General features: G+C 46.1%; 4 protein-coding genes and 1 long non-coding RNA gene across 22 annotated transcripts; 3 read left to right on the forward strand and 2 right to left on the reverse strand.

The window, feature by feature from the left end:
- Positions 1-8,144: 8,144 nt before the first annotated feature.
- LOC139054371 (armadillo repeat-containing protein 8-like) lies at positions 8,145-109,212 on the forward strand. 12 transcript variants are annotated; one of them, XM_070531272.1, is made up of 19 exons: positions 8,145-8,180; positions 10,120-10,193; positions 10,264-10,335; positions 10,766-10,905; positions 10,998-11,030; positions 20,492-20,685; positions 21,844-21,924; positions 22,009-22,084; positions 30,204-30,294; positions 30,400-30,460; positions 42,009-42,233; positions 48,992-49,087; positions 51,667-51,918; positions 66,325-66,603; positions 72,202-72,393; positions 86,626-86,698; positions 91,040-91,133; positions 103,525-103,722; positions 109,046-109,212. In XM_070531272.1, the coding sequence occupies exons 1-18, from the start codon at positions 8,160-8,162 to the stop codon at positions 103,571-103,573; spliced, it is 2,103 nt and encodes a 700-aa protein (XP_070387373.1). In that variant the 5' UTR covers positions 8,145-8,159; the 3' UTR covers positions 103,574-103,722; positions 109,046-109,212. The 12 variants fall into 12 exon arrangements, with proteins under 12 accessions (XP_070387373.1, XP_070387370.1, XP_070387369.1 ...); XM_070531269.1 differs by lacking the exon at positions 8,145-8,180 and adding an exon at positions 8,271-8,318; XM_070531268.1 differs by lacking the exon at positions 8,145-8,180 and adding an exon at positions 8,397-8,740.
- LOC139054363 (uncharacterized) lies at positions 54,546-57,214 on the reverse strand. The gene is made up of 2 exons (XR_011511154.1): positions 56,438-57,214; positions 54,546-56,340 (listed from the first exon to the last, which is right to left on the reverse strand). It is a non-coding gene; the product is annotated as an uncharacterized lncRNA (long non-coding RNA).
- A 31-nt stretch (positions 109,213-109,243) lies between the features above and the next one.
- Cwc25 (CWC25 spliceosome associated protein homolog) lies at positions 109,244-119,140 on the reverse strand. Its single transcript, XM_070531286.1, has 9 exons — positions 118,980-119,140; positions 118,701-118,873; positions 118,452-118,594; positions 118,300-118,393; positions 115,810-115,879; positions 111,378-112,013; positions 110,411-110,520; positions 109,664-109,822; positions 109,244-109,384 (listed from the first exon to the last, which is right to left on the reverse strand). Exons 1-9 carry the CDS (start codon positions 118,995-118,997, stop codon positions 109,270-109,272), a joined length of 1,518 nt encoding a protein of 505 aa, XP_070387387.1. The 5' UTR covers positions 118,998-119,140; the 3' UTR covers positions 109,244-109,269.
- Positions 119,141-119,219: 79 nt separating this feature from the next.
- Positions 119,220-243,543, forward strand: LOC139054372 (cyclin-dependent kinase 14-like). Of its 7 annotated transcripts, XM_070531280.1 has the most exons (19): positions 119,415-119,439; positions 158,792-158,878; positions 164,283-164,553; positions 179,988-180,179; positions 181,331-181,377; positions 221,860-222,109; positions 222,926-223,104; positions 225,595-225,686; positions 226,517-226,596; positions 226,735-226,829; positions 226,926-226,988; positions 230,812-230,873; positions 231,902-231,963; positions 232,186-232,306; positions 234,743-234,836; positions 235,911-235,974; positions 236,043-236,140; positions 238,606-238,696; positions 240,126-243,543. In XM_070531280.1, exons 4-19 carry the CDS (start codon positions 180,005-180,007, stop codon positions 240,221-240,223), a joined length of 1,671 nt encoding a protein of 556 aa, XP_070387381.1. In that variant the 5' UTR covers positions 119,415-119,439; positions 158,792-158,878; positions 164,283-164,553; positions 179,988-180,004; the 3' UTR covers positions 240,224-243,543. The 7 variants fall into 7 exon arrangements, with proteins under 7 accessions (XP_070387382.1, XP_070387380.1, XP_070387384.1 ...); XM_070531279.1 differs by lacking the exon at positions 164,283-164,553 and having other exon boundaries at positions 119,394-119,439; XM_070531283.1 differs by lacking the exon at positions 164,283-164,553 and having other exon boundaries at positions 119,408-119,439; positions 180,034-180,179.
- LOC139054364 (mitochondrial sodium/calcium exchanger protein-like) lies at positions 192,760-195,706 on the forward strand. Its single transcript, XM_070531246.1, has one exon. It carries the CDS (start codon positions 193,038-193,040, stop codon positions 194,850-194,852), a length of 1,815 nt encoding a protein of 604 aa, XP_070387347.1. The 5' UTR covers positions 192,760-193,037; the 3' UTR covers positions 194,853-195,706.
- Positions 243,544-265,518: the final 21,975 nt, after the last annotated feature.

The raw sequence follows: 265,518 nt of genomic DNA on the forward strand, positions 1-265,518 counted from the left end.
GTTTACAGGGTGGTTATGCAGATTATAAAGGACAGAATGCAGGCATGGGTAGAGAACGAGGGGGTACTTGGAGAGCTACAAAATGGGTTCCGGAAGCATAGGAGGCTAGAAGACAATCTGTTCTCGCTAACACAGTGCATTGAAATAGCGAACACAGACCCCTATGGCTGGCTTTTTTGGACATCAAGGGAGCCTATGACAGTGTACTTCAAGAGGGCTTGTGGGGCATTCTAGAAACTTTAGGAGTGCAAGATGGAGTAACTAATTTCTTAAAAGATATCTATAAAGGTAACCGGGTGATTATACAATGGGAAAAGCAGGTTTCGGAGCCTGTAATGATTCGGCGGGGGCTTAGGCAGGGGTGCCCATTGTCACCTCTGATGTTTATGCTGTACCTACAAGGTTTAGAGGCCAAAATACAGCAAAGCGGACTCGGCTTCAACCTATAATTTTTCAAACAAGGGAAATTGATTGAAGAGTCATTACCCGGACTGATGTACGCGGATGATGTTGTATTAAAGGCTGACAATGCAGAAGATCTGCAGGAATTAATGGACATATGTGGTACAGAAGGAGACAGATTAGGCTTGAAGTTTAGCAAAGAAAAATCAGCAGTCATGATTTTTAATGATAACATTTGCGGCGAGCATAAGATACAGGTGGCCACGCTGGAGATAATCGATAAATACAAGTACCTTGCGGTGTGGATAAATAATGGCATTGAGTATCTGACAGAGTACGAAAAATATCTAACGACTAAAGGTAACAGAAGTGCAGCGATTATGAAAAGCAGGGCACTGTGGAACTACAATAGGTACGAGGTAGTACGAGGGATATGGAAGGGGGTAATGGTTCCAGGCCTGACTTTTGCCAATGCAGTTCTATGTATTAGAGCAGAGACCCGGCAACAGTTGGAAATTAGGCAACGTGGTGTGGGTAGGCTCGCTCTGGGAGCCCATGGCAAGACACCAAATCTTGGAGTGCAGGGGGATCTGGGATGGTCTTCTTTCGAGGGCAGAGAGGTTAGTAGCAAGATAGCATTTGAGGAGCGATTGAGAAAAATGGGGGAAATTCGGTGTGCTAGGAAGGTTTTCAGTTACCTATACACGAGGAATGTTGACACGAGGTGGAGGAAGCGAACTAGAAAATTGACAAGCAAATACTTGGGCAGTAGCGGGGGGACAAGTAAGGAATCATCTGTCAAGAAAAAGGTTAAGGAGACAGAGAGGGGTATGTGGAGTACAGAGATGCAGACCAAATCGGCATTGGAGACATACAGGACGTTTAAGCAAGAAATAGCCAAAGAAAATAGTTACGATAACTCTAAGGGAAGCTCATTATTGTTTGAAGCCAGGACAAGTGTACTGCGGACTAAAACGTACCGAGCCAGATACCAGGAGATAGATTTGGTGTGCGAGGCGTGTGGAGAGGAGGAGAAAACGGCTGAACACCTGATCATTGTTTAACTGCGCGAGCAAACGAACCACAAAGACAGCGAGGGACAAGGACGGGCGCAGTCCCCTCTCTGTCTCCTACCGTCCTTGTCCCTCGCTGTCTTTGTGGTTCGTTTGCTCGCGCAGTTAAACAATGTTCGCTAATACATACCAACTCGCCCAACAACAAGTTCTACTGAACACCTGATGCTTGCTTGTAAACAACTTCACCCTCCAGTTGAATCTAACGGGAAACTATTCAAAGGTTTGGGTTTTAAAGACAGTGAAAGTAGAATAGACTTTGAACAGGTAGAAATAACTAGTGAATGAGTGAGTGAATAAACTTTATTGTAGGTCCGGCGAGGACGCGAACTCGTCGCGCACCCGGCTAATCCGACGTCGGGACCGGCAGGTCTAGCCCACCAGCCCGGTCGCGGGCACGCCGGACGGCCAGGATTTGCTTTTCTAGAGCGGGGCTACGCAAAAGCGAGTCCCACTCCTCCTTGATGAACTTGGGGTATGTCGACCCGCACTCCCAGAGCATATGAGGTAGAGTGGAGGTCTGGCCGCAGGACGGGCAGGCGTCGTCGCGATACACGTCGGGGTAAGCCCCGTGGAGAGCGGACAGACACGGATATGTGCTGGTCTGTAGGAGCCTAAGCGAAACGGCTTGCGCCCTATTCAACCTGGGGTGAGGGGTGGAAAGACCCTTCTGGACATGTAGAAATATTTAATAATCTCGTTGTGAGTAGCGGGAGCGTCCCTGTGACCGTAGAGAGAAGGGGAGTCAGTGCTCCTTATAGAGGAAGCGCGGTCGGTGAGGTCACGCGCAGCCTCGTGGGCAGACTCATTGAGGTTCGGGGGAGCACCCTCGACCGATCCTACGTGAGCGAGAAACCAGTGAATTGAATGGTTTGTGAGAGCATGTGGACTCGAGCCGCTAAGAAGACGAACAGCTTCCTTCGCGATGCAACCCTTTTGAAAAGCCCTAACTGCCGTTTTGGAATCACTATAGATTTCAGGCCCACGACCGTCTAGCAGGGCGAGGGCGATGGCGACCTGCTCGGCGACTCCGGGGTCTGAAGTGCGAATCGAGGCGCCATTGGAAATGTTTCCGCTCGAGTCGACCACAACGACGGCAAAGGTCTTCCCGTCACTGTACTCCGCAGCGTCGACGAAGCTTGCGCTAATGTCGTGTCGCTTGATCTGTTTGAGGATGGCTGCTGCTCTGGCCTTGCGTCTGCCCTCGTTGTGGACGGGATGGACGTTTCGGGGCACAGGGGCCACTACGAACTTATCTCGAATGCACGTAGGGATCGGGGTACTGACCATCGAGAATTCCGCAGGGTGGTAACCCAGCTCTTTGAGGATGCGTTTACCTGCCGCTGTGGTGGCCAGGCGACTGAGTTGCGTGCGTTCTTGGGTTTCCGCAATCTCCTCGGCGGTGTTATGTACGCCCAGCTTCAAGAGATCCTCGGTATGGGTCCTGATGGGTAGCCCGAGAGCCCTCTTGACTATTTTGCGGATAAGAACGTTGAGCTTGTCGCGCTCCGCTCTGAGCCAGTTGTGCATAGAAATCGTGTACGTGAGGTGGCAGAGTACGAAGGCATTGATCAGCCTGAGAAGATTGCTTTCCTTCATGCCTCGATGCCGGTTTGCGATTCTGCGAACGAGGCGGAAAGCGTTGTCCGTCTTTGCGATAATCTTGCGGAGAGCAGTTCCGTTTCCGCCGTTGAATTCGATAAACATGCCCAGGACCCGAATAACGTCGACCCTGGGTATCATCTCCCCGTCACAAGTGCGAAGTCTGATTCTGCTTTCAGAGACTGGCTTCCAATCTTTGGGTCTGCCTCCCTTCTCTTTTCTGTAAAGTAGCAGCTCCGACTTGGCGGGGGAGTATCGAAGTCCGGTGGGGCGGAGATACTCCTCGATCACGTCAATCGCCTCCTGCATGGCTTCTTCGACTCTGCCCTCGCAGCCGCGGGAGCACCATATGGTGATGTCATCGGCGTAAATGGTGTGCTTGACGTCCTCGACGCGCGCCAACCTCTCGGAAAGACCAATCATACAGATGTTAAACAACGTTGGGGAGATGACGGCGCCCTGAGGAGTGTCCCGCCCTCCGAGGGGCACATCTTCGGAGCGGAAGTCTCCAATGCGAAGCTTGGCCTTCCTGTCAGTTAGAAAAGAGCTGACGTAGTTGTGGAATCTGGAACCGAGACCCAGGTCTGAAATGGTCTTGACGATGAAGGTGTGTAGCACGTTGTCGAAAGCCTTCTCGAGGTCCAGACCGAGCAGAGCCTTGACGTCTCTGGAACGGCCATCCACAATCTGATGCTTGATTAGTTTCATGGCATCCTGCGTTGAGAGTCCGGCGCGGAAGCCGATCATGTTGTACGTGTAAACCTCGTTATCTTCAAGGTACCCGTTAAGCCTATTGAGAACGACGCGCTCCATGACCTTGCCGACGCAGGAGGTCAGAGAAATCGGCCTCAAGTTTTCGATGTTCGGGGCGTTGCCGGGCTTGGGAATGAACACCGTGCAGGCCGTCTTCCAGGTAGAAATAACTAAACGGAGACTATCTGACTGGTGCATAATAACGCAAAAGTAAAGGAGTAAATACATAGGTATGCATGCATATAGAACCACTGAAGGCTAGGTGGCGCGCGCCGCCGCCACCCGATTCAAAGGGTTGAGCCTCAATCATCCATCCATCTATTCATCCGTCTAGGTGAAGTCATTGGTCTAGTACACTCTAGTGTGGAGGAAGCCGGTCGTGGGAGGAAGTCATGTGGTATTTCTCCATGTATTTCTCACTGTAGCGGCCATGTTGTCGGGGCGCAATGATGGTCATGGAGTTCCTCCGTGATGACGGTTTTGTTGTGGTGGTCACAGTACGGCTATTCTAGGCACTATAACAACAGTTCACCAGGCTAAACAGTGGTTCAACAACTAAAATAAAGGCTAGTATGCTTCGCATCCTGGGCTTAACCTTAGCTAAGCCACAGCCATTTTTTCTTTCCTCCATGGTCTGAGGCAGTCCTGGACAGTTCGGGCATGTTCGGGTCCGGGACCATTGAGTTTTCCGAGACGACATAACAAAGAGGCCATGGAACATGCCATGCCATAGCCTCCTATATTTTTTCATGCCCGCTCACTGAGTGGGGGAACAAAGCGCGCCGTCCGTACCGCCTAGTTCATGCGCCCGCCACCAGACCACGCTGCCTTCCCATACCCTGTCCCAGAGCAGACGACGCGACGCCGCCGCTTGCGCACGCGCTCGTGGAGACAAGTTTGGCGTTCGTATTTGAGATGGAATTATAAAATATAATCGCACGTTAAATTGATGTTCGTACACAATGTACAGTGGAAGTAAGCAACACAAAACATGTTGTGGAGAGCCAGCCCTTCACCAAAAAGCGCCGAACTGTGAGATCAAAGCTCACAGTTTGAGGGTCTTTCGTGACAGCGGTTTTATTTCAAACACTTTAGCCATGTCGTGTTTGTCTGTCGCCTTCAATGCAAAATTTGTGAATATTGGGCGAAAAAACTTTGTCAGCAACAGTTGCAGCAGGTTCTCTTGGTGTCCTGGCGTCGAGCACATCAAAGTTTTGTGCTCGCGGAGTATTGCAGCGGCATTACTCACAGCCTCCTTCAAAGGCTGATTCATGTGCCTTCTTCTTGCGAGAAGAACGCCGATAAATTTCTCTAATGCGTAGAGAACCGCTAAAAGTTGTCCCGATGGGTAGATGAGTCCACCGCGGTCTTGGTGCTTTATCAGCGAGTCCGAGGGCGCCGAGGCGTTTGGCTTTTTTAACAGGCTGACGCACTCCTCGCAATTGATATTTTCTTGTACAACTCTTGCCAAGTAGCCGCCGACCATAGCCAATGCTGCGACATCTGGAGTAGGAAGCAGAGGCTGTCCTCGCTTGAGTCGCTCTGTGAGCTCTCTACATGCATCTGCAGGGAATTCCTCGCTGGTTCCTTCCCTTGTGTTTTTCTGTTGCGGCAGCGTTGACAAGTAATCGCTGCCTTCTGCTGCCATTACGTTGCTCGTACCAGCCGCCGACGCGATGCCAGTCTTCAGAGTCTTCTCAATACCTGACAGAACAGCTCGGGCATCCGTTTGATCATTTGACCCTGCTGACTTCCTCAGCCAGCCAAAAAACGACTCGATTGGGTCAGACGACATTTTTCTCGTTAAAACAAAGTGAAAGCGCATCTCTTCAAGAAGATATCGAATGCACTCAACATTTGAACGAGTTGTCATCACCAGGCCTTCGTAAGTCTCCTTGGTTAAGAAGTTCTTCGCCAGGCACTGGCTTTTGAGATCGGCCAGGTAGTCGAGGAAGCTTGTTTCAAGCCAGATTAACCGTTCATCGCTTGTAAATTCGAACTGCTTGCAATCGGCATTGTTCTGGTGTATGTGCTGGGTACAATTGCTCACGTCCATGAGCATGAACCAGCGGTGCACGGTGTCCATGAATTCAACGGTCGGTCCGACACCCGCGAAACTTGCGTCGCATGTGTGGCCCGCTTGCTCTTGCAGGAGCTTCAATGCCGCTGTCACCGCAGGAGACAAAACTTGGATTGCTCTTTTTACGTTCATTTTTTCGATGTTTGTGGGGAACACGTGTTTTCTCGTTAGAAATCTAACTGGCTTTACAAGGCTGCCTTGCTGCATTTTGTAGAGGCTCTTCAAGTGGTTCGCCGTTATTTCGCCGCCTTTTCCAATGTCACGCGATAAAAACTGCGAGCGCACGTTTTTGACCAAGTGGCACTGATCGAATGCTAAGAAAAGCTTTCGATTCGGTGTTCCTGGGTGCTCAATGCAATGCGTGAGGCTTCCGTTGCATAGAAGTTGGAACGCTAAGACATTGATTTTGTGGTTGTCGGTGACAATGCGCACGATGAAAAATCCTATGTTTTCAACTTCATTCAGGACGTGTCGCATGAGCGTGTGCAGCTCGCGGCCAGTGCAATTTCTCGTGAAAAAGTATGCCACGGGTATTTTAAACGAAACTGAAAGGCCGTTGAGGACGAAGCACAGAAGTGAGTTGGCTAGCACAGGCTCATTTGTTGTTTCCTTAGGAAAGCTCCCACCATAGTCTACTTCACCGATGAAGGCGTCCCTTTGTTTATGGTAAAGTAGCCTCTGTTTCACGCGCATTTCGTCGACAATTAAAGAGCACGCTCTGGCTTGCGATGAGGGATGAGAAGCGAGCTCGGTTGACAGCCTTTGCTTCGCGAGTTCCGTCACGCCGACTTCGCCACGTGATGTGCCCATAAAACGCTCCAGGGTGCTTCGACTGGGCAGCCGGAGAATGCCTGTAGTCCTTATGTGCTCGTATGCGCGAGTCGAGAGGTTACGTAAAACTACAGCATGGCGCACTGTCAGATCAGACCACGTTGGTTTCGTTTTCCCGAAATTCTTAACTTGTTCTACTAATACTGACGCAGCCAAGTCTTTCTCCTTCGCTTTCTCGACAACTTGGAGGAATGCATGAACAAAGCACTCTTCCTTGAGCTTTTGTATTTCTTGTTTATAATTGTCGACGGTATTCTTGAGCCGCTGAATATGCGCGTTTAAGTCTCGTTCTTTGCGTCTCCACTTTCGTTTGTCCACTGTCGAAACCGAGAATTGTGAGGACACCTGCACTGCTCTGTCCATCTGCAAAGTCGCGGTGATGCAGCGCTCGCTAGCGCCGTTTTTCACGGGTGGCAACGGTTCGGTAGCGGTGCAGTCCACAGGTGACAAATCTTCAAAGACGACGTCGACAACCGGCAATTCGTAGAGCGGATGCGGACACGGCTCCATTTGGTTGTCATCAATGACTGCTCGTCGCTTCGGCGGTGGTGGGTTGGCTAGCGCAGCAGCCTCGCGCTTTTTCACTGACGCGTAGCTTCTCTCTCTTTTTTTAGGAGGCTGCAAGTACGCCGGATATTCTTCGAAAATGCTGGGAATAGCATCTTTCTTAAGTTTCCGAATTTTGCAACCTTCCTTAAAGTCAGAGGAACTGAAGTGTCGGCTGCATACAGTAGAATAGCACGACGTCGTATTCGGCACCCAGTTTTCACGAGAAATGACTTTCAGCCATTTTGCGCACAGTTCCGGATCACTTGGTATTTCGTGGAACGATATGCCCGGCGTCCGTTGTTTACTGGATGACTTGCAGCGTGGCACACAGCAGTACGGCATCTTGTCGGGCGCAGGACACCACAACCGATTCCACACTGCAGATAGAGAACTGATTGGGTATCAAAAAGAAAGTAACGCAAGGAAACGATAAGAACTGTGCATCGTAAATCACTGATCTTACACTAGTAAAGAAATACACGTTGCAACAACGCCAACAACTAACACGTGGTCGCGGAAAATCTAGTAAACAAACGTTCCTTTCATTTATGTACACTGCTTACAAGTTCGGTCATGCATCCCTGATATTTCAAGAAAATATGTATATAAACATGCTGCTGTTGCAAAACGCATACGCTTACCTGCAACCAACACGACGGAAATCGCACAACTCTTGCTTGACGGATCGGCTAGGGTGCTTCGATGGGCCTCGACGCGTAGCTCGGTCTGGCATGTGAGGGCAGCATTTTAGGTAGTATGGGGTGTGAGCGCCTCTCGCGGAGAGCCGAGGCGTAAATCGAGGAGGAAAGGAGAGGGCAATGGACGGTCTCCGCGGCACCATTGCGCGGGCATGAAAAATATAGGAGGCTATGGCCATGCAACCCTCAAAGGCGCGTACTCCGAAATCTCCTTCTTTTTTTTTTTTTTCGGGTGGGGGAGGGGGCAGAGGCACTGCCCTGCCCTCTCCCCCACTGAGTCGCTGAGGAGCTGATTGGGACACCGCCATGGAGTATTTTCCTTCTTCTATGGTTAAAAGCTTTTATGCTTTCAAAGATGGTTATGAACAATGTTTAACCGCGTCTGCGATAGTGTCAAAAAAATTATTGCGCAAGCTTTTTGTTATCCGTGACATCACTCAGTAACGCAAGAAAACCCGTCAGAAAAAGAAGTGAAACTCAAAAAGATGCACTAACAAGTAAAAGGATTCAAAGGAAAACCAGCCAACTGAGAAAAGTGGGGAGAGCGCTAGTAGGCTAGTGGCTTTGGCACTGGCACTCCTGAACGCGCTACGATCCTCGTAAATGGTCGAATGTTGGTATTTTCAATGTCGCAAGTGCAAGCTGTGGAATACAGCGAAGCGATTGAATAGAAATCGCGGTTTTGGTATTGTAACTAGCTTCGGGAAACCGTCGGAGGTTTCAGCATGGTGACCATTCATCAGTCTTATATGGTAAGGCGATCCTTGTAAAGCGCGTGTCAGCCTGTCGCAGAAGTCTGACGTTCAGTGCTATAAGCCTATTTGTTCTTTTTAAGTTGTCGTAAAGTTCACCAGACGAAGGAACTAATGAAGACTACATGAATCAGTTCAGTGCATATGCAATTGTCGCTGTAGTTATTCCTCCGCATTCTACTTAGCGTCGATTCCTGCGCTCGGCTTGAGTGGCGGGGTATGCTTGAGGCTCATGCGTATGTGGCTATGTGTTACAGTGATATTAGGTGCAGGTCATTGAGGTACGATGTATATGTGTATGCCATTTAGAATTGTTTGGGCAAGGTTCTGACTGGTATTGCAGAACTCGCGGGGACCAGTAGCGCACTAGCGTCACAAGTTGGTGGCTGGGCGTGAATATATTTCGGGTATTTTTTTTTCTTTTTACTAGTCGTAACAACGTGTCATTATTTCGTATTATTGGCGGCGCCTCCAGGACATTAAAGCGGCAACAGGTACACCAAAGCTATAACCTGCATTGGGCCATTGGTTGGGGCTCGCCGACGCCTGCGTGTGCCCGCGGGGTGTGCTCCGGCCTCGGCGGCTCCAACCCACGCACCGTCCTGCTTCCAGCTTTGACCTCCCTGCTGCCCCTTGGGTGCCTTGAAGATCCTGCACCGCCTGCTTGATTATAACGCTGTCTAAATGTACTACGTTGGACGTACGCGAATCCCAAAGCTAAAGGTACGTCGGACGTCAAGACTGAAGACTTGCTCGCGCCTGCGGCGCCTGTGCTGAGTCAATCATACCTGATTATACCTTTGTCGCTCCTCACGGCGCTCTACCTTCAAAATAACGTCACTGATTCTCCCGGGGGAGCGATAGGGGCCCTAGTAGAGACCGGGCCTGCTCTCCTGGCGCAGTATCTTCGCTCGTGCCAGGCTTTTCGTATGCGCTCTCCGTGACATTTTAAAAGAGTGTTTTAATGCTTCCTTTTGAGTTGAAACGTCCTTCAGCAAAAGCACGTGCAAAAATCAGTGGACGGGAGCTGCGGAGCTAGCGAAACGGAAGCTCCGACATATATTTAGCTTCTGGGATTCCAGTACGTCTGGCGTACCGTTAGACACTTCGTTATTATAATTTCAGGTGCTCTCCTTAGGCCTTCGTTTGCCGATTACATGTGCCCTTCTGGAGCAGTACTTATAAAAAATTGAATCTATCATCGCTACTAGCAAAAGCAACCTGCTACAAAAAAAGTTTCCTGCGACTTCTGCAACACCAGTCAGAACCTTGCCGTTGTTTGAATTGCCATCAACAGCGTCATAGTGTAAGGTGTGACTGGAAATGCACAGTTCACGAGATTGTTCAGCATTCAAAGTGACCATGATTTATTTTGACAGGTCGTGGAGTGCAATAGATCGTACATTGACCTTCTGTTTTTTCACGATCCTGAAAAATGCTTGGAAGGAATTATGTAAGTTCATCATTTCAATGCCCATATTGTGCTGTGGTTTTATCACGACATCATCCTGCTTGTGTTTCAGTCAGTTGAAAAACTCTGTGATCGGAAGCAACAACCAGAAAGCCACGGTCATACGAATGGGCCTTGTTCCAAGGTAAAGTCCACATTTCATTTGCATTTTTTGTGTGTGCAACTGATGTGTGGAAAAGTCGCACAGGATCACAAGTTGCTTATGAAATTGTGTACAAAAAGTCTAAACATGGGAACAGGAAAAATATAAAGACAAATTGGCATAACTTTTCATTTAATTTTTACTGTTCCAACCCATATTATAGGTTGTGTGCAAAAGCTGATCTTGTGCTTTTCTTATTGTTTTTTTTGTGCATTTTATTGGAACACACCATAGCAGGCAAACATCATTTGCACTAATATGGCAGTGGAATTCTCATGAATAAGTTACAAATAAAACCCTCTCCACATTATTGGTGTATAATATGGTAGCATTGCTGTCCTGAATGTATAGGGATAGCGACTAGGTTTTGAAAGGTTGACATAGCATTGAATTGCATATTGGCTGAATGCAGGTTGTTGCAGATATTGCGCGAGGAGTCTCATCCACAGCTTTTGTGCGAAACAGCAGTGATCCTAAACAGCCTGGCTAAGGGCACAGAAGAGAATGTCAAGGCTCTTCTTGATGCAGGGGTGCTACCAGTATTGCTTCAAGGTGAGCCTAACCAGCCAGTTGGAGATCTCGCGACTATAATGAACACAGCTCTGGCTTTGCTCATGAGCCAACTTTTCTTTCCGTGTGTGCAGGCTTCCAAAAGCATACACAACTGCTTCCATGCGGTGAGCAGTACTCATTTTAAGCTTGGCTTTTTGCTTGTCTCTGCTGCGTGCAAGGGCCTGGCTTGTGAATGCTGCTGCTTTGAGTTTATACCGCATAAAAGGTGTTTATGTTGGTAGGAAAAATACGCACTTGGCACACATGCAGAACCTCTGCAAAAGTAGGCTTTCTAGCTTACAGAAAGCTTGACCTATTGCTTTTATGTGTTCGTAAATATGTGTGGGAGCAGAAATTGCATGTGCATTAGTAGCAAAATACTGTCTCAAGTTGCTTAGCGAGTAGGTTATCTTTGGACTGTCTGTCCACACAAACAAAAAAGTGCACTCTTCAATACAATTGAGTACACTTGAGTCCTTGCAGTGCAATAGATAGCTTACATGTGATGTCATAAACACATCTAAGCATGCTCGTCCTCCAACATGGCGGCTAGGGTGATGTCAGTGTGTCATATTCACTGTCATGGGTAACCTGCTTCAATGACTTGGAGATACAGTTGAAACGTTGTTGTTGTATGTGCCAGAACCATGGCAGAGCCATTGTGTGAGGCGCCAACACACGCTAGTTCTCACCATTCTGGTCTTCCTACATGATGGCTAGGTTGATGTCAGTGCAGGCCATCAGTAGACTGTTCAATGTCTAGTCTCTGATAGTGTAGTAGCTGTCCAAACAAATGTGCATTGTCATTTACAGTTGAAATTGTCTGCAAAAGATGGTTACAAGTGAATAGATATGGGCCATTTGTATTGAACGTTACAAATATTAGTAATAGCTGTGAAGACAGATGTGTGCTCAAGTATATAGTACATATCCCAGTGCACCTTACTTTTAGTCCAGCAGTGTACTAACAGTACGGTTCAATGAGGCATGTTGTTCCCGATTTTAAAAATGTGGGTGAGATGTCAACATATTTTCTTTATTCAAGTTCCAGGTTTTCTTCAATAAGACTTCAGAAGGGATTCTACTCCTTAAATTGTTCTGTGAAGCTGCAATCAAGATAGTTCCTGACTGTTTAGCATTGTGCTTGAAAATGTTTTTCTGAGGGTGGTAACAAATAACACCTGATTCCCCGATTTACCAGTGCTGTTTCCACTTTAAGGCCTGTTGACAGAGACAATGGATGAGCATAAGCATAGGCAGGGCTAATAGGTTAAGGAGTGTGACCTAACAATACCAAGATAAGAGGTGAATTGTTGAAGGGACGCTTAAGAGGAAATCAAGTTGAGCTGGTCTGGTAAACTATTCTACTTGAATACTGACAATGTCAGTCTTGCTGTGAGCAGAAACTTGGTAAGCCAGAGTGCACGCAGGACAGAGAAGTGGGTAACAATGCCACAGTGAAGTTCCCAAAACAGCTTCCCATGACATCATGGATTTTGACAGCATCTGCTTGAGTCTAAATTTTATCAGTCAAGGAAGGTTTGCAGTGCACTGTAAAGGAAATAGTGGGTTTTTCTAAGATAAAAGAAGAAACTGTCCAATGCTTGAAATTACTTTGAAATCCATAATTTCATACTGGTGTCTTAGTGCTGTGGTTCAGGGGTGAATAAAAAAGAGGTATGGACTTCATTTTTTTTACTAGTAATCAATTTTTACTACCAAATAAAGCAAAATAATGTTTGCTAATAACCTCTTACAAGTCTAAACTGATTTGTTGTTTAGTGACCTGCATAGTTTATTTTTCTTTGCTGTTAGCTGTGGCTTACCAGCTGCTAAATGAGCTAGGATTATGCAGGCCCATTGTCTGGGATGCATTGAAGCTGTTGCTAAGAAGTCTTCAGTTTCATGGCAGCGCCTGTGTGTGAACATTGTTTTGGGAAAGTAATACAATTTGCCATAACATGTTTCAGTGGTTCGAAAAACTGCTTGGGTGATAGCAAATTACGTAACATTTAAGTTCTATGATATTATACCATAACATTCCAAATAGCCTGTTCCCACCCTGATGAAGAGAACTTGCTATTTTAGCTTAGTAATAAGGGAAGTGGGCTACAAGACATACATGCATTTTAATTCAAGGCTGAATTTTAACAGATAATTGACGAATTTGTTTATTTTGAAAATTTGTCTTAGGTTTCAATCTTCTAGCAGCACTGTGTTAAAGGGACGTGAAAGGGACGCTAAATTAGCTAAGACTGATAGTGTTCTCTAAATTAGCTGAGACTGATAGTGTTCATTCCAAATTGTATTTTTGCTAATTTTGTGGAAAGGGGTTCTCTGTTAGAGGAGAAAATTAAGGGTAATTTTTCTTTTTTTGAATTTCGGGGTGAACACCCAGCTTCAGTCCATCGGTGGGGCATCATGAAAAGTAAATTCCTTCTCAGCTAAGTTAGTTTCCTCATAATTTTTGTATTTTGGTTATTGTGACACAGTAAAAGTTCAAGAGACTTGCTAACTTTAGCGTTTCTTTTTTAGGAACAATGTGGTCCATTTTTACCAAGAAAAAATTCTCTGCTCAAGCAGACACTGTCAAAATCTTTGATGTCACAGGGAGCTGATGTGGTGTTGCCATGCATCGTACATATTTGTGTGCGTTTCTTTTTTTAATGCGAAAGCATTAAAAAAAGAAACGCTCATTGAGTGAAAGAGCCAGCTCCCAGTGTTTGTAGAAGAATTTTCATTGGCTGCGATGCCACATCACGAGCCCACTTTGACGGAGTTTTCCCGTTGGCTGCGATGCCCCGCCACAAGTGCACCTCGACGGAGCAGAGCTCGTGAAAGGGAACGCATGCTGCCGTGGTTTTGTGTGAGGGGAGAGGGTATCCCTGTGCTGCCATCTCACCCTCACTTTCATCCTCAGAAGCTTGTGTTATCCATGTGTTCCTTGTCCACGTAAGCTCTCGCCTGCATTCTGACTGCGCCTTGGTAAGGCCAAATCAAAATGTTCCAAGCGTCTCGATGCATTTGCTTGCCCGTGAGGAGTTCATAACTCGGACCGCTTAATGGCATTCAATTGGACATTAATGCTTTTGCATTCAGAACTCTTTAAGTGCTTAGGCTTCCTCGGATTTTTTTTTTTCTTATTAAGCCTCCTCTTGCGGTAAAAACTTGCGGTAAAAAACAAAGGGTAATGCCCAACTTATTTTTCTTTTTGGTGTCCTTTTAAGTTAACAAGTGACTGAATGGTGTTTGGGACATGAGCTACATTGAACCTGTCTCATTTTATATACTGCCATAATATGTCTGGTTTGCTTGTTTATTCACTTGTGCAAGTCAAAATGAAAAACCCCTTCCTAGTATTTTGATGCACTGCTTGCTGTCTTGTATACCTTGATAGGGGTGTGCAGAAAGAGTGTAGCCTGCTCACCTAGCACTGTGCATGTCAACCGACAGTGTGCTTGCACTGGTTGCATGAGACAGTGCACCTCACATTCTGTGGACCACACTTTCATTAATGTTTCAGGAAAGATGAAATTTTTAGAGTTGAGTAGAGGTAAAGGCGAGGGCTTTTTTTAGTAATGCTCTGTTTTGAGCTGCAAACACATCATTTGTATGATGTACACAAATGAGCAAATTAATTGGCTTTTCTAGTTAGTATAAGTAATTTTTGAGCACATGTGGCAATTGTGAACCAGTAGGCACCATTAAGGCATTTCCATTTGTAGGGTGTTGGCACCGCTTTCAAGATATTTTGCCATGTTATTTGCCTCTGAAGAATTTCTTGAACGCGCCCTGTGGCAGCACTGCATAGAAAGCTGATGTGTTTCATGGCACATTTTGTGGATGCATATCTTGAAGCTGGTGTTCGTCTCAGTATACCTAATAACTGGAAATGTCCTGAGCGCTGGCTTATTTCAATTTTGCGCCTGCAACATGTGCCCTAGAGCAACCAAGAAAAATGTTGATTAGTGAGCTTTTGATGGTCATGTTGCTAATTTGCATTCATCATACACTTTTAGACTACAGTGGTTAACACATTGCACAGATAATGTAGCTTTTTTATCTCTTCTACACTGGGTTAAAAAGGTTTGATAATCTTGGTTTGAATAAGCAGTGCAATGTTTTATGTTGGCAAATGCTGAATTGTTTGCATGTCATACTCTTGCACATGTTGTGGTATTCTTTGACCCACTTCTTTTGCTGCACTATGGTAAAGTTTGAGACTTTAAATATGTACAATGGGAAGGAAGAATTAAAGAAATCTGTTCAATATTTCTATACTTGACACCAGAGTACATGCCAATAGTTGTGGATAAAGAGAAATCATCTGATGGGTTCAAAAGGCTGTGTTTGATTTTAGGTGCCTGGCAGGAAATTGGGTAGTCTTGTCTTTTGCGCTAGGTTATTGGTGGCACAAGTGGCCTGTGCCGGCTTGCTTGCACCCACCACTTACAGGAACTTTGTATCTTGCTATCAGCACCAGGACGTCCTCAGTGGCCAAACACAGCATTGGAACAGAGTTGAAATGTTGCTAGCTATGTAGGACCCCTGTTGATAGGGATGATGTGCTTTTCTGAACATTATCTGACGCCACAGCATGTCCCAGAATGGTGACGGTGTGCAGTGCTTCAGCTTTAGCGTGCTGCCATTTCTAGCTAGTTGAACCTGTAATTATTTCTAGCTTGCATATTTCAATTTTTACGTAATACAGCCCTTTCAGTATTTACTTATAGGTGATTACCTCTGCCTTTGTAATTATAAACAACATAGTATTCTTTTCATTCTGCACTTTTGATGTCCCAGAAGCTTTTCTTTATTACACTCGTGAAGTGCATTTAAAGAAAGTAACTTTTCGAATTAGGTTCCTGATCTTGTTGTTTTGGAGTTAAGTTAACTCCTTAGTTTTAGTGAACTCCCTGACGTTCAGTTAAGGATTTAAGTTGCCAAGAAATATTTAATTAAGTGAGAGCATGCCTGACCTATGACAAAGGGATTCCTGCCAAAAACGACCACGTCGCAAACGGTTGCACCCTGTGCAAATCCATGGCGATTTGGAGTGTGCCTCGTGTTTTTTCCCCCACTGTTGAAAATCAAGGTACACTAACAAATGGTCGGAGAGGTATGCTGGTAAATAGTGCTTATGAATATGCCAGTAAATGTGAAACAAGAAAAGACGGCAGACTTTAGTGATTCCGTCAGCTCTGAATCCATTTACTATGACAGCAGCATTCTCCTTGAAGACCACCATCTTAATTCTGCATGTCTGCTTTTTCCTCAAATAATTACGTTTACCCACTACGTGAGTCGTGGTGTAAGACGATTTAATAATTTCGTACTTTACTTGAACAGTTAATAATTAGAGACATTGCAGGCGATAAGAGATGAGAAGCCACAGAATGTGTTTGTCCTTGTGCGAAAAAATGGTATTCGTATGTTACGTTGCCAAGACTTCAAAAACATGTTTTGTTGTTAGGCATGCAAGCACAGTTCGTAAACAGTTTTAGAGAAAGCATTTCATTCTACTAGAATAGGAGGAATGGAATGGACCAGTTCAGCCACTCCAGGAAGAACAAGAACAACAACTTTATTGTAGAATAAAACGCTCAATGGGTGGAGCCCCTAGACAAGGGCCCCACTGGCTTCCGCGCGCCGTCTTGCTTGTCGGATGATGGCCCTTTGGACCTCCTCCTGTGATCTGGACAGCGCCGCCTCCCATTGTGTATGCTCCGTAATTTCTGTGTTTGTCTTTTGTGGATATGCCGTGCATGCCCATGAGATGTGGTCTAAGGTTGGCGTGGCTCCGCACCATGGGCATGTGTCCGTATATCTTTCCGGATGAATTTTATGGAGAATGTGCAGGTTGTTATATGTATAGGTTTGCAGCTTTCTCCATATAACCTGTTCTTCCTTAGTGAGATTCTTATCTGGGGGTGGTAGCTTCATTCTATTTCCTCTGTGATAGTTTAAAATTGCAGAGTAGTTCTGGTCAATCGGGATCGGGTCGTCAGAGGCTTCCTGTGAGCACCCGTGGGGTGTAGCATGCGCACGGGCTACTCTGTCAGCCTCTTCGTTTCCCCTGATTCCCTCATGACCGGGTATCCATAAAAGGTGAAATCTGGCTCGGGGTTTTATATCTTGTATAAACCTATAGGCTGCGGTGCATACTCGTCCCCTGAGGTAGCTTCTGCATGCCGCTTGAGAGTCTGATAGGATGGTTATTTGTTGTTGGTTTGGTTCCGTTGCTTTGATAGCAAGGGCTATTGCAATTTCTTCTGCTTCCACGATAGTGGTGTTGTGAGTGGAGGCGCTGATGATTTCTCTGCCCATGTAGTCAGTGACAGCAGCTACCGTTTTTTTCTGCCTGCCTGGGTATCTTGCCGCGTCCACGAAGCGGGAATTTGGTTTGTCGCCATGCGTTTTTTCAATGTATGCAGCTCTGGCTTCTCTTCTGCCTGCATGTAGAGTTGGGTCCATATTTCTGGGTATTGGCGCCACTTTGATGCAGTTTCTGATTATTGTGGGGATGGGCTTAGTTTGGTTGTGTTTTTCAAGGAGCTCGTGATACCCGAGTCTGCCAAGGAGTTTCCTACCCGTGGTCGTTTGTGCGAGTCTGTTTCTTTGAGTTATCAGCTGAGCTTCTGCCAGTTCCTCGAATGTATGATGAATTCCTAGAGACATGAGTTTTTCGGTTGGGGCGCACTGCGGAATTTGTAGGGCGATCTTGTAGGCTTTCCTTAAGCACGAATTGATCGCATCCCTCTCTGTTTTCGTTAGCTGGTAATATGGCAAGCTGTAAATGAAGCGGCTAACCACCAGACTTCTCATTAGGCAAAGGGTGTCGGATTCCTTCATCCCCGTCCTTTTCGTGGCTACCCGCTTTATCATTCTCGCTACTTGTTGTGTTGCTGTCTTGATGAGGTTAAGCCCGTGTTGGCAGTGTTGATTTGTTTGTAGCCACATGCCTAGTACCCGGATTGTGGTCTTCTCAGGTATTGCATCATTGCCAAGTCTGATTTCCAATTTAAGGGCAGGGTCCATCGGGACGTTACGATTCCCTTTGCCTTTCCAGACTCGTATTATCTCCGATTTCTCTGACGCACATTGCAGCCCTCTGGCTCGCACGTATGTCTCGATTTCACAGGCAGCTGCTTGTAATCGTTCTTCTTTTTCACGTAGCGACCCGGTGACACACCAGACTGTAATGTCATCCGCGTATAGGGCGGGCTGGATACCCGGGATGGCTTCTAGTTTTCTTGCGAGGCCTATCATGGCCACGTTAAATAGCGTTGGTGAGATCACTGCGCCCTGAGGAGTACCCTTGTTGGGTGCCTTGAAAGTCTTGATTTCTACTGCGCCAAATTTAATCTCAGCGGTTTGTTGGTTTAAAAAGCTGCGAACATAGTTGTATATCCGCTCTCCACAGTTTATTTCAGCCAGGCCATCGAGTATTCCTTGGTGGCTTACGTTATCAAAAGCTCCTTTTATGTCGATGGCCATGACAACGTGTTCGCTTGATTTTGGTATATTTGTCAAAACTTCTTCCTTCAACTGTAGGAGGATGTCTTGAGTTGAGAGCTTGGGTCTGAATCCAAACATAGTGTCTGAAATGATTTCATTGTCCTCCAAGTAGTTTTGTAATCTAGAGTTTACTATTCTTTCAAACAGTTTCCCCACACAGGAAGTTAGGGAGATTGGTCGAATGTTACTAATTGCTAATTTCTTGCCAGGCTTCGGAATTAAAACTATTTGAGCGTGCTTCCACTCCTTTGGAATAGTACCCTGTTGCCAATGTTCATTTATAAAGGTAGTATAGGCCTGTAACGCCTCATCGCTTAGGTTTCTAATCATGGGATTAATTATCTGGTCTTTGCCTGCCGCTGTGTTTCGGGTCATTTTCGCTATGGCAGCTCTAACTTTTTCGATGGAGATGGGTTCATCGAGTTCAGGGTGAGGCGCCCCCCCCGTATTTGGTCACGCAGGGTGAGGGAGATGGGTCTGTTCCGAAGCACTTGTTATATAATTCTTCTTTGAGTTCTTGTTCCGTCCCTGGGTACGTATGGATTAGCCGTTCCACCGCTTTACAGCCCTCGTTCTTGGTTTTTGTTGGTTCCATAATTGCTCTTAGTATGCGCCAAGTTTTTGCGGTACTCAGTGTGTCATTAAGGGAGTCACAGAAGTGTTCCCAATTGGACGTAGTTAGTTGCGTTGCGTACTCTTCCGCTTTGCAGGTGATTTCTGCAATGCGTACTTTTAGCTGCCGGTTCTGTGTCTGTCGCTTCAATCTTTTTGTTGGTCCTCTGCGTGCCTCCCAGAGATGCAGTAAGTGAGGGTCTATCTCTGGTATGTCACATGTGCGGGCTATTTCTTTTGTGACTTTATCCTTTTGTGTTCTTAAACTTTCATACCATTTACTTAAATCATCGATTGTGGTGCTTTGCTGGCTCTGCATCCGGCGGTATTTCACCCAGTCGGTAATTTTGGCTATTCCTATGTGGCGTTTGATTTTCCCAGTCCGAATTGTGGTGCTGATGATGTAATGGTCGCTGCCTAAATCATTGAGGGTGTTTATCCATTGCGCATCTTCACAATTCTGCACTATCGTGAGGTCAGGGCTGGTGTCCATGCTCACACTGTTGCCCTGTCTAGTGGGCACTCCAGGATCCATTATAATTGTCATGTCTAGTTGTTCTGTTTGTTCCAGGATATTTCTGCCCTTAGCGTCCTGTTTCGGGTATCCCCAACTAGGATCTTTTGCGTTAAAATCACCTACTATCACCAGTGGTCTTCCCTTTACCAGGCGGGCAGTTTCCTGCAAGAGTCTGTCAAACTTTGTCTTTCTCTGGCTTGGTGGACTGTAAATGTTTAGTATAAAGGCACTCTTTTTGTTCAGGCCTTTATATATGATTTCTATTAGTAAATGGTTAATATCCGTATCGGTAAAAGGATCGTGTTTGGTTGCGGTAATCGATTTCGCTACCAATGTTGCTATTGCTTTCTCCGAATCCGGGTGTGTGAACACCTCGTATCCCTGAAGGGTTGGAGGGGATCCGACTTCCTGAAGGGCTATGACAGCTGGTGGCTCGCTCTGTGAGCTCACCAGCTGTGTGAATTAGGGGAGTTAAAAGAAGTGGAATTATGGGGGATCTCCACTCTCCAGACGCGAGTGGGAATGGAATGGAGGGCACTTCTCAACTCTTGTGTGAGTGTGTCTTGAAAAGATTATGCCCCAGGAGGGCAGTGGGTTGCTTTTGCGAGGGCATGTGAACTTTAGTCTGCAAGTTAAAAAAACTTTTTATTGTTCTCCAGCTACAAAGCTAAAGATTTAGTGTCACATGGGTGCGGTTACACTGGCTTAGTGCTATATGTATTAAGAAGGATGGTTTGCTGGGTGACTTAGTATTCCAATATTGAGGCGAGCAGCACAAAAAATAAAACTTGATACAAATGCGAGAAATACAGCGCTGTGTTCATTTTCCTTACCTCTGTATCAAGTCTCATTTTTTGCACTGCTCACCTCAAGAATGTATTAAGAGAAGGAAAGGGCTTTGGCCATAATGGATTCTGTTATTTGCGGGCTCACCTGCAGGGCTGGTGCACCAGGACCAGCGATATGTGGAGGCATGTCTGCGCTGCCTGCGCACGCTGTTCCGTTCTGAGTTGACGCCTGTTGAATGCATGTACGAGGAGCCATGGGCAGTTCGACACTTGATCCTCATGGCTACGCAAACTCATGCGTCCAACCAGGAGTGCATTGCCACCATCCTAACAGCTGTGTGCAAGGTAGGCTGATGTGGGTTATGGAATTGTAGTAACCTTATTAAAGAAACTACCCTTGCATGTGACTAGCTCAAAGGCCTTTCCATCATGCCATTAACCAGCTCACTGTCAGCATTTGTTTCCCATGTCTTCTACTAATTGAGATGCCAGCGACGTGAACAGTTCATTGTTGTAAAACTTGTGTTTGTTGGGCTTTGTTATATTTTATTTTGTGTTGAAGTGGAAGAGACAAAATTTGAAACACTGCTAGAACTGCAATTATTAAACTCAAGCCAAATTAAACTTTCAAAGAATAGAAGGCAAAGATACCTGGGCACAGGACGAATGCTGATGCTCAGCTAAATGTTCATGGAATGTCTGAATTGAGGTTCTGTTTGCAAGTTGTCAGATAGTTAAGCTAGCAGCTAATTGAGGCTGCTTAAGTGGTGTGATGTGGCAGTTTGTGAGTGTGCATCGCCAATATTGCAATTGTCCTTTAAGGGCAAATGCAATATCAGATACAAAGTTAATTATTTGAACGTCACATATGCCTTTGATGTGACATGACAGAAGAAACATGCGATTTTTGTGTTTTCATTGCACATTCCTGTACAAGTGTTTCTTCTGTGAATGGTCAAATAAGTTGGAAGTCAGCACTATCCGTGCTGTTTCTCGTTTGTTTCAATTTTTTGCTTTGTGCTGTATGTACATTCAGGTGGGAATAAAACTACTATTCTTACTTTTCATATAGCTATCTTCTAATATGCTATCGCAATCGATGGTTTGCCTTTCGGGAAAAACTGCGACGTTTTCTGTTTATCGCAACTTTAGTGTATTAGGAGTAAATCTTTGTTTTTCCAAATGAGAGGAAGTTGTATTTTTGTATGAAAGAATGAGATGTGTGGTACTGTAAAGGACTTTTGTTTCGGTCATGGGAAACGGGTGCGTGTTAATCGAGGGTGTCTTTTTTCCTTTTTTTTTTGGTCACAGAAAATGGGTGCGTGCTGCGATCAAGGGCACATTAGAACAGAATAAATATGGTATGCCATAGTGCTTGGAAGTTGAGCAGATCCAGCTATTCTTTCATAGCAATTTTTAATGTTGAAGTTTTTTTTTTTCATATTCTTTTGTGTCCACAAACTTGGGACAGTGTAAACACTGGCATGCATTGTTTACTTACAGACACCAGACCATCAGAACTATCTCTGTGCACACGGTGCAGTCCCCGCCCTAACAGCATTGCTTTGTTCTCCAGTTTACAAGGTACTTTCATTTTGTGATGTGGTGGACTGGAGTGGGTTATGTCTTTTTCATTCCATGCTGTTTCATGCTTTTTCTCTTCTTTAGGTGCAACTCCCAAGTCTTCGTTGTTTGACGCACATGTGCTACCAGAACCCTAAAGTGTCCCAAGCGCTTGTTGTATGTAAGTGAGCTGCATGTCGTTTATTGGGTAGGGTTCCCTCTGCAGTCATGTGCATCCATGCTTAGCCATGCTCATTTGCAAATTCCCCAGATAATGGCATTGCCTCCATGGTTGTGGGAGGGCTCATATATTTACCGATTCACTGGACAGTTTTGACACCCATGGCCTTTCCCCTTGCTTTCACAATATCTATATAGTCTAACCCACTTATAACGATCCCAGATACCTTGATGTAAGGAAGTTGGTAAAATCGGCAATTGGCTTTGTCTTATCGAAATTTAGTTGTATTGAAATTTGACCTTTTATGCAAATAAGTACAGTCGCCGATCGATGTTTCTTACATGGAAAGGGACCACATAATTTCCTGAATTATTGGGCAATTGAAAAAATTAAGTTTGAATGAGAAAACAATCCATTTTTGTAAATTTAGGAGTTGACAACGAATGATACGGTTTCATGCCACGTATGTCGACGATATCTTCATATGATGGTACGAATTAAGCAAAGCCAGCCACGCTTTCGTGTGCACTCTGCCATCGCTGCTGATAAGGTCGCCCGCACTGCGACGACGCTATCAGAAAAAGCGCCTGCAGCAGGGAGTGAATGCTTTGTCTGCCTCTCGCTCCAGTGGGTCAACAAAACTCCAGATTACGTAACCTCCAATACTAAACGCGTAGGAAGACAGCTTACTAAGTGTCACCCCACTCTACTCGCCCTCGTTGCACAAGCTTGATAGCGTTATTGCGAGCTTGCTTCCCTCCCCCTCTTTGACTTTGCCCATGCATAAAGGCGGCACTTGTGAAGCCATCATCTGTCTTGTCACATCCTCGCACATTTTCACTCGCACCTTAAGTGCACAGTGGGCGGGGCTTGATAGGATCTTATCGCACTTAGACTTTATCTGGAACATGAAGCGGCTCCACTTTGGCAGTCGTTCTTGTCGTGTGGTGTGTGATTTCAGAAGTGGGTTTGCAAGCAGCAGTTTGTGATTCAATCATTTGACCATCTGTGTCCGCGGAAGTTTCCATTTTTTGTCTCGGCATTCCATTGCCACGGCAGTGAAATTTCGTTACATTGAAATGGCATACAAACACACCTCGTTATATTGAGGTTCTAAATACATGGTGTTCTATGGACAAGAAGTTACAAAAAGTTAAATACTTGGTTATATAGAGAATATTGTCATATTGAAGTTCGTTATACCGAGGTTTAACTGTATAAAAATTTATCAGTTATAACGACCACATTTTTCTGCATTTCCAATTTTCTAACCCTGCCTATTGAAACTGCGCCCATGTATAATGAACATTTTCAAAAGCACTGTACCATTATAACGACCACTTCAAACTCAGTTGCAGTAAAAGGAGGGCACACACGAAGGTCCAAATCACAAAATTGCGAGCGTACTGGGCGCATAGTAGCATGCCCCCTGCTCCAATCCAACCATTATGAAGATACAAGTGCTGCACGTCGATTTCGGAAGCCGTGAGGAAAGTCACTCACTTTCAATGAAGCCAGGGTAATCATGCTTCTAAGGCATGTCTCCAGTGTACTTCAGGGCGAGGTAGTACAGTGTATGGCGGCCGTGACTTCCAAGGTAGCACTGCCGTGTGTGCCGGTGCAATCTCTGAGGCCATGACTGCGGCACTCTCGTTCTTGCGTAGTTCTCCATGCGATATCTCGTGCACTATGCATTGGTGAGATTAAAAGAACTGGTGAGGCTTATACATTGCTGAATAACGGCCATGTCCTCTGCTATTGAGGTCTCCCTGATAAGAAGCAATACGGGGTAGGATTCCTAATCCATAAGGACATAGCGGGCAACATTGACGAATTCTACAGCATTAACGAAGAGGGTAGCAGTAGTCGTAATCAACCTAATAAGAGGTATAGATTAAAGGTAGTACAAGCCTACACTCTAACATCCAGTCACGCCGATGAGGAAGTATATCAGTTTTATGAAGATGTTGAATTAGTGATGAGAAAAGTGCAAACTTGGTATACAGTAGTAATAGGTGACTTCACTGCAAAAGTGGGGGAAAAGCAGGCGGGTGAGCAGGCAATTGGCAACTACGGCGTCGATTCTAGGAACGCTAGAGGGGAGATACTGGTGAATAATGAACACCTTTTTCAGGAAACGTGGCAACAGGAAGTGGACCTGGAAAAGCCCTAATGGTGAAACAAGAAATGAAAGTGACTTCATACTTTCTGCGGATCCCAGCATAGTGCAGGATGTAGAAGTGATAGGCAGGGTAAAATGCAGTGATCATGGGTTAGTGAGGGCTTGGATTCACCTCAATTTGAAGAAAGAGCTAAATTGGTCAAGAAAAAAACAGGTAAACTTAGAGGCAGTAAGGGTAAAAGCAGACAAATTTAGGCTGGTACTTGCAAACAAATATGCAGCCTTAGAGCAGCGAGATGATGATGATGATATAGAGGTAATGAACGGTACCGTAACGAGGCTGGCTTCAGAGGCATCAATTGAAGTGGAAAGCAAGGCACCAAGGCAACCAGTAGGCAAACTGTTTCAAGTAACAAAGGACATAATAAAGAAACGACAAAGAATGAAAGTGTCCAACTCAAGAGATAGAATTCGCGGAACTGTCAAAACTGATCAACAAAGTGAAAATAAGCGATATTAGAAATTATAACATGAGGAAGACTGAAGAAGCCGTAAAAAATAGAGGCAGCCTGAAATCAGTGAGAAGGAAACTTGGCATCGGACAAACCAAGATGTATGCACTGGAAGATAACCAGGGTAATATCATCAGCTATCTCGAAGGTATAGTAAGAGCAGCAGGAGAATTTTATACTTACCTGTACAGTACCCAGAGGAGCCACGATACCTCCATTCGAAGCAGTAATGAACAGGTTGCAGAGACTCCTCCTATAACCAGCGATGAGGTTAGAAGGCCCTTGCAAGACATGAAAACGGCGAAAAGTGGCAGGAGAAGATGGAATAACAGTCAATTTAATTAAAGATGGAGGAGACATAATGTTTGAAAAACTAGTGGCTCTCTTTGTGGAGTGTCTATTGACTTCAAGGGTCCCAGAGGACAGGGACAATTGAAACATTATACTAAGCCACAAAAAGGGAGACGCTAAAGAATTGAAAAAGTATCGGCCCATTAGCTTACACCCAGTATTATATAAAATATTTACCAAAATAATCTCCAATAGAATAAGGGCAACACTGGAGTTTAGTCAACCGAGGGAACAGGCTGGCTTCAGGAAGGGATACTCTACAATGGATCACATCAATGTCATTAATCAGGTTATCGAGAAATCCTCAGAGTGCAATCAGCCTCTATATATGGGTTTCATAGATTACGAAAAGACATTTGACTCAGTAGAGATACCAGCAGTCATAGAGGCATTACATAATCGAGGAGTACAAAACGCTTACGTAAATACCTTGGAAAATACCTACAGAGATTCCACAGATACCTTAATTCTGCCAAGAAAAGCAGGAGGATACCTATAAAGAAAGGGTTCAGACAGGGAGACACAATCTCTCCAATGTTATTCACTGCGTGCTTGGAAGAAGTATTCAAGCTATTAAAATGGGAAGCCTTAGGAGTAAGGATCGACGGCAAATATCTTGGCAACCTTCGATTTACCAATGACATTGTTCTATTCAGCAACAATGCAGACGAGTTACAACGAATTATTGAGGACTTTAACAGAGAGAGAGTAAGAGTGGGGTCGAAGATTAATATGCAGAAGACAAAGATAATGATGAATAACCGGGCAAAGGAACAAGAGTTCAGGATCGCCAGTCAGCCTCTAGAGTCTGTGAAGGAGTACGTTTACCTAGGTCAAGTAATCACAGGGAACACTGATTATGAGAAAGAGATTCATAGAAGAATAAAAATGGGTTGGATTGCATACGGCAAATATTGTCAGTTCCTGACTGGAAGCTTACCATTATCATTGAAAAGAAAGGTGTACAATCTGTGCATTTTACCAGTGCTGACATATGGGGCAGAGACTTTGAGACTGACAAAGGAGCTTGAGAACAAGTTAAGCACCGCGCAAAGAGCGATGGAATGAACATTGCTAGGCGTAACGTTAAGAGACAGAAAGAGCGGTTTGCATGAGAGAGATAGGCAGTATTCTAATTGACATCAAGAGAAAAAAAATGGAGCTGGGCGGGTAATCTAATGTGACTGTTAGATAACCGTTGGACCATTAGGGTTACAGAATGGGTACCAAGAGAAGGGAAATGCAGTCGAGGACGGCAGAAGACTAGGTAGAGCGATGAAATTAGGAAATTTGCGGGTGCTAGTTGGAATCGGTTGGCGCAGGACACTAGGGAGAGGCCTTTGTCTTGCAGTGGACATTAAAACAGGCTGCTGCTGCTGCTGCTGCTGATGATGATGATGAGCTGCTCATGTATTGCCACCTTATTGTTGCTATTGATATTCACATGGCCCGAGTCGGTGTGAACGCAACAGGGCACGCTGCTGACATGGAAAATGGCAGGCAATCGTTGCTGCGCAGTTACCTTGAAATCACGGTTTGTTGACGCTTGGTTTTTGTTGTGTGTGATAATGGTTCACGATGGCATTTCACCTTTCGAACTTAATACTTTTTCAGCTGAAGCGACATAGAAAAGGTATCTTTGCAGATCACAGCGCTCACGTGCATAATGCTGCAGCCATAACAGTAGGACCTTCGCATAATGCTGGCATGCCGCAATAGTTTCTGCTTCCAGCCAACTAGAACGCTTCGCTCTTGTATGCAGAATCGATTCGGGTCCCGCTGATAGTAAAATATATCACTAGCTATTGAAGAAAGAATTGCTGTGGCTGCACTTGTACTATTGAAATGGCGGGTAATTGGAACCGGCTAGGCGTCATTTTGAATGAGCTGCGACGCCCCATTTTGTTCTTTAGATAATATTTTTATTGGAAACTTGCAGCTAGATGCGGGGAATTGCCAGGAACAAAGGAAGATACTAAAAATGGGATTTTCGGACCAAAGTGGTCCAATAATAAGTGCCAATTGTAGCTTCACTATCTTTAATATTTACAAGTTTTGTATTGAAAGTTCAGATATAACAAACAACTTATACAATTACCATATTCATGGAACTATCGAGTTCATTATAAACAGGTTCGGCTGTATTAGTAGCAGGAAATTTTATACATGCTTCCCTGGGCTGCTTTCACTTGCGGTTGAGTAAAACAAAGCTTTGTTAGAAATATGGTGTGCTCATCATGTTTAGTGACAGTAGCCGTTTCGTTTAATTCAAAATGAGCCAAAAATAAACAGCAGGTAAGCATGATGAAGCATAATTAAGAGATGTACCGTCTTTTTCGGTGTATAACTCGCTGTTCTTTTCTGAAATTTTCGTCGGTACGTCTTTTATGCTGGTGCGACTTATCTATGGAATGAATCTGGTTCGTGGCGGCCGTGCATGGTCCGCGCTCGAAAAGGTGCCTCTGTGCTTCGCGATGTTCGCGCACTTTAAGAGACACAGCTCTCTGGTCTAAATGAATCCGAAGCCCACCGCTACGGTGTCCCTCATAGCCCATATGTCGCTTCGGGACATTAAACCAAACAATTTTCTACTTTTCCTAGTCACAAATATGACGATGACCACATGCCACTACCGCGCGCCACTTTCTACCACGTACAGTAACATACCACGTACAGTAACCACGTACCACGTACAGTAACTACATGTCATAAGAAATTGAAAGTAACAGCAAATTGGCTTGCAAAAATGAAATGCCATGACACGTTCATTGCACTAATCCTTGCGGAGTGCTTCACATGTGTAGCATCTGTCGTGTCATTTTTCTCGCTAGCCATGACGCCGCCTGCAAGGCGAAAAAGTTGCGATGCGAAATTCAAGCTGCGTGCAATTGAATTTGCACAAGAACATGGAAACCAGGCTGCAGGATGGCAGTTTGAGGTTAGTGAGAAAATTATATGCGACTGGCGCAACGCCACCAGCGTGCTCCAGACAATGAAAGCGACTAAGAAAGCCAGAAGAAAGCTACTTGCCGGAGTTCGAGGATCGGATCGTCTACGCGCGGGGGTACTCTAGCAATGACCCGAAGGCAGGGGGCTGTCTACAGTGCAGCTACATCTCAAGGTAAAGACCTTTGGAACAGAGATGAATACTGTTGGATTTATGAGCGGTCCCTCGTGGAGTTTTCGTTTTATGCGGCGTAATAAGTTGGTGATGCGAGCACGAACGACGATGTTCCAGAATCCCTGACGACTTTTAGGAACAACTGGAAAACTTCAGTGCGTTTGTCAAAAAAGAAATTGTGACCAAGGACATATACGCACATTACGCGAGCTACATCGTAAACATGGACGAAGTCCCGCTTACGTTTGATATTCCCCTGGAGAGGAGCATCGCCGAGAAAGGGGGAAAAAAAAATCTATAACGGAGAGGACAACTGGCCATGAAAAATTGCACTTCACTGTTGTTCTCGCCTGCTGCGTGGGCGGTACGAAGCTGCCTCCCATGTTAATTTTCAAGCGGAAGACTCTACCAAAAGACTGCTTTCCTCCCGCTATGGTGGTACAGGCCAGTGCCAAAGGATGGATCGATGAAGATATGATGAGTCTGCGGCTCAACCAATGTTTTTCGCGTCGACCTGACGGATTTTTTCACGTTAAGAAGGGAATGCTTGTGATGGACACTATGCTGGCACACATCACGGATTCCATAAAGAAGATTAGTGCGAAGAACTGTGTCCGAGTGGTGATACCAGGCGGCATGACGAAGATGCTGCAGCCGCTGGACATTTCTGTGAACCGCAGTTTGAAAGCAAAGCTGTGACGCTTCCGGGAGTTGTGGATGTCCGAGGGTGACCACAATTTACAAATGCACAGGACGCATGAGACGTGCGATGTTTGAAGAGGTGACCAAATGGGTCTCCGACGCTTGGGACTCCATTTCTACAAAAACAGTTGTAGCTGGGTTCTCAAAGACCGGATTGATCCCGTTTGCGAGTGGTGACGATGTTGGTGAAGAAAACATCAGCGAGTTTGAGGACGACAGCGAGGCGCCGGTGGAACTCCCACTTGAAGTTGCTGAATTATTTGTTAGCGACTCGGAGTAAGAAAGCTTTGATGGTTTTGCCGAAACGCCATCTGTAAGTACATGCCATCTGTGTGTGTCAATAAACCATTTTTGAAAAATTAGTTCTGTCTAGACACCAGTGCATCTTATACACCGGTGCGACTTATATATGTTTTTTTTTTTCGGAAAAACTGCCGCTTTGAGGGGGGTGCGACTTGTACAAAGGTGCGACTTAGACCAGAAAATATGGTAATTGCCAATAAGACAGTAGTGCCTTCTGGTGGCCATGAATGATACCGCGGCACTGATAGCAAAGCTCAGTGCGACAGTGGGTGAAGGATTACAGGTATTACTTCATACTAGCACAATGGCACCGTTTCTAGTGCAGTAGTGACTACAAAGAGGAGGGGAAAGTCACAAGTCATGGTGGGTTCGATAATTGTTTGCTGATTGTTCCAATTATACAAGCTGTATTCTGAAAGCTTTTGTTGGATATTTGTTAAGGGGTACCGTTGAATGCCAGGCATGTGTTTCTTGGAACCTGCTTTAAGGCCCTTCAGCCTATTCTCATCTTGCGGGTGCGTCTTTGTCATTCAACCCCTTATTTGGCTTCGGCAGGCTTACTTTTGTACTTTGATATTGTATCTAATACATATTTTTATTCCCATGTCACAAGACAGCAATGAAAGATCCCTTTAATCCCTTTAAACCATCCCTTTAATTTACATTCGTCTTATCATCCGTCATGTTGAGTGGTTGATCTGGGCATTGCCATCCAAGCAAATCATCAAAGTGTGAAAAGAACGGAAAATGAATGGTTACAAAATATGGGCCCCTGGTCGTAATTCAGCAAGAGTTTGCCTACCCGGACAAGTAAAAATTGTAGTTAAGCTATCCCACTGCTAGTTTGATTACATTTGTTGGTAGCATGTCTGTACGAAAAATGTTTGAGTAAGATGCTGTGATACACTATTACTTTCACAGCTGTATACTTTGTATTATAAGCGTCAACACAGCACATGTATGCTTATCTTATTTCTACACATTACATGCCTTTGCATGTCGTTACAGCAAGCTATGGCGGCAGGACTGTTCCTGACATCTTGGTGACCCTGATGGCCAGAGACAAGCCCACAGAAATGCAACTTGCAGCAGCAAAATGGTTAGTTGGATGATTATTTTTTTTTTCATTACTTTTGTTGAAACATGCCACATGGAGATGCATACGCACTGCGCTAAAATTTCCATTTTCTTTCTTGCTCCTCAGTATGACCTTTCTGAGCAGAGCAGGGGCAGTACACTCTGAAGACCCTCGGATTGTGTTCAAGGTATGCATTTTTACTTCGGTGCTTAAGTTGGTAGGCCACAAAAAAATTTTTTTTTTTTGAGTTGGAAGCCATGATTTCAACAGGGCTTAAACGACCTTTTCTTTCTGAATAAGTATGTCTTATTTAGCTTATTCAACTATGAAAGTGCAAAAAATGGTTCATTTTATTTATTGGCAGCTAATTTTTATCATAAAATGTGGTAAAAGTGCTAGTCGTGTTAGCAGTGATAAGTAACTAATGAATTGCTGAATTGAGTGAAGTGAAATAGGATAAATGCAGTGTGATAAATATTAACAAAAGTAATGTTCAGAAGGCTAAGCAAAGTGAAAAAAAAATCATGAGCCATTCAACTCTGTGAAGATGGATGATCAGTGAAGCTGTGTAGCATACCACAAAGAGGTGACGCAGAATTTTGAACAAAGGTACCAACACATTGTCTTAATTGGTGGTTATGGGGATGAAAGGTACGCACACACATTCATTTTGATACATCTATGTTCGTGTTGTACATTCGTTCTTTTACATTCGTGTTTTCATTTCGCAATATATTGAGGCAAAGATTTTGAGACCGAAATCGCTGCACTGACTGGTAGTGGGCCAGTGCTGTCAGCGCCTTCGCAGAGGGAGGGGCAGTATTGGAATGCTGGCATGATGAGCGGCATCGGAGCCAGCTGTGGAAGAAGACGATGAAGGCACAAGCAGTATATTGAGGCAAAGAATTTGAGACAGAATCACTGCATCAACTGGCAGTAAGCCAGTGCCGTCAGCGCTTTCGCAGAGGGAGGAGCAGTATGAGAACGCTAGCATGATGAGTGGCATTGGAGCCAGCTGTGGAAGAAGATGACGAAGGCACGACCAATATATTGAGGCGAAGAATTTGATACAGAATCACTGCATCAACTTGCAGCGGGCCAGTGTTGTCACCGCCTTCGTTGAGGGAAGGGCAATATTGGCACGCTCACATGATGAGCGCCGTCAGAGCCTGCTGTGGAAGAAGACGACACCAATGTGAGAGCCGTGGCACGAGCGCATTCGCACGGTTATACCGAGAGGTGCCAACGAGCCAGCTGTGGAAGATGGCAACGAATGCGCGAGCAGTGGTACGAGCTGTTGCTGATAATGATAGTTTTTGCTCGCACACATAAAAATTTTACGGAACCTTAGCCATAAACAGCTTTGCAGTAAAAATTCCCAATTTGGACCAAATTTATTAGCAAAATGAGCTCTAAGTGCAAAAATATTGCATCAATATCTGTTGTTCTAGTTCATTGCACACATCTGTATGTGAGGAATGAGTGTGCAAAATTTCCTATCGCAATTTTCATTTAAAAAAAATTATCCAAGTTTGCGTAACATGAGGTGGAGCTAAATCTTGTTTTGAGAAAAACAAACAAATCCTCAAATCTTGTGAAAAATGTCAAAAACTACACAGAGGCCTAAAATGCACCAGCTTCATAGCTGGAGGCCTTGTGAGATGCATTACTTCCCTTTTGTTCGTGGGGCTGTTCGGCGACAACATAAAATGAAAAAGGTATTTTGAACAATATTGATATCAAAGAAATACGGTCGACTCCATTTAAGACTAACTTGAAGAGACCATGAAAATTTGTTCGTCTTGTCAGAAGTTAATTTTATCAGAAGAATACTTGGCAACATCACCAGGGGCATCTAAATACAGTCAAACCTTGATATATCGAACACGATTATATCAAATTATTGCGTACATCGAACACTTTCTATATCACCTAGAAAATTGCATGTATTCTTTATTTTTTATTTTTTATTTCGAGCGGGGTCAGGCATAAAATGGATATATCGAACTCCGTTACCCTAGACCACGTGTGCTCTGTTGACAGGCACTGAGCTTCCCCGCAACACTCTCGAAGATAGCGGTAGCGCAATAGGCGTTCGTGACTGCGGCGCACTATAGCTGCACACATCGATCGTGCCCAGGGTGCCATTTGAATGTAGCGGCGTACACACTAGACGGCTTGGCTAGTTCGACAACAACGCATTGCATTTGCCACGCTGACTCCTCCTTGGTGCCGCGCTCTGCATATGCAGTGCCTCTCGAGAAATGGCGGTTTGCATCCACAATGACTTGCGACAGCGCACGCTCACTGGGCTCACTCATAGATGCCTTGGCAGACGCCACTTCATACTATGTTATTGATAGTGTTTCAAAATGCTTCGATTGACGGACATGGGGATCGCAGCAGAAATAGTGGCCAAACGAAGATGCTGCTGAGGTTGATCCCGCAAGCGCTGATGTTGCCCCGCTCCCGACTTCAACCGAGGCTGTATCTGCTTTGGCCCTTCTACGCCACTACCGGCCTATCGCTTGTGGATATTTTAAGACTATGTTGAGGACTCTGTGTTTAAGCATGTGCCTGCCAATAAGAAGCAGGCTACACTGTTGCAGTACTTTCAGCCAAATAAATAAATGCTTTGTGTGAAGCTTTAAGTGAGTATTTACTGCACCACGATTGGGGTGTGACCAAGGATTGTTGTTTGGAGTGCGCGTTCAGTTGCGCCGCGTGCGATTGGCCTAGACGGTGCCAACTTCGTGCGGCTGACGAAGTAGGTGTGGCCTGCGCTAATTGCGTGCGGCGCAGTGGACTGCGCGCTCCCGGCAGACGAAGTCAACATGGCCTAGGCCAATTGCGTGCGGTGCAACCAAATGCGTGCTCCAAACAATGTTTCCCGATCGCACCCTTGGTTCAGTGATTTATTTGCAAAAGTTGACGCATTTTTAAAGTGATATTGTATATCGAATTTTGGCTATTCTGACCGCGCTGTTCGATATATCGAGGTTTGACTGTACCATATTTACTCAATTCTAATGGCCCTCGATTGTAATGCGCACCTGTTTTCCATGAGGGGGAAAAAAAAAGAAGGAAAAAAAAAATCGCCCACGATTGTAACGCGATTGTATTCACAAACTGGGAATACGCATGCTGAGTGTGGGACCCATACCAATCTAACCTGGCAACAGCACTGAAATCCATACAGAATCGTGTAGCAAGGTTAATTCATTCGGATACTCTTACCACACTTGCGTCACTAAACTTAAGTCTTCTGTGAACCTTCCAACCCTTGAGCACCGCCACAAAACCGCAAGGCAGTGTTTCTTTCACAAATTTTGTCACTCACTGCTTCACCAGACCGACATCACGCCTGCGCATCGTGCTTCATCCCGTGATAGCCATTCAAAGGCTGTTTATCCCCTTCCAGCTCGCACCGCCGCTCATCTTAACTCTTTCTTTGTTCAAACAGCGAAAGACTGGAATCATCTACCTGCTGAAGTGGTACACCACTCCAGTCATTCATCGTTCAAGGTGTTCATTGAGAATATGACCTAAATATGCCCACCCCGCACGTAAAACCCCAAATGGGGTACAGTCGCCGACCGTTTATTCGGACCTCATGGGGACTGCGAAAATGTCCGAATAAACAGGTGTCCGAAAAAGCAGATTAAGGGGGAAAAATGTGACATTCTTTATTTCCACGCACTTATTCGGGCTCGGCAGCAGGCTTGGAAGAAATCGTGAATGCGCCGTTGCACACTGTTCCGTTTACGCGCAATCAGATAAGCCTGAATCTCGGAGAGGGTCGTACCGTAACTATAGGCGGCTGAAAGCGCAGTCACTGCTTGCACACGCTCCGCATGCGACGGCAGCGTAGCACATGGTGCGTCATCTTCTGACTCGGTCATCGTCCGGCGGTGCAGCAGAAACCTGACGAATGATCTCGCCGTCGTCGAGTTCTGCGCATGTCAGTGCAGCAGTGTCAGCACTTGTGAAACTGTTAAATGAGACGGTGTCCGGAAGCACAATGCAACCACTGTGAAAGTCTCGGCAGAACATTTTCCGCGTCGGTAGGGAGCACGTTGGAAGGTGACAAATCTTAGGCCTCCCGGCACCTGCTTGCTGGTATTCCCCAGCCACTGCTTCCTTTACTAGATGCCTGCCGCGTTGTCCGTTAGCTCGGTTCCGGGCCCTCTCCCTTTTCTCTCCTCTGCAAAAAGGCAATGAGCACCTCTCATGGCGAACGCCTGCAACTTGCAATCACGTGCTGCGGCCTCTGAGATTAACGTGGCATATGTCACCGTCTCGGAGGCCCGCGATAGCGCTCGCTAACAGACGGCCGCACATACGTGCCGGTGGATGCATTCAGCCGCCGCTGCCACATCCGCCAGAAGTTGAAAAGGCAACGAGCGCCGCCTCACGGAATTTATGCTGAACTAGCTTCAACTAAGGGAACCGCTGCTACAACGGGAAAGCGAGCAACGTGCCGGGCATCTAGTAAAGCAGGCATTGCCCCAGCGCAGTCTGTGTGGACACTGTTGGCACCATTAGACACTTGACGCGATGTTTCTGTATGCCACGTTGAATCACCGGAACCTCGACACAGCACACAAAGCAAACACCACCATGCCGACACCAGTCGCACAAACGAAAAACGTGGCCTACTCGCAGCGTTGTGCGCATTCGTGCGTGAAGAAATAAATCAGCGTCTGGATGGTCTTAACATGGCTTACGAAGCTGAAACCGGAACTGCTGTAGAACCACTCGATCGAACCATGCAGAAACGATGATGATGAGCGGGGATTTGCAGTAGCACCACTTCGTGGGTCAGCAAGGAGGCTTTGTTCAAAACAAAAATGGCGTTCAGCAAGTCAAACCATGCACTGGTCAGAATCGGTGCATGGTGCTCTCGATTGAGTTGGCTCAAAGAGTGTCCGAAAAATCAGAGGAGAGGTTGCAAGGTGTCCAAACTTGCGGCAGTTGTTATACATTATGGTCTATGGGGAGAATGGCGGTGCCGCGAAGCAGACCGAATGATCGAGCATGTCTGAATTTATGGAGTCTGAAAAATCAGTCAGCGACTGTATTTGAGGTATGAATGAATAAATAATGTGCACCCGTTTGCTGTGACTTAAAAAAAGAGAAGTCCTTTACGGTACCGCGTACCTGATTTTTTCATACAGAAATACAACTTTCTCTCATTTGGAAAAACAGATTTATACCCCTGTTACACGGGCACTTTAACGGCCGTTAAGGAAAACGGCAGTTGGCCTTAACGGCCGTTAGGCGGAGTTACACGGCAGCGCGAGCGCCGTTGGAAATCCAACGGCGATTGAAATCAACGGAGCTCTCCGGTCTCCGTTGCGCCGCCGCTTCCGTCCGTTTCGTCGTGCAGTAGACAAGATGGCAGCCCCCAGCAGCAACGTGTCCGCGCTGCAGGTGAGCGCGCCGGCGCAAAAGCGCTTTGCTTGGACAGCGTCACTGACGCATTTGCTTATTAACCTGTGGCAAGATCACCTGGCCGAACTGGAAAGCGTTCACACACTCCTTTGCCTAGCAGACATCACCACAGCGAGTGCAGCGAGGCTGCGACATCGCCTCTCGGCCGCCTTCCGCTTCTTCTTGATTGACGCTTTCTGAATGCGCACAGCTTGCAGTTCAGCCCTTTTTGCAGACGACAAGGCCTCGTAGTGCGCAACCCGGAGAAGCAAATCGGGTGGACAATCACGGTCGCAATCATAAGGTGGCCGGCTAACCGCCATTCCGCGGCTGTTCTGGGGTGCGCGACGCAAAGTCGCACCACGTTCAACACTGCACCTGCTGAATCGCGCAGACGGTCACTCGCGGTACGAAAGAAAAAAGGATATGCACAGTGAAGCTGCGGTTAGTACAAGCGATGAAACGTGAAATGCGACGCTTCAGCACGTTGAAACCACAACAAATGCAGCCATTTTGCAACGCCATGGATCGGATTGGATCGGCTAATTGAGCTTCTTCGCTAGTTTTGCAAACAACTTTTGCAAATAGTTAAACAAACACGTTGTACAGCATGTAGCGCAGAAAATAATTGGAGAAACAAAATTTTTTTAGAGTTGGCGAGGTAAAAAGTTCAAGAGTCACGTGATCAATCGTCGAAACGGAAGTGAACCGACTGAGCATGGAAAGTGCCGTGTGAGCGCTGCCACCACCGTTCCGTTCCCACTGCCGTTACGGCGTTCAACTGCCGTTTGCGTTAACGACCGTTGCAAGTGCCCGTGTAACAGGGGTATTACTCCCAATACACTAAAGTTGCGATAAATAGAAAAAGTCAGTTACGCCCGAAAGGCAAAGCATCAATTGCCATAGCATATTAGTAGACAGCTGTATGAAAAGTAAGGATAGTAGTTTTATTGGCCATATAAACTTTTAAACATTCGCTTACTAACGAAATTAACAAGCATGGCGTCATGCGTGCAAAAGCAAATATGAACACGTCTCATGCAGTGACCGCGGAAATTTATCATAATGCTGGAGTCTGGAAGTGCTGTAGCAGCAGGAGCGAGCGAAGTGACCTTTGTGCGGCCTTTCGCTTCAACACGAACTAAGCGACGAGAACGCAGCGCGGTGCGCCTAGATGCGTAGACTCTGTCTCCATTGCAGATCGATTTCGAAACGGGCCGCGCAGCCGCGCCATGCGCAGCCGCGCCATGCGCAGCCGCGCCATGCGCAGCAGCGCCATGCGCAGCAGCGCCATGCGCAGCAGCTACTGGAGTAGAATGGCTCTTCTGTTTGCGCCAGTCCCGCACGCAAGTTTTGGGAACTCCGAACACCCGTGATGTGGCTGTATTTCCATCCGTCTCCGCACACAAGATCTCTGTCCTTTTAATTGTGGCGTCGCATGTCTTCGCAGTCGGCACTTCCATGCTGACAGAGTAAACACAGAAAACGGGAGGACGGATGGTGTACTAAACTAAGCACATGTACTACAGCACATGGAGGAAGCTACGGCAGCTAGGCTCGAAGCGCGTATGAGGCGGCCAATATATATATGCTGATGGCGATATGGTAATGCAGATTTAGGGTCGTACTCGATTCTAACGTGCATGCTATTTTTGGACTTGTTTTATCTGAAAAAAAGTGCATGTGAGATTTGAGTAAATATAGTATCTTCAAAATGTTAAATGAAGTAAACTTAGAATGGGGGTAGAATGGGGGAAAAATGACAAAAAGCATTTATTTTGCTGAACCTAATAGAAAACTGTATTCAAGTGGTGCTCTTACTTGGTTTCATCCAGTCCGTGATGGATGTTTGGCGTTTCTGTGCAAATTGGCGAGTAGCCATGGATGATGTAATCTTGCCTAATGACCTTAAAAATCCTTTTGTGCTTTCGTGCTGTAGGAAAAAGTTCACTAGAGAGTTAAAGGAGGCATCTATCGCTGCACAGGTTATTGGTGCAGGCTCCGAGCTAGGGAAAGTATTAAGGAGCGTGCTAAGCGCGTGGCAAAGCATCGTAACCTAGAGGAAAGTCTAGGTGACGTCGAGCAAAGGGGGGAAGGAGAAACGAGTCAAAGTGTCACAGAGGAGGAAGGTAAGTGGAGGTGTGCTGAGTTGACCTCCTCTGGCAGTTGCTACAAGTTTCGTTTGTAGTACAGACGTACTGGGTTCGTCTCGTCGTAACATCGTCCTTGCATGCCGTATGTGCGTGTGCGAGTGAAAGTGCGACGGTGAGCTGACGATGGCGGCTCAATCTCACGTGTGCAAACGAAGAGGAGAGGGGTGGAGCGTGCTGTGTTCCGTCACACGCATAGCACCGGGGAGGTGAGGGAGGGGTTTGTTACTTTGGGCGTTTGTGGTCGCACAGGCTTTATCTTGAACACAATATGCTTTCGGAGCACAGTCTAGGTGGCGTGATGGCTCGTAGCTTTGCATGCGCTGTGTTCTCGCCGCTCAGTTTGTGTTGAAGCGGTAGACAGAGCGAAGGTAACTTCGCCTGCTGCTGCTGCTGCGATTCCTCACGCTGGCGTTTTGACAGCGAGCGTCAGGGGGTCATCGAGCGTGATGTGTTCATGTTGCCTGTGTGTGCTGACACCATGCTTGTTAACTTAGTAGGCGAATGCTTACAAGGGGGCATTCTATGCCAGCAGCTGCTGCATATGTCGCGGCCTTGTGAGTCCTGTCTTGAATACGATCTGCGATGTGGACAGTCTAGGCACACTGAGAGCCGATAGCTTCGTATGCGCTATAGCACCCATGCGCTTGCGCGTGTGACCCGATTTTGCGAAGTGAAACATCACTGTTTTTGTTTCCTCCTCCTGTTTTCACCTCTGTCCACGGGTGGTGCGTGCCGCAGGCCTCCAGTAGGGTGCCTTGAGGCACACGCCCCCGGGAGTGCCATATTGAGGCGCCCTAGCCTCCAGGATCAATAGTGGTGGCGATCACTCAAAATGTTCATCTTAACTGAAGAGCATGTCTGAGGTGGTTCATCTTAAGAGGATTTCTTTTGCATTTAGGGTATGGAAAACCAAAGAAACGTTGCCATGTTGTTCGTTATATGCGAGAATTCGCTCGTCTTAACGAGAGTTCACTGTAGTTCTGATTTTGTTTGGCAATATGAAGGTATGGGTTGAAAAATTTGCTGCAACTCTCAAACTAGTGATGATAGGGAGATAACTTTTTTAACAACGTGTTGCTCAATTTTTGGCCATACATAAAATGCAAAAAAACAAAAAGTATTGTTGGGGAAAAGAAAGTTTACTTTTGAATGTGGCCTACCACCCTAATTGGTTGTTAACCTTTTGAGAGCGAAGTTATTTGCCAAATGCAGCCTCTCAGGGTTGAATTGTTTTATTGCACATTTAACAGGGTGTCTACGAACCGGAAAAACCGGGAATTCTCAGGGATTTTTAATAGTCTGAAAATACTCGGAAAACTTGGGGGATTCAGGCTTCTATCAGGGAAAATTAGCTATAATTTTATTGAAAAGGAACAAAAGTTGCTTTAATGCTGGCTTGATTAACAGAGTGGAATCGGAACAAATCTTCCCTGGCGCCATGTCGTCTGCTGGAGGAGGTTCCAGTGTACAGTCAACGGCCGATTTTCAGGATACCCGATTTTTGGGACATGCCCGATAATTGGGACGGCTTTTGCGGCACCACCATGTGCCCTATAGAGTCAATGCATAAGAACTGACGAAGTTTCGCATGGAAGAACCCTTCACCGTCTGATTTTCTTGACTTTTTCGTAGGTCTCATACGGCATTAATCAAAGCTAGCACTGGCGCCATTTCGATTATCTTGCCGTCTCAAACCGGCGCTCTCGCACGCAGATCCGCTGGTAGCTGTAGCCACCGCTGCGGCAACCCTAGGTCTAACTACTTTGACGTTTGCTACTGGTAGCAATTCGCTACTGTTAGCAATTCGCCGCTGTTAGCAATGGCGCCGACTCAGCCTTTGTAACCCTCGCCAATGGCTCCGAAGCTCGGAAAAAGCACGTGTTAAATTAAGCTTGTTTTCGAAAGTAGCTTCGCCTCAATACAGCAGTGTTACGAGGTGAAGTATATGCGAAGTATTACGGTGAAGCTTAACAAGTGTGGGAAGGGGCAATTGTCATGGGACCCAGTATGTAATCATTAATTATGCGCGCGTGCACCTCCCATATCCTGTCCCAGTACGAGCATCAATATGCCTAATAAGGGTACTAGCAGGCCTTCAGAGCTTTTTCGGATGTGTCTGTGGCGATTTGAGCCTTTAAAAGCAGTAAAAGACATGCATTCATTTTTTCCGAACTGTCCGATTTTTCTGACGTTTTTGAGACTCCTAGAAAGTCCGAAAGAGCGGATGTTGACTGTACAACTTACCAAGAGGATGCTTCAAATGGTCCGTGGGGCAAATACATGGCGGAAGGAGGAGGAGAACAGAAAGGACCAACACACTGAGGAATGAACTAGAAAAGAAGTGTGACGCCACTTCTTTGAAGGAGCTTGAGCTCTAAAAGCAAAGTGTTGGCTGATGCTGAGATGCAGGTGTCACTCATCTAAACCAAAATAAACTCATCAAAGCAGTGAAACGCAACACTGAGGTGTTGTGTGAGGGCTGACAGTATGTCAGGACAGTCAAGGTTAACTTTCCAGCTGCTGAGAGAGAATCTTGTGACAATGTTTGGGCCTGTTGTTAGAAATAGCTCATATTCGAAATATTTGCTTCTGTATGCTCTGTATGCATATTTCTTTTTAAAAGATTAATTGATTTGCTGTGTATTTTACTAACCCCTCTCTTCTGTTTTATTTTTTAAGAGAATAAACACTACTCCTTACTATTCAAACTGGATTGAGTCATTTAAAAAAATTTTTAGCATGCTTACTAGAGAGTGACAGCATCGGGTGACATTGTGTCAGCCCATCTTGACATAAAACAAAGTTCTGTGTCACTTGCAGAATATTGCAAAGGCACTCAGGGAAAACCTGGAAAACTCAGGGAATTTAGAAATGTCATCTTGGTAGACACCCTGTTTAAAATCTTCAGACAGGCCTATTTAAAAAAAATTACAATTGTTTTAGGAACCCTAAAGTAACAAAAAAATATTTTCTATAGGTATGCAGTGTTTATTTATGAATACAGATGGTCTTGCATAATTAGTTATAATAAGAATAGGCATGATTCGTTTAATGGCTCATTCACACCAGCGGCTTAAAGGCCAACAATGAAATTTTTGACCGCGTAAAAAGCCTAGTTTCAGATAACAGATAAAACTGGATATGTTCCAGCAACACTAGCACGCCGGCATTGCGAGACGCCACTCATGCCGAACGTGCAACTGAAACAGACAACTCCTGGCATTGTGCGCTATGATCGTGCTCACGCTTCTCTGCAGGCGGGCGACAGTGTGCATGCGCAAGCAAACATCATGTGCACCAGCACTGAGGTGAAGCCCTTGTTCAGGGCCAGGAGCAGCGTAAGGACGCATGAAGGTAGCTACGGAGCAACCTTACGCTGAGGAAGCACCAAGGAACCGGTTCGTTCACCGAGGGCCCCTCAGTAAGGAAGCTTTCAGAGTGACATAAGGTGGCCTAACAGCATTGAAGGCTTCCTTACTGAGGTAAGGAAGATTTCATTGTTTGATCCAGAAGGCGACCCATCCTCGCACTGGCAAGTGTGACTGGCCATTCGCCATCTGCTCACAATTGCATCGCAATGTAAAATAAGTATTAGCATATATAGATGTCCTGTTCCTGTGAATCTGATTGGTTCAGCAGTTTTGCGACTGGGGTCAGAGGATTGAAAAAATTTAGCCGCAAGTGACTGGGCTAAAATGGTTGCTTTTCGAGAAAAGCCATTTGCGGCCATTTCAACTTGGTCGCAGGACCGCTGTGAGTCGTTGGTGTGGATGAACCTTAAGCAGAACTTGGCTAAACAAATGTCGAGCTCAGTGTGCACAGGAAAGTCTGTCCAAAAGGCAAAATTTTGACCCTTGTATCCGACATATGGTCAATACATACACGTTTTGTTTTTTTCTCATAGCCCTAATGCATAAGTTGATACTCTTATGTTGACTTATCGTTATAACTGACATATTGTTACATATGGTATCATTATAAATGGACTGCACTGTAGCACTATAAAACTGAAATTGCAACAAATGTTTGAAAGCAAACCATTACATCAGTTTTAGGCTTTTACAGATTGCACAGCTGCTGGTGGAGCATTATGTGCACTCTCCTTCAGTTGTGCAAGTGTACAATCTTGATTGTGGTGCATCTACGCAGGCTTTGCCTACACTGGTGCGCATGTGCAAGAAGGAACGTACTCCAGAGGAAAGGGCGCATGGAGCTGAGACACTTGCTTACCTGGCTGAAGTTGATACTGAGTTACAGCGAATTGCCAGCATCAGTGACCACCTCATCCCCACGCTGGCTGAGCTGCTCAAGTACCAGCCACCTTCTGCTGTTGTCTTGTACAAAGGGCCTGTGCCAGCAGTGACAATGAAAAAGGTAGTGCTTGCGATCTTGGCAACTTAGTAGCATGATGGAAATTAAACACACAGTAGAAAAGTAAATTTGATTCCTGTCGCACTACTTTATTCAGAACATGAACAGTCATACAGTAATACCTCAGCCATACGTTTTGGTAAGAAATGTTAGAAGAAGCATACCAACCTGGAAGACGTACGATTCGAAGTCACTTGAAAATGTGGTAGGCTCGTCTGTAGTTGACATCTACATAGTGAAGCTTGGGGTGAACTGTTGCAGCACAAGACGGCCCATGCATGCCAAGCTGCTGGGACCCGAGTAGCCTGGCATGCATGTTGTTCTTGCTGCTTTGGCAAGCTTATGTTGGCGCCTCTACAATTTGGCCAGAGTCAGCAGCTTCACGGTGGAGAATTTTGGTGAAAAGTTCTGATGTGCCCACTCAGTGAGAATCGTTGTGATACGAGACGCTGACATGCCTTGAGGTGGTGTGATTCGAGCAACCAGAGACGCATGTTGTTGTTTTCCTATTGCATACTGTTTTAAGACGGCTACAGGAAACTGAAACAAAATTGAGCTGGTTGGTGATGGCAGAATACAATGCTGGCAGAGCGAAACACAATGCTTGCTTCAAGTAGCGTGTAGCAGGGAATGGTGGCGCGTTTGGGTTATCGCTTGTTGAAAAAAAAAAGTCATATGCTTTCAGTGGCACTATGTCACATGTGCTGTGAAACAGGTGAAGATGCTTATTGCAACAGGGTTAACAAGAATAGCTGTGAATGTGACGTGGCAGCGACCTCCAGGATTTGCTGGTACTGGGAGAGGAAACTGAGTGCATGCTTGCATTTCCACATATGTGCAGGGAAGCTTCCTTTGTGGGTGCCTACTGCTCTTGCTCGTGCGTGTCTTGCACCTTTTATTGTGTACAGGGGATCTAGCGGCTGCAGAACACATCATATGATCATGATTTGGCGACGTTCTGGTTACTGAACTTTGGTGCCGAGAGATTGCATTCTGGGAATCTATTAACTGGTAAAAGAGAAGTGCGACTCTGTTGGGTCATTTTTTTGTGTTCTTAGTCATGAATGCTGGCACTGGGAAATCGTACGGAACAGGATTGTATCACTGAGGTTCTACTGTATTGGGTGTTTCAGCAATGACCGTTTCTAATGGGTTCTTTCCAAAATTGGGAAATTGGCTTTTTCGTACAGCTGGGTGCCATGACGGTAACATTGATCAACAGGAATTAAGTATTAAAGGGACATTGAAAAGAAGCACTGAATTAGTTTCAAAATAAGTATTCTTGAAGAACTACATTTGGTATTTTCGCCGTAATGAGTTGATCATTAGAGAGAAAATGCAAGTCAAAGTTTCATCTTCGAATTTCACACCATTAAGGACAGTACATCAGTGTGACGTCATGGATTGCAAGGTATTGTTTCGCATTTTGGTAGTTTGGTGTTTGGCTCTCTTAGAATACAATGTAGTTGAACCCCTCTACAGTCGAACCGAAACCTGAAGGGGATCACAATAAGGTTTTATATGCAGTGGACTCTTTAAACGAAAGCTCATGGGACCAGGGAAATTGTTTCTGTTTATCAGGAGTTCCATTTACTGAGGGACAAAGCTGAACGCAATTGCATGAACGCAAAACCAACCAACCATGATGATGGTGTTCCATCTAAGAGGCAGTTCTGTTTCAGTGATTTCCGGTTATCGAGATTCCATTGTATTGGTAATTCGATAAATAACATAATAGGCCCTGAGGCAAATGGCAGCTTACTGATTGGTGCATCCAAGGGCCACTAAGTTACTGCATGCAATTCAGAAAAAAAAAGAAGCAAGTACTCTTTATTTACGTGAAAAAAAAATATCTGATCCTGGTTTGCATCTTCTTTTGCAAAATGAAGTTGACGCTCATCTCTGTGTTGTTAGGACTGTCGAGTTGTGATAGCCTTGTGCCTTCTATAATATCATTGCAGACACGATGAATCGTATCAAATGCCGATTCTAGTTCAGCAGCTGTGCACGGGCATGTTGCCGTCTCTTTTGGATGGTCTTCATTGCTACTTGAGCAGCCTTTGTCCTGGGTTTCCGCGTTGCTTGCCACACTGTCCTCATGGAGATTCGCTATAGCTTGAACATTGTTATCGGCATTCAGAAAGCTATCTGCAGTAAATTCGGCTGGCATAACTCCTGAAAAGAGGGAAAGCTTACCAAACATGTTGTTCACGCATCCATCGTTTGTGGCTTCTTCCAGCTTGTCGGCAGTCACTATGAAGCCTGCCTTTCTGAAACAGTTGGCTACAGACTCCTGAATAAGGCATTTGCCAGATGTTTTATTCGTGCTTTATGCCAGATGCCTTATTCGAGCGTCTTATAGATACCTTATTCGAGCAGCATTTACCAGAATGCGGCGTGGTACCATGTTTGATATCTCAAGTGTGCTGGTGAACAGGTGTTCTTTATTGGGGGCGAGCTCCACCACTAAAAAAGGTAACAGTGCTGTCAGTGTGATGTATGAGCGATCATGTGGACACAGCGGCTGCGTCGGCTGCTTTGGAAACGCTGAAGCAAGCTGATAACGAAAGTTTAAAGTCCCACCTGCACTGTAGTTCTGATTAAGTGAGGACGTTTTCGCACTTCGGGTATCTGCTTGACAACATCTGAAAGCACTATAAGTAGGTAGTGTCTGCCCGTGAGGGAGTCCAACATGGTAGGCTACTGTCAGTGCTGCAGTGCTGAACGTACGCAACAGAGCATGGTGTAGCCTTCACATGTTCAGACAAGAAGTTGCGTGAAGTTTAGATTGTGAAACTTAGAAGCAGCAAATGGCCATTGGGTGCTACTCGCCTGTGCCGCAAGTACGTCTGCGAGGAAGATTTCTGCTTCAGCGTTGGGGCTGCGATGTTCAGTGTGTAGCAAAAACCGCACAATGAGACACTCTCCCCCGTGCACTGGCCGGTTAATGTTATGAAGCTTTGGTCTATGAACTTGTGGATTCTAGATAGTGGCAAGTTCACTTGAATGGAAAGGGAATGTTAAGAAGTAGATTAAAAAAAAATTATGGCATATGCTTATGTTTGTGTTAGCACCAAACAATGAATGTACTGGATTAAGAAAAAGGAGAAGCGGGACATTGTTCATTGAGAAGACTGATAAACATACAGTGCGACGCAACTTGAGAAAGTAATATTGAATCATCCAAGAATTGAGAGAGAGAGAACAACTTTAGTGAAAATGCCTGCAGAGTCGGTTAGGCTCCCTCCACGCAGGGAGAACTAGCTTTTACCGTGATGCGGCCACTACATCAGTCTCGTGCGTTGTGCTCCTCGAGGTCTTGGTTCCTCGCTACTTCCGCGGGTCCGAGAGGGCTGCCGCCCCCTTCCTGGGGGTGCTGCCCCCCTTCTCGGTTTCGCGCGGTTGCTGCCTCTCTAGAGCTGCCGAGACCTGCTGGACGGCCTTGAGTTGTGTCTCTTGGTCATAGCTCCTCGTTGCAGCCTCTAGCTGCGGCGGGATCGTCGTCTTCTCGCTGGCTTCTCGCGGATTTATGCTACAGTCCCAAAGGATGTGAGCCGCGGTGGCTCTCTCCTTCGCGCACAGTCTACACACGTCACTCGCGTACACACTCGGACACACGTGCTTAGCTAGCACCGGGGTGAGTAGGGACTCCGTCTGTAACTGTCTGTATAACACTGCCTCCTTCCGGGTAAGCCCCGGGTGAGGTGGCGGCATAGTCTGTCTGTTCAGTCTGTACCACTTCACTATTTCGTTGAAGGTGGTCATCTTATCCTTGGCACTGCACCGCGACCAACACTCCGAGTCGGCCGTGCTTGCAGTGGCACGGTTGGTTAGTCCTCGCGCGGCCGAGTTGGCCGTCTCGTTGTGGCTCACATTCCCGCGTTCCGACACGTCACTGCCCATGTGGGCCGGAAATTTAGACGAAAAAAAGAATAGTGAGCCATTCCACTCTGTGAAGGTGGATGACGAGCAAAGCTATTTAACACATGACACAGAGGTGACATAAAATTTTGAACAAAGGTACAAACATACGTATTGTCCTGGTCAGTGGTCATCGTAACGATAGGTATGCACACACATTCTCGTATCACCTCTCTTATTAAATGCGTCCATCACATAAGGCAGTGAATGGCTCATACCCCCTTAAAAGCACGTTCACACCGAAGGCGGAGCGGACAAGTGAACAAGCGGATCCGGCCAAGCGGCCACGGATTTTTCGCTTTGCGAAAAATACGCGGCCGCTTGGCTGGATCGCGCCTGGACCGATTTTTTCCGCGCGGATAAGTTGGCCGCTTTGGCCGCAGCCAATCAGAACCCGACACTGCAGAAGCGCTGGTGAAGGAATGTAAATGAATGTCTTTCTATGGGCTTTTCGCTTCTGTTATCAAAAGCGTCAAAACGGCAAGTTGGGCCAGTTGGTTGGGATTCATAGTAAGGTTTGTTACAGTGCAACACGAGACAAGGACAAAAGAAGGTATAAAACGATGACACGGCGCCGTGTCGTCGCTTTATACCTTCCTTTGTTCTTGTCTTGTGTTGCGCTGTAACAAATCTTGAAAATCGACTAGACAAGCGGCGAGTAAAATGCCAACGATCTTGTCTTCTTCGTCTGAGCTCATCATTTTACAGAAGTAGATAGCGGACGGGAGCGCGCCGACCCACGAAGAAAAAAATATCAAAAGTGCGCGCACAAACCCAAAGTGCCGCGAGATGGTGGCACGTCCCTGAAATTGCTAAAGAAATTGCAAGATGCCCCGCCTTCCCGGCAGCGCGGATAGCCAGACAACGCGGCCGGTCTGAACAGGCGCGGGCGCTCGCCGCCTCACCGCTTTGAAAATCTGCTTGTCTGCTTAGACAAGCTTTCGGTGTAATGTGCCTTGAGCAATGGTTCATACCACTGTACATTTTAAAAATTTTAATATGGCCTCCCCATTATGATGGCAGAAGAGAAATGAAATTCTATTCTGGGATGATGAGCGGCAATGGAGCCAGCGGTGGAAGAAGACGACGACGAACATGCGAGCATAGGCACGAGCACTAAATGAGCTAACTGTAGAAGAAGATGATGAAGCTCGATTCATTGCTGATGATGATAGTTGTTGATGATGACGACGATGAGTTTCCTCTGGTGAATGAATGGCGTATGCCCCCTTAAGCAATGAGTGCCAACGAGGCCATCTGTGGAAGGAGATCACGAATGAGTGAGCAGTGGCACACGCGTGCTCGCGTGGTTGCGCAGAGGAGCGCCAACAAGCTAGTTCATGGATATATATATATATATATATATATATATATATATATATAGCCGTTAAATATATACAATACAGTAATTCGTTTTATGTGGGTTCGATGTATCCAGGTTTGATTGTAATACGTTTTTCGCGGAAATGCTATAAAAAAAATTGGAGGACGCTTAAGCTTCGCCTTCAAGAGTGGAACGCGACAGCGTTCCCATCGACCCGCCAAGGGGTGTAAGACAATGCGCTATGGCGCAGGGATCACTTAACGAGGCGCCCCGCATCGGACTTTGCGGCCACCTATCACACGGAGAGCGTCGAGCAACGCAGCGTTCGGCGCGGCAACGAAACGTGCGCCTGAGCAAACGGAACGAACCAAAGAACTCGGTGTCTCGGAGGGGGAACGATCTACTCCTGCCAAACGTCGTGATCGGCACGGGCAGAGAGATAGATAGATAGTAATCTAAAGAAGGGGACGGCGCTTGATTCTGCAACCCGCGTGGGAGCACGGCGAAGCGTCGTCAGGGGAGATGGAGTCGGGGCCGGTCCGCGCACAGCCCCAATGCGCGCATGGTGCGCCACCTGTCGGGGCAGCGCCGTACATAGAGAGGAGGGGGTCTTCTGTGTTTGCTGCAAGATGGCTCTGCGTGTGCGGTAAGCGCAGAAGAAATTTAGCGGAAACGTACTTCGCTACTCGTGTAAATGCGACTTGTGTAAGTTACATGCTCATAATTACCGATATACACCGCAGTATAACTTTCTACGGCACGTTTTTAAGGCAACACCGCGTTCACTAGAAGCGCGTTTGTACCGCTTTCAAGCATCGAACTCGTGGCTGAGTGGTAGCGTCTCCGTCTCACACTCTGCAGGCCCTGGTTCGATTCCCACCCAGCCCATCTTGGAAGTTGCTTTTTATTTATGAAGTGCCTGCCGTGATTTATCGCTCACGGTCAACGCCGCAGACGCCGACACCGACGCCGACGACACCGGCTTTTCTGCGACACGAGCTCCTTAACGCTATCGCGTTAATACGGGATACAGTCAAACCTCGATATAACGAAGTTATACTTCCGGTTGAAATCGAATTAACTGAAAAATAAAATAACTAGAGTCAAATTAACAGAAGTTGACTGTACTTCAAAATTCATAATATCACTGCTGAGCTTTCGGTCTCTTTTTTTGAAATAAATGATAACATAGTCCTGAAGTTATATTCCATCAGTGTAAACTCATTTAGTGTTCTTTAGATCTCAAAGCAAGTGGGAATTTTTGTTTTCTAAAGTCTTTGCTTTGATTTTGTGCAGTCCTGGGCCCAGATCGTTAAACAAACCTGTTCATAAGCCGTTCTTTTCACTTTTCATCACTGGCTCACAAGCTATTGTGCTGTCAGTATTGCCAGGGTCGGCAAGTCAGCATGACACATAATAGGATGAGAATGGATCCACAATAAGAATTATTGTTACAAAATATGGCCTCTGGTCAAGGTTAATTAGCTGTGTGATACCCATGCTGCTCTTATTGCAGCTTGAACAGGAAGTCAAGGTTATGCAGGAGCTGAGACAAGCTGCTTTCAAAGCATTTGCTGCCCTGGGTGCAAATGACGAAGACATTCGTAAGAAGGCAAGTATGCAACCCTTTTTTACTTCTTTGGGCTATTTGATGTTTTGGGAAAAGTACATGGTGGTGCTCATGATGAAAAGTATCGTAGATGAAGCCAGGGTGGCATGTGCACTGTCATTGATCACTGCAGCTTCTCTGTTGGTTTACTCATTTATGTTCTGTCTTCAGAATCAAGTTAATCACTGTGGTAATGTAAAAAGTGCATGGCAGTGGCAAAACAGGGTGTGCGCTTGGCATGCATTTTATACCATCTGCTGTCTGCGTGTCAGCTTATGCGACCTCATCTGTTAGTAATCCAGAGAAAAGACGGGGAATGCGGGAGATGGAAATTCAAGACAGTGAGCAAAACGTGAACGAGGTGAATGCAGGAACCAACGTTTCGACAAGTGGACTTGTCTTCTTCAAGGCGACGTATGCTTTCCTCGCCACAGTATATATAGGTGGGGTTCTTCTAAAGGGGAGAGGGTGTGAGGCGGTAGGATGTGGAAAGAGGGAAAATGTGTTAGCGTGTTGAATTGAGAGTAAAGGAACGCTGTCTGCAAGGTCAAAGCCAGCACCCCCCCCCCCCCCCCTCCCCTACTTGGTCTGTCAACGGCCGTGCGTTAGCCGGCGTGTCAAGGGAGTCTGACACGCCCTCTGAAAAAAAAAAGAGAAAGGAATAAAAATAGCTAGAAGTTTAGCATAGCGAATAGATTCTAAAGCTCCCTTTGAAACGTTTATGCCTATTGGTTGCAATGTCCTGAACTTATGGATAAGGTATGATTCTCTGTATTTTCTTTCTCGTTCAGAACGGAAATTTGGCTGTAAGATGTAGAGTTTAAGTTCATCAAAGTTATGACCTGGTTGGTTGAAATGTTAGGCGACGGCTTTGGGAAGCTTTTTAGCTGTGTCCGCGCAATCTGACGTTCGTTGATTGTCCTGTTTCAACGATATATTGTTTCTTACAGAAGGAACATTCAAGCATATAAATCACATCCGAACTTGTACAAGTGAAGCTAGATTTGACTTCACATGTATAACTATTTGCGGTGCTTTTCATTTTAATGTTACTTTGAAGGTGCCTGCAGGTTTTGCACCTAGGGCGACAACATGCTTTTATTATGGGGGAATGCTGTTGGCTGACTTTTGCGTGCACTAACATGTCTTTAAAGTTCTTGTTTCGGCGATAGGTAACCCTGGGTACATCCGGGAACGCTTTTCGCAGACACTCGTTACTTGATAATATTGGGTGGTATTTTCTTAGGATGTTGTTTATGTTTGGGAGTGCATTAGAATATTTTGTTATAAAGGCCAGCGGTCCGTCAGATTCTAATTAGGGCCGTCTCTTCGCTAATTCCGACTGTCTCTCCAATCTTGACGCGGCATCATAAGCTCTATCGAGAACAACTTGGGGATAGTTCCTTTCTGCTAGCGTTGATTTAAGGTCATTTAGGTGGTGGATATAATCGTGGTCTTCGCTGCAGATTCTTCTTATACGTTTCGCATGTCCGACAAAAAATCCTTGCTTGCAATGTCGCGGGTGATGACTGTTGTAGTCTAAATATTGCTGGCTATCTGTAGGCTTCTGGTAAAGTGTCGTTCTCAGTTTTCCATTTTCTATGTAGACCGTCGTGTCCAGGAAGTTGATCTGACTGGGAGAGTGGTGAGCAGTAAATTTAATACTCAGGTGAAAGCGATTGAAATGGCTAACTAAGTCGGTTAAGGTGCTTGTGCCGTGTTCCCATATTATAAATATGTCGTCAATGTAACGAAGATAGGTGTGGGGTTTTAAAGGGTAGGATTTCAGCAGGTCTGCTTCAAGCTGTCCCATGAAAATGTTCGCATACGTGGGAGCGAATGGCGTACCCATGCTAGTGCCGAAAATTTGCAGGTAGTGTATAGAATCGAATTCGAAATAGTTGAGCGTGAGAACTAACCTAAGGAGCGATAAGTAAACTTCAGGAGCGTGCACTTGGGGATTGATTGCGAGGGATCTAGAAACGGCTTCAATTCCTTCACTCATGGGAATGTTGGTGTAAAGGGCAGAAACATCCAAAGTGACTAGAATAGCGTGGTCGGAAAGGATTTGGTTGGCGTTGATGCCGTCGATAATTCGAAGGGGGGGGGCGTGGGGGGTGCCCTGGCTTTGACCTTGTACACAGCGTTCCTTTACTCTCAATTCAACACGCTAACACATTTTCCCTCGTTTCCGCATCCTCCCGCCTCACACCCTCTCCCCTTTAGAAGAACCCCACCTATATATACTGTGGCGAGGAAAGCATACGTCGCCTTGAAGAAGACAAGTCCACTTGTCGAAACGTTGGCTCCTGCATTCACCTTGTTCATGTTTTGCTCCTCATCTGTTAGTGCAACTTGGAAGCTGTCACTTGGCACCAAAAAATTTACTGCTATGCTTTGTGCCCTGGTTAGCAGCCACTGCCTTCCTTAGTGCAATTTTACACCAGAATCTTTCTCGGGACACTTTAGCTCTGTGTTAGTTATCTTAGCTAACAGCACACTGTCACTGTTTTTGTTGGTCCAAATTTATTGTGTAGCTACCCTATTTGGTAAATAGCCCATGGTGTCTCTGTTTTGGGCAGATCATCGAGACTGACTCGCTGATGGAGCACGTGGTGTCAAGCCTGTCGGACACAAACCCACGTGTGCGGTTGGCAGCAGTGCGCTGTCTGCACTCGCTGTCTCGCTCTGTGCAGCAGCTGCGCACCACTTTTCAGGATCATGCCGTGTGGCGGCCACTCATGCGCCTCCTTCATAATGCTCCCGATGACATCCTTCTTGTGGCTTCATCCACTCTGTGCAACCTGCTGCTTGAATTCTCACCAAGCAAGGAGGTAGGCTTGGGCTTGCTTGCTTACTGCTCTGCTGCTTTTTTAAGGGGCTCTGAAACACGTTTCTGTGAAACCTGAGGAGCAGCTGCAACTGCTTCTGTTTGTCTATGTATTTCTATATGTTTGACGTAACCTGCCACAGGGAAAATGGCAAATGAATGCCTTAGTTTTATGCATTTAACCACAACACTTTGGTGGTCAGTTAGTCAGCCCTAGAGGATGGGGATGTCTTGATAAGGCAGGCAGCTGAGGTTGTCTTGACTGGTCAAGAAAATTGGTACCAGTGTCAGCGAAAGTACACTCTTTTTGAGAGGTTAGGGTGTTTGACGTAATCTGCCAAGATGAAAATGGCAAATGGATGCTTTAGTTTTATGCATGTAACCACAACACTGTGGTGGTAAGTCAGTCAGTCAGCCCTAAAAGAGTGGGATATCTTTATAATGCACTGAGATTGTGTTGACCGGTCAAGAAAATTGGTGCCAGTGTCAGCGAGAGTACACACTCTTTTTGAGAGGTGAGGGACTCCCCCAAAGAAGGACGCTGTGCACATGTTTTGTACACCTCCTTGAAATCCTTCGAAACCCTGGAACTTGGAGAGATTCAAAGGCCCTTAACCATTTAACAGGGGTGATACTCCTGCACCAAACTGTGCCAAACACAGAAAATTGACCGAAATTGCGCCACGCTGTGCCAGAACGGCTTCGGCATGTGTGCTCTGGCAGTGACCGCGAACAGCGAGTGGACTTGCTCTCCAAAAAAGAGTGCAGCCGTTCACATTCTGCACACCGCGCAATGGCACCTCCTGCACAATTTCTCATAATTTTCTCGCATGTAACGCTGCACTTTTTGGTGTTTCTGGCAAGTGACCATCATCGCATGTGCGGCCACTCGCGGCTGTCGTCGTTGCTGTCGGAACGGGCAGGCATGCCAGGGCGGCTGTATTTAGAGTGTATACTAGAATACGGTAGAGTGGACTGAGTGGTGTGGCGCTCCCTAACTGAGGCGCAAGACAACAAAAAAAAGTCAGATTCGCCCGAAAGGCAATGCATCGATTGCGATAGCAAATTAGTAGACAGCTATACGAAGTAAGCATAGTAGCTTGATCAGCTGTATAAACTTGTAAACATTCGTTTACTAAATAACAAGCATGGTGTCACGCGCACAAGCAAACATGAACACGTCACTCGATGACTGCGGAAACTTGCTGTCAAAACGTCGGAGTGAGGAAGTGCGGCAGCAGCAGTGAGCGAATTGACCTTCGTGCTGCGTCTCACGTCAATGTGAACTAAGCACTGAAAGCACAGTGCACACGAAGCTATCAACATTTAACAAACACCCTCTTGCATTGCAAATTGCTTACTGACATAGGGGCCGCACAGCTGCTCCATGCGCAGTAGCCACCAAAGTAGGACACTGCCCCCCTCCCCTCGGTGCCTTGCATGCGACGGAAGATAGCACACTTAGTCCCCACTTTACTTCTTTGCGTGCACAGGATTGAGCCGCCTTCATCGGCTCACCCTTGCGCGCTTTCACTCGCACATACAATGTACGACGCCCGGCGACAATGTTATCGCCCTTTGACTTTATACAAAACACCACGGCAACGGCAGAAATGCGCCTGGAGTGTCCATGTATTTGCTATCGCAGTAAAAGTACACTGAGTGCGCTGCGAGCGAACTAGATATTACGGAGGCGCGCGCTGCAGCGCCTTCAGCGGGCGGGCTTCTCTTTCCCCAAGGCCTGTATAGCATAAAACTATTTCAATCTGTTTTTATGCCCATACGGGCAAAGCCCGAGACATTTTGACCTATCATGAAGCGCTAATGGCAGCTTTGGAATGAAAACAGATAAGAATAGTTTTATGTTATACCAGAAAGTTAGGAATTATGTGCTTTGTTATCGTCCTGGTCTATTGTGTAGAAATGGCTTTCAGTAAACCACAGTAGTTCCTAATTCTGACTTCTCTGTACGGTCTGTTGGTAAAGTACATTTCCAGGCACTTTACGCACATTTTTGAGAGACAATAAAGAGAAATGTAAAAAAAATGTTTGAGGCTAGTTTTTGAAATTGTGCTCTCGCTATTGCAGAACGCATGTTTTTTGTGATTGCTACCTCTTAACTAAAAATCTACAGGCACTATTATGAAAATTTGCATGCACTAGACAGTTTCAGTATCAGGGTAACCTGTTTCAAAATTTATCTTGAGACGTTGCTTAAGACAGTTGCAGTACAGCACCTGTGTTGGTTTATTCTGTGTTTCGTCATGGTTTCGAAGTGTGCTGCCATTATTCCATTATTCCACCAAAATTCAGATTGGCTTGCTGCAGATTGCTTCAAAATGAAATTTTATTTGCTACAAATTTCTCCCAAATGAAATTGTCTGCTCCAGGCTGCTCCAAATTGTAATTTTGTTTACTCCAACCAGCTCCAATATGCAGTTTTACTTGCTCCAAAAATTGCTCCAAGATGACTTGTGGCAGCCCCACCCCTGCTTTAACTCTTTCGTTACCGCGAGAAAATGGCCGTTTTTCATAGGTCTCGGAAGAAATTTTTTTGCTAGTACAAATAATATTCCAGAACACGTTGCAGCATGCCAAATTGCACATAATGAAATGCTCTTTCCAAAAACATAAGTTACAAAGCAAACAATTTATTAGGGAACATACAAAAAATTCGGAAAAGTGCCATTTTTGTGGCGAGTTGATAAAAACAAGAAAGAAAAGGCACAATATCTACATACACATTATTAAGAAAGAAAATTTAGAATATACATTTTGAAGATCAATGACTCAGGAATACTGTCTAAAAAAATTAATTCTCTGTACCGCGCCGTTCTTCAGCTACATAAAAAAAACTAAAGACCGGGAACAGCTTCAGCGCTCGTGCCATGCGGTGAAGCAGTTGCGCGTTTTCGTGAGGCACAGGTGCACTTCGCAGTTTTCGCAGAAAACGTTTGTCTTTTGTTCGATTTTGCGTTCCTGATAGCACATCCTGCAGTTTCGCCTTTTCGGCATCTTTTGCGGATGGTGCGGCACTTCTTTTGGGACAGGATGTACTCTGGGAACCTCTTCATCATCAAGCTCGAGCAGCTGTTGGGTGAGCTCCATCCGAAAAGAAAGTTGGTCGAAGTGGGCGCTCCTCTGCAATTCCGGTGTTGAGAGGTGTTGCTGGCGGTGCTCTTGAAAAAGAATGAAGCTATTCACAACAGCCATGTCAATACAATGAAAGAAGAGCGTCTTCCACCACCTCACGCACTTCATCAAAACGTTATAGGATGCAATCAGCTGATCGGACTTATCAACTCCAAGCATCCCGGAATTATAGTCGTCAATCAGCACCGGCTTTTCGATTGGGATGATAGTCCACACGCCGCCTCTTCTCTCTTTCCTTGTGGCTGTAACATGCCTGTTGGCAGTGTGCGCTGTTGACATCATGTGAACAACCTTCCTGTCCTTCCATTGCAAATACAGGATGTTGTTCCGTCGGAGCCACCGAACATCACCTCTCTTTGCCTTTTTCTCCCATGACACGTCCTTCAATTCAGATGGGAAGCACCGACGATCTTTACGTGTCGTGCCACAAGCGAGGGTTTTGCGATTTAGCAGGTGAGCAAAGAGAGACGCAGATGTGTAAAAGTTGTCCATGTAGATAACATATCCTTGATTGAGGTATTTATCGCACAGTTGTGTCACCACATCAAATGCTAGTCCACTTGCACTAGCTGTTTCCCGTTTGCCTGCGTACACATAAAATTGAACGGAATAGCCAGTCTGCGAATCAGCAAGCACCCACAATTTATATCCCCACTTTACAATTTTGTCCCGCATGTATTGCCGAATACCCGATCTTCCTTTCGATTTGACCATTCTTTCATCCACAGAGAGGTTCCGCGCAGGTTGAAAAAGTTCTGCTGATGTAGTGTTCACGTGTTGCAGAAGCCACAATACGCGGTGCAGCCTGCCGTGCGTAGCTACAGTAGTCGCCTCCGGATCAGTGACACTTAGGAAGCGCAGAAGTGCAGAAAACCGTCTCCTTGGCATAACGTTCCGAGGAAGAAGCCCTGAAAAAAGCCTACTGGTATTCCAGTAAAGGTGGATGCGTGGCACGTTCACAATGCCCATATAAATGAGCAGTCCAATGAACTTCACTAGTTCGTCGGGAGTCACTTCCTTCCACGACCCATCTCTTTCAGCATAGCTTGGAAGCTCCAAAATATGCATCCAAGCATATTTATTCGTGTTCTTGCAGATAGTATTTATTACTTCTGCGGTGAAGAACAGGAGGAAAAAATCGCGCGCCGTTGTAAAGCGTCTTGCGCTGCTCCGAAGTGCTGGGCCGAGATGTGCTCCGGGCGGCCTTGTTGGCGTGAACTGAAGTTTCTTCACAGCCGGTGGCAGCACATCCTGGCCTAGCGACGTACGGACCCTGCAGATAGCAAGAATAGCTCTAAGCTTGTGCACAAAGGTCGGCAGATAAGCGCGCGCGACGCCGGTGACTGCTCAAGGCCGTAAAGGTAACTCACCGGTGAGCAGCTGCGGATGTCCCGGGCTGACTCGAAACATCGTCGCCGTCAGAGCTTGAAGCAGAAGTACTGTCATCTTCGGACTCGAAGCTCGAATCCTCGTCACTAAAATCAGGTGCGGGTGAAGAATACTTTCGAGCAGAACGCTTTCCGCGCGGCGCAGTTGCGTCCGACGACGACGCCATGGCAGAGACCGGAGCGACTGGCGTTGTTGCGATAGTAACACCGGATGCGGCCCTCTGGCGGATTTAACAAGAGAAGCGAAACCAAAACTGCTGCAAACTGGCTGTAAAGGCTAGGTATACATGTTGGACATGCGGCGGACCTTCAGGAATGCGTTTTCGTGGAATAAAACCACCCGGACTCCAAGTCAAAGCTCACTAGTGAATAGCTGGCGTCATTTTCGGGTAATTATCCCCACTCAACGCCGCCAGATAACAAAGCCGACAATATGATTCAATATTTGACTTGCTGGGAGCCTTTTGATCACAAAAATTTGACGCTAATGCTGAATTACCACGAGTGGCAGTATTTTTTCTCAAGCGCGGCCGCCACGCCCCCTTTTGCAACAACACGCGCACATTAGTTCTCAAAAAGGCGCATCAAAAATCAGAACGTCGCCAGAGCGGGAAAATTTAAACTGGTTCTACAAGTGCACTGCCTAGACTAACCACTGGATGGCGCTAGCTGCACGAGAAACGATTCCAACATGTCGAAATCGGCCGTTTAAAGCATCGATCACCGGTGATCGATTTGAATAGGCGTGGTAACGAAAGAGTTAAGTGCCGGTAAAAAACCCAAAAGAAGCATTCAGAAAATGAACTTTTTTTTAAAAACACATCTAGATGGCAAATTATTTGCAGATTAAAAAAATACATTTAACATGGCGGTTGTAAATTTACGACGTGTGTCTGCAGATACATAAATTTAAAATGAAGAGGCGCTGGTGGAAGGTTTCAACCATCTAACTTCAGCCATTGCCGTGCCATATCAAAACAATTGTTGTAGTCAGCGACATCAGTCACTGGGTGTGTGTATAGCTGTGAAAAGACTGCCACCAATGTCAATGTTTTATGCAGAAGCAAATCATCTGTGGAGCTTGATGACTCAGTCAAATGAAAGCTTCAATGGGCGCAGCAACACCTGACTGGCAGCTGCCATTTGTTAAATCTCTGCTGGGCGAACAGAGTATGTAGACTTGCTTACGGGGGCTAAAGAGGGAACTTGCCAGAATGTTAAAATGTATTGGAGAAACTTGGCTCGTTATTTGCACTTCGAAAAACCCCTTAAACACGTGGACAGACACGTCCTTGGCGCCCAAAGGATTAAACAGGTGGTGTGCGAATACTCAAATATTCCTGAATCGAATAAGTGACTGTTCGAATGATTCGATTTGAGAATTGAATATCTACTATTCAATTTTTTGAATATTCAATATATATGGTGTAGAGACCTGTGCAGTGTTGCGTGCGCTGCGGAGTCCCTCGTGCTCGATGCTGCCCATGCGAGCGTTTCACTTCGTTTTTGGTACAAAAAGGAGCTCCGTGCGCGCCACGGACGGGCTGCCCTGGTGGATGTGGTAGTGGACTTTGTCACTGCGAGCGCTCTCCGATGTCAGCCCGATGCCGACATTGCACATACGCAGCACAGCGCCGTATCGGTGGAGACTGCCTTTGTTGATACAAGGTTCGGCCAGGTTGACAGGAACAACCGAAATAATAATCAGAAGTGGACAGAGGGGAAAGCAACAAAAGCAGCATGTAATTCGGGAAGTGCGAAAGCATGTGCAAAGATAGGGCCATTAGCCGCCAATAGGCAAACGGTTCATGTTGCATATGAGGCGATGAACTTCACATCGCTTCAACAGCCATCGATCTAACCTGCACTCGTTATCTTGGTAATGATCACTGATGAGTCACCCATACGAACATATTAGCAGCAAGCATTCCGCGATGGCTCACGGCCCATACCCACATTGGCGAGTTTTTGTCACGGCCATACTGCTTACACCATTAGGCCTGATCGGCGCTGCTTTATCGAACGTTAAAGGTAAGGGTTGGTGCCAAAACAGCGTAGATCTATTTGCAGCAGCTGCATGACACTCGGATAGCCATCATCATCATCATCATCATCAGCAGCAGCAGCAGCAGCCTGGTTACGCCCACTGCAGGGCAAAGGCCTCTCCCATACTTCTCCAACTACCCCGGTCATGTACTAATTGTGGCCATGTTGTCCCTGGAAACTTCTTAATCTCATCCGCCCACCTAACTTTCTGCCGCCCTCTGCTACGCTTCCCTTCCCTTGGAATCCATTCCGTAACTCTTAATGACCATCGGTTATCTTCCCTCCGCATTACGTGTCCGGCCCATGCCCATTGCTTTTTCTTGATTTCAACTAAGATATTAACTCACGTTTGTTCCCTCACCCAATCTGCTCTTTTCTTATCCCTTAACGTTACACCTATCATTCTTCTTTCCATAGCATGTTGCGTCGTCCTCAATTTAAGTAGAACCCTTTTCGTAAGCCTCCAGGTTTCTGCCCTGTATGTGAGTACTGGTAAGATACAGCTGTTATAAACTTTTCTCTTGAGGGATAATGGCAGCCTGCTGTTCATGATCTGAGAATGCCTGCCAAACGCACCCCATCCCATTCTTATTCTTCTGATTATTTCAGTCTCATGATTTGGATCTGCAGTCACTACCTGTCCTAAGTAGATGTATTCCCTTACCACTTCCAGTGCATCACCACCTATCGTAAACTGCTGTTCTCTTCCGAGAATGTTAAACATTACTTTAGTTTTCTGCAGATTAATTTTTAGACCCACCCTTCAGCTTTGCCTCTCCAGGTTAGTGAGCATGCATTGCAGTTGGTCCCCTGAGTTACTAAGCAAGGCAATATCATCAGCGAATCGCAAGTTACCAAGGTATTCTCCATTAACTCTTATCCCCAATTCTTCCCAATCCAGGTCTCTGAATACCTCCTGTAAACATGCTGTGAATAGCATTGGAGAGATTGTACCTTCCTGCCTGACGCCTTTCTTTATTGGGATTTTGTTGCTTTCTTTATGGAGGACTACGGTGGCTGTGGAGCCGCTATAGATATGTTTCAGTATTTTTACATACGACTCGTCTACACCCTGATTCCGCAATGCCTCCATGACTGCTGAGGTTTCTAGAGAATTAAACGCTTTCTCGTAATCAATGAAAGGTATAAACAAAGGTTGGTAATATTCCACACATTTTTCTATCACCTGATTAATAGTGTGAATATGGTCTATTGTTGAGTAGCCTTTGCGGAATCCTAGCTGGTCCTTTGGTTGACGGAAGTCTAAGGTGTTCCTGATTCTATTTGCAATTACTTTAGTAAATACTTTGTAGGCAACAGACAGTAAGCTGATCGGTCTATAATTTTTCAAGTCTTTGGCGTCCCCTTTCTTATGGATTAGGATTATGTTAGCGTTTTTTCAAGATTCCGGTACGCTCGAAGTCATGAGGCATTGCGTATACAGGGTGGCCAGTTTCTCTAGAACAATCTGCCCACCATCCTTCAACAAATCTGCTGTTACCTGATCATCCCCAGCTGCCTTCTCCCTTTGCATAGCTCCCAAAGCTTTCTTTGCTTCTTCCGCCTTTACTTGTGGGATTTCAAATTCCTCTAGGCCATTGTCTCTTCCATTATCGTCCTGGGTGCCACTGGTACTGTATGAATCTCTATGGAACTCCTCAGCCACTTGAACTATCTCATCCATATTAGTACAGTAAAAGCTCGTTAATTCGAATCGCAAGGGGAAGCCGCTGGAGTTCGAGTTAACGAAAGTTCGAACTAACGAAAGTGAAGGAAAGCAACAGTACACTGCGATTTGGAAGCAGTAGGGCATGTCAGAAAGTTATGGCGTTTGCTGCGGGCACACGCCATCTTCAAGTCGAAGCTCTGGGTCCGACTGTGCCCCACCACCGATGTCCACCGAAACGAACGTTAGCCGAGGCTTAACACCATCACAATGAATCGCGATGGCCGATACCTCCTAATCTGAAAACAGAGGTGCACAACCGATGAACACTGCCAAGACAAAGACGCTGAACATGTGAAGGTGGCGAAGGCCCTGATTCGTTGGTTCTTGATTGCAAGCGCAGCTGCGACGTACTTGATTCGCTGTGTTTTGGCGCTGGCCGTGCCATCTCCGCACAACATTAGCAGCTGTACAAGATTTGTTAAGCCTCCGAGATTCGCAACGGGCAAGAAGTCTCGGAGGTTACGTAGAACGGAGAGGCGGCAGCCGCCGCTGGCTTCTGGCTGACCCCGCGCAGGTTAGATTTTTTTCTGATTTTGCCTTCTCTCGAAGTTCTCTCCGTTTCGGAGGCAATACAGCCTTGTGTGTAGGCAGTAGGCGTGTTTCTCTGGCCGTGTGCCAGGCGAGCGTAGTTCGAATTATCCGTGAGGGAACCTTCTCGCGTTCGAATTAACGGACTTTTTTATACATAGACTTCTGTGGAGCTTGGCCGGACCAAATCGTACAGTTCGAATTATCCATAAATTCGAATTATTGAAGTTCGAATTAACGAGCTTTCACTGTAATGATATGGCCCGCTTTGTCTCTTAACGCATACGTCTGATTCTTGCCTATTCCTAGTTTCTTCTTCGCTGCTTTTAGGCTTCCTCCGTTTCTGAGAGCATGTTCAATTCTATCCGTATTATACTTCCTTATGTCAGCTGTCTTATGCTTTCCTTATGTCAGCTGTCTTACGTATGTTGATTAACTTCGAAAGTTCTGCCAGTTGCTTTTCTAGCTGTAGGGTTAGAGGCTTTCATACATTGGCGTTTCTTGATCATATCTTTCGTCTCCTGCGATAGCTTACTGGCATCCTGTCTAACGGAGTTACCACCGAGTTCTATTGCACACCCCTTAATGATGCCCACAAGATTGTCGTTCATTGCTTTAGCATTAAGGTCCTCTTGCTGTGTTAAAGCTGAATACCTGTTCTGTAGCTTGATCCAGAATTCCTCTATTTTCCCTCTTACCGCTAACTCATTAATCAGCTTCTTATGTACCAGTTTCTTCCGTTCCCGCCTCATGTCTATGCTAATTCAAGCTCTTGCAAACTTGCTATGACTCCATATTTCATATTCTTTGACAAGTGGCAAATCACGCCGAACCTGACGATGAAACAGCATGAATGACGCCAGCTCTTTTTTTACAGTTGGTGTTGGCTACGCACGGAGTGGTGATCGAGTCACGTGATGCGCGGTCCTTTTGTCTATCGCACAAATGGCCTTACGGTAACCCAACAGCTGTAAAGTTGGTTTAGCCCTTCTGTGTTCTGGATAAAAACTGGATAGAAAAACTGCAATAAATAAGTTTGTCGCAGAACACAGGCCCACTGTTATACTGAGAACCTCACTATTATTCAGTATAACGTCACTAATTAATTAGTTTTAGAGGGTAAAAATCATAACTTAATTCTACTCAACAGAAATTCTATTGATAAAAAATATTTTCCAGACCTTCATTTACTAGATGTGAGTTGTAATCAGTACATGCTGACATACTAATTTTTTTTATGAGAGTGGACCATACTGTATGCCTTGACTTTTATCTGCCTAAGTTACTGATAACTTGTATATTGTGTAACTGTAACTTGATATTCTTCACAAAATTTGTAAGCATTAAATTTTGTGAAAGATTTTTTTATATTTGATTCAATATTTTGCTTTTCTTTCTTGATTTGATTTTATATTCGATTCGAAATCTACTATGCGATATGTGCACACCCATAATTAAAGCTCCTTGAAAATAAATGCAATTCTCTACATCGACGCTGTGCTGTGAAGACTTTGTCGGGAAGCAGTCCTATATACAGTATTCCCTTTTGAGAGTTTCGCTGAGTGATTCCATTCTGGCATGTCTACATCCACTGACAACAGGCTTGTTTAAATACCAATTTTCATCGTATTGCTAGACGAAAGCCAGTTCAAATTACCAAAGTCATACCACCATATTTGTTTTTCTAGTCGGTTTACATTGCAGCCATCATGGCTATATTTTTGAGGCCTAAACTCTAAATGTCTGGAGGAAAGTACGTTTCAGTCATGTGGCTTTAGCCAGACACTAATAACCCTCAAGTGAAGTGTATGTGACGGGCTGCAATGCGATTGACATTCTTACAATGAGAAACTCAAGAAAAGCCACATGAAGAGCTTGAAGCATGTGTGCAATTGAATGGCTGCGTGGCTGTAAAGAATTGCAGACAAGATCTGAATTTTGGCCTTCAGCAACCTGGAAATTTTTGAATTGTTCTTGAATTATACGTTGGGTGTTTTGTACGAACCTTGTGGGCTGCACGTAGCCCTGTGCCCAGTATTTTAGAGTTGGAGCAGTGCCATTTTTCTCCAAATTTATCTGTACTTGACAAAGAAAGTATATTTAGATAATAAGCCTTAACAGTAGCAGATAAATAGTACTAATTTAATGAAGATTTGAGTGGACTCTATGACTATGGTGTGTTTGTGTGTTGATGCGAGGTCTTGTGGTATGAATTACTACTTCTGGTGGTGGTTCACGGTAGAGCAAACTTGCATGTTATACTTCACATTCCTGTGCCGATTTTAGAGTTCCTTATGTACTGTGTATTCTTGTGTAAGGGCACCAGTGTATGGCTGCACCCCTAAATTTGAAGCTAAGTATTCCTGGAAAAAATAATTCATGTATGGTTCACACCTTTTTCTACGTGCGCACCTCAGGCCTGGCCGTGTAGCAGTATCTTCATGCAGTAACGACGCGATACACAGGTGCATTTTGGCCTCCTATTTGGTTATAATCGCAGTCAGAATCCTGTTGCAGCTGAATATTTTTTGGCGAGACTCTAATTCTCTTACTTAATATTGTCGCGAAATTCATTTCCTGACGCCCCACAGTTTGTGCTGTCACACTTTTCGACTCTGCGACCTTTCGCAGACAGCTCTGTGCTGCTGCATGTGATATTGCTCTGATGCGAGACTTTTCATGCTTCGTGCATACGCTATCGCTCTTGCGCTAAAAAGTATACAGTTGTTTTTACTCAAATGTTCTGTTCACATTTCATGTGACGAACGCCGTCTTATGGGCAGCATCACATCTGATCTAGCATCCAAGGATGGTTTTACCTTTGAACAGCTTGATTTAGGCATGGAACATAGAGGTACACATGTAGGTCTCCCCATAGGTTGTTTCTACAGTCGTTGACTAAGCACCTGTGAAATTCGTGACCCCACCGTGCAGTTTGTCCTATTTCGCGGTGTGTAAGCGTTTGTGCCATGTATGCATGTTACTTAGTGTTCGCAATGGGGTCAACTCTTCCATATGTACTTTACATGTTTGTACACTAAGCTTTTGTAATTCTCATGCCAGCTGAAATGTACGTGGGCGCTACGAGCTGTAACACTCCACTAGTTTTTTTCATTGCACAACCTTATGTGTGGTGTGACATGTGAGGCCATGTCCAAGGATGTTTTCATTTTGTAACAGCGCGCTTGTGGTAAGCCTGTTGGTTTTCCAATTAGATACAAATTTATCTACATTATTTTGTATATGGGCTGCACCCAAAACATTCTGGCCTAAGTTTTGGATGAAAAGTGTTCCCCTTATACAAGAATATACGGTATCTCATAAAGTCACATTTGTTCCCATCAGTGTAATCCTCTCATCATCACCTACTCTCACTGCATATTTTTAACAAATAGTGGCGGCCACTTTAAACCATCGAATAATCATCGACATAGTCAGTTTTATGTGGCCAAGGCTAATACGTTTGGTCACTACTTACGTTGTGCCTAGTGTACCCCTCAGCATCGTTGGTTCATGATGCTATGTTGTAGCCAGTTAGTACAAGTGACATTTCTTGATACAAGGTTGTTGCTTGTTTAAAGTGAACTGGTAACAATAATAGATGACAATTTGCAGTGTGCTTAGTAATTTAGCTTGCTTAGTGATTACAGTCAAACAGTCTTACAGTGAACTTGACTAAGGTCAATTTTATTGGCATATACTCAGGGAAGTTGTTTCATGTTAGTTTTTGCATGTCAAATCTGCTTAGGCACATAATTGATAAGCATTGAGTTCCCAAGGGCTGTAGCCAAGTACCATATTTACTTGAATCTAATGCGCACTTTTTTCCGATAAAACGGGTCCAAAAATTGCGTGTGCGTTGGAATCGAGTACAACCCTAAATCTGCGTTACCATATCGCCATCGACATTCCAAAACGGCCGCCTCATACACGCTTCAGGTTTAGCTGCCATAGCTTTCTCCATGTGCTGTAGTACGTGTGCTTAGGCAATGCTTCCGTTGGCCTAGGTTAGTGCACCATCCGTCTTCCCGTTTTCTACGTTTGCTCTATCAGCATGGAAGTGCCGATTGCAAAGGCATGCTGTGTTCATCACAATGCCGCAATTTAAAGGAAAGCGATCACGTGTGCGGAGATGGATGAAAATCGGGCCGCATCACAGGCGTTCGGAGTTTCCGAAACTTGCGGGCAGGACTGGCGCAAACAGGAGAGGCGTTCTATACCAGCGGCTGCTACATAGTACAGCACGGCCGCTCGGCCCCTATCTTGAAAGCGATCTACAGCGGAGACAAGATTCTACGTATCTAGGCGCACCGCGCTGGGTTCTCGTCGCTTAGTTCGCGTTGAAACGAGAGGCCGCACAAAGGTCAATTTCCTCGCTCCTGCTATCGCACTTCCTCACTCCAGCATTTAGAGTTTCCGCGGTCAATGAGTGAGACATGTTCATGCTTGTGTGTGCGTGACACCATGCTTGTTAATTTAGTTAGTAAGTGAACATATAAAAGTTTACACGACCGATAAAACTACTACCCTTACTTTTCGCATAGCTGTCTACTAATTTGCTATCGTAAATGATGCTTCGCCTTTTGTGTAAAACTCACTTTTTTTTTATTTATCGCAACTTTATTGTATTGGGAGTAAATCTTTGTGTTTTCCAAATGAGAGAAAGTTGTATTTCTGTAAGAAAGAATGAGGTGCCACGGTACTGTAAAGGACTCTCTTTTTCTTTAGGTCACGGCAGACAGGTGCACGTTACAATCGAGCGTATTTTCTTTTTTTCCTTTTCTTTTGGTCACGAAAAACGGGTGTTCGTTACAATCGAGGGCATGTTAAAATTGAGTAAATGCGCTATGTCTGCTTTTTCACATCGTAGTGTTCAATGTCCAGGACAGTCTGCTTGTTGCTTTAAGATGCACTAGTAGAGCTCAAGTGCACTACAGGAACGGCTAGCCCAAGGTGGAATATTAATGGAGATGTAGCACTTAGTTCCTTATACCAACTGATTTGGTTTGCCTATAGTATAGTTGCAGAAGTGGATGTAGTGCAACTGTTGGCACAGCTTGCGCACTTACTTTTGTCAAATTCAGGTGGAAATGGTGACAAATTGTTGAAACAGGTCTTTACTAACAAAATGCCAAAGCACAACAGCAAGCTTATTGTGCCAACCATTTGTGTTGCCTGTAACTGTTGCTGACATCTAATTTGACAGGCAAGGGACAAACAGGTGCCATTTTGGTGCCTGTTGTCACCTAGTTTTGTTGCCTTTTAACTTGCATGGCTCCCTCTACTTCTGTGCTATACTAGTTGCCACTTGAATTGCGTTAGTTCGGAAGGAGTTTCTGATGTGACTTTGTACATCAAATATTACCTATAAATAAAAGTAATTGCAACATTTGTGCTGTTCACTGTAATGAGGTTCACCTGTATTAGGCTGAAAGCTACCCATATGGGGTCAAGCACAAAAATTTTGCTCCTGCTGCTACCCCCTCCCCAAATCCCCTGCTGCTGCCCCTCTACTTGCACTGCTGCCACCCGCATTGCTGTATGGCGCTTGTGTGCGTGCCCTGAGGGGACTGACTGGGCCCAGCACTGTGCCCACCTGCAGCCCATCCTGGAGTGTGGTGCAGTGGAGCTGCTGTGTGGCCTGACACGGCGAGATGAGCCAGCCCTGCGACTCAATGGGGTCTGGGCCCTCATGAACATGGCCTTCCAAGCTGACCAGAAGATAAAGTCTCAGATCCTGTCGACACTTGGCACTGACCAGGTCTTCAGGCTCCTCTCAGACCCTGATGTCAGTGTGCTAATGAAGACACTTGGCCTGCTGCGCAACTTGCTCTCCATCAAGCAGGTCTGTTTCTCCACCTTAATTTCCACTGTGTATATGATACTAACAGAGAGAAGCAATTAACTATACACATTTCAGTTTTGTAATGTTCAAAACTTTGATACTTTAGCTTAAGGAGAAGTTTATGGTTTAATAAGCAAAAAGTATCTTCACCAATTTTCTACGTATGCATTGTTGGGTGCTTAGCAAAGTGTTTGAAGGGTAACTCCATTGATTTTTCGGTGTCAATGTATGTCCACGAAATTCGCTGGGTATCATCCTCTGCACACTTCTGTCATTTCTTCAAAACTGCAGACTTGAGAGTTGCGCAGATTTTTTATAAATTAATTTCATTAATTGTCTTGAACCACCTATCTTGCCTTCTCTTCAGTTACTGGTCACATAGTGTTATGATGTAAATAGTTGTATATGCAGAGCATGCTGGGAATGAAGGGCAGACGACAGCGGCAACAGCTTTAACGAGTCAATGATTGTGAGCTAGTGTTTGGTGCGAGAAGTTGCCATTGTGAGAAGTTACATTCTGTGTGAAAGAGCAAGTGGTGGGTTACAAGTGGTGTTACGCTGTTACACAAACTTCAGCCCTCACTAGCTGCACACACAGTTTGAGCCAATGTGGCTAGAGTTCAGTGGAAGTTAGGCTTAGCACAGTTGCCAAGTTCATGCTTCTGCTACGGGCTTGCCTCACCTGAAGCTTAAGCCATTAGTACGAAGAAAACTGTGTTTGTAGTTAGTTTTTCCCATACAAATTAGAAATCGACCATTCTTCATCTCGTACAGTGCACACACAAAAAGCGAGAAGTGGTGACACAGTGCACCATCAACATCGTTATGTTGCCATTCTATCAAAGTTTGTCAATTGCACTCGCTGGTGCTTCCCCAAATTAAATGTGACTGCATACACGGTTGTACTTTGATGTATTGTTATGCTAACTCGTTATTTAGCTTCTGAGATACTGTTTTCCTCTTATCATTGTATCATTGAGGAATTCATTGTCTACACCATTCACAATGCACCGTTAACATTACATTTGTCAGGGAGCTCTTTGGCCATACCTGGCCCTTGCGCCATAAAACACCACACATCAACATGTTTTTCTTTTATCCCAAACGGGCACCAAGTGGTGGTTAAACAACTGGCTCGTTCATCTCCCAACAGTGTGAGTTCTGGCATTGGCATTTCCATGAAACATTTCCATGAGCGTGTTCTAAATGAGCAGTCGTATGTGTGAAGTCCTAATCTATGTTTACTTTATGGAAAACATGACTTGTAGCCATGAAAAGAGTATGAAGAATAATGAATAGGCAGGATAACAGCTCACTGTTTTCAAAGGTATCCGATTGCTCATACCGGCCCAACTAAGAGTGATTCGACAGTGCTTACATAAGCAAAATGTGCATGTTTTACTTTGTTCTGGTATTATTAGATGTTACCAAAGCACAGCCTGCTATATAGAATGAAACCTCGCTACAACGAAGTTGAAGAGGGAGCCGGAATTACTTCTTTACATCCATTATTTTGTTATATGCATTATTGCATTCATTACTGCACTGTGAATCTCTATGGAGATTTCAAGGCGAATTTGGGAATTTCCCTAGCTTTATTACATACGTTATATTGTTGTGCAGTCGATCCTGGATATATGGAACTCAAAGGAAATCTCAAAATATTTTGATCTATCAATAATTCGAAGTGTAAAATATGACTATCTGATGCTTATCTGAGATCTCCGCTTGTCTCTGACAGTTTCCAGAGATTGTGAAAAGCCAGAACTTACCACTTCTCCGTGAGAAGGCAAGGAAACGCTACTTCTATAGACATGGCAGCAGTTGCGAGCAAAGGGGTAAATTTAAGTTAAAGGGACGGTATAGTACTATTATAGTCTGCTATTTCTGGAAAATAAGCACCATGCAAATTTGTCAAACAGACAACTTACACGGGGTGGGCAGAAGCACAGTCACATGAAGTGCACCGTAGGGTCTAGGCGATGCTACAGAAGTGGTTGCACATCAAATCAACACTTCCGTGCCCGCTGCGGTAGCTTTGCAGCTATGGCATTGCTCAATGTTGCGGGTTTTATCCAGATCGCGGCAGCTGCATTTCGACGGAGGCGAAATAAAAAATGCTCGTGCACTTACATTTAGGTGCACGTTAAAGAACACCACAGAACCAAAATTAAACAGGAGTCCGCCACCACGGCGTGACTCATAATCCGATTGTGGTTTTGACATGTACAGCCCCATAATTCAATTGAAGTTTAATACTTCTGCCACGATGCAATGTGCCACGTGAGGCAATTAATATGCTCAACCCTCTCAGAGGTTATGAAGTATGGAGCGCAACGCTTCACGCAAACACCTCCCCCTACGTGTATTGTTTACTATGCCGGCAAACAGTAGTGGTGCACACAAAGTAACATTTAACGTCAACTCGCCACTCTTGTGTTGGACTAAACGTTGAAGAAATGAAACACTCACCATCAACATCACTGCTAGTTATCGTCAATCAAAGGAAACAACACAAAGAGCTTTGCTTACATCGATTTCCTCACTGCATGGGATTTGCATAATTTTTATTCAAGAAAAGCTAAAAATAGATGCTCTCTGGAAGCAAAAGAGCCTGTATGGATATGCGCCGTGCAGCCATCAATGTACTCGTATTGAGAATCGTGTGTGAACGTGCCCGGCCGCGTTTCCCTTACAATATGCATCATTTAAACGACTGATTGCCGGGTTTCGGAACCGACTTTCTGTTAAAACCAGTCATCCTCGCTTCTCGACTGTGCTAAAAAGCCCGCGGGCCTCTTACATCGTGCCACTTGGCACTCCGTCTTGCGGCTGGTACGTACTTCCTTCATTCCCGGCTCTTTCCTTCCGGCCTCTGTGTCGGTGACTGCGACTCTACACACATTCTGTTAGCTTCGAAAATGCCATTCAGCTTTTCAGAACATTCAAGGCCATTCCCACTGACGTGTAACGGGCACGAATGAAACTGCGTGTTCAGTGCAGACCTGTGAATTGCACAGCGATGAGTCTTGCACGCTGTTGCTGCAATAGCTCTCTTCGCGAAGTGCGGATGTGGCATGTGGTGGTTTTGTTAAATTAAAACTAATTTAAAGGTCCGTCCAAGTGGATATTGGGGTCGGATTTATTTTGACCACTCATGGAATCCTAAGATGCCCTTTGGAAAGCATCTTCTACAAGAAGATAAACCTGGCAGTGCAGCATCTCCAGTTATCGTGGCCTACCTCAGGAGTAGTTACAAGGCAATCTTTGGCACTGTATAAAGATCTAATGAGCGAGAGATTTAAGGTAATATTTCAGTGGATCCCATCCCACATAGAAATTGAAGGAAATAAGAAAGCTGACGCTCTTGCATGCCTAGTGCTTACATGTGTTGCAAAAGTGAGAGTACCAAACATCTTTTAAAACTCTTAGGATGCAATCCACAATCACCTTAGGGTGATCTACAAGACTCCACACCAGGCCTGTGTGACCGATGGAGTTACTTGTGAAGAAGCCATACTGTTATACCACAACAGAACCGACTCCACATTCAGCCTGGCTTGGTTTTTTAAAACTGGACAGTGCATTTTCCCACTCTGTGCCTTCTGTGGTGGTATTAGCGGCATCGAATGTTTAATTTGCCTATGCTTGCAGTTCGACATGGAAAGAAAAGTAATGGTCAACAGCCTGCAAAAATATGTTCTTTCGCACGGTACCTATGAAGACGTTGTTTTCCTCGGAGGGCCCATGGCAATCGGGAAGAGAGTGAAACAACTGCTGATTGCCTTCATGCGAATCACGGGCCTCTATGACACCTGGTGACACACCCCTCATTTCAACTCGCACGAGGCCCAGGTGGAACAATTGACAGCTGTGTATGCCAGGCTAACTTTGCCTGCTGCAACCCCACCACCACCAGCTCCAGTTCGGTATCCGATGTGCGGCGTCACTCAGTGAAAAGATTGAATGTCATCCACGCTTCCTTGTGGAACGCGTATCCGGCTGGAAGGCCCTTCGCATTCTTGAAGCAGATTAGTGATGTGCTCTTGCAATAACAAATGGCCGCAGTTTGCACGAGCCATCCATATGCACAGCGATCTAATCTGGAGCATAGTGCTCATTTTAACGTGATACTGTTAAGGGCCCCGTGTCACAGAAAATCTGACGTCGGCATCCCGCATCCGGTGTCCAGCATCGGACGTTGCTTTGGCAAAATGAATTTTGAACCAAATTCTGAACCATGCATACCCAACCACTCTTGTACTACCAAAGTTGCTCATATACCTTGTCTTTCATTCTTTACAAAGTTATTGCTTGGAATTTTGAGAATGGTAGCCCACAAACAAATGTAATGGAAAAAAAAACACCGACAGCACATATCTTTCATGTTAGCTCTTCTCAGACTGAAATATTAAAAATGTGAAATGATAACAGGAGATCGACCCACTCAAGAGGCCGCATTTCTACCAGAAAGCGTGCCCTCATGCATAGCGTTCCCCGCCTGCGTTTCCCAGTAAATGTTACGAGAACATAAGCTGCAGTTGCCGGGAAGCATGAAAAGGAGCAAGGGGTCTTTGAATGCCATCGCGTTCCACTCTTAAAGGCGAAGCTTAAGTGTCCTCCAAATTTTTTTACTCCATGGTATGTACTGCCCTTCAGATTCATAATGTTGTTTGGAAGTATCTGGCATAACAGTGCCGTTTCACATTTGTTGGCATTAAATGTTTGCGCCCACACAAGAAGTGAGTGCCTTTTAGTTAGGAGAAGCGCACTTGCAGGGGCGTGGCACGACTCGGCGTTCAATATATAGAATATGTCAGTGAACAGGATTTCGAAGTATGCGTAGTACATCAATATGCTTTTGCATGGGATTTTCAAGGAGATTTTACAACTGTTAGATATAGACAATAATTCTATATATCCGAGTTTGATATAACTGGGATCGACTGTATCCCGTTTCATTATGACGAGGTTTGACTGTATTTCAGGCACATGACGTAGGGTCACTGTTCCTGCCGATGTAAACAAATGCACCACTGGTCGGTGCTTTGGACTGTCACCAGTGCTCTCCAGAGCAAAGAATTAAAGTGTCTATAAATTGACATACAAAAGCAGAAAGCAGTGCTTGAAAGCATCCAATAGTGAGAACGTGACATGCTATTTTGAGAAGGGGTAAAACAACTAAAGTGCTAACAACACGTATCAAACCAGTGGTTAGGGCTACCTTGGGTGTTCATGTTGCACTGTAACGTGCTGCACTAGGCGACCAATGTTCTCAGCAACTGGCTCACCTGGCGGTGGATCGAATGCAAATAGTGATTCGTGGCTGGCGTGCCTCAATTTACGTCACACTATGTGGTTTGCTCAACTGCTCGTTTTTCTGCATTTTTTTCTTATTTCAAGTTAATCTTGAATTTGCAGAGAAATTCTTTCAGGCGTGTGACAGAAGGGTTTTGGGAACATGACATTGTCATTAGCCTGACATGGTTTAAATATCACTGGAGTTGCCCTTTAAAAAATGTTTCATGTGTTTGTAGTTTTTGGCTGTATGATAACGTGCAAAAAGACATGTTGCGCAATTTTTCTTTTCTGCTGCAGCATATTGACCACATCATGGACAGCCATGGGACACAGATTATGCAGGCAGTGATCCTCATTCTTGAAGGGGATCACAGTGCTGATGTTAAGGAGCAGGCATTGTGCATCCTGGCCAACATTGCAGATGGGGACACGGCAAAAGCTTTCATAATGGCCAACGAAGACGTCCTGAAGAAGCTGACCACCTACATTGTGAGCAAAGCTTGCCAGATAATTTTCAAGTTGTAGCACCACTATGATTGACATGAAATGAAAAAGCTTTTTTGCACTGGAAATTTAAATGAACACACTGCAGGGTAAATTGATAGTTTAATGTACATGCCATGTATCATTGCTTTTTAGAGCGCAGGTCTTAAGCGCCCGTTTTTGCGGTGAGCGTTAGTGTCGTAACCGAGCAAACGAACACAGTGGGCGTTGAAAGACGGCGAGAGCAAAGATAGCGTGAGGAGGAAAGCGTAGGGGAATGTACAGCGGAACCATGAGGTGGAAAACGGAGGAGGAGGGTATGGCAAAAGCATGAAAAGACTATGGCTACGATGGCTACGAGATGGCACCAGAGTAGTGCACGTCGTTAGGGTGCCTCAGTGTGTTCGCTCGCCTCCGTTCTGTTCGCGGGGTGCGCGCATAGAGGCAGTCTCCGCGTTGTCTGTTCACCAAAGTGCTGCATAAGCGGATTTCTGTTCACAGCGGCTGCTGCAAATTGCGCCCATGCATCAGCCACGCACTGCCTCATGCGATCTCCCAATTAGTGAGGCAGTTGCGCCACACATCGGTTCATTTTGAATGTGTGGCACAAGACAGATTGTCTGCGCCGGGCAATATATCACATAATGAAAACGCGTATAGATACAGCTGCGCTCAAATTTCGCATTGGGGAGTATTTTAATCGTCGGTGAATGTTTTTTCCAAAGTCTGTTACCTTGTAGTTATGCCATGACATACACCTAATGGTGGCAGTAGTGTCAGGCTATAGTAATTGGTGTTTTTGAGCTTTTCAGTCTCTTGGTCACCATCACAGTTGTTTACACAACCCCCCTGCAGAGTACGCACAGATAGTGTACCCCTGGGCCTCGTGCTGACCAAAATGCAGTTGAGCCTCAGCTAATGTGAGCTTTGTTGTAATTAAATTTTCAATTTAAGATTTATTTCACCGAGAACGTTTTCAAAGAACACAATGTGTTTCCTCTCACTCTAGCGAAGCACTTTTCTACAGCAGTTTTGATTTCATGAAATCTTCAATTATTGTTTAGGAACTCTAGTAGCTTCTGTAAAAGTGACTCAAACAGAAGTATTCAGCAGTATCCATTGCTTGGCCCTTTGCTGGCCAGCCACCTAGTTCGCACTCACGCTGGGGACGTATTCTGGCACGATAATTTTCGGCGATACTATAGATTCGCCATGAGGCACACATTGATTGGTTGGTTAAGCAAAAGTGGATGAGCTGATTGGCTGATTGAGCACTATGTCAGGGGAAGTCGATGCTATCACCGAAAGTGATCGTTCGAAAATACGTCCCCTGAGTGATTTCACTAGTGCTCATGGCGTACTAATTAAAGGCATTAGGTTCTTTGAGCTAGCAGCAATTGAACATAAGTGATGTTTGGTACGTGATTATGTAAATGAGGCATGGTCATGTCTTGTTTGCTACAGGTTCAGTTGATCTGCCTGCACTTTTTGAACTAGTTTAGTAGGTGCTACAACTTGTCATTAGTTTCACCAGTGCAACATGGCATCGTCTGTATGTCGCCATTTGTTTCACCTGGTACAGGCTTCATGCAGAACGAGTTCACAGCATTTCCTGTACATGTGGGAGAGGTAGTGTAGGGCTTGTGCAGGAGCCTGGCTTAGCACAAGCATGGAACTTGCATCGAACCGCAGTGAAATAGTTCCTGAAATGCATAGCAAATCAATTCACCTATGCTTGCATTAGTTTTGAAATATTTTCATGCAGTCCTGGTGGGTTTTCACACATTTGCTGTTTCCCAGTGATTGAAAGATATTCTGAGGAGTGCTTTTTGGCACAGCCTGGTTGACCTTTTTTACAGTGCGTGAGAGGTTCAGCGTGGCCATGCTATGTGTAAAATGAGGCATTATTGTTATGGTGTGTGTTTGAATGCTGCTTTTGAAGTTCAGCAGGAATGATTAAGTGTAGGGGGGATGAAATATTCAAAAATTTCGAATAGTATTGAATGTTATATTTTTAATGATTGTATTCGATTGAAAAACTAGGTATATGAAAATTTTTGAATATGCGATTGTATACGAATGTTCGACAAAAATCGAATATATTGCTGGTTGTTTGGGAGCAAACATGGTTCTTAGCATTTATTTCTATCTACACTAAGAAAGTGTGTCTGATCTGTGCTGAATTTTGCGATAATTTCACGCTGAGGGTGAAATTTTACTTGTAAAACACACTGGACGCTTCAGCTATGCAGGGAAGCCAGCCTCTCAGTAGCAAGGGGCACGAGCTTGCTAACAGCGAGCGTGCCCTTGTTTGCAGGTTCCACCCCAAATCCTGAGCTTCTGGCTTGACAGCAAATGACAGCAGTAACAACTGGCTTACGGAAAATTGATGTGGTGTAATAAAGCACAGGTTGTCAAGAACAGAGAGCTAGCAGAAATTATACAACTTTCCAAAGCGAACATGAGCCAAATACACAATCGTTTAGTAAAACGGCTTATTAGTGAAATTTTTTTTACCAATGACAATGTATAGTAGAACCTTGTTCATACGTTTTGGAAAAAAAAAACGAGAAGAAAGCATGCTAACTGAGGAAACGTACGATCCGAAGCAACTAAAAAGATTTGACATACTCAACTATTGTTGACTACGTAATGCGAAGCGTTGCGTGAATCGTAACGGCACGAGACTCTGACGCGCGTCTAGCAGCTGGTGCTCCAGCGGCCTGAGACGCGTTTTGCTGTTTAGCTGATGCATGGTGTTTTAAGAGGGCCACGGGAAACCGAAGCAAATCGAGCTGGTGGGCGAAATTGGATGCTGCCAAAGCGAAACGTGAGGCCCACATCGCGCCGCCTGCCGCAGGGAGTGGCGGCGCGTTTCGATTATCGCGTACTAAAAGCATGCAGTACACTACCAATGGCACTACGCGGCACGTGCTGTAAAGCAGATAGGTGAAGATGCTTATCACTATCGCAATATGTTTACTTGGCGGCGATAGCTGTGAATACGGCGTGCAACGACCCAGGCGGAGATTTGCTGGTACCGGAATGAGCTGCGCGCCGTCGTTATCACGTGAGATTGGCGGCTATGTACTGTTCTCATTCGCGCGAGCCTCGCACCTTTTCTCATTCACATGGGATCTAGCGCCGGAAAACGTATACGATTGCAGTCTGCAGCAGGGAACGGCGGCGCTTCTTGGTTATCGCCTGTTAAAAGCGTGCGCTACGCTTCTGTTTCACGCCGAGCGAAGCGTCGCATTGCTAGGAGCACAGGAAAAGTGGTGCGCCGAACTGTTGACATCGTTCCGATAACGGCCTATGCAGCCAGGTACGCAGCACGTCGGCATCGTCTGCTGATATTCTTAAGAAAGTCGGCGAAGGCTACAGTTCCACGGATGACATGCTTGCTGAAATTCGCTCTCAACAATGAACCAAACAAAGTTGGTTCAATGAAACAAACAAATGAACCAAACAACAAAGTTGCGCCCGTGCTTAGTCTGGCCCGTCTGCGTAGCCGGCTAGTGAGGAAGTGAAGCCGGGCGCAACTGCAGCGCCACGAAGGCGCGGGTGGGTGGCAGTTCCACGCAACGGCGCCGAGTTTTAAAACTGAAGCTAGTCTAGTAACGTTGGTGTTGCCATTGTAATTCAAAAAAGCATAGCGTGTCAACATTTACAGCCACGAATGGCCCTTGAAGTAGTGGCGGTTTGAGTTGTTCTCCTAAACAAATTTATCACTATTTGCTCGCTTTACATACCCCCACATTACCAATTAAACAAACATGAATTTCTGTCCTTTATAGATAAATTGCCAGAACCTTATGTGTTTCTTGGCGATTTCAATGCATACAGCTACCTGTGGGGCGACCCTCGTATAGATGCGCGACGTCATCTTGTTGAACAGTTTCTTTTCTCTTCTGGTGCGTGCCTGCTGAATAGGAAGGAACCCACATATTACTCTTCTGCAAACAGAACCTTTTCTTCAATAGATCTTGGCATAGTTTCCTCATCTATACTGCCTGAACTTGAATGGGAAGTTACCAACAACCCTTACCGGACACACAAGGTGATAAACACACAAGGTGATACATAAACACATAAACACACAAGGTGATACACTGAAATATCAGGCAGACTCACTTGGGGAGCACTTTGAGAGCGTGTCAAGTTCAACCCATTATCCAAATCCTTTCTCAAATATAAGCAAATAGAAGAATGTAAACCATTCAAAAGAAAATGCCGACAGAGTGAACCGTACAACCGTCCTTTTAGTATTGCCAAGTTGAGGGCTGCCTTGAACGCATGCAAAAGCTTTGCACCGGGATCTGACAGAATCATGTATGAAATGATCAAAAACCTACACAATGACATGCAAGTTACTCCACTCGCACTTCTCAACATTATTTGGGCTGCAGGATACCTTCCAACCGCATGAAAAGAAGCCATGTGGTCCCTGTTTTGAAACAAGGCAAAGACCCTTCCTCATTAGCAAGTTACCGCCCGATAGGCCTCACAAGTTGCCTTTTTAAGGTATTTGAAAAAATGATTATAATTGGCGAGTCATCCATTTTCTTGAACCAAGCAAAATGCTTGATCCCTATCAGTGTGGCTTCACAGAATGGCGCTCCACAACCGATCATCTTGTACGTCTTGAAGGTTATATCTGTGACGCATTTGTACACAAACAGTTTTTCTTATCCATATTCCTTGACAGGGAGAAGGCGTATGACACAACTTGGCGCTATGGCATCTTGAGAGACTTGTTAGAAATGAGCATTCATGGCAATATGCTAAACCTAATAGAAAGCTATTTGTCGAATTGTACCTTCCAGGTAAAAGTCGGCAACGTACTGTCACGTCCTTTTATACAGGAAACTGGTGTACTCCAGGGATTCGTGCTCAGCTGCACAGTCTTTATTACAACACTTCGTGCTTCATTACCACCGACCATTTTTTATTCCGTCTATGTGGAAGACATTCAAATAGGTTTCAAATCGTGTAACCTCACAGTGTGCGAGCGACAGGTACAGTATGGCCTGAACAAAGTTTCAAAGTGGGCAGAGAAAAATGGATTCAAAATCAATCCTCACAAAAGCTCTTCTGTTTTTTTCCAAGAAAGAGAGGCCTGGTCCCGGATCCTTGCTTAGAACCGTGTGGACAACGAATACCTGTCAGCAAAGAGCACAAATTTCTAGGTATTATACATTACTTTAGGCTCACTTTCATTCCACATATTAGATATTGTTACAATATCTTAAAGAAAAATGTTTAAAAACAATGAACTTAATGAAACTTCTATCCCACACTACATGAGTTAGTGACAGGAAGTGTCTAATGAATCTCTACAAAAGCCTAATTCGGTCACGATTGGATTATGGTGCCATAGTGTGTAACTCTGCCGCCCCGAGCACGCTAAGGATGCTGGATCCTGCCCACCATCTAGGTATCGGCTTAGCCACTGGCTCTTTCAGAACAAGCCCGATTGAAAGTTTATATGCCGAATCGAATGAGTGGTCGCTCCACCTGCAGAGATCATACATCAGCTTTACATACTTCCTTAAAGTGCACTCTAACCTTGAACATCCATGTTTTAATAATGTTACCGACGTGACGTGTGCTACACTTTTCCGCAATCGTCCCTCTATAAGACAGCCTTTCTCGCTGTGTGTGAAGGAGCTTAGTGATGAAATGCTTGTCCCACTCCTCGAGCATCGCTTAATGCACCTAACCAAGCTCTTACCTCCTTGTGAGTGGAAGGTGATAGAATGTGACGTATCCTTTCTAAAAGTTACAAAGCATGCTCCAGAGGTGGAAATCCGAATTCATTTCCTAGAACTTGAGTACAAGCACTCGTGCACAGAGTTCTACACAGACACTTCCAAGTCACATGCCGGAGTTTCCTATGCAGCTGTCGGTCCATCCTTCTCGGAATCCGATGTACTACATCCAGAAACAAGTATCTTTACGGCTGAGGCCTGCGCACTATTGTCGGCAGTGAAGGATCTAAGGAAATCAAAACTCCAAAAATCAGTTATATATACGGACTCCCTAAGTCTTGTGAAGGCCTTGATGTCATTCTGTAAGCACAAAAATGCAGTAAATAATGAACTCTATTCCATCCTGTGTAAAGCATATACATCTAACCAACATGTGATTATATGCTGGGTGCCTGGCCATAGGGGCATTGAGAGTAACATTCTAGCGGACCATATGGCCACATCACTGCTTCGGTTCCTGTCACCGACCTGAAGCCCTTCTTAAAGGGAAGCTGAAACGGTTTTCAATTTCCATGAATTTCTGGGATTGGGAAGAACAGACCTAATAATTTACGGTTCCGAAATTTTTTTCTTCATTTTGTTAATATAAGGGGCGGAAATCGCTTTCTAAATCACCCCCGCGGACACGCCCCCATCTCTTCCTGGAGCGCCGGGTGAGGTGGTTGCCAGAGGAGAAAACCGGCGAGAGTGACGTCACTGGCGGGGACCGAGCTGCCGGACCGGCGTGCTGGCATGCGCTGGCATGCCTCTTTCCGTCCTGCGCTTTACTGAACGACGCTACGAGAGATTTGCCGCCGCCGCCGCTCACGTTTGTTTTGCGATTTTAGTAAACTGTTCTTTCCTTCTATGCTGCGTGAGTGCCTACAGCCAAGGGCGCCCAACACGCCCTCGTTCTGTGCAGCATTCTGCTGCGCGAACACACGTGGGTGAGATGATGTGATGTTTCACAGGTTCCCGAAGGACAAGAAGCTTGCAGCGCAGTGCGGTGAGGAGAGATAAGTTCGTGCCGACGAAATCAACTGTGCTGTGCTCGGACCATTTCCGCGATAGCCGGATAGCCTTATGACAAATGCGGAAACGCGTTGTTCCTAGCGTTGCTATACTCCGTTTCATACATCAGGTGCAACGCTGTGGAGGCTTGAGATACTTCTTGCGGTGGCTGCGTTCGCACTTAGAAAAAGTTCGGTGTTTCTTGACCCGATTTTTGGGAAAACCTTTCATATATAAGCTCAGTTCTAAATGAAAAAAAAAAAGAACTTACCCATAGAAACAATCTGTGTACTTATACGGCTGCTAACACGTTCTTTTAAACCAATTTTCTTTTCGGCATTCATGAATTGCAGCCCGTCGCGGCAGCTTCACGTGCATGCTCGCGCGAGCAAACGCCGCTGGCACGCTGCGAACCATAGACGGAAACGCGCGCAGTAATAAATTTTGGTAACCGGACTTCGTGCGTAGCTTCCACAGCGTTGCACCTGAGGTATGAAATTGAGTATAGGCTTGCCTAGTGACATTCGACGTACGGTTGCAGTTATCATGTTTACCACACGGCGGTGCTAAAACTGCCTAATATCTTTACGACAACACGAGCATGGAGCGCGCATACCGATTCTTGATCGAGCCACAATCGCAAAGTCGTCGAACCATATTCTGAATACTGTACATATAATCCCCCTGGCCATCTCGATCTGGATGTGTATGATAAGCAACTTCCATGACTGTACCTCGCAGCACTGCATGTGTGCGCTTTGAAACGCGGCACTTATGTTCGCGATCGTGTATCAGCGCTCAGAAAACCACGGGACTTTAGACAAGCAGCGGCAAGGTGCTTGACATCGCGGAATTGTACCCGTGTTTACAATATAATGAGAAGTTAGTGCTTCGGCATTCTTCCAGCAGCAAGTTCCCAGTGACACTTTAGCGCATTTTTTCTCCCATCATTGGAACGTGCAGCTACATGAAAAAAAAGCATACGTAAAAGCTAAGATTTCCAACGCGCGAGAAGGTGCACACATCGCTCTCGCTTTTGGCACACTCAACATCGCCGTTGCCGCCATCGTTTTCCGTATCGGCTGTCGGTTCGAACATGTACGGCGAAAATACAAGCTGTCCGAGACAGCGAGAACGTTCCATAATGCTTGCAACTCAGCTATGAAGCCAGAACAGAACAGCATGCTATGCTCTGAAACGGCGACGCCGACCGGCGACTGCCGCCATTGACGTCACAGTGGCTCCGACCAATCACGGGCAACAGCGGCGTTCGCGCGATACCCCGAGGCGCTGGTGCGCGTTTTCATGAAAAAACAGCCGCTTTCGCTTGTTTCCGCCCTTTTTGAACGTGATATTCGTGTTCAGGGGACTCAAAACTGTAGAATTCCGCAGAGAACTCATTTTTTTCGAAAAGTGTTTCAGCTTCCCTTTAAGAAGGAAACTACGAAACCACTGGCAACACATGTGGGACACAGAAATAAATAACTGCATGTGATAAAGCCACAGTTAGGTTCTTGGACCTCAGCAACAAAATCACGGCGAACAGATGTCCTGTTCTGTCGTCTCAGAATAAGACACACATTTGTCATGCATAACTTTTTACTCACTGGAAATAATCCTCCAACCTGTGGTAGATGTGGGGAGAGGCTGACCGTTCTCCATGTCCTCCTGGAGTGTCGGGAAGCCGAGTCTGAGAGAAACATTTTCCCCTAGCATACAGGCAGCACATCCCCCTTCATCCTGTTATGTTACTCGGCCCAGAACCGCTCTTTGACACCAATGCAGTCCTAGGTTTCCTGAAAGATGTTGTATTACATGTTGTTAGCCCCACACATTAGTAACGTCTCCTCTCTTCAGAGGATGCTGCTGCTATAGCTGTTTCGTATAGCACATGCCTCTAGGCCCTTGTGTTTCAAGGGCTCTGGCGAGGCAGTAGTGCTCCTGGTAATTTTACCATCTCACATATTTTCTATATTCCATCATTCTTTCACGACGGATTTTATTGCACCTAGAACATGTCATTTGTCATCGACATAATCTTTTTACAAATAGATTTTACGCACTCTAGAGCGACTATTTTTAAGGCTCCTTTACAGCCACATGACATCAACTTCATAGAACTCATAACTACACTGCGAACTCATCACCACGAACCTGGTGCTCTTTGGCAATACCTGGCCCTTGCGCCAATAAACACCGTACATTAATTCATTCATGTGATCATTTTGTGCTGAAAATAAGTTTGCTTGACGAGTGTTCTTTTCATGCATTCAGATGCTGTTTCAGATTGCATTCAGATGTTGCAGGACAACATGGCCACAATTAGTACATGACCGGGGTAGTTGGAAAAGTATGGGAGAGGCCTTTGCCCTGCAGTGGGCGTAACCAGGCTGATGATGATGATGAGATGCTGTTTAGGCTAACAGGGTATAGTGCAGTGGCCGCTTTGTTCATGTGCTCACTTGGACGCGTAATGTGCGTACATGCTGTGTACAAAGGTGCAGCGGTGCTGCTTTGGTTACACTCCTCTAGTTTGTGTGGTGGCACAGATTGAGTTCAAAACATTTGTAGTATGCAATTATGGCCTTGATTTTCATAGAAGTTGTCTTTAAAGATACTTACTCAAAACTTCAGACTAAAGAAAGGCACCACAGTAGGATAGAAACTTGCATTGTTTAACAGTAGGTGAACAAAGCAAGCCTCATGGACATGTAGCCAACATTTTGATTGGGGGTAGTTGTCAAGATGTTGGTCTGGCTGCCCTGATGAAGACAAGCCCCCTTGTGGAAATGTTGGCTCCATCCAGACTGGGGCTTCTTGTGTTCGCCCGTGTCAGTCATTGAGAACTAATTAGGGATGTGCAAATATTTGAAACTTTCAAATGATGAATACAATATTCACTATTCATAAATATGAATATTTTTGCACGCTGCCATGAATCCACACCTCAAGCTGAAATCCGCATTTAACCTGCATCTTGACATTACTGTTACATTTTTTTGCATTTTTGTTACGGGTTTACGTGCAAAAATATAGTATTTACGTCTTTGTTCCTAATGCTCCATTCATCGAGATTTTAATAAACAATGCTTCATAATGTGCAATTTAACAGAAGCTTGCCAACATTTTGAATATACAAAAATGTGAACGTAGTTTTATGTTGAAGGTGAAAATGGTTCATTATAGTTAAACCTCGGTATAGTGAAATTCTTGGTATAACGAAGTATTTAACTTCTCATGACCTCTTTTCCGTAGAACACCATGTATTTAAAACCTCAATATAACAAAGTGCGTGTTTATGCCATTTCAATATAACAAAACTTCATTGCCGCCACAAAGGAATGTTGATGCAAATGGAGTCTTCCGCAGACCTACAGGGTCAAATGATTGAATTACAGGCGGCTGTTTGCAAACGCACCTCTCAAATTGCGTGCTGCGCGACAATAGCGACCGCGGAAGTGGACCCACATGATGTTCTGTATAAAGTTCGAGTGCGATAATATCCTATCGCGCTCCGTGCACTAAGTGCTTTAGGCGCGAGTGAAAGAGAGCGACGGTGAGAGAAGAAAGATGGTGGCTTCACGAGTGCTGCCTTCCCGCAGAGCAAAGGGAAAGAGTGAGAGGGGAGTAAGCTCGCGGTAACGCGATCAAGCGTGCACGAGGGAACGGAGTGAGGGGCAAGTTGGTTTGTGTCTCGGCTATGGCTGCACATGGCTGTAAGCGTGGCTAAGCGCATACGCAGCTACACATAGAGGCAATCTGACGCGTTTTCAAAAAGTGGGCGTGCCGAGACGGCGTGGCATCATGGAAGCTGTCCTACCACGCGTTTAGCTTTGGAGGTTGCATAATCTCAAGTTTGGGTGGCCCGTTGTAGCGAGAGTCGGACGTAGCATTTGCCGGCGCTTTTTCTGATAGTGTCGTCCCAGTGCGGCCGACGCTATCATCACGCGGGCGGAGTGCCTGTAAAAGCGTGGCTGGTCTGGCTTAATTTGTACCACCAAGATGATATTGACGACGTACATGGCATGAAAACGTATCATTCGTAGCCAACTCCTAAATTTATCAGAATGAATTGTTTTCTCATTCAGAGTTGTTTTTTTCGATTGCCCGATAATTCGTAAAATTTTTCGGCCCCTATCCGTGTAAGAAAAATCGATCGGCGACTGCTTATTTGCATAGAAAGGTCGTATTTCAATAGAAAGAAATTTCGATATACCGAAGCAAATTGCCGATTATACGAATTTCATTATGTCGAGGTTTAACTGTATTTTAAAATATTTGAGTTGATTTGCTTTTTGCAATTATTCAATTACTTTTCTATTTGGTCTTTAAAAATTTGTATTTGCACACCCCTAGAATTTAGAGTAGCTTAATGGCAAAATTTACTAATTGCATCAAGTAGAAGTATTAGACAAAAGTACCTTTGAATATAAAATATTTTTAAACAAAGTGAAATACAGTAGAGCTCCCTGGATACATTTTAAATGCGTAAGCATTTCTATACCCGCCGTGGTTGCTCAGTGGCTATGCTATTGGGCTGCTGAGCACAAAGTTGCGGGATCGTATCCTGGCCACGACGGCCTCATTTCGATAGGGGCGAAATGTGAAAACACCCCTGTACTTAGATTTAGGTGCACTTTAAAGAACCCCAGGTGGTCGAAATTTCCGGAGTCCTCCACTACGGCATGCCTCATAATCAGAAAGTGGTTTTGGCATGTTAAACCCCTAAGGTAATTTTTAGGCATTTCTGTGCTTACAGAAGGAGGAAACCCGTCCGTCTTTCATGTAAGACGAATTGCTATGAAGAAATAATATATGAAAGAAACAATAAATTCGAAAGGAAAAACGTTGATGGTGGCGAGTTTTGAACCCACGACCCCATGCTCAGAAGCCGAGTGATTTACCCACTGGGCTAATAAAGACCCACACTTGCAGAAGGTGAATATATCTGAACCATATGAATGTGCTGTACTGGTTGTACAAAACAAATATCAAAGAACACTTTCTGGGAAGGCTTTCTTGAAAGATTTGGTGATGGTGTTATAAAAGCCATCTCTAGGACCACATGGGCTTGGAGCATAATAGACTTAGGGAAATTAAGATTTTGTGAAAATTTAATCTCAAGCACGCCACGTTCCCGATGTGTTTTGGTAGTCACGGGATGGGTTTTTTGTTGGGACATTCATTCACCAACCAAAATGCCACCAATTTCTGAGGCCTCATGCGCTTCATGTCGCACAACACAGATAGATAAGCAGTGAGTGAGTTGATAAAAATTATAAGGAGTGATGAGTGGTTATATGGGTCTCATCACGCTTGATAATGTTTTAACGCAGATAGATAAGATTCTAAAAAGTTAAAAGGGCTTATAATGGTCGGAGCAATTCTGATAAGGTTAGTAACGGTCAGATCATGGCTGATAAGGTTGATAAGGATCCGATCGATTGTGATGAGGTTGGTAACAACCGATAATAGTTGGTAAGGTTCAGGTCAGATCGAGTCTATTGAGTTTGATAACTGGTAAGGGTTGATAAGGGTTCTATCTATTTTGATAAGGTTGATAATGACCGATAAGGGTTGCTAAGGGTTCATACTGGTCGAATCAAGTTTGATAAGATTGATAAATGACACCGGGCTGAGTGGAGATGAGCAAGTGGCACAGTGCTTATGCATATTGAGACAACTCCAGCGGAGTTTCTGTCATAATTTTTTTCAAAGAAGCTGCTGGGGAAAAGAACATCACAGTTAAGAAACTTACAGTGAAGAAGGCAACAAGTCGCTACAGCAATGCCAGAAATAGCTCTGAATGCCTGCTAGTATAGTTACTAGACTTCTTGGTGCTAGTACTGTTACCGGAGACGGTGTGTGCACACGTGTATAATTAAGGGACACATACTATGTTCTGTGACAGTGACCCCTTTCACTCTCAGTATACTTCATTGCAATATTTTGTGTATACCTCACCACATATGACGCTGTATTGCAGCAAAGCTGGCTTTAGGGCACGTGTTGATGGGCGAGTTGGTTATACATGATTACAACGAAGGCGCCAAATACGACAACAGACGAAGGAAGGCGACACAGGACAACCACGCCTACGTGGTTGTCCCATGTCGCCTTCCTTCATCTGTTGTTTTATTTGGTGCCTTCGTTGTAATCATGACTTTAGGGAACTGGCAAAAAGGTCGACTGCAATGAGACACACTTATCGGAACTAACATATATCTGGCATTTCAGGATGGGGCACTGCGCGGGGCTTGACAGGTGGCCCTTGACAGGCTGGCCGTGACAGGCTTAACCACACATTTACATTTATTCGTCTTCATAGCAATATGTGGAAGCAAATTTCCCTCTGCACTGCTCAACCTACATGGCCGCCGCTTTCAAAAGCAACATAGGATGCAGGAACGTTGCAGAATGGTGGTATGTCAAAAGGGAACATAATACAATAAGAATCAATAGGCTGTAGGTTGGGACTGCGAAAACGCGATGTAGTAGCTAGGAAAACACAACAACACGGAATGCATAAATGTTCTTACACTGTATAAGGGCAGCATGGAGAGCATTTAGTAAAAATAAAGAAGAAAATGGCTTGTTAACATCATTTGATAGACGTAATGCTATTTACAACTGAACTTTCGCTCTACTGAACAGCTTGCAAATGAGAACTAACTGAAGGGTGATTGTATCAGGTCCACCATGACGACGACATTAGTGCAACATGCCAACATTGATGAAATAATTATTTTGTTTGCCTAAATAGTGAAAAATTTGCAGGGGTCCCAAGACACCCTTACTTGAATGACTGTAAATATTGAACAGACAAGTTAGCTACTCTGTGTGTGTACTGAGCAACTGGTGCCCTTCTGCAGCTCTCCTGCAACACAGTTATTGGGAACAACCACCATTTGCATCTGACTTTCTCCCTGTAAACTCCAGTAAGCATTGCTGTTATCACTTATATTCGGACAGAAATGAATATTCATAAATTTGGATAGTAAATCCTTGACTCAAATATGAATTGAGTAGCAAACACTATTAGACTTGTATTTGAAATTTTGAGTATTTGCCCACTCCTACTTATTAGCCAACAGAACAGTTTTGAGGTCACAAAAATATTTTCACGTGGACATGGAAACCCAATATTCAATCTAAACATTTTTTTACTGCAAAGATGGCTCAGTTGAAATCAGCTTTGACTGTACCATCACCTGCCTCTCTCTGAAAGTAGTTGTTTAGTAGGTTCAAGCTGCTACTGTTGTGGGTGTAATTCTTTGCCAAAGTGGCTACATTACACCGCAACTCTTCAGCTCTGTGTAAACTGAAGGTGTCAGAACGGTGAATTGTAACTAGCCTAGAAGTAACATTATTAATACTAAGTTGCAGGGGTTATTCAGAACTTTGGCTTTTCCTGAAGCAATTTTCAGCATGAACTGCTTTGGAAAAAAAATCTGTATTTTTGCCTTTTTATTTGCAGGCGCACTCCAATGTGAAGCTGCAGATAGCAGCTACATTTTGCATATCGAACCTGGTATGGAGTGAAGAAGAAGGTAGGTTCTGCTTGGTGCGATCTCTTTCCACTTTAGAACGTGAATAGAAAAGATCCAAAATGCTTCTTTTTGACTGCAATTGCATTGTGTTTCTGCCAGCAATTTCTGCAGTTACTAAGTCTCACTATACAGGGATTGTGCAGCTGTGTTATGATGCCACCAGCACTTTAGTGAATGGCACTGTGTTGATTCGATGTTGATTCGATCCTGATGGGACCAACAAAATTGGTTGAATTATCCAGTGGGTGTTATTAAACAAGAAGCAGAAAAAATGCCAGAAGACATGGCTGATTGATTTGGCGGTATTTGTTCCGATTCTAACACGTTTCCAAATCGAACGTGTGCCCACTTTTATTAGTGCAAAGCAGAAAGTTAAGATAAAAACTGACATTATAGATTTTAAATGCTATTATAGCTTTTAAATGCTTTTAAACTAAGTATAAACCAAACGCACGCCCGATTTTTTTCTTTTAGGAAAAGAGATATAGTATGCTTCCTATTCTCGCAAAAAGAAAAGTGAAGTTAGTGAACTTCACCTTCACGGAATGGAACTTAATTCCTTTCTTTTCACGGCAGAATTGCAGATAGCTATTGAACCCGCCGCGGTTGCTTAGTGGCTTTGGTGTTGCGCTGCTAAGCATGAGGTCGCGGGATCAAACCTCGGCCACGGCGGCCGCATTTTGATGGTGGGAATGCAAAAACACCCATGTACTTAGATATAGGTGCACATTAAAGAACCTCAGGTGGTAAAAATTAATCCCGAGTCCTCCACTGTGGTGTGCCTCATAATGAGATCGTGGTTTTTTCATGTAAATCCCCATAATTAAATAAAAAAATAGACAGAAAAAAATAATAAAAGTGTGTTACTCAAAGAATTCAAAATGGCCCCTTGGATCAGACCAGGTTTAACAGGTTTCAGGTCTTCTTCATTGTAGTAAAGGTGTATTGCCATAGACCTCGTATATACCTAGAGTAGTATCCAAATGTCCATCACTTTAAGACAGCAACGCTGCCTATTAAGAACCACAACATGTCGTCCTCCGTACGATCCATAGCACGCTTGATATGTGGCATTTGTCAAACAACCCTGCCACAATTGCAAATGGGTTGGTGGCTCACGTCTAGGATAACCACTCCCACTAGTTTGTCCGGCGATGCATGCAAGTCTTCGGAACACCAAGAACATGTGACGTAACTTGTTGCCGCTAGCTTAAATGTAAAATACCGTAGCTTAACATTTGAATGTGCTTTTGTAACCAGACTGAAAATGGCACAGCGTCGTCTTGCTATAACTCGTTTATTCGTTCTGTCGCCATCCATTGTTGGCATCTTGTGATAGCAATAGCGATGATGCTGATTTGGCTCCCTTTGATGGTAGGCTGTTGCAGATGGCACGGGAGATGGTTTTGGTTTCGTATTGGATTGCTCGGGTGAATTTTTCGGCAAGAAAGTAGTGTGTTAAAATCAGGTGAATACTGTAATAATTCATTGAGCTACCGTTTTGGCTTTTAAACCCTCCTGGGGCAGGCTGTAAATAGGCATTCTCTACGGGAGATGACGTGTGTTCAACGACTGTGCCATTAGTGCTGCCGATGCGGAGTCTGCCGCTGTTGGAGTCAACACTACAGTCACCATTTGGGTCGGGCCTGTGCGTTTTGAAGAGCTAAGTTCAAATTATCTGGTGAAGAATACTTTCAGGATTGAAAAAATAAAAGTTTGGTCCCATAGAAATATGCGGATGCCGACTGGGGCTTTTGGTCCGGATTGAATTAACCAGAGTCAAATTAATGGAAGTCTACTGTACTTACTTTATAAAAAAGAGACAGTTTGGCAGTGAAATGCTAGATTCCTAGCACAGTCAGTGCCTTCCAGTGCACTTTTAAGAAAATTTTCAGATCTTAGTTTTATTACACTATATTACTATTGATTGTCTTCAACAGATAAAGATATGTCAATGATAGAATGTTGTCATGTGTGTCGGAAAATTCAGAGAAAAATTAAGGAAGCTGTTGCAAACGTAGTGGTACCAGGGCGGTGATGTATAATCAATATGCTGCTTTCATACCAACATTCTATGCAGTATTGGGCTCAAAGGTGTGATATCAAGCTCTGCACAAATGAAAGTGTAGCAGTTATTTAATAGAGGTTCGTTGTCATTCCATGGGTGGCACAGGTGAATGTGACGGGAATGTGACTTTTGGATGAAGTCAATGCTATGTTGTCTCAAGCTGATGGGGAAACTTATGTGGAAATCTTGATTCTAAGATGGGGTCAATTGAGTAAAGAAAGTGATGTTGAAGTCACGGACACCATAGGCAAATTCCTTTATGCATGGGCATATTTCTTTGCCGTTGCTGATGTGTTGGCATTTGTAAAATATATTCACCAAAAATTTCTTCACTGTAGGTCTGTGTGGGCAGCTACATCTGCTTTTTCATTTCCGCATACACCCACAGATATAACATGGCCAGCAACCATGGCCATATGATGAATGTAACCAACGTCCTTCGTTACTGGATTTTGTTTATGAGCAACCAGGCAGGTCATTCCAGAGTTCAATTGTCCGAGGAAAAAAACTGTATTTAAAAGTGTTGGTGCAAGCAAAAAAGACGGATAAGTTTAAGTCATTGCTGTTTCTCGTGATTAGGGGCTTTGCATGGGTCAGATATGTGTTAGGGGAAGTAAATGTGGAGAGTAAAATAGAGAGTGTAGAAGTTTCAGATAATTAATGTGACGACGGTGGGAAAGAGGGGTTAAACGAGCATATTCAGATGAGATGATAGTGAAAACATTCTGTCATAACGGTGGTATATGAAACGAACCGCCTTTTTCTGAACAGATTCAATTTTGTGGATGTCCGAAATTTTGTAAGGGTTCCATATAGTAGCCGCATATTCAAGAATAGGTCTTACAAGTGTTTTGTATGTAATGAGTTTAGTTTCTTTCGGGGCAGCACGTAGAGTTCGGGTTAGGTAACCAAGTTTTTTTAGTCCTTTGTTGCAAGTTGTTAGAATATGTTCTGACCAGGATAACCTTGGAGTGAAAAGGAGGCCTAAATACTTATATTCATATGCGCGCTGCAGAAAAGTGGATTTATTGGAGTAATTGAAATTGAGCAATTAGCATGCTTGTGAAAGGACATGGCGACTGTTTTTTTTTTTTTTGAAGTTAATGTTTATTTGCCAGAGTTCGCACCATTCACAAAAACTTATAAATGATTGATTCAAAGTGTTATGATCGTTAGGTGAATAAACGATATTGTAGAGAACGCAGTCGTCAGCATAAAGCTGGATTTTTGCTGAAACAGAGCTTGGAACGTTGTTAATATAAAGCAAAAAAAGCAATGGCCCTAAAATAGAACCTTGCGGCACACCGGAAGATACTGATGTGTCAGGAGAGTTGAATGAATTAAAAGAAACATACTGTGCACGATCATAAAGAAAACTACGGATCCAGTCAACGAGAAGAGGGTTATTAAGGATAAGGCTTAGTTTATGTAGTAGTTTAGAATGTGGTACAGTATCAAATGCTTTGGAGAAATCAATGAAGAGCGCATCTACTTGATCACCTAAATCAAGAGCAAAACTGATGTCATGTGTAAATTCAGTTAATTGAGTCACTGTGCTAAAACCACTACGAAATCCATGCTGAGTGCTGCATAAAGTGTTATTAGACTCGAAAAAAGTGATAAGTGATTAGTCTGTAAAGATGACCTCTAGTGGTGGTGGTTGCCAAACGATGTGAAGAACCTCTTCATTTATACTATACAGTTCAGCTGATCTGCTTGATGCTAACTGTTCAAGACAAGGAAAGTGGTGACCAGAATACACTATGTACAAAGAACACGAACGCTGTTACCCATTGGTGAAGATATCAGTCAAACCCAAGTATTCCTTGGTAATGAGACCTAGAGTGATTTGTAAAATTACACCTTGTAGCATGGTTTTCCTCAAGCTGATGCTGAAAATTTTTACTATAAAAATGAGCAAGCACTATATGGGCCTGAGTGCACATTGTAAATGTGTGACCAACTCCAAGTGGCGAATTGGTTTCGTTAGAGAACTCTGCTTGTCAGTGTTTCAGCAAACCTTTAAATGGGCTGTGAGAAAATCTTTTCTGTATTAAAATTCACTTTGTGAATTTGTGTTCAGTGTGGTGCTATTGTGTTGAATGTTTTTTTTATGCAAGCACTTGGACGTTTACCAAATTCAATTCCACTGTGTGCTTTTAGGGCACAATTAATGATATAATAAATTGTGAAATACTTTTCGTTATTGGTAAATCTGTCTAATTGTATTATTTCTTTTCTAAAAGTCCTTGCTGTTGTTGCTGTTGTTGCAGGTGCTCGGGAAAGGCAGTCCAAGCTGCGCGAGTTGGGGGTCCAAAAGCTGCTGCAGTCTCTTCTTATCACTAGTGACACAACCCTCTTTGACAAGTATGTCATTTGAGCCTTTTATCTGCTTTTGTCTGATAACCTTCGTTTGTTAGCAGGATGCCACAAACCTTTAGCAGTATGTGCGGAACAGGCTTGGGAACATTCCATGCTGAAGGTGGGACTGGGAAAACTACAAAGAGAAACAAAATTAAGAGAAAATGACCTTATTGTTGCGACGATGAACTGTGACGGCACAACAAGTAACCAGCGGATGTTCTGGTGTCGCCATCACCCTGTCTGCACAAGTTATCAAAAAAGAAAAACGAACAAAATATAAATAAACAAACAAGCAAACAAACATAAATAAATAAATAAATTAATTAAAAAGGAGGGGAAAAGTTGATGGGCAGTGACATTGGTTTATTTGTATTGCCCGCAGTACAGAAAAGGCATGGTATTTGAGATTAGTTTGTTTCCATTACTCGGAGGAATACAACAGTGTGTGTGCGTGCACGCGCGTGCATAGAGGGGGCGTGCACTATAACTAATAAGGAGCTAGATGCATGGATAAATTCCCAAATTCTAGCCACCCACCAGTGTTATAGGTTCTACCAATGTTTACCCCACTTCAATGGCTCTGAATAAAGTTTGTTGCCACCTTGCATGGTTTATAAATACATAGTGAGCACGCGGCTATGCACATGTGAATTTTGAGTGTAACCTTTTTTGTGTGCATATTCCTGCAGTTTTCATAGACTGCATTTCCGAGTCGCATTTATGACGATGTCGGCAACTATGAAGTACTTCTTCCATTTGAGCTGAACATTTCTGGATATTTGTGGCAGCACCACCCAAGTAACTCAGACTTTGGTCATTACAAGCGTGTGTTTTTCGGTTCCACGTGCTGCTTATTGTGCCTTGTGAAAATGTTGGCTGCTAAGTGTTCATCGAGGAATAGACGAACCCAGATGTATCTCCGACTCCGCACAAAGCCCTTTGCTTGGTTTGCTGTAAGAGTTTTTCACTGAACAATATAGGCAACAGGTGTTTTCAAGCCTTGCTTCATACAAGAATCTTGTTACATTGTATGCTCGGAAAAGCACTTCCCAGTCAAGCCTGTTATTTTGTAAGGGCTCAACGGATTTCTCACTTCGCTGTAGGGTCAACTCCACCCCTGCTGCTACTGAGGCAGCAGGAACCAAAGCTCCTGTGCAAGTGACTATGGGCGTGGTCTCTTGTTGCAATTTGCTACTTCTGTCGATGATTGAGGAAGGCTCTTCTCTATCCAGTAGTTACAAAGTGGATGGACTAAGGACTTCTCACATTTCGAGCAAAAATTTTGCTAGGCTGTTATTATTCGACCCCACTTTCGTCCGAAAAATGTGTTTTTGGTATCTTCATTTTTGCTTCCGGCACTTTCCTGCATCTAGCAGCAAGTTTTCGTTAAACATGTTGTCTAAGGAGCAAAATGCGACGTTGTAGCTCTTTCAAAACAGTGCTTGGCCGGTTACGTTTATCTGCCATTGCGAAACTACAAGTGCAGCCGCCATTTTTTTCTTCACGATCTTGTGATGTATTTTACTATTAGTGGGACACGGATGTATTCTGCATACGATAACAAAACGTTCTAGTTGGCTGGAAGTGGAAACTACTAGTACGACATGCTGTCATTTTGTAATGCTTTTGCTATTACAGCTCAGCATCAGCCACTCGTGCGCTGAGAGACAAGAAGTTGCATTTTCGATGTCGCTTTGACTGCAAAAATCTGAAGTTCGAAAGGTGGAATGCTGTTGCAAGCCGTTATCAGCAACAATTTAAGCGAAGCCAGCAAACCATTGGTCCAAGTTAATTCAGCTCGTCCAAATGGGCGCATGTGCGAGCACTATTTTGGAGTCTTTGGCCACCGTATGCTGTACTGCCTTGCCCTGAAGCACGCTGGAGATGTGCCTTGAAAGCATGGTTACCCAAGCATGGTTGAAAGCAAGTGACTTTCTTCATGGCTTCTGAAATCTACGCGAAGTACTTGCTCGTCTCGGTGGTTGCACTTTCGTCGCGGTTGGACTGGAGCGCAGGAAGTGCTACCGTGTGCCTAGTCTGGTCATGCTTCTGTGCTACAGAAATTCATGTGAGGCCGCCTTTTACCATGACTGTGTTTGTTTGTTGTAACAGTACGGCACTTTCTAGAATGCTCACATATAGACGTAGTTTCAATGGGCAGAGTCAGATGAATATAAATATAATGAAATGTGGTCATTATAACCGATGATTTGTTATATGTTGAATCGATTTAAGTGGGTTTGACTATACAACTAGTGTCATTGGGTGTGTATGCTATTTTTTTTTTCTTTCTGTAACACTAGCATCATGATTATTTTTGCATACGTTTGTGACTGTTATGACTTTCAAACGGCTCCAACCAAAAAGTAAGTAAGTATGTTTAGGGAAAATAAACTTACTTTTTGGTTGGAGCCACTTGAAAGTCATAATTAATTAACCCAACCAGATGGGCAACTCTCAAAATATTTAGCTTCAAGTTTGTGACTGTTTCTTTTGCACGCTGACAATGCACATGCACACATGCACATGTACATGCACAATGTGTATGCACATGCAATGTATACGCAATGCCTCATGACTTCGAGCGTACCGGAATCTTGGAAAAACACTAACATAATCCTAATCCATAAGAAAGGGGACGCCAAAGACTTGAAAAATTATAGACCGATCAGCTTACTGTTCGTTGCCTACAAAGTATTTACTAAGGTAATTGCAAATAGAATCAGGAACACCTTAGACTTCCGTCAACCAAAGGACCAGGCAGGATCCTGTAAAGGCTACTCAACAATAGACTATATTCACACTATCAATCAGGTGATAGAAAAATGTGCGGAATATAACCAACCTTTATATATAGCTTTTGCTTTCATTGATTACGAGAAAGCGTTTGATTCAGTCGAAACATCAGCAGTCATGGAGGCATTGCGGAATCAGGGTGTAGACGAGCCGTGTGTAAAAATACTGAAAGAGATCTGTAGTGGCTCCACAGCCACCGTAGTCCTTCATAAAGAAAGCAACAAAATCCCAATAAAGAAAGGCGTCAGGCAGGGAGATACAATCGCTCCAATGCAATTCACAGCGTGTTTACAGGAGGTATTCAGAGACCTAGATTGGGAAGAATTGGGATAAGAGTTAATGGAGAATACCTTGGTAACTTGCGATTCGCTGATGATATTGCCTTGCTTAGTAACTCAGGGGACCAACTGCAATGCATGCTCACTGACCTGGAGAGGCAAAGCCGAAGGGTGGGTCTAAAAATTAATCTGCAGAAAACTTAAGTAATGTTTAACAGTCTCGGAAGAGAACAGCAGTTTACGATAGGTAGGGAGGCACTGGAAGTGGTAAGGGAATACATCTACTTAGGACAGGTAGTGACTGCGGATCCGGATCATGAGACTGAAATAATCAGAAGAATAAGAATGGGCTGGAGTGCGTTTGGCAGGCATTCTCAGATCATGAACAGCAGATTGCCATTATCCTTCAAGAGAAAAGTTTATAACAGCTGTGTCTTACCAGTACTCACATATGGGGCAGAAACCTGGAGGCTTACAAAAAGGGTTCTACTTAAATTGAGGACAACACAACGAGCTATGGAAAGAAGAATGATAGGTGTAACGTCAAGGGATAAAAAAAGGGCAGATTGGGTGAGGGAACAAACGCGAGTTAATTATATCTTAGTTGAAATCGAGAAAAAGAAATGGGCATGGGCAGGACACGTAATGAGGAGGGAAGATAACCGATGGTCATTAAGAGTTACGGAATGGATTCCAAGGGAAGGGAAGCATAGCAGAGGGCGGCAGAAAGTTAGGTGGGCGGATGAGATTAAGAAGTTTGCAGGGACAACACGGCCACAATTAGTACATGACCGGGGTAGTTGGAGAAGTATGGGAGAGGCCTTTGCCCTGCAGTAGGTGTAACCAGGCTGCTGGTGGCGCCGCCGCCGCCGCCGCCGCATGCACATTTTTTTAAACAGTTGAACTTTTCAGAGCGCCTTTAACTCTTTCTGTACTACGCCCATTGGGCATCGTTGATCCGCTAACAATAGTTTGAAACGCCGCTTTCAAGACCTTCCGCACCACTCACGGACACATTGCACTATTGAATATGAAGGAGGAGAACTAGGTTTTCGTTTTTAAGCAATTTGCTTTTTCCTGCCAGGCATTAATTTTTGAATGCACTCCGAAGTTTCGCGATCGTCAAAGTAAAAAGCAAAAATGGCCGCCTTTCGGAGCGCCACACGCTCTTCGAAACATCGCAGATCTCGCGATTCCGCTGCATCTGGGGCTCATTTTATTGATGGATCGAGAAGCAGCGAGTCGCAGTCGCAGAGCAACAATGATGCAAGCCAGTCTGGAACATCAGCGGCTGCAGCCTGGCACGCCAAACTGTAGTGCATGCACTGAAATTTTTGTCATGGTATACCTGTTCAATGAAAAAAATAGATTTTTTCGGAAATAGTGCTTATCAGACAATACATTTTGTATATCTCATCATTTTTGTTACATTTCTTTCTTAGTAGACATAAGCACATCTTTACAAACTTCATTCACTTTTATCCCACAATTTTGATTTTGGTAATTTGTCTTTTTTATTACCTACATCTCGTTAATAAAAGTTTTATGCATGAAACATTCATTCATTCTGCTTTTTGTTTATGTATTACATAAAATATTGAGTGCAGTTGTTCCTTCATAATAAAATCTGGGGTAACCTACAAAAAACACCTGTTTTCCCCATCGTCAGGAAATAGTGAATTGACCTCCACTGAAAGAAAGTAGATAGCAGCACCACATTGACAGAAGTGGTCATGGTGCTTCATGCTTATCCATGGCAATTCTTCAGTTCATTATAACAGCATGTTTCATCCAGTTAAAAACGAACAGGTGGTCCTGGTCACCATTCCCGATTTTGATGAAATTTACTTTAGGCGCAGGTTTTTGGGCCCAGAACAATGATTCTGAACTTAGTTTCGTAAAACAAATTTTTGTTCGGCTGAAAAAAAAAGCACAAATTTTTGCCATCGAAAACGCTTTTCAGACAATTTTACTATTTCTCAACTTCGAGCGTGCATTCAGAAACAATGGTACACTTCTCGATCACAATATTTTTTCCCCACAAAGAACAAGTGAAATGCTACCTTATGCTTTTTTCTACCAAAGGCATTTTGAGAAAAAGAAATCACGAACATGGTAAACAGACCAAAATACCTCTAATTCAGGATTTTATTTCTCTATCTGATTGAAGTGAGGATAATAAAACTCGGTGCGCATGAACTTTAAGTTTTCACATTCTTTTGAAATAATTTTGGTTGCTTTGTCAAGCACCTTTATATTTAACAATATCATTGAAACATAAGTGGTTTACCAAAAATATCAAAATTTGAAAAAGCTTTTTGAAAAAGGCCATTTTGAATTTTTTTGAATATCACTTTGGTTGAAGTCAAGGACATTGTCTACCACTGTGCGTTAAAAAAAGTTGCATTATTTGAGTATCGAACAAGTTACAGTGCGTCAAATGTCACCAGACTCAGCCTAGCAGCCGCGCCACTGATATTTTGCTGCAAGTTGGACATAGGTTGTTAAAAAATAATTGTACCCGACATATTCATAAAGAATCCCTCAAAAAATAAAAATAAAAAAAGAGGGCAAAAAAAAAAATGCGCCACCAGGTTAGATGGCACCTCAAGTTTTTTCTTCCAATCCGGCGCTTAGCAATCTGTAGCAGGCGATGTGTGGCAGCGGGCGTTCAGCGGGAGCGGACACTCCTGTTTCATCAGTGCCACTTCGATTGTAAGCGGAGTCCGTCTGCACGTGACACCGAAGTTCAGAGAGTGAGTGAGATAAGGAACGTAGAAAGTGAAGGTGAAAGCTGTCAGTGCGTCAACAATGTATACTACATTAGGCCTGCCGGTATTTTTTCTGAAGACTCCTCCAGTGCATGACGCATGTTTCTTCCTCCGCTGTCTGAACCCGCAAGGTATAGCCTGAAACGTGTGGTTTGTGCGGACTGTCTGCAGAGACACAAGAAGAAGATTTTGTATCAGCGGAACTTTCGTAGTGTAAAGGAATTGGACACTGTTCAAATAAGGCAACACCTGCGTGAAGCCAGTGTTCCTATTTGAGAAAGATTTTCTCTGCGGGAATTCTGTCAATCGCTTCAAGGCACTGACCGTGGATTCTTCTACTTCCCTGGCTCCTGAGCACACGTTGACAAATGAGGATGCATCGACACTGGTTGAAACATCTGGAAATGACGTTTCATCTGAGTCTGAGGAGGCACCTATGTCACAGGTAGTGTTTGTTCCAAAACAAGCGGCCGTTGAAGAGCTTAACAGGTATGTGCGGTGCCCAGAAGTTTTACCACTAAAACCTCCACATTTGATTAAATGAAAACATTGCAGCCCATATGCCAAGTGAAAGGAAAGAGAAATTGAGCATGTTCTCAAGAAATGACTTAGGTCCAGTTTATCAGCTTCATATGACACAGAAAGCCAGCCTGTGACATGGATAGAAAGCTGAAATACCTGTTCAGACTGGCTGAACAACTTAAAGCAAGCCTTCGAAACTTCGGAGTTGTTCAGTGAGCGTTGTCGTATTTTAACTTTGCTGCCAAAGTCTCTTGACTTCAAAGAGATACAGCATGTTATTCCAGCAGTGACATATTACACGATCCGTAAATCCAGAAAGTACAAAGAAAGTCATGGTGTGGGGTACAGTCCTGACCCTTACACAAAGAAAGGGGTAAACCAGAAAGATCTAGAAGCAGCATTGAACTATTACACTGAAGATTACTTTAATTGTAGCCAACTAAGCTCAAATAAGAAGCATGTGATTCACGTTATACTGGATGGCAAGAAAGAATGTATTGCGAAACATGTAATGACATGCCGTATAGGTGAAACTCGCTACACGTTTAAAGAAGCTCACCCCGACAGTGCAATCCGACGGACTAAATTCTACTCTTCGTGACCGAAATGGGTCATGACCATGCTGACACAGGAGAAGTATGTGTCTGTGTTTATTGTGCCAACATAAAATTGGCAGTTAGTGCGCTGGAAAAGAGCTCCAGTCAAGAAGGAAAGTACGGAAGACTTTCGTGATTTTTGCCTATGCAGTCTGTTTTTCTTTAAATGCGACCTTGGAGAGTGTCCAGCGTGTCCGAACAGTCAAAGCTCTCACATTGACTGACCTTAGAATTCCTGAAGATGAAGAAATAATATATGCTACTTGAAAGGAAGTTGACTTAATAAAGAAAGCTTACCCCGAGTGCATTCTTGGAGCACCTTCAGACATGCCTAATGAAATGGATAAGCCACAACTACATCAGGTGCATACAAGGCGAAGTAATCAGTAAACGAAAGAAGTCTATGCAGAAAGCAAGTGTTCTGCATTTAAATTTTTAGAAAACTGGACAGTTATGCTAGCCGATGAAATTCAGTCTCATCACTGGAGTAAAAGTTGTCACCACATTCACCTGTGTGGTCACGACCTAGAAAGGGGCGCAGTTTTGCTGTTGTAAGCGATGATGTGTGCCATGACTCGGCCCATGCATGCTACGCCGTGGCTAAAGTGCACTAATGGCTGGAAGAGCACATCGCAGTGTACGCTCAGATTACTTATGTCAGTGACGGTGCTGCTGCTCAATTCAAGAACAAATTTCAAATTAATGAATTGGGAAACAACAGGTACACATCAGCCAAGTGGTTATTTTGCACTACTGGATATAGGAAAAATGCCTGTGATGGAATTGGAGGCATTGTGAAGCACAAGGCGATGCTACACAACCTTCGAAATCCCACCTCATCTTCCATCAACCCTGCTTCCGATATGGTGCAAGTTCTGACTCCTAAGCTACCAAAGGTTACATTAATTTAGGCTCCAAAAGCTGACATTGAATCTTTCAGGCACAAGAGAAGAGTATCGTTTCCGGCAAGGCCTGGCATTCAGTCGTAGCATATGTGGGAGTGCAAGTGGACCCATAACTCCGAACTGCAGTTGTTCGTGGTAAGAACAGTTGCCCTACACAGGACAGCATTGCTTGTTGGCAGCATTATATTTGGACAATGAATATTATGTTGAATGAGTTCTTCCATAACTCAACAAATCAGAACGCACAAAATCCATGTTGCGGCCACTAGGCTGTGTGTGGTCAAATTTGATGCATTGTAACTTGTTTGGTGCTTAAATAGTGCAATGTTCTTTTATGCATAGTGGTAGACAATGTCCTTGACTTCAACCAGATTGATTTTCAAAAAAATAAAAAATGGTCTTTTTCAGAAAACTATTTTCAGATTTCGATATTCTTGGCAAACCACTTATGTTTAAGTGCTATTCTTAAATATAAAGGTGCTTGACAAAGCAACGAAAATTATTTCTAAAGAATGTGAAAACTTTAAGGTTCACGTGCATCGAGTTTTATGATCCTCGCTTTAATTAGTCCAGGGTAATAAAATCCTGAATTACAGGTATTTTGGTCCGTTTACCATGTTTCTGAATTTTTTTCTCAATATTTCTTCCTTGCCCAACTGTAATAAAATACTCATAAAGTAACATTTCACTTGTTCTTTGTGGGGGAAAAAAATATTGTGATCAAAAAGTGTACCAGTGTTGCTCTGTGCGCGCTCAAAGTTAAGAAATCGCAAAACTGGTGGAAAAGTGTTTTTCACGGCCAAAATTTGAATTTTTTTTTTAAGGCGAACGAAATTTTTTTCGCAGAACTAACTTCAGCATCATTGTTCTGGGCCCAAAGCCTGCGCTTAAAGTAAATTTCATCAAAATCGGGAATTGTGACCAGGACTACCTGTTTGCTGGAGCACCATAAATGGGATAGCGGCACAGAGAAGAGAAACACACAGTATCAGTGCTTGTCCTTTGTGTGTCTCTTCTCTGTGTTGCCATTCCAATTGCGCTGCTGTTATAACGAACATCAACCAAGTCCCCCAGTTTTACCCCCTACTGCAATTCTTGAGAAGTGTAGTGTCGTCAGTCAAAGGAAGGCGGTTTGCTCAACTCGATGCAGAGGAGGACGAGCTTTAAGTCGAGGATTGTTTGAGAATACGGCAGTAAAACTTGGCAAAGTAGTAAAACTTAAAAATAAACTGCCTAATGTGAATGAGTTCAATATTTTATTGCGATAGCAGCTGTATGGGCACTTATATGGTTCCGTATAAAGTCCAAGGGCGATAATGTTGTCACCGCGTGCCGTATGCTGTATGTGCAAGTGAAAGTGTGTAAAGGTGAGCAGGCAATCGCGGCTCACTCTCACACGTAAGGGGCGAAAGCGGGATAGAATCGCAAAAGGCTTTGGGGGTAGAGGTGGAGCTGGGAGGGGGGGTGCATTCTACTCCGGCTGGCCGGGCCGCTGTATCCTTAAAGCCAGCCAGTGTGATGGGTACAGTCTCCACGCTGTGCTGTGTTTTTGCGGCATAGTTTGCATTAGTGTGATTTGCAACGCGAAGGTCAATTTGCTCGCTGCTGCTGCCGCGTTTCCTCACTGCACTGTTTTGACAGCAAATTTCCACGGTCATCAAGTGAAATGTCATGTTTTCTCGTGTGCATTCGACACGATGCTTGTTAATTTATTTAGTAAAGCCCATTTTGACAAGTTTATACGGCCAATAAAACTACTATCCTTACTTCATATAGCTGTACACTAATTTGCTATCGCAATCGATGCTGCACCTTTTGGGTGAAACTGCCACATTTTTTTTTTTAGTGTGGCTACATGTCATGCAAATATAATAATAATAATAATAATATCTTTTATTTCATGAAAATATTACACATTCAAAAAACTGGTCAGCCCAAGCCATGAAGGCTTGTCGGGCTGTACCCGGCAGTCAGCGACAAGTACTAAAAAAAATAAATAAAAAATAAGTCAGTGTGCATCATGGTTAGGTATACTTGATCCCACAAAGCTTTAACACCATACCACATAAAGGAAAACTAGAACTTCTTCACAGTTATTTCTGGCCGTAGAGAGTACATTTGTACAAGAAACACAACGAAATGTGATTTTAGCAGAAAATATTAATTGGCATGGTAATGAAATCATTAGCAATTTGTTTTGTAAAATATCCACAACTCAAAACTTACTCCAGCATATAAAAAACTGCACTTGAGGCTTTGCATTAAGCAACAAGGTAAAATAATCAGCTAGTTAATAATTCATAATGCCAATGACAACATACAAGATATTCAGCGGGGACAGACACAAGCACTGATTTTCAACTAGGGTTTAATTTCAGTTTCACGGATATACACAAATTCGTGAACACATGACTGCCAACCATAAGCACATTGGAAACAAAGAAACAGTTACGAAAATTGCACAAGAAGCAGAGAGACACATTACATGCTGCATTTCTCAGGTATGACAGTTCTTTTTTGCAGAGAAAAAGTGAAGTTTGTGCCCGCCACCTAGTCTGGCTATGACTGCTGCTTCTGTAATTATTCTGGTACAATGAGAGTGAGAAGGTTGGTTAGCCGCACCACCGGGTTATTTCAGTCACTGAGACACTACACGGAAGATTAGAAACACACAATCAAGTTAAAACAGGATATACTGCACAAGAAGCAGCGAAAAATAAAGTCTCAGTAATCTCATATATGCTTTGCATCTCAGTGATTGAAAAACTTAAGTCAGTGCACATGCGTATGTGTCATGTTTTCTGTGCCACAAAAGCTGTCGTGATTGTTTGGCAAGTCTAGTCACTAATGAAATGTGTGTGCACGAGAAGTACAAAAACGAATTTATTGACTATGCTGAGGAAGTCGTGCATGATAGCCTTGGGGTGAAATGCGAAAACACTCGCATACTTAGATTTAGGTGCACGTTAAAGAACCCAGGCGGTCCAAATTTTCGGGTTCTCCCACTACCTGCCTCATAATCAGATCGCAGTTTTGGCACGTAAAACCCCAAAATATTTTTTACTTAAGATATCCTTCTCTCCTGTTGACTGAGGTATATAAAGCAAACTAGCCAGGTGTTTAGAACCTAGTCTGAAGGTAAAATAAAGGCAGACAAGGTTTTCTTGCCCTGCATTGCACTCAGTGTAGTTGTGTTTCACAGTTTGATGTATGAGAGTTATAGCCAAACATCACAATAACTCTACCAGAATACTCATAGAAGCAGCAGCCAAAGATGGCAGTGTAAGCAAACCTTCAATTTCTCTCTCTGAAAAAGAACTGTCATACTTGGGCAGTGTGTGTGTGTGTGTGTGTGTTCCTTTGTAGATATTTAGTAGGTTTTGCTTTTGTGGGATTCGCATCACTGTTTCCTAGATGCCCACATGCCTGCAATTGGCAATCATGTGGTCACATATTTCTGTGTATTTGTTAAATTAAAAAAAAAAGAAACCTTTAGCAGGAAAGCAAGTGCTTGTCTCTGTCCCCGTCATTCATCCCTTGTCTGATTCTGCACAGTAGTTGCTTTCATTTTGCATCAAGTTTCCCGGGCTTAAATAAGAATTTTGAGGTATGAAACTCAGCTTAGAAAAATTATACATATTGCAATTGTACAGGCTGTGTGTGCTATGAATGTAACTGCATGCACCGCACTCACTAGGTTGAGCGTAAATGTGACTATACCCTGTTCCATACGTAGCAGTCAACGCTGTGGAGGCTAGAAATACTTCTTGCAGTGGCTTCGTTGCTTAGATATAGTTCGATGTTTTTTTACCGCAATTGTGCACAACTGTTTTTTATATGGGCTCAGTATTGAAAGAAACAAGTTCTAACCCTTAGAAACAAACACACTGTGGCATATGGCTGCTAATTTGTTGTTTTAAATCACTTTTGTTTTTGTTGTCCTTTTTGGGTTTTTTATTTGCAACCCGTCCCAAGAAGCCTCACGTGCATGCTCGCGTGAGCGAATGCTGTTGGCGCGCAGCAAGCATAGACAAAACGCCCAGCAAAGCATAGACAGAACGCAGGGAGTGATAACTTTTCTTGTCCAAACTTCTTGTGTAGAGCATTGGCTGCTATGTATGGAACAGAGTACAGACCTTACGAGAGTGTGTCTAGCACAGATGCCATGCAAGCATAAAAACATTAATTATGGCCTGATTTACAATTAATTTAAGCAAGAAAGCTTGCTCTCGAAGTTGCCATTGCTACATGGGTAATGACAAGATTTGGATACAAGTTTCTTTTACCCTTCGGTTTGAGGTGAAATTTCGATATTCGAACACTAGTAGTACTACTTATTGGTGCAAGGAAAGTATGAAATATTGATGGGCACAGAATTCGTTTCAAAGGGAAAAATTGGAGGAAACTTGTATTTTGGTTACCAATACCAGGAGAGCAAAGGAAAACAAATCGGCGCAAGACAAGACACATCTGTGCTGTCAGGTCTCTACAGAGCGTCTCTTTTTATCTCACACACACACACGCAGGGTCCCTCCCCTCTTGCCATGGAAACTCCATCCCACCTTCAAGATGTAAACAGAACAGGAGCTATGCTGCCTGCGCTGCTCTTCGTCAGTCACCGAGGCCAAAGGTTTCCTCCATCAAAGTGGTGCAGCCACCACTCTCCATTCCAGCCCACGAGGGTCCATTTCGCTTTCTCTAGGAAAGGCGTCTGGAGTGCGCAGGTGTGGTTGAAACATATAGAAGAGTACAACAGATGGTTCCAAACACCGTTTCCAAAACCTTCCTCGCTTACTGACACACTGCGCCGTCTGACGTATAGTAGGAGAAGTAAAGTTTCGTTTCTTATAGAGTTCGTTTTTATCCTGCTTAATGGCAATTTTTGTACTGGCTCCAAAGACGTGCACTTGTTGGGAGTTGAAAGTGAAAACGGCTGCCCCCAGAAGGGGCATGTATGTTCCGAAACATTGCAGATCTCGCAATTCTGCTGCATCTGCGGTCGATCTTATTGACAGCTCAAGTAACAGCGATTCGTAGGATGCTGCCTTTTCGTCTGACCTTGATTCCGAGAGCAACAACGACGGAAATCAACCCGGAACTTGAGCATGCACCACTATTTTGTGCTTCTCCACCAACTGAACCCATTCAGCACTAGCCAGCTAACATAGAGACATGCTGAAACTGCAAGAAATGTTATAACAGCAAAACACAGCATAAAACAAGACTTTACAGCAAGACTTGAAACATTCCCTTAGTTTCACATTGAGGAACTGATTTGCTGCATGGTACAGCCAAGTGTAGGGATTCCAGTTTTTTATTTGCAGATATGGGCTCTCAGGTAGCAAAATGTTTGTATGCATACTTCAAAAATTACTGGCATTTTAATTTTTAGATACAAGCATAGCTTTAGAAGTTTTGTTGAGTTTTATTTCCAGGGTGTCGACCAACCAGGAAAACCGGGAATTATCAGGGAATTTGAATAGTCTGGAAATACTCAGGGAAAACTCGGGGAATTTGTGCTTCTGTCAGGGAAAATTAGCTGTAGTTTTAATGAGAGGGAATGAAAGTCGTGTTAATGCTGACTCCAGTAACAGAGAAATCGGAACGAGTCGTCATTGACGCCGTGTCATCGGCTCGAGGTATTGCCAGAGTAGTTAACGACCGATTTTCCAGACGCCCGATTTTTCGGACATGTCTGATATTCGCACGGTTTCGCGGCACCACCACATACCCCATAGAGTCAGTGTAAATTGCCCTGACTGCAGGTGTGAAGTAGCATAAGCCAAAGTCACCACCGCCACCATTTTGATTATCTTGCTGCCTTGAACCGGCACTCTTGCATGCAAATCCGCTGGCAGCCGTAGCCACCTCCGTGACAACGTTAGGCCTAGCTGCTTCTACATTCACTATTAAGCTTCTTGCCGTGCGGTTCCGTGTTTTTCATTGAAAGAATTCGCTGCTGTCAGCAATGGCACCGACTCCGCCTTTGTAATCCTTGCGATTGGCTTCGAAGCTCGCAAAGCACAGCGCGTTGCGTAATGCCATTCTCCGAAAGTTAGCTTTACCTCAATACAGCAATGTTGTGCGGTGAAGCATAAGCGTGGGAAGGGGCAATTGTCACGAGACACAGTATGTATTCCTTAAAGGGACACTAAAGGCACATACTAAGTCAACGTGGATTGTTTAAATACCATTCCAGAAACCTCGCAACGCTTTTTTCGCGCCAAGACTTCGTTTACGAGAAAATTGCATCTTAAGGGTCCGAATGCCTTTTTCGTAATTCAAATCTCCCGCCACCCAATTGGGGGCCTAGTGACGTTGCATACGCCATCAACACCCTTTGCTGCCATGGGCAAGTAAAACGGCGCCCGACACACGGCGGTACCGAGCCAAGACAGAGAATGGGATTGGATGAGAAGTGAGTAGAAAGTTGATATCAACAAGGGACTAAGGCAGGGGTGCCCTTTATCCGCACTGCTGTTTATGATGTACACGGTCGTCCACTTCCAATTTGAACACGGTTCCGGGCGGCCGACGCTCCGCGGAGCGCCGCTCATGGGCGCCGGGGTAGCTAACGCGCCAGCGCACTGGCAGCCACAGGCGTGGCCTCAGCCGCGTCGTCTGCTACAGTGCGCCAGCACACACTAGTGCCTGTGGCTGCCAGTGTGCCGGCGCGTTAGTTACCCCGGCGGCCATGAGCGGCGCTCCGCAAAGCGCCGCCCGCCTGGAGCCATGTTCAAATTGGAAGTGGACGACCGTGTACATGGTGAGGATAGAGAGGGCGCTTGAAGGAAGTAATATCGGGTTTAATACTATATCATACAAACAGGCGGGTACAGTAGTCTAGCAGCAATTTCCAGGTTTATTTTATGCGGACGACATTGCGTTGCTAGCTAACAAGCAAAGTGATTTGCAGCGTCTGGCTAATATCTGTGAACAGGAAGGCAAGAATGTAGGTTTGAAATTTAGCGTTAGAAAATCAGGGGTTATGGTATTGAATGAAACCAGTGAACAGACAGTGGAAATACAGGGCCAGGAAATAACTCGGGTAAAAGAATATATATACCTTGGTATATGAATAAACGAAGGCAATAGATATATGGAAACACAGGAAAAAACAATAACACTAAAGGGAAAGAGAAATGCAGCCATAATGAAACACAGAGCGCTATGGGTATACAATAGGTGTACGAGGTGCTCCAGGGTAAGGTGTAATGGTTTTAGGACTTACTTTTGTAAATGCAGTTGTTTGCTTAAAATGAGGGGTACAATCGGGACTCAATGGCAGCCAAAGTGGGACACCTCGCATTGTGCGCCCACGGGAAGACTTCAAATGAAGTTGTGCAGGGTGATATGGGCTGGACAAGTTTTGAAGTGAGGGAAGCTCACATTAAAATTGATTACGAAAAATTGCTGAGGAATATGAAAGAAAGTAAATGGGCTGAGAGAGTGTTGAGGTTGTCCACTTCCTTCTTTCTTTACCTTTCTTCTGCTTTACAGGAAAAACATTGATTCAGAGTGGAGGAAAAGAACTAGGAAGCTTACCAGCAAGTGTGCGGCCTGTAGGGTGGGCAAGACAGCAACAAAGAAGGTCAAGCGGAAAGTCAGAGAGGCTGAAATAATCTCATGGGTGGCGGCAATGGAAAAGAAACCTGCCATGAGTAACTACTTCAGAGGAAAAAACAAAATCAGGAAAGAAACAATTTATGATAACTCAAAGGGAAGCTCATTACTTTTCGAAGCGAGATCAGGACGCCTTTGAACACGCACCTATAAAGCAAGATATAGGAATGAAGAAGAAACATGTGCTTGCTGCGGTAAAGTTAGGGAAACGATGTGTGAAGATATCTGCCCAGTGGTCGGTTTAGGCACCACTGGCTTCCTTTACGCCTTTGGGTTCAGCAAGAGGGGGAACGTAAACATGTCCGCAATAGAGATTAGTAAGAGGCGATTGGAAGACTGGAGATTAGCGGAGGCAAAGTACGGAAATAAAAAACGGAGACGTACAAAAACAAAGTCCGCAATAGGGGGTCAGAAAATATGGTTATGGGAATTCATTGTGTTTTCTTTTCTTTTTTAACTTAGGTAGGACATTAAGCAGTATGATAGCAAGAGCTTGGTGGTACAACCCACTGCCCTGTTTCAAAGGGGCGCTCACAACATCCATCGGACTAGAACGGTGGATTTGCTGCGTCAGCTGCTTTTTGGTCGAGTGGTGTAGAGCGTTCGGGCATCCCGCAACATCACATGGAAATGCAATTCTTTGCTGCTTGCAATTTGCACGAGTTTCGCGAGCTGGCAAAACCAGTGCAGCACTACGCAATAATGAAACTAGTCAAATGTGAAAGCATTGGTGGCACGGAGGTGAGTGAAAAAGAAACCTTTTGACCGCCCGCATCGTTGTCAAGGGTAATTTCAATGTGTTTTCTAAAAAATGAAATAGAACTGGACAAATAGCATTTTATTTCGTCCTGTAATACAAGGATGTTTTCTGCAACGAATGGTTGAGTTCTAGTGACAGAATTTAACTGAGGAGTACTTTCGTCATCAGGCAAGTACTTGAACGTCCTGGGAGAGTCTCTAACCATGTTTTCCATTTACTTCAATTTCTCTATTATTAAGGCTCTGTTCATGATAATTTTGATGCCTTAGAGATTCTCGAGCACTGATCTATCACGTTAGCTTAACTTAATATTTGCCTTTAGTGTCCCTTTAATTATACACGCATGCACCCCCGTGTCCTGCCACAGTACAGGCGCCGATATGCCTAATAAGTGTACTGGCAGGCCTTAAGAACTTTTTGGACATGCCTGTGGCAATTTGAGCCCTTAAGGGCAGTTAAAGAAATGCATGCATATTTTTTTGGACTGCCAGATTTTTCGGACGTTTTCGCGGCCCTTAGGGAGTCCGAAAGATCGGACGTTGACTGTACAACTGATCAAGAGGATGCTTCCAATGGGATGTGTGGTGAATGTGTGGCGGAAGGAGGATGAGAAGAGAAAGGACCGATGCCCTGAGGAATTAGCCGGAAAAGAAGCATGCCGCCGCCTCTTTAGAGGAGCTTGAGCTTAAAAAACAGCGTTGGCTGATGCCAACTCTTTAAAGCAGTGTATAATTAAAGCCAACACTGAGATGTGTTTGGGCTGAGGGTATGTCAGGACAGTTGAGGTTGACTTTCCAGCTGTTGAGAGAGAATCTTGGTTGTGACAAAGTTCAGGCCTCATACCGATGAGCTTGCTATCTGTTGATAGAAATAGCTCATATTCAAGAATATTTACTTATGCATGCATCTCCGTTTCATTCATATTTGAATATGCTTGACTCGATTTAGAATGGGTTTTACCATTTTTTTTCCGAACATATTTGAGTGGCTGTGCATTTTACTAACACCTTTCTTTTTGAATAATATAGATATTACTCCTTACTCTTCAACCTGGATTAAGTCATTTTTTGCTTCAACATGCTTACGAGAGAGCGACAGCATCAGGCAACATGGTGTCAGCCCATCTTGACATAAAACAAAGTTCGGGCTCATTCAGGGAATGTTGCAATGGCACTCACGGAAAACTCCGGGAATTCGGAAATGTCAACTTGGAAGACTCCCTTTTGTTTGCCAATTTTTTTTTATTACATAAATCTCGTTAATAAATGTTTTATGCCTAAAAGGAAGATTCATTCTGCTTTGTTTTAATGTAGTGCATCAAATTTTGACTGAAGTGGTTATTTCAGAAAAAGTAAAAATTTAGTGTAACCTACAAAATAAAGAAGAAAAAGGTGATCGTCCCCATAGTAGGAGAAAATTTGAAGTGAAGGTAATATATGGTTGTCTACACGGTTAATACAGGGAAAGGAACAGCAACTGTAAAGAGACACCTTGCTGTAGATGTAGAGCCCACAGCCTTTGTACATACCTGTGTGGTGCTCTGCAGATTTGCATAGTGATGTGGCACGTTTGGCTGATTTCATCTCTGCTTTTTCTGGTGGTGTTCCGAAATTCATGCTTTGTTGGTTCAGAAGTTTAATTGCTGCATTTTTTGTTCCTTGCAGGGTGAAAACTGCACTGCAGCAGTTTTCATGATCTTCGGACAACACTGTTGTGATGGAGGTGAAACGCAGCAGACAGTGGCGACCTATGTTAAAGGCAGGCTTGAAGTCTGTGCTGTACATTGTATTTGTTTTGAATATGTTTAAATGCGTGGCTTGTTTGGAAAGGAGGAATGTTTACATGAACGTGATGAAATGGCCTTATATAGTTGTTAGTGCAGGGCGATTTATTTTCTAGCAAAATGGACGTCCATGGCATTGCTGGATCGCTGCACAGTGTACATTTTTTGCTTGATGCGGTTCTCCACGCTCCCAGAGTCTGCAGCCTTTGCCAGCATGGGCCTAAAAACAGGGCAACAACAAAGTGAACTAAAATTGAAGTGTGTGAATACACAGTGCAGCACTTAGGATGATAGACTACTAGATGGTCCCCAATTTCAAGGACAAGTTAGCATTAAATTGTGTACATAAAAACAACATTGATGTCTTGTGTTCTTTTTCTTCAATGGACCAACAGTGGTCAGCATTTGCAGTGCGGTGCATTTGAGCAAAATGATAAAATGTTCGAAAGCCCTACACAGCATAACACAAGCCTAATGTGATGCTGTGCATTATCCTTACCGGATGAATCCTTCCCCTATGTTCTTGTGGTGGTTATTTTCTTCAGCAGCTTCACTCTTGCGATAATGATTGACGATAGTCTTGCGCTGTTCGTCATGCCACTGGGCATTCTCCATCATCTCTCTGCGAGCTGCAGCTTTCTCTTCTTCACTCAATGGTCTGTTTCAATGATCAGAAGAAAGAAAAAAAAAAGGGTAAGCGTGTGACCTTGCCGTTTCCCACACTTTTACTTCTCAAGTACTTCATGTAACATTCCAGCCAATCTATGAATTGTGTTTTTTGACAGATATTCATTAGGATTACCTTCTGTACACCAATTAGGCCATTGTACTTGTTTTAATAATATCAATGAACACCATGGATGGCACGGCAGAAATATTTGCCTCAACCCAGCTTGTTTTGATGCTTGCATTTATGCAGCCTTCATGAGAACAATGTGGCGTAACATATGCAGGGGTCACCAGGGGCAGTATTCTTAAGCGACATTTCACAGGCATCAGCCTTATACTTGTCAAGTCCGGATCTTGCAAAAGCGATCGCTCGAGAATATCTTCCTCATCATCGTGCATCAGTTTAACATGGCACATAGCATGTGCATGCTTTTTGCTTTTGGAATTCCACATAAACTGGGTTAGCAAGTGAAGATGGTGAAGTTTGTGGAAAGTAGCAGTATGCCTGCAGGAGTGACCCATATCAAATGCAGATATTTTGAGATATCTTTAGGTGCAGAAAGTAAAGTAAACAAACCTGCGCCTTTGTGTAGCCTGGGGTGCAGTTTTGTTCAGCTTATGCTCCTTTGGTTGTACTTTCATAGGTGGTGGCTGCTGCTCTCTTTTGTGACTCTGGTTGCCTCGAACCTAGAGCCGAAGAATAAAGCAAAAGTATTTTTGAGGACATTTGCCATGACAATGGTGCAAAAGGTGGTTATGATAAAGAAGTGCCATGTTCCATTTAGCAAATCATATATGCCTCGCTGTACAAATGAGATTAGCAATCTTTGGACTTCTCGCAGAATCGGGGGACTACTGCCTATTTAAGTTTTCCCACCAACTTGGGTCACTCACCCATTGGACCCATGGATGGGTAACACATTGGGCTGTTGCGCTAAGGAAACAGGGTTTGAAACCAACCGTCAGAACTTTCACCCCTGGGTATGTGCTGCTCTTCAATGAATCTCTTTGATGGCAACTTGGTTCATTGGGTGTCTTATAAAGTTTCTTTGGTGCTGTGCATAATCAAACCTGCATCATGTGTATTGAGACAATCTAGTCCGGATATATAATCGGACACGCGCCATGTGTAGACTTTGTGGCACATGGGTTACATAACCTAATTACCAAGCAGGCTAGGCCGACTAGGAGCCCAGCGGCATAAATGCCTCATACGTGACGTTTCGGTGGCGGCAATACGGTGTGTTACTACATTACTTCATTGCTAATCACATAACATTGACAGCCCTCGCGAAATGGGTTCTGCCAGAATTTTTAATTCCATTCTGCTTACCATTTGCTTGAATGATTCAGCAACTGTTGCTCTAATTTTGGGGAATAGGATTCCCAACTTCCTATATGAAGCTTTGTTGCATAGATCCTGGGCTGCTGTTTTTTCTTGCCGGCCACCGAAGAAATAGAGCTACAGACTATCTGTTATGGGTAACGAATGATTGTGCTATGCTGCATTACCATGGAATCATTAGTAAAGTGGGTTCACTCACAATGAGACCAAACTTTGGCCTTTTATCTTGCTGGTGGTTGCCACTCTCCGAGACTGGACTGGTGGGGCGCTGACTGCTTTCACAGTTCTTGTGGTCTTTTTCACTGCTGTTGGAGCTACTCGAATCATGTCTCTTCCTTTTACTGTGTGATCGGGAGCTGCTCTTGACACGTCGTTTAAGCTGTGTCACAACCTCGTGACGGTCTTGGGAGTCTGAAGATGTAGAGTCATGCCGCCTCCTGGATTTTTTTTCCACGGATACATTAGGTTGGTGGCGTGGGCTTTCTCCTCGGCTGCTGTTACTCTTCTCATATTGGCTTCGTGGGTGGGTGTCCCTCCGAGTGTAGCTCTTTTCTGTATGTGAACGAGGATGAGGTGATAAATTTCTCCTCAGCCTTGACGCTCCATCTGAGTGGTGCCTGGAAACACTATGCTCTTTGTCACCTCTATGACCAGAAGTGTTAAATGTGGGGTCTCTTTTATCGTCCAATTTGGAGTGTCTGGGACGCTGGGCATGCTCATCAGTGGTGCTGTCACTACTGCTGGACACACTGGGTGACCTCCTCTTGTGCTTCTTGTGCTCTTTCTTTTTCTTCTTCTTGTGGGCTTTTTTTGAACTCTTTATAGACTGTTCAATCTGTAAGGATAAGACACTTAAGTGCAGCCTGCAACACTTATTTGGAAACATTAAACCCTTCATCAGTAGGTAACATTGGTGTGGACTGTGGCAGTACTCGGTAAATTTGGTTTAATTGGTGCAGCAGCCATAGTGACATTAATGTGCTATGGGCTGGCTTATTAGTGTTATAATCTGGATAAGTGTTAAAGTTGGCTGAAAGTTCAAGGCTTTGCTGTAATGTTACATTTCATTAATGTTGGTGTATATGTCCACTGCTTAATAGAACGAGGCAGTCATCTAGTAAGAAAGCTGAGTGAAGGCATATTTAAAATGTGAAAGAGACATCAAAGAATTTTCATCCATGAATTCAATGCTAAGAGCAGGATATAATATGGGATTGTTTGTGGCTCTTGACACAAGTGTATACACGGGCTGTTCACGAGATAACAGTTTTAGGTAAAAGTGCTTTTTTTTAGAAACCCTGAAAATGTTTCAACGGTTGTGCATGAATGCACTCATGATGCAGTAAAGGTCCAGTCTTTGTCAAAAGTATACAAGCTACATTGCCAGCAATCACCAGATTGACTACAGGCTGTTTAGGGCAATTCCTATGCAATGTCATGAATTCCAATGTCCTGGGGAATGAAATGGTCACTCTCACCACCCCCAGGTCTACAGTGGCAGGAGCGCCACAGGAATGACACCACAGAGCCGAATGACATGCATGGTGAAGGCACAGAATAACCTATATACCTTTGACAAAGACCGTACATGGGTTGTTCGAAGCAATGGCACAGTTCTGGCTGATAAAGGGGACTATGTGCTGCTGTACGTGTTTGTGCATATACAGGCAAGCAACAATGCCAAATATCGTAATGTGGCGCTTTCGTGCAATGAAGGGTGCTGTTCCACTCGTAGCTGCATAAACGGCACAACTCGTACGCGTAAACTTTAGTTAGACTGTAATACACATAGAATGAAGTACAGATGCCTATAAAAAATGTTATTTTAAGCAATAGATATGATGCACTTATTAACACCCAACTTGCATGCAGTAATCTGCGGACATGTGGTCGGAATCTAGCCCTAGTACCGAAGTTTCACTGTGAAGCATCGCGACAAACCATTTCTTGCTACTTTTTGAGCCGATTTAAAATTCTAATTCCTATTTAAACTGCCAACCGCACGTGCGATTCTATCACTATAAATCATGGTCTCTTCATTTTCGCTAAAATCTTGCGGTATGTACTCGGTGGTTGTGGGTCCCTTTATATTGGTTGAAGTGAATAGCACGTCCACAGTTGGAATAGCAGTTATAATTTTAAATGGGCACAGAAAGTCCAGTGCATGCCATGATTCTTTACCGTGAAACTTTAGTACTCATATTGGAGCCTGACCATGTGGTCACAGATTGACGTACATCAGTGCTTTTTCCCAATGTGTACTGTGATGTAAAAAAAAAAAAAATGTCACAGTTAAAAGTGGCAATGCCTTTACGGAAACAAGTACAACTTAGCCCATAATTGCTTTTGCGCACATAAAAGTTTGCAAGCAAGTCCCACATGTTCTATGATTTCCCAGCAAGATAAAAAAAAATGGAACATGCAATAAAGCTGAGCCAGTACTACCAGGAGAGAACTATTGGCATTTCCTGCCATTTGCTAACTGTGGATGTAAAAGCATGTGTAAAAGGGTAATTTTGTTTTTGATGTATGGCTCAAAATCTTGGCTGGACTTGGAAATCACCAGGGCTGTACGACAGAAAATAGCAAAAGCATGCTTATGTATTGTAAAAATAGTCCAAATAGCGTGAACTACATGAAAATAGCCTTGATAAAGTCTGAAAAGATTTCTTCGTGCTGGGATTGCACTTGTCGGCTTCACTCATGCCGGCATAGAATTGCTATAGCAATCACTGCTCAGTTTCCATCATAGGGTTACATAAACATGACCATGGCTGCAAATAGAAGAATTCTAAAGGTGGAAAAATCCTGCAGTGCTACTGTTCCAGGATTGCACATCACGAATGGTAAGCTCTCCACTGGACTTACCGAAGTCAGTGAAATATGCACTATACAGTGTTCTATCAAAACTTCACTAAACTGAAATTCACCCTTTTACACAAGGTACAGTGACTGACCAATTAAAAAAAGAAAAAAATCTCGCAGAAGCAGTCGCTGCAAACTGGCAAGTCATTGGGCATACCGAGAAAAAAAAAGTCAATTTGTTGAATTTGAGAATCGGCCACCACTTTTATGATTTGGTTTCATGTCTATGAAGTCATCCCTTCACAGCGGCTGCACGAAAAGCCACAAAAAAGAAGATGCACCCAACACACTGTGGTGATCGGTAATGCATTGAAAAGCTAGCGCGTCCATTCTGCCACTGCAGATTGCCAACGTAACCTCAGGTGTCTACCAGATCAGTACAACACTGAATGCTATGTTCACCAAAACCCATTGGACACACACACACACAAAAAAAAAAACCTGCACTTAATATTGATGGAAGCGAAGTGACAACCTGAATTTTGGTGGCTTTGTTGATGACCGACACATTTTCAATTTTGCAACATCACATGTGCATCATGTCCGAAAACTTAAGCAAGATGTGGTACAGTGTAGGAAATTTTAGTTGCCATTGTGTGTTAGTTCAACTGAACACCTATAATTTGGTTTTATCACAGAACACTTACATTGTTTTATGTAGTAGTTAGCACAGCCTTGCAGAGGAGCCTGTGTCATACACACTATATGTAGATCTGTGACAAGTGGCTGGCAGACTCCTCCCCAGACATTATGAAGGCACTGTTTGAACATCTCGGTCTTCCAAGGCTGGCTGATGACTAGGCGTACCTTCTATACAGACCCAAACAGGGTTTCGCTTTCGATAAAGTTGTTCTCTATCCCTCTCTCAATAAATACCATTAGGAAATTTTTCTTGTTCCATTTTAAGAGCTTAAACATTTTTTAAGTGCGATGCATTATTTAGCTGCCTCTCTGTGTTCTCCCCTGTCAGTTTATTGTCTGGGTAGCCTTTGCATCCTTCATTGCCGCATTGTGTGTGTGCAGGTGTTTATGATCTCTCTGCACTTGTGCATCATACTCCAGACAGCACTAAGCATTCTGCTACTCGTACACTATGTGCCCATAGGAAATGCATCACTCCATTTCTGATGGCCCCTGGGCAAGTCCAAGCAGCAGAAGTTGTACCACAAAACATTGCCGTACTGCTGCTAAGAGCAAATGGGAAAGAACAGGGGCACGCTCTCACTGTTGCAAGAATCACCGAGGAGCGAGAACATTGTTTAAAATGAATGTCTGGTGCTACGCTGTGGAACTTCAAGTTGCGATGTGCTGCAGAAACACAGACATCAACACAAGCAACACACAACACTAGTAAAAAGACTCAAACATTTCACCATGTGTTGTGCGACTAAATAGACTTCCATATTGCACGAGATCAGTCATTTTTAAAATCATTCTTTTGATGCACTTGTTGCAACCACTCGCTTCTCTAATGCAATAGTGATGGAGCACAATAAACATGCCATTAAATAACAATTCAAAGTATTTGTTAGAACATTTTGTAACAGTTAAAAGTATTCAATTTGACTAAATAAACTAAAATTTTGAAACCCACGCACCTCAACATAATTGTACATGCTCAATTTTGCACTCTTTTAGGAAGTTTTGGTGAATTGGAACAATAATCTTTTCGAACATTATCTTTTTGACTTTACCTTTAATATACAACAGTAACAAAAGAATTTTGTGTTCGCATATTTTTGTTAAGGGTTAGACTGGAAACCTACCATTTCTTTGAGGTGCTTCATCTTGACGGGATTGCTCAGCAAGGTTTTCTTAGTCTTCATTTCCTGTTTTCTGAAAGAAAATGATCTTCTACAATGCCTTTCCAAACTACCTGCTAGTCTGTATAACATATTCTCGCAATCTGGCAGTGGTATGCAAGCCCAGTGTAACAAGTTGCACACACTCATGTAATTGTAAACATCACTGCAACAATTGCATATAGAGAACCTGTGGGCTTGTGACCTGTGGTCGTGTGGTATTACTGCAAGGCCAGCTCAGTACCACCAGTCTAGCCATGAACGGAAACACTAGGCCACGAAGATTGATCAAAGTTCTGTGGGTGTTTGTGGCTAACAAAGCACACCATAAAATAGAAAGAATAAAAATTTTCAGCTCAGCATTACTGCTGTACTACCATTATCAGCCTTGCCAAGTGTCACCTGTGCATGTATGGTGCAGTCTAACTAGCACTCATGTAGTTACCATCTGTTTTTGGTAGTACAAGCACCATATGGAAACATTCTAATGAAACTTCTTTTGCAGCTGCAAAAATAGACTGCCTCCCAAGTAATGCCTCAAAGAACTTGAATAAACACATAAAAGCATTCCAGTGAACAAATGTCATTTCTGGAGAATTGTACTTACGTAAAGAAAAGAAATAAATACATAATGAATGCTTTTTAATTATGCTACAATAATGCACATTCTAATGCAAAATTAATTTCTGAGTAAATGGAGACGCTACAGATCTGAGATGGCACACACCTCAGCTTAACTAGCTCGGGTGGTTACAAATTTGCCCTCTGTGAGGCTCCAATATTATTAAATCATGCCTACAGCTCATTTTTCAGGCATGCACAGTTCATCAACCAAAGAAGAGGCTGCAAAGGCCATGGAAAGTCATTTGTAAGACTTCTCAGCCATTTTACAAATACCAGCTGGCTTCATTACAATACACAAGGCACAGTGAATGTGCATTAAAAGAATTGCATGCATTGAATAGTGTAAAAAGATGGACATGAAGGGCAGAACAGGTGTTACCTATCCCATTCTTCATGCCCTTGCCTGTACACTGCACCAACTTGCCAAACAACATGTTTAACTAAACTGACATTTCTGTTTAGGCTGGGCTTCAAATTCATAAACGCAATGAATATTTCATCCGAGTCGTATGGCTTGCATTTCGAAGCTAAACCTGAGCTATAATAAGACGCAACAAAAATGTGGAAGGCACTCTTGGTTGTTTTGGTAGAGTAGGGCTCATATGCATTGAAATCTCAGCAGCGAGTGTTTTTGCATTGCACCACATTGAAATACAGCTACTATGGCCGTGAAGCAAGCTTGCAGTCAAGTGCTCAGCAGCACATTGGCACAGAATCTGAGCTAATGCAGGGGAAATGTTAACAGTGGATAGCAGCTACGGTGGAAGAAAAGACAAAAAACCACAACGGCTGGAACACAGAAGTGCACTAAAAGCTGCCCATACCAGACTTGTGTACCACAAACTGGAGTCAATGACAGCAGTGAGCAACCTAGTTTTGACACACTTCTTGCATACTATATTGCCCTGTGTACTGCTTGCCAATTTTCTGTACAAAGACAGTTTTAAAACATTCAAAGCGTTGTCTTGCCATGCCCACATGGGGCACACATTATAAAACCAAACTTGCTAAACGAAAATGTAATGAGATGGCAACAACTTATTTTACACCTCTAAAGACACCAGCTTACCATATTTACTCAAATACAGCTTGACATCTTTTTTTCAAAAATGTTGCCCAGAATGAATGGCTATTGACCTCTAATCATGAACAAAGCTCAAAAGTACTGAATTAAAAGAGTTCAGCTGTTGTGCCCTTCATAAAGTCAGTCTGGAGATTATCCTGACTGACTTCGAAAAATGCTGCATATCCAACACACTCGACTGCAGAGGATGATGCCATCTAGAGTGCCTAGGATGTCTGAGGAGCATGCAGCTTGTGGGATTGACTAGCGAGACTTATGGCTAATTCGCCAAATCGCACTGGTGCGCAGTGGGGCCCCCATATGCACTGTTTCATTCAATCATCGTCGCCCCAGGGTGCACTGGTGCATGCCGGTGCAATTTGCTGTTTTTCTGAAAAGATATGAGTCAACCTTTATTAGAATTAAATTTTTTTAGATTTCCTGGCGAGTTCACTGCATAGGGGTCAACCTAATATGTGTATGCGTCCTGTTTTCGAGTAAATACCGTACTCTTCATGTTTTGTAACATCTGTGGTGACATTTTCTTGCATTTAATGCTATGACATATTAGCCACAGTATGGCACAGGAATGTTTACTGATTATTTATGACTGAAAGCCAAGCTAGTTCTGGCACAACTTTTAGACTATAATACATGGAACGTTAATGAATGAGCGATCAAGAACCAAAACCAAATTCTGCCAGGAAAAAAAAAAGAAATATACAAGAACTCTTATTTGGACCAATTATATGTTGAAATTTGCGCACTTGATGGCAAATAATGGGTCCTCTCGTATCTTGTTTTCTAGGTCCACAGCAGCATTAGTAGGCGCCATGGTGAAAATAGCACCGGGCTCTTCATCTGCAAAGAACGGACAGTTTAAGAAACAAACCAAGAGCGTGTAAAGCGATTTGTTTACCTTCGTTCTTGTCCGCCACACCGTCTTCCTCTTTTTTCAGGATTTCAAAGTTCTTGTCAACCTTGCGACCAAGCAGGTATTGTTCCCTGTCTACCAGACCAGCAACTCCCTGGTACATCCAATCGAGTCGCTCCTGCTTTTTTCTGTGGTGAAATGAGAGAGAGAAAAAAAAAAGAGGACTGACGTGGGGACGCAACTTCAAGAGTTCCAAAAAGATGCTACTAATATGACGGGCAGTGGAATACATACTTTACAACACCTTTATTCTCGGCATACTGGCGCATTTCCTGCTTGTTGCGTTCTTCTTGAAGTTCTTTTTGCAATTGCTCGATCTTCGCCTTCTCTTGATCGCGCATCTGTTCCGCCTTCCATACTCTTTCGATATTGCGTAGCGTCGATGGATGCCATGACTTCTTTAAGTTCTGAAGCAAGAAATATCAGTAAACATTTCAAGCGAATTGAGGGTCTCGGGAGAGAAACAGGGCTCGAAACAGTGCTGCCAAGAGGGCGCAATAATATGTAGCTTACCAGATCGCCGCCGCCCATGGTGTGTGCTTAAGTAGGATGATGGTGTCCCTGGTAGAAATCACGAACGTTGTTTTTCGCTCCTTTCTTTGGCCATTTCTTAATTGCAACCTTTATTTTCGCGTTGAGGAGACTGCCTGACGCCGCGAACGCAAATACTCAATGATGCCGCTGTCAATGGTGCTCTCGCTGTCGTCGCTGGCAGCGACAGCAGCGACGCGCGACGACAGTTCACCGCTCCGCCGTTCCGTAGCAGCCGCCCGGTGGCCCGGTTGTGCCGGCGGTTTTCGCTAGCGGGTCAACGAGGCTAGCAAGCCACTCGACGGACTTCCCGTCAACATGCTGTGGTCGCGGACGCGGTAGTTTGTTGGTCGCCCCTTGAATCCATGCAGGAAGGCGTGTCCCTGCATCATAATGTCTCTCTCCGTGAGCAGTAAGAACTGGAAGCCCTCAACGAAAGAAGGTGAACACTTATGTGTCCTTACATATCTCGAGTGTTCGCTATTATCACATTTTATCTGTATTGGCATTAGGCCTAGAACAGCTAGACCGTATATCTGTTGGCAAACAACCCGGGAGACTGATCGGCTGTGTCGACGAAAGTTTTGCTGCCGGAAGCGTGTGCGTGCCTGTGTATTTAATCGTGTCGGGATTTTTGCCAATCTAATGCACAATTCCTTTTCTGCTCTTGGACTGGCTTTCATTTCACAGTAATTGGTAAACTGCGTTCGATCTTCGCGAAGTTGAAAGCAGAGAACGCTGTTGGTATTAAGTTGACAGCGACGTGTCGTGTTTGACCTTTCAGCAAAGGTCTTGGCATATCGGCAAGGCACACGGGATGTATGGAATGTAGAATACAGTACGGTTGCAGTGATCATGCGCCACTAGCTTCGGTCTCCTGAGTGCTACGAGTATATTTTCCGTTAGCGCACCTGAACAGCTGTGCCATGTTTTGCTTCGAAAGCACCCAGTGGTAACAACATCTGTGACTACGGCCGTTGCATACGCTCATTGTGAGCATAATGCGTATTCCGTCACAGAAGTGCCGGTTTTTTAATCGTCTCACAGCAACGATACTTTATCCCTCTCTGCGCCAGTCTCATGTGAAGACGGTAGCCCTGTGGTCGTGTCAGCTGTTGGTTATACAGACGACAAAATCATAAAGCTTATATAACTTATTAAAATACATATTATAACAACAGGCGTGCGTAAAAGAAAAAGTGTTAAAGGAAGCAGCGGGATTTTTTGGCTACCTATCCGGCGTACTGGCGTGAACAGGTGGCATGGTATTGTGTATGCTCTATCTGACGCTTGAAAGATACTTCAAGCCTGAGATATAGCGTGTTATTAAAAATGTGTTATGGCAGTAATGCACCGTAAAAGTTACTGTAATTGACTTGTGTGGTTTAGCGCTCTGCGTGTCACGTTCTTTTTTTCGTCGGCAGATGCTTGTGGCTGCGCTAAGACACGTGGAACAAAAAAGTTCTGGTTGACGTCCTTTTAGAAATTTCTTCTCGTTCGGATAGAAGCTTTCGTGCTTAAATAGCAATGTTTGTATCGCCAACTACTAGGCAACGAAATTACATCGGATGGCAACAAGAGTAGTTATAATTATGCTCCCCATAGATTGTTGCATTCGAATTTCCTTAAAAAATGTTGACGGCTGCTTTACATGATTTTGTAATGGGATAGCACTTGGCAGTGCGAGGTGGAGTATAGGTGCCCCAGAAATTAAACGGAGCGCGCGTGTGGTGGTTGAACTACATATCCGCGCACAAGCGGCAGGAGTGCATACTACATAGCATGCGCAAGCGTAATTTTCCGTGCTCATGCGGTATGCTTTTGACCACTGCCTCATCGGCGGCTCCGGCAAGGAGCGCCGCTTCCCAGTGGTCGACGGTAGCAGAGGTTTCTGAGCTTGCCGTAACTATTTATCAGCGGCAAGCAGCTCTTGTCAGAAGCGTTTGCTTGATACACGTGCGGCCATGGGGCAAGCAAAAAGATAGGAGGGAGCATCGCGCAACGCGATCGAAGCCGTGTGTGTCGTCCCAACACGTAACCAGAGATACTGGCAGAGCAGCTGCCGGCCGAGCGCGCATCGAATAAAGCTACCCATAGAATAAACCAACTATCGGGTACCAAAAGTCTCGGCAAATCTCGATTCTTGCTCCGTGATCTCGACGCAAGAGGTCACGTGTTGGGCCGACACTGAGCAATGCATTCAGCAAAAGGACTGGCGTCACGGAGCGTTCTCTTGGCAAGGCTGGCTGCGTGACGTAATGCTTTCTCCTTTCTTCCTTCCTCCATGCGTGCGGCTCCTATCCCTGCCAGTGTTGCCAACCAAAAATAGAACCTGCAAGTCGAGACCCCCCCAAAAAACTAAATCCCGCGATACGAGTACCTAAAACCCGCTAAATGCAGACAATCAGAATCGCGTTCAAAACACGTTTTATTGCGTCTCGGTCATTATTTCCCAACCCCATCACCCATTAAGGGACACCAATGGCAAATAAGTCAAGCTAAAGTGATATATCAGTACTCGAAAATGTCTAAGGCGTCAGTGCTGTCGCGAACAGAGATTTAGTAATTTAGAAATTGAGGTAAATACAGGACACTATTCGAGACTCCCCCGGGACATTGAAGTACTAGCTCGATGACGAAGGCACCCCTCATAGTTCTGTCACTAGTACTCAACCACTCGTAGTAAATAGATAGTTGTATTGCGTTATAAGACGAAAGAAAATGTACTTGTCCAGTTTTAGTTGATATTTAGAAAAAACTCATTGACGTTACCCTTGACGACGACGCGGGTGGTCGAAAGGTTTCGGTTTCTCCTACTCTGCGTCATCTGTGCTTTCGCGTTTTAGTAGTTTAGTAGTGCATGCACTATTTTTGCTGGTTCGCGAAACTCACACAAACTGCTATTAGCCGAGAATTCCGCGTCCACATGATGTCGCGGGATTCCCGGACCGTCCACGCCACTTGTACCAGAGCAACTGCTCCATGGCCGCTCCATTGCTGCTCCATTGCCGCGCGTTTGCGTTTTACCCAGAAAACCGTAGCGCCGTCTGTCTGGCGCCGTTACTCCACTGACGGCAGCAAAGGGCGGTGATGCCGCATGCAACGTCAGCACTCCCCGGTCAGGGTGGGCGATTTGAATTGCGCTAAAGGTGTGCGGACCCTTCAGACACCATTTTATCGTAAACGAAGTCTCTTGTTGGCCCGAAACAAGCGCTGCGAGGTTTTTGGACTGGTGTGTGGAGTCCACGTCGTTTTAGCAATTGTCTTTAGTGTTCCTTTAACAGGCCGATGCGCCATCCCTATTTTATGAAATATTTATAATCAGCATTGCATTTATGTAAAACACAGTGAAAAAGGATTACAGTGTGCAGAAAAGTCATTTTTTGTTGGCTGTAATGGGATAAAAATTATCAATATGATCACGGTACTATTCCTCTAGAGGAGCGTCGATGAAGAAGCCGCTTTTTGATCTGGCGAGTGCCATCGACCATATGGTTCAGTACTTGAGCGCCTTGTAAATATGTAAATACGTTTTTTTGCTTGTGACTCTTGGTAACAATATTTATAAGCCCTTTTTGTGAGACTGTGAAGTCCGGAAATGTATTGTGAAACAAAACTAAAAAAAGAAGTATGCTTCTCTAAACTATAATCACTGGCCGGAAATCAGGTTGAACTGTACCGGGTAGTGACTAAAATTACAGAAAAATGACTTGTTTCACAGGTGGGTGTGGTTGCGCGTCATCTGTGTGGGTTTGTTCGCTGGCGTGGCGAGGTGTGATCGCTGACCCCGTAGAGCTCCATCGTGCCGATCTTGCGAACAACGCCGTCGGGCAGCGTGTAACTGAAGCAGCATTTATAGTTGCTTCGCAGACCAGCCCGCACAGTAAGGAGGGCACTTGTCTTATCAGTGGACGTTCTGTTTAACTTGCGTTTTAATCACATTCAGCTGTCTGAAAACACCCTCAAGATCCCGCACTGGACCACGGCAGCATGCATTTCACCGGAGCCATGTTTCGATGCAAACTTCCCTAAAGCACGTCTGCGAAAATGAAGAGTGAAAATGCTTCGAACTGCCGAAACTGTCAGGGCTATAGTTCACAGAAGGCATGGGGACATGGAGAAAGAAACGCGAAACGCAGTGTTTGTGGATCATGATCGTAATTCGCTCTTACTTCCAGTGGGGCATGGATAAGCTGCATGTTCACGAGACACGAATCATTGTAAAGAAATGTTAAAGGGACTGACAACCAATTTTCATGGTACCCGTTTCTTTTAGTGAAATAAAAAGATTACCGGCCAGAGCGTCTAATCGTGAAGTAGTAACTCAGAAAACGCCGTGGAACATTTATGAGAATTTTTCGATCTGCAGTGAGGGTCAAGTCGTTCACTGGAACCATGCTGAAAACTGTGATGGGTGAGCGCGATAGCGATTATAGGCCGGCACTAGTGTGAGGCAGACAAGTGCGGCCGTAGGTTTGAGAAAGTATTTTGTTTATCAAGTCGATGTTCCTGCGATTCATGTTTTCCAAAGTGCTAAATTACTTCTGCGATAATGTTTTTGCGGTTTCCTGTTCAACTGCTTTGGTATTTAACATAAAACGAAACCAAGCGCATCGAAAACGAAACAATGCTTTTACATGTGATAAGCGGGTCGTGTTGCTGCAGCCAAGCTTGCTCTTCTGGTTTTCGATGTCGTCTCTCGAAGACCTTAGCGAGCTGGAACAAAGGATCGATTTTAGCTCGCATGCGTGCTCAGAATTTAGATCCTTACGAAGTATCACCCGAACGTCATGCTTCGACGGACGAAAGCGGCAGCGGAAGCGACAAATTCGACTTGCACGATAGACCACCGTCCTCGCCACAAGCAGCGCGCCTGGAGAATGCCGATTGGTAAATGCTCGCTCACACTAGGCTGCGTCCGACACCGATTTCGATCTGCCGACTGCCGACGACAGCGTTTTTTACTCCGTGCCGTCGGTCGGCGGAGAGCTCGGCGTCGGTACAGATGGGACAGAGGTACCGACACGAATGTAAAAAACGCACCGATTTACGGCACAACTCGTCCATGGCATCTTGTATCACAGGGAGACCACAAAACTCTGGGTACTTGCAAACTCGTGCTATGCTCGCGCGCCGCCATGCATGTGGAACCACGCTAGTGCCGCTCGTTAGCGTGGACTTTTTTTTACTTCGTAATACGTATAGAATAAAGCGCAAGTGTATAATAATATACTAACTACAATTTTAAGGAATAATTATGCTGTACTTAATGACAGTCAACTTACGTACAGTAATCTCGACTTAATTTCGAAATATCAAGATTTCACCGCCAGGCCTCGCCACTTACTGGTTTTTCTGACTTTCTTTGCCAATTTAAAATTATTTCCTACTTAAATCCCGAACAGCGTGCTGGATTCTATCACTATATAAATCATGGTCATTTCATTTCCATCAACGTCCCGCAACACATTCTGGGCAGTTGTCAGTCCCTTTAAGCTTTAGAGCGCAGCTCTTAGTAGCCCGTTCCTGCGGCGAGTGTCGGCGCCCCTGGTAACCGAGCGAACGAGCACTGCGGAGAACACGGAGCGCAGCGGAAGATGAAAGGCGTCGTGAGTGAAGAGGGCGCGAGGAGGAAGGTGCAGCGGAACCGTGAGGCGGAAAGCGGAGGAGGAGGGTATGGCGAAAGCGTAGAAAAGACGGGCTCTGCGGCGATGATGGCTACGAGATGGCGTCAGAGTACAATTCTAGCCACTGTAGTCTGAGTAGCGAGCGTCGTTTCATCACCGATGACACTACCTATACCATTTATGGAAAAGCGCTGCATGAGAGGTCTGTCTGCGGCGGCTGCTGTTAGTCGCCCCGCCGCGTCACCCACGCGCTGCCTCTCCCGATTTCCTGATTGGCGAGGCAGTTGCGCCACAGTTCCCTCCGTTTGCAACGTGCCGCACGAGGCACATTGTCCGCGCCAGCGAAAATACCGCGAAATGAAATTGCACGTAGAGCTGCGTTCAAATGTCGCATTAGGAATTCTCGTAATCGTCGGTGAATTTTTTTTTTTCATCCAAAGAGGCCGATATTGTATTAAAACCACTAAACAACCCGCCGCCCGCAAGTGACCAAGTTTTCCTGCTAGGCAGCGCAGAAAACCACTAAATGTAGCGCTAAAACCGCTAAATTGCCAACACTGGTCACTGCCCGAAAGAGAGAGAGAGAATACTTTATTCCAGGTCAGACTAATGTTGCATTCCAATGGTAGATCGAGATCAAGGTTTTCTGCTTTGTATGGAGCAATCCTATTCCAATGGCAGAATGAGAACGTGACTTGTGTGTTCCAGTGGCAGATTGGCAGCAGCCACCGATTCCAAATCGCTCTGCGGAGCAAAAATATTTGCTCGAAATCGACAGATTTGATCGGAAGTCCGCGTGACGTATTTACTTCACCCGGCGCTGCTTCCTGTCACGGTCGCCTGTTTCCGGTCACGGTCGCCTGTTTCCGGTCGCGGGCAGCTATGGACGTATGGGGCAGCTATGCGTTTTTGTTCCTGCTCCTGGATAGTGATAGCTACGACTCAAATACTATAAGTTCTGAACTCCGATGATGATTCTTCCTACACGGAAGAAAAACGAACGCACAGAATGCCAGGATGATCCAGATGATCGATCATCCTGGCATCTGGATGGATCATCTTGGGCCTACCCGATCCGCCTCTAGTCTAGCGCCCTCTCACTTGATTTCCCTGTACTAATTAGTGTCCCTGCGGAAGCGCACGCATTCCATTCGCAGATTTGACGAGAGTGATCTCAGTCGGAACGACGCGCTCCGTTTATCATCCGGCCGAGCGCTCGCGATTTGTCATTGGAATTCAACTTAAGGTCTATTGCCGGCGAGGACTTACGGAGTCGCCATCTGTCGGAAACGCCTCGCTTGCGCAGTATGAGGGATAACGCGACGAGTTCCTCGTAGGTTTTACTGTCGATGCTCAATAATAACACCACGCGGGAGCTCTCCTGGACATTTCCATAAGTACTCTGGAAACGAAGGAAGCTTTGTGCTGACAAAATTATAATCTTGTGCAAGCAGAAATCACAGAATTGCTTACAGACACTATCTCTTTACCGAATACGTGCAGTGAACGCACACTGCGTGCGGTCGCCGCGATGAGTCATCCGAACCTCCTTCTTGCGTGAAAGGTCAGCGATCGCTGAGAGCGAACTATGTGAAATATGTTCCTATAGTGGGCTGTCTGTATAACCAAATGGAGCATAACAGAATGAAGTCTCAATGTAGCGATCGCACGGGTTCGCGGTGACCGACTGCGCGTCTGCATGCATGTTCGCGCACAATGTTTCACTTTCACTGCATGTGCGCTGTTTCGCACCGTGCCGTGAGCTTTAGGCCGCAGCATAGGAACATTTGACAGGACACAAGCAATTATTGTTGTGTGGACGCTAACAGAGCTATTCAAAAATAATATCGCCTTAACTATCCACTTCGACGCCTACGGCGACTTGCGATATGTGCCGTCGCGACGATTCAATCTTTGTTTCTTTTGTTCTAAATTCTTGAACGTTTCAATATCATTATTTCTCAAGTTGCATCGCGCTGTATGTTCATTGTTCTTCTCAGCGAGCTTTTCCCGCTGCTCCTTTTTCTTAGTCCAGCACATTTCATTGTTTGGTGCTAACACAAACATGAGCATATGCCATAATTTTAATCTGCTTATTACCGTTCCCTTTCAGTTCCAGTGAACTTGCCAGTATCTAACGTCAACGAGTTCATAGAACAAGGCTGCATGAGATTAGCCGGGCAGCGCGTGCGGGCGAGCGTCTCACTATACTGACTAAACATCGCAGCCCCGAAGCCGTATTAGAAATCTTCTTCGCGGAAGTACTTGCTGCACACCGGAGTTGTGACCGATGGCTGCTTGCCGGTTCTAAGTTTCGCGATCCAAGCTTCACGCAGCGTTTTGTCCCCCGGATACGTGTCAAGGCTGACACCGGGCTCCGTTGCGTACGTCCGGCAGTGCGGCACCGAACATTAGTCTACCACGTTGGACGCCTTCAAACGCCGCCACTTCCCATCATAGTGCGTTCAAGTGCTGTCAAGTAGACACTCGAAGCGGGAAAACCTCCCCACTTAATCAGAACCGCAGCGCAGGCGGGACCTTTTAACTTTTGTTTTCAGCTTGCTTCGGCGCTTCCGGAGTAGCTGACGCGGCCGCTGTGTCCGCGTGATCCCTCATACCACGTCACACTGACGACCGCGCCAGCTTTCCCGGTGGTAGAGCTCGCCCCCGATTGATATTCCTCCGCTAGGACCATGGCCAGCTCGTCGGCAAAGGTCGCCAGCGTCAACCACACCCGCCAGTGGGGAGGTGGGGGGTTGGGTAGTGAGGGGATTGTAGGACTGCGGGGCAAGAGAAAAAGATGTGCCCAACATTTGCGTACGTAAAGGGGCAGTTAGGGCATGAGGGGTCGGAGCGGTAACGATAAAAGTATAGGCGTGCTGGAGTAATCAGTGTTTAGCTGGATGGCCCTGAGGGTATGCACTTGGGCAGTGGAGAGGAAAGGGTGATGTTTTTCTTTGGGAACACCATAGAGTTTCTCACTATATTACCTAGAGGGAGGTTTGGCGCTGCTGCACTGTTGTATGCATAGAAATGCCGCTATATGGTGACTTCGGATTGGCGTCGTCCTCGAAGAGCAAGGACAACTTAATAGAGAATTTTTGAGTAGGGGCCCCAAAAGTTTGGGGCCCCAAAGGGCTTTGCGAGTGTTAGCGCTAGGGCACGCAGGAGTAAAGGGTTTTAGAATATATGGGCTTTGCGTTTGCAGATAGCGTCGTGCGCTTACTGCGCCACTACGCCGTCAAAGAAAAGCTATTAGAAATAATAAAATAACATATACCAGTTTATGATAAGAATAGTTTTGACTTTCGTGTTTTCGTGCTTAATTATAATTTACAGTTTATTAGCAACAAGCAATTAGTTGTGCTTAGTTTTCAGTAACCAACATTACGTGCCTTCACCAGCCAGGTAAGCCGTGTTAGGCCTACGAACCATGCAATCGACATTGGAATTCGGAATCAACGGCGTCTAATTCATAGCACACGCTAGTTGAGAGAAAGCGATAACCGCAGTCACTTCTCCTAGCTTGTGAACTTCACGCAGCGTGAAGCTTGCGAAGTTCACGCCTGCTTCACCTCCGCCGCGGGACGGCCCGGCATTGCACTATCTTCGGGATCGGCCCACGTATGCTTAACGCCTGCTTCACCACCGCTAAAGCCTGCTTCACCTCCGCCGCCGGTCGGCTCGGCATTGCGCTATCTTCGGGATCGGCCCATGTATGGGGGATTGCTTAACGCCTGCTTCACCGCCGCTGCGGGTCGGCCCGGCATTGCACTTTCTTCCGGATATTTCTACACGCGGTCACGATAGTGAGGAAAGTAGCCCTTAACAGCTTCCCTGTAAAAGTATCAGCGGGCCGTTAAAGTCGGAGAACAGACAAGTTTCGCGCTCGCTTTGGAACAGTTTGTCGTATGTTCTTGCTTTTCTTCGCTTCATTGTGCACTGTAGGTGAGTAAACTTCATTGAACTATGTAACATGGATGAATTAAAACCATTTATGACAGTTTTATTTTAAGAATGCAATATCTGTGTAGCCATATCCGCGTCTTAGATGAAACCTCGTAGAACACCAGCCAACACCTGCCTCGCACAACCATATACCGTCATTCCTATGACTGCATAGGGATCGTTAGAAAACTCCCGTAGACGGTGGCGCCAGATTTCCCTCTCGGTAATATAATGAGAAACTCGATGGGAACGCTACGATTGACGTGGTGGCGTGCCGCGGTTCGGTGATTTCAAAGCGCTATAGACTCCAATGACGTGCTACCATTTAACACACTTTCATAAGAAAGTACACATTTTTTTACAGATAATGTGACATATATCATCCAGATAACTAAGGTGAAAAAAATATAATGATAGAAAATATTTGCTTACGCGAAGCTAAGGTCAGTAGCGTGTCATTACTCCATTGCGAGTTGTGCCACCCACTATGTGTCCAGGAAGAAGTAAAAACATGTCTACATAACCAGGTATCTGGCGCAGGTCGTCCCATTCATCTTCAACGGCTTACCAAAATCCATCGGCAGTAGCCGTGTTCATATACATTCGTGCTAGGTTTGCTTTCATGGTTCCCCAAAGCTTCACCGCGAGTTGGAGCCCAATGTAACACCGGCATCGCGCGTTCCTCCAGCATCGCCTTGATGAGACCCCAGAGTGTGGATGCGGCTGTAACCATGTTGCAAATAGAACTAACCATCTTTAAATCACCCGTCTAGCACACATGGAATCATGTGCTGCTCAATCACGTCACTATACGAAGCTGCTGTGAAGCACGGTGGCAATCTGACGGGTGGTCCGAGACCATTGACGATCATAGCACGCCACACGTTCACCGAGCAGCGTCCACTGCAGATAACTTCGCAGATGAATGCGGGCTGGCGTCTGATTTGCAGGTGAATAAGGGATGTAAAGCCGCGAAGAACTGAAGCAGTAAACGCCCAAAATACTGAGCATGAAAGTCCTAACATCAGCGCCTGACTGCCAAAATGAAAAAAAAAAACAACGAAATAAAGTTAATAGGTGAAATTTTTTCAGCATTGAGGGAGAGAATACACTATTGAAAACTGGTCCGGCAGTTTTCCTTCGCGGCGATACGGGGGAAAAGGGGATTAACCCCTGTGCCGTCCCAGCCTCCGTCGATGATGATGACGGGGGTGGTTAACAAATAAAAGCATTTGCTTGCGCAGAGTTGGTGCCCTATCCAGTTCTGTTCATAAATGCCTGCTGTTCACGGGGCGTCAGACACGCCGCTGCTGGTCCCATCTTGACGAAAAGATTGATTCGTCAGTAAACAAAACTTGTTTTCACTCCTTGACAGTCCATTGTTCGTGCGCTCTGGCGAAAGCCAAACTTTGATGCTTTTGCCTGACTAAGATTTGCGCTGACACACATCCGATCAAGCCAGCTTCGTACAGTGGACTCTTGAAGGTGCTGAGGCTGACGTCCAACTCAAATGCATCGCCTATTTCCTTAGCGCTTTGAAGCGGGTCGGCAACTGCAGCAGCAACAATAAAAATGGTCAACTTCAGTAAACGTGCCACGCGAACGATTGGAACGATGTGCGTCAGTGAGGCGACTGTTCTCATCTTTCAGTCCTCCGGCTTATTTCTCGCTGCGATACACCTTGAGTAACGAGTTCAGTTACGAGGCGCCTCTGATTAAGTTGCACTCGGGGCGGCATTCTCATTACACTGGATATCTACAGCACTTATCGCTGTTGTATTTATCCCACTTTCATAGCCAGCAAGCCCACGTACGTACGGCAAGATCGTTTCAAATGGGTTGCGAAGCTTCGGGCGAAAAGCGGTCCAGAACCAGTTGTCAGTGACATCAGCAAGGGTGGTAGGGGAGCAGCTATTGAAGCGCGGTTAGGTGAGGAGAGAACATTGTTTTATAATTTTTTTTAATGAAAAATTAGACACAACTTGATTTCATTCAACGAAAGTAAAATTCGAAATCAATTTTATATACATCTCTTGAGGAAAAAGTAAAACTCTGTACCACTTTATCATAACAAAAATTTGGCCCAAATCCACGCTATGAAGGTGGTTGGCCAGCGAAGCTGTGGTATCCCCTCATCCGACAGACCAATGTGACGAAGCCTTGAACGATCGAGCAATGTGCTACATGAAATGATTGACAGCAAGTGCGTGGCTTGCTTTGGGCAGGAACCGCTGCGTCCTGCATAGCCTGATCACGACGCTGTTGTGCATATTGACGCTGCTGTTCCCGTTGTCGCTCATCGTGTTCACGCTGCATATATACGTGACATGATTCCCACACTTTTCCACTTTAACACTCGTAATGCTAACGCATTAAAAAGACAACGCCACAGACTGATGTTCTCGTAACAACGACTGAGCCAATCCAACCACTGGGATTCATCAGCCGAGCTGTTTATCGTTAACTCTGGCGGTAGTCTTTCGGAGCGTAAAATGGGCAGCACGTAAAATCCCATGGCGCCCGTGTGCTTCCACTGCGACGACCCGGTGCAGCTGATCTGTCGCGCGCCCCATGGCTGGCTCGTTCACACCAGGGGGTTACACATCGCTCGCCTGCGCGTCCCGCGCGGTCTCATCTCATTGGTTTGCGCCCTCCGCTGCGTGGCCGCGTTGTGGGCGCGCTCTGCAGGAGTATTATAAGCAGGCTCCTTTTGTTTCGTTCAGGCTCATCATGCCGAGTGTACTACCGTGACTTACGAGTGAACGCAGCGAGGAGTGGAAGTCACCTGGCGAGCAACAGTGAGGCGCGCTAACGCCGACGGACATCGCGAGCGAAGCCGCCCTTTCTTCTGTCGGCAGCAGCTTCTTTGTAGCCCACTGGCCTGTGGGAAGAACTGCCGGCAACGATTCGCCGGCCTCGGTGCTACAGCGGCGATCCCCGCTGCACCGTCTCAGCTAACGATGTGGTCGACTCGCCCGGCTGGTTTCGTCTTCGACGGGCCGATCGTTGCGCTACAGCTGGTAGGAGTAGGGTGCTGGTCTTCGCTCTGAGCGTCCGGGCGCCTGATCAGCTCGTGAATACTGCGTTGTGGCGTAACATTATCATCGCGATAAGTTCACAGCGATCACACAATCGCCAGAATGTTCGGCCATTTGCGTGACGTCAATTTCCAGGTTACCGACGCCAGCCGTTGGGGTATGATAGAAATTCGTTAGGGGCCTGTTAATGCGAGGCTTTAAGTTGTACTTAAACTAAGATGTACTTAGCCTTTGAATGAAAATTTGAAGCCACTGCACGTGTTATCGGAACCGTCGTTGGGTTTCGCTGTGCGTATAGCTTCCGTTGCTCCGTATCCTTGGATTGGACAGCGCTCCTTGCTCACTCCTGAGCTCGGTGACACACTTGAAAACCTTTCACAAGAGTTCTGCAATTGACAGAACCTGTACGTTCGGGCCTCGTTTTACCAAGGACTGTTCCTGCTGTATCAAAAGGAGACGCCGAGTGCCGCTATTACGGGCCATTAATACGGATGAATCAACCGTTATACTGCAACGCACAATATTACGGTTGTTCGTATCCATTAAAATGGTTGTACAGCCGCGATGGGGGTTTCGCGAACGTTTCAATTTGACGTCGCTCCGCAGAAAGTTGAGAATATGCTCATTTTACAGGGAGCGCATGATGGCGGTTCCCATGTACGGAACGTGAAATCGTCTGTTGCACGGTGGTCAACACGAGCAGCGCAGGCCTTCTGTGGCAGTTACGAAGCGGGCAGTATGAACAGGGTTTCAACGCCAGCTCCCTTATACTGCGGAGCTGTTCAGCGGAGTTTACTCTCGTGCGCCGGTGTGGTAGATGTCAAACGTCGGCCAGAAAACGGCCTGCAAGGCAGCCTGCGCCCCGAAGCGACCGTATGTTCAAGGCAGGCGGTGTAGTACTGGCACAGCGTACATGTGTATGCGTCGGATATAACAAAGTATAGAAGTTTTAGGTTCGGGTATAGTGAAGCATTCGTAAATACTCGGGTACAGCGAAGGAACCGCGCCGGATGTAGTTGTTTGCGAAGTCTAATGTAGATTTCGGGCAGTGGCAGAACAGGGCATTTGAAGGGTGTGAGAACTCCCTTATGAACCTTTGCTGTCTTTGATGTTCGAGTTGTCCAGATTGGCATGCATCTGCCAAGCTTTCGTTCTTTTTTTTTTTCTTTAAGCAGTTCAAGGGGGAGTCTTTCTTCTTTCGCCCAGATAAAAAAATATCGGAACGTTGCGTGTGATGCTGAACTTCACCGCGCGATCTGCGCTCGTTCTGCTTGGGACTCTGTGCGCGGATGCGCCACTACCACGCGCACCTGTTCCCATCGCGATTCTGTGGAAAAGGGCGGATGCGCGTTGCCACAATGAGCCCCTGCGGCGCGGCCGCTGCTCGAGCGGAAATGCAGGGGCGCACGCCGCGCACAATGCAAAGGCCGCGTATCATGCCGCCGTGAGCCTTGTAACCAGGGGTCGAATGTAGCGCCATTTTGTCGCGCACTTCGGCAGGTTGACCTCCTTTCTTAGGGAGGGCAAATTGCCCAATTTCGGTACCGCTGGTGTTGGTGCTGAAAAACGAATGATCAAGTTTTTTTGTCACGTGTCTCAAATGTGATTATAGTAAGTGTTTGCTCGGCGGACACTCCGCTGGTCAGCTGTTCAGCTGAAACGCTCCCAGCCAAGTTTGCTTGATGTCCACAGGCGTGCGATAGAAAAGACGGGTTCAGTATGCTATCGTTTTCTTCTGCTTTTCCTGTTTCTTTTGAGTGTAGTTCCACCTCATACAGGGCATCTCATGTCATTCTCACGACATTTAATTGATGGCACTTCGTAGACGTGTCACGGAGCGTTGTTCACCACTGCCTTGAGCAGCTGAGACAGTTAGTTGTAGTGCGCTTACCTTGTTAAATGGGAACACCAAGCAGAAACGCTAATTTCATTAGTTGTTTAGCTGTATCATTTATTCGAGGGAAAATATATGCGCAGATGAAATCAACGACAAACTTACCCTTTTTGAGTATTACATCAAAGCATCAGCACTGGTCACGTAGTTGCGTGTGCGCAAATATCGGAAAATTTTCTCGTATTACTGCCCTGCTTATTGCTGCCGAGAAAAAAAAGTCGCGATTTTCTGGCCCACAGCAACGTCATAAACAGCTCTGAATGACTGCAATGACCAGTAAATGTATCTGTAGTTAGGCACCTCGGCGCTCATACTGTGACTGGAAACGGCGCGTACTAGGTGTGATCTGCGCTTGTCCGTTTTGTCTATCTTGTCCCTGTTCGTTTGCGCTATTCTTTGTTCTACTCTTAACATGCTTCACCGCTTAACATGGCTGTATTGCAGCGAAGCTGACTTAAAGGAAACTGAATATGCGACCTTTGCCTCAAGCGTACTCGTCGATGCATGCATCGATCTGAAAGAACTGAGTTAGGCCTGTGCTGCCCACATACAAATGGTTTGGCTATTATTGACTTCGGCTAGCTGCCTAGCGCATAATGGCAATTACCATGGCGTGCTGCATAACGCGATTTTCTTTGGTAACGTTTTGTTTCGTAGGGTTGGGGCAGTTTTCGAAACATTTGTCTGTGTACGTACAATCGGGGGGATTGGTCGGAATACGGGAGTCTCCTGGACAACTCGGGAGAGTCGGCAGGTCTGCAGAGTACGTATACGCCGACTCACGACGTATTTGTCATCCGCCGCTTTTATTATCCTCAGAATAAACGCTTTTAAAAAGTTCCCTGAAGATTTATCTGGCTTTCCGACAAAACTGACGAATTGATAATCTGTAATAATCGCTACTTAGGCCTATTACTTAGGCCGTTTTCAGTTGCCAATACTTTCGCAACTGAACACAGTCGAGTTTTTTTCCTGCGATCGTTGCACTATTTGAGCACTGCAGAGGTCCCATTTCTTGAACGTCATCGCAATGCAAATACCTGCCACGTAATTATGTTGCGACTCTGTGACGTCTTGCCGCTCTTGAAGTTCGTGCTTTGCCGCCTCTTCCCACCAGGCTAATGCGTTTTCCCTTGTCCGGCGGCGGGGCCGCTGTCACTCATCTCGACAGCTGCACTCGAACGTCGGGTCGTCCATCTTTCGTCCAGGCGCCAAGCTCACCTCAAGGCCTGAACTACGCTGACAAGTTTCCCAGTGCCGCGAAGACGAAAAAAAGTGGACGCGGGTGGACACTGTTTTGCAAAAGACCGAGGGGCGCCGCTAAGGCTTAGGTGGAGTGCGCGTACCGGTGCTGTGCCGTGGACTGCCTGTGCCTGCTTTCCCATGGGCCAGCAAGCGTTATTGAATGGAACTTCTATAAGGGCGGGGAATTTCTATGGTTGCGAGTGTTGCCAAGTAGCATAACCGGGCCTCTTACGAGCCCGACCCGAGCCCGAAGCTCCTAGGCCCGAGCCCACCCAGGCCCGGCGTCAAAACTTGCTTACCGAGCCCGGGCCCACTGTTAAGAGGAAGCTTTAGCTCGGGCCCAACTCCGACGCGGCCTATTCTAATACAGGTAAAACGCAAAAACGTTTTTCTGAGATAACCCTTGAACTGATCTTAAAGAAATTTGTTGCATTGAGAGAGAAATTAAAATTCTAGTGACTGTTGGAAACGGAATTTCGATTTAGGCACTGAATGTTGTTAAAAAGATTTTCAAAAATTCGAAAGTTTGAAAAATAAAATAGAAGCACGAAGTTTATAAATTCATAGCTCTGCATCAAGAGCAGATATCGCGGTTCTGTAAACGGCATCCATTAGATTATTCAAAGCGGACAAATTCGATGCGTCATTTTATTACTTACCTGAACTTGTTACCTTGTTTACAAGGGTTCTGCAAAGCTGTGTTTCCTTATTAATTTTTTTTTTAGATTCATGTGTAACACACAAATTTTGTCCGCTTTAGATGTACTACCAGATGCAACTCACAGAATTGTATTATCATTTTTCGTTGCTGTGTTAGAGTTGGAAACTTTATAGTTTCGTTTCTTGAAAATTTTCAATTTTTGCTAACTTTGTATAACAAGTTGAGGACCTAAATCGAAAATTTGAAACAAACAGTCACTAGATTTTAAGTTTTTCTTTTAAATGCTACAAACCTCATCAAATTTCGTCCAGTGGTTGCGGAAAAAAAAACGAATTCTCCTTTTACATGTATTTAGATAGGAGCACCCGAGGCTAAAGCTTCCTCTTCAAGGAAATACACGATAAACCGAATTCCGAACCACGCATACCCAACCACTCTTCTACCACCAAAGTTGCTCATACCTTGTCATTCATTCTTTAAAAAGTTATTCCTCGGAATTTTAAGAACGGCAGCCCACAACCAAATGTAATGAAAAAAAAAAAAACGACAGCGTATATCTGTTATGTTAGCTCTTCTGAGACTGGAATATTAAAAGTGCGAAACAACAGGGAGATGACCCTCGCGAGCGGCCGCGTTTCTACCAGAAAGATTGTCTTCGTGCATAGCGTTCGCCGCCAGCGTTTCCCGGTAAACGTTACGGTAACATAAGCTGCAATTGCCGGGTAGCGTGGGAAGCAGTCGGGGATCTTTGAATGCTATCGCGTTCCACTCTTAAAGACTGAGCTTAAGCGTCCTCCAAATTTTTACACCAGTGTACTACGCAGGTGTGTAGAAGGGTCCCAGTGCCACCAACCATAGGCATATACAGGGTGTTTCACGCAGCTTGAACCGAGGATCTTAAAAAAGGGGTCAACCGCAGCTGAATGAAACCAACGGCATATGGTATGCCGTCATGTGGCGCTCCTTAAAGTATTCTTTCTTTTATATCTATATTCCACTTCGTTAACTAAGGGTGCCGAAGGGTTTAAGTTTTTGAGGTGCAGACTGCGTGGCGATTTTTTTTTTTTCATTTGAAGAAACCCCGCGAAATATGAAACAAAACCACGTGACTGCGCTCGTGCGCTCTCGCATTGCAGCGCTGTCAAGCGTGCGTCGAGCCTATCGTTTATCAGGGACGACGGCGCTTTCTTTCCGTGGGCCACCGCCGAAGTCGCTGACGCACTGTGAAGCCGATGCCGAGAGCCGCGGACGCTCACTTCGCCACTGTTGAGAGCGCTGCCATACGATAGCGTACGAGCGCAGTCGCGTGGTTTTACTTACCATTTCGCGGGCTTTCTTTAAACGCCAAAAAAGCTCGCCACGCGGCATGTACGTTGCCACAAAAAAATTGGATTGGTCGTTTCTGAACCCCTTCTACAACGCAACGATACGCACTTGGCCCTAAAGTGAATATTAAAAATTTTGCACGATTGGTTTTGCTAATTACCTAATTAAGCGGAATATTAAAAAAAATACTCTAAGGAGCGCCACATGACGGCAAACGATATGCCGTTGGTTTTATTCAGCTGTGCTTGACCACTTTTTCAAAATCCTTGGTTCAAGTTACATGAAACACCCTGTATATGCTAGTAGCTGTTCGCACTTGCTAGAAACCCGCCGTGGTTGCTCAGTGGCTATGGTGTTTGGCTGCTGAGCACGAGGTCGCGGGGTCGAATCCCGGCCACGGCGGCCGCATTTCGATGGGGGCGAAATGCGCAAACACCCGTGTACTTAGATGTAAGTGCACGTTAAGGAACCCCAGGTGGTCGAAACTTCCGGAGTCCTCCACTACGGCGCGCCTCATAATCAGAAAGTGGTTTTGGCACGTTAAACCTCATAATTTAATTTTTTGACACTTGCTAGAAGTGCACATTCGCACTCGGGTGTTTAACAGTGGACCGCACTGTACGAATTTGGGTTCGTTCTGCGATTGTGGAGATGATGCGTAAAATATTGCAAAAAATTAAGTCGCGAAAAAGTTTCGCTTGACCGTCTCCGAAGCTATTCTCACGTCAAAGGACACCAGAGAGATGCTTGTTTCGAGCAAGTTTCTTCAGACGAGTTCCCATAGCAGTTAAATACGGCAATATCAAAGTCCCTGCAAAAGTCACTATCATCTGAAAAAAAAAAGCTATCTTATCTATTTATCAGTTTGTGCTGTTCCAAGTTTCTAGCGGCTGGCATGCTGCGTCTAAAGCTTAATAAAATGCGTATGTATCCCGTGAAACTAGCAAAAAAAAAAAATTCGCCAAGGTCGACGCTAAAAAAGACAAGGTCGACTTAAGTGGAATGCCATGTGTCCCACGTAACTTGTGCCAAAGTTTATAAATGTGCAATTGCCACGTTGCTGGACAGAACCAAGGTAATGTTTGCCGTCGCTTGGAGCAAGTCAAACTGTTTTGTGTATTTCGCCTAATTGCATAATTAGTTCTTATTAATTAATCAACTTTTCAAATACTGTATTCATAACAAAAGTATCAGTCAGAAAATTGTAGAACAACCTGAGAAATTCTAGATGCATCCTCTGTTGCGTAATACGTTCTACGTATAAGTTTTTTTCCGAGCCTGGAAGAAGCCCGCGAAACACAAGAGGCCGCGCGAACCGCGTACATGTTACGTGGGACATATGGTGTGTATTTGATATATGTACGAAAATTGGCGCATTGAAGATCACGCAATCGCATGGATATTTTTGCCTTATCTGCATTATTCTTTTCGTTCTACTATGAAACCTTGCATTTTTTTGCCGTACCCTCTATTTCTAATATTCGCTTCATTCGCTTTCTTTCTTTTTCTTTTTTTTTCTGGCGAGGCCACTAAGGGATGTATTCTCGAAAGATCACTTTCGGCTATACTGTCGGTCTTCGCGTGACGCAGTACTCAACCAACCAATCTGGTCATTCGGTTTTGCTCAACCAGCCAATAAGCGTGCACTGAAAGGGATATCGTTGAAAGCGGTCGTCCGAGAATACGTCCCCAGGTGAGCCCAACCAGGAGATTAGTCTACGGGGCATTGTGGTTAATTTTCGACTATACTGGCGCTAATTAAACCCCCTCCATACACGCGTTGACGCGTTGGTACAGGGGCTTTAGCGCTAATTACGCCCGTACCGTCAATTTTACCTACTTTGCGACTAATTCTCGCTTCTTGCCCCATTGAGTCCCATGTCTTGATACCTTTTGTGGCTCGCTGCGACGCCTTGTATGAAAAATTCTCCCTGCCGGCGAGGAGGTCGCAGAACATGCGCGGCACTTGTAAGGCGCCCGTCCCGTTGAGCGGCCGGGGGCCCTCGCTATCGATCTGCTCTCGCTGGGACGAGACTGGGCTGTCGTCAAGCGTGGTGGCATCAGGCGGGGAATCTGAATACGGACCCATTTCCCTTCATGCGCGTGAAAAGCCTCCGACGCTGCTCTTGCACCACGTGGCGGCGCCGTCTTGTTGCGTAGAAGCGTCTTCCGCCGAGGTCACCGGATGGTTTTGAAGTTTTTCTCCTTTTCCGTTCTCCCTTTTCTCCTTTTCTCTCTTTTTTCTTTTGCTCGCTAGGGCCTTGCATACTTTGTCGATATCTATCTTGGGAACAATTGGAAGCGCTGTCGATTATGAAAAGCATCACGCCTGTAGAAAAATGCAACCGTGTGATTTAACCGTCGCGACGGTTGTTGGGATTGGCTGCGGCGCTGTCGGTCACACTGCCGCAGAGCGGTGGACGAGGGTGCCACCTTGGTCAGCCCGCTGCGGCCAGTATTTCTTAACGAGTTGATGAATAGAAGTTCCTTTTCGCACTCACACAGTGAGAAAGAGAGAGATATAAACGTCGGAAGGTCACAAATACCGTCGGATTTTTACCATTCGAGTACCAACACTCCGGTTTGTGGTCGTCGCTCAAAACACGGAATAACTTCTGAAATGAAGGTACAACCCGCGAATCGGCACACAGAGAGCAGAATTGAGATTTTTGTCGCAATTGTCAAGCTCGAAATAGTTAGCATTTTCGCTTCTTCTTCTGCTTCTTTCGTGAATAATTTGTGGCCGAATGTGCGTCTTGTTGGACACCTTGTTGGTCGGACGCTCTGGTGTCCTCGCCTACATTCTTTTTGAACTTAAGTGTGAAAATCTTGGCGTGGGTCATTTTTGGCGTTGCCCGTAGTCGGCGGGTCAGTTTGCGCGATCACTGCTTAGCGGAACCGTGTTGTCATCATCTTCCATGCTTTGCTGCAGCCGATCTGCGCCGCCCCATTCTCGCATGCACGCCCGGCGCGGATTGACGCGCACGGAACTGGTAGATGCTGAGGTGGTAACAATCGCTGTCTGAAACACAATTTCACTGCAACCAATGCAAGCGAGCCACTGTGAGTAACCGCTTTACGCCATCGCGCCAACCGGATAGCAGGTACGCTCCACTATTTTTACCACGCCGCTCATGCACAAATGGCACCTGGTAGCAGTGGCAACTGTCACGGAGGAAGAAAAATATGGGAGGGAGCATTACGTCATGCAGCCAGCTTTGGCAAGCGAACGCTCCGTGAAGCCACAGTGGCGGCCCATCACGTGAGCTCTTGCGCCGAGATCACGGAGCAAGAATCGAGATTTCCTGAGACGTTTGGTTCCCAGTAGCCAGTAGTCTTTATTCGGTGCGCGCTTGTTCAGCTGCCCTGCCGTGGCTCTGCCTGCAAACCGGAAGCACTATAAAACCAACCGCGCACTTTGACGTGCAATCACGTGTTCGGCCACCACTGGTCCAGCAGACTTAGGCTTCAACCGCGTTGCGGTAGGCTCCTTCCTCTTGTTTCCTTTCTCCATGGCACTGTACATTGGTAACGCCGTGCTAAAACGTTCAAAGCAGCGGAGGCACACGACTCTCACCGCTCACGTTTACAGCGAAAGCGGTATATGACCAACCTTCCGTAGTTTTTTCGCCGTCCGGCAACAGAAACGGACTCGGCGATTTCTAGCAAACCCATACGGGCGCACTGCGGCGGCGCAGATGTCAAAATGCGGCACAGATTGGAATGCTCGCCGTGAACAATAGCGTGGCGTCAAGGTTATCGCAGTTTATAAACAGGAGAGGTATCGGCGCTAAAATCAGCTGCATTATTGATGGAGCGGACATGTATAGCTCGTACAACCGAAGAACAACATGTGTACGAGGAGCGCCGGAGGGAACAGTAACGAAAATTTAGACGGCGCCGGCGCGAAACGCCCACCAATGAAGAACGTTCCCGCGATGCTGAACGAAAACGACAATCGCGAGCCCGGCCACCTCCGAACGAGCAACGACGCTAGACTCGCAACGCAGAGAATGACAACCATTCCACTCTGTGAAGATGGGGTGGTTATCGGAAAACTTTTCGTTTGAGAGCTTTGATTATCGTCAGCTTTCGCTGCCATTCCATCTTCAGAGTGGAATGGTTGTCATTCTTTGTCTAAATGCTGCAGCTCTATCGAAGAATTTGCGTCATCGTCTATTGGGTATGTATACAATCTGGGTAAACCGGTTGCCACGACATTTTCGCGGCGTGCGCAGGAATATGCAGTTGTCTTTACAGCGTTCTTTGTTCGTGCTTGTCCCTGTACCGCGTGAGGAGAAAACTTGAATTAAAAACTCATTTGTTGAATAAATTGAATTTGTCGACACTTGTAGTTAGCTTGGCTGTTTTATTTCGGATTTTCCCCTCACCTTGGGGGATTTCTTTAACCTCTCTGGTTGTATGCTTTTATCTCCTCTACGTGAAGAGATCTGGTAATTCGTACGTAAGCTGGCTCACAGTGCTTGCACAGCGAATGTAGGGCGTAGGTCTGCCAAATAGACGGAACCCACTCAGTTTCACTGGAATTCTGTTCAGCAGGGCTCACTCGTACTCACCGGTTGGTCTAAGTCGACTCGTGAGTTTTCCGACCTATGGTATAGGGAGACGAAGCATAATTCCATCGAGCTCGGTAAAACGTGCGATTCAACGCCAGCGCTTGTGCGGAGTCGTTACGGTCCTGCTTCTGGTTTTCCTGTCTCTGCGTCTATTTTTGAGGGTATCTGGGTATCTGCGTAAAGAACATTTAGAATGACCACCAACACACGCGCCTGAATTCGTGTGCCGTCAGCCTGAGAAGCTATTTTCCGCAGGTTTTCGGTGTGAACGCAGTTTGTGCAAGTGCTGCTTGCGTGAAGGAGTGACCGGTATTAGAGCGCAGCTCTTAAGCGCCCGTTCCTGCGTTGAGCGTCGGCGTAACCGAGCGAGCGAGCGCAGCGAAGAATGAAAGACGGCGATACCGAAGAGAGAGCGAGGAGGAAAGTAAGGAGGAGAATGATGAAAGGGTGAGGAGGAAAGCGCAGTGTCGCACGTAGTAGTAGTAGAAAACATTTATTCACAAAAGAGGAAACAAATACGGAGTAAAAAATGTACATTGAGTGGAGTCTTCATTTCAAAACTCCAGTGGCCTTGGCTGCTGCTCTCGCCTGAGACGTGCGCAACGGCGGCGACCAGGCGCAGGCGGCGAGCTCGTCCACCGATACCATGTATGGAAACAAAGCGCTGGCGTAGGCTTCGGATCCGCTGCGCATGCGCTACTTCGCCTGCGCCGCCGTCGCTGCCAGAGGATGCGCGAGCCACGCGTTCCCGTGTTCTTCCTGAACAGTGAGCGACGCAACCGGTAGAAATGCTTCGTCGGCCGCTGCTGCTATAAACAAGCTGCCCGAATGGATTCTCAGCGCCGCCGCCGAGATGACCGTGTCGATCAGAATCACATTCTTTGCCACAATAGAGTTTAGAATTGGGGACCCAAGAAAATTGCGCGCCGCAAGTGCGCATGCGCAGAATGCGAGGCAGTCTTGGGTTCTTGCGTTCGCGCTCACCCAAGACCCAGAAATCGAGAACTAGCGTGGGTTCCCAATCGGTCTTGAGTCTTAAAACATACTAAGTTCGTAGTGCTAACACAGTAGTTAACGTTTATTACATCTTATTGTTTGCCCTTTTGTCTCAAAATTGCATGCTGTTTGTTTTCACTTGTAAGAAAAGCTTTTTTCTTTTTTTTTCTCTCTCAAGCGCCTTCTTATTTTCCCCACTACGGCGTCCTGAGCGCTCGACCGAACGCTGTCTGCGTTTCACCCATTCCTCAAACTGCTTTTCCTCTAAACCCAAGAGCAGCCTACGCAACGCTGCTTGAGGGCCCAGAGTCGTGGGTCCCCAATTCTAAAGCTATCTAATATATCGCGAATTCAAAGCACCTAAACAGCTGAACTCATAATTCGCATTAGGGGAGTATCGTAATGCTCGGTGAAATTGTTTTCGGTTGCACGTCAGCGCAAGGGTTAGGAGGGGGAGAGAGAAGAGGGCTGGGGCTCATGGCGTATTCGTTAAATTTATCCTGAAAGCTATAGTCCAGTTGAACTCAACAAAAAAAAAGGGGGGGGGGGGAGTGCTAGAATGCCTGCCACAATTTTTCTTGCTTGTTTGGTGTTTTTGCCGCCAAACGCGCCGGCACTGTACGAAGTCAGCGTAGGGTTGGTTGGCGCGGCAGCCTTGTTTATTGTTTGATGATCGTTTTTAACTGTTTCAGCAGCTTGCAATTTTTAGTCCGTTTTATTCAGGATCGGCGCTTACACATACAAATTTTTTGTGTGTAAGAATTAGGAGTGTCAAAGTGGAAATAAGTGCGTGTGAACTAATATGCGTTAAATAATCTGCGAAAAATAAGAACTCACCGTGGTCTGCTCCGGGCCACCGTCATTTGCACTTTGCTCTTCGAAGAGGCAGGACGTCGTGTGTCGAGTGAGCTCCTGAACAACGCTTTGCACTGTGGTGAGCGCGGTTTGAATCATGGATCCGTGACCTAAGAGAGGTTCGATGTAATGGTAATGCATTGTTCTCACACTTACCGCTAAATCTCTACTGAATTTTACACATCCATTGTTTTTTGACTTACACACCATAGGTTGATGGGACCAAAGCAATTTTTTTTATTTGAGGAAATCGAGTTTCATTTGCGTTTTGTTAATCTTGCCTAGCACTCTGGAAGCGGATTGCGGCTTTGTTCGTTGCGTTCTATTTATAGGCGCGAAAGCAGGCACCACACAGGGAATCTGACACACCACGAGTGCATTTTCTTTCTTTTTCTTCCTTTCTTTCTACGTTGTTTCCTTTCCATTTCTTCTTTCTGGTGCGTCATTGCACATAGTCTGCCGCCAAGCGTTTTTTTTTATTATTATTATTATGGACTGTGGTGTTCGGCAGCCTTTCAGCACTTAAAATACTTGCACACGTGAAACGTTCGTACGACAAAGCTAAATGCATGAACTGGACGCATGAGGCGCGTTTCTTATAATTGAACACAAGATCATGTGCCTATAGTCGACTACGTGAGAAAATGCTTCAAGTTCGCAAACTTTCTTGGGTGAGAAATACGCGTGACCGAAAGTTTTCTGAGGTCACGCGCACTCACGCACGCACACGCATCCCCCCCCCCCCCCCCCACTGGCGTAGTGGCTGAGGGCGCGGGATGAAATTCCGGCCGCGGCGGCCGCATTTCGATGGGGGTGAAATGCGAAAAACGTCCATGTGCCGTGCATTGGGTGCACGAACACCAGATGGTCAAAATTAACCCGGAGTCCCCTGCTATGGCGCGATAAAAGGGTCTACAGCACGCACTAGACCAAAACCGTCAGGCAGGACGACAACGCGTCGCAGCAAACCGCGGAACCGTCCTTTAACGAACACAGTGCATTTGAAAACTGTGCGCTTTGCAAGGATGTCTTCAGCAACACGGTGTGTCGACATTCATCGTCAGATTGGTTTGGCCGGAACTCTTTTTGCTTTTTGTTTCTTGCTTTTTTGTTTAGTTAATACCGTTGTGCCTTTAATTTCGCGAAAACGAATCTTTGCGCTCTGGTTAGGTTGCAATTGAACCCTTCCTCTTTCGCCAATGCTAGTCGAAAGAATACTATAGGGCGGATGTGTAACATTCTATTTCATTTGGCATTCTGTTATCATGCGTCGTGCCACTGTAGTGGTCGATCCGAGCATTAAGAGCGACGCTGCAGCGTCCGAGACAGTAACGAAAGACGAAAAGGATGAAAATGAAATGGATCGCTGCACAATCTGCAGGAGTCGCTCGCGCTGCCTTTCTCGTGTCGCTCCGTATCGCACTGCCCGTGGCGTGCTTGCGCTTCACGGTGCAGTGGAATTGAATTGAATTATGGAGTTTTACGTGCCAAAACCACTTTCTGATTATGAGGCACGCCGTAGTGGAGGACTCCGGAAATTTCGACCACCTGGGGTTCTTTAACGTGCACCTAAATCTAAGTACACGGGTGTTTTCGCATTTCGCCCCCATCGAAATGCGGCCGCCGTGGCCGGGATTCGATCCCGCGACCTCGTGCTCAGCAGCCTAACACCATAGCCACTGAGCAACCGCGGCGGGTGGTGCAGTGGAATCGACAATCTTTAGCCGCATTTCGGGCTGATATGGGGGCGGCCGGTCTGACCTTCCATCGCTCACTTTATTCGGGCTGTCCGTTTGGAGGCCGCCAAAGAACGGTGCGCGGTCGTGGTCGAGCCGCCGTTGTTTCCCTCGCAATCCTGCCGGGCCCTCGCAGTGTGCGGCGCCCGTTGATGAATGCTCGGTGCGCCGAGCGGCTCTCGCGCGGCGCTGCAGGCCCGGCGTTTGTTGTGGCCCCCTCGAGGCTCGTTTGTCTGCGACGCTCGGGCTTGGGGCCATTCGTGTTTTACCTGCGCGTGCGCTGCCGGCCCACCCGAATCCAGAACGGCAGGTGTGTCCAGCACCTAAAGCTTCTTTAAAATAAATGGGCACCTTGAGTCCCTGCCAAGGGACTCAAGGTTTGCAGGGACAGCATGGCCACAATTAGTACATGACCGGGGTTGTTGGAGAAGTATGGGAGAGGCCTTTGCCCTGCAGTGGGCGTAACCAGGCTGATGATGATGATGATGAGTCCCTTTAAAACTGGACGTGGGGGCTACTTTGAACGTTGAAAGTAAGAAACTCCGAATCCCCCAGGGGCTGCGCCTTGGACACCGTCTATCGGGATGAAATCCTTGTGCGTTGCTTAACGATTGCAATGTGGCGTGTCCACGGCTACCAGCCACAGGCTTGGTAAATCACTGTCGCCATCGTGTAGCTAGAGAAAGCCAGATGAAGCGACCAAGACGTACCGCCACTTTGTTGCTTTGCTGGTTGATTGACAACGCAGCGATCGTGGCTCTATTTCCTAGCCCTAGGCTTAGAAATCGTCTGGCGGAAAGTAAGTTTCAGCCATTTGGGATGAGCACGACGAGTATCTTTGGCTGATATAGAAAACTACTAGTCATCATGCCAGAAGGCGATATACATCGTTACAATGGAAAAGTCAACTCGGAAAAGTGACCTGAAGAACTTGAAGCGTGGGTCCAACTCAGAAGCTGCAGCTAAGGAGGCGATTTCACTATTTTTAGTGCGTGGGTGCGAATAAGATTTCTTTCTCAGCCCTTGAATTTTGAGTGAAATGTTATGTGCGAACCCTGATGGAACTTCGTTCACGCTGTCATTTTCAATCCGTTAAGTGCGGCTTTTGTCTCCCCGTTTCTTTTTTTTCTTTTTTTTTTGCAGTTAGCAATTTTGGGCTTCTTCTCGCAGTCTTGTTTTGCGACCATCTGGGTCGTTTTCTCCGACCCGTTCAAAAAAATAATAATAATAATAATGCAGTTGCGATTTAGCAGTTGCGATTTAGCAGTAAATGTGAGAGCATTGTCTTGCCATTACATCGCACCTTTGTCAGGGCCTCGAACCACGACTTAAAGCATGTTACTAACTTTAGTATTTATGGATTCGATACCCTCGCTATGAATGGACGAGAGAAGGGGAGCTGAGGGGCTCGATTTTGTTAATCATGATCATATAAAGCCAACATTCAATGAAGCCAAAGAAAGCATCGGGAAAAATAGTTGTAGTTGAAATTGAAATCTAGAAAATAATAAAGAAAACGGCAATGAAAGTAGATGAAAAGATAAATTGTCGCCGGTGGGGGCCGAACCCACAACCTCTCCACCCAGCTATGTTTCTTGGTAAAGAACCGCATTTTAACACCAAAGCAGTCCTCGATTTTTTTAATGATGTTGCCCTGCATGTTATAAGCCCATTAAATTCGCAGCGCATTCGTTTTGTGTAGCACAAGCCTCCCAGGCCATTGTGTTTCAAGGGCTCTAATGAGGCAGTAGTGCTCTAGCCAATTTTAGCATCAGACATATATTGTATATCATATTCTCTCGCAATGCATCTTAATGCTCATAGTACCCGTCATTTGTCATCGCCATAATCTTATTACACATAGATTTTACGCACTTTATGGCGACTATTCTTAAGGCCCCTTTACAGCCACGTCATATCACATCAACTTCATAGAAATCATAACTCCACTGCAAACTCATTAGCACTGGCGTGGTGCTCTTTTGCCATACCTGTCCCTTGCGTTACTAAACACCGCACATTCATTGATTCATGGTCGCGAAGCTTTGGGTGCACAGCCGTCTAGAACCAATTGCGAGCGACATTGCACGGGGTGCTACCGGAGTTGCGATTAAAGCGCGACAAGGAGGGGGCAAAGATTACGAAAAAATTTCTTTTTAAATTATTTATTTAGCTTTATCTTACTCAAACAAATGTAATTCCTAATTAGTTCGAAATACATGTGGGACGAAAAGAAAATACGATTGCCTTTTATTTTAGTAGTATTCAAATATACATATAATAGACATTAGCGCCGCGGAAACAAAAAGGTGCGTTCACGCCGCTGCGGGAAAACGTGCTCATAAAATTCGTCTGCTACGATACTCCGGGCCGCTTTGGTGCTTTGCACCGCCGTATGATTTCCGAGTTCTGGTGGGGCAAATTTCACGCTTCGTGAGCGCGGTGTTCACGATGTGTGTTACAGCGCGAGTCCAAGTGCTCAGTGAAACGTTTTCTCGTGGAGAGGGTAAGGAGCGCCGGACAAGTGCCGGCTTCAACGGTCTTCGTGGGACTGCCGTGACCGACGTGCTCGTACCCGAGTTTATCCAGATTACGCAAGGCGTACGTCCAAACGACGAGTTTTCCCGCAAGCAAGACTTCAGCTGCACTCGTAAAAAGATTATTCTTTTCTACTACGCTCCGTATTTTTACTCCTCATCATGACGCGTTTCATGTGACTGATAGATTGATTTGTCGCAGCCGCCTTGTAATTTTGCGCTACAACGTGTTCGAATGCGCAACAGATTGCGCCGTATACGGCGCAATCTGTTTTGCATATATGCAAAACGCCAGAAAAGTTACTGGAGAGTTTTAAATTAGGGGCACGCAAGCGTTGGTGCCCCCAACGCTTGCGTCCCCTTAATCTAAAACTCTATTAAGTTATTAATTAAGGCAAAATGAGACATCCACCCAATCGTAGGAACCCGTTTGGGTTTCCTTTTTAGCAATTGCTACGATTGGGTGGATGTCTTTTTCCCTTAATTCTTTCCACCTTGCGGGTTGACGCACAATTATTACGTCAAACTCCTGCCTTTGCTTCGAGTTGTTGACAAATTCGACTTCGCCCCGCCATCTGCTAGCCGCCTGGTTAGCTAAGATGGTAGAGCGGCTGCCCCCGCAAGGTTGTTGTTCCGGGTTCGAGTCCCGGACCAGGACGAATTTTTCTTCAACTGCGAGACTTTTCTTTCGAGGAACCCGTATGGCTTTCCTTTGTAGCAATTGCTACATTGGGTGGATGTCTCATTTTCCATTAATTCTCTCCACCTTGCTGGTTTCCGCAGAACTATTACGTCAAACTCTATTAAGTTATGTCTGCACCAAGCTTCGTGCGCATGTCTTTTCTGTGATTATATAAAAGGGCGGAATAAAATGTTAAGTTCGAAACACGCATCACTTATTTTTGAAAAACTATAACTGTATCAACCAGAGTATACATCTACACTAAACATAAATCTTGATCGTTCCCATTTGTCATGCCGATCAATTCTTTTTAAAAAAGAAAGCATATGTCTATAAAAGATACGAAAGGCAAGAACCAACTTTTGAATTTTGAGCAAACGCAGTATCGATATTCTGGTCCTTACAAGTTTCGGTATGTACCTATGTTCTCTAGTCCCTCTAGTATTGAGGCAGTTGTGCAACAATATGTTTATGTCGCATTGTGATTGATAAGCGCAAGATATTTGAGCGCATAGTGCAGATGCATTTTTTTTTTCATGACTGCGTGCTACACTGTAAAATAGTTTTATGGCTTCAGCCAACAGAACGGTTATTATCAGAAATTCGGACCTAAATAGGAATTACTTTTCCTTCAAAGCGAACTCCCTAGCCATGTGTTTAGTCTCCTACGTAGCTGCGAAACAATAAGATAATGCAAAAACACGTGGTACGGGGCCAGGTGCGCTGAGCCGCCTGTGGACGCAATATTAAGGGGCGAGTCAATGCCCAGGTGACAAATTGATCAAATGGCAAATTTCGAATGGTAGGGGGAAGCTGGTACCATATTTCGATGGATCGGGGAAAAAACTCTTTCAGACCTGGCGTACAGAGGTGTTATATTTAGAGGGTGAATATTCCTGGTATTAGATGCTTCAGCAAATTTAATATGTTCCAAAGAGGAACAACGTTCAGAATAAAGTGGCGTAAAGCAGTTTAAGGCATTCTGCATCACGCCGCTCTACTAGGGAAGACAGGTTCAAGTGAAGGTGAGAGGAGGCGGTGAAGTCCTTCTCGTAACGCCGGTATATAAATCAAATAGCTTTTCTTTTTTGGGGGGGTAGTTTTGATTTTTTTTATGTCGGATTTCAAATATAGATTTGAAATGGCACAGTCTTATTCAAAGATCGGCCGCACTAGAGTTTTATGTGTCAGAAATTTTCTTTAGGGGCTGAGCGCAGTGGACGGTTCAGGTAACCTAGACGTGCTAGGGCTTTACAACAGGTTGCTTCAGTATGTTTGGATCATGATAAATAGTGTGGGAAGATAATGCCAAGATACTTATATTGACGTTTTTTCCAGAGGAATGCCATTGAAAGAATAAGGCAGGCATAATTGTGTAGTACGTGTCGAGAAGGACATAGAGACAGTTTAGCGAAAAAGTAATGTCCATCTGCTTCTTGTTGCACCAGCCACAAAAGTTGGAAAATGCTCTGTTCAGAACGACATAATCTTCATCACTGGTAGTTCTGTTAAAGATGACGCAGTCATCGGCGTAAAGACGGAATTTAGTTGATAGTACTTTGACAGGCAGGTCATTTACATACAAGAGGAAGGGAATCGCGCTTAACAACTTAACCCTGTGGAAAACCAGTAGTAGCGGCCGCCGCCGGTGATTTGGCAGAATTGAAACGGGCGTATTGCGACCTGAGAGAAAATGCGAGATCCAGGTTACTAGGATCTGGTTAGCTGGACCTTTTAGCTGCGCATCCGCACAACGCAGACGATGAAAAGACGGCTTCACTCAGTGAGATATCAGTGATCGAACTTGAGGGTCACGTCAACTACAAAACAAAAATACACAGTAAAAATGGGGCTAGTTGACTGACACCCGCAGGTAAGGTCGACTCGTTGATTGGGCCAGATGAGGTTTTCTCTTTTGGCGACATTTTGTGGCAAACAAACATGATGCTGCTACAGTCTGCCCTAAACTGCATGAAATAAACCTTGCTATAGCTTATCGGCTGTAAAACTTGCGGCACACTTCACTGCGTGCCAGGTGGACAGAATGATTAGTTTTCTTCAACTACGGTCTTTCTCATCGCCAGTGTAATGTGAGTTCGCGGTCGTGTCATTATTATTATTATTATTATTATTATTATTATTATTATTATTATTATTATTATTATTATTATTATTATTATTATTATTAATGTTTCACAGCCTAGAAGTTAAGGGTGTTAGCATTGCGACAAACCAGCACCTTTGAGGGTGCTAATTGCATTACTGTATAGCTTCCTTCGCGATCAAATACGAGCCTGACCAGCTGCTGCTGTGGTGTGCGGGAGTCGCTGCTGTTTGTCGTCGAAAGCCGTAACGCACCTATGTGCAATCTGTAGATCGCGTGCAAAAACACCGGAGAAATTTGAAAGGAATCCAGATGCCACGTGAAATTGGACAGCGCGCGGCTCCGTAGGAAGTGCATCGATAACTGGCACAAAGAGGAGAACCATGAGGTTGGCGAATGAAAGGAATGGCGAAGTCCAGGAGAGTACGACAGATGCAATGGCGCGCATACTAGCGACGTGCTCGGCCTCCGTGACACGTACACGTTGCGGTATGATTAGTTTTCCGCTTCGAGCTTGTTGATAAGCTCATTATCTCAGATTTCAGGCGCCCATTAACCGATTGATTTCTATTTTGCTCCGAATTTGTACAGAACGGTTGAGAAACTCGTTTATATGCAGGATGTCCCACGTAACTTGAGCCAGGACTTAGAAAATGAAAGGTGCGTCGGACTGAAATTGAGCTGAACGCATACTATTTTTTGGTTCTGTATCTGAACGTCTTGATGGCTATCCCAGAAAGACGCCGTTCTGAAGAATGTTGGAGGTCGTTATGATCTGTAGAAGGTTGCAAGTCGTTATGGGGTGCAGGTTGCCTTTTCGGCTCCTGGAAAATTGAGTGCTTTTTGCCGGGCGGTTGAAAGGCGAGCAAGTGCAGCAAAACTTAATTCTAATGTAAGGTGCTAAGTGAATCATGTTAATAAGTATGTAGGCTGCACTACCAATCTGATGTACTCTTACCCGCTCAAATGTGGGCGAGTGTACGTAGGGCAAACCGGCCGGTGCATCAATGTAGGACTTAAGGAGCATGAATTGTCCTTGTACAAGAATGATTATGCGCACGTGTTTGCCCATTGCCGACAATGTAAGTGTAAGCCTCTGCTCAAAGAGACAAGTTTGTTTAAACGTATACTGATGTATCCACCAGATTAGTCGTGGAAGCAGCCCACATTGAGCTAAAGATGCACGTGGTGCATTAGTCAGCCTTCGATCGGGCTTTCTCAGCAGGAAGTAATTTCCCTAAACAGCTCGATACGGTAACAGATGCCCTGTATCCACGTGGCCTGTTTGTGCGTTCATCGCTTGGCCATGTGATCGCCTTTGTCGCCTATATTCCTTAGTGTGTGTGTTTCAGTAAACTTAGTTTTGAGTCAGCGCTCGTCCTGTGTCTTTTCGCTCCGTCGTCGTTTTGTTCGCGCTGCTACCATTATGAATCATTTGAAGAATGCGGCAGAATGTGAAACGCTTACGTGGAGGAATTTTCAAGCCCCCATTCGTTTCGAAAATTCCGTGTGCGGGAAAGGCGGCTGTCGAGCGTGTTTATTTTGTGGCCCTTGCTACGTCTCGCCTCGAGAAGCTGTCGCATCCGCCGCGCTCTGATTGATTGGTGCCGTCCAGTTTCTCTGCGCTCTCGGTAATGTTTGTCCATCCCTGCCGAACTCCGCATGCCTAATGCCTCGGCACACAGTGTGCGTGTGCAGGGCGACGGGCCATCGACCGATTCGTCATCGATCCCGTGATCGATGGCGTTAACCGCGGCTGCCTGGCCGGTCGCGATAAGCCCCGTGTCCGGAGCCCACACCCTTGGGTTGGACCCCTTGTGGGTCTGTGAGAGGGACGGGTCTCTGGGCCCCTAAGCGGGCAAGCTGCTCTTCTGCGCGTGCCCTCTCCTCCGGCAGGCGTCCTGCTCGCTCTCCGAGGAGTGTGCGGCATGCTCCATATCGCGGGCCGACAGCAATACTCGCGTATCGAACGCGTGTTTCCCAACTGCGACTCCGTGTTCCCGAGAATTATCCGCGCTGTGGCTTGACGCTGGGGATCGAAATTTACTTAGTCTGCGTGAGCTCCCATTTGTTGGTCGGCGACGTGGCCGTTTATGTGTAGACAGGAGGGACGAGCTGCTTGGCTGCAATTATGCGGCGAGGGAATCTGGTAAATGGAAACACCTTCTTACTGAGGCTTCGGCTTTGCGTGTTTGTCGTTGTGTGCATGGAGTGACAGAGCATTGACGTGATTCACTGCTGGAAGAAGGTGGGCCGAATACGTCGGTAAAGCTTCCTGATACCTTTTCATTCAGCGGCCATGTCTAATTACGATGCTGACAGTATTCGGGGTCGAAAAGCTGCCAAGAGGAACACCCGGGCGACGGTTGTGCTTCCAGAGCGGGTCTACGCAAATTCTAGGCTACACGCAGTCCGTGAAACTGCGCGTCTCAGCTCAGTCTTGCGGACTCGCCGCGGTAGCTCAGTGGCAGTGGCGTAGCGCTGCTAAGTTAGATCCTGGCCGTGGCGGTCGCGTTTCGATGGGGGTCAAAATGCGGGAACAGCCGTGCACTTACAAATTTAGGTGCACGTCAAAGCGCCCTAGGTGGTCGAAATTAATCCGGAGTCCCTTACTACGGCGTACCTCATTATATATATCGTATCGTGGTTTTGGCGCCTAAAATAACAGGATGGAGTATCGGTCCTGCGGTTGAATTTCCCCGTCCACTTGTTACGCAATTAGTCGCTCGCTCACAATCCTCGCGAGGCGTATATACGCTGAACTCATCCTCTTTGCCGCTGTGAAACAGGCAGCATTAGCTCTCTCTTTTCAATGGAAACCTAATTTGTACATCGTTTGAATCTTCCATGGCACAGAAGAATATTTAGTATAGTAATTCAAAAACTTGTCCCCGGATCTTTTTCGAGACCCGTATATATATGCGTACGCCGCCTGCTTTCCAAGTACTCAAAAAAGGTCAATTTTACATTTGGCAGCTGTTTTTTTATTATTATTTTTTTTTCATACTGGGTGGGTCTCTTACAGCCTGAACGCCGGCGCGCGACCCACCCTTGAAGCTTGCATCAATTTGCCGGAGGTGGTGTGTAGGCACTACGAGACTGCTTGTCAGCTGTTAGACGTAGTTGTGAACGTAGCTGCTCCTATGGCTGTGATTGTTTCGGCATGCGGAGACGGATGTCAATGGAAAGGGTGGAGTACCGCGCGCGTCGCGTGGCGCGGATGCGAACAGGGCTTGCGACCGGCTGGAACGTAGTGGCTACCGGAGCTGGTCGGCGAACAGCGCTTCTCTGGCGCCTATGAAGTCGGTGGAGAACCAAACCAGACATCGTACGGGTCCGCCGCAGGGGAGCGTTCGGGGGAAGATATCCTTTTTTTTTTTATGCTCTCTCTCTCTCTCTCTCTACCCGAGTACTGGTGTACTGGGGCAACGGACAATACCGCCGTGGGCGACAGGAAAGGAACGGAAACCCCATCTCGAATTTCCAACGGCATCGGAAGTGCTGCGTTTCTTTGCCGCACTTCCCTTGCAGTGGCCGTCTCATCTGGCTTTTGCCTCGGGCGACGCGGACCTTTCATGTGGTCGCGCGCGAGGGGAGGCGGTGCGTCAGAGCCGGTTCGCGTTGCCGCCTCCGCGTGGGAAGTGCATAAGTGATGCGGCTCGGTTCCGATAAGCCCGGTCTGCGCGAACTGAGGCTGCGCCTTCCTATCCACCAGGACGGCACGCTGCTCGCCGTGGCGGTAATATTGTTCATTATTGGCTGTCACTCCCCCTGAGCTCGCTGTAACAGGGAGTCCCATCGACGGGGCAACGAGAACGTGCGGACACCTTAAGGACGCTTTTTGGTTAGTCCTGTTTTCGTGCACTCTGTGGCGCTGCAAGGCTGATCCACTTGGAACGAATTCTCAGCATGACCTCAGCTTCGGGATATTAATTGCCGAACTTTGCGGATAAATGCGTTGACGTTCCAGTTTACTTTTGTGCTTCAACGCATAAAACGATGTTTTGTTAAGAAAGTAAATGGAACGGCAGTGCATTTTTACCGCTAGTTTGGCGGCGCATATCTCGTAAGTGGGGTCATCCACACAATTCTTTTTCAAGTGGATATGTCTTGCAGTCTCATCCGTTTGAATTTGTAAATTGCAATGTGTACCATACTGTAATCATTTAAACGTTAATTATTTTTGTCAATTAGTCGAATATGCATTGTTGTATTTTGTGCAAGTGACTTTCGCCTTTTCGAGTAGACTAGCTCATCGACTAGAATTTTGCTACATGCCACAGGCAAAAAAAAAGTTCGCTGAGACACCCTGTAATGACACCACTCCGTATGAGCTGCAACGCGTGACCGCTTTGCCACACGCTTTCGCGTTGTTGTAGCTCATACACTGAACGCGATATTAGTAACCCAGCTTAGGATTGAATCCAGCTTAGTTTTCCTCTTTAATATCAATTTAAATTAGCGCTTGCAGCTTCGGTATTTTTTTGTACAGTAAATCATTTGTAGATAATTCGGTATTCTGATGTTTTGGTTTTATTGCTCCGGAAGCTATTTTAGCTGTTTTCTTTGTGTACTCGGGCAACACAGCCTTCCTTGCTTTCATTGGTGGAGTTGCAGCTCGTACTTGCTTCATGTTCTAATACTCTCCGCATTTGAAGCGGTGTATTTCTGTAGAGCGCGAGGGTGCGATTTCGATTCCCGGCCATAGCCACCGCATTTCTATGGGAAAAAGTGGTGGTGCAGTTTGATTTAATTGCACACTGCAGATCCCCCAGGCAGTTAAAATTCGTTCGGAGCCCTTCGCTACACGGCGTCTCTGAGCCCCATAGCGCGAATCGATCGATTAACGACATATTGTAGCGCGAAGGCACAATCACAAAGAATACACACAAATACACGTCACAGGCGTCTGTGTGTATTCTTTGCTATAGTGCATTCGCGCTGCAATGTGTTGTTAAAAGCAAACAGCAACTAGCCCAACGACAATTAAGTCCTCCTGCAGAATCAGTCGATTGAATCCCGGCGGCTGCTGCTGTATTGAGATGGGAATGGGGCGCAATAACGGTCCTGTGTGTGTCTGTGTGTGCGCGTGCTCCGTATGCACGTTAAGTATGCTCCCAGGTGGTCGAAATTATTCCTATTCCCAGGGACGGATTTATGGGTCAGGCTGTGGCGAAGAAGTGGGGGATATACTTTCGGTAATTGTTTACCATCATCGCAAGAATGGTGATTTTTTAAAATTTATTTAAGGTTAGCGAATAAGCACAATTCTTCGTAATATATATTTAAATTTCATGTATACTTAGAAATGCTGAATTTTTACTCGTCGTGCGCCATTGTTTTTCGAAGGGATGGATATGCACTGTGTGGGAAGTTACTTTGTTTTTACACAGTTATTACAAGAACTTGACGCAAAGAATTCCTTGAATGCATTAGCCTTTTTTTTTTTTTGTACATCGCGCTTCGCTTGCCATTTGCGCGATATACGCCACACTGGCGTATTTTTTACTACGAATGTTCATTTAATAAATAAAGATTATGACGTACACAGTTAATTCTGCTGTGTAAGCGATCGAAGGCTATGGCTCATGCTTAAAAAGGCCCCGCAAATAGTTGAGAGAGAATTGCTGTTACTCGAAAAATGTGCGACGATCGTCGGACATTTTGGTTTAATTCGTCGCAGTTTTTTTGGAAGAATCAATTATTAGTAATGATCTGGAGCCCTATTGTATTGCGTACATTTGTTTCATTCTTTCCCCCGTTTCGTTGTTAGACCATACGGGACTCGCAGGCCACCACATCGCCGTTATCGCTACGATCAGCTCTCTATATAGGCACGACGCTTAAGAAAATGGAAAATGGAATGTAATGTTAGAAAATACGCGCTGTGCTCCCAACAGTCAGTGTAACTTGACATTATCTTTTTAATGCAACACAATTCATTATTTCATTTATTTCCCCAACTGTGCCGAAATGTGGCGCGACGTAACACTTTCTCCCGATTTGTACGCATGCTTGGGGCCTTCACGGCTGCGCAGCCTGGTGTCCCGGTTGCAGCGTTTTCGCTGTCTCAATGCCCCTGGCCTGGCACGCTGCTCGTCCTTTCCGACCTTTGCGAGAGTATACACGGCGCGACAGGTGTTTTCTTAGCGTGTTCAAAACAGGCCAGCGGTGATAAGCAGCGCAGCAGTTCTTTTGATTGGACGCTGTACGTGGATTCGAAAAGATGGCATATTGAAACAATAAGTGGAGCAATGAAATTTTGGTAGCAGAGATAAGTAACAATACATTAAACAGCAGTAACGTGGTACAATGCTACTCACGTGCTTGGTATTCGTGCTTGTCCTCGGCGGTCTGCTGTCCCCTCTCTCTCTCTCTCTCTCTCTCTCTCTCTCTCTATATATATATATATATATATATATATATATATATATATATATGTTTTATCACTTCGCTTCCGCAGTTGTGTTTTTAAGTGGTCAGGAGTGACCGGGTGACATTGGGAAGGGCGGTAGGAAAACGAATAAGTAGGTGGAATGCGAACTTGTTTGTGTAGACCCTTGACTGGACTGAGTTCCTTCATGTTTTATAATTCGAACGGACTATAGAAAGTATAGGATAGACAGCCTTCCTCGCACCTGAGTTAAGCCGGCCAAGACTGACTCCGCCTGTGGCGCTCCTCATCCTCCTTCGGAGTCCGCGCTCGATCGTTCTTTTCGCTTTGTGTGCATTACGACTGCGCGGCTGGCAGATGTCGGCATCAGTAATTAATGCAGGGTCCGTATACAAAAGAAAAAAAGGAAAGTAATAAAACGGAATAGGCGCCCACTTTATCCCCGACTTAGGTTTCACTATGCTTGGGTGTTCATCGCGCTTCAACAGCTGAGTTCAGTTCCGGGTGCGCACCCCTTTCTCGCAGTGGCCCGATCGTGTAAGGCGATGTAATATCGAGCCGAGCTCGTGGCCACCGCACCACAATGCGCCCTGCTGATTTTTTTTTTTTCTTCTGCCTTTGTGCCCAGCCGTCTCTCGAGCGACAGCAGCCGCCATTATTGCGAAGAGGTGCGGCGCCGCACTTGGTTTATTGAATAATTAGGTTGCGCGTGCGGCGTTGCCCGTGTGAGGCGCACCTAATCGGGTTATGCGTGGTGCTCGTGCGCTTGCCGCCTCTTTCTCGCTGTGTAGCTTCGGGACAGCGCGGCGGGTGTAGTGTAGCGCTACGCCGTTGGTGTCTTCGATACGTCGTCTCTCGGCTCCTGCATGCTATGCTCGACCTGGGTCTGTGACGAGAGCTGTGTACAGGGAGGAGAAGTCCTGTGGCGTCGATACCTGGGATCCGGCTATTTGATTCTCGCGGATAAGGCTATTTGAGTGTACCTCGGTGCATTCAAATAGGCTTGGGCTAACTTGGTTGCAATTGCTTCTTAGAGCTAAGTGCTGGATGCTCTGTAATTTCCTGTAAAATCAAAGAACGGCTAGAGAGGCATTCGATGCATTAAAAAAAAAAGTCGTAATCAAATCTGCCACAGAAAAACTAAAAACACGTTGATATGTTCAACAAGTCTACTTCGTTGAGCCTCTCCCATTATGAGCAAGGGTTGAGTATGGAACTCGAAACTTCAAAAGTACTACGTTTGGCTTGACTCGACTTTCAGTTTAAAAATTTTCTATAATTAGTGCCTTTGAATATGTATGGCGTGTTTTTGGTGTGGTGAAAAAATTGTTTTACGCGTGTTTGAATACGTTTGTCAATATGCTGTGCGTCTTTTTTGAATATCATGAAAATCACACACTGATGTGCTCTTAATATTTACACGAACACAGAACAGTTGTGAGCCTGGCTGTGCCATGTAAAATTAACTTTCGAAGCGAAAACATCGCGCCCCTCTACTGTTATACCGATGGCCAGAAAATACGGGAAACTGGAGCTGAAAGCCACCCCGACAACTGTAGCATTGTCCTGAGACAGTTTGACAGCTATAGCAGCAAACGTGCGCTTGTTTGGGTGCCACTTTTTCCTATTCCGTTTATCTTAATTGAAATTTAGCATGTCCGCTGCTGCCGCATGCTCGGCACGTTCCCTCCTTTCCGCCGTTTTTGTGGTATTGTTTTGTGTTGTTCTGGCTGTGCGATGAGGCCCAGCACAGTGCATTGCCCCAGACGGGTTGGCAGACCTCACTTGATTTCGCTGCTGAGGCTGACTGTATTGCAATGCGTAGCCTGGCGGAGTGATACTCTGATTCGAGGTCTCTCCACGCTGTCGTACACGGCCGCGCTGCGCGGAACTCCGCTGAGCTCTCGGCACGTGCGACACCGTGGAGTACGCGTTCGCGCGCGCTTCCCTCTCTCTAGGTGTGTGTGCGCGCGCGCGCGTCTCTCTGGCGAAGAGAGCAGATTTTAGTCAGTGGCGAAACGTCGCCTCTGCATTATGCACTGTGGTGCGGCGTTTGCGTGCTGCTGAAGGCGAGTGTGCACCCTCGCACCCCGATGCGCCGCGCGCGCGCGCGTCGTTGGTTTGATTGCGCGCCGGCCTCGTTCAACACCTGCGTATCTCTCCTTCCGTCGCAGACGGCGGCGCTCTCAAGGACCGGAGTTCTGGACTGAGTCGGATCCAGCGGCTTCGGCGGCGACTCAGCTGCAGCTTCGGACGACTCTGTGAGTGACGGAAAAGGCTGTTGCCTTTTCTCTCTTGTCTTTTCCCTTCTTTCCTTTTTCGTTCTGAATTTGGCGCACGCTGCGTCCCCATTTGTTTTCTGTCGGTGTTCGAGTGCCCCAAAAATAAACTTTTGCCCCTCGAGGGGTGTGGAAACAGCACGTTATAGACGCACGAACACGGAGACGGGCGCTTGTGTTCGCTTCCTTCACACATACACCACCTCTTCTCCTTGCCACAAACTGCGGCTGCCTGCGCGGCTTCGACGCTAAGCCATATCTTGCCAGCTAAAGCGCATAGCTACTGGAATCTCAAACCATCACCTTCGTAACAATGTGCGTCAATGGCCGCCGTCTTCGTTATAGTCGTACTGTTCGCAGTACCGATGCACCTATTTCTTTGCACGGCTTCGTGAAGCGTAGCTTCCCATCGGCATCCCTTCCTGCTTGCTCTTCGCGCGCCTGGCGATTTGACGCTCCGGACAGAGGCTGTTGACCAGTTTTGGGGAAATGCGCACACCGGCAGCATGAAGTCCCTGCTGCGTTCGCCGACGATAGCGTAATGAACGACGCCTAATTTCGTTTCTGCCATTGTTTGTATAGCCATTATTTAACCGTCAGACTGCTAAGTCGTCATTTCATCTCCGTGAAATGACCTTGCGATGTATTTCCGCGTCGTACGAGTTTCCATGAACGTTCGCACTGCGGAAATATCCCCATTTACGTCGCTGCAGCGTCTCCATTCCGGCCCTCCCAGTTATGCGTATGACGTTTACGGCCAAGATGTGCAGTCTTTTTTTCTTTTTTTCATGTCCGCTCGCGCGACGTGGTCAGGAAAGCGAAATGCAGGGGCGCACCTTTCTTTCTCCTTTCTGCACCCGCTGGCGCGTCCTCCAGCCAACTCGAAGTTAGGATCGAGTCGTGGCTCTTCATCAGGTGTCCCCTAGCCTTTCGTGAGTTATATCATGTGGGTGTGTGACCTCTTGGTAAAACTGTGTGTTTCCTGATAATTATAGTGGTCTCAGTGGGCGAAAATTCTGGAACTGCGCCAAAGCGAGCCACATGCTGTCGAAAGATAGAAGCGTCTATGCGAGTACAGTCGGCTGTGTACGTGCTTGCCACTTTCGAAGCAGGCCAGATGAGTTCAGAAGGCGTTTAACCAACAACCTTGTTGGCACGACTCGCTGTCTCTGTTAGTTTTGAAGGAAAGCTTGGTTATTCGGTTTGATTTTCTTGTCGGAAATAGATGCCGAAAAAAAATTACTAGCCGCTGAACTTATACTTACGTTCATGGCCGTGTGAACAGTAGTGCGTTCAAGATTGCTTGGTCACGGAAAGAACTTGGCCAACATAACCCCCCCCCCCCAAAAAAAAAAAAACACCGTGCTCGTGGTGGCGCTGTCACACTGTAGATTATAATTAACAAGAATAGTCGGGAGGCATGCTCTTGATATAAATTCAAACAGCTGTTGAGGCTTTGGGCATGCCAAAGCCGACCGACATTTTTTTTTTTTTTTTGACCATGTATAGGCCAACTTGTTATCAAGAAGAAGCTCTCGAACGATTTAAATAAATGTGATGGTGCGCCTCTTGCACAACAATAGAAAGTGCGCTTTAATGATCGACCTTCGCTTTTCGCGTGCCAAGATTATAGGGACATGATGTGATCAAATAGCGCCAAAACTGCTAGATGTATTTTACACGAAAAAAAAAGGAAAAAGAAAAAGGCTTGCGTGTGTTATACCCGTGTCACACGGTCACTTTCAATTGCAATCGGGCCCGATTCGGATTGATCTTGTTCTGGATCAACTTCTGCTGCGCGGTCACTGTCGGATCGTGATCGCGGTCCGTGATTCGCGATCATGTTTCTCGATCGCGATCGCAGGCTGACGCATGTGTCTTCTAGCGAATTATATTCTGAAAACCTTAAAAACAAAAAGTGAAGGCAGCCCAATAAAATAAAAGAAGTTTAAAGCCTTTTTATCAGTAATAGTAAGCTGTAAAATTATTGTCCAAATTTAACCATATTTTGCACATCTGAATTTGTAGCCAAGGTGGCCAAGGCATTGCGTGGAGTTCTGAGAGTTGTAGACGATCAGCAGTCGATAACTCGATTCGGGTCGTGGGACCGTGTAGGAGCGACCGTTGTTCATCGCGACCAAGAAATCCAATCCGGATTGGCCCCGATCGCGATCAGAAGTGCACATGTGACAGTGGTATTAATGAAACGTCAATTCATTTACATTCTGATGAGGTGTGCATCATTGCATGATGGTTCTACTTCCAGAGAAAGCGAAAGAAGAATGGATAAGGTCGCGATGTAAGTGCACATGCAGTACGTATACATGTGTGAATGGGAACTGTTCTGTTGCCTCGTTTTCTCTTAACATTTGGTTGTGGCGCTTCTGTGCCTGTTATGCGCTGTTAGGGGGTGTACCTCGCAAAGGCCAGCGTGTCATTTTTGATACGGTGAATTTTGTGCCTAAACACCTTGATTTAAGCGCTGAGAAACCAATGTAGGGGCCCATACTAGCGTTTTTGTTTTGCTGCAGGAAGTTTTAAGTTGTGAGAAGTTCAGTAAAGCAGTTACTAATTAAGTAATTACCGTACATATTAGTTCTTACTGTATCTTATTTCACCGTTTTCTTTGTACCAATACACTTTACATGGCCAGAAGTAAATGTAGACAAGTCGTCTTAATTTTCTTTCATATAGAATGCTGTTCTGGCTTTCTGAGTTTAATGAAAAACACAGGCTATCCAAGTGTATTTCACAACAATGTCGTGTTTTAAGCAGATTTAAGCGAGCCTATCCGCCACGTCGAGGCGCCCTCGCTCGCATTGACTGTCGCGTAGTGCGTTCTACGTAGCTTCGCTCTGGGACCTTCGATGTGCTCCCCAGATTGTTGGATTCCCCGTTACTGAAAGTGGTTGTATGCTATATATCTATGACTTATTGGCATTGTGTGATGGAACGTCCGTCACGAATTTTAGATGCCTCTAAGCTCTTTCCTACCTTGCTTGGCAAGGAATGTCTCCTTCTGCAACCCGTGTGTACGACATGCAAGTAACAGCGTTTGTGTCATTCCCTGAGAGCTGTATAGGCCTGAACTTCGTTTACTCTGTCAGTGGTGAGCATTTTTACCCGCCACGGTAAGTCGCAGGCACGCACGCACGCGCGCAATGTGCAGTACAAATATTAAATTGTGCCCCCTTGACCCCTGTTTCGATGCGCATGCGAAGGCACGGGCAAGGAAGAAACATCATTCTTACGATAAGTTCTCAAGCGTACAGTTCAGACAGGTAAGGCCTGGCTCCATCCGTTATATGTCGACGCCATGTCAACGGCTCGCTTCGAAGCGAAGTCAGTTCGCCAGGAGGTATAACCCTCGCCTGGATTAATGCGAGTCGTTCATGCAAACACTGCATGGATGCAAACATCGCAGCGGCGACTGCAACAGCCGTGTAGTATACGCGAGACGCGATGGGTTTGTGTGTTTTATCTGATCAATGGGCACCGTTAAGCGCATTGACGCGCACGCGGGCGACGCGACTCTTGATTAGAATTAATTTTCCTCCTGATGCCAGGCCGTTTCAGTTATCGATTTTTCGTACGCAGCACCCGTTTTCTCCCCCGGTCCGATTGCGTCTTCTGTTTGCGTGCCGTATCCATGGCTCTTGGCAGTCGATATCTTTTGTGCGTCAGCATGTCTAGTACATCCGTGCGCCCTTTTCACCAACTGGTTTTTATGGTACCGTTCATGAAGCACCCCGGAGCCAACGGATTACCATTCGCCGGTGTTCGACCTAACCAGCCGAAGCGGAAATATCTAGCCGTGGTAACCATGCGTCTTGTACTTTCTGTACTTGTACATGTACTTTCGTTGCGCTATGTAGTCATTGTGTAAATGCAGCTATCGTTCATGTTGCTAATGTGATTTTTTTTTTCTTTTAGTGGGGGTCAAACTTTGTCAAGCCTATTTATGCCCCGTTGTCCAATAAACTTTGACTTCGAAGGCGCTCGTGCAGACAGGTAGCCGTCGCAAATGGCTTTTCCATAAAGCTTCAAAACAGCGCTAAATACTTACACCGGATAACAGAAAGGAGCACAGTGTGTTCAATGGGGCTGGTTGGTTCATCTTTAGAATAAAAACAGGAACAGCGCACCGCAGGACAGAGCGCTGACTAGCAACCGAATGCTTTATTTGCAGAAGCAACATGTAAAGACATCATTGAATGTGACATAAAGAACAGAAAAAGAGGGATAAGCGTCAGCCACCAAGATAATCCAGTTCTTTTGTTGAGAGCGTGTGGGGGACGCAGAACTGACGCACGCGTTGCCACTTTTGGATATGCAAAATGCTTCAAACATTTCCCGCGCACGCTTTTCACCATATCTGCCAATTATTTCGCACTTCTTAAAAGATCGGGTGCGCGGGTAACCAAGAGGAAACCCGTACAGTCATCTGCCTGCCCACTGTAACACGTGTGGTTGCACCCCGATCTTTAAGAAGTGCGAAATGATTGGTAGATATAGTGAAAAGCGTGCGCGGGAAATGTTTGAGGCATTTTGCATATATTCAAAAGTGGCGACGCGTGCGTCAGTTCTGCGTCCCCCGCACGCTCTCAACAAAAGAACTGGATTATCTCCGTGGCTGACGCTTATCCTTCTTATCCCTCTTTTTCTGTTCTTTGTGTCACATTCAATGATGTTTTAATTTACGTGCTGCTTCTGAAAATAAAGCATTCGGTTGCTAGTCAGCTCCCTGTCCTGTGCTCTTTATTCGCTCGTCCTGTGTTGCGCTGTTCCTGCACAGCACACACTGCACACACTGCGCTGTTTTTAAACATTGTCCATGGAAAACCACCAACTCGCCCAATCTTCCGTTCTTCTTCAGTGCAAATTGCTTGTCCGATGTGCTTACGCTTCAGGTACTATCGAAAGGTGTTCACTGGGGTTGAGGATTGGGCGAGTATGTATTGCATTCTAAAAAACTGGGACCGAATCTTGTAACGGCTTGGAAGGGAACCGGTTCACTTGGGCTCATCTGATTGGTCAAAATTTTGCTTGCGTCAGAGGCCGTCAGAGACAGCGGGGCGGCACCGCAAATTACGATCACGTGACGCATCTGTCAATCATTCCCAAAGCGAACCCGTCTTTGGCCAAGAGTGGAACCGGCAAAGGGGTAGTCTGCTTTGGGTTTCGTTGCTCTGGCTTGGCTGTTGGCTTGCGACCATGGTCGCGCGCGCGTGCGTTGGCTGCTTCGGAGGCTATTACTTGCCTTTGTCGTCTGCTTGGCGTTGCTCTTTCGGTGTCGACCACGGCTGGAAGTGCGATACGCGTTCCAAGAAATGACGGATAATGAGTTGCACCGCCCCTGCCGGCTTTCTAAGTAGACCTTTTGCAGGCTACGCTATCAATTGGAGAAGACTCGGGTGCAAGCGTACCAGTGGTCGTTCCACGCAGAGGAAGGAATTGCACACTGCGGTTCATCGACACCGGCCTGCAGCTCCCAGAGGTCGGTCGGAAGCGAAGCATTCATCGGGATGGCCTATATCTCTGCTGCCGACACTGTCCACGAGGTTGCTCTCGCAATTACTGTGTTGGCCGGTAGAAGGGCTGGGTCAGCTTTCCCGTGACCTCCGCTTCAGAGCCAATGCCAAGGAGAGATTTGCATGGTGAGACCGAATTCCCAGTGCTATCGCCTGCGTGAATAGCTTGCAGATCGCCGTTCAGCAATTAGAAGGGTTCAACCTAGGCTGGACCAACGCTTCCTTCGTTAGGCTGGTAAAAGTATACAGTCATGACGCGAGTATATTGTGGAGATCTCTTATTTTGCTGCCCTTTTTTCTCTAGTTCGGTAGTGCCACACTTAGTTCTTCAATTTCACGGCTCAGCGCGCACCGTCAGCACCACACTCTTCGGTTTTACTTCGCGCAGGCAATGCAGGGCCCGTATGTCGTAATGTTCGATTTCAAGTTCCATTGTTTCTATCACGTGGAGCGCCGTGGGGCAGATCGCAGGGATAGCGACAGCGCGGCGGCGAGCGAGCCATGTCCTAGCTGATATGACGAAGGGCGACAAAAGAAGGAAAATTGATATAGTCGGCGAGTAAAGGTGTCCCTAAGAACCAGTTCACGGTTTTGTCGCGTTCGCTACTTCAGAAGTGCTGGCAGTGCGTTCCTGTTGCGTGCATCGTGCGAGCTCCTGGTAGCAGACGACATAGCGCTGTGCTCTGCCAACTCATTTACGCTTGCGATAGCGCCTGTCGGCTGAGAATGAAAAAGAGGCAACGTACGTTTATGCTTTAAAACTTGCCGTATAATATTTAATTTATATTTTACATTTATTTAGCAAGCGGAAGCATTCTGCAGTTCCTCGATTAGCTCGTCATATAATAACGTACTCTTCAGAGGTGGCACCCTCTCATCTATTGGTCGCGTCCTCCCCTTCTTCCACCACCGGCTTGGGAGTGGCACATTTAGTGACACAAGCGGTGAAGGGAACGGTTCGTTTTTCGAACCGTTGTAAGATTCCGCCCCTGGTTCAGCGCAACATGGTAAGGAAGAAACAAGCCGAGCCGGCTTGTTTCGAAAGGTGTTTGCTGTAGCGCGGGTACGTATGTACGTGCGACTCATGCTTTCTGGGCGGACCATAATGCTCAGTCTGAGCTTCGTGGACAATGTAGTTATTAAATTTTGCTGCTCGACGTCATGGCACATGCGCAATGACTCGGACCCTGTATCGTGCCTGATGTCGGGACTGGTCATCTGAGGGCTATAAATCTTGTCCCGACCGTCTCAATACTAGCTCTAAACTGCTGGGCATGCACAGAACCGCTTTGAAACCTTGCTGTGCACATGCAATTGGGCGCGAGCCGCAGCTGCGAATGTTACCCCAAGCGCGCTGGGAATCCGGTCGTTTAGTGTGCTTTAACGGAGGCACCGATGCCGCGTGCCGAAACGGGACTTGCTGGTGTACTATACGACAGCTGTGCACCATCTCATCCTAGCACAGATTCAGAAACGTTACAGTTGGTACGCTGGGAGTTTCTGTCGCTTACAAAAGTAGCGGCCCAAGGGGTGCCATGTCAACGTGGTCTCAGTTTCGGCAGTGCACACTGTAAAAACCGACCTTCACCTTAACAGTCGTGTTTTTGGCATTTTCGACAAGCGGTCAGTCATTCTGACAGGACGTTTCTATCGCCATGAACAAGGTACGTGAGCCACCAATAAAAAAAAAAATGTCATGATCATAAAACGATTCGATTGGCTGCCATGTTTACGTCGTGGTGTACGTCTTCCAAAATGACGGCCTGCCCTTGTTTTGAGGGTTAAATGCTCGTAGATGGAGCTGATATTTCCCGTCATTTACTGCAGCATTTTAAACAGTGTATGTCCGAGTTTATTAAATTTACGAATGCTTCTCCTTTCATACTCCACGAAGTGGTTTCGGCTTCCCTACCTTCTAGCGATCCTTGAACGCTGAAAGAAGTAGTTCTTGTGTACCACATTCCGGCAGGGGTGGGGAGGTAATATATGCAGCATAGCGCTCATAACGAAACGAAAAGAGAAAATTAATGAGAGAAAACAAATATATGAAGATGGATCCAATTTTACGCGGTCGCCACATCTAAACGCATACTATATAAAGGCGTGCTTTTCATGGGATACCGCCATTGAAACAGACGACGTACAGCGTTGCATCTTGGCAGCCGTTCGATTACGTCCTTGGACGTGTTGCTGCGCTCGCATTATAGACGGCAAAATATGCAGCAGAGCTTACAGCGTCAGAATTAAAATCCATTTCCTGTTCTGACGAAGCCGGGAAAGAATACAGCTTCGTGAGGACGGCGCCGAACGTTGCCGGCCACTTTTGTTCTGTCCGATGACGATGGCGGTTGAGCAGTCTACCGGGAAGCTTGGTGGTAGGTTCGCCTGCCTCATGCTTACGCCCCAGAAAGCGTTGTGCACCTAGAGTCAGCCGCGTTGCGTTTTTGTTAGGTTTGCACTGGCAACATGTGAAAATGTAGCGTTTTTTTTTCTTGTTTTTTTCGCTGGCGCGAGGTGGCGGAAAAAATCAGATATGTTCCAGAGCGCTATGGGGATACAATAGCTACGAGGTGCTCCGAGGTATGTGGAAAGGGGTAATGGTTCCAGGACTTACTTTTGGAAATGCCGTTGTTTGCTTTAAATCAGGCTTACAATCAGGACTCGAAGGGAACCAAAGGTCGGTGGGACGCCTCGCATTGGGCGCTCACGGGAAGACTACAAATGAAGCTGTGCAGGGTGATATGGGCTGGACCAGTTTTGAAGTAAGGGAAGCTCGCAGTAAAATTGAGTATGAAGAACGACTGAGGAATATGAAAGAAAGTAAATGGGCTGGGAGAGTGTTGAGGTATTTGTACAGGAAAAACATAGATTCTCAGTGGAGGAAAATAACTAGGAAGCTTACCAGCAAGTATGCGGCCTGTGAGGGGGGCAACACAGCAGCAAAGAACGTCAGCGGAAAGTCAGAGAGGCTGAAATCTCATGGGTGGCGCCAATGCAAAAGAAACCTGCCATGAGTAACTACTTTAGAGGAAAAAACGAAATCGGGAAACAATTTATGATATCTCAAGGAGAAGCTCATTACTTTTCGAAGCGATATCGGGATGCCTTAAAACACGCACCTATAAAGCGAGATATAAGAAGGAAGAAGCATGTGCTTGCTGCGGTAAAGCTAGGGAAACTGTGGAACCTGTTTTATTAGAATGTGAAGATGTCTGCCCAGCGGTCGATTTAGGCACAACTGGCCTCCTTGAAGCCCTTGGGTTCAGCTAGAGCAGCGGAAAAGTAAACTTGTCTGAAATGGGGATTAGTAAGAGGCGATTGGAGGATTGGTGGAAGAAAAGTAGGGATACGACAAAAAACGGAGACGTACAAAAGCAAAGTTCCCAATAGGGGATCAGAAAATTTGGTTGTGGGAGTTTAGTGTTTTTTTTTTTCTTGTTTAACCTAGGTAGGACATTAGGCAGTATAATAGCAAGAGCTTGGTGGGGCAACCCACCGCCCCGTTCCAAAGGGGACGCTCATAACATCCATGCATCCATCCATCCTGGTACTTGGGCTCGAAGCATTAAAGCCGTCAAAGTAGAATGACCTCAATGCTTCCAAAAGTTGGAATGCAGACTTTGTTAAACGAGCACGAATGTTCCCAATGAGCACTACGCGTATTGCAGGTGATTGATTTATAACTATAGCGCTTCTGACGTTTGAAAACGTAGCCAATTTCATAATGAAATCTTCCCATGTGCTGCTATTTGTTGGATGTTTTGTCTTTTTCGTACTCTTCTTTTTTAGGCACACTGTGTAATGTACCTTTTGATCATGCTAGGAGAATGCCAGCAAACTAGAAAAAGGGGAAAAATGTGTTAAGGTGCTCCAGTTATATTGTTTTATCTTTACTCTTAAAACACTTGCACCCTTTGTGGTGTATGCTCGTCTCGTAAGAATATTCATCTGCCTTGCTTGCGTTTCCTCTCTTGAAAACTCGTCGCTCGCTACTTTCCTGTCGATAATACCGTGTCAAGCTGATAACGCGCAAGGCGTTCGTGACTATATAGGAAATACCGGGCTCGCAGCGTTAAATGAAATGCGGGCAAGACAGACGTCGATTATTGTTTGGAGACAAAATACAACCCAAATAGTGTAAACTTTTTTAAGAGTGAACAATAATCGTCATCTGTCTTGCTTGCGTTTCCTCTCTCGAAAACTCGTCGCTCGCTACTTTCCTGTCGATAATGCTGTGTCAAGCTGATAACGCGCAAGACGTTCCTGACTATATACGAAATACCGGGCTCGCAGCGTTAAAGGAAATGCGGGCAAGACAGGCTTTGATTATTGTTTGGGGACAAAAATACAACCCAAATAGTGTAAACTTTTTTATGAGTGAACAATAATCGTCATCTGTCTTGCTTGCGTTTCCTTTCTTCAAGACACTGCGCTCGTTTATGCTTTCCTGTCGAGAATGCTCTGTGATGCTGATAACGCGCATGCCGGTCGTGACTTGGAAGTACCGGGCTCGCAGCGTTAAGGAAAGGAAATGCGAGCAAGTCAGATGACGATTATCGTTGTGGGGCAAATTTACACCCCAAAGTGCATGTGCAGCTGTTTTTAGGGTGTTGTCGACGCCAAAAAAAAAAAGTATTTGGGCAATTCTCAGCATGTAAACTCATTCACTTACGTTTCAGTTATTTTTTCTACATTGTAAACGCCATGTATACTCGCCGCCGTGGTAGTTCAGGGCTTATGGCGTTGCGCTGCGAAGCGCGAGGTCGCTGCTTCAGTACCCGGCCGCGATGGCCGCATTTCGATGGGGGCCAAATGCAGAAACGCTAGTGTTGCGTGCATTAAAGACAAGTTAAAGAAGCTGAGGTGGTCAAAATTAATCCGGATTTCACCACTCAGGCGTGCCTCATAATGATGTCGGGGTTTTGGCCCGTAAAATCCCAGACCTTAATTTTTTTCATATCTATGCATATGGTATGCTTGGCGCCTGATTAGCATTAAAGGAATTTTCTTATTGTCCGTGTCAAAGGAACGACTGGTTGCCACTGACTTCCGAAAAACATTGCAAAAAATCAATCAAAATCTTACCGTGAGGCCGCTTTTCTCTCTTATATTGAGCTTAAAATTCAGTTAAGAACGCCTTGCGTAGGTATCAGCATCGTCAGTCTTAGAACATATAACACAGCTAACCGGAGGCGCATTGAATTTACCGTGCTTTGGGCGCGAGTTAGGAAACAACAGGTGATCAAAATTTAGCCGGAGCGCTACAGTGTCCCATATATCCCACTGTGCAGCTTTGGAACTCCGCAATTTATATGAGGTGAATGTTCATTGGCAGCACGAGATGGTATCAGAAAGTTTTGAGATTGACTCTGTTTTGAAGAAAGTAATTTATGTGCGTATGAACTGTCACCTTTGATGTAGTCCCCTTGCGCAACAATACAGCGTTTTCAGTGTCCCTGCCGCTTTCGAAATATTCACTGGAAGTGTTCTTTCTTGTACGAGAGAAGCACCTTCTGCCATACGGTCTTGATTTCAGCAATTCAGTAGGGGGCGACCTTTGAGCTCGGTTTTTAAATTTGGGGAGAGAGCGAAGTATCATTTTTTTTTTTGTCTGGTTATATGGAATGAGGCACGAGTGACGCAGTACATTCGATGAATGAAAGGGTTCAATACGAACTCCGCCCACATAATTGCACTGCACCGGCCCTCTGTGTTCCCACGCTCCAAAACATGTACTTCCCGAGAGACGCTGATATTTAAAAAGTTAACCTTTCCCGTGACGTCACAGTAATGAGCGAAAGTAATTGGCTGGTGCATCCGTAGAAGCTCTCCGATTTGTAGAGTGGTGTATTTGCCGCACCGTTCTTATGTTGTCACCACCTGTAATACCTTTTGATCGAAGGTGACCGCGCCATGTGCCACATTATGCACACTTAAGTATACCATCTGATGCATAATTGACGCCACACCGCCTCACAGGCCGAGTCGTCTTCGACAGGATGTCTTAGGCTGTTCTTTATCGATCGCAATACATGATTGTGTGTTTAATCCGTGCGTTCGAAATTACTCTCGAACACACGCATCGAGTTCGATCTCGCCCTGTCTCTGTTTCTGGCGTGACATTTCTATCTTGCTTGGATGAAGTTCCATGCCGCGTAGTGGCGTTCCCAAAGCCCCGCGTGAAGCCTCCCCTGTCACTCGTGGCTGGTGTGGTCGTCGCCTTCTCGCTCGGCTGCGTCCGCAACGTGACCGTTGCGCGGCCCTTCGCGTGGCCAGCGTGGTAATCGGATCGGCGCCGACGACGCGGCTCTCCCTGGAGAGCGAGTCGGGGGCTCACCAACTCGATCCAGTCCTTGTTGGGGCCCTCCCGAGCAGCGTGCTCGCATGGCGCAGATGCCACGTCGTTTCGCTGCCACTTACACGCCTTGGTAATCGATATATGGACTCGTGTCCAGAAGGCATCGGCGAGCCACGACCTCTGTCGTTGCGACCGCGCCCTCAGCGGCGCCAAACCTCCTGATGCCCAGTCGCCGTGGTCTTCGTAAGCGCTTCCATAGTGTGGGGCACGCTCGACTTTTGAGGCCGCATCCCCGAGTGGGTAGTGGCGGGTCCTTGTCCATCGCGCCGCGCCTATTTCCATTGCTTTTGTCGGACACAGGGCGTGCGCGTGCGTTGTTGGCTCGTTGCGGTGGCCCATCTGTGGTTGCATAGGTGCGCGCCCTCTAAATGCACCACGGAGTGTCTGCCGTCAGGGACAATTCTTCAGTTTGTGTGTGTGTGTGTATTACTTTTCTCTCTCTCAAGCTTGTACCCTTGCGGCTTTCATCCCCGAGTGGGCAGCACTTCAGATCGTGATCCCCGGGGGGGGGGGGGGGGCATATTTTCTTTCTGAGAGAAAATAAACGGGAATTATTGAAATGAATTTATTTAAAATCGTTAAAAGACCAGATGGGAAGTCATTGAAGTCGAGTCGCTAGAGCAGGAGGTTATAGACATATAACACCGCCTTCGTAGCTGATTCGGTGGCGGGTTCCTTTGGAAGGCACAGGATTTCTGTGATATCAGCACTGCGCACTGAATGTCAATAAGCGCTGAAGTGGCTTTTTTCTGGCAATTGGCTTCCATGTCAGTTGGCTTCTGCTATCGTGCACTAGTATGAGACGATGCTTATAAGTGGCAATAACGCTGTTAGTATGCTGTATGTGCGCGAATGTCACAACGGAAGCTGTTAGCAATTGCAGTTTAGGCGTAAATCATCCGAACGTGTCACTAAAACTGCGTCGGACGGAATTTGTTGTGACGAACGCGGGTCGGTAGATTAATCGGGTAGCCGAAGATGAATTTTGGCGGAGTCATTGTTGCCAGCGTCACCTGCCAAGTCTATGGATTCAGGATACCTCCAGCCAGCGCATCTTGTTATCCTTTTTTACGATGATCTCTGTGCTTGGACTGTGTAATCGTGTTGAATCCTGCGATGATCGACGTTCTATCAAAGTTCCGTAGTTGGTTCGGTTCCAGAGCCAATGGATTTGGATGTTCACCGCGTCTCTACGTAGTTTACCGGTTAGCCGCACAGAACGATCTGCGTCGCTTCTTGCGTAAGCGCGTAAAATTTGAATTTTAAAAGCTTTATTTTGCTGTTTCACGGGATGGTGAGGCAAGCGGACGAGGTGGCCCAAATTTCTGAGCATGCACTGCGCGCCTTTTCAGGAAAAGGTCAATGCGGACATTTCAGGAAATGCGGACAATCGCTAGTTGAACTGCCTGCCACACGCGGCTGCCGGTCCAAAAACCGATTTACATCGCCTTCGCCTGTGAGGTATGAGAACTTCTATAGTAGAAGTTGGGCGCTCCTGCACCCACACGTGTTGCAGCCCGTGTTTGGTGCTTTTAAAGCGAAAGCTTTACTGGCCGCGTACTTGCGATTTCGCCGTGGCGGTGCTCCGAGGAGGCACATGACGTCACAACACGCGCCTTGCTGCAGATATTTCTTTCTCGCTCCCTAGTCACTACTGCGCATGCGCCACTAGTAGCACCGAGCCACAGGTGTTCCGCCGCCGCGCAGCGCCGCGACTTTCCGTTTCCGCCGTTTGTTATGACGTCACACCAGGTTCCTCGTCGTTGCGCTCGCATCCTCTCGCTTTGCCACCTGCGTGGCATTCCTGATAACATCTCGGGGGACTGAAAAGGAGAGCTCGCGTGCGCTGCAACCGCAGTTGAGGCGGCAGTATGGACGGCGACAATTCTGACAAACAGGAGGAGGCCTGGAATCGACATCGGAAAGAGATGAAGAGGAAAGGAATCGCTCAGGAAACAGACGAACAGCACGAACAACGTCGGAACATAGTTAGACAACCAGACTAACCTGGACCTGCAATCAATGTTAGCCAAGGCTAACCATGCTATACCTTAGCTTTCGCTGCGTTTATTCTGGCATAGCCGTGCTAAGCCACTGCCAATTTTTCTCCCTTCCGGGATTCCGATCTCTTCGCATAAGCGCTTATTCTTCTAAGGTACCTTGGCTATGGCGTCCTCCTCTTGGCGTTTCCAGGAGGCGATCTGACCTGGGCAGCCTTTTTTTGTGGCCTTCTTGTTGACTCGTCTTGCCTGGTTCTGCACGAAGACCGTCAGTACGAACAACTGACGACGACACGTCGTCCGACAAAGTGTCAACTGTCCACGCCTCGACCGTTTCAATTCGCATGCGCACGTATAGAGAAGCCGACTTCCGGCGGATGACGATGCCACCGGCGGCGTGCACGCTGCCTCTTCGCCGTCGCACGGCGGCTCCACCGTCTCTGGCGACTGCCGCGGCCACTTCCGATCGAACGTGGCTGCCCACTTGTTTGTTTGGGGCCACTGTCGCCGCGCCGATGAGTTTCAGTGGCGGCCACGGGCTTACGCCATCGGCCCCTTCGATCGACGTGGTGTTGCGCCTCCTTTCGGCCGCCACGTCACCGCCGCTGTGTGCTTAGTTTGCTTGTAGTTTCGTTTGCGCGGCGCTGCCGCGGCAGTAGTGGCGGAACACTCCCGGCCTGCTCACCGCTGTAGTCGCGCTTAACGTTCGAAAGGCTGCGGAGCGCGTCTCTTAAGCGAATGGCTTTATTCGGCTCTTTTTGGACCTTCATCGCCGACATAGAGGCGCCGATGCAGAGGGCGCCTGCTCTCGCGCGACCGAGTTGTGGAACGTGTTCATCTCCCAAGGAACACTATAGCTCTTTGAGGCGCGCGATAGTTTTTGGGCGTCTGAAGTTGCATGCTGGGGTGAAACGCATGGGTAGGCGGCTCTTTTTCTCTCGCCGCCTTCTTCCTTTGTAGCGTCTGTGAGAGAGTAGGATGGCAGTCGCCTTCAACGTCGACGTTGAAGGCGACTTTTTGGCGCACTGAAGGCCACTTCTATGCCGAAACCAAAGCCTACATCGGGCACTTTGTGAATGTATGGGATGACGGCCGTGTTTGTTTTAGTATAGTTTGATCCTTTCGTTGTGACCACACGGTTTTGACAAAGCGTGACGAATCGGGTTATTACACGCTTTGGGACGTGTCCTGCTCCCAAACTATAATCGTCGTCTGCCTTGCTTACGTTTCTTTTTTTTTTTTTTTTTTGAAAGCTCTGCGCTCGCTGCTTTCCTGCCAAGAATGCTGTGTCGTGCTGATAACGCACATGCCGTTCGTGACCTTGAAGTGGCGGGCGCGCAGCCTTTAAAAAAGGAGACGCGCGCAAGGTAGATTGTTTGGGGACGGGGTAATCTCGAAAGTGTGCTTAGACTTTAATTAACCTAACGTACGGGTTAATTAACGGCTCTCATTTCTACGGAATTGCTTAATCAAACAAACGCTATAGCTAAATATTATAAACGTATTCCTTTATTCATTTAATAAATACAAATAGCTTTCAGCTTACATTAATTATTAACCCGCCGTTGTTGCTCAGTGGCTATGGTGTTGGGCTGCTGAGCACGAGGTCGCGGGTTCGAATCCCGGCCACGGCGGCCGCATTTCGATGGGGGCGAAATGCGAAAACACCCGTGTACTTAGATTTAGGTGCACGTTAGAGAACCCCAGGTGGTCGAAATTTCCGGAGTCCTCCACTGCGGCGTGCCTCATAATCAGAAAGTGGTTTTGGCACGTTAAACCCCATAATTTATTATTATTATTATTACATTAATTAGTCGAGAGTCAGTTAAATTCATTAGAAAAGACTGTGATCAATGGCCTGCTTCTATTATAATACAGCTTACATTGCCTCGGCTGTGAGCCGAAGCGCCTTTTGGAAACCCTCTTCTTGCGGGCGATGTTGAGCCTTGGGAGTCTAAAGTCCCATTTTGTATGCCATGCAGCTTCTGTAGTTATCTGATGCCTTAGTAGGTTTTAACTGTACTGTTCGCCAAGCTGATCGCTTCTTGCATACTTCGCTTCAACAAAAATCTTTGGATATGGCTTGCTATCTGGAACTGCACTGGAACATGCATGTACCGAGAGTCGCGTTGCTTGGTGACCTTAGTGCGTGATCGTAGACTCTGCCTTGGCCGATTGTGTGCATGCAGCTACGTCAAATAAATCTTAGCTTCAACCGACATGTTGTTATACGCAGAATGTAGGCAGCAATCGGAAGGCACATTTTCCTGCTCTTTTGCTGGTCATGCGTGTGTACTTTGTAAATAGAGGCGGTGATCTTGCCACTGAACACGAGAAGCTAAATTATTGAAAGGCATATCTGCGTGAATTGTGGCCCATGGCAACTTCCTGTGTTCTTCTCTTTGTTTGGCAGGACATATCCATCAGTGCAAATATGCGTAGAGTGACGGTAGTTCTCGCACAAAAATAGTAGCGTGAGCTGTTTAAGGGCTGGTGATGATAGATCAGCAATCGTGATACCAGCGAAGGTTACAACAATCAAATTTAAGACGACTCACGCAACAACATCGACGGCAGCAGAGCTCGCAGCGCTCTTTGCTGCCCTTCATTATTGCATTGGTGACGAACCGCCACACAAGTGGACGGTATTCTGCGATTCGAAGGCGGCACTGCAGTCTCTACTGTCACCTTTATGACGCGCACCGCACGAACAACTAATATTTAATATTAGAGAGACGTTACACGATATAAGTGATGCAGGCCATGAAATAACCTTCCAGTGGCTTTCAAGTCACTGTAGGATTATCGGCAATGAACAGGCCGATCAAGCTGCCCGCTCAGTCCATACTGAGGAGCACCACGTCCTAATTCCACTTTCTAGAACTGACGCAACACGGAAGCTCCGCTTACTTGCTCGGTAGTGCACCATGTCGCAATGGAAAGAGCCATGTTTAAGAAATACGCGACTGTACTCCCTTGATCCCACATTAAGTCTTCGAACGCCATCACAGCTTCGCCGTGGAGACGCCACGCTTCTACATCGACTGTGGTTTGGCATTGCCTTTACCAAAGCCTATGCATTCCGCATAGGGATGACCGACACCGCAAACTGTGATCACTGCGGCCATGAAGAATCGATTGAACATATTTTGTGCACCTGCCCGCAGTACAGTCCACAGAGGGAATGCCTTCGCCACGAACTTGACCAACTGGACGACCAACCGCTATCGGAAAAAAATTTTACACCATCGAAAGGACCTACCGTCACAGAAGGCCGTGCAAGCACTATTGGGCTTTTTGCGACCTACCGGCATTTGTGAACGTCTTTAACTGGAACGCCTTTTGTGTGTGTGTGCCTCTGTGTGTGCGTGTTTTTTTTAACGCTTTCCTCTCTGTCCTCTTTCTAACCCCTGTCTCCCGTCCCCAGTGTAGGGTAGCAAACCGGAGACTGATATCTGGTTAACCTCCCTGCCTTCCCGCTTCATCTCTCTCTTCTCTTTCTCCTTGTAACTTCATTTTTTTTTTCTTCATTGTGTTTAGCCGGTGTCTTCAGTGATGACTGCGTTACTGTGAGAGCCATGTAAACAGTATAAACGCGGTTGGGGCATGCTTTTTCCAATTAGTTGTTGCGCATTCGCTCCTCTACGACGACGGCAAACTAGGAAATGCAGTAAATTTCGATGCTATGTTTCGATGAAGAGTTCCAGTGCTTTTGAACATCGCTTGCACTAGAGACGTGTGTTAGCGTTAGGCGCGGCCGAGTGCAGAAAGCAGTGCACCTTCCGTTCAGGATGGTCGAGGAACGTCGATGTCGAGCCTGCGGCGAGGGGTCATGGTCGTGTAAGTACTGCCGACTGCCTCTACTTTCCTGGCGTCCCTCGGCCAGCGTATTGAGAATAAATTTGGAGCAGGAGCACTCAATTGGGGAGGAGTGAAGATGCCATTGAATTTATTCACCTCTACATCTCTGCCCGGAGTGCATAGCAGAGCGCATTGACGAACGCGTCGAGAACTTTGATGACGCCGAGCCCAGCAGGGTGGCCAGGTTCCGAACCTCGCTCGAACTCCTGGCTGGCCCATGTGCCGGCCGGCCGGCGACTGTGGCGTACACGTGTGCGGCAGTGGCGTGCGTGGCCAGGTGAGTCCCATCGATCCGCGGTCGGCGCCGTCTGGCCGTGGCGCCACTCTGTCCGGCGCGCATTTGCCAGATTGGAGTGGCGGCTGTCGAGGGCTCTGCTCTCCCCGCCTTGTGCAGCGGTGCGCGCTCACCTGGCCGCACATTGCCACCTTCTGACCGCGGGGACAGACCGCAGCAACGCCACGGCGCTCGGCGGCTACAGGTCGGTCCCTCTCTGCTTGTCGGGCTTCGCTTTGTAGGCACTCTTGAGGCACGCACCTCCGGAACAACTTTGGACGTCTCGCTATGTATACGTGCGGTTGCCCTCCTCCCTATCAACGTGAGGTCAAACGTTCCGCTCGGCCGCTTTTCCGCGTCCCAATGTGCACGGAGACAGCGCTGAAGTCTTGACTCCCGAGATCTCACGCGTGGCCGAGGGATGCGATGCAGATTGTTAGGATTGCCCTCTTTCGGGATTGGCTTAGGCCGTGGGTGTTTTTAACCCGTACATTCTACTCTTGGATTGCAGCAACTCATTTAGTGGCGTTATCTGGTCCCGCGCTCCACACGTGCGCCTCCGGAAGAACACAACTGCTGGCTGATGATGCACGACTGCCTATGCACATTGGCCTTGGCATGTCGGTGATGCAGAGTGTTGACTGAATGGGTCGTGCGCTTAAGTTCCCGCGATGTGTTAGCCCCCCTTTCCTATACAAGCTCCCACGGTTCGAGCAGGGCGCGTTTTGCCGCACAGCCGAGTCGCATTTCTGAAGATGAGGACCTGAAGACTTACTGTGGTCGATTTCTTTTTCTCGCGGACGAGTATAGGATACATTGCGTACACGACCTTCGATGAACACTGTCTTTCGTATATATACCAGTACGATCATGTCGGATTGTGCGGTATATCCACAAGCGGTGCACACGTCGCAGGCACTTCCCGGCCGGCGGGCTGTTCCGGAAGATTTCGCTGAAGTGTTTCACTGCTATTGTATTCGTGAGAACACTCCTGTGTCGCTGCAGTACCGCCACCTCTTGGCTTCTTTCAATAAGCGACGTGCGCTCTTGATAACTATTTCAGGCGTGCCTTTCACTTGTCATTAGCGTTTCACTTACGTGATCTTTAACTCTTCGCTTTGCTGTTCATGCAGCTGTTTGGTTCATATTCTCATAACGACTCATTACATGGACAGCGGGTGCGCGGTGACGCTACATCGTAGGGAATTTGGCTGCTTAGGAAGTCTTAAAGGCGAGGAGGCTGTATTAAAGGGGGTGAATCTGTATTAATTAGTATACATTAATTCCCTCTGGTTCTTGCTTCTCCTTCTTACTTCTTCTGCGAAATTCGGTAATTGATTTCACCTTTTAACGTTATATATGCGTGCAGCTTCTTTTCTTCAGTAAAGGTGTAATGTGCATTCATTTGTCCTCTTCTGTGTTTTCACGTTCTCGTGCCAGCCCGCCCAGCTTTCGATTCTGCTATTTACTATGCGGTTCTGGATTAGTAGTTACTTCAGGGAACAGGCATAATATTTTCTCTGTGTAGGGAAGAACCGCCCCTGTCTAACGAACACACCGTTGACTTTCGGGGTACACATTTTGCGACTGTTCAATCTTTGTGCTAAAGTGCAAGACGTGTGAAAGAACCACATCTTGTTCAGTACCCCAGCAAGTTTGACATTTGGGCGAGTTGGTGCGAATCCATGGTAAAAATGAAGGTATATAGCGCGAAAAGGCAAGCACTGAGAATACACCACAAGCGATTATCCGCACCTAATGTTTATTCGAACATGTGTTTAAACGCAAGCGACGTTCAGCTGCGCAGTCGCTGCAACTGAACGAAAGCCACTTTACACGGGCGAAAATTCAGAAAAGGACAACAACAACAAAAAAACATGAAATGAAAAAGAGTGCAGGTGGAAAATCATTAAACTGAAAACCACATCACTCAAGGCAGGGGTTATCATGCTTCTAGAAAATGTATCACTCCGTGAGATCACCCTGTGAGGCACACTATTGCAGGCTCCACGAGCGGTCCGAATTAAGACCGTTTCCATTATTTTGCATGCACATGTGTCCATATGTCTGTACAATACAATTGTCTCGTCAAACAAGAGCCGAACAATTGCAACATTTGCGCTGTGCAGATAGATGCGACCCATTAATCAGCGATTAGATTGCTCCCTTATATGCTCCTTTAGTCGTATATTTATGCATGGCCCTGTCGTATACCTATATAAACCCGCCCGCAGCGCATGGGAATTTGGCACACCTCACGACTTGCGCATTGAGAAAACTTTTTGAGCTGTCTTTAGTTGACGGGGCCTGGAGCTTCTTGTCTAGTTTTTAGTTAATGGCAGCGCGGACACGACCAAGTTCGTTTGGTGCACTGATGATCATTTGTACGTCGAAACGAGAGCTTACATTATTTAAACCATGCGAAACTTCGTGAACGTGTGGGACGACGGCGATGTCTCTTTTCCTATACTTTGATGCTTCCGCTGTGACACGAACCCAGCTTTGACATTTCGTTCCGAACCATTCACCGCTCAAGGTGTATGTGGCGGAAAATCAGCCGCCTAATTCAAGGATTCTTTACTGCTTTTGAATGTGCTGATCCGTAATTCAAGAGTCGTTTTGGTAATCCTGGGCGATACATCCAACACGTGTGGCCAGTCGAAAGCGTTAATTCCGGGTCCTAAAATTGCAGGCGATTATCTTTAGGGATGTTCAAAAGTAAAAGAAAGGCCTGAACTACCTTCCCCAAAAACCTCTAAAATGTCTAGAAGGCGTTTTCCATGTGTCCATTTTATCGATGAAAACGAGGTAATCATCTCTGATACGGAATATGCGTCTGTGCATGTCGTTCACGTTATTTTCTATCAACTGAATTCAATTTGCTCAAGTAAATATCGTACAGAAAACGTGTAACTCTAGGCACTGGTAACACACCAGACCTCTGAAAACCTATGCTTGTTTTTAAATAGTTGTTTGTTCGAATGCATTTTTAGTTGTGAGTAAGCGCGTGTGCCGTTGTTCAATTCTCTAGGTTGCTTTATCCTAGAGCACAAACTTCTTATTCCAGAATGGACGACGTGAGAGATGTGGTATTACTCCATTTGGCGTCGCAGATTGAGGCAGCTGCTTGGGAAGCGAGAAATCAACTTTACTTACAAAAGGTTGTTTGTCCGAGCCGTTGGCGCTCCCTGTGCAGCACATTCAGAACATCGAGCTAATTTCCCAACAATCATTCACCACAGGACAACGTCCAGATCAGGTTAGTTCATTCAGTAATAATAGCAATGCAAAAACTTGGCATTCTAAAATAAGAGAAACCTTAGGTATATCCTGTCTTACATGTCACGTGGAGGTCTTACGTCGTTCCTCGTACGCATTTACGAATCATTGTCTCACGCAAATTGCCGTGGGTGCAAGGCTTCGTGTGAGCGTTTTCTGTGAACCTAGGGTCTGGCCTTTTTCACCTCTGACAAGAGGCCATGACAGACACGATAATGGGAAGTGCTTGTTTGTTTCAAAACGCAGGTGCTCTTCGTTTCATTGCGTTGTTTCACACCACGCTTGTTAGTTGTTAGTTACCGCTTTTTATGTATTTCTGCTCGCCAAATCTAACTAGTCGTAAGGACAGTGTTTATTGGTTCTTGCTGTAGGTGTAAGCCTTTGTCGGACTGCCTTTCTTTTTTTCTTGCGTCAGTACAGTAGTTCGAAAATTCGAACTTTCATGCGTAGCAGGTCAACTAGTTTTCCGCCCGCCGTGGTGGCGTAGTGGCTTTGGTGTTGTGCTGCTAAGCATCAGGTCGCGGTATCTAATCCCAGCCGCGGCGCCATCAATTCGATCGGTGGAAATGCGAGAACACCCGTGCATTGGGTGCACGTTGAAAAACCCCAGGCGGTGAAAATTAATCCGGAGCGGCGTGCCTCATAATCATATCGTAGTTTTGGCACGTAAAGCCCCAGAATGTAATTAAATGTACCGTTTCCCGGTTAATTTTACTACACTGAAGAAGACTACGACTGCCGGCTTGCGTGTACTGTTCAGAGCGAGTTCGTATACCGCACATTTTAGCTCTCTGCAGTCTTTTGATGCCCCGCACAAAAGAAAGAAAAAAGAACAATGACGTGCATCCTCTTCGCTATACCGCTACGCGCTTTGCGCGAGGAGCGGATGCGCCTGGGCGGAAGCGCAGCCGATGCAGTGCCTGGTGGAGGAAGCCCCGGTTTCTCTTGACGTCGTTCCGCCATTTTTGTGTCACGACTGTAGGTGCCCCAGGCAGTGGCCGGCTTCTCCCGCCGCTGGGATCATAGTGGCGGTGTGCGAGGGGTGGCTCCTGTGCGGCGCGCATAGCGATCGGGCGTCGCGGCCTCTGCCCCGCTGTGTCTCTCACCAGTGGCTCCTCCGTTTTGTTGCAGCGCTGTCCAAGGAGGTGATCCTGCCCGACTACGACACGGAGAACGAGGTGAGCGAGCTGCACGAGTGCGCATACTCATCAGGGCGCGCGCAGCGCGGCTGACTTTCTCACCGCGACGTGCTGCAGCCGGGCCGTGTTTGCGTGTCAGCCGTACGAATGATGCGGTAATCGTCCGCAGACTTACCGTAGGGTAATGCACCGTGTGATAATGTCGCACGGAAATGTGGCATGGCTAGTGTCGGACGGTGCCAGAAGTACCGAGATCGGAGTAAAAGGAAACTGCGGTTTTCTCTGACGTGTGTGCCCACCTACATTCTTGTATTTATCGTATTGTTATATATATATATATATATATATATATATATATATATATATATATATATATATATTATTATTATGCACACATGTATGTATGTATGCTAACCACCCGCGGCTTCAGCGTTGCCGCTTGAAGCGGCGTCACAGCAGCGCAGCAGACGCGCCACATCTGGGGTGCTGAGCAACGGCAGCTATAACGATTGAAGTCTAGCATTGGCTGAGGGTTTTCTTGTTAGACCCTCTCGAATTGTGTTACATGTTCAACGATCGGAGGCTGTATTTTGCAATGATTCTTTACATTGTGCATCATTTTGCCCTTTGTCGTTGAGTCGCACGTAGCCGTGTCACTGCTATCGCTGGGATCGCCCATTCAACGGGAACGATAAGAACCGCAGGAAAAGTATCCCGTATAAATGATGGCCCCACTTGTCCTCATTAGAATTGTCTTAAAGTGAGATCATGCCGTGGTCATTTTGTTTCCCCTTATTGCTTTCCGCACGATAGCAGAGTGGGCGACTGCTGGCGCACACGGAAAAGTAAAAAAGTACGCGACAAAACTTCTTCGGCATTTCGGCAACGATACGGGAACGCCGAAAACGTGTGGTTTTCTGCTTGGGCTGTCTCCCCCCTTGTTGTGGTTTTAGTGAGAGATAAGAGAGACAGCCCGTCCGTCGTTTGATCTGACCGAGTGTGGCGCAGCCGTAGTTTTGTGCAAGCGCAGCAAAGTACGTGTGTTAGCGCAAAGAGTCGGAAGCGACCAGCGAGACGCGTTGAGCGAGAAGAATCCGAGCATTCGAGGGTGTTGATATGATTGTGCCATATGAAGGCGAGAAGCGCGTAGGCGCGGTAAATGTTTTTTTATTGACTAATAAATTTTGCTATAACCTTAACATTCTTAACTAATGAAGATGGCATTGCAAGTGGAAGAATGGACAACTTGCGGTCGGTTAGAGCCGAACCCACAGCGAGACGCGGGTACTTCAGTCCTTGTAGTACGTAGTGTGTGAGTGGGCAGAAATGGTGTCGCTTAACTTCGGCTGCAGAGGAACTGCAAAGGAGTAGGCAGGTGATTCTGCTCACCTCAGGTGATTCGCTCTTCTTCAGTATTTAGTAAAAAAAAAAATGTGGTATGGCCAGTGGTCGGTGACTGCTCTTCACTGGACTGTGCCTATAAAGGGCTGGTCGTCCTTGTTACGACAATGCCCTGGCAGCGCAGGCCGCACCATACCCGTGGTAGCAGGTATACTTTCAGAGGGTGTGCGTGAGCGTGTGGGAGGAGGGGGCGACCGGAGTTTCCTTGCATGCGTGAATGAGCCTTCGTGTGGAGCATTACCCGTGCTTTGATGGATGGGCACGGATAATACTGGAGACGGTGAAGGGGGGGGGGGGGGGGGGGGGGCTCTTAGTTGGGCGTTTTTCTACGTGTGTGCGTGCGGCAGCCTCTTGCCGGCTCATCAGGCGGCAGGTGCTTGTGTTCATGCACTGGTCAAGCCCCGGGACGGCGCCCGCTGCCAGACCAAAGCCCGTAATGGGAATGGGTTGGGTGTCCGCGTCGTGCGAGACCTTGGGCCCGACCATGTCACCCGGTTTGTCTCGATCGCTCGATGACAGGCAATGTCTTTGCTCGTGCTTACGCCTCTTTAACGCCTCGTACATACGTAAATATCTCGGGGCCCTCGAATTCGAACCACCATTCAAGGTAATACGTCGCATTATTGTGCCGCGGGTAAAAGGTGTACTCGCACATTTTGATTGGAGTCGGCCCCATTAACGCGGAATCCTTGTATTTTAGATGTCTCCTTGTCGGCGTAGCAACCATTGACTGGGAGCGAGGGGTGCATGCATGTGGGTCGTTCGGTATTCAGACTCCGATTGAACTCTGTCCACATGCCCCAGAAAGTTGTTTGGGATGCACGTACATTACGCGCTTAAGAAACTGAAAGGGACAGGACTGCAATCGATTTTGTCCTATTTCGTCGAGCAGGCAACCAGCAGAAGTCCACAGCGTCACCTCGATTATGCGCACAGGTGGTCTCTTGATACAAGAAAAATGTTTGATGAGGAGCAGGCTTCGTGGCGAGTTGGAGAATTGTTTCTTTTTTTTTTTCAATTTGTGCCAACACGCCAGCCTTTGTTTTGCCACCAACTCTGCTTATGTGCGCCGCCAGTGTCGCCTTCCGATTCGCCGCGTGTAGCGATCTCCGTCGCGGAGCACACGAACCACGGCGGTGCGTATATCTCGCGGTCCCCTCTCGTGCGTCGACGCCGATTGCTAGCGCATCCCTTGACGAAACGGCGCGTTCTTCCTTGGCGCTGTGCGCGCCGACGACTCGTCGTCGCGTCCGGAAATAAGCTGCGTGGCAAAGGCCCCGTTTTTTCGTCGCATGGCGTCCTCCTCTCGCTGCTCTTTGGTATTTCTGTCGCTGCGCCGAACGGCGTCGACGAGGCCGAGGCCCGCTCGTTCCAGGGCTACCGAGGCCTTCTTTGGCCGCTCTTGAAAGAATAGAAAGAAGAAAAAAATTACAGGGACTATGTGGCGTGCGCGGTGACTCTTCTCCGTGGAATGCTCGCGTGGCCTCCTGCGGAGCGCATGTCGACCCCCGATCCGTGAGCGCGAAACGCCGGGCGCCCCATCGCGTCTGCGCGCTGCGCCACATTTCGCGACGCGTCAGCTGCGCCGCAGATGACGCATCGCGATGTGCCACCAAAGTGGTCGTGTGCATCGCGCATGGAGTCTTCCGTATACCATCTGTATGATGCGGGACTGTGTGGTTGTTTATTCCATGACGCTCCCTTTGTGGCATTAGCTTACGGCAGCCCTAATGGAAGTGATTGTTCTGATCAGGCCATTCGCAAACTGCCCAGAATGTACCGTTCTAACATTTTTTTTTCTGTTCCTTTTATCTTGCGCCGTCAATTTTCCGTTACTTGCATTGCAGGCATGAATGCCACTGACTGCATGTACATCGCATCGTTTTTCTTTTTATCTTAATAGTCGAAGCTGTTATGAGTAGTTCCGTGGACCAAATTAACGTATATGGCGTTGAATGTAATATCAGCCACGAGCTAATATGTGTGAAAATAATGCAAATCCCACACGCTATGGGAATTGATGCTATGCGAAACATTTTGCTGGTAGCTGGTTATCCCACATCGTTGGGTTCGGCAAAGCATTACGAAGTGGGCCAACGTGTCTGTGTAAACCAGCCGTGGTGGCGTAGTGGCTTTGGCGTTGCGATACTAAGCCCTAGGCTGCGGGATCGAATCCCGACCGAGGCATGTCGCCTTTCGATGGGGGGAAAATGCAATAACGCCGGTGTGCAGTGCGTGGGCGCACGTTACAGAACTGCAGATGGTCAAAATTAATCTAGAGCCCCCCACTACAGTATGACTCATAATCATGTCATAGTTTTGGCACGTAAAACGCCAGTGACTTAATTTAGCGTGTTTATGTAAACCGAGCTGTTGTGTGTGTGACGCGAGCGTGTGTGTGACGACAGCAGCCAGACGACGGCGACAGCGATATAGTATGACGACGATAGAAATGCGACAACTTTTTCTTTACTCCGACAGTCAATTGTTACAACCATTCCGTTACAACGTGGGCCGATCGCGAAGGCGCTACAGTGTTGCACACGTAGCCTTACATGAAGAGGTCTGGTGAAATTGGGCCCATCCTGAATGTGGCGCAGTCTAACGCAGCTTGCAAAAGCGCTACTTGCTACGAAGAATGGAAGAAACTGGACCGCTTTCGCGCTGGCGGGATTTCCCGCGTGGTATGCGATGCGATCGTATCAAAGAGCTAGTAGGCAAGAGTGAAGTGTGCATGCGATTGGAGCCTGATGAGTATTGATAGACTACTGGGACCCGACGTTCCACTGTGACGTCCTACAGCGTATACCGAGTTAATCGTTGGCCTGTAGTTGGCATACTAGCTCGCTCACGAGTATACCGACTCTCGCACCATGCCTGCTCACTTCACACGCGTGAGACAGAGTGAGCGAGTGCATGGTAAGTGACAAAGAGAGTGTGCGTATATGAACAGGAGCGAGTGATTTTGGTGGACGTGTGTGTCAACGCGAGCAGCTGTCGGCGAGTGTGAGCGGAAGTGATTATGTGAGCGTGAGTGCACGTAAGTGTGACCACATAGCCTGCAAATTAACGTATTGGTGAGTGTGGAGTGCCCTGGCATACGATTTGATAATGCTCACAGATTGTGCAAAACACTGAGGCAGGTACGGCACGCAGATGTAGATGTGCGAGCTGTTCGAGTGAGCTTTATAGACAATGCGCAAATGTGACAACTGTACCGCGCGCACTTTCTGAACCATCTGGTTGGGTCAGTGGTTTTGATGATTTGGTTCTTTCGAAAGAGTTTTAGCCCTCTTGTTAACTGGTACAAATGGCCGAAGATTTTTATTCGTATACTCTTGTGTTGATGTAAAAGACGAGGAAAAACACGGAAAAAAAAAATTATTAGTACGTAATGGTTGGAGCCTCGGGCTGTTGTTCTGCGAGACCGAGGTTCAATTCCACCGTCGAAAAAAGATTTAGTTCTTTGTTTTTTTTTTCCTTCTTTCTCTATTTTTTTTTCTTTCTTTAGCAGGCCCACGACGGTGCGACATAGGAACCTACGTACCGCAAAGTGCCTGGTATGAGGCCAAGAATGTTTCGTATTAATAATCACCCAGCCGCAGGATTTGATGAGTTCGCTGCGTGCCATGTGAGCATGTCAACACCGAACCAAGCCAAAAACAGCACTCGCTTCAGGTATATTATATGACGATGCTGGTGACATTGCCTCGTCACTCTCGGATATTCTTACAACCGAACATTTCTTTTCGGAAAAAAATAAAAGAGGGAAAAAGAAAAGAATATTCTGTTCTTATCGGGCCTGTAGTGGAAAGGATACTTCTATATAACAAAAAATGACAGTGACCCAAAGCGGCGAAAAGCGTATACAGTAATGATAGAGGCGCTTCTGGAGATACCGGTTTCCTTCTGATTGGCCTTTTTTTTTTCTTTTTTATACGAGGCTCGTATTATTTGTTACATTTTTTTACCCCTTATTTAATTCTTTTCCACTGTACTGGGCAAGTGGCATGAATTTGGAGGTAGATAGCAAGTTGCCCTTACTGACGTTTCCTTCTTTTCTTTTTTTTTTCTTCTTTTTTTAATATGCTGCGTCGTAAAGTCATCATGGCATTCTTTTTTAACCGCCTAACTTTCGAGCAGCGCAGCTCGGTAATGTATGATTTCTAGGCGCGTCTTCAAGCTACTTTGTTCATGAGCTGTTGTCACCAAGCCATGTCATGCACACGTCGGCAATAATATTAGTACAGCGCACTTGATGCGAGTCACCCATCGTGGTTGCTCATTGGCTATGGTGTTGGGCTACTGAGCACGAGGTCGTGGGATCGAATCCCGGCCACGGCGGCCGCATTTCGATGGAGGCGAAATACGAAAACGCCCGTGTACTTAGATTTAGGTGCACGGTAAAGAACCCCAGGTGGTCGAAATTTCCGGAGTCCTCCACTACGGCGTGCCTCATAATCAGAAAGTGGTTTTGGCACGTAAAGCCCCATAATTTAATTTTAATTTCGATGCGAGTCTCTTGTACAGAATATACGGCACGCGCAGACACACCTGTCACTGCGTTTCTGGACGTTGAGAAGTTACGGGCTCGGTTCTTGTTCTAGCGCGCGCTTTGTTGCCGCTACGAGCTTTTACGCCGAAATATGGGAATTCGCTCAAAAACTGCATGCGGGCGAATAGATTCGATTTTTTTTTATTATGGTGCGTGCGTGTTCTGTACAGAGCGAGCGTGTTAAGTCGCGTGCTACTCCGTTAGATACAACTGGGACATTGCTTTTGTGTGTGACAGAACGTGTCTTTTAACTTTGCGTGCGTGCGTGCGCGCGCTTTAAATCAGAAGAATTCGTTGTCGTCGAATGGCTTTTTGATGGCGAGGCGCATCCTTTTTCGTCGACATAGCGGGCGAGAACTTCCGTTCGCAATGGAAGTCCTCCATTTGACGCGTCGTCGTTATTCTTCTCGTGCTATTGAGCTTTCGGAGACGGTTTTTTTTTTTTTGGTTTCGCATTTATTCCGAACGGAAATTAGCTCCTCAACCTTGAAACACAACGAAAGTCGTTCAGGCAGTGGTATGCAGGAACTGGAGGGTATGCGTTGCTTCGGGCCGCATGTGCACGTGTAAGCTTAGCCGCAGCCGTGTCGCACATTATTACTTTCGATTAGGCAGGCGTCTTTACTGCCTTCATTTCTCTCCCACTCGCTCTCTCTGGGCGAGGCGTCGCGACCAAAAGTGATCGAACAAACATGAAAGTAATGTGACGCTCTTGCGTCGTATGCCTGGACGTGTTTTATTGTTGAGTGCGCCGTACTGTGATGTCGGACACCATTGGAACGCTGCCCTCATGGAAGAAGTAAATTCTGGGCGACTCGTGCTTGAATATCGGGGATAGTTTATTCTTTTCAATTGGGGACATATGTCAGTGTGATCCAGGCACTGCATGTCGTCTAGCAAGAACGAGAACCAGTGCAACAAAGCTAAACCTTTGTCCAGCCGTGCATCGCTTCTTTTTTTTATCTGCGTGAGGGCAAAGTGACTTTTTTTTTTTTTAAATACCCACTGTCTATCGTGCCCACCGCCGTTCATATGGTGTACGGCGCTATGGCTCTTGCGGAAACGATGGATCAAGAATAGCAGTTGTGCGTAGCTAGTAGGCGGTGCGGTGAGCACAGCGTGTTGCATGCCGTGGAAATGCTACTCTATGTTATGGCGTTTTGTTTCGTGTTGACTGAGCGTTTCATTGCGTGTTTCATATACTCTTTCCTGTGCGCGTCACAGTAAGCTGGGCTTACTTCCGTTGGAGCAGCTGGAGTTTGTGTCAGTCTCTGTTTCACATGTGCGATAGCTTGGTAGGTGCGATGCGGGGAGCTCTGGACGGAGGCGTATCCAGCACTGCGCTGCCCGAGTGTCATGCTCGTGTGAACCTATAGGTTTTTCTTTCTTTCGTTTTTTTTTTTTCTCGTTTCTCCGCGCGTGACTTGTAGCTCTACGCTGTCGTGAAACATTTGTTCAATCCAGAATCGCAGCCTTGGTCGTAAGCATATGTACGGCCTATTCAGTGTGAGACTTTCCGATTTCGCCGCAAGTGGTCCTACTGCATCGCGAGTTATTAGAAATTAAGCGGAAGCTTTAGCTCGGGCCCAACTCCGCCACGTGGCCTATTCAAATTCACGTAGAACGCAAAAACGCTTTTCTGAAAGAACCCTTGGACCGGTTACAATGAAATTTGTTGCATTTGAGAGAAAAAGTTAAATACTAGTGACTGTTGGAAGTGGAATTTCTATTTAGGGCCTGCATATTGTTAAAAATATTTTCAAAGATTCTGAACTTTGAAAAAAATTGAAGCACGAAGTTTACAAATTAATAGCTCTGCATCAGGAACAGATATCGCGGTTCTGTAAACGGCGCCCATTAGATCATCGAAAGCGGACAAATTCTATATGTCATTTTATATCTTACGTGAATGTGTTACGTTGTGTACAAATGCTCTGCAAAAGCTGTCTTTACACATGAAAATTTTTTTTGAGATTCATCTGTAACACCAATTTCGTCCGCTTTAGATGTAATATTAAAGGCAATTCACAGAATAGTGATATCCTTTTTCATTGCTGAGTTACGGAGTTGTAAACTTGATAGTTTCGTTTTCTGAAAATTACAGATTTTTGCCAATTTTTAATTAAGAGTTGACGACGTAAATAAAGAATTCGAAACCAGCAGTTACTAGATTTTAAGTTTTTTTTCTTTTAAATGCAACAAACTTCGTCAAATTTGGCGCAGTGGTTGCCCATAAAAACTCATTCTTCTTTTAAATGTATTTAGATAAGAGGAAGCTTTAGCTCAAGTGCTCCTAAGTAGTACCTTTGTCCTCACTCTCCAAGGGTTCGCAGCGCTGGCGATACAAATCGAGACCGTACATGCTTGCGGAGTCAGATAGTACAGTCTGACGCTATCAATCCTAGTCAATGTCATTTGACTAAGATTTTACGGCTGCGTAGGTCAAGAACAGAAAGTTGTTATTCGTGTTAGTTCTTTGGTTGAGATGGTAGAGCAGAAAACGAGGACAGGCCAGTAGAACTCCTTATGAAATATTGATTGTGGTCAGCAAAGGGCGTCTGTGGATGCTTCTTTCGTATTTGTTATTTGCCTACCGCTGGCGCTCTGGTTCGTCCATCCATCCCGAACGCGAGGTGCATGCACTGTTTTCCTTTGTTTAGCTTTTTATTTTTTATTTTTATCACTAGAGCTGTGAAAAGCAGGCGGGATCTTAAGAGACGACGGGGTTGCAGCCTCATCTCTTCATATTGACACTTTTCCAATGCGTTGGGCACCCTGCGAGCCCTTCTAGAGCCCAGCTCTTGGGCGCCCGTTCCTGCGGCCAGCGTCGGCGTAACCGAGCGAACGAGCGCAGCGAAGGATGAAGGAGCGAACGCGGAGCGGAGCGGGGGATGAAATTTTGCTCGCGCTATCAATGCGCCTTTTGCGCCGCCGTCCGCACCAGTTCGTGTCGCCGCAGCGCTGTCATTTGTACTGGCCGGATCACGTTTCACAACACTGATAATGACACCGGACTGCGTGGAGATGAGCAAGTGGCACAGTGCTTACGCATACTTAGACAACTCCCAGAGGAGCTTCTGCGTGAATTTTTAGTCTCTGTGTGTAATCAGTGGTTATCGGGTATTCGTATGGATATGTACCCTTAATCATTCGAGGTTCCTAGTGCCGCTTGTGTGTTTAGCGTTTAGGAGTGCTATACTGCACAAATGCTACATCGCTGAAAAAAAGCGTCTGCATTTTCAACTTTCGGCTTGGTCCATGCTTGATGCTTACTGTTCCTATATGGGCTTATTCTTTCTGTGGGCTGAGCCAACACTTTTGAGTTTATTAAGTAACTACAGTGAAAGCTCGTTAATTCGAACTTCAATAATTCGAATTTATGGATAATTCGAACTGTACGATTTGGTCCGGCCAAGCTCCACAGAAGTCTATGTATAAAAAAGTCCGTTAATTCGAACGCGAGAAGGTTCCCTCACGGATAATTCGAACTACGCTCGCCTGGTACACGGCCAGAGAAACGCGCCTACTGCCTACACACAAAACTGTATTGCCTCCGAAACGGAGAGAACGGCGAGAGGAGGCAAAATCGGAAAAAAATCTAACTGGCGCGGGGTCAGCCAGAAGGCAGCGGCGGCTGCCGCCTCTCCGTTCTACGTAACCTCCGAGACTTCTTGCCCGTTGCGAATCTCGGAGGCTTTGCAAATCTTGTACAGCTGCTAATGTTGTGCGGAGATGGCACGGCAAGCTCCAAAACACAGCGAATCAAGTACGTCGCAGCTGCGCTTGCAATCAAGAACCAACGAATCAGGGCCTTCGCCACCTTCACATGTTCAGCGTCTTTGTCTCGGCAGTCTTCATCGGTTGTGCTCCTCTGTTTTCAGCTTATGAGGTATCGGCCGTCGCGATTCATTGTGATGGTGTTAAGCCTCGGCTAACGTTCGTTTCGGTGGACATCGGTGGTGTGGCACAGTCGGACCCAGAGCTTCGACTTGAAGATTGCGTGTGCCCGCGGCACACGCCATCACTTTTTGACACGCCAAATTTCTGACATGCCCTACTGCTTCCAAATCGCAGTGTACTGTTGCCCTCCTTCACTTTCGTTAGTTCGAACTTTCGTTAATTCGAACTGAAGCGGCTTCCCCTTGCGGTTCGAATTAACGAGCTTTTACTGTACAGTGAAAGCTCGTTAATTCGAACTTCAATAATTCGAATTTATGGATAATTCGAACTGTACGATTTGGTCCGGCCAAGCTCCATAGAAGTCTATGTATAAAAAAGTCCGTTAATTCGAACGCGAGAAGGTTCCCTCACGGATAATTCGAACTACGCTCGCCTGGCACACGGTCAGAGAAGCGCGCCTACTGCCTACACACAAGGCTGTATTGCCTCCGAAACGGAGAGAACGGCGAGAGAAGGCAAAATCGGACAAAAATCTAACCGACGCGGGGTCAGCCAGAAAGCAGCGGCGGCTGCCGCCCCTCCGTTCTACGTAATTTCGGAAACTTCTTGCCCGTTGCGAATCTCGGAGGCTTTGCAAATCTTGTACAGCTGCTAATGTTGTGCGGAGATGGCACGGCAAGCTCCAAAACATAGCGAATCAAGTACGTCGCAGCTGCGCTTGCAATCAAGAACCAACGAATCAGGGCCTTCGCCACCTTCACATGTTCAGCGTCTTTGTCTCGGCAGTCTTCATCGGTTGTGCACCTCTGTTTTCAGCTTAGGAGGTAAATGCCGTCGCGATTCAATGGGATGGTGTTAGGCCTCGGCTAACGTTCGTTTCGGTGGACATCGGTGGTGTGGCACAGTCGGAGCCAGAGCTTCAACTTGAAGATGGCGTGTGCCCGCGGCACACGCCATCACTTTTTGACACGCCAAATTTCTGACATGCCCTACTGCTTCCAAATCGCAGTGTACTGTTGCCCTCCTTCACTTTCGTTAGTTCGAACTTTCGTTAATTCGAACTGAAGCGGCTCCCCCTTGCGGTTCGAATTAACGAGCTTTTACTGTATACCCTTTCTGATGTCAGCCTGCAAATGTCTCTTTTCGCATGTTTTCGCATTGGTCCTGTATATACCCAAGCTATCGTACTTTAGTGGAGTCCCAGTGGCGCGCATTACACAGCAAAGATAATACTGATATCATTCCGTACACACACTAATACTGATATCATTCACACACGCGCGCGCGCGCGCGTGTGTGTGTGTGTGTGTGTGTGTGTGTGTGTGTGTGTGTGTGTGTGTGTGTGTGTGTGTGTGTGTGTGTGTGCGTGCGTGTGTGTGCGTGCGTGCGTGTGTGTGTGTGTGTGTGTGTGTGTGTGTGTGTGTGTGTGTGTGTGTGTGTGTGTGTGTGTGTGTGTTAACGTCCGCTAGCAGCAGTTTCGCATGGAGTACGTGTGCACTTATCCAGCGCTTCCTTTTCAACTATTGTTCTCGCTTCTCTGTGCTTGTGATTGCGTCGTATCTGCCGGAGGGCTGCTTCGAGGCCTCAGCAAGCGGCCGCCCGTCCCGTGGCGGCGTAACAGAGCCGGGCCGCGAGAGGTTTCAGCCGCGTCGCCCCGTCGTTTCTCCGGACAGCGTGCGCGCCCGGCGGCCAGCTGTGGCGGAGACACCGCGCGAGCTGGCGGCCGATCTCTCGGCTAATCGGCCGCAGCGGTTCCCCCGATAAAGCGGGCTCGCGCCGACGGCTCCGGCGGCAGACGCGTTCTGCTCGAACGCTCCATAGCACACGGCGGCTGGTCGGAGCCATGGCCGCCTGCGAGAAGGTGCACGATCTCAACATCACGGCGCTGCAGTGCGCTTTCGTTCGGGACACTGCCGACTGCCATGTGGACGAGTCGTGGCTCGAGTACACCACCTTCGCCTACTGCGGTTCGCTCGCGCCCTACCTTCCGATCGGCGCCGAGGTGCTCGGCATCGCTCTGCTTTTCCTCGTGCTGGGCATGACTGCCGACGACTTCCTGTGCCCAGCGCTCGTGGTCGTGTCGCGCACACTGCACCTCTCGGAGAGCGTGGCCGGCGTCACGCTGCTCGCCTTCGGCAACGGCGCGCCCGACATCATCTCCTCGCTCGCCGGCATCGAGCAATCGCGGCCCGCGCTCGTCATCGGCGAGCTGCTCGGCGCCGGCACGTTCGTCACCGCCGTGGTGGCCGGCACCGTGTTCTTGCTGTGCCGCTTTGAGCTGGAACCGGACTCGTTTCTGCGCGACACAGTCTTCTACTTGGCCGCATCGTTTTGGACCTTCTACCTCTTCTACGCCGGGGGCGTGACGCTGGGTCATGCCGTCGGCTACCTTGGCCTGTACTGCGTCTACATTGTGGTCGTGCTTGCCGGCCATTTCTGGAAGCAGGCGCAGCCAGAGGAGCTTCGCGCACTTCCGGACAGCTCGGTCAAAGTGGTGGTGGACGGGCCCGCGGAGCCTCCGGTCCATAGTCACCTTCTCGTGCCGCCGGCGTCGCCCGACTGGGCACAGGAACGGAGGTCCTCAGTCAGTAGCGTGGCGAGCAACAGCAGCGCCGGCGGTGCACGGCGACGGCGAAATTCCACGGGCAACCTCCACCGGCACCACGAGCACGCCATCGCGGCCTTCATGCAAGCCTCGCACGAGGCATCGATCGAGCGCCGCATTTCCCAATGCTCGCAACCGCCACTCGAGCCCTTCGTGGTGAGCGAGAAGACGCCGCTCCTGGGCGCCACACCGACCTCCGTGGTGGTCCAGGACCCGGGACCTTGGGCCGAGTTCCTGTCCCAGCTGGTGCCTTGGGACCCTGAGGAGTGGGCCGAACGCAGTGTCGCTGGAAAGATATATGACGTTGTCACGTTTCCCGTGCGGTTCGTTCTCGTGCTGACAGTGCCTGTTGTGGACTACGAGAACGCCAAGAACAACTGGTGTCGTCCGCTCAATGCTTTACACTGCGTGACTGCGCCTGTCTTCGTGGTAGTCGTTCTCGGCCGAGCCGATGACTACGTCGCCGACAAACTTCCATCCTGGGTGCTGGCCCTCCTCATTGGCGGTATCGCTGCTCTGCTTGTGTGGTTCAGCTCTAGCTTCGAGAGCGCGCCGCGCTACCATTTTGCCTTTGGCTACGCTGGTTTTATACTGTCTGTGCTGTGGATCTACGGTGTGGCCAACGAACTGCTGGACCTCTTGCGCACCTTGGGCCTGGTGGCGGGCGTCAGCGACGCCATCTTGGGCCTTACTGTGCTCGCGTGGGGCAACAGTCTCGGAGACTTTGTGACCAACGTGGCCGTGGCGCGTCAGGGATATCCGAGCATGGCGATGGCTGCGTGCTTCGGCGGGCCGCTTCTCAACCTGCTCCTGGGCGTCGGTCTTCCGTATACGGTCAAACTGGCGCCAGTGGGCTTCGGCGCCCGGCTTCCGTTGGAGCTAACGCCACTCGTGGCAACCCTGTACGGAGGCCTTGTTGCTTCCCTGTTGCTGTCGCTGTACGCCACGCTGTTCTGCCGGTACCAGTCGAGTCGCGCTCATGGAGTTTCCTTGCTCGCCCTGTACGCGCTCTTCTTGGCAGCTGCATTGACCGTGGAGAGCACGTACGCTTAGGCCGTCGTTGGATCTCGATGGACGTGATGCGAGCGCGTCTTATGAAAACTTTGGCTCACGCCTATACAGCGAGTCTTTTCCCGCGTAGGACGCTGCTCTTCTTGAGAAGCAAAACACAGAAGCTGTTTTCAAGGCTGGCGCACAGCAACTTGATATCCTGCGTTTTATGACGAAGAAATGCCATCTCTGCTCTTAGTCGACGTGGCAACATGCGGCTGCGCTCGTTGTCCATAAACTGCAATAAAATGGGGCTCTAGCTCTGGTTTAGACTACGCCCGAGGCAGTGGCGTGCTCTGAGTGATGTGAACCAGCATTAGGCTGCGCTGCGATTCGGCTACGCAACTATAGTTGCGTACTTTGCAGAGCGCCGTGGTAGGGCGGCCCGTAAAACCCTTTACCGCCCCACTTTCCGGCAGACCTGGAAGAAGGTTGTCCGAGACAGCTTAATTCTTGGCGCCTTATGACCTCCTTATAAGTGCTGAGTCTTATGCCGATGTGGTATTTTCAGCGAGTCATCGTGACTCCTGTTTCCAGTCTTATACTAACTTGCCTACCACGGCAGTTTCATTTGGAGAACAAATGGATGTGCATACATGTCGGCTTTCTTTTTCGTTTTTTTTTCACATTGAATGTTCGATATGTCGGGTTCACCTAAATAGTGTTATTCATTGTGGAAAATGTTTTCCTCGTTTCGCTGAACGTCATTCCTTGTGTGCCTGATAAGACCCCACTGTGTTTTGTAAAATTAGCTTCGGTGGATTTTGCGGTGATAAATACTGATGCATTGTTCGCTTGATGATTCGAACCTGTTAGAATCGCTGACCATTGGAAACGAGTAAAATTATTAATACTTTAAGATATGCTTCCCGAAGCTCCACCATGACCTGCTTTGTATGTGAACTTCTGTACTTGCTTAGATCTTTTCACCGACCTGGTCGACTTCCATATTGATTAAGGTGCAGCCGCTCAATCGCGCCATTCGAGTTCGTGTCCTTCGCATAGTCTGAATTTCTATAGTGCATTTACTGTGATACTTCAGAACCACGTGTTAGTCTTTAAATATCTCCTTTATTGTACCTCCAACGCAGTTACCGTAACGATAGTAGTTAGTTTTACGCGGTTTTCACGCTGACATTAAACGCGGCCTCTTAGGCCCCGCAGAAACCTGTTGTCGGGAGCTGCAGCGAATCGTAGCTTTAGTTCGATGTGGCGGGTGCGTGCCTGTTTTGTAGCCTAGAGCGTCAGCGTGAGTTCTCGCACATTATACGTGGTGACCATTTTGACGTTTTCCGGAATTTTTAAAAATCACCTGTTGCAGATAATTCTAGTCCTTGAGCTGGATTGTTCAGAAAGGCGGTCATTACTTGCACGAGAAATCGAAACACTTGTTCAACTAAATAAAGAAATTCAGTAACTTCTTCAATAATGACTTTATGGCACGTTGTAATTTCCTAGTTGTAGCCTGTGTGTTTGCAAGGCGCACCAGTTTTGAGATATGCGCCATCAGCTTTTACGTAGAAACGCGCTGTTGTTCCAATTACTTTTTAACGAAAAGGCTATTTTATGCATTGAAGCACAAAATTAACTGGAACGCCAATGGATTTCGTTCCACACTTCGGGAAATATCTCGAAATAGGTGTCATCCTGGAAATTAACTTCAAGTGAATACGTTTTGCGAGCTCGCCGGCTACAATTCGTAAATTGCAGTATGTGTAATTAAGGACTGAATTAGTTGAATATGTGTTTACATTTCTCGTGCTAGTAATGTCCGCCTCTTCGAATAATCCAGCTCAAGGACAAGACTTATGCTATCTGCCACAGGTGATTTTTCAAAATTCCATGAAACTTCAAAATGATCGCTCTGTATAATGGGGACGAGTGTTTAAAGCAATAGATGAAAAAAATAATAAAGCCTTAATGAATGTATAGAAGCTGCGACCTACACCGTGCATGTCTCAATTTTTTTTCCTGCGTGCACAAGTTTCGAAATTTTCTTTTAATTTTTTTTTATTTACTCTCGAGCTTTCAGTAGTTAACACCGTTTGTATAATGACACACCCTAGCTGACCCACGGAGTTTGTAATCGAAATTGAGTTTCGTTGCTCAGCAAACTATCATATGTTTTGCGCCTTCGGACTATCGCACTTTACTATTCGTAAGCTGCTGCTGTGAAATGCGCAAGGTCTCGAGCGCTTCATTCAGACACCGATGGCACATTGTGTCTGATTTGAATGCAGATTCATCTCAAACGCAACGCCTTTTCTGTGTAGCCTGCGTTCAATTTGGGCGCGCTAATGTTATTGCTGTCTGAATGAAACAATACTGCACTTTGACGCTGTGAACCTGCTTCTCTCCCGCTGGGCCTCTATGCTAAGGCAACCTTTGACCTCGTATTGCTTTTCTGCAAGTCGCGGAACCTCGTCACCTCTAGGTCTACCGCCATCGGAGAGTTCCGGCGGGTGCAGAGGCGGCCTGGTTTTCTTGTGGCGAGCACCCCCTGCCGTGGATTGTCGGAGAGCCCACAGTCGCGTTCAGATGGTGTTGCGCGTATACGTGAGGTTAGCCACGTGTGCACAATGCTCCCTGTGCACAGTTCAGTCTGGCCCGGCCCGGGGCATTGTGCGGGCGATTGCGGCCTCCTGCGAGTTTCCTCCGCCCCTCTTCTTGTTCTCGGCGCGCACGCCTAATCAGCGAGGGCAAGGTTCAGTGCCTCGTGCGCTGCGTAGAAGACGCGGAAGCCGCCCGCCAGTCCGTTCCGCCCGCGCGCTTCGATCACCTATCGGGGGGCATGGCTGTTGTCAACAGTCTGCCATCGGCGGCTGTACTGTCGCGCGCTTCGTTCTGCCGGGGCTCGTCGTGGCCAAGTTGAGATGTTGCGCGGGCTCGCGTGCCGCTACAACACTCGTGCACGATCTCGTTAGACTTTATTGTGGCGTGTTTCTCCTCCTCGCTCCATAGCTTTACCGTTCATTGCGGCTTGCCCGTTTGTATACTAGGCCGGTACATAATGTAAGGATTCCTTTCGTTCGATTCTGTCCCTGTCTTATCGTCCACCGTTCACGGCCAGCCGGTCCCGGTGATAACGTGGGGGAAGCGCCGCTCGGACGACTGGCGAAGGGCGAAAAGAAATAGCATTGGAATAGAATCGTTACGTATTATGCCGGCCCCAGCATGCTTAAAGTGTACCCGAGTAGGACCGACATTCTCTGCCGCTTGCGTTTATGTTGGTTCCCCCTGTCTCGGTGTACAGAAGCCTGTGATAAATTGACCTCCTCTGGCTGTTGTGTCTTTTTATTTTTTCTGACTGTGTCTGCGTTTTGTGAGTGGAGCCGACCGTAGCGCTGTATCTTCTGACGTTTCATTTCATTTCGCTCTTCGTCATTAGCACGCGTCTACTCTGCGCCGCCATTATCGACGGCGTCATAATACGCGTCGTGGTTGTCCCCACGAGCTCCGTTCCCTAGCGCCTTACCTTACCAGCCTATTTCAGTCTTCTGCTGTAGTCGCCGAATTACTTGATATTTTCTAACGTTTCCGTCCTTCATTTCTTGTCGCTCATAGCGCCGAGCGGCCGATATGACGGCGGAGCGGCGACGTGTCCGGGTCAATGACGGAAGGTGAATATAATTGGAAAATTGAATAAATCGTCAGAAAATACGGCTCTTGAAAGTTTCCCGAAGCAGCTTTTCTTTTTTGTCTTCTATTGTTCGCAATTCATCGCATGCAATTCTCTTGGATGAACTTACTGCAAATACTGTCCAGCAGCTTGTTGCTGTCCACCTTGTAGCCTCTTGCAAGATGCATTTTTTCGCGTAAAGGTAAACTCACCGATGGTTAGAAAAGCTGGCCGTAAGCCGCCTGAAAACGTAAATTTTCGTGGAAGTGTGCCTTGCCACTCGATAGCTTACTGTGCGGCGACTTATAGTAGTATGACTACTTGTGTTCGTGCATAGTTTATGGTGTAAAATGACGGGAAATGTGAAGTAACGACAAGACCGGTATCTTGTTGTTACTTCACATCATTTTGCTGCATTCTATACCATAACTTATTGTCAGTTGTCTGCTGCTTATATATAAGCCCATTTACCTGCGTACTTAATGATTCGTGCGAGCTGTCCCTGGATTGACATTGTTCAAAGGACAGTTGCAACGTACTTGCACGAGATGCTATATGTATCTTCCATCGGAAAGGAGGGAATTTCAGCATTTGGCCGTTCCCTATACCATTTCCCTGATTGTGGCACTCTGACAGTTCCGTTGGCTATTTTCCATAGCGCGCGCCGTATTTGCAATGTATTCTATTTATGCGTCATTAGTGAGTTTTTAAAAAAATAGGGGACCCAAAGTTCGGCTCAACGTGCAGAATGAACACAGAACCAGAACCCAAGCGCAGTTTTGGTTCTGCGCGCGCGCAGTGCTGCCGACGCTAATTTTGAGCACGCGCAAGTCGCTTGGGTATACGCTGTTTCTAAGATACACGCTGTTTCTAAATCCCTCTTGGTGTTCGTCGCGCTATGTGCAGGTACTTTGGGGCACGTGAGCTTTCCTTGTGAGGAATAAGTTTGATATCGAATTCTCTTCGCATTTCAGCGGAGGTCGAAGAGGCGGCCGTCTCACTCTTTGGCTATATTCTCGAACGATCATCACTTTCGGAGATCCAATCACTTTCGCCCGATTTCTCTTGGCTCAGCGTCTGACACGGCGTCGCCTACGGGTGGCTGCGATCCTGGCACTGGGCGACGAACGCTTTAGAGGACATAGGCGTCGACACGTCAGGTGCCGATCGAGTCACGTGAAATCTCGCGTAAGTGATTGTACCTCAGAAAATGATTGCTCGAGAATATTCGTTCGAGGATCACGTTTGTGTACTAATTACGCTGCTAATTATAATGATTAATCAATTAACTCCCTAACTTGAATTGAGGTCGTGACTTTTGATAGGAAAGATGCGTGTGTGTGTGCGTCCGTGTTGTAAAAAGGACATTTTCTGATCGCACTGGTTGTTTTGTTTGAGTGCGTTCTGAAGGAACGGAGCCGCACTTATTAATCTGCCCGGCGGCGTCTATCAGACCGACCTCGAGGCGAGGCTTTAGCTGTAGTGTCGTTTTTGTATTTTGGCCTCGATCGGAACACGACCGACAAGCGAGCCTCCGATCTCGGATTATAGGCCGAGAGAGCAGCGAACGTGCAGGACGCGTCCCTCCATTCGGATTTGCGTTTCCGCCTCGCAAATTGCTCGCAACGCCCACGGGAATCGCAGCGTTCCCGAGTGTATATTGAGAAAGCAGCTTCCCGTGGTGCCAGCCTTGGCGTCGGGGAAGGGCGGAACCGCTCGTGGTGCGGCAATCTGCCAAGTACGGGCATCGATAATGCCGATCCAGCTCAGCCACTTTGTAACGATTTCTCTGCGTGCGCATCACGTGCTGACTGTCCCCGCGACTTCCCACGTCGTTAGCGCTGACCGCGCCGTTTTCCTATGTTGTGTTTGGGCGCCTGATAAGCCAGCTGAACTGTTGTCGGCAGAGAGATTTTTTCTTTGTTTTCTTATTTTCCCTTTTTTTTCTTTTTGTCTGCGGACAATGGACCGCTGCTCCTTGAGCACGCGAACGGTGTGCCGCGCAATTGTGACGATTCGGGGAATTTGACGGGGCCTGTCATTGAAACGCGGTCTCGGGTTCCTTTTCTTTCTTTTTTACATTTGCAGGGCAGGGAACTGGCGTAAATAAGAAAAGACCCATGGAGATAAGTTCTTCTCTCCTTTCCTCACTGGAGATAAGCGCTTGTCTCCTTTTCTCACCGTCTGTTCGTGTTCGCGCTATCAATCATGAGTGTCGTATACAGTTGCCACACCTCCCCCTTGTCTATCCTTTGTCGCGAAAATAGGCAAAGCGTTCGCTGTCGGCAAATCGCTCCACTGTCGCTTTCTTCGTTTCCTCTGACCGTCGAGTCATCTAACGGGATGGCACTCATTCTTTGTCACTCACCAGGCTGCACAGATTTTCACTATGTTGCCATGCGCCAATAGGGAGCCTTATTTATAAATAGCGTCCTCAAGCGGCATTGCGTACCAAAAGCCAAAACCTTTTGTACGCTTTTTCTTTTTTCGCTCTTCTGCACGCCTTCCAAATATTGCGTCCTCTAACTTTGGGTCGCCTATTTCTAAAACTCCCCATTTCGCGCTATTTGCAAGGAGAAACACAAGTATAAACATGAGGTTTATTTTGTAGGAAGAAACGAAGCAACAGCAGCTTCATTTAACCCTTTTTATTCATGTATACCCTAAAGGCCTGTTTACCGACATTACATAGTGGTTTAGATAACATTACATAACATATCACGGTGAATAAATAATGAAGCTATAGAAGCAAAACGAGCGCCATTTACGGAGAACATAACTTGATAAAACATGCTAAAATATACACTGCAATCACTGAGAACATACTGGAAAAAAGTAGAATTACAATGGTAGTGGCAACAATAGAGAATACTACAATTGTAACAGTCGGCATGCAATAAGCGCTTCAGTTTGCTAACAAAAGCGTCGTGGTTGTTGAGAGAAACGATTTCCGTAGGCAGCTTATTCCAGTGGTAGATGGCAAGGAACAATGACGAATGACGCATAAGCTTGGTACGAGGGATCTTTGGTTGTACTTTAATGCCGTGGTCTAATCGGGGAAAGATGCGATGGGCCGGTTTGGTATGAGATTCTGTGAATGGCGCAGGATTGTAATAAAGTCGGTGAAAGTGAGCTAACAGTGTAACATGTCTTCGCGTTTCCAGTGAACATAAATTCAGACGCGATTTGATATCAGTAATGCTGGAGTAGCGAGAGTACTTCCTTATGATACACTTAGCGGCCTTATTCTGCAATGATTCGAGTTTCCCGGCAAGGTATGCTTGATGCGGGTTGCAGATAATAGCGGCGTATTCTAGTTGCGACCTGACTGAAGTTGTGTATGCTAATAGTTTGGTTTCCTGATTTGCGGAATGTAAGTGACGCGTAATAAAACCTTGGGTCTTCAACGCATTGGTGGTGATGTAATCAATGAGTTGGAGCCATGTCAGGTCTGAAGAAATATGAACGTCTAACTATTTTACTGCAGGAACCTTCTTAGTGGCCATGTTATTGATAGAATAAAAGGACACAGTGAGTTCAGCCGTGGTAAATGTTACAGCTTTTGTTTTGGAAACATTAATCACCATCTGCCATTGGTCAGATCACTTAGCGATTTCGTCAAGATCGGACTACAAGGCGCATTAATATCAAGAGTCAGTGATGTTTCTGTAAGTAACACAGTCGTCAGCAAATAGTCTAATAGCAGAAATAAGGTTACTGCTTATGTCATTAATATAAATAAAGAGAATCGGCCCAAGCACAGAGCCTTGCGGCACATCAGACTTTACGCGGGTTAGTGCAGAACAAGATCCATTGGCAGAAACAAACTGGTGTCTGTTAGCTAAAAAATTAATGATCCAGTTCAGGACATTCCTGTTTAAATTAAGATTTGCAAGTTTCATTGTATGACGAGTGTGAGCAACCTTGTCGAACGCTTTTGCGAAGGCGATGAAGACCGCGTCAATTCTTTTTACAGGGTGTCTACCAACCGGGAAAACCGGGAATTATCAGGGATTTTGAGTAGTCTGGAAAAACTCAGGGAAATCTCTGGGAATTTGTGCCTCTATCAGGGAAAATTAGCTGTAATTTTATTGAAAGGGTCGCAAGTCGAGGTAATGCTGGCTCCAGTAACAGACAAGAATCGTAATGAATCATCTTTGACGCCCTGTCGTCGGCTCGAGGAGTTGCCAGTGCACAGTCAACGACCGACTTCACCACCAACGCACCCCATAGAGTCAGTGTATCAGAAAGTCTGAAATTTCAAACGTAAGAACCCCTCGCCGTCCGATTTTCCGGAGGTTTTGCCGTGACCGCAGGTCCGGAACGGCATTAATCAAAGCTGCCACCGCTGCCATTTTGATTACCTTGCCGCCTCGAACCGGCGCTCTCGCACGCAGATCCGCTAACAGCCGTAGCCACCACGGCGGCAACGCTAGGCCTAGCTGCACCGACGTTCGCTATGAAGCTTCTTGCCGTTGGATGCCGTGTTTTTTATTGAAATAATTCGCTGCTGTCAGCAATGGCACGGACTCTGCCTTTGTGGTCCTCGCGATTGGCTTAGAAGCTTGGAAAGCACGATGCGTTGCATAATGCAAGTTCCCGAAAGTCAGCTTCTCCTCCTTACACATATGTTACTCGATGAAGCATACGCAAAAGTATTGCAGTGAAGCATAACAGGCGTGGGAAGAGGCAATTGCCATGGGACACAGTATGTATTCCTTAATTACACACGCGCGCACCCGGTATATCCTGTCACAGTACGAGCTCCGATATGCCTAATACGTGTACCGGAAGGCCTTCATAGCGTTTTCGAATGTGCCTGTGGCGGTTTAAGACCTTAAGGGCAGTAAATGACATGCATTTATTTTTTCCAACTGGCCGACTTTTCTGACGTTTTCGCGGCCCCTAGGGAGTTCGATAAGTCGGACGTGGACTGTGCAACTGACCAAGATGCTTCAAGTGGTCTGTGGGGCGAACGAGTGGCGGAAGGAGGACAAGAACAGAAAGGACCTGCGCATTGAGGAATGAACGGGAAAGGAAGCGTGCTGCCGCCGTTTTGAAGGAGCTTGAGCTCAAAAAACAAAGTGTTGGCTGATGCCGAGATGCAGGTGTCCCTCATCCAAACCAAAATAAACTCTTTAAAGCAGTGAAACACAACATTGGGGCGTCGTGCGCGGGTTGAGAGGATGTCAGGACAGTTGAGGTTGACTTACGAGCTGTTGAGAGAGAATCTCAATTGTGACAACGTCCGGGCCTAATACCACTGAGCTTGCTATCAGTTGATAGAAATAGCTCATATTCGAAAATATTTTCTTCTGTGTGCATCTCCTTTTTATTCGTATTTGAGAATGTCTGACTCGATTTGCAAGTTTTTTCGGGGACATATTATTTGCTGTGCATTTTACTAACCCCTCCCTTCTATTCTCTTTTTGAATAACATAAACACTACTCCTTAGTATTCAAATTGAACTGTCGTTTTTTTTTTTGTATGCTTACCAGAGAGTGACAGCATCGGGCGATATGATTTCAGCCCGTCTTGACGGAAAACATAGTTCTGCATCACTCAGGGAATTTTGCAAAGGCACTCAGGGAAAACCTGGAAAACTCGGGGAATTTGGAAATGTCAACTTGGTAGACACCCTGCATTGTTAGGTGATGAACAGCGTCATGAAGGTCGGCTACGATTTCGAAAAATTGTGGCTGACAAGAACGACCACACAAGAACCCGTGTTTGCTTTGAAAAAAAAAATTGTGCTGATCGGGGTACGTCATTATTACCGATGATATTATGTGTTCCAGCATTTTGCAGGGTAGGCTAGTTAACGAGACAGACCTATCATTTGAAAGGGCAGAAGGATCTCCAGATTTAAATATAGGTATAACACGAGCCATTTTCCAGGCGTCAGGCGCTTTTCCTGTATCAATAGACTGCCGAAAAATTGCAGTGAGGATACGAGCTGTCACTGATTTAGTTAGCTTCAGTAGTTTTGGACATATGTTGTCAGGTCCGGGGGCTGAATTATTTGGCAAACGATCAATAGCTTGCTCACTTCCTTCCTGCGAAATCAGAATGTCATTCATGACCGCGTTAATGGTAGCAGCGTTAACACCTGGACGAATCGGTGTTTCCTTAGTAAACACGGAGCTGAAAAATAAGTTCAATTCGGTGGCAGCCTCAGATGTCTGAAGAAATTCGCCGTCTTTTGCTATCGTTACGAGACTAACTGAAGGGGGCTTAGGATGTATTACTTTCCAAAGTTTTTGAGTATTCGTTCTCAGTGAGGTTGATAGATCATGATTAAATAATTTCTTTGGCTCCCGCAATTTCTATTTGACATAGTTTTGACTGCTCGCGGTAGTTATTCCAGTCACCTTCAGATGCCGAATGTTTTGCCTTGTTTCATTTGCAGGCAGGCATGCAGGCAATAATATGCACCACACTCCCGGTTTTACACGCACCTAATTTTATGACTAAAGTTGGGGCGTCGGGAAAGCACGTTCACGTGTTTTTCCTTGTTATTGGTTGCCACTGCAGCGGCATAAAATTGAAACTTTGAGTTGAAATGGTGGCGTAGCATGCGAAAGCGCTTGTTTCATGCATCGGATGTGCTTCTCGACCATCGCCGATTTCAACGTTTGAAAAGAAGTAAAAATGAAAATTTTCATTGCGCTTTCGTATTCTCGAGGCATCGGTATTATAACGTAATCAATTGAAATTTTTTTCGACAAGAAATAAAGTCTTTTCATAGCGTGATTACTATATTGTAGTCGGCTATGAAAAAAAGATTCTTTTTAAGGTTTAATTTCTCCGTAGTCCGTTATAAAGGCTGCGCTTTAATACGTGGGCGTTTTAGTGTGTGTAAAGTTGTGTCTGTATGGCCGAAATTAAGAGAAGCATATCTGTGAGCACCTTTATAGAAACGTTCACTGCTCTGATGTTTTCTAACTCTTGCTTCTATTTGTTGAGAATCGGGTCAAAGTTACTTTGACGCACAACGAACACAAAGTGCGGCAGTAAAGAAAAGTACATCAAAGCTGAGATATACGAGTCGAGTCATTACGCACGAAGCGGAGCCTTTTGTATAAGTATTGCACTAGGCATTTGTTTTCGAAAGTTTCAGCTAGAAACGAAGAAAATATTTTTCCTTCTCCCTCCATCCCGTGCCCTACCACGTCTCTGTGCCGTGTCTTTATCAGCTGCATGCTGCGCACGGCTACTGGCGGGAAACTTATGTATCCCCGGCATCTAACTGAGAGCACACGCTGCTTGAAGGGCTTACCGGAATGGCAGTCGGGCTGTCATGCTTGCTTGTCTATCCTCGCATCACTCGCTGCGTACGACACAGGTGGTCAATTTTCGCCGTGGCGCAAACCATAATCTGTGCATGCTCGACGCGCGTATCAAACTGCGTCGCGTCCGCTTTCGCTACTGCTCTGCGTATATGCGTTTGGTTGTGTATCTTTTACTGCTTATTTCGTGTGGTTCTTTTTGAAGAAGATCCAACTTGCGTCTTCACTGAAAGTGCACGCGAGGTTGACGACGGCGACAGTTGTCACGCGGCACGTGCGCGTCGTGAAGACGCTCCAGAACAAAGCCCCATCCGTACACGTCAGCGCCACGGCAGGCGCGTCTGTCGTGCCGGGCGGAGGATGGCCACACCTCGCGCATCCGCTGCGGGCGTTGGGCTGCCGCGACTGCCGTATGCGCAATACTCGGCGACTGCCGCTCTGTGTGTGTGACGCTCTGTGTTTCATTGTGGCGTAACTTAAATGAACATACGTCGTGTACGAATTCACGCAGTGAAGCCAAGGAAAGCATAGGGGGCAATGAGCCGTTTCTTCATTAGATTCGGGAGAATCGTGGAGTGAGGGTTAAATGGGCGATGAGCTGGGAGCCCAATCTGCGACATCCGCGTAACCCTTGCTGCGGGGGTGGCTGTCCGGCCGTTCACTTTACTGCGTGTTTGTGTGCATGCATGTGTCACGTGGCCCTGGGAGTGTTATGCAGTGCCATGGATGCGGATGCGGAACAACCTTCAAATTGCGGTCTTCGCGGAGTGCGCAGTGTTGGGAGCAGGCATCTGGCCTATCTTCCTATCCATACCATATCTTTAGGCATCAGGGCTACTAATTGACCTTATTGACCTTATCGCTATTTAGTGAGCGAAAATAATCTTGAGAAGCTGAAAAAAGCAAAATAAATAGGTTATTTTGCCTACATTCACTCAATTCTTTACCTTGCACCTACACCTGTGCAGCACATCAGTCATTTACACGTGCGCCATCTATAGCCTCATTTTGAGCGAGAGCTCATGTGACGCATTAGGTAGATATATATGCATAGATCGTCTACCGACATGCCATATGTCGTAGGTGTACCTACACGGAATACTAAGAGTACTACTGTGTGTTCTTCCGTTTGAGAATGAACCATCCACAATGACATGTGTTAAGATCTCTGGTTTGTGCACACACAACGCGTTTGCGAAATGAGCTCTTGTAGAATTCGCGCACAAATAGTTGTAAAGCGCCGATTAATGTTTTCCTTTGTCGGAAGGGCTTTCTATATAGAAGGAAGGCTTTTCACTGTGCAGCCCTATTCTATTCGCAAGTTTGACACCCTATACTGCTTTACGCGGTTCGTCCTCGCCGCATGTGCCATTTAACTCCGCGCAGCGGAAGCGACGTTTGATGAGGCGAAGTGTACTCGGCTGATGGGATGCTGGTTCACGGGTTCCTCTCCCAGTGTCATTATTTTCCCGGCGAACAGGTGCGCATAAGCGGGAACGTCAACCTCGACACCGCCAGTGTTTCTCCATATCTATTTCCACTATCGGTGTCGCGTGATGTGTGCGTTATGCGCAAGCTTGGTCAATGTGTGCTTGAGCCTACAGAAGAGACCGAACACACACCGTAATAATTAAAGCCAAAATTATTTACCGGCGCATTTGTACTGCAGGGGCTGGAGTCAATCGTATACAAGCTTAGCGCCGCAAGGAACAGGAGCATTGTGAACAGTAATCGCAACGAACGCGGTCCGCTTTCGCTTAGGCGCCCTTTTTTTGTCGCCAGCTCGCTGGTGCAGCTACGAGCGGCCGTGTATATGTACGAGCGCGTGCTCTGTTGTGCCCTGCGCGGCACATTGGGCCCGGCGCGTGGTGTTCTCGCACGAGTTCTCGGCAGCAGATGAGGACGCGTGGCCGCGCCTCGAGAGCGTCGTCCATCCCGGACGCCTTCCATTATTCAGCGCCCGCTCGCGCTCCTGGTATGCGCGCTTGCGCCTCTCGGGAACCCGCCTCGTCTCGCTCCGAGGCTGACCGTAATGTGCACCACGGCGGCTGAATTATTGAGTCGCGGTGGTCGCGCCAGCGCGTGCAACTTCATCCATAAGCAACGCCGGCTGCCGCGGCAGTCCTGGCATGTGCTATAGTTCGTGGCCCCGTCAGTGTGCGCCTCGCGGAATGGCACCCCAGCGTCACACGAGGGCCCGCGACAACGATCGCCTCTCTCGGGGCGACTCGGGAGAGCGTCGCGCGGTCCGTAACGATTGCGGTCGATCGGCATGTCAGGACCTTATCAGGAGAAACTGCTCCGTCCGAGGCTGGTACCCCTCCGAAGGAAGGTCATCAATTCCGAACGCGAGTGTTCTCGCATCGATCGCAGCGCGCCAAGTTCGACGTGGTCCTTTTGTTGCCCGGCGATGGCCCTTCTCCTGGTGCGTCTGCGCGCCGAGGAAGTTGTGTGCTTAAGTGCTGGCTCGCAGCGCCTCCCATCTTCATTGTGCTCTTTTTACCAACACGCCGAATGAATGCTTGCGTGGGTCAGATCCGTTCTCGTAGCGTTGCCGGCAGTCTTGTTCACGTCCCCCCTTACACATTCACAGTATGGAAATCTATTTGGCGTTTGGTAGGTGCGTCACGTAAGTGTTTGTATCACGTGTGCTTTTACGATGGAAAGGGTTTCCGTGTCTGAATTCGGAGGAGATTGGGTGGTGTAACCTGAAACGGAAAGAGCAGCAACTTTCGTCTGCGAGTCTTGATTCTTCACATTCGCTTTGTGCTGTGAAGTTTATCAAATGCAGCTAATCGTTCACAGCTCCGAGACGAGGCTCATGCATTCAAAGCTAGAGCGCTGCACGCGGTAGTCGACGTCGCGACGATTGATGTGACTTAAGTGACCACTAGTTCAGATCACGCAAGTCGTGAAAATTTTGTTCCGTCGTTGTACTACGTTGTACCTACACGCTGGTTCACTTACAGTATAGAATTTTTTTAGCGCCATTCTGCTTGCGTAAGCTTAGCTTAGTTGGTACAGCTATTATAGAACGTATACCAAAAAATCCGTTCACTGTTGTGCTTAAAATCGACCAGTCGTGAATATTCAATGACACATCCTGAATAAGTTATCAAATACCACGTTATTATAAGATACTACTTCTCATGTTGTTTTCTTCTTTAATTTGAACGGAGAAAGCTCCAGACCTGCCATCTTTTATTGTAGTTCTATCGGCAGCAGGAGAAAGTTTGAAAACGCTTCGTGACGGCGTGGCGAAGCTCCTGCTCAGACAATCTTCTAGAAGTGTTTGGTTCGGTGCGGGCATGACACATGAACGCGTTCACCCCCATGAACAACGAACAAGTACAGGTATGAGCGCAGTTACGGTGAACACGGGAGCGCGGGGCTGCGGCTCTCGCGAACGCCATTGCAGCCGGCGCGGCCGCGCACCGTTGCAAACCTGCGCGTGCGCTTCGCTCCGTGTCGTCTGCTACATTTTTTCGGGCGCTCTAAACTGCTTGCACCGTGCCAAACTGCGCTCGCAGCAGTGTTGCACGAGCAGACTTGTAGCTGCGAAGCTAGCCTTTCGTTTGCGCGTCGCATGTAAATGGCTTGCGAATGTCCCACCCCGAGGCGAATTAACTGCAACGACTCCAGCAAAGTGTTCTTTCTTGATAGAGATTTGGCTCTTATGTGAAAAGCTAGCGGTGACGAGAGGGGCCAAATTGATTTTCCGTGACAGAAAGGTTAACTGACGTATATCTAGTTCATTAACGCTCAAGTTGGCAACCTGCCTTTTACATAACTGCGAGTCGGCCTGTTGGAACAGATTCATCTTTAATGTTTTTGTGCGCAAAAAAAAAAAAGAATAGGGACGAAGAAGAGCAGCAACACAAGGACGAGAAAGCGCTCGTCCTTGTGTGCTGTTTCTCGTCCCTGTTTGTTTGCGCACAAAAACTTGTAAGGCCTTTTACGTGCTGTACCGGAACACACTGCTGGCTTCCCGCCACAGGAATGTGATAGTGAATAATTGTCTTGAATGCTCTACATTGGGTCCTGTCGAGGGCAAAAAATGAAGCAAACGACACGAGGCCACACCGTGAGGCATCACTGCGCATGCGCACGCTTGCTTTGATGCGTGGCCTAGCTGGCTGCACTGGCGCTTCGAAGGATGGATGGATGGATGTTATGAGCGTCCCCTTTGGAACGGGGCGGTGGGTTGCGCCACCAAGCTCTTGCTATTATACTTCCCAATGTCCTACCTAGGTTAAACAATGGAAAAAGAAAAAAAAAACACTATGAACTACCACGCCCAAATTTTCTGATCTCCTATTGCGATCTGTGCTTTTGTAGGTCTCCGTCTTTTGTCGTCTCCCTACTTTTGTTCCACAAATCCTCCGATCGTCTCTTACTAATGCCTATTACGGACATGTTTGCTTTACCACTGCTCCCGCTGAACCCAAGGGCTTCAAGGAGGCCGGTGGTGCCTAAATCGACCGCTGGGCAGACGTCTTCACATTCTAATAAAGCATGCTACGTCGTTTCCCTAGCTTTATCGCAGCAAGCACATGCTTCTTCTTCCTTCTTATATCTCGCTTTATAGGTGCGTGTTCTAAGGCATCCTGATCTCGCTTCGAAAAGTAATGAGCTTCCCTTTGAGTTTTCTCATAAATGGTTTCTTTCCTGATTTCGTTTTTTTCCTCTTAAGCAGTTACTCATGGCAAGTTTCTTTTTCATTGCCGCCACCCATGAGATTATTTCAGCCTCTCTGACCTTCCGCTTGACCGTCTTTGTTGCTGTGTTGCCCATCATACAGGCCGCATACTTGCTGATAAACTTCCTAGTTCTTTTCATCCACTTCGCATAGCGCGGCCGTGCGCTTGCGTGTTCACCCTAACTGTGCTCATTCTCTCAGGGTGCAACCGCTGCTCGAACGGTGAAGATTGGCGAAGAATAAACCCGCGGGTCAACTTGTAGATGCTCGAACAAATTAGTCTAAAAGCGGGACCATCTTCAGTCATCACAAAAAAACAAAAAGACAGACAAACCATGAACGTCTGCTTGCTGGCTTATTTGTTTAACCAGAGAAAAGACAAAACCTACTGAAATCCGCGAAAAAAAAATTTTTTTAAGTTGAAATTCACCATACTATTGTTCGCTTCATTGAAGCCCCATTTCCCTAAACTGGATCGCAAGATACCATAAACATAAGCAGCTATCAAGATGAACGAAGATTGTCACTATGCGTGTTCTGAAAAATGGTAACGTGGTTGCGAATTATAAAAGTGTAATGGTATCGTTGTTAATTACGTACCGATATCATTACTAAATATTGCGTCAAATAAAGTAAAAACATGGGCTGTGTTATGTTCCTCGTTTTCGTGTGCGAACTGGACGATAAAAATGGCTTTTAAATAATGATATTTTCTTTTTTTTTAAATCTTTCTGTCGGAAGTGATTCTTTCGCGTGGTGGTGGTGGTGAGCTGTAGCAACAGGCACGTTTAGCCTAGTGCTCAAGGCCGGCAATTGCGCCGCCCGAGCGTCTCTTATAGAATAACTGTGGTGTTTCACCATATGTCCATCGCTGTAACTGATACTTCGGGGAACAAAAGGTGTTGCAGGCACGTATGCGGAAGGTCCTTTTGTTGCAGATTTTCCAGGAGAGCGTCGCTTTCATCTTGGAATTTTGGGGACGACCAGAGAAAGTGTTCCATGTCTCCTGTCTCGTCGCATGTCGTACACTTCGGAGAATTGATGCGCCCCGTCCTAAATAACCATGCTGGTGTACTAGCAGATCCTGTTCTTATTCGATATACAAGTGAGGCTTCCTCTCGACGAAATCTCTTGAATACGCATGGCATATGTAGTGGAACCCAGAGTGACAAAAAGGGATTTCGGATGTCAGATTTTTAAACTTGATTACTCTTTGTGCCCTTGACTTTGGAAGGATAATTGAGCGATGCGCATGCAAAAGGCATCAGCTTTTTCGTTGTCAGGATCTTTTTATTGCGATAGCAATTATATGGACACTCCAGGCGTATTTCTACCGTCGGCGTGAGGTTCTGTGTAAAGTACAAGGTCTACAAAATCGTCGCCGCGCGCCTTATGCTGTATGTGCTAGTGAAAGCGTGCGAGCTTTAGTCGGCGAACGCGGCTCCATCTCTCGTGTGCGAGCGAGGAAGGCGGGCTGGAAGCGCGCCCTCTCCTGTCGCTCGCGAGGCGCGGGGGTGAGGCGAGGGGCTGAACAAGCACGACTGAACGAGGACGTAGAAAGAAAGAGAGACAGCGCTGTCTTTGTGTGTCCGTTTCTTCCTACATCCTCGTTCAGTCGCGCTTGCGCATTATGTCATTGGTTATTTAGCTAGTAAGCGAATGTTTACAAGTTTATACGGCCGATAAAACTACTATCCTCACTTCGTATAGCTATCTACTAATTTGCTATCGAAATCGGTACTTAGCCTTTCGGGCGAAACTGCGACTTTTTCTATATCTCGTACGCTTTCTCTGCTCATTGTGGCGCATACCATTCGCGAAACATTTACTCGGTGTTTGCCGAAATATGGACATGGCTCCATGCTTGCGCGCATTCCGTAGTCGCAAAAGAGCAGCTCCCGCGGCGCAGCATACAGAGCCATGACCGATATGGCAAACAAGGCCCCACATCGGGCCGTCCTCTTGCAGAAGCGCATCTGCACGCGGTGAAGCTGCCAGGGCAGAGCAATCGCATCTACGATGCGTCTGACAGCGCATCCTTTTGGGGCAGCACAAAAGGCAGATGGGATTGTTTTGTTCCCCGATGAAAATGCCCTTTGCGTAACCCTGCTGCTGCTGCTGCTCCTCCTCTTCCTGACAAAGCGCGCGTTCGGTTGGTATCGTTCTCGCGATTCCTTTATCCCTGCTTCCTTGCCTAAGGAAACCCGCGACTCGTAGTGATCCGGGCACAATGCGGGCTCTATTGTCTGGCGTCGAGAGTGTCGCCTGGTGTTCGTGACGTCCGTCGCGTTCACGCGGTGTCTTCGCTGCGGCCATCGAGACAAGGTGCGGTCGCTCGAGACAGGCGCCGCCGCCCGCTACCCGCCCGCCTTGCCTGTCGCTCTGCACACGTGCCGGAGAGGGCAACTAGGGCACGGTCGAGACCCGGAGGCCATTCCGTTGGCGACCGCCTAGCTTTGCGTCTACATTTTAATCCGACACCACAGCGCCTGTCGCTTTGGCCTGCGCGCTTCAACCTAGATATGCCATTGAAAGATTTGTTTAAACAGACCTACTCCATTGTGTGGCATCGACGGTGCGGTGCGGTCTCCAGTTTTTCTCACGAGTTTTGTAGGAGGTCTTTCTTCGTGTGTTGTTTCGTCCAAGTTATAGTAGTTCTCGGCTCTTGCGATGATGTTGGCGTTTGATGGCTTCATAGCCTATATTACATAAAAAGATAAGCGTATGGGTAATACAGTGTCTCACACTGTCCTCTTGGTACTAGCCTGTTATACCTCGGTGGCACAAGCGAAGCATTTTCTTTAACGTTCTTTTAATAGTCTCACAATAGTTTTTGTCCTCTTGGTACTGTCCTTGATCAAGCTTGCTATCACAGCATTCCATTATTCTCAATTCGACACGCTAACGCACCTTCCCTCGTTGCCGCACCCACCCGCCTTACACCCTCTCCCCTTTAGAAGAACCCCACCTATATATATACTGTGGCGAGGAAAGCATACGTCGCCTTGAAGAAGACAAGTCCACTTGTCGAAACGTTGGCTCCTGCTTTCACCTTGTTCTCGCTTTGTTCACTGTCTGATGGCCGCTATATATATATATATATATATATATATATATATATATATATATATATATATATATATATATATATATATATATATATATATATATATGGTGTCCTAGCTTACGTTAGCCAAGGTGTTCAAAGAAATACAAATCTTTAAGAAACACTGTGCAACTTACGATCTGAAGACGTACGGTATAATTGTATCTTGCATTGGCCTTTTCTAAACCCCCCTCCCCCTTTTTTTTTGTTTCCTTAACACAGCTTGGCTAACGTTAGCTGGGAAACATCGTATCTATAACGTTCACGTTGAAAAGCACAACAAATTCATTTTGCGTCAATAGTAGGTGTCATCGCGATCGGCCGCGAATGCGCCTGCACCGCATTTGGTTTCACCTCCACGCACAGTCATTTCGTCACGTGGGTCGCCCGCCCCGAAGGTTGTTTAGGAACCTTGCCGTTCGCTTCTTCTCGCATGTTTTCGAAGCGACCAGCTTCTCAGACGGGAGAAAACTTTCTTCCTTTTTTTTATTTTCTCATCAGCTTTTTTCTTCGGAATTTCTTGCTCATTTTCTCCCATTGATCGGTTGGGGCTTCCCCTGCGCCCCATTTCTTTCACTCGTCGTTTGCGAACGAAATGGAGAAAGAGAAATGGTCTGATGGTTTTCGTGAGAAGCCACATCTTCATGAACACGAGCGTGTGTGCACGATGCGTGGGGGATGGCCAAGGAGTGAGCCACGTAGGCGTATGGCCTCCGTTTCTTTACGAGCGCCTGCGAGGCTCGTCGTGTGCCGAATGGTGTCGGCTTCCTGCGATCCTCGTCCTGCAAAGCCCCGCATTCACAACATTCTTTCTGCCCTTTTGCGAAGAAACTGGCCTGTGCGTACAACGGTCCGCTACTAAATGAGCGATCTGGTGGCTCTTTACGAAACGTGGGTGGTTCTTTGCCTTGGTGCAAGCAATAGAGATGCCAGGGCTCGGACGAAAACTGTATTTTGGAAAGCGCTTTTCTTATTATCCGGGGCATAAAAAGCACGGAAAAAGAAACATAATAAAATGTTCTTCAGTATGATAAGGCTGATTGAGATAAATCGCGTGTAACTTGTGTGACTTTATGTGCACAAGCATTTATGCTAACAATCGTTTGGTTTAATACTTTTGATGTCAAGTGGTATGCATTATTTATAAGTTCGTTCCTCCGTACGTCAAGCTCGACACCAATCGTCGTGGGACACGTATGATCTAATCTTCTGTGCATGAAAAGCGGCAGGAAGGTCAGTCCCAGTAATGTTCTCATTCACCGAGGTTCAGCAAAAGCTGGCTTCGAAAGCCTAGTCACACGACCGGCCCTTAGAGCAGTATTAGCTTTTGATTTCACCGAGTGCGAAAGCACATGTGAACTGAAAGACTGACATAACTGTGCAGCATTATCCAATAGTTGCGCCGTACTTCCTCCTGATAGTGTCGAAACAAGCTTGACATCCTGCAGTTCTATTTTAAATTACTGTGGTGGCACAAAGGTGAGCTTGAGAAGCAAAAAGAAAAGATATAATCTCGCCATTTGGCTGTTCCTGGTGAGAGACAAAGGCATACTGCGTGGTGTACTGCTAACATTGCTCGTCTGAAAGCCTCCACAGGTAACTTCTTTGACTCTCAATTTCTCTGGAGGTCTTCGTGGTGTCGTTTTCCAGTGGCGGGGGCTCTCTTGTTGCACATAATTGCACGCAGAACTAGACTTTGAAGATAGATGTTTTATAGTCCTCCGACGAAAGCACCGGCTGCAAGTGGCCAGCTTCGAGGAGAAGATCCGTCACTCGGCGGATGCCGACGGTGTCCAGCGAACGCTCTACGCCTTTTCTGCAGAATCCGAAATTCCACCATCTGGGGAAGCATTCCTCGGTGGCTGGCCCTGTCCTCATCTTCCAATTCCCCAACTGCATTACCCTTAATAGGCCGATGAACCATCGCTCTTTCTATAAAGCTTTGCCATACCATAGAAGTCTTTTGATTGGCTAGAATTAATGACACGGGGACACTTTCGAAATATTACAACCTGCAACCGCTAGCGAATGGCAGAATGGAATATGGTACTTTGCCACCATTCAGTAGAACTTTGCTGCGACATTTGACCACGGTCTCACCGTGGCGAAGCTTCATGATATTGTCGACGCAGAAATGCTTGCTACGTCCTGTAGGGGTTGAAGGACGGACGTCGGGATGGAAAACCCAAACTTGGGAGGGATTTATTCTACATCATGTACAGGGAGGTGAGAGTCAAGTAACATTTGTACTGTCATTACGGGCCGGCAGCAACTCGGACGCTGCGGCCCGCGGCAAGAAGTTCGAGAGAGGTGAATCAGGGAATCAGGGAATGTCCCAGAATGCTCAGGTCTCTCTGGAAGGCTTCTTATAAACCCTTCGAGCACTGGAAGTCACGTCATGTTCGACCAATGGGAGAGTCCGCTCCGATGACGCCACTTTCAGCCAATGGTAGGCGCCCGTGTCGCGGTGTCACACCTGGCGGCTCTCTGCGGTCTTGCCTCGCAGACTGGCAATGCACTTCTAACGAGGAGAAGGGGAGGGCTGCTCATGCTCCATTGTCCGAGGCCCACCTGCTAATCCCGGCGGCGCACGAACTTGTTGGCACGTGAACTTGTTGCCTTAAACTTGTTTGCTCGGCCGCTCCTCTGGAATGTGCTTTCCTGCTTCGGCATTCCTCAATTAGCTGTGCTGCGACTCGAAGTGGTTTGGGGAACTCGAAGTAATCGCAGGAAACAGCTCCATATCTAACAGTCCGCACATCCTGCCCCCCCGCCCCCCCCCCCCGCCCTCATCCTGCCTGCCGCCTCTCCCTCCGAAAGAGTAAGTGTACCTTTTATGGTCGGCAGATGGGAATTCAAAAACCCCCTAAGGATCTCTGCGCATATGAAAATGCTGATATATTTATAATGTAAGCGTTTTGCCGTACGAGTGGAAACATCTGCTTGCAGGAACCGTTGCCTGCGGTCCCTCGCTATATGTTGCTATATTTCAGGGAGTCTTTCCAACAATCTCCGATGTTTGTGGAACAAAAATTTCGATTTTTTCCTCTTGTTTTTTTTTCTTCCGGCCTTCAATATTTCCGAAAATTTTCCATCTCAAGTGGAACAGTATACAGTGAACTAGATTAGCATGCTGCTTTAAATTGAGAACAGTGATGTAGGAAAGCGGAATCCTACAGAATATTCACTGAGCGCGTTTTTCTTTTCTATTCATGCCTGTTACGAGGCCGCTAAGCTCGTGCGGCCAGCTGTGGACATTCGGCCTGGCCGCTGTCTGACGGCGTAACCGCATGGGACACGGTATGCGCGCTGTACCGTCTCGGAGTCGGGCGCGCCTCAGGTGTGCGCCGATCAATCGCAGTTCGTGGATTAAGGGAGAGGTCCTGCATCCGAAACGGAGGCCGGCTTTCGAGTCTGTGCTGAGTGCAAGGAGCGCGTGACTTGCGCATCATGAGTTTCGTCGCCCCTTCCACTGTCAGACGCGCACTGACTCCAAGACGAAGTGGACACACACATGCGGGCGCGCATTTGCGGAGCCATTCTTACTCTCCTGTAGGGTATAACTATAGTGTCTTGCAGCGGGGCGAGTGGGTTTTGCATAAAGCACAAGCGGCCAGCCGCAACTTTAAGCATATGTTTTTATTATCCTTTTTAAGTGCCGACTGGTTTTCGATAAGGGCGAGAAAAACCTTCCGCGTTGCGGCACACTGTTGCCTCTAGTGTACAGGGCTCACTTTGAGCGTGCTTTGAGCGACCATTCCGGACACTGAAAACTTCAAAACAGCAGTGCGTAGCATAGTGTGTAAGCTGCACAATTTCTTTACATGTTTTGTTCTATGTTTAAAAGCACTCCTTTCCGTAAAGCCTTCAGGCCATGAAAGTAAGTAAATTGGACCCACAGTCGAATTCTAGCAGTATCAGCCGATACTTGGTCGGAAGAGACGGCCAAGTGCCGCCAAGTAGGTGGGTCACCACGTAAAAGGCGTAATTGCGCAGCCGTGGCGTGGTCTGTTCTAAATTTGTAAATTCTTAACTATAGTTGAACGAAGCATCGCACAGTCTTGCCTTAGGGCAGCTTTAATCCCGTCACACCATCATCAGATAACAAGTAGCCTCCTACCGAAGTGCAAAGGCTGCAGCAAGCCGTCTTTCCGGGAGGTCGAACTGCTGACTTCGATGGCGGAACCGCTATAATGATGAAAGAAAGGATAAAAATGATATAACAGCCCTCGTTCTAGCACTGTAGTGTGCATTAGGTATCTCGCAGGTTAAAAAAGGTACCAGAGAAAATATGAGTAAATGTTCAGTTTAGCGTACGCGGGGATCTCTCAGCTCGTTGCCGTAGAGAAAAACGAAGAATGTCCGGGAAAGAAAACGGGAATGTGAAAAGAGACACATGCGATGTTTCATTTAATGCACGTACGCTGTTTATATACATGTCCAAGCTAACGTGAGCCAAGCTGTTGAAGGAAAAATAAGATTGAAAGAACACGGCGCAAGATGTAATCCTAAGACGGTGTTGGATAGACAGACCTCGGTTGACCGGACACTGTAGGCTTTTTAATTGTAGCTAGCACCGTTTCTTTTTTTAGAATAATTTTTTTCATTGAAAAGCTCGGTTAGAGTTTGCTGCTACACGCGGTGTAAGATACCGTTTTCATGCAGGCTCTGTCGCATCGGCCAAACAAGCCGATGTATTGATGGTCGTCTCCAGGAGCATGCGTACTCGCCAGTCGTATGTCAGAAAATTGTAAAAAATGTGGTTGTGAACCAGTTCTTGAAAACTGCACGTTCCTAGGATGCGTGCGCGTGAGATTAGCGAAGCTTCTCAGTGTGCCTCTCTGCCTTATAGTGAACTCTACTTATCGAATGCGTGATAACCTGCAGACAACAGTGGCTGTTGATTAATTGACTTTTAAAAAAAAATTCTGCCCAGATTCTCATTCCTATATACTGCAGTTGATATGCAGTAAATACTGGTGGTTAGTCAGCTCTTTGTTGGTCGTCTTCACTACGTCCCGTGTTTTGCGCTGTTCGATTCCCTTCTAAACTGGGTTGGCTGCTAACTCTTGAATGCGGCATCATGCATAAGGTGGCCGAGAGGTAATGTACCCTCGGGAGTAGGAAGTATAGAAGCCATAACATCAGGAAAGAAATGTTAAATGCCCCATTGGTTGGTGAAACACGCAGACGCAGCTGTAGCGCTTCATTTCCGACTCCATGCTAGGCCGAGAAAGAAAAAAAAAACAACAGACTCGCGACTGTACATCTTTCTGCGGGGACTTCGACATAGTGTTAAAGTGCGCTGACCCTGCTTTGCTCTTGTCCTCAGCTACCCGCAGTACCTCTGGCGTTGCGCTGCTGAATTCGAGGTCGCGGCAACCGCATTTCGATTGCGGCAAAAAAAAAAGAAAAAAAAACGGTCGTGTGCTTAGATTTAGGGGCACGTTGAAGAACCCCAGGTCGTCAAAATTAATCCGGAGTCCCCCACTGCGGCTGAACTCATCATCCGATCGTGGTTTTGGCACGTAATGTTCAGTGGCGCTTACAGCGCTAACACACTTGAAAATGGCCAGTACTCGGAGGCTGCCGGGTCTGGTAAACCTGCAGTGACCTCATCCACTGCCGTCGCCCTCGTGTGCGGAATGCATGCTTCCTTGAAGCCGCGCAAGAGAGCGCTCCGAGCGCGAGTCACGTTTGTCACGGCGACGCCGCGCATCGTCACAACAGTGCATGCCTGTTGTGTGCGTACTCGGTGGCGCGCTCGACGACGCGCTATCGATCTGCGTGCTTGACGTGTCCCCGCGAGCGCCGTGCTTCGCCCGACCCCAGCGGGGACGCTGCCGCTTCTGCCCGCGTTTCTTTCTTGTCGACGCTAACAAGCGCGTTCCGAGGGGCGCACGAACGATTCGGCCCGCGTGGCCCAGGCGCTGTGGTGGAGTTACAGGAATAGCATGGCGACATGCGAGGTGGGGAGGACGCTCGTTTAAGATTCGCTAGCGCAGGAGCAAGTGGGGACGTAGTTGTTTTCGGAAGTGCACGCACTCGCTCATTCATTGTCTTTGATATTTCGTGCTGCATTGCACTCAAAGCGTTTGTATGGCTGGTGAAAGGTTCCGCGGGGCGAGGGAAGGCAACTTTGCATTTTAATTGTCCAACGGGCTTTTTTGCTTGAATCCACCCGGAACCTAATCTAACCAGGAGAGATGAAATGTCAGCATATGTACGTTTATGTGATGCATTATGTCGTACACTCTGGGTTTTGAAGCAGTAATTTTATCTCCTGGAAATATGTAACTCCAACGCTTCCATGTAGTCAGCTCTACAGCTCCCCTTGTGCGCATGTTTTGCCGAGCATACTTTCCCTTCTCAATCCTCTGCTTGTTAATTTCATAAAAATTCATGTTGCATTCCGTGCAAGTCAGTGAGTCAAATATTTTATTAGAAACACACTATCAAGTGGTGCACACACATTCAAAGCAGCATTAAATACATAAGTAGGGTATCATTTTGATGCTCTGTATGTCCATAAATGTGCCCTGTATTTGTTCATATGAGCTTGTTGTACGCCACTTGCTTAGATGTCCTGCTTATTGGCAACATTTTTTCTGCTTGAAAGTAAAACCTTGCTGTTCTGTAATCATCCACCTGGATTTGACTTTCTTCTATTGCATTGATCTTTTTTACCCATTGCATACTTATTGCTTACAAAAAGTTTTGGCTGCATTTTGAAGTTGCATTTTTATTTGCATATTTGTTTTGCATAAATTTAAGAGAATTAGAAACATAGCTGGGACAACTACAGGTCCATGAGATTAATACCATAACTGTATTTGTCTTGTGAAAGCATTTGAAATTTATGTTTGGAAAGTACAGCTAACACAGACCTTATAATAGGTAGACAAGTATACAGGCTGCAGATTTTAAGAACTTTTCGTATTTTTGGTTGTAATTGGAGCTGTCAGGGTGAAAAAGCTTATAAAATAATGAAGTAATCTAAAACTAAGTGTGTATGAGGTCAAATCTCTGAATCAAATATGACCATGCTCAGAAAACTGCCTTTGAATACAGAATACTCTTTTTGAACTCTTATTTTTGAAAGCATAAAAAGCGACAGAATTGTGCAAAGGGTGAACGAAGTAGACATATAACCTTATGAAGAGGTTAATTGTGTCTACCAGTGGATGGAAGCCAATGTTCACTCAAAACTGGGCATCATTTTATTAAGAAAAAGGCAAAATGTCACCACAATTTCATCTCAATAGCAATAATGAAACAAAAATATTAAATGGGAGTAAATATGTGCAGGGAATGTTTGGTTGTTCATATTGATATGGGATTTGAGATGAATACTAACATCATGCAAGCAAGGAACTAAATATAACTTAAGGCTACAAGTAACACTTGTGATAGACGGACGGATAGACAGATGGATGGAAAGATGGATGGATGGAAAAACTTTGTCCATTAGGTCGCGCTATTTTCATGGCACCTTTTTTTTTAGTTTTGTGAATGCAGCAACAATGAACACTGCATAAAGGAAGAAAAACACCCCAGGTGGGCAAAAATTAAGTATCCTCAATTAAGAAACTGCAAGTTGTTAATCGAATAGGATGGTTGCTTTTCATTTTTAGCAACTTGTCATTGTGTACTAAAGAAATTTCCCATAGGTGAAAATACTTTTACCTAGAAGAGAGTCTGTACAAGTAGCTAAGCACTAACCAGGTAGACAGGCATATGAAGAGGCCAGCAGAAAGCCCGTATTTGCAGTGGTCTTTGTTCCGTGAACGTTCATGTTCAACAGAATGTGATTTTTAAAGAAATACTTGGTATGAAGATTTCAGAATTTAATAGATACTGAATGACAAACGTTCAACTTGCATTTCTTGAAATATTGAATATTTCTGTACCCTTACTCTCATTCTTGATGCAAGACATAGCTGTGCTGATATGAGCCTGTTGATGTTCTTATATCTGTACAAAACGCATTATTTGCAACAATTACTGCTTTGCCAAAACTGGTGCGTGATGATTTTTTTAAATAGGCAACTTCTGTAGAAATGTAGTCATGATTTTGTTTCTGACAATCTGCTTTTTCTGTTTTAATCTTCTGGAAATGAAACTGACTGACATTCATTATGGATAGTTTCTTGTCATCCACTTGTGCTGAGAAAGAGAGTTGCAAGATTTTCCTCTTCTGTGGCACTTTCTGTCTTTGAAAAGGCGTGCCTTTTGCTCTCATGTTTAGTTGTTAGCTTCTACGGGCTAATATTTTGTCACACATGTTTCATTGCAGAATGTGGCTGTGACACGAGTGACAATGAACGGCTTCGAGAAGAGTGAGAGTGTGGAGGATGGGACTCTGGACAATGCACGCAGCTCAACACCCAACAGCAATGTAGCCGGCCGAGAGCCCAATGGCAACCTGAGCCCTGTGTGTGAGGACAAGCTTCACTCTGAGCCCCCAGCACCCTTGCCACCACCTCGAACCTCCTCTTCGCACAGCTACCTCAACAAAGTCTGCAAAATGGCTGCCCGAGCTGAAGGTATGTGGCAGAAATTGGTCTGTATTACACCCTCTAGAAGGATTGTTGAGTGACAAGGCTGTGTGATATTTTAAGGCACTGTTTAGTGCATTCTTTTGTCTTGCATGAGAACATGGCAGACAGTATAGAAGTGCCGTTTGCATGGCTGTGCTATCCTGTTTGGCCTGTTTGATTGGAATCATGTTGGAGACTGAAGAAGTAGCAGGAGTTTAGGTGCTGTGTATAGTTTCATAACTGCACCATAAAAGTCGTAGCCTTTGATAGTAGCCTTGTTAATTTTAAGTCACAATTTGCTTTAAAATATAGCTTAATTGCATTGAACCATTTGCTACTTTGAGTTTGGTCATTTAGTAATTGTAGCCCACAACTTGCATGGAAGAAATGTTACTATATATCTGCCAGATACAAGAAACTAGTTTGATAGGGTTAATTCCACTCATTATATATAATAAAATTTCTGCTTCTTCTTGTGCATGGGTAGCATTGGCTTTGACAGTGTTTGCACATTAAGTGCCATGGTTTATGGTATTTGGATAAAGCACCAGTTCAGCTTGCTTGACAAATAGAAGTGGCAGCATAATTGTGCTGCTCTAGAAATTTCCTTCTGCTCAGTAGAAAAATGGCAATTTTCATCAACAGTGGAGGATGACATGTTCATGTTGGCAATAATCCTCTGCCTGATTTTGTTTCATGCTCTGTCATCAAATGCTTCTGCTAATTGTACAGGATGCAGCCAATGCAAAAGAAACAGACACCTTGTTGTAGCTACTGTCACCCTTACTTCAATGATGAGCACTGTTGTTGCAACTTTGTCAGGCAAAGGCGGAGGCCACTGGCCCCGGCCGGCACCACACAGTAGCAGCTTCGATGAGTGCACCTCCATGGAGTACCAGCACATGGCAGCTGCCCGGAAACCTGCACGGCCCAAATCTGAAATCTTCTTCTCTCAAGAGAAGGGATCCAAAACACCCCGGTGTCCTTCCATGACGTTTGAGGTTAGCGATCACCAGCTACCTCTTTTCCGAGTCTTTAGTGAATTAACATGCCAATATCAAGTACTTGCTGTGCACTCCAATTGTATTTTATGCAGTAGTAAATAGTAAAAATCTTCTACAGTGCTTCCGGTACACATTCTCTGAATATTGGGAAAGAATAGATGTAGTCTAAGCAAAAAGCTTTGCACATCATTGAAAGAAAGCTGGGCAAGTTAAGCCAACATATTTGTAAGGCTCAGACCTCTTCAAGTCTGCTGACAATGATGATAGTAAATTATCTTCAAAACGTGATGATTGCACACGTCACAAAGCTCATGCACTTTCCACCTTTCAGCCATGCAAGTGTGGTGCAATGCCTCCCCTGGGCTAGAGTAGGTATAGGTAGTGAATTTCGTTAACACTCTGGCAATTCCTCTAATAAGTATTTTCTGAGAAATGCCTCTCCACTCTAATGCCTTTGAATCGGCAAAGAAAGTGACCGGTCATGAAATTTCACCTCTGGAATTGGTGAGGAGGTTATTGAAGTGCAGCAATTGCTGTAACATCTTCAGTCAGAGGCAGTGCTGCCATCCATTTGGCAGGGTAAAAGAAGGGCTTTGAGTCAACGTGAATGCTTAGCAGTGCTGAATTAACCACTAAATAAAACGTCAAATATCTTGGCTCTATTTTAATGACATACCACAGGGATTCAAGAATGCAATCCGATGGATGTGGTAGCTATCTTGTAAAGCACTGCTTGAATGCTATGGACACTTAGCAAGGTTGCTACTTGGGCTAGTTGGTGATTCACACTGACAGTAAACAGCATGAAAAAAAATATGGGGATGAAAGTTGTCCCATCTGGTTGCTTTTCGTCCCCATGTTTTGTTTTGTTTTCACTCTGTTTACTGTCACTATGGACACCTTGAATCTAGGTGCCAAGAGTAAGCAGGATCTTACTACAGCCCAGGATAGGTTCAGCATCATCAGCTGTGTGTTTGTCAGTGGCTTAAAAATGCACTTAGCTCAACAAACATGTGTTGTTACTCATGTCACATTTCTAACAGATTCATTTCAATTATGTGCATGAGAATCCTGTGCTCAGAATATGCATCTCACAAATGTACCTTACAGCGGCAGATTAAGACAACTCATGGTAGCAGCTAGTACATTGCATTAAAGGTGGGCGAGTGAAATTCAAATGGCTGGTTCAAATATACTAATGCTTTCCTTAAGTAACTGCTGGAGTGATCTGAAAGAGCTTTCTGTGCTTCAAGGATAAAGTGAAAATCTATTCTCTGATGGAATCATATTTTTATTTAGACACCCAAATTGTCTCCAAAATTTCCAACAAAATACAAAATTTAAAAATATTGAAGTGTCCAATTTACAGCTGTGTAGGTTTGCTACAAAAATATAGCGTAGTTCTTAATCCGTAGCAGATATAATGTCTAAAGCAGTCAAAATTGACATGTGGCTCTGGAATATGCTGCCATGTTTTCAATAGGACTTTTCAACGGCTTGTATAAAAGAAATTCATCTCATATGAAAACAAATTTCGCATGTTTATTTTGTCTGTCTGTATTCGGTGTCATGTGTGGCTGATACCTTGAGAATACCTAGCTATACTTGTTTTTCTTGTCGAGTTAGTGCCGTGAACTTGCTGCTTCAATTTACTTGAAGTTTTTCATTATAGTAAATCCTAATTTGAGAAATATTAGGGTGCAAATTAAATATCAATAAGATTTTTTTCTCTTGAGTGCAACAAATTTTGTTCAAGCTGTCTCATCAGTTGCCTAATTAGAAAATTGCTGTGTCTAATTTGTATTTGAATATGAGATTTGGTATATGGCTTCAGCTTAAGTGTTCGCTTAAGATGGTACGTTAGTGAATATGATTGTGCTGCTGTCATATTTATGTAAAGCTGACTATGTATTAACAGCAGTGATTTGGTGTGTTTGAGGGGCTTCAACAAACGCAAATATACAAGCCATTAACTACACTACAAGTAGTAGTTGTAGTAATACTGCTTAGCAACTGTACCTGAAGGCATAAACTGTTAGTATTTTAGTATATTTAGCTACTGAACAAGAGTAATAATGAATAAACAGTATTTTGTTGCTTAATTGCATTCATTTGTGGTTGAGGACGCCCGGCCTGTACAATTTAAAGCAGCCCTTCATTACAGCCTCTGCCTAGCTCCGTGTTCACTTTTTGATGCAACTGTATGAAGTATGGAAGGCTGTCTGCAGGCTGTATCATCAAAATTTATTTTATACATCATAATATCATACTCTGTTACCAGAAAATATTTTTATCTGTAGTAAAAAGCAATCAGGATTACTGTAACTGCAAAAGCTATGCTTGTTTCCTTTTTTTTTTGTGCTTCATTGTTCTTTTCTGATGACATGCTGGATAAGCTCCCATACTGCATGTGATGCATAAATTGTCATATGTGGGACTGCCTCATGAGCTCACTTGCCTTATTATCTGTGTCATTCCAATACATAGGGAAACATGACCTTTGGTAGGATAGAAGCCTATGTACGACTAGAACAACTAGGAGAAGGTTCTTATGCAACCGTGTACAGGGGTTACAGCAAGTAAGTACCCTCTCCAACACAGGCATACTACTTCAGTTGCTTCAGTATTGCCTTAAACGTTACTGCACAGTGCATGACAAAAAAGTGTTTGTTAGATCTTTTCCTTTACTTTGCATGCAGTGTGCTAGTTTCTGAACATGGATTTTAAATGACATCACTTCATAAATATTATTTGAATGCTTTTTAATATTCTAGATTGCAGACACTAAAACAGCAACAACAAATCACTGCAGAGCACTAGCCACATTGTAATTCATTGATGGCAACTTTTTCTTTCCATTAATCTACCTTCACCGTTCAGATTTCAAGAGAACTCAATAGGTACATAGTAGTTCACCAGCACTTCACTTAGATGCACTGAATCAAGGAATGCCCTGTGAAGCTGAAAAAGGCAACTGTAGTATGATAAACTAAAAAAAAAAATGCTGAAAGATTAAAGGATATTGAACAGATAGCCTAGCTATGTTCTGGAGTTTTCAAAAGAATGTGTAGCTGTACAGACATAAGAATTGCACTGTGTTAACTTGGCACCAACATGCAAAACAGTTAGATAATGTTGACCAAGGCTTAAAATAGTATATATTGTTGGAGCTTGTCTCCGCAATTGTCATGGCTATGCTCTTAATAATGTAAGAGCATAACCACAGCAGTTGCCACACCATTGTGCCATTACATTTACCTAAAGCTGCAGGTGCAATGTGGGTAAGAAAGAAAAATATTTTTAAACATATTTTTTCCTACATTTTATACAGAAAAATGCTTTTGGTATTTGATTCCATCAGCCATATTCATCCTTTTTCATAGATTTTAACATTTGTTTTTGTTTTCAGTCTCATGGGCAAAGTAGTTGCGCTGAAGGAAATCCGGCTGCAGCCTGAAGAAGGCACACCTTTCACAGCAATCAGAGAAGGTGAGACCTTTTTTTTTTACTTAACACTTTGTCCAACCGTGGCACCTGCTTGTGCCTGATCAATGGCCAGTAGGAGCCATGCAGTTTGAATTGTGTGTCTACTCCTTTCCTTATGCCAATGAATGTTTTTCTTTTCAGCATCATTGTTACGGGGTCTAAAGCATGCTAATATAGTGACACTTCATGACATCATTCACACTAAAGACACACTCACATTTGTATTTGAATATGTGGTAAGTGTGGCAGTTTTATTTCTTCAGTCTACTTTAGTTATGTGTATTCTTTAACATTACTAACCTTAGCTTTTCTTGTTGCTCTTTTTCCTTTAGCACACAGACCTTAGCCAGTACCTTGAGAAGCACCCCGGTGGGCTCAACCCCAAGAACGTCAAGGTAGTACTCCTTACTAGTTTAGTTGTTCTATATTATATTATAGATATGGCCCTTCATTTTCTAGTAAGCCCAACCTTGACTTTTACCTGATTCTTGCACCTGAGCTAGTTGTATTAAAGTAGGGTTAAACCCACTTTCTGCCCATAAAGACATCCTTATACAATATAATGAAGTCTTTAAACAATGTCTTTATGCTGTAGTTTATATAACGTAGCTGTGAAGTGGCAACTGCAACCACAAAAATTAAGGTCTTGATCATGGATGCACTGCATTTTTAAAGCATCTTTGATGGCAGATATCTTTAAATCCTTAACATAATCAAAATTTATTCCAAATGTATATGCCTTGCAAATTCGCCAGCTGCAGTTCTGAAGTTGTAATATGAGTCGTAAAGCTATTAGTTAAAGACTTAATCATTTTTGTATTTAGTATATTATGTAAGAATACTTGTTGCTTGGCTTATTGCCCGAAGACACAAGCAAGGGCAGAAAAAAAGCTTTAGGACAGGAAAGAGCATCACTTGCAACTAGTTTATTGAAAGCAGACAGGATCATGTTTGTAGGCGAAGGTAGTCATGTGCACACATATATTTGTGCACAATACTCAAAACAAGTGTTTATTTATCCAATCATACAGTTAGGGAAATGCAGTCAAGGGTGACAGAAGACTAGCTGGATCGCTGAAATCAGGAAATTCATGGGCACTAATTGGAATCGGTTGGCGCAGGACGGGTAATTGGAGATCGCAGGGAGAGGCTTTCGTCCTGCAGTGGACATAAAACAGGCTGATTATTATTATTATTATTATTATTATTATTATTATTCATACAGTGCAGAAAAACTGTCGTTCAGTGCTACTTAATGCCACAGGTGTATCGCTGACACAGACATCACGTTTCATGTTGATGGAATAGACCTCCATTAATGCCCGTGCCAGGGAATCTTTACCAAGAATGCAGATATGGAAAAGATCTGGCTCATAAGTGCAGGAATCACAGTTTGGCCATACCTGACCCTTGCGCCATAAAACACCACACATTAAGGAATCACAGCGCATAGGTAAATGTGCATTAATCTTATTCTTGAAAGACAGCTCACGTTCCCTAGCCCTATCCTTGATGCAACAACCTGTCTGGCCAATATACACCCTGCTGCAATTAAGAGGAATTCCATACACCACACCAACCGTGCAAGTCACATACGGCCTTGTACGCTCTTTCCTGTCCTAAACCTTTTTTCTGCCCTTGGTTGCGTCTTTGGGGAATACTGTATTTACTCTAATCTAACGCGCACTTTTTTTTCCAATAGAACAGATCCAAAAATTGCATGCACATTAGAATCGAGTATGACCTTAAATCTGCGTTACCGTACCGCCATCAGCATTTCAATATGGCCGCCTTGTACGCACTTCAAGGCTAGCTGACATAGCTTCCTCCATGTGCTGTAGTACGTGAGCTTAGGCTAGTCCACTGTCCATCTTCCCGATTTCTGTGTTTGCTCTATCAGCATGGAAGTGCCGACAGCGAAGACACGCCGAGTTCATCACGATGCTGCAATTACCAGGAAATTTATCATGTGTATGGACAAGGATGGAAATCGGGCCGCAGCACGGGTGTTCAGAGTTCCCGAAACTTGTGTGCGGGACTCGTGCAAACAGGAGAGGCATACTTTGGTAACTGCTGCTCACGGCGCGGCCCCTATCTTGAAAGCGATCTACAATGAGACTCTACGCATCTAGGCACACCGCGCTTTGTTCTCGTCGCTTAGTTCGCATTGAACTGAGAGGCTGCGCAAAGGTCAACTCGCTCGCTCCTGCTGCCGCACTTTCTCACTCCCGTGTTTTGATAGTGTTTCTACGGTCATTGAGTGAGACGTGTTCATGTTTGCCTGTGCGTGTGCAGCACCATGCTTGTTAATTTAGTTGGTAAGCAAATATTTAAAAGCTTAGATGGCCGATACAACTACTATCCTTACTTTTTGTATAGCTGTCTACTAATTTGCTATTGCAATCGATGCTTCGCTTTTTGGACGAAACTGCCACTTTTTAAAATTTATCGCGACTTTAGTGCATTGAGAGTAAATCTTTGTTTATCCAAATGGGAGAAAGTTGTATTTCTGTAATGAATGAGGTGCACAGTAATGTAAAAGACTTTTCTTTCTTTAGGTCACGGCAAACAGGTGCACGTTACAATCGAGGGCGGTTTTTTTTTTTTCTTTTTCCTTCTTTTTGCTCATGGAAAACGGGTGCGCATTACAATCGAGGGCACATTAGAATTGAGTAAATATGGTGAGTCTATTATGTGTTTAGATTTTGAATGCAATTAACGCCCGTCTCTTAGAGAAATTCAGCTCAAGGACTAGAATTCTGCTATCTGCCACAGGTGATTTTTTGAAAATTCTGTTGGGTGTAATAAAAAAAAATGCCTGGTATATCATTGGTGCACAGATGCGTTGTCATGCTTTATTATTTTTTCATAGTCACAGGCTTTCTTTTTACGTCGGGAAAAGACCGCAATAGACCTCGGTTGCTTTAAACGCTACTATCGGTCATTTCTCAGCATCCTCCACAATTGTTGCCGTTACACCTTATCAATTAAGTTAAAGGTAAGCTGACTAAGCTAATTTATTATTTATGTGCAATAAAAAAATATACTCATGACTAGCATGAACAACACCCATCAACCCATGGTAAGCACTGTTCATGTAAAGCCCTCCGTCATTTAATTCTTGATGACATTTAGTTAGGACAGGTGGTATATGTAAAACTGGCTACAGTATGTGACAAATGAACTGGAGAAAAAGGATGCAAGTTGGAAAATACTTTGTTAAAACAACCTTTGGTAACTTTTTGTGGACATGAATTACTGCATGTCCATCAATAATCACTTTTGTCATATTGGCAAAAACCCAAATTCAGGGGTGGCATAAAAGTAAACAAAAAACTAATGTAGATTCTTGGCTCAACAAATATAACCTTTCCTCCTTGCCTCCAGAATACATGATATGAAATCTGAAAGTGAAGAGTCCTGTACGTAGACTATCTCCAAGTCAGCTTCGCTTCTCAGCATTCTGCAGCCTTTGAAGGAAGGTCCATGTGTAGCTCCTCATGGTGTATCTAGGTAGCGGTCAGTGGTCTGGGAAAGAACAAGTCCTACCAGGCGTGTGGTGAACAGGCCACTCGTGGTTGGACTGGCATACACATCAACGCAGTGGAAAAGAGCTGACAACAGGACAGAGCAAGAATTTGATGGTGCTTCATGACTGATCGGGCAGCAGGCCTGTGTAGGAGATTATAGGGATCATTTGTGATCTGAGAGAGATCAACTTGGCTTTTTGCCAGAATGAGTAGCTGCAATTACTTTGAAGACTCTTCCCCTCCCCCCTCCACACACACGCACACACATGCACACACGCAAGTGCATAAGATGAACAAAGGAGGTGGAATAAATACAATAACAACATCTGCATTTTTCCCCTGTATGATCCATAGTCTTGCCATGGACCCGTTGCAGGCCTCGTAACCTGAAAACACAAATTGATAGGGCACTTGGTTCATGCACTAAAACAGCTTTGCAGCTCATCATCCAAACACACAATAAGCAGTGGAATGTTGCTGCAGCTTAAGGTGATCACATGCTTGGTCACTCTCATGTATGACTGGCAACTATCATACCAAGCTGCACCTAATTGTTGCTTTATTTCCTTCTTAATGGTGGCTGTGGAAAGAGTTTCTTCTGTGTCAGAAGCTATTGGAAGATTTGCGAAGGGCATGTTGCTCTGTTTCCTCCCAGCTGTTTCTCACAGATAACTACATTTTCTTTCAGCTTTTCCTATTCCAGCTCTTGCGTGGTCTGTCCTACTGTCATGAACGAGTCATTCTTCACAGGTATACGCAGCTTTCTACTTGTTTATATTCAATCATACAAGGACTCTTTTTGTTAGGAATATCAAAAGTCTTGTAGCATTGAGCTCTTCTGAATGTGAAAGAGCTTATGTACACATGTTTGAAAAGTTTCATATATAACAAGAGTGTTAATTTAGAAACTAGTGCCACTATAAAGACTTTTGTTAATATTGTATTTATATGAAAATTGTGGTGTCCTTTTGCAGTTCGTTTTGTTTGCAAATGTGCTTCAGCTTTCTTAGAACACATGCCATTGTAACATACATACTAATTGTTAATTTGTCGGTTGGATAAAATAGTTGAGGCAAGCCTGTCATCTATGTTGTGGAGCTTCACTTGGCACACTCACCATTCTGATTATGATTATGATAAAGAGCATTGTCAGTATATTCTCAGCTTCGGCAGCACGATGGTATTGGAATCGTTTGACAAGAGAGATTTGGCGATATGCGCTTAAAGAGGCACCACAGGACAAGCGCTGCCTGTGATTTCATTGAGGCACTTGTCATGAGCGTGAATATAGATCCTCCAGAAGGAATGTGTTAAGAGCAGCCTCACAATTGGGCCTTCCTTTGCACTTTCTTCAACTGTCCTGGGAACAAATTTTCTCCAGGATAAAGTGACGTTCTAGTTTTTTTGCAGTATGGTCACTTTAACTTAATTTGATACACCTTGCTGTTGCACATAGCATTTGTGAAACACACCACATGATGCTTCAAATTTTTATAGCAGTATGTGTACAAAACAAGAAAAAACATGCTCATTCCTAAGAATATATACTTTCTAAGAATGGATATTTATAACATAAGACACATTGGATATTGTGTTATATCTATCACCCATGAATTCGATACATCCCTTGTTTGGGCAACCTGAACTGCCTGTTAGTCATGTCATTTCAAAGTCCTGGATATAGAAACATTGCTTACTGCTGCCATGTGAAAAGCTATCATACATGAAGTTATTATGTTGTCTCTTATTCTGTTATCTGTCTTTCGTCTTATTTCCAGAGATCTGAAACCTCAGAACCTTCTCATCAGTGAACAGGGGGAGCTGAAACTTGCAGATTTTGGTAGGTGGAAATGACTCACTGCTTAACCTAGGAAGAAAAAGAGGAGCTTTGATTTTAGAACCTAGTTGACTAGTAAGAAAATAAAGCTCGAAATCAGTTGCACTTAGTGAGTTCCTTGAAGAAAATATTTTGTGGAATGTCTGATACCCTGAGTTCCTCTTCACTCCTAAGCTCCTTCCAGCTCTATAAAACTGGTAGCAAAGAATGCATACTTTACTGCAGGTCTTGCCAGAGCCAAGTCTGTGCCTAGTCGTACTTACTCGCATGAAGTGGTCACTTTGTGGTACCGGCCACCTGATGTGTTGCTTGGATCAACAGACTACTCAACATCACTGGACATGTGGTGGGTGACTACTTCTGTATAAACCATGTTCACAAACTTGCTGTTGATGTGCAGTGTGCCATAGCAAACTTCGGTTGGATGTTCTTTCTTTTTGTTTTCAATTGAAACTTGTCTGTACTTTCTTTCTTTTGGCATTGGAACGCTTGCCAACTCCGTGGTCAGCTTGAGGTCTAGTCCTACATAACTACCAGAATTGGTATTCAGCAGTGGCCACAGCTAGTTTTCATGACTCTGGGGGTTATTAATCTCTTTTTACTGTGGAACATTTTTGTCAATTCAACGTGTGGGGTTTTGTTAAGCTGCAGCATTTCAATAGTGTTTGTGGTTGTTTAAGATGTCTTGTAGGTAAGTGTTAGTACATTCTATTCTTAGAACATACGTCTTAATGAAAACTGGATGCGCGGCTGCTGGCTTCCAGCTATAGTATGGTGAAAGTAAAAGTTCTATAATGAAATGCTGAGAATTCTGCTGGCATGTATGCAGCCGCCTACGTATTGCTCTGTCTGGGAAAAGGGATCGGGGAAATAAATGAAGACCGAAAAAAAGGGGGGGAAGCTGAGGGGTAGATGCAGTGTAGTGCTACATTACCATGTATCCTAAATGCGAACACATTAGAAGATAAACTTAGAGACTGTGTGGTGTGCTTCTTTCAAAAAAGTGTTCGGGTGAAGTGAATTGCATGTACTTCAACACTCAGCCATGTCAATAATATCTTCATAATGTGAAATGGTGCCAGGATGTGTTGAAGCCACAATAACAGAGCCATTTAAAATGCAGTCATTCCAGCTGGTTCCAACTGAGGCGTTTACATCTCTGTCCCTTCAGTTTTCTTTCTTTTAGCAACAAATATGCCAATTTTGAGTGGGAGACTATTTATGTGCATCCTGCATTGGGATAGATCAGCTTGTAGCTTAATTGTTCTGTGAGCTATGGAAGCACTGCAGGAGTAAATTCCTGCAGTGCAACAATAACTATGTTATCATAACCAATGATATTTTGACCTGCATTATTGCTCTACAGCAGCAATTAGCATAAGAGAGACTGTCACTAAACCAATTATTGTTTTGTTGTTTAATGTTACAGTGTGTGGTGCCACATTCAGTGTACCAAAAGCAGTCGTGCAACTTTTTAAAATTTTATTTTTGCCTAATGACAGTGATTTTTAAATATGAATTACTGTAGAGGTAGCATTCTAGAATTATTTTTCATGAAGCACTCTACACCTGTAGAGCTTAGGCCCAAAATGTGTGTGCTTTGAGGCATTGATTGTGTTATATTTGTGTAATAAGCAGAATAAAAAAATTACCCCTGCATACCAAAGATGACTATGGACAGTATTGCATCAGATTTGCCTGTGTAGAGCACACTGTTTGAAAAATATTGTATGGTACTAAACTGAAACATTCAGGGCAACCGTCATGAGCAAAAGCTTTTTTTGAGATTGCAGCATTGAGAAAAAAAATCTTTCTGCGGTTATGTCTCAACACCACAAAGGTGTTCACGGGACGTTTGCCACGAGTCAAAACACCGCCAATCCCCTCAGTGCCTATCCAAAGGTCAATGCACCATGGACACTGACTCTTGACGGGTCCCACAAAAGGCCCTCACTCCACCATTACCTGGCAGCCTGAGCGAAGGATGAGAAAGAGGGGAACAATGACGATGACCTGGGAGTCGCAATTAATTAGACGTTTACCACGAGTCAAATCAATGCCTATCCAGAGGTCAATGCAGCATGGACACAGACTCTTGACGAGTCCCACAAAAGGCCATCACCCGACCATTACCTGGCAGCCTTAGCGAAGCATAAAGAGGAGGGGTACAGTGTCGACGACCAGGGAGTCGCAGGTTGCTTTCTTGCCACATAGTCCAAACAAGTCTCTTCGGAGGCAGAGCTACTGCAGGGTGTTGCGAGCATGGGAGTGGTATCGCAACGGAGTCGACGAGTATGATTTGCTGCTGGACAGTCTCCAGATTCCCTAGTCGACTCGCCTAGGGAAGACGACGGGATGAAAAGCGGAGACTTTTCAAGAGTGAGGAGAGAGGGTTCTGATATGGACCCAGACATTTAACTTGCTCCCACACGGAGTGGGCTTCGGTAACTGGAGCCATGTAACTAAGCAAATAAACCCTTTCTCCTTCATTTTCTACAACCTGATGTAGCAGTCGTTGGGCTTTGTGGATTTCTTGCCCTAGCGCCACCCCAAGCCGCAATACTGCCACAGATGTACATCCTACTATCAAGGCTGGCACTTCACTTTATCAAACACACATGCATGCAATTGACCACTCAATTTCAAGCTGCTTGTCTCGGGCTGTAGGGATTTTTTTTTTTTTTTTGCCATGCCCATGGTTTTAGAAATTATGCTCATGATTCTGAACATTACTTTTGAAAATGTGTGGACTTGCTATAATTTCCTTTTTTTCATTGTGCAGGGGAGTGGGCTGCATATTCATTGAGATGATCACCGGTGCAGCCGCATTCCCTGGTGTCAAGGACACAACTGATCAGCTGGATAAAATCTGGAGGGTAAGGTTTTAGTAATGTTCTAATGCACCTCATGTTTACTGAGAAGTTTCAGTAAATTTCGGTACACTTTAATGTCTAAGCATTTTTTTATTTAAGTATAGTGCTGAAGAGTCATGTATGCTCTTTCATACATTATTTTAATGGAATATAAACATTGCCGGCAATTTTTAAAAAATTATTTGACTGGCTTTACTGCACTTCTAGAACAATGCGTAAAATTATCTTAATATTCAAATACTCACACTGTTTTCCTCAGATAAACAAAGCACGGTTGTTTAACAATATCCAAAGATTGGTGAAGATAAGTTCATGTTAATGTGTGCTGTCTTCATTCACTTTGAGTGTACGTCATGTTAAGCTGTTGTCGGGTTGCCATGTAGGACTTCGTTGTAGACAACTTGCATTAAACACTTTGTTAGCAAATGAGAATGTTATAAGTGAATGGTGTTTCTAACAGATTCGTATCCTTGGTCATTATCAGTTCATTTTATCTCTCCAGCTGCTCTCATTTCGAGGTGCACCTGTTGAAAGAACATTCACTTGGACTTGTATTTGAACAGTTACCTTCCCTATACAGTTTGACATTGTTGTGTATTGTGCACAGTTTTAAGCTTTTCAAAACTTCTCCATAATGTACACCTTAGCATAAGCTTCAAAAGAACAGTATACTGGGTGTGTCAGTAATCCATACTTGAAACTACAGCACAATATTACACAATGCGTAAAAAAAAAGACAGGACAGACATGGTGCTGAACTGTGGACACGGTCCTGTCTTTCTTTTCGCATTGTGTAATTTCGCACTGTAGTTTCGAGTAAGTGTACATGTGCTTTGAACTTTATTTTTTTACTGCAGCAGCTGCATTTTTTTATGCCCTTATTATTTCGCTTGTTTTACTTGCACTCTTTTAATTTAGCATCCATTATATTTCTGTAGTTTTTGCACAAAGTGATATGGTAGCTAAATAAGTGCAAAATAATATTCCTCTGCTAAGCAATACACCATTGCTGTTTTTATCATTGGTGTCACAATGTGCCTGATGTTATAATGACAATTTGGGGCTCCTAAATTCCAGATCCTGGGGACTCCTACTGAGGAAACATGGGAAGGTGTTTCTCGTTATAAGAACTACAAACTTCGTAAGTTCTGCTTTCTTGTCTGTTGTATTTACTGGAAAACACTTTTGCAATTGCCCTTTTTGTTCCAGACAAATTTGGCATGTACCCAGGCCAGCCCCTAAAACAAGCCTTCCCTAAACTATCAGAAATACCACAGGCCGACGAAATCGCCAACAGATTCCTCCAGGTACTGCTCATTTTCTTCCAGAGATTCACTTTTAGAAAGGTGGATCTTTTGGTGTAATTAGAGGAAGCAGAAGATAAAATGGCGCCACTTCAGAATGAGGAACCAGCCTCTAGCGTCTGTTAGTTGCTTCTCATTGTCTATTTTTGTCTATTTACATCAGAAAACAATAGGCAGTCAAGCCTGCTTACGTTTAACCAGAACATTTGGAATTAATAAGGCTTATATCAAACAGTAGAGATATATCCCCTTCATGTCCTTGTGTAGACATTTTGTAATGTTGTGGGCCATTATTTAACTCCCTATATGCCAACAGATATGATATACAGTTAAACCTTGAGATACCGAAGCTGATAAAATACATAATTTGCTTCGTTATATTAAAATTTTGTTGTGTTGAAATTCGACCTTTTATGTAAATAAGTAGTCGCCGATCGATCTTTCTTACATAGAAAGGGGCTGCAGAATAATTCTAATTACCAGGCAATAAAAATAAAGCAAATTTGAATGAGAAAACCATTCATTTGAACGAATTTGGGAGTCGGCGACGAATGATACGGTTTCATGCCACGTCGACAATATCTTCACATCGGCGATACGAATTAAGTGAAGCCAGCCACTCTTGCGCATGCACTTCACCCCCGCGGCTGATAGCATCACCCGCTCTAGGACCGCGCTATCGTGAAAAACGCCGGCAGTAGGGAGCGAATGCTTCATCTGCCTCTCACTCCGAGTCACCGAAACTTGAGATTATACAACTTCCAATAACTAAACATGCTGGAATACAGCTTACATGATGGCTGTTGTCTCGGCACACCCACTCTTTGTACACGCGGCACATTACCTCTAAAGCAGGGTGTGCGGCTGCTTACGCGCTCAGCCACATTTACACCAATGTGCCTGAAATCGCAATGGTGGCAACATACTCGCCCCCGCTCCTCGTGGGCGTTTAGTCGCATTACTGTGAGCTCGCTCCCCTCCCCCTCTTTACTTTTGCTCGCACGGGAAGGCGGCACTCGTGAAGCCACTGTCTTTCTTGTCTCACCCTCGCACACTTTCATGCGCACCTAAAGCACAAGGCGCGCGACGCGATAGGATTTTATCGCACCTCTGATTTGAGAGGAGTGTTTGCAAGCAGCCGCTTGTAATTCAATCATTTGACCATCTGTGTCCACGGAAGTTTCCATTTGTTGTCTTGGCATCCTTTGCAGCAGAAGCAAAATCTCTTTATATTGAAATCACATACAAACACACTTCGTTATATTGAGGTTCCAAATAGATGGTGTTCTATAAACAAGCGGTTATGAAAAGGTAAATACTTCATTATACCGAGAATTTCGCTGTGCGAAGTTCGTTATATCGAGGTTCAACTGTATATTGCAAAGAAAAAGCCCTTTTCTTCATGCTGCTTGGAGCCACTGCACTGTACATTATGGCCTCAGATGTTTCTACCAGAGTGTAATAGATAGTAGATTTTGCTAACGCATTATATTCCTGTAGATAACATGTACATATAACAAATAATATGCATAATAAAAATGATTCTGATTCTGAAAAGAGATGATGTGCCCTGCACCATCCCAATTCAGGCTTCAGCAATATGGTTGCATGTGGCTTTGCTCTCTCCTGCATATACCTGTGCGCAGTTGCTGACTACACTGATAATGTGCAAAATGTCAGGCGAGTGAGCTTAAGTGCATAATTCTTTGCTGAGTTTCTTGTGGCATTTTAGCATAAATTCTAATGAGGCTCTAGCTGCCAAAATTGTTCTGCGAGCCTTGAGGGTTCTGCCAGGACACAGTTTTGCTTTGATGAAATTGTAAGATTGTGAAGTTTTTCAACTGTAAGTATAAATTTATAATACTAATAAATAATAATGATAATAATAATAGCCTTTATTAAATGCAATTAACACCACAGTTACATATCCAGCCTCCATAGGCGACATTGTTTGTGTTGCGAGGCTGGCCAGTCGGCAGGTAGTACGAATGCGTGTACACAATCGATTAATAGTGCACTAAAAATAATAACATAATAATAATAATAAATAATAATAAGAATCGGTTGGCGCCGGACAGGGGTAATTAGAGATCGCAGGGAGAGGCCTTCGTCCTTCAGTGGACATAAAATAGTATAATGATGATGATGAAAAATGATAACAAAAATAATATAGTATTGGAACATAATAAGAGATTGGTTACTGAGATATTCAATATGCATGCACCTATGTGCATGCATATCCTGCCATAGTCCTAAAAAGTGCCGCAGTATACAAAAATAAATAAATAAACATGTATAAAAGGTAGATTGCAAAGAAAGACAGTGACAGCAGAGAAGACTTCACAATCAGGGTAGCAACAACAGTTTACGATTAGTAACTGTTGGAAAAAAGGTGCGTAACATATAGGAAAAAATGTACATAAGTGCTTAATCATGCCCGCGTTATTACTATTTTCATCTGATTTCAGCTTCAGCCACAGAACAGGATCTCAGCTGTGGATGCTATGCGGCACAGCTATTTTGCAGACATGCCCCCCAAGGTGTATGATCTCCCTGACCGTAAGTACTATGTCTTGCTGTCACATATTGCAAGCTTATTTTGATGCTTAATGTTTGTCTTAGCATATTAGCTTAAAGGCTTGGGCGAGTTGGCCGTGGTTCATAACAGCGGTGTTTATGTAGTGCATGTTGTCTCTGTTGTCTCTGTTCTTCCTTACCTACTTTAGTGCACTACGCGAACACCGCCGTTTGTATATAGTAGATTCACATGCAAAGTATTATTAGAGCTGTCCCAAGAGTTGAGTTCTTGGTCTGATACAGAAGCAAGTGGCAGCAGCAAATGTGCTCATTTTAATTTTGACATAATCCCTTTTAGTTATGTAACACAAGAACTCCCATACTTGTTTGCCTCTGGAAGCCCCACCAGCTCTAAGACAGTTCTAAAGAATAGCCTGTGCATCTGGGTAGTCTCTTAGTAAATATTCAGTCAGTACGAATTGGCCATAGTAGTGAAAATGCTTGTAACCTATTGCAGTGTGGTCACTTTCTGCAACAAAGTAGATGTGAAAGAGGAAGGGGAAATGTGGGAGAGGGACGTGCATCATTTTAGGGCCTCAGTGAACACAAAATGCATCTTGAGGAACTCAAGAGTTCAGTGGAACCCCCTAAACTTAGCACAGCCCATGGTGCTTCACTGATTGAATGCCCATTAAAAAAATAACCCTAATTTCCCTAAGAAAAATATTATAGTCTCTCATATCACAAGCACTGTAAAAGTGTCATTTAAATTGTTTTTAGCTTGAGGAATATATAAGTTCAATGATTTGAGATCTGGAGGTTTGAAAGTGCAGAAAACCCAGTGGAGCAGATGGAAGGTGTCTCTACAGCATCTTGATTCAATTACTCTGCTTTGATGCCATCCCAAATCTCAATTAACAGTGACCATCACTTTACATGTTGCCAGAACAGGCCAAACTTTCTTTGAAAGTGGATATGACGACTGATTTCATTCGCTTTGATGAGACACTGTACTTTCAACTCGAAAACCATCAACCCATGTTTTGGCTCTGGTCACATGCTGGTCACATACTGGTCAAGAAAGTTTAACAAAAATTTGTTTGAAGAACTGTAAACTTTTTCCGGTTTTAGCTAGGGTTTTGCCTTCAGCATCAGCTAAAGATGGTGCTTTGAAATCCTTGCGGCCTTCAGTGGCTCAGATGAGGCTGTTCTTGGTGCAAGTGTACTAAGAGTTTGAAAGTTTTTAATAAATAAATGTAGTTGAAATATTTCAGCTAGTACTGCCATGATCTTGCAATGACACCCACCACAAGCATCACATGTCTTCAAAGCATTTGTTTAAACACTATGTCAAGCATTTTCCTGTAAGAGGTCCTTGTCATATGTCCCTTGCAATGTGTGCTCTTATGTGATAAGAGGCTGCTTTGTTACTGACACTGCATTTTTTTCCCTCCCATTCTTTTTCCCACAGAGGCCTCCATATTTACAGTTCCTGGTTGCAAACTTAGTCCAGAGACTTACAATCTCCCCATGTCTGTGATCAAGGCAGCGGCCAAACTGCGATGTTAGCTGTGATAGGACGTCCCCATAGCCACCCAGTCTCCACCACCTGGGCGTCGGCACCACAATAGTCACGCCCTTGGGTCACTTTGTTGAAACGTTGACAGGTTTATCCCTGGAGCGCTTTTTTCATTCCTGCCAACCATACGGGGCAAACAGAGAAGCAGAGACAGCTCGTCCACTGAACTCAAAACAGTTTTTATGAGTGTCATCGTGGTCTTGTTGATTGCCTGCTGAAAACATTTTTAGAGAGGTAACTTATTTAAGGACTGCCGAGGCTCGCCAATGTGTGTGCATTTGTGTGACTGTGTGCTGAGTGTGTTTTGATGTGTGAGCATGTGTTTGTGTTATTAGCACAAGCTGACAAACCACCCCTTGCTTTTCTTATCATTGTGGGATGTCTGGGGTGATTCAATATGTGTTTGCTTCATGCAGTAAACATCAGTTGCGGCTTACTGCAGGGCAACAAATGTGTGACAATTGCCAGTTTTGTGTGCGTCCCACTTACTCTATGCTTGTGCTCATGAGTGAGCCTGAAATTATCAACCATTGCTGTTTCAGTCAGGACTGAGCACCAAAAAAAAAAGCCTTCTGCTGTATTTTACGACATACAGGCAATTCTGTTTAGGGTGTTCGTGCAAACCACATGGCTTTTAAGTTTTTTCATATGTATTTTCCCCTCATATCTAAATCCATGGTGATAAAGTCTAGATTTTAGGCTGTTTCTGCAGCTTTTTCATATGCCTTTCTAAACGGAAGATTGGAATACCATGAATTTCAGAGGAAGCACCCCCTTTAGACACAAAATCAAGGGAAAATTGGAAACCATTGCTCGGGTCCACACTCAGTTGTGATGATATCATGGAAATTTTAGATATCTGCCACTGGTGAGGGGGATGCTTGCTCAAATTCTTGCAGTACTCAAAAATCGTCATGTGAGCAAGGAAACCTGCAATAATGGCTGGAACTTGCCAACATTTCACTCCCATGCAATTAACCACGAGTTCAGAGGCACATTTAGTAGCAACGTCAATCTGTGGTTAGCCGATTGATGTCTCATTTTTTGAATTTACGATGTGAAGTAGAAGAGTATATAAGGAGCCCTGCATGATTTTTTAATTAATACCATAGGAAGATAAGAAATTTGAACAAAGTAAAAAACCATACAGCAGTCTGGCAGCCGCTAGACACAGTTCGCATTATTCTGCAGAGGTTTTATTGCAATTCAAACATCCAGTGCAAGAACATAGAAGCTGTTAACCCACACAGTGCACTTGAATGTGAGAGGGCAACTGGTTGATAGTGCATTTAAGCTTCGTTTCTGTGTTAACAGCATACTGTTCTTAGACATTGTGCACTAAATCTTATATCAATGTGGTCCCACTGTTTCTTAATTCAGTAATTGAGGATCATTCTTGATGCAACGGGCAGTTCTCTTTCATCTTCTTTTGCTCGAATCTCTTGCTTCCTGCTTGATTCTTTGTGTGCTCAGTTTCTTTTTTTTTTTATCTTTGAAATAGCAGTTTGATATACAGGGCTTGGAGCAACAAGCAAAACAACCAAGTTGATGCATTGAGAGTCTTCAGCACTTGGATGCTCTCTCCCTGTTCCTTGCATTAGTTTCGCTTAATTAAGCTCTACCATACTTTATCTGGTCAGTGAAGCACATGTGCAGTTGGTTGTAGGAGTAGCGGTGCACACCCTGTTGGTGTCATGAGCCTGAGCGTTTTTCTATATGAATGCACGACCGTCCCCACCATAGAAGCTCGCTTGCCAATCTGCCCTTGGAGAGCAAATCGATCGAATTGTTTATATGGGGCTGGGTTTTGTTGTTGTTTTTTTCCAATGTATCTGTGCCGTCCGTGCAATTTTCTGGGTTTTCTTTGCACACGCGTGTGTATGCGCATTGCAAATTCTGCTCATCGCCATTTTTCGTCTACTGTATCCGGCCTGTGGAGCCTAGGAGCCTACTTGTTGCTTCTTGAGCAAAACAGCATGAATGTATTTGCTGGTGGCATCTCTCTCGATCGAACACCCATGCAATTGCTCGCTTGGGCTGCATTACATTCATAGTTACGAGCTGGACTAGGAAAAACCAAAAAGGTTCCGCAGCCGGAAACTGCACTCTTTCGCAGTGGTGGAGTGCAGTGGACATGCAAGCTGCTGCTAGAGAGAACAAATATGTGTCAGCCAGAGTTTAAGCACAATCTTGTCTACCAAATCTCACTCGCGCACTAATTAGAGCCATGTCGTTTTTACATTTATTAATGTGCCTTCTTTCTTGAAGTACTGTTGTCAAAAAATAGAGCAGGGGCTTAGAATCACAGGATGCATAATTTAGCATTAATATGGTGCACATCTGAACCGATTATATAGAACCCAGATACCTTGAATTTTTCGTCAAGCAGTGGAGCAGTAGTGAGGGAGTGGGGTTGTTTGTGGGCTAGTATGTGCATGCAACAACAGATGCGCAAAAGCAGGCACAATCGCATGAAGGGAGTGCAGATAAGTGCATTGTGCGCCAAACTGAAATGTACATGCCTAATATTTGGTAGAGCAAACAGCCTCCTATAACGGCAAGTTCTTTTAGCATGAGAATTACAAGTGTTGCCTGTCATGGACATCTTCGTGCACAAAAGCGACACCCATGCCATCTCGGTCTACCGGTTCTGGCCTCATAACTTATGAGGGCTAAGTGGAGGAGGTTTCAAGTCAACCTTGCGTCAGTGTGTTTTCACGTGCCCAATTATTTATTATAAAATATTTTGCCATTTTACAGCGAAGCTGTATATGACTAGAATCCCAGTATTTCTTCATCTCCATATCAAAAACGCAACTAATCAAAGTGGCAGGAGCGCACCACATGCATCGCTGGGTTTTTTGCAGCACCACCAGATGGTGCTCACTGCAAGCGTCCCCGGTAAAATTTTCGGTTGCATAAGCTGCAGTCGCCGGAAAGCGGCAACAGTAGCATATGAAGCAGGGAGAAACTACTCATCACTACACTTTGATATGTAACAGGAGAGCCCACATAGCAGGTAATTTCATTTGTGTTGTGATAGCATTATGGAAAGGCCACACATAGTTGGGATTCCCAAAGAGCAGCTTGAATGCGATGAATGGCAACGGGAACAGCAACGTTAATATGCACAACGTGACAATATGCACAATGACGTCGTGCTCAGGCTAGGCAGCAGTTCTTTCCAAAAGCAAGCCACGCACAGTTAGGACACCTGAAGAGCAGCGCGAATATGATGCACGATGAAAGAAACAGCAATGTCAGTATGCATAATGGTGTCGTGCTCAGGCTTGGCAGGACCCAATTCAAGGCTACGTCACATTGGTCTGTTGGATCAGGCAATACCTCAGCTTCGCTGGCCAACCACCTTCACAGCTTGGATTGGAACCCATTTTTTTTAGAATTTGGTGCGTCAGGTCTGGATTCGGCAATTGGAAACATGGTTCTGGAAGGTGTGTAAATCTCTTCTAGCTAACTTAACAGTGGTTGAACAAGGGACGTTGCTGGAGGCAATATCTTGACAAGGGGACGTTTTCCTGACAAAGTCCCTTATCTAAAGGTTGTCTCCAGTGACGTCCCTTGTTCAAGCACTGTTGATCACGTCAAGTCTCATCTTCCTATGAACTTATCTTGTTTGGCTAGCTTAATTTAGGCACACGACTCGAAGATAGAGGGGGGGGGGGGTACATTTTGTGATTGTGACTCTGCATGTAGTCAGTTCCATTCAGGAATTCAGAAAAAAGTGGCATATCTGATGATAATGCTCCATCATTTCCGAAGTGTGGCATATGTGGCAAATTTTTCATTAACATAAAACTTGTTGCAGTAACACATTAATCTTTTTTAACACTTGGCATGGAGCACGATAACTTACCAAACTTCATGATGGAATTGGCCATTGAGTGTGAACAGATTGCAGGATGGAACAAGTTTCAGTGAAAAACATTTTATTATCAAGTGGCATGATTGGAGGCACACCACCTCTGTAAATACAGGGTTAAAAATGGCCTCATGCCAAGTTACTATGTTTGTAAAAGAAAGGCATTTGCAAAAAATTGCACAGAAATGTCTTGTCTTGTCCTCATGCCGGGCCCTTAATGCCAGATTATTTCCGGCAATTTGAAGGGCATTTGTGTGCATCTCTCTAACAATTTCAGCCATATGGCAGGTGCATTGAAGCACTTCAGCAGAAAAAAAATGGCTGTTATGGTAGTTTTTGCTCCTTAATACGATGCACTCAGTGGTCAACGTTTCGCATCCAAACTGTTCAAGTACTGGCTAGAAGTGCACCGTGCAATGTCTACACTGATGCAGCCGAGCACTGCAACCAGTCTATCCAAGAAAAGGCGCATATGGTAATATTTCACATGTCTGAGCCTGAAAGAAGTGTAGGATAATCTAGCTATCCATGGGGAGATGGAGAGTGCCATCGCTATTGTACCCGCCTGAAACAGACCCAAGTGGCTCTTTTGATGAATATATTAAATATATTTATTTCATTTCCTTTTGCTAAGACCATATTTGTAACGCTTTATTTTTTTTGTTTACTTTCATTTTGAGGTGCTGTCGGTAAAAGTTGTCCTGCGTATGCATTTCGTCGACCGTCCATTGTAACGACATGCACTCGCGAGAGCTCATTCATAAAAGAACCGGCCGTTTTCCTCGCTCAGCTTTGCCTGTCATTTTCCTCCATGTTCAGTTCTATGCATGCCTTGGACCGACCACTTCCATGGGCTATTGTCACTGCCTTCGCACCACACCCAAAAGCATTATGGGCACCTGCACTGTGCAACATCTACATTGTCTCTAGTCCCAGTTTTTGTTGAAGCCTCTCTCAGACTTCCATTGCACAAATGCAACTCAAATGACATCATCCCCTGACATGGTGGTACCTGGCCTGCCTGCTTCAGATTGAATGGGTAGCTGTTTGTAACCCATTTGCCCTTTTCACTGGAAGTGAATTGTGTTGTAGACTTTCACCTCAGCAGCAAAGTTGGGTGTTATCTCGGTGGTCTTCTTGAGACTAATTCTCAATATCGAGGCAGGGAAGCCTAGCCTATGGTCACTCACCAGCAGTTCATAATGTCACTGCAATGAAATGGTAGCACTATCTGTCACTGCTACGGCGAAACACTTCGTGCAGTAACATCATCATTGTGTTGCAGCAAAATCGGCATCTTTTGAGCCATGTCGACACACACATGAATTGGTGTTGCTTCAGGCAGAATATGCCAGCAAATATGCTCCTCTTGTTCATGCATCAACGCTCGGATGCACCACATCGGTCTTATAAATATTTCATCACTCAACGCATCCTACATGCGTGAGCTTCTCATAGCTAAACTTCACTTTCACTTACCTGTTTGACAACTCTGCATGCCTCCATCAGGAATAATGGCTGCATTGACGTCAAAGAATTCAACAGAGCTCATAGCTTCTGTGGGTAACCTACTTCGCTTCAGAATTCAAATAGCCCTTTTTTGTCTCTCTCTTCCTGGTTGACACCCTGTCACATGAGCACTGCAACATCGATCACTTGATTAGGAGACTTCATGGCAACTAATTCTCAGGAGAGCCATGGGACCAGTTGTGACATTAAGGCACTGGCAGTATAGGGGCAGAACAGCTGTATGGATCGAGAAGCAGGCAGAATGGAAAGCCGCAGCTCCCCTGGGTGAAAACTTAGACCATGAAAAGACTGTGCGGTCACTAGTCGCATTCACTTTTTCGCACATGGGTTCTGGCGCCAAGTCTGTGCCAGTGCCATTACCCCAATCTGTTAATGTGAATCTCGGGGTGTTATACTAAACCATGTCAAACTTCAGTTTCTTGCCAAATCTGTGGTGCAAGCAGTTATAATCGTTCTCCTCCGCATGTTGCGAAACACTTGTGATAAACGTGACCAAGTATCACATAGGGCACAACTTTCATACGACATTAGATTACCTTTCATGGTGGCAGGACTCCCGTGTACCGTGCATTGTGTGCACGTTAAAGAACCCCAAGTGGTCGAAATTGGAGTGCCTCAGTATGGCGTATCTCATAATCATATCCTGGCTTCGGCACGTAAAACCACAGAATTTTAATTTAGCTTTTGTGCTGGATCGCTAAGGCGTTATGTGCTGACACACATTTGCACCTAATGTGGCTTTGTGCATGGGTGTTTGTTCGAGGAAAGCCGAGCGTTTGCCACGTATAAGGTTGACCATATTCTTCTAGAACATGGGCCTTCACTGGTGCAATTCATCGCATAGCTGTAGTGAGACGTATTGCAGCTGGCTGCCATTTCATTTCTCCTGGGTGCCATTCATGATGAATCTCGTGTTCTAGTATATGTGGTCAACTCAGTACGTTTTATCATGCGCGAGCACGCCTGGCTGGGCTAGATAAATCTGTCCATGACATTCTAGGGTGGCCTGAAATACCTCTGGTTGCTGGGAGACCATGGTCTATGAGAAATCTGTCTCGTTTGCCATGTGTCTATACGTCGAGGAATTGTAGCCTACACCTTAGCCTGCCCTGCTGTAAACAGACATGTATGAAAAGTGTTGTCCATTGAGTTTCCTACCCGCTGCTGTTATTGAGATACCGTTTTGTGCGAGCGCCTGAAACCTGTATCCTTGTGCTTAGGATGTAGAGCGCTTGTAACGAGTTGCGGTGTCCTCGTTGAGCCCTCTTGATGTCCGCGGGCTTGTAGTGCTTGTTGTGCCCTCGAGTGTTAAGCCGGTGTACTTGCGGCAACCTTTTAAGCCGCTCTCAAAAGGAATATGGTCGTTCTTGGAGAAGAAAAAAAAGAAATGCTCAAAAAGTGAATGCTTGAGTCCCGTGGGCAAGGCTGTCAAACAGTCTGTGGGGCTGACGTTGATTTCCGTGCTTGGGAGGCACCCCTGGGCAAAGAAATTTGTTGTGTTCATTGCGGCGACATGTAGTCCGCTCGTTTTAGGTTGCCGTACTTCGATGCGCTTCATGTTGCCTTGACCTGTGGCGCGCCGAACCCAAACTGCAGCTGGCCATGTGGCATGTAATGTTTTGTCTGCCCTAAAGTTACAGAAATTTGCCATGTCGCCAGTCTCTCACTTTGTAGCTCTCTGAATCGAAAAAGACTGAGCACTTGGGGTGATGAAACAGGTTGTTTTTCTTTACTTTAATATATGCACCAGGCTTAGCGTTCACCATAGGACATGACTGCGGGCAATGATAACCACAGCTGATTTGTCATGTGTGTTTCATTTTGTCCTGGATTACTGGATTATTTCTTTGTTAGCATCACATGGATAATTTAGCTTAATTAATTCATTGGATGTAACTTCAGCAGCCTGCCATTCTTTAAAATTAGGCATTTATGAAAGGCTCACACTTATCGACCGAGGAACACAGAAAAGCGTACTTCGCAGTTTTCTGTGCAATTTGATGACTCCTTTTTTTTTTTTTGCCTTCTGGTCACTCCACGTAAGCATCAGCCAGACTTGAACACACATAGGATATGTGAGGCATTCTGTATGACCGAGCACCTAGTCTGGCTTCTTATTATGTTTTGATGCTATGGCATTGGGCAGTTGCGATAGAGGGCAGCAGCAGTATGTGTAACCACACAAGATGGGGTTCTTATTTATTATTATTTTACCGTCACTGCCGTCTTTCTCAAAACTACTTTTATGTTAGGTCTTAACTTATGAGAGACATGGAGCACAGAGTTCGTGTATGTGACATGCAGAGCTTTAGCCCAGTGTCACAAAATCAAGTACAAGTTACATTCTGCTTGAATGAGTTTTTGCCGGTGAGGGTTTTGAACAAGGCGAGACGTGGCATGTTAAATCGCCTTCATGCTGGCCGTAGGTCAGAACTGCGATCTGTAGCATGCCAGACGTATCGCTTTATATAGGGAACCGTTAATATGCAGTGTATGCAGACTTGTCTTTCATTTTCTCTCGCTGGTGTGGCTGGTGCAGGGACCCAAATTCTTGAAATGGCAGCGAGGCCTTCGGTCGCCCCGGGTTCAAGGCAACCTGGAGAGATGCGCTCGTTGTGTGTGGCACCTTTCATTCCCAGTGCACATTTGCTCATTGCATATTGGTTGGAGTGTAATGGATCTGCTCATTGGTCTGAAAAGATATTATGTTGTGATAACGGAGTGCTTGCCCCACTATTTAAGGGTCGTGGCACTCCTTTCAGCACAGTGCTTCGTGTGCTTGTGCGATGAAGTATATATTATACTATGTATACCCCGTGAGAGAACTTGTCGTTTTAAGTCATGTTGCTCGTTTACCATCTGTTTACCATCTGGCTGTTCTGTTCCTTGACAGCAGCAAACTTGTGGGGAGGGAGGGGGGATTCTTATGCTGTATGCTTCATGTTTCACATATCCAGTATGTGGTCAAATACACAGTGGCTGGTCACCGTACCTTGCCTGTTTGGTGTGTCATGTCTCATTTCCCAGCCGGGAAAAAATGCGCTCAACATCTCAGGGCACCTCGTGCATTACAGTGTCGACAAGACAGCTGATCTGAACTGACTTTTGAATGGGTCAGCATTAACGGGTGATCGTTCTGGGGTCAGACAGAAGCCTTCATTGCTTTGAAATGCAGTACTTTGCAATAGTAAGCACGTGACCCAAAAGGTAAGACCATCATCTGTGGACCACAGCACAAGCACATATAACGATCAGTAGATCCGTCACCACCAATAGCTTTATAACAGTTCTAGAGCCTTCACCGTCGGGGCAACATTGTCTGGTGAGCATGCTTTGTAAATTATGCAGCCAGCTTTAGCTATCAGTGGTTATCGTAGGAGAAACTGCTAATAGTCATTGAAGTGATATAACGCAATTGGTGTGGGGCACAGTGCTCGACAACGTTCCTTGGTAATATTTTGTGGGGGCGCACTGCACCAGGACGCACAGAATTGCTGCTTTTTCGAACAAGCACTGTGCGTGCTAAAGGGCAAGCATCACAGGCATTTCGCGTACGTGCTGCGTCAGGCCCAATGCAACGCACTATGCCTTTCCGCCATCCATAATCACGTCCAAAGCGACACACAGGCAGGAGACGCCATGCAATGCAATAGCGCCTAAATCGCGGGTGCATTAAAGGGAAGCTGAAACACTTTTCGAAAAAAATGAGTTCCTTGCGGCATTCTACAGTTTTTAGGCCATTGAACACGAATATCTAGTTTTAAAAGGGCGGAAACAAATTCAAGCGGCTGTTTTTTGCAAGAAACGCGCACCAGCGCCTCAGGGCATCGCGCGAACGCCACTGTTGCCCGTGATTGGTCGGGACCGCTGTGACGTCATTCACGGGAATCGCCGGTCGGCGTCGCCGTTTCAGAGCGTAGCACGCTGTTCTGGTCTGGCTTCACAGATGAGTTGTAAGCATTATGGAGCGTTCTCGATGTCTCGGACCGCTTGTAATTTCGCCTTACATGTTCCAACCGACAGCCGATACCGAAAACGATGGCGGCAACGACGATGTTGAGTGTGCCAACAGCGAGAACGATGTGTGCACCTTCTCGTGCATTGGAAATATTAGCTGGTACGTATCTTTTTTTCATGCAGTTGCACGTTGCAATGACAGGATTAATGCGCTAAATGGTCAATGGGAACTTGCTGCTGGAAGAATGGCGAAGCACTAACTTCTCATTAGATTGTAAACACGGGTGCAATTCCGCGATGTCAAGCATCTTGCCGCTGCTTGTCAAAAGTTCGGTGGTTTTTACGTGTTGATACACGATCGCGAACGTAAGTACCGCGTTTCAAAGCGCGCACATACAGTGCTGAGAGGTACAGTCGTGGAAGTTGCTTATCATACACATCTAGATCGAGATGGCCAGGGGGATTATATGTGCAATATTCAGACTATGGTTCGACGACTTCGCGATTGTGGCTCGATCAAGAATCGGTATGCGTGCTACAGGCTAGTGCTGACATACAGATAGGAAGTTTTAGCACCGCCTTGTGGTAAACACGGTAACCTTACAGTAACTGCAACCGTACGTCGAATGTCGCGAGGCAAGCCTAGCAACGCCAGCAACAACACGTTTCCGCATTGGTCGTAAGGCTATCCGGCTACGCTAAAACTGTTACCAGACGTTCATGGCTGCAAATGTTCGCATTTCTCGAGTGCATCAATGTGGGCACCGGATTGGAATACCGATTGCCCGCATCGTTGTCAAGCTCCGATGATAATCACTGTCGCGGAAATGGTTCGAGCACAGCACAGTTGATTTCGTCGGCACGCAATTCTCTCTCCTCACCGCACGGACCCACTGCGCTGCAAGCTTCTTGTCCTTTGGGAACATGTGAAACACCACATCGTCTGGCCCGCCTGTGTTCGCACAGAACGAGGGCATGTTGGGCGCCCTTGGCTGTAGGCACTCACGCAGCACAGAAAGGAAGCACAGTTCCCGCAAATCGCAACGTCGTCTAGTAAAGCGCAGGACGGAAAGAAACACGCCAGCACATGCCAGCAAGCCGGTCCGCCGGCACGCTCCCCGGGAATGACGTCACTCTCGCCGGTTCTCTCCGGCAAGCGACGGGGGCGTGTCCGTGGGGGGGGGGGGGGGGGGGATTTAGAAAGCAATTTCCGCCGATTATATTAACAAAACGAAGAAAAAAGTTTTCAGAATCAAATTCATAGGTCTGTTCTTCCCAATCCCAGCAATTCATGGAATTTGAAAACCGTTTCAGCTTCCCTTTAAGAGCTATGTTGAGCATTCCTATGTTGAGCGTCGCGTGCCTCGGCGCCACTAGTAACCGAGCAAACGAGCGTAACGAAGGATGAAAGAGCGAACGCGGAGCTCAGCGGGGTATGAAAGAAAAACGATAGCGAGTAGAGCGCGAGGAAGAATGGAGGAGGAGTGCGCGGCGGAGGAAGAGTATGGCGAAAGGCTGATGAGGAAAGGGGAGTGCCGCACGAGGCAGGCTCCGCGGCAGCGACCCACTGCTCATGTGCTACTTCGCCTGCATAGGAATGGTCGATGTTTTATTCGGTTAACGACGAGTCATTTTAGCCTTTTATCGATTGAGTGCTTTTGATGCAAGGTTTTTAATTGATTAATCGAAATCTTCGCCGGACACCCTATTTTAATGTTTCTGGAATGTTATTCGAATACGCCACAAAGCCTAATTACGTGAAACTCGGACGCACGCCGTGATTGCTTAGTGGCTATGGTGTTGGGCTGCTAAGCACGAGGTCGTGGGATCGAATCCTGGTCACGGTGGCCACATTTCGACGGGGGTGAAATACGAAAACACCCGTGTACTTAGATTTAGGTGCACGTTAAAGTACCCCAGGTGGTCCAAATTTCCGGAGTCCCCTACTACGGCAGGGCTTAATCAGATCGTGATTTTGGCACATAAAAACTCATAGCGCAAAAAAAGAAAAAGCGTCAATTGGAGGACTAGTATTCACGTGCATCCCGAAAAAGGTCCATATGAGATAGCCGTGGGACATCCGTAGTCGTATATCCGAAACAAGTCCATGTGCGACATTCTTGGGACATCCGTAATACATTAATATCCAAAACTGGACGTCCATCTGATGTCTTTGTATCCGAAATGGTGCATGGACATTGGGACCTATGGACGAAGTGTTTTCACTATAGGCGCCCAGTATATCGGTTGCGTTTGCCCAGTGTTTAATGAATTGTATTACGTTCGCAGCAGGGGCTGTATGAGAGATGTAACGGGCAGAACGCCAACACAGCAAGAATATAACCCACAAACCACTGCCACCAACCTTTCTACCCCCAGGGAGTTGCTCTTCGATCTAGCTCTTCGTTCGGCGCTCCTTGGGGAGCGCCGAACGAAGAGCTAGATCGGCTTTTCACACAGGCAGAGTTACGGGCGGCCCTCTCTAGGCTAACACGCAATACGAACCCGGGCAAAGACCAACAAGCACCTTCGACAGCTACCCCATCGGCAGTGGCGTAGCCAGAAATTTCGTTCGGGGGGGGCTCAAGTTGCAGCTCGGCCTCCTCCTTATGAGGAAGCATTAGCTCGAGTGCTCCTATTTAAATACATGTAAAAGGAAAATTCGTTTTTCTCGACAACCACAGCACCAAATTCTACGAGGTTTGTTGCATTTAAAAGAAAAACTTAAAATCTAGTGTCTGGTGGTTTCGAATTCTCGAGTTAGGTCGGCAATTTTTTATTAAAAATGGCAAGAATTGAACATTTTCAGAAAACGAAACTATCAAGTTTACAACTCTCTAACTCAACAACAAAAAGGGTAATTCAATTCTGTAAATTGCATCTGATAGTACATCTAAAGCGAACAAAATTGATATGTTACACATGAATATAAAAAATTTAATAATATGGCAATACAGCTAGTACATCTAAAGCGGACAAAATTGATTTGCTACACTTGAATCTCAAAAAAGACAGGTAATATGGAAATGCGGCTTTTGCAGAATACTTGTACACAACGTAACCAATTCATGTAAGATACAAATTTACGCGCCAAGTTTATCCGCTTTGACTGTTATAATATATGCCGTTTACAGAGCCGCGATATCTGTTCTTGATGCAGAGCTGATAGTTTGTAAACATCGTGCTTCTATTTTTTTCGAACTTTCGATTTTTCCAACATATTTTAAACAAGATTCAGGCGCTAAATCGAAATTCCACTTCCAAGAGACACTAGAATTTAACTTTCTCAAATGCAACAAATTTAATTAAAAGCGATCCAGGGGTTATCTCAGAAAAGCGTTTCTGCGTTTTTCATTTATTTGAATAGGCCGCGTCGGAGTTAGGCCCGAGCTAAAGCTTCCCTCTTAAACAATTTGTCAAGGGATCAAATACATGAATAACTGCGCTGTCATTGCCAAAGATGCTGCAAACGAATTATTGAACGCTACGCAATGTCAAAAAAGTAAAATATTTGTTTTTTCATAAAGGAATATACTCGTATGTGCCAAAAATTGTGACCAAGATAACTTATATCGATGCTTTCATGTTTTTTGTCTATTTAATAAGTAAAAAAAATATCACACGAACTTTAGAACTATATCAGTTAGAAACCAGCAAAGGAGCGCATGTAGCTGATATGAAATATGTAAAGGCAATGAAATGAACAAGTTGAGGACAAATATGTTAATGAAACTGTCGTTCAAGAACCGCGTGTTTACATTCTTGTACATATGCAACGACCAGCGAAAAATATCAATGCCGTTGTCATTTTTCCAATGTATTACGTAGGATTAGCTGTCACCGGTCCAGTATCGTGAGTAATTGCACCGAAATTTTAGTCGCAACAGAGAGCACGTATAAAAAGCAGGAGTTTTGCAAAATAAACTAGGGCGAGTCAAATGAAAGTGAGCCAATGCGAATATATGACAGGCGGGGTACTTCATTTAAACGTAGTCTCCATGAGCATTTAGACAATTGTCCCATTGACTAACGAGTCGCGTGATTCCCGTCTGACAAAATGTCTTGGGTTGCTGCTTCAAAAAGTTTGCAACCGACTCTTTCACGTCATCGTCCGACACGAATCTGGTTCCCTTTAGCTGTTTTTTCGGTTGGGACATTATGTGGAAGTCGCAAGGTGACAGGTCTGAGTTGTATGGCGGATGCTGCAGCGTTTCCCACTTGAACTTTGCCAGTTTTGTATTAACCCTATCAGCGACGTGGGGACGGCAATTGTCGAGGAGCAAGATGACCTCCTTCGTCAATGTTCCACGTCGTTTGTTCTTGATTGCGACACGCAGCCGTTCCGGCGTTTCACAATGTCAGAAACAATTGATAGCCTCTCAAAATTTAGCAAATCCTATCAGTAATGGTCCCTGACGATCGAAAAAAAAGTCAACACCTTCCCGGCGGAAATGACGGCCTTTGCTTTCGTTGGGCACGGTGAATTCGAATGTTTCCACTGCAAGTTTTGCCATCGTGTTTCAGGCTCGTAGTAGTGGCACCATGATTCGTCCCCAATCACAATTGCAGACAAGAAGTCGTCACCCTCATTGCGTTACGGGATCAGATGAGTCAAGGCAGCGCCGAACTGCTCCGCCTTCTGGTGGTGGTTCAAAATCTTGGGCATCCATTGCGCACACAAGACGATAACCACGATGTTCATTAATTATGTGACTTCCGGTAGGTGGGCCTTGGCGCGAAATCCGGCCTGAGTTCGCAATGTTCGCGGTGAAATGTCTTTTCGAGTGTGAAAAAGACATTCTAGACAAAATCCAGAATGATTTTCAGCGCCGGGCGTTGCTGTGGTCGGCGGTGCATAGACAGCACGAAAAAATTTCGGGGGGGGGGGCTGAAGCCCCATAAGCCCCCCCCCCCCCCCCCCTGGCTACGCCCCTGCCCATCGGGCGCTGACGGCTCTCCTTCGGTACTATAACGACTGCTGGATTAAGGGCGAGCTACCAACAGCCTGGAAACACTCGGAGGTAACCATGGTACCCAAGCCAGACAAATCCATCTCCATCGCAAATCTCCGCCCCATCTCACTTACATCCTGCACCGGGAAACTGCTTGAACACATGGTCAACGAGCGGATCACCACCTATCTCGAGGAAAACGATCGCTATCCACACACTATGTTTGGCTTCCGCCAGATGCTCTCCACGCAGGACGTCCTCTTCCAGCTAAAGGAAGATATTCTTGACCATTTGAGCAAACACAGCAAGCCTTCCATTCTAGCTCTAGACGTAAAGGGCGCCTTTGATAACGTGAGCCGTGAAGCCATTCTCCGTAACCTAGAAGATACCGGCTGCAGTGCCAAAACATACGCCTACATGAGCGCTTTCCTAACCAACCGTACAGCTACGGTGGGGATTGCCAACCTCTGGAGCAAGATATTTCACCTACCTAACAGGGGTACGCCACAAGGTTCGGTAGTCTCGCCACTCGATCCTCTTCAACGTGGCCCTCATCAAACTTCCCCGCCTCCTAGACACCATCCCAGGGATATTCCATGCTCTATATGCAGATGATATCACACTGTGGACGAGAGGTGCGAGCACGGGCGAACAGGAGACCCGTCTTCAGGAAGCGGTCAACATCATCGAACGGTACCTCAACACCTGCGGCCTCCACTGTGCCCCGGATAAATCCGAGCTGTTAGTACTCGGGGCACGCACGTGGGGCTGGCCCCCAAGCCACGACGCATCGGATCCACAAGTCCTACTTCAGGGAGTCCCGATACCGAAGGTCGGCTCACTTCGAATTCTTGGAGTCCATATACACAAGGACGGGTCCGGCTCCGCCACACTCCTCAGGCTACACAACACCGTGGCACAGCTTAGTCATCTGATACGACGGGTGGCCAATCGTCGCAATGGCCTCAAAGAGCACGACACCTTGCAAATGGTACAAGCCCTCCTTTACAGCCGCATTACATACGGAACTCCTTACCTCAACCTGAAGACAGCCGAGAAACAAAAGCTAAACCTCCTAATGCGAAAGGCCACGAAGCTCGCCCTAGGACTGCCGACAACCGCCTCCACTGGCCGATTGCTTCGCATGGGAGTTCACAACTGCTGGGAAGAACTCGCGAAAGCGCACCTCATCAACCAGATCGAGCGACTCAAGCTCACAACCACAGGCCGAGCAGTCCTCCGACGCACAGGATACGTAACCAACCTAGAACACGATGGCGAACGTAAGGAAAAGATCACGTCGGAGCTCCGAGAATGTCTACAAGTTCTTCTGATACCTCGAAACATGCATCCAGAACACCATCGAGGCAGGCGGCTCGCCAGGGTAAACGCCATCAGACGCAAGCACCGTAACGACCCGCAGGCGCGCTACGTGGACGCAGCCAAGTGTCCGGGCCGAAATTCCTTCGCCATCAGCGTCACGGAATACAAGGGTACGACACTGGCGTTGGCGACAATTCTCGCCAAACGCGCGGACACAGCTGAGGAGGCCGCTATAGCACTCGCCACCCATACAAGCGAGGATGCCATAGTGGTCTTCACCGACTCTCAAACAGCGGCACAGAAGGATATCATGGATAGTCTCGCAGCCAAATATCTCCCACTTAAACAACCAAACGAAGAAGACGAGAGCCCCGAATATACGGATACGGGAGGCATATGTGAAGAACTTGACCGGGACTTCACTGAGAGTGAAGTGAGGGCGGCTCTTCACAGTCTTAATAGTAGATCGGCGGCTGGACCTGACGGAATAACTAACAAGATATTAAGAAATCTGGATGATGAATCAATTTCTTATCTAACTGAACATTTCAATGAGTGTTGGAGAAAAGGGGTATACTCAGAGGAATGGAGGGTGGCCAATACTATCCTCATACCAAAGCCAGGAAAACAACTCGCTCTGGAAAACCTCCGTCCTATTTCCTTAACGTCCTGTCTAGGCAAAGCTATGGAACATGTCATCCTAAATCGACTCACTAAATACGTTGAGCAGAACGACATCCTCCCGTACAACTTGATCGGCTTTCGTCCCGGGCTGTCAACTCAGGATGCTATGCTGGTGATCAAACACCAACTTATACAGGCCAGCCCAGCGCATACGAAAGCTCTTTTGGGATTGGATGTGGAAAAAGCTTTTGATCGTATAAAGCATAAGGCAATACTTGGCGTCCTCTCGGAGATTGGGTTAGGTAAGAGACTCTTTAACATGATTAAGGACTTTCTTAGAAATCGAACTGCACAACTTATGCTGGGTGAGCTTAAATCAGAAGCTAAGAATTTGGGAAATAGGGGCACTCCACAAGGGGCTGTGCTCTCACCCATGCTACTTAATTTAGCAATGTCCAAGGTTGCAAGAAATCTGGAGAAAATTGAGGGTATACATTATGTGGTATATGCCGACGACATAACCATATGGAGTGCCAAAGGTAATGTAGGACAGACAGAGACCAGATTACAGGAAAGCTTATATGTTGTAGAGAACACACTGAAAGACATGGGGTTGAAATGCTCGGCAGCCAAATCAGAACTCTTGGTCATTAAACATCGCAGAAAAGGTCGCAAACCAAGAGGTGACATTCCGGAAGATGAGCCGAGAGTGTGCTTATACACTCATGAAGGATCCGCAGTCAGGCTAGTTGAAACAATCAAGGTTCTTGGGTATATCACATGGACGGAAACAATGCTAACTATAGAACAATACAACATATCTCGAATGAAACAGATGAAGTCATTCGGTTACTAAGGGGAATTACCAATAGACACAGAGGCTTTGGAGAGGACAGCGCTTTGAGGCTAATACACGCCTTTGCTCTCTGTCACTTAACTTATGTGGCTGGATTATTTAAATGGAAGCAGGCATAACTTAACAAACTTAATGTGATGCTCAGGAAGCTCGTTAAAGTAGCCCTAGGGATACCCAGTAACGCTGCAACTGACAAACTCATGAGTCTAGGGGTGCACAACACAATGGAAGAAATCGCGGAGGTTCAACAGCTAGCGCAACACGAAAGATTGACAAAATCACGAGCTGGCAGGGACATATTACAGGCAATAGGTGCAGAACTGAATACATCAAGGAGCCCAATAGAGGCTGAAGTAGAATTAAGGACTGACGTTAGGAACAAGATCAGAACCAACCCTCTCCCCAGAAACATGCATCCAGAATATAATGTCGAAAGGAGAAAGGCAAGAGCTAAAGCACTCTTGCAGGAAATAGAACAGCAGAACCACTTGGCAGCTGTAGTTGATGCAGCCTGGGTGAAAGGTAAAGAAGCATATACGGCAGGAGGAAATAACTTTAATGTGTCCTGAGGAACCCCTCCCCACCCACTCTTGGTTTAGTGGGCGGCAGGGGTCGCGGGCCGCACCCACGTTGGGACGGGAAGCCCGTGAGCATCCGCCCTTTCGTGAGCCCTCTGGACGGCCCGGAGCTGGGTCTGGTGGTCGTCGCTTTGCAGGGCGTCCACCCAGTCTTCTTCTTTAGTGAACACGGTGCCGCTTAACGCGGAGCATTGCCAAAGCATGTGCGCTAGCGAGCAGTAAGATTCGCCACAATCCGGGCATTGCGGCTCTACTTCTGGTGAATAACGGCTCAGTCTGCCTCTCGAGGGGAACGACCCTGTCTGAAGCATTCTGAATATCGATGACTGTGGTCTAGTGAGTTTAGCGTGGGGGAGTGGGAAGGTCCTCCTCGACAGCTGATAGTGTGTTGTTATTTCGTTGAAGGTGAGCAGCGGGTCTCGGTGCTCCCCTCCCTCCCCGCCACTTCGCTCGCCACGATCGCCGCGGTGCGTGAGTCCTCGCGCGCGTCCGTGCGCCAGCTCGTTGGCATAGGGAAATTCGGGGTGCACGTCGGCCCCCATGTGGGCTGGAAACCATTTGACGAGGTGCTGACCCGCGGCTCCCTCGCTGCCGAGGACGGCCGCCGCTTCCCGGGATATCGAGCCCGAGGCGAATGCTCTTGCCGCCGATCGCGAATCTGTGTAGACGTAAGGACGTTGGGGGTCTCTCATTGCCATGGCTATTGCCACCTGTTCGGCCACTTCGGACGTTACCCCCTTGACCGATGCTGCGTTAATTATTGTGCCATCCCAGCGTACCGAGACGGCCGCGTACCGGTCGCTGCGCCCATACTGGGCCGCGTCTACAAATGCCGCCAAGCCCGGGCAGTTGGCGGTCGATTTCAGCAGTGCTCGGGCCCTCGCCTTTCGGCGCCCCTCGTTGAATTGCGGGTGGACGTTTCTTGGAAGTGGTTCTACCTTGAAAGTGCCCCTTACCGCCGCGCTGAGCGCAATCTTGTGTGCGTTGCACTCTGCCTCGGCATGTATCCCTGCTTCTTCTAGGATGCGCCTGCCGGCCCTGGTGGTCGACAGCCGCACGACCTGTGCCTTGGTCTGCGCTTCGATGATTTCTGATAGTGAATTGTGGACCCCTAACCGATCGAGCTGCTCCGTGCTTGTAGTGATCGGAAGACCTAGCACCCTTTTGACGCTCTTGCGCATCAGTGTCTCTATTTTGGCCGCGTCTCTCTTGGTCCATTTTAGCGCCGAGGCTACGTAATTGACGTGACTCATGAGGAAGGCGTGGTAAAGTCTGATGAGACTGCTCTCGCTGAGCCCTCCTCTGCGGTTCGTCACCCTGAGGATCAGCCGGAGCATGTTCTCCGTTTTGGACGTTAGTTTCATGACAGTTTGTGTGTTACCACCTTTCGCCTCAATTAGCAGCCCCAGGATTCGTATAGTGTCCACTCTGGGAATCGGCTGGCCGGCATTCGTATGTAATTTGATCGGTATTTGATCGATCGGCGTCAAATTTCTCATGCCTTGTTTTGAGGGCCTGTACAGCAACAGTTCCGATTTGTTGGGTGACAGACGGAGTCCCGTTTCCTTCAGGTACTCTTCCGTTGTGTCCAGCGCCTCTTGAAGAGCCTGCTCGACTTCTGCGTCGGACCCTCCCGGGCACCACACCGTAATGTCGTCTGCGTACAGGGCGTGATTGACGTTGGTCACTCTCGTCAGCCGGTCAGAGAGCCCTTTCATTGCCAGATTGAATAATAGTGGGGAGAGCACCGCCCCTTGTGGGGTGCCCCTTGCGCCCAGCGTGTACCAATCGGACGTGGCCTGTCCAATTTTGATCGTGGCTTTCCTGTCTCTGAGGAAGGAGCCTATGTAAGAGTGGAATTTCGGGCCGAGCCCCATCATCGAGATCGTTTCCATTAGAAATCTGTGTTTGACCGTGTCGAACGCTTTCGTTAGGTGCAGGGCCAGTATGCCCCTGGTGTCTCTGGTCATGCCGTCAATTATATGCTTTTTGAGTAGCAACATTACGTCCTGTGTGGAGAGGCCCGGTCTGAAGCCCACCATGTTATGTGGGAAGAGGCCCTCTCTCTCTATGTACCGGGATACTCGGTTATGTATGGCATGTTCGGCCGTCTTGCCTACGCACGAGGTGAGCGATATTGGCCGCATGTTCTCCGCCGCAAGTGGTTTACCGGGTTTCGGTATAAGTATGACCGAGGCCTCTTTCCACACCTCTGGTACTTCTCCCGTTTCCCACACTCTGTTGATTTCTTCGGTGAGCTTCTCGACCGACCTTCCGTCTAGGTTCCTCAACAGTTTGTTCGAGACCCCGTCCGGGCCTGTAGCGGAGCGTCCGTTGAGGCCTTGTAAGGCATCCCAAATTTCTGATTCCGTGAAAGGCGCGTCGAGTTCTTCGACCTCTGCCCCGGCGTATTGTGGATAGTCGCCGTCGCCTGACGGGCCCAGTGGCAGATACGTCTCCGCCAGCTCCTTTAGGAACTCGCTTTCCGTTTTGCCCTGCTCCTTTTGCTTTTGTAAAATCCTATCGATTGCCAATCTCTGACTTCCTTTGGATTGTTTGTCATCTAACAGTTGCTTTAGGAGGTTCCATTTGCGCCCGGTTCTCATTTGTCCGTCTACCGACGCGCACACCTCGTTCCACTGTTGCTTGGAAAGCTCGATCGAGTGCGCTTCGATTTCCCGGTTTAGTGCCGCTACTTTCTTTCGTAGTCTGCGATTCAGTCTTTGCGTTTTCCACCTGGCCATGATGGAATTCTTTGCCTCTAATAGGTGTGCCAATCTCGCGTCCATCCTTTCCACGTTCAGTTCAGTTTGGACAACCCTCGTCGCGGTGTTAACGTCCTCTTTGAGCCTTCTAAAAAGACTGTCTAGATCCGCGTATTCGTTTGTGTCTTCCTTCCTTATTTTGCGGAAGGCGTCCCAGTCGGTGACCTTAAATTCTCTCGGTGGTGCCGCCCTGATGGGGATCGTGACCGCCAGTATGTAGTGGTCGCTGCCGAGGTTCTCGTGCAGGTTGCGCCACTCGGCGCCTCGCACGTTCTTGACGAAGGTCAGGTCGGGCGTCGTGTCCCGCGCCACCGACGTGCCTAGTCGAGTCGGATAGCGGGGGTCCGTCACCAGCTCTAGCGAGCACGTTGTGACTGCCACCAATAGCCGCTCTCCCTTAGGCACTGGCCTTGCGTAACCCCATGCTCCGTGGGGCGCGTTAAAATCTCCTGCCACTATGAGTGGGGCCCCCCTGGCCATTGAGGCCGCCTTCGTTATTATCGATGTGAACGACTGTCTGTGGTCAGAGGGCGGGCTGTACACGTTCACTACGAATACGCTGTTTTTCAGCCAATTGTTCGGTATGAGTTCGATCACGGTTACCTCCGCTTTCGCGTTGCCTAATTTCAAATCTCGTTCCTGGAAAGAGCATTTGTTCGCGACGAGGGTCGCCACTCCGCGCTTACCCTGTTCGAATTTCGACGAGGCGACCCGGTAGCCGGGCAGGGACACCTCGCTACCCAAAGTTTCTTGTAAGATTATGACGTGCGGTTTGTCCGCCTGTGAGGCAACGAACTGTAGCAGCGGAGCCTTGCGCTTTTTGAAGCTAGCGCAATTCCACTGCCACACTAACAGCTCTCTAGTTGAGTTGGTCGCCATGATTGATGCCTTGGATTTGTTTAGCACCCACAGGCGCCACGTGTGCTTCGATACGCGTCACTCTTGCCGCGAGCGCTACCATGCTCTCCGCTAGTTGCTGGACCATTAGCTGCAATGAGCTAATCGACTGCTTAATTCCCAATAGGACGCTACTGGACTCGGGTTCCGCCGGGCTTCCCTCCTCCGTCAGGGGAGGGGCCCTGCGTTTGACCGAGCGAACCGACTGCTCCCCTTGCGGGGTCGGTGTACTTTGCGGCACCTGCTGTTGCTGTTGGTCGACTAGCTGAGGAGTGGAACCGTGCTTCCGAAACGATTCGAAATCCGCCCTCATTTGCTGAATCTCCGCCTTGAGGCGCGCGTTTTCTTCCGCGAGCTGAGCTATTCTAGAGTCTTCCTTGTTATGCTTTGGCAATGCTACCTGCGTTACCTTTGATTGTGAAGGCGGTTTTGGCTTGGCCCGGTCCGCCCAGGTCGGCCCTTCTTGAATGCGCACTTGGGAGCGGGAGCGCCCCCTGGAGCGAGAACGGCCTCTCGATCGGCTGCGCTGTTGTAGTGTCGGCATTGTCGAACGTCCTCCTCTGGGGGCACTTGACACGCTGGAATCACGTGATCTACTCTCTAGCTGTTGCGGATGGCGTTGCAGCTGCGATTTCTTCGCATTTCTGCGTCGGCGCCTCCTGCGCCGCACGACGTAAGGGATTTGGTATCGTTGCTTGCACTTGCTGTCCGCCGTCGGGTGTTGGCCCCCGCAGAGAGCGCACTTGGGCGAGCACTGGTGGTCTAGAGCCGGGTCGTTGGCTCTGCAGCCGCGGCACCTCTTCTTGTCAGGATTAGGACAGACGTCGACTCTGTGACCCAAGTCACCGCACCCGTAGCACTCGTCGTTCTGCCGCCTGTAGAGCGTGCAGCGTATTAGGCTTACGCCACACATGACGTAGTTCGGCACTTTCATGCCGTTGAAGAGCACTACCACCGTCGAGGTGTTTTTGATCCGCTTGGCTTCCAAGGCCATGGGATTTCTTTGGTTCACGATCATGGCCTGAAGCTGGGCCTCGTTGATTTCGGGGTCCACTCCTCTGATGACCCCCTTGCACGTGTTGTCCGGCGCCGCAATGTATGCGGCCACATTGTATGCGCCTTCTCTTAGGTGAAGCTTTTGAACTCCGGCGTATGCGTTCGCGTTCTTCTCGGTTGGCGTGGAGACGACGAGAATGTTTTGGGTTGCGTTCGGACAAACGATGTCTTCCTCGGTCTCGTTCGGCGGGAGTGAGGCCGCCATTGCTAGCGCTTGCGCCAGGCGAATCTGACTCACTTTTTTCACGTCGAGGCCGTCTCTCGGCCTCACTATGATGCGAATGTGGTCCCTCGGTAGCCGGGGGAGCCTCGATGCGGCGACGAGGCGCTTGACCGCGCTCTGCGGGCCGGCCGTGCGGCGGCCGCCCTTCGTCTCTGCTCGTCCCTCGTTGCCTCGGTCCGGAACGGTCGGTCCCGGTGTGGCCTTCTTTTTTCTGCCCATGGCCGTCGTCCAGCCAGGGCGATTCGCTTCTTCTTGGGAGATGTCCTCTCCCGCCACGACGGTCTCCATAGCGGGCATACTGCCGCGCACACGTACGAGCGAGGCCTGGGCCTGCTCGCTCCTCGCCCCCGACGATAGGCCTAGTCGGGTAAGGCTAGCTGAGCCGCGGCGTGGTCCGGACTAAAAAGCCTCGGAAATGGAAAAGAGTTCACTGACGGGAAGAAAAATCGGACATCGGCGTGTTCCTTAGAAGAAACTGCGTCGAATAGTGCACATTTCGTTGCTAGGAATCACAGAAATCAGTCCGAAAACGAGCACAGAAGCGGGAGCCGAACATTCCACATACGCACTGGTCGGCTTCTTCCGCATATACGGCAATTGTCTCAAATTATCAAGGGAAGGTGCAAGATGCTATCACTATTTTTACCAAGGACCCCATAGTGGCGGAACAAGTGGCGATTGCTCTAGCCATCAGGAGCAATAAGTGGGCCTGCATTTACAGTGATTTGAAATCCGCTATAAAGTGTTTTGATAAAGGCTACGTAGCTGGTGTTGCAGCGAAACTTTTTGAAAACATCGGGATTATGAGAACTGAAATTCGATGGTTTCCTGCGCATATGGGAAAAGTGGACGAGACTCGGATAAACCTCAATGAGGTTGCTCATGACTTGGCACGAGGACTTGCTAACCGTGACAGTCACAACCGAGCCGTTCACCATCAAGCCAGGGAATCTAGAGATCATTTATTAACATACAATGACATTACCAAACACTACTATTTAGGACGCAGGCAATTCCCATTGCCACATTCAAAACTGAACAGGGCTCAGGCAGTCTCACTGCGCTTATTGCAAACAGGTACATATCCCACACCGTACACCATTAATAAAATATATCCAGAGAGGGAGATTAGGATGGACTGCAACGATTGTAATGGCATCATTGGAATCAGACATATGCTGGCGGGGTGCCCCGCGACTCTCCCCAACCTCATTGAAGAATGGACACAGTGGGAGAAAAGGATTCAAAGCCCATTGTTTCAGGACCAACTAAGGGCCGTCCAGAGGGCCCATGATGTCGCTGAAAGGCTTGGCCTGACAGTGCCAACGTGGGAGCGGCCCGCCTTGACTTAAGAAGTCGAGCATCCGGACCTCATTCCAATAAATGTTTTCACACACACACACACACCGCGGCCCGCGCAAGCGTTAACTGGGCCTCCCCGCACGAGATTCTAGGCATGTCCCACCCACCCAAACCAACGGAGGAAACGGAAACAATACCGCTAACTTATCAAGCACTACTGCAGCACTATCGGCTTGGACGCAGAGTATACCCTCCACCACATCCAAAACTAACGAGAAACGAAGGCACTGACTACAGGCGACTCCAGAGCAATAACTTTACCCATGGAAGCTTACTGCATCATTTCCACCCGACGCAATTCAGCTACGTCTGTCCATACTGCAACGTACCAGAGAGCCTGGCGCACCTCCTACTGCAATGCAAGCAAACCCGAGAAACCATCACAGCGGCACAACTAGTAGCAGCAGACGCAGACCCAAACCTCCTTGCTGAAACGTGGGAGGCTGCGATCTCCAAGCCGAACCTGGTCGACCAGCGCGAACTCGTCGCCCGGGCCCGGAGGGTGATCCAAGCCAGAGGGTTCCTGGAATAAGGGATCCTCCCACCTCGACTGACAAGTCACTGCTTTAAATAAAGGTTTCATCCTCTCACTGAGGGAACCGCAAAAAAATAAAAATAAACAAGTAAAAAAATAAAGAAAAATAAAGTACTCCTAAAGCATGCTCGCCGCGCGAAGTACGCCACAGTGAAAATGAAGTAAAAGAATGGTGAAACAAAAGGTTTACGATATAGACTGCTTGCGAAGTTTGACTTGCATGGTGTAACACTCGATGTAACTAACACTGCTTCGCTGTTCGACCACCTTCCCCGACTGAAAGAGACGGTTTCTTCTTCCTTTTTTTTTTTTTTGAGAGCATGTACCTTATCGCCGTAAGCGCGCGTGGCAAGCACGTGCCTCGCTCGATGATCGGTGGCCTCAACGCACGTGCTCTCACGCGAAACGCTAACTTCGTCGCAACTTCTTTTTCGACTAGGTTGCAGCTCAGAAAAGACACCATCAAAACATGCGCCTGTACATGTGCATAAAGCAGAGCTGGGCCCCTATCTCTGCGTTCTATGGGGTTGCTCACTGAGCTCGCTATGGAGCGATCAAGGAGGCAGCCGCCCTCCGAGCAGCCTCTGGCTGTTGCGGAGTGGCCATTTGCCTTGCGCTTTATGACGTGCGGCGGAGTGCTTGAAGCTTCGTGCTTCACCTCTGCTGTGGTTTCTCCCGGAGTGCCACTTGCTCCGGGATAGCCCTTCTCTCCCCACACTTCTTACTTTCCCCCTCTCCCTCCAACTT

The sequence above is a fragment of the Dermacentor albipictus genome, chromosome 1 (assembly GCF_038994185.2).
Source record: "Dermacentor albipictus isolate Rhodes 1998 colony chromosome 1, USDA_Dalb.pri_finalv2, whole genome shotgun sequence".
Lineage (NCBI taxonomy): Eukaryota > Metazoa > Arthropoda > Arachnida > Ixodida > Ixodidae > Dermacentor > Dermacentor albipictus.

What these genes read in the sequence shown, in the direction of transcription:
- LOC139054371 (XM_070531267.1), top strand. Translation starts at nt 9,425, where the DNA reads ATGTACTACGTTGGACGTACGCGAATCCCAAAGCTAAAG. An exon ending in CAGCAGTGACAATGAAAAAG is followed by an intron (nt 42,234 to 48,991) that starts GTAGTGCTTGCG and finishes CTCTTATTGCAG; the next exon opens with CTTGAACAGGAAGTCAAGGT. An exon ending in GACACAACCCTCTTTGACAA is followed by an intron (nt 91,134 to 103,524) that starts GTATGTCATTTG and finishes ACACACACGCAG; the next exon opens with GGTCCCTCCCCTCTTGCCAT.
- Cwc25 (XM_070531286.1), bottom strand. An exon ending in GAGAATAAAGGTGTTGTAAA is followed by an intron (nt 118,595 to 118,700) that starts GTATGTATTCCA and finishes ATTTCACCACAG; the next exon opens with AAAAAAGCAGGAGCGACTCG. An exon ending in GACCCATTATTTGCCATCAA is followed by an intron (nt 115,880 to 118,299) that starts GTGCGCAAATTT and finishes ATTTTCTTTCAG; the next exon opens with AAAACAGGAAATGAAGACTA.
- LOC139054372 (XM_070531279.1), top strand. Translation starts at nt 180,005, where the DNA reads ATGTGGTATTACTCCATTTGGCGTCGCAGATTGAGGCAGCTGCTTGGG. An exon ending in CATTTGTATTTGAATATGTG is followed by an intron (nt 226,830 to 226,925) that starts GTAAGTGTGGCA and finishes TTTTTCCTTTAG; the next exon opens with CACACAGACCTTAGCCAGTA. An exon ending in TTATAAGAACTACAAACTTC is followed by an intron (nt 235,975 to 236,042) that starts GTAAGTTCTGCT and finishes TTTTTGTTCCAG; the next exon opens with ACAAATTTGGCATGTACCCA.
- LOC139054364 (XM_070531246.1), top strand. Translation starts at nt 193,038, where the DNA reads ATGGCCGCCTGCGAGAAGGTGCACGATCTCAACATCACGGCGCTGCAG.